The sequence below is a fragment of the Barbus barbus genome (genome assembly GCF_936440315.1).
Source record: "Barbus barbus genome assembly, chromosome: 27".
NCBI lineage: Eukaryota > Metazoa > Chordata > Actinopteri > Cypriniformes > Cyprinidae > Barbus > Barbus barbus.
In genome coordinates this window covers 18,047,252-18,332,402 of record NC_136755.1, presented here as the reverse complement: position 1 = coordinate 18,332,402, position 285,151 = coordinate 18,047,252, and the positions used below count along the sequence as shown (strand labels likewise).

Sequence of the window (285,151 nt, the reverse complement as noted above, 5' to 3'; positions counted from 1 at the left end):
TGGATGTGCCAAGTTCATTTAATTACCAAGCTCTTTTCATTACTAAATTAATTAGTGTTGTTGAATGAATCTGTTGAGTGACTGATTTCAAATGACTCACTCATAAAGACACTCAAATTGCCGCTTCACAGGGAGTTTGATTGACAGGCGATTTGACCAATCAAATTGCCGAATCTGCCATTTTTGCCCGACAAACAAATCATAAAAGAGAGTAGATTTGAACTTGAAAAATGGTGTGTATCGATGTCTTTCTGCGGTTGAAACGAGATACCTTCTGATGTTCATTCATGTTTATTTCATGCTATAACTAGTAAAGAAGATGCTTGGTTCACATGCTGCTTGAACTGCTACAGCGATCTGTCACGACACATTGAAAGAGCCACAACTGTATTTATTGTTTGAATTTATTTAAAAGTGGCACAATTTGAAGGCTGAGACTTTGTTTCATACCAGAAGTAACCTGCTCTGTCTTGTCTATTGGCATGTTGTCAGTTTCCTCTTTGCTCCACGATGTATTTTTCTGGGTGGGGGGTGCGTTTTTGCTAAGGGTCAATTGTCGCCACCTACAGGCATAAAGGCACAGTCATATTCACTGAGAAATCCAGTAGTTTCAGTAGGAATTCACATGATTCGGAATTTCACAAGACCGAGGGTAAAAGATTTCCCCACACAGATTTTGCAACAGCTTCGAGTTTCACTGCACTGACCAACAGAAAGCTGCTTTGAAAGAGACTTCTGTGTAAGTTGTGTACATTGCTATACATCTATTAACAATAGACAATGTGCCTTTTTGCCCACAAAATTATGCATAAAACATGGCTGAATCTTAACAATGTAAACTTGCAGGAAGAGTCACCAAATATCCAGTAATGCTCAGATTTCTTGGACCAAATATTCATGTTTTTTTTTCTGCTCAGCCAATGAAATCTGAGGACCACTTGCATGTTTTCAGTTTTATCATTTAAAACCTTCTAAAACAAACATATTTTTGTGAAAAGTTACATAAGTGCTTCAAAATAAACCCGCTTGGTTTGGATATTTCATCCATTGCTATGACATTCATTCACTTCAGTCGTACACACTTCACATTCCCAGTCCGGCACATTATTCATTTTCAGCCGCTTTGGAAGACTCTCTCAAGACCACGGGTCAACTGTACTCTATCAGTATGCTATGTCAGTCTGCCCCGTGTTTGATGGAAGAGAGCAGCGTTTCATCGACAGTGAGGACAAGTGAATGATTCAGGCCTCACCTTGCCTGCATCTAGCACATGGAGACTTTTCTTTTTCTTTCTAGCTTTCTTGCTTTCATCTCTTCTGCTGCTTTCTCTCACATGTATACACATATATAACGTCTCTCTTCCTTCAATTACTTTCTATTTTCTTTTTTCAATCGCATGCACATTACCATGGAAACTGCAAAACTCTGAGCTCAGAGGGTCTGGGGGTTGTTTAGTGTGAGTGATGTGAAAGCAGCCCCCTCACATCTAAATATCCCAAAACCTGCAAACTATTGATTGCTAGGCGAGAGAGAGGCCCCGTGATCTAATGGGCAAAGGAAACCATGGTTACGCATGTTTAAACAAAATCTTTGTACTCAAGGTTAGAGATACGGCCACAGGGGAGAGATACAGCCTGAATATCTGCACAATATGAGAGTTTTTCTTAGGTCAGGACATCACAGCAGAGGAAATTGTAAATTCACACTGACGCCAGGAGGTCCTCTTTGTATTATGTATTCAGTTAGAGAGTTGGGAGTGTAATTTGCAGCTCTAGTCCATGCAGTATGGATCAATTTAAGACCATGAACGCCTCTTTTAGATACACATGTATTAGAGTTGCAGCAAAGTGGCTTGCATGTAAATTTTGCTCCTCCGATTCACTTTTGAACTCTTTTGAACTTTTCATAGCAGTGAAAAAGATCTAAAAACATCCTTTGGGGTCAAAGACCACTATTGAAAATTATTTTATTTTGCAATATTTCTCTAATTTAATACAACCTTTTTATTACAAATTATACAGTTTTATCTGCATAACAAGTGAAAAGTGGAACTGTAATATGGTAAAAAAATAAATAAATAAATCCTAAAATCTTAAAAGCATTGTTCACCCCAAAATTACATTTTTATCATCTTTTACTCACCCTCAAGTTATTCCAAACATGTATTAATTATTAAATAGTTGCTATTAGCAACTGACTTCTGTAGTATTTAAAAAAAAGAAAAAGAAAAAAAACTCTATAGCTACCATTAACTGTTTTGTTACAAGCATTTTTCAAAATGTCTTTTTTTGCAGTGTTGGAGAGTTACATGTAAAGGAATTATGCAATTTAATTACAAAATAAATGTAACCGTAATCTGTTACAGTTACTGATAAAAAGAAATTGTAATTAAATTATGAAAATGTTAACGATTCCAAAGGGGAATATCTGAATATTCACACCCACACATTGCCTGCTTGAAAATATGAGACATCAATATTTTAGGAGCTAAGGACATAGAATGGGACACATGCTTATTCAATAACTGTTTTATTTCCTATTTGGTTTTATTGATATGCTTTATTTTTAAAGATTAACTGTTGAGTGTCACTGTTAGGTTACCCCTCTCTGCTTTAAATGTTTCAAAATGATTAACAGTTGAAAACATTCTCTAGAAATGTAGAAAAGTATCCAAAAATAAAGTAATTGAAATAGTTACACTACTTGTTACATTTTAAACAGAGTAACTTGTAATCTGTAACCTATTGCATTTCCAAAGTAACGTTCCCAATAGTGTTCTTTTGTGTTCAACAGAGGTAAGAAATTCATACAGGTTTGAAACAACTTGAGGTTGAGTAAATGAAGACAACACTTTCATTTTTGAGTGAACTTTCTCTTTAAAGTAAAATAAATTTTAAATGTAATCAAATAGATCTTTAACTTTGTGACCCTACTGTAACTGTATTTGAACTTGATTGTTTTATAGTGAATAAACAAGTCAAAGCCTGGGCAGCGGCACAGCAGTGGCCATAGCAACTTAAAAAATGGCTTTCAGATCTGAGCGTATTGAAGATGTCTTCCCTCCTATAGACTAAAGCTTGAGGCTTTAAGGACACGTCTGAGTAACCAGCCACCTACATGTGCATTCTTTTCATTATGTTTTCCTCTGTTGCCCGCCCTTCCCCCTCTACGGCTTTGAAGGCTTCTTGTTGCAATGCCGCTCGACAGTGCTTCCTCATGAATCTGGACTAATTGGATCGTACTCCCATGAAAGGCTGGGTGAGGAGATGTGATGGAGGAGGGTGGGAGGGACAGACGGATGCCAGAGTGGGCGACCGGAGCAGGAGGCAGTGGGTGTTCGGCATTACGCGACTCCTCTCAAAGTCTGTGAAGATCACTGAACGCAGACATGAACTGTTCGCAGAATATTCATTTTATCTGCCTTATCTGCCTCCAGTTTCACTGTAAGCCCCTATCATCAGTGACAAAAACAATAAATTTGTCCTGAGAAACTGCTTAAAATATATTAAGAATATTAATATTTATTTATGCATGTATCTAAAATTCACATTAAAAAGTACTGTAAAATTTTAACTTATTATTATTTCATGATAGGTCATTCGTTATTGTAAGGATATATTTAATATATATTTAATTAGGCCTATTTTGTGTGCTAAGCAAAAACATCTAATATTTCTTACTATGATTTTATTTATTGTTTGTATGCATGTTTAAGCATAGTTTTATTTATGCTATTGTGTAAAATCAATTGCCTTTTTCCCAACCAAATGCTGTAATATAATTGTTTTTATTAAATTCAATGGAAATTGTTGAGTGAAAATATTTCAATTGCAAATTTGAGTTGTAAGTAGATAATAAGTTAACTTAAATGGTTAATATTTTCCAAATATAAAAAATATAAAAAGATCACAGATTCAATAACTAATGAATACTAAAATAAACAGATAAATTAAACGTTACAGACTAAAATAATTAACTTATTTGAATTAAACTTATTGACATTCACAAGTTGTACACATCTAATTGATCATGATGCAGGAGGGAACCCTTAAGAGCTTGCTTGGTAATGCACATCCATCCTGGCCACTCTGAATTCAGCTTGTGTTTTTCTGCTGTATCTGGTCTTTATCTCTGAAAGCCATATGCATTCAGTGTACATACACATTTGTTCCATAGTGGGAGGGCTTGCCAAATGGGCCCAGCTCTTGCCAGTTCCTTGTGGAAGGTATTTTATCTGCAAAATGATCAATGGCTGCCTCTCTGTGCCTTTTTAGGGCTGATGTGGGGTGGTGTGCGTCCAGTGGGTGTCAGGGTGGAAGGTCTGGTTTCTTTGGAATCAGAGAAGCACCGCTTCTTTTGAAATACCCATACAGATGGGGTGTTTCTGGAATCTGTCAACATTATTCCCACTTTATGTTTTCCATGATGCCAGCAAAGCCTGTATACAACAGGCTCCTTTAGAGGACTGTAAAATGTGTCACTTCATGGCTGTAACTTGTGAAGAAAATGCCGCTGAAATGATGAGGTGTCACCTAGCACGAGGTCCCATAAAGTAAACGATTGCAATTACTCCTTCGTATTTGATGTTGACATATTGAAAATGATTTTAAAGCACATTAAGTACTAAATCTTGAAATCGCTTTGAACATGAATTAGGCTGACAACAGTTTATGTATATTTAATTTATGTATTAATTTAAAGTAGTCACTGAATCTGTAAACCTTTGCCAATTTACAATTGTTAATAAGTTGTTAATAAGTAAATAAATGTTTGTTATATGCTTTAAAAGATAGTAATCTGGTAAATTTGGATTGGGTTTCCACAACCCACAATGACAATAAACCAGTTGCTCTTTTTTGAGTGTATAATTATAGCCTGTTATCACTGGGCTACAATTATAATATATAAATATATATTCATCAAATCATCAAATATCTTTTTGATTTAGAGTAGTGACTCTAGAGAATTTCAACTGAGTATCATTTTGAAATATAGTATTTATAAACTATTTTATAATTATTAATATTTATTTTATTTATTTTAAAATGTATTCATTATTAAATTTAATACATTTTAAATACAGACCATATCTTTCTGATTTACAAAAGCACTGCAACCTTTGAGAATTCCTACTAATGAATATATTTTTAATCAAGTGCTCATTACGCAGTGGAAAAAGTATTGTATGCCCTTTGATAAATAAAGAGATCAGACTAAACAAATACACTACTCAATTTCCTTTAACACACACTTTAATGCCCCCATGCAAACCTTAAGGGTTTTTTCACATTTAAAAACATTACATTGAATTTTCCCCCTTATACTAGCAATAAAGATCTCTTTACTTATTATGCTACTACTATTTTAAAATCTAATTAAAATATGTTAACATTTTATAATTTATTTATATATAAAATAAGTAGTACTAGTTCAACAATACAATTTGAGCTCCTTTTGGAGAATGATCCACGTTTATGTGAACATTCAAACACTACATGTTGCTCTCTCCATGGTAATGCTAAATCATGCTTCAATTATTGCAAACAAGTGCTTAATGTTCAAATCGTACAGTGATATAGCTAGTGTGGATATCTGACTTTTAACTCCTTCATTCTTATCAACTCAAGGCCAGCACAAAGGAAACTGCATTCCACTCCCCAGAATTTTAACGACAGAATAGAAGGGATGAATTCTCATACAATTTCCACCTTTAATATTGGGCCAACTTAAGCTGTCCTTCACTCTGTGCTTTGTCATGTTAAGCGTGTTTAAGAGAGAGAGTTTGTGGGCATGTGTATGCATGTTAAACAATTCAAGTAACCTTCATACAGTATGTCTGAATGAAAGTTTTAAAATCCATCAGTGGCAGGTCATGTTGGTCTTCAGATAATAATTCATAGCATTCTTTGTTCTTTTATCTGCTTTCAAACTCTCTGACATAAATTTTGGCATAAATTACCATCCCAGCAAACCTTTGAATAGATTATGTAGGAAATTTGCAATTTCAAAAAAACTTTCATTTGTTGGCACAAGGGCTGTCAATCAATTAAAATATTTATCTGGACTTATCACATTTAGTTAATTTTAAAGGAAAGACAAATAAATAGTAGGTATTAGTGTAATATGTTCAAGCAATTTGTGTGGATGACATTGTGTAAAAAAAACTCAAATAAATAAATAAATATATATATATATATATATATAAATCAGGCACAAGCTGGTTTAGTAATATGTGGCTTGCCTGCAGTGTAGAGGCAAAACAGTGGACATCGGGAACAATCCAGAAGTCACAAAGGCAGCTGTTTATGGAGAGACTTGCGTCTTCTTATTGGTTCTTGGCCAGGAATGAAAAAAGTTATTTTAACTTCTCATTATGATGCGATAATTAGACACCAATTCGGGACCAAGAGATGGAAAAATGTTCCCAGCCCTCCTCCTCCTCCACAATGGGCAGTATAATTTTTTTCCAAAATAGACTTTTTCCTCTGTTCATGTTTACTTTATGCATACATGAATGGAAGGCTTTAATATCAAGTCTTTGTTTTAAATCATGCCAGTTTGGCATGCCTGTAGAGAGTCGCTCATGCAGCCACTTAACTGAGGCTCTGTAGCCATAATGATTTGTGTCTGAATGGCAAATCCATAATGTGGGACAGCACGAGATGATTGGTCCTCTGTGCTGGCATCTGCACTCTACGGTCTTATCTGATGTGGATTTCTATGGAGCTTTTCAGAATTTACTCTGCTGATTTCCTCTTGGATGGCTGTTGGCATATGAAGCGTGTTTTTAAGTGCAGAATGGTTTTGTGTGCTCAGATGATCCTTTATGTTTATACTGCCATATATTTTAATTGTCCTAACCATAACAGAGATATCTGTAAGACATGGAATCTGGAATGGCACAGAAATATATATGGGAAAGGATCAGTTATATAGTAAGGTTGGCTGTAAGTGAAAGCTTGAACTGTTTTGGGGCAAAATGTCACATTACAGCATTAGTTGGCCAATCATTTGTTATTTTTGGTTTTACTATTTTCTTAATTATTTTGTGCTGCTATTTAACTAAAAAGGTGCCATTGTGGCATGTTGTCCCATGGTGTGTGTGTTTATTTCCTGGGAAAAATATGAACATTTTCAAAAGCTTAAAGTAAGATACAGAAATTGACTTTACAAAAATAAACCCACCTTGAGTAAAAAGTGCGAGAGCTATTCTGGTCTCCCAGTATTTATTCAAATATGTATAGATTCTCATATACTGTAGCTAAGGAAACACTTCAAAATCTATTTATTAGAAACCAGTGCTTGGTGCAGTTAGTATGAGTGAGTTTTGTGTGTTATGAGGGTGCTTTAGATTAGGCGTCGGCACTAGAACATAACATTTGTGATCTTCAGTCTAGAGACTGCTGATGTCAGCTCTTCTCGCAGCCTTATTCATAGAAAATTGGCCTATTTCTCTCAGCCTCTTATTCAGCCTGTATAATTTATCGGCTTCTTAACCAGCAAGCAAAATGTAAACATACACTTGAGTTCACAGCCCCAAAACTCTATTTACTTCATGAAGGCAACCACCAGAAGCATAATAAGTAAAGAGATCTTTATTGCTACAGTATAAGGGGGGAAATTCTGGCAATGTAAGGTTTTTAAATGTGAAAAAAGAAACATAAGGTTTAGCATGGGGGCATTAAAGTGTGTGTTAAAGGAAATTGCGTGGTTTATTTGAATAGTGTATTTGTTTAGTCTGATCTCTTTAATTATCAAAGGGCATACAAGACGAGTTTTCCACTGCGTAATGAGCACTTGATTAAAAAATATTTTCAATGCACATTACTGATATGAAATAATTTGGATTTACCTGAATATCTGTATACTGGTAAGAAAATTTGACAGAACAAATTCTTCTTTAGAACAGATTTGGGGAAATTTAGCACTACGTCACTTGCTCACCAATGGATCCTCTGCAGTGAATGGGTGCCGTCAGAATGAGAGCTCAAACAGCTGACAAAAACATCACAGTAATCCACAAGTGATCCACACAACACCAGTTCATCAGTTAACATCTTTTAAAGTGAAAAACTGTGCGTTTGTAATGAAAAAATCCATTATTTTAACTTTATATCATCGCTTCTGGCCAGTCCATAATCCATAATAATAGTTCCTCAAGTAAGAAAGGTCCATGCTCTGTTGTCCTCTCACATCTCAGTCCTCAGACATCTTTTTCATTGGAGAAAGCAATTTTACAGATAGATAACTTGTATTTTTTGCCGAATTTGTCTTAGTGCTTTGTTACAAACACATAGCTTGTGGATTACTTACATTACTTGCACATTTTTATATCAGCTGTTTAGATTCATTCTGACGGCACCCATTCACTGCAGAGGGTGACAAGTGGTGTGCAAGTGATGTAAAACTGATCTATGATGTTAAAAAACTAACTCCTTTACATCTTGAATGGCCTGATGGTAAGTACATTTTCAGCAAATTTTTCTTTTTGAGTGAATTATTTATTTTTTAACAAATGACACACACAGTTTTGTCTTTTATTGAACACACCATTAGTAAGCATTAGGTAAATACATACGGGTGCATATTTTTGCAACCCAGGCTGATGAAAAATATGTGCCTATGGCAAAATTTTTGCAAAAATGATATTCGCTGTTTAAAGATGATGTTCTAATATTTACATTTTATATGTAGGTAATTTTACTAGAATTCAGATTATGAACAGATTCTCGAAACTAATTAACCTTGCAAAACAAGAACACCGAACTTTCTTTGTTTCCTTGTTTCATTCGACTCCTCTCCTTCCTTTTTCCTCTGTTTCACTGAGGTCAATCGGGGCTTTGAGAGGGTTCCCATTCTTGCCTGAGTGGAGAATGAATAAAAAATTATTACTGTCGTAGAATACAGATGAACCAGCATCTCACATAAGCTTCTCACCTTGAGACAAGCATCATGCACAACTTACTAACAATCCACTATTTGATCAAATGAAGGAATGCATGCTGGCCAGAGCTATTTACTCATCACAGGTTTATTGCGCACTGATGAATCCAATGTGACTTGTGTTGATGAAAGTGAATTCAATCTCTGCCGGCGTGAGTGTAGTTGATTGCACCGATAACGTTTATAAAACCCGAGCTCCTTGCAAATTGCTTTTTGGATTGTGACTGTTGTATTCGGTGACGCAAACTGCATCTTTATAGCATTTAGTTCAATTAACTGGGTTTCTACAAGTGTCACTTAATGTCAGCATCAAAAGACTGCCTGTACAAATTAGGGTAGATTTTTATAAATCCTGATGTTTGTACTGGAAATTGTGCACACAGTTTTAAAGGCCCATGTGTTAAATTACTCTACATCCACTGTCGACCATGGCAGCATCAGATTTTTAAGCTAGCTAACAAAATGAAGCATGCTTAGTCACACAGGAGCTTGTGAACATCCATGAGGAGAAGATAAACGTTCATGACAATCCTAGCCATTAGCCTATAGTCATAAAATCTAGTATAATACCTGCAATATAATGAAGCGACATCAGTGGTCCAATCTGCATCCTACATCTCAACATTTTCAGTTCTGCGAGGATTTAGGCCACGCTAGCCAAACTAGCACTGAAACAAAAGAGGCATGTGCCTCAGGTAATTTCCTCGCAGTTTCTTTCAGGCGCTTCACAACTGCAAACCCTCAGGCTTTGGTGCTGCAAGCCAAGGAACATGTTTCTAATTATCAACAAAAACAAAACCGAGAAACCATATGTCAAAACAAGCAGGCTTTTTGTTCATCTAAACAGTTCTGACAGTACAACCACGACAAATGGAGGAGAAAAGAGGAGGGAACTGTTAATCGAGATAAATGCACTGCATAGAGCTAAAGGAGGTCCAGCATGGCTTTTTAAGAGAATTGAATTACTCTGAGATGTATGGCTTTTATGGCAGATCCGAAATAACCCATTTTATTTATACACAAAGAGCCTAGTTTTTATTTGATTGCTGAAATAAGTTTTTGATGAGCCTTAAATATTAAAATAATGCTGTAAAATGCTTCCATAAATATCAAAAAAAAAAAAAAGATAAACTTCTCTGAGGACTTGTTTGAAGAGCCATCTGCTGAAAATGAGTGCCATTTATTTTTACTTTTGAAATAAATTAAATTCAAGTTGCCCCAAATCTCCAAGCAAAATATGGTATTTTAGTGCATTTTATGTTCTGTAATCATATTCTGATAATTCATTAAAATATTTACAATGTATTTAAACTAAAATAATTTATCCCATAGGAAAGGGCTTTTCAAAATCTATTCCAACTGTTTGCAAAGCTTATTATTATTATGTGTGTTGCAGATTTTCGATTAGCACAGACCGTCAGACCATATATGGGAAGCCGGAAACTGAGTGTGCGATACATGAACATGCAGTGTTTTGATGAGTTTGATCAAAAATGTCCTAAAATGAATATGAGCCCAAGAAAGCGACGGACGCAAGAGGACACGAGCAAAGCCTTTCATAGCTGGAAAGAACAGACACTTGCAAACACCCCGAAGTTGCGTTGTTTTGCTTGACAGGTAAATATACTGCTTGGACGCTGTTGTTACGTCGAAGAGTTGTAGTTGTAGAAAGAGAGGGCGTGTATAAAGTCTGGCCGAAGTTCTAGAAAGTAACGTCACTTACAATACCTGCCAGTCCGTTGAATGAAAACAGCACTTACCTGTGTTCATAGAGCTTTCCTAGGCCACCAGGCCTAAGACATAAGCATTTATAGACCTTCAACGTCTACAATGCTTTTAGTCCTTCCATCTGCCCACACATTTTAATCATGAACAACTGGGACAAGAGCTGGGCTTTCACTTCCCCCCTTCCTGTCAGTGCTAAATAACAAGTTGGCCTCAATAAATGGGAACCCCTCAACTTGTATTTATTCTCTTGCCTTTGCATTGAAATTTAAACTGTTCTTACACAAAACCCCATTTCCAAAAAACAGTGAAAGAAAAAAAGGCAAAAATGCATTGCATTGGAAAATAATTGACTGCTTGACAAATAAATAGGAGTGAACAAGGTTGCAGAGCCCATAAAATAAATTGACGGGAGTAAATAGCGTGTTGCTTTTCTGTGGCCCTGGTGCTTGTGATGAAGTATACAGATTTGCAATTTCCACAGGCAAAGACAAGCCCAATAAAACTCATAATAACATGCAGGGTTAACAGAGGTGTTGTTTTCACCTAGACAGTCATGGCTATAAATATGCATTTAAACTAGCTGAAGATGGTTAGGCGTGTGGTATATTTATTACCCGATGCCCTAGCGGGTTGCGACGGTCCTTTTGTTTTTTTCGCTTTATGGCTTTCTGTTAAGTTTATATTTTCTTTAGCTCTATGGCTAATCAATAGTCACATATTGAAAGCATAGATCTTAGGAATAACTTGCTGAATCTTGCTAGTCTCTCCCGAAATGTGAATGTGTAACAAATTTCATTACCAGTTTCAATAATGAAAACAGCAGGGTATTCAGGGATGTGAGTAGTTCATCAGGATGTGTATGTAAGAGAGAGAGAGAAAGAAGAGAGGTTTAAGCTTTTTCTTTCTTTTACAGTGATCCTGACACGAACCAAGATGTCTCCTCCGCTGATGATAAACAATGGTGAGTATAAGTGTATTTTGAATGAAAGGGGCAGTCAGGCAGCAGCACTGGGATGGCTCTGGGGCTGGGAGACATATTTATTTACTTAAGCAATGTGTGTATATTTGGCTCCGTCGGATTGTTCTCTCTGAGGTAGCGGGCCGGTGGTGACCCTGCAGCTCCCTGCTGCTCCCTGTGTGAGAGGGTTAGCCTGCTGCTGCTACAGGGCCCTGCTGATAAGACAGGGCTGCCCTGACACTGCTCAATGAAGAGCGACCCACAGAATGACAACAAACATTGCCTAACACCTCCATGCTACGACCAATTTATAACACAGAAGCAGGCTCTAAAAACCTGAATACAATGGATATTGAACTCAGACGCACCTGAGGGAAACACACAAACAAAAAGATAGCTGTTTGTAGGATTGTAGTAGGCTCTCTTGAGTTTGTAGTATTTTTTTTTAGAGAAAACCTTTATATTGCATAAAAGCCAAACATTTTTTATAGTACAGTACAGTGGCAGTACAGTAATGGTATTAGTTGGTTATACTAACTGAATGATTAGGATATTCATGTACCCTTAAAAGTTAGCTCTGTGGTGGTACTGTGGTACAGTCATGATCTCAGATGGCAATACAATAGATATGATACTTGGAAACTATAATTCACACCATGACAACTAACTCAAGAATACCGTGGTACTGCTGTGGTACACATCCAAAAAGCCTTTGTAGTATCATAAGTACTGTAGTAGCATGATATGATAGTATAAGACGCTTTGGTACATTTCTGCATTTCTGTCATACTTCTATAGGATCTTAAAAATATTATGATATTGCCCTTCAAAAATGTATTACACTTAAGTCATATTTATAAATTAATGTAATTAGATACAGATTTATATTTAAGAATATAAGAAATATAGTGTACTTTTTTTGAGTAAAAATAAATAAATAAATAGTTTTTTTATGTTTGAAAGAAGTGACTTGTGCTCACAAGACTGCTTTTTATTTGATCAAATATAAAGTTAAAAAAGTAACATTGTGAAATATTATTGCAATTTAAAAAAAATCAGTTTTTCTTCAATTTATTCTTGTGATGGCAAATATGAATTTTCAGCAGCCATTACTTCAGTTTTCAGAGTAACATAATCCTTCAAAAATCATTATAATAAGCTCATTTGGTGTTCAAGAAACATTTTAACATGATTAATGCTGAAAACTGTTGCTTATTTTTTTGTTAAGAAACATTTCAATATGATTAATGAAGTTAAAGTTTTAGAAAGTTAAAAAACTGAATTTTATTTCAAATATAATTTTTTTGTAACATTGTAAATGTCTTTGTAAATATCACTTTTGATCAATTTAATGCATCCAAAAAATATTTAGACACCTGTGCGAACTTGATGGCAAATGACTTTATAAACCCACTTAAAATCATGATTTATCACTTGATTTAAAGTTCAGAAAAGCATAATTTTTTACAGATAATTTAATATTTTGTTATCGGATGCAATGAAATTCATAAAGTGTACTTTTTACAGCCACTGAATCTGTAAAAAAAAACATTTAAGGGAAAAAATATATAGGAAATGCATTATAAAAAAATTCTTACTTGCACAAGTTAAAAAAGGCACACAGCTGCAAAGGCACTGAAAGCTCTTCAGCATCTGTTTGCAAATGCAGTTACACATCGCCTCTCAACCCTCCTGTCACGCTTTTGTCTTGTGCCTGTTAATATGATGAAAACTGCTGTGATGATTTTATTAATAAATCCAAACTGGAACGCTGCAAACCTGTTGCCCATATGTTACATATATGTGGATTCCATCATCAAATCAAAACCAGCAGCTGCTGTGACTGTTAAAAAAGCGAACTGAATAGTAGTACAGTTGTCTACGCTGGATAGAATAATATGTTTATTATACTGGCAATGGAGTGCCATTGCCAGGAAATACATAATATATACAGCGATGTATAGGAATATATTACTCATCCCTTGTGTGGTGTGGGCCTCCTCGCAGGCAATGGATCCAGCACATGGTTTTGGACACACTCTTGCGTCCCTTCATCACAGATTGAGCGATGAACCCCTGACTGTAAGTCCATTACAGACCTGACTCTCCGGCTATAGTCCTGCCTTTAAAGATACTGCATTTAGTCCGTTCAGAAAGGTTTTTCTTTCCTTCCTAAACATAGAACTGAATGTCGCTCATTTATTTCAGCTGCTCTCCTATGAGGAAACATTGGAACATGCCAATGAGCAATGTGATTAGGCTCAGTCGAACCTGAGAGATTGTTATTTTTGCATCCGAGCCAGGGTATAAAAGCACACCTTGTACATTATATGATACGCTCAAGCTCAGAGTCTCTGACAAGGGGAAAAAATGTAGTGCTGTGTTAGTTACGGTTTGTTATAGCCACTGTTCCATTTTAACGATTTGGGCTTTCCTCCACCGCCAGTGCCTAGAACTCCACACAATATATCTAAATTCATATTAGGTCCATTTTGTTTTCAAATATTGTCTTTATTGTGGGCTGTAAGTTTTGTAGTGTAGCACTCACATTTAAGGTGTTTGTTGATTTATTCAGCTATCTTTTAGTTTGATAATTAATCACTCTTTCTAAGGTGTGCCGCAAACGTTTTAAGTGGTGATATATTCTCGTATGTCTTAAAAAATCCACCGTTCATGCAAAGTACTGGTTCAAAAATGTAATGTACCATCATTACTCATCTTAGGTCTCAGTGAATTGCTTTTTTGATGATAAAAAAATAAAGCTAGAAAATATGCAAGCTAGATGAATCAAAAACACATGAATCAACAATTTATTACAATCACATTTCGAGGTCTGATTGCAATCAGATGATGTCGTATACGTTTCAGTTGATTGCTTTATATGTATCATTCCAGTTCCACCTCATCTCAGTTTCATGTTTAGAGCCTGCAGAGCCTATCATGATGTTTAGCATATATAATTATAGTAATCGTTTTGTATTATCATAACTCTACTGACAAATCATTACTTGAGAGAGAAGTCAGTGGATGTTCTGCATTCAAACTCGCATGAATCATGAATAAATAACCTATTAAATTAATCTTCAAGTCTGGAAAGTACATAAACAGAGGCACCAAATTGCCAGCTGTCACCTTCCTCCTTTATGTAACATATTGTACAAATACAGACTTTTCTTCTGTACTTCATGAAGGACTGCCATTGATCCACAAATAACACTAGCGTAACATCAACTGTTTGGCACTGGCACTTTTAGTTAGATTTTCCATGCTTTAAAGTTCCTCAAAGACTTGGTTGCTTACATTATGGGGACCAAATGTCCCCACAAGGAGAGCAAAAACTGAAAACGCATGAGCAAAACAGCTTAAATATCTTCATACTATATATGTGTTATTATAACTATAAAGATGAAAGAAAATTGAAAATTAGTTTAGGTTACGAATAGGGCATAGCAAATAACATGAATATGATTATATTGTAATTTTATATTCTAAATAATCTGTATCAATAATATAATATCTTATCTAATAACATAATAAATATAAGGAGTATAAAATACTATAGAACTCAATGGAAGGTCCCTGTCATGATAGGAAAACAAGTGTTGTTTTGTGTTGTGTGTGTGTGTGTTAAGCAGGTTGCCTTAGTGGAAGGTGACATGTGGAGCCTGGTTTTGTGGAACCTGATGAGGCAGAAAATAGGTTCTGATTTTTTACAGTAGCATCACATGTATTCATAATTCAACAAAACAGTAGGAAAACATTACTTTGACAGTATGAAAAATGTAATGAAGAATTAGCATAATTTCCCTGCAGCTATACGCTTCCCTCAAGAGACCCCTGAAGCTACTATGTGATATATTTTGAAATGATTTCAATGTATGTGATTATTTATTTTGACTAGATCAGACGATGATAACGGCGTTTATTCTTTTATATTCCTTTAGCTGTCATTATGAAAGATCTGCCATTCACTTCAGGCAACTGCTTTTGTTATTACTCTAGTCTGGTTCATTCGGGAAAATAATGCTTATGATGCACCACTACAATCACTGTCAATTCTAACTCAATTCCATTTAATCTGGGGTGAATATGCCGTTCTGTGAAGTCCTGAAGTGATAAAGGAAAATACATAGATGTTGATGTTTCATAAGAACAGCAGAGCAATAATTTGTCCACATGGGGGTGCTATAAATACTCCATAGTATTTTTGACAGTCTCTGTAGTGTAAAAGAATTGCAGTCAGACGGACAACGTCTCCCTTAACTACAGTTCTGGGGTCAGTATAACTGAACAGATGGGTCATGCCTTACTGACTCTTGAGCTGGTAATCTGAGCAGACAGAAGCACAGCAGGCCCAGACCAACTAGTAGACTATTTGTTCAGAATTTGGAAGTGTTGCTAACCCCATTGGAGGCTATTTGATGTGGAGAAAAAATGATTATTGGCTGGTTGGGTATTGTTTCTTTTGGCTGTCAGCTGTTCTATAATATTTGGTTAAATCTGAATTGGTCATAACTTAACGTTAACTGCCTATTGAAGACCACAAATGGGAGATAAATGTTAGAGAGAGACTTTTTATAAAAATCTCTGCGTCCAAGGAGGGTTTAATTCACTGAAATATAGAATTAATCAGATTTTGTTGCAAATGAAACTAAATTAGCCAGTGGCATTGTCATTTTGTGGATAATTAAACAGAATGGAACAATGTTTGACCAAAATTCCTCAGGGTTTTTATTGCACACAGTATCTAACTGTCTCTGTTTTGCAAACTCCTCTTTTTGGAAGAACCAAAATAGAATTTTCCTTCAGTTCTCCATCCCAAGTTTCCTGAGGCAAAGTCTCTCTCTCTTTCTAGATGTCAAGCAGAGAGATTGATGAGCACGTTTTTTTCTGTGTTTGCGGTAAGATGTGTCACTAAATAACTTACCGTCAAAGATATAGACAAGACTATTTAATTCAGAGGTTTACTTGCCGTTTCATCTCCGAGTGTGTGTGTACATGAGAGAAATGGTTTCAACAAGGAAAATACCTTTCAATCGGCAACTAGAACCCATCATCTCTGGATTTATCCACACAATGCTTTTTGAAATGTAGTTTTTTTTATTTTTTTCATGTCTGCAATGTTCAGGGCTTTCACTGTACGTCATTGACACATCCAGATGAAGAGATAACACCCAACATCCACATGAGAGAGGGAAGCCCTGAGGGAATTTTCCCATCTTCACTGTCATGTGGGATCACATGAGAAGACAAGCTATTACAGTGGCTCAGCTCACCCATCACATAACGACTCTCATGCATTTCAATATTTCAAGAGATCTGGCCCATTAAAGTGGTCATTTTCACAGGAAGAGGGGTGATGTCATTGCTTTACCGTGCTTAGAGATTTAGTGCAGTGGTTGAATCGCAGCCCAAAAATGAGTCTGTTTTGATGGGCAATTTGGAAGTGTTGCTAACCCCATTGGAGGCTATTTGATGTGGAGAAAAAATGATTATTGGCTGGGAAAGGAAAAACAATTTTGATTTTAATTCTTTTGTCGTTTACATATTTAAAAAAATTTAATTATAAATATTTTTTAGATTTTATTTTTGTTTTTAGATTTAATTTTATAATATTTTAGTACAATTTTATTTTTTGATTTAGTTATTTTTAAATAAAACTGCATAAAACTTTTGAAGATTGCTTAGATCTTCTTGAGATGTCTATATCCATTAATTTTGTCTTTGTGTGATCGAGCCGTGTTTGCAGAGAAGAGGCACGTATCGTGAGGATATCTGCAAACAAATATAATTGCTTCATCATTTGCCATGTGGAATTGCCATTTTTGGTCTTCCTCTGCTTATTATTTATTGTTTGAAATAATCAAATTGAAGAAACATGTGTGGAGTTTAGTGGATCGCTTAAAAAAAATTAAATTATGGAGTAATGTGCTTGCAAAATTGAATCATGCTGTCGCAGAAACAAGGATTTAGGATGTTTAGAAAGGCACGATTATTGTTTGCTCTGATGGATTTGCGAAAATAGTAGACTGCTGTTTTAAAAAGTGAACTAGACAAAGCAAAGCATTTTGCCTCACAGGAATGTTGCATAACAGAATAAACAGCATACAGTATAGGCCCATATCTATACAGGAAATTAGGTTTGTGTAATCAAATTTTTCACTTCAACTTTTTACAGTCAAAGACAACTGTATAAAAATAATAATAATCATTAGTTTCTTGCATAATTGTGCTTTCATGTTAATATGGTTTGATTTACATTTATTTTGTATATGGCTAGTGTAATATTGAAAAATAATAATGTTTTCAACATGAACTTTTACTAATAAGTATACAATAAATTGAGCTATATGTGCCCAACTTAATCTGAAGAAATCTGATGAAAAAATGTTCCTTCCATCTTCAATCGATCATGTTCTCAAACAGTATTTCATACTCCCAAACCTTTTTGTTAAAATACAGTAGTACAAGGCTGTACCATTGTTGAAATGTTTCTTATGCTCTCAGATTAAATTCTACCTTTACATACATCACATTAGTGTCCTTGACAGGAGAATAGCATTTGTTCTGCCTTAGCTGACAGTCCTTGAGGGATTATTTCTATGCGTGCCTTTTCATTTGATCACTATTAGCTCTTAGGGTGCATTCAATAGCTGGAAGCAGTTTAGAGTGCTGCCCATGGGCACTGTGATGCACGGCCAATCTTTTGGAATTGTTTTTGTAAGTCTAAGACATTACAAAAAGCACACTCAACCATAACAGTCCCTACGGGTGCATATAGGAATGCAGAGAAGATGATTCGAACGGCAGTGTATAAGTTGCTAAGTTTGTTAGCTCAGATGCAGATGTGCCATGAATTAGAAGAAACAAGAAGTCATTACATCATAAATGATGCGATCTTCTGGTTGTGTTCATGATATGTGATTTTTTTGTTTCTCTCAAAAATAAGGCAAAATTAATAATTAAAAAATAGTCTCTGATTAAAAAGTAAAAGGTAATTCATTTTAATTGCTACTTTACTGTATATCTCAACTGAGAAGTCATATTTTACAATTCTAAATTATTTATCATAATTGTGACTTTATATCTCACAATGGTTGAGATTGTATTTGTTTAGCATATTAAACTTTTTAATATATTTTTTTAACTCTGGGATACAATAAAACAGGTTCCATACTTATATTGATTTCATTCCATTAGACACAAAGTATTGCCAAATTCTAAATGTCATTTATTTGGGAGAAATACACTACTTTTCAAAAAAGTTTTTTTTAAAGACGTCTCTTATGCTCAACAAGGCTGCATATATTTGATCAAAAATACAGTAAAACAGCTATACTGTGAAATATTATTACAATTTAAAATAATTGATTTCTGTTTCACTATGTCTGTGTCCAGACTATTTTGAGACCACTGTACTGTATATGCGTCTAGTGTAATATAGTACTGTCGTTGAAGTCTCTCAAGCTCCCTGACTGTGTGTTTCTGGCAGACAGTGCCCAGTGGTTTGTCTATCTCTGTCTCTGATGTTATAATATGTGCGTGTATGTTTACGGCGCAAGTAACCGTGGCTGTTGAAAACTACAGGCCGTTTGTTGTAAAGTCAGCTGGGGTGAGCGAGATGAAAGTCCGATCCCTTGCGTTTTTAGCCCTCGTATTGGTAAAGTGGGCACATAAACAAATTAGGGGCTGAGCGACGGCTTTCCACTCCATCTGATTCCTCTGATGCCTGTAGGCCCAGCCCAGTTGGCCAGGATTAAAAGGCTGCCTGAAGTAGCCTGAGTGCGATTTTTGGCTCTCTGCTGCTTCAAAATGAGAATGAAGAAAGATGAATTTAACATACTGGGTATAACATATCCTTTTCCCTTCTCTATGTCTTTCACTCTCCCTTTTGCAATCACACGTGACCTGGCAGACAAAAGACAGTATGGAAACACATCAACATTAAAAAACGAAGCTGGTTGGATGAAGGAGAGGGAAAGAGGGTGTTAGGGTGGAGGAAGAGAAAAAAGGCTGCGTCTCCATCGGGCGCAGTCTTGGCAGATCGAGCTCAGCGTGACTGATGAGATACGTGCTATCCCTGACACCCCCACTGTCCGGCACTGGGAGGGAGAGCGGGTGGGAGGAGACGTTTATGGGAAAGGCAGATCATCCAGTTCTGGTGTGCTCGTGCCAGATGCAGGGTAAATCTCTCTCTGGAGACTCACAGCAGCCAGACTCCACCAGCTGTGCCCACGTTGTCACCGTCTGTGATGTAACGCATTCTTCTTTCTCTCCTGCACAGACCGACACCTAATTTGGACACAGGCTCCTCATCTGAGGAGATTCTGTTATATGATTTAAACCATCTCTTCTGTTAGTGTTCACATGGCCATGTGATTCATTTCATGTAGACGTGTATCATATTGCCATGAAATACTTTTAGGATCTTTCAATACTTTATTTAAAACAAGTTTTTGCAGTTTTTTTTAATTGAATAGTTTTTAAAGTCCCAACTTAATTTAGCAAGTGCTCGGAACATTTATTTATAATTTAAAAAATTAATTTGACACACTGCAGAACTGCTTAAATGAACTAATGAATAAAAATGGTACTAAACTTTCTAACACTAACACTTGCTAAACAAATATCGCTTCTCTCTCTCCCTCTCTCTCTCTCTCTCTCTGTGTGTGTGTGTATATATATATATATATACACACACACACACACACACACACACACACACATTTGTTTTTGTGAAAAGTGGGGACATCCCATAGCCGTAATGGTTTTTATACTTTACAAACCATATGTGCTATTGCCCTACCCCAACCCTACACCTAAACTTACCCCTTACAGGATAATTTTTACTTTCTGAAAAAAAAAAAACTTACTCTGTATGATTTATAAGCGTTTTGAAAAGTGGGGACATGGGGCAATGTCCTCATAAGTCACCTTCACCTTGTAATACCTATGTCATACCCATGTCATTATACAAATTTATGTCCTCATTTGTCACAAAAACGGGCGTGCGCACACACACACACACACACACACATACACACACACATATAACTGGAAGCCAGGGCTGGATAATTTCATGTTCATAATCACGCTGGTGTGCTCAAAATTGTGAATATGAATGGGAAATATTTTACTCATAAGGGGTGGTGATGGCGCAGTGGATAAGACACATGCCTTTGATGTGAGAGACCCGGGTTCGAATCCACTGTGAGACACCAATGTGTCCCTGAGCAAGACACTTAACCCCTAGTTGCTCCAGAGGCGTGTGACCTCTGACATATATAGCAGTTGTAAGTCCCAAAGCGTCAGCTAAATTAATAAATGTAAATGTAAGAATTTCTAGGGGTACCATTAATTTTGTCCAACATGTATTTGAGAAAAAAAAACATTTATTTCATAATGATATTTCCCCCATTTTAAGTTCTTATTCTCCAATGAAAGATTCGATTTTTGTGAATTTTTTAAATAATAGATCAAAAGGATTAACAATGCAGATTTATTTCCACAGCCTTCTTTGATCATATTTACCAAGGGTACCAACAATTCTGACCACATGTGTGTGTATATATATAATATATATATAAATCAAGTCTTTTTAACATAAAATGTGATATCAAAAATGTATTTTATGTCTCGTGTTACGACAACTATCCAAATACTCGTGTGAATAACCTTTTTTTTTATGCGTGTACATGAATCCGTATTTCTCTAATAAGTATATACTTTCTGATACAGAAGGACACTGTTTTTGTAATTATGTCATTTTTTGTAAATATGTAATATAGTGGACATGATATAACACCTCTCGTTCTCGCTTTTGGTTTGCATATTCATTCGGTTAATGTTACACATGTCTAGTATATTATCCTCTTTCTGTTTATTCTTTGTGATTAATGTAGTTGAACACTTAAATTAATCTTGTTTTTACTCCTATTTTATTTTCTCTGTGCTCTCTCTAGCTTACAATTAGTTATATACAGTCGCTTTTGTAGCATCAGCCAGCTAAGAAGACAATTTCAATGAACACAGAATCTATGAAGAACTACATTTCACTGCTGGTTATACCCTGTATAATTGTGTATGTGACAAATAAAAATCTTGAATCTTGAAAAAAACTTTTCTCCAAAGAAGCTTATAGTACAGTACCCTGTGAAGCCCAAAATGGTTCTCGAAAGGAACCTTAGAAGAACTTTCATTTTTAGGAATGATGGTTGAGGTTAGGTTCAAATGTGCCATAAAGAATTAATTAAATAGTGCTCCTAATCCGATGCTCTTGATCACTTGCACACTTCATTGCAAAACTTAACAATTTTATATTTGTTCTTAAAAAATTCTGTGCTCTAATTTTACAAGAAACTATGTACTAGGAAAGATGTCTGCTTATTTTTACATATGCATTCCCTCATTTGCTTCTCTCCGGGCCGACCCTCATTTCCTATGTGCATGTTTTACATGGCAAGATGTGTTATTTAATGTCAGTGATGTTTGATCCTAAAGAGAACATAAACGCATTGAGAACTTGGCTTATCGTTGGATGTCATCATTAACTAGTGGCTTAATCTGACTCTCCACAGCTTTCAAGCAGCCAGGCGTAAAAGGAAAGGCAGCAGAGAATGGTTTCCAGATAAAAAAAAACTCCCAGGAAAGAGAATCCTCCGAATGTGGGACCAGATGGCTCCTCTGTTCGTGTTCTTGTACATAGTCAATGTACGCTAGTCAAAGCGTTTCAAGTGGTGGAGATTTGCATGTTGGTTTTGTGATACTAATGAATATGTTTTTGATTTGCATTGGAGAAAACAAAAAACAAACTGTCCTGTAGTGACTCTTGGTCTCTTTCTCTCTCTGTAGCTTAATTACTTCCAGGAGACAGATCCTTCTTCAACCTTTAATCATTTTAATCAGCTTCTCTCCCTGTTGTCTTCTTGAAAGCCATCATTTGTTTTGTGGCTAACAAGTTATTAACAATTAAAGGTGCAATAAGAGATCTCGGAAAATGCTAACTTTAGCCTGATAGCACTGAAAGCGAACACCCCTCCCCCCCTGCAATCGCCGTCCAAAGGCACGCCCCCTGAACGCACATACACTCAAAGAGCAGAATACCAGAGACAACATTAAATTACTACAATAGGCTACATCAACGGTTTCCAATTACAGTCGTCGCGCCCTCCCCGCTCTGCACATCTCATATGTATATCTTATCACGTCTGGCGTTTGTTCTATTCGACTGTAATAAGTGCCCTGCGAAGTGGACATAACCAGATATTCGGCCATGATTCCAGTTCAAAGCGAGTGTATATGTTCCATACAAATGGCATTAAAGTGTGTGAGACGTGAATTTAAATTGTATTTACTTACAGAGGTATATTATGTCTCACTTTAAACTTCTCTAGTAAGTTTCGTCTGTGGGGGAAGACGCTGCGTAGCGCAAATCCGTGAATGAATGTTCCGAGGTGAAATAAACTTCAATGGATTTCCCCTGCTCAGGGAGTAGGGAGCAATGAACACTGTGTAGGGAGCATGTCAAACGAAACACAGTTCATGCAGGTAACTCTCTTCTAACGAGTTAGTTATCTGATTCAGGTGTGTTAACTAAGAGAGACATGCAAAATATGCAGAGCGGGGGGCGCGAGGACTGGAATTGGGAACCGCTGAGCTACATCATGTGTCATTCACCGGTGAGAAAACTTTATAGCACATTTAGTAAAAGTACTACAATACCAGGAAGGAAGATTGGGTTGTTATATACATTTTCAGGTTTCTCCAGAAATATTTGACTGGGTTTAATCCCAGGCTGTGGCTGGACCACTCAAGGACATCCACAGAGTTGTCTATAAGCCACTCTTACTGTGCGCTTTGGGTCATTGCCCTGTTGGAAGGTGAACCTTCTGCCCAGTCTGAGGTTCTGAATGCTCTGGACTGGGTTTTCATTAAGGCTATCTCAATATTTTGGTGCATTGAGCTTTTCTTGTACTCTGACGAGTTCCTCAGTCCATGCCGCTGAAAAATAGCCCCACAGCATGAGGCTGCTACCAGCACACTTTACTTTTGGGATGGTACTCTGCAGGTGATGAGCAGAGCCTGGTTTCCTTCAAACATGATGCTTGGTATTGAGGTTCTTCAGACCAAAGAATCCTGTTTCTCGCAGTCTGAGGGTCATTTAGGTGCTTTTTTTTTCAAATTCCAAGTGTTTTTTGTGTGTGTCTTCACTGAAGATAGGATTGAGTCTGGCCACACTGACATAAATCACAGATCGGTGGAGTAATGCAATGTTGTTTGTCCTTCTGTAGGTTTCTCCCATCTGCATATTTGATCATGGAGCTTAACTAGAGTGACCATCAGCTTCTTGGTCACCAATCTAGACAAGGCCCATCTCCATCAGTTGCTCAGTTTGACCAGGAGGCAAGCTCTAGGAAGAGTTCTAGTTGTTCCAAACGTCTTCCATTATGGATAATGAAGGCTACATGATTCTGTGAACCTTCAATTAAGCAGAATTTTTTTCTGAACTCTTCCCCAGATATGTGGCTTGAAACAAACAGTTCTCTTGACCTCAGGGCTTTGTTTTTGCTCTGATATGCATTTTCAGCTGTTAGACCTTTTATTAAGATGTGTGTGCCTTTTCAAATCATACCCATTCAATTAAATTTGCCACAGATTAACTTCTCTTGAAGTGTAGTAACATCTACAAGCAATATGCATGCTCCTGAGCTAAATTTAAACTGTCCCAGATAAGGGTTTGAATATTTATGCAGTGGAATCATTAAAGTTTTTTATTTTTAATAAATTTGCAAAGATGTTAAAAACCTGTTTTTTGCTTTTTCATTATGGTGTATGGAGTGGAAAAAAGTAATTTAAAGCAATTTAACATAAGGCAGCAACATAACAAAACGTGAAAAAAAATGAAGGGGTGTGAATACTTTCGCAAGGCATAGTATATATAATATTTTAATTTCCAACATGTTGTTAGTGATCTAAAAAAGTGGATCCAGGTGCATATGGACCTCAATCTCAAATGTAATTATTTAAAAAATAAAAAGTAAAGCAATTATTTAGTTTCTTTTTGAGTAGAGTTTTAAAGCCTCTCTTTCTCTCTGTCAGTTTGTACTTCTCTGTGTGGAGTTGGCCGGTGGTTTGATAGGTCCTGCTTGGTGGGATAATTGCCTGTTAAAGTGTTTGGGAGGCAGGTGCAGGATGGCTGTGTTACCAGAGCACTTGCCCCTGAACTCAGCTCAGGGCCCCTGGCAGACATTCTGAATCAACGCTGTGTTCTTTTACACAGTAGGCTCCTGTAAAAAACAGCCATCTGCACAAATATGCAGAGTTTTTATAGGTGTACAATGAGAATTAGCTTCAGGAAGGGCAAGCTCAATGCTTGAAAGATTGGTGACGTCAAGTACACAGCCTCATTCATTCCAGCCAAGTGTTTTGTTGTAGAATGAATATGTTTTTGATTTGCATTGGAGAAAATGAAAAAAAAAAAAAAAACTGTCCTGTAGTGACTATTGGTCTCTTTCTCTCTCTGTAGCTTAATTACTTCCAGGAGACAGATCCTCCTTTAACCTTTAATCATTTTAATCAGCTTCTCTCCCTGTTGTCTTCTTGAAAGCCATCATTTGTTTTGTGGCTAACAAGTTATTAACAATTAAAGGTGCAATAAGAGATCTCGAAAAATGCTAACTTTAGCCCGATAGCACTGAAAGCAAACATCCCACCCCTCCCTGCAATCGCCGTCCAAAGCCACGCCCCCTGAACGCACATACACTCAAAGAGCAGAATACCAGAGACAACATTAAATTACTACAATAGGCTACATCAACAGTTTTGTTGTAGAAAGTTAGGCCTCCTTCAAATTAATTGACTCATGCACAACTGTTGTAGATTATATCTCGTTTTAATCCAACATGCTTGTTGTCAAATCCAATTTATTTATGTAGACCAGTAAATTTATTATTTAATCAATGGGGAAGAACAACTCAAAGTGTTAATGTTCATACAGTATGTAGCATTGGAAACTGATTCATTCTTGTGGATTGGTTCATTTGGCTTGTTTGTGTGTATCAACTGATAAAAAAAAAGCTGTTACATTCCTACATTAGCATTTAATTCTTCTTTCTATTGAGAAATATTTAGTAAAATGCAGCTTCTCATTATTGTGCTCCTAGTTATATAAATTGAAATAAAAAAGTGTTTCTATTTATTAATTATTAGTAGTTTCTTGATGTCACCATGTTTGTTCATCATTCAAAAACATTGTTTTTGACAAGAAAATATGGAAGTGGTTACATTTTATATTCATAATTAATAAAGACACTTTTCCCTGTTGTCACTTTTAAGCATTTGCTTAAACCGATTTGCAACCAATTTGCTATTCTTTTTCAATAAAGGAGCTTGACTGTATAAACTCAACTTAAAATTAGATTTGATTTACTTTTTAGTTCATGTTCCTCTTTAGAACTCAATTCAGGTGTGTAATGCACTTTTTTGTCCTTCCGTTTTTTTTCTCGGAAATTCACTTTCAATTCTGAGAATTTTATAAGCTACCGTTTCAAAACAGGACTTGACATTGACATTTTCTTCATTGTCAAGCTTGAGCATGTCATTTTATTATTATTGTTACAAGTCATGCTGTAGTATAGCATGTAAATTCAGTCCTTTCTCAGCTCCAATCAATCTGTCAGGTCAAGATGTGCTGCATTTCATAAGTATCAGCTTTGGTAATAACATTGGATCAGCTGTCCTTGATGGATGATCCAGAACCCAATGTCTCTAAATCATTGCTTTCAATGTACAGAGGTCTCTCTGGTTGTGACCAGACTATGATTATATGATCGAATATCATATGCTGAAATAAAAATACTTGTATGATGTTTGTTTCTCTGTGTTTTATGACAGGATGAAAAACAAACTGAGAGGCAGGCAAGTATTTTAATGTCACTAATGATTTTCTAGTGCACTTAGAGAAAAGCACATTAGGGCAGTTGAGGAAGTGTCTCCGTTTTCTATAATGAAACCACAAATTGAAGTCACAATTTCAGAATACTTTCCTTGTGGTCCAGACCTGGTTTCCCAAGCCTTTACAGTATCATCATAATCAAACCCATATGATTGCTAGAACCTGTTTTTTTATATAACATGATGTTTTGAATCATTAAAGGATTTATTTTATTGTATTAGTTTTACAAACCAGATTCCGTCAAAGATATTTGGAAGATCTTCTGAACTCAAATTCAAAGATATTTACATCACTGTTATATTTTGTGCGCTGTATGAAAGAGCAGAGCAATATGTTTGCAGTCAACATCTGACTGTTGAATGTTATTGCCATGTTTAGTAAAAGCAGGGCCAAGCATGCGGTAAATTTAGCTTTGTTTAATGTTCAGTGCCTTTGATGTGTTTCACGCAGAGCTGCATTGCCTCCGAACATGAACTAAATCGCGTGAGGATCCTGACTGATCTCCATTGTTTCCCGTTGTTTTGCATTATTAATTGCCGTTTTGTAGCAGTGTTGTTCTGGAGCTGTAGTTTTAATTATCTGCTTTACATATAAATGACCTTGCAATAAAGTGACTAATTGAGTTTTTTGACATTTGAGAAACCATATGTCTTTTTATGTGGCTTAGGGAGCTTCAGAAACATGCTGGAAAATGACTAGGTTTTGCAATACTATAAACCAACCACTTAAAGAGAAGTTTGTTATGTGAGGAATGTAAACTATTTTAACATAATGTTTATAAATGCGTAATGTTATAAAATGGAAGTTGTAGAGTTTATATGAGATTTGCTATTACTGGGATCGCCTTGGGGTGAAATATTGCTTTAAGGGTGTAATCTATCACCATCAGGCTTTGGCAGCAAAAGCTAGTGTGATGAGAGTATTTCGATTATCGACAATAATGCCTTTTTTAGCAGTAATCGTATCAGAGTTATCATGGCCTCATTTATAGTTTGATAGTTCGCCCAAAAATGAACATTCTGTCCTCATTTCATTACAGATGTGGCTTCATTTCTTTTGTGGAACATAAAAGAAGCCTTTTTGATGCTTGTCTCTCTTTTACACAAATTTAATCTACATGGAGTTTGACATTTTCAGGCTTCATAAAGTATCCAAAAGCACCATAAAAGTAGATTATAGGATATCCGAAACAATACAGTTGATTTGTGTCAGGAGCCATAGAGTGAGAGTGAACTCTAAGTTGTTTACGATAATGTTTACTCACTCAAAGTACTCATTGAATCATTCCAACTGGATCAGTCTGACTAGAGCCCTGCATTTCAGCCAACTTGGGAGCCAACTTTATCACGCCAGGCTTCAGGCCAATTTTCACGTCATAGATCAGATGCGGGCCGGGCCTCGGGCCTGTTTTAGGCTTCTCCTTATTTTTATATTTTAGACATCCATCAATTAGTGATGAAAAAAAGTTGGCGCGCTGGTGGAAACAACACAAGTCTGTGCTACCACGACTGTCAAGAGCGGCTCGACGGTGTTCAGTGCTGGCGAGTGCCGTCAGCACAGATGAAGAGTTCTGCGTTCAAACGCACACAATAGGCTAAAGCTTGCCTCAAAGCCCCAGCAAAAGTATTTACCATGAATGTGTCAGGGGGAAATAGTAAGGAGATATTTGTATTATTTACTAATAAACTAGTGTTTTCTGAGTCCGTTTCGCAAGGATGAAGTTGTCGATCCTGACTTGCCATCTCCTCATTAGACGTGCCTTTAGAGAGAAATGCATCTTTATGGATTATGATTATGATTATAATGAAAGAGTTTTTGTTTTCGATTTGTTTTATTTCATTAAGTATTAATTTAAAGCTTTCTATAGATATATTTATCATGTCTGTGAGGCATGTATTCGCTGAGTTTTGGTTCATTTTTGTGAAGCGCTCCTGTTCAAGACAAGACGGCCAAAAGTGCATCATGTAGGTTTTCTTTATTTTATAAAAACACAACGTTTTGTTGATGTTGTGAGTGCACACAAATAAAAGTAGACCCTTTACAGTTCCGAATGATGTATTACTCTTACCTTTATGAGCAAAAATGATGAGGTATCGACTGAAAAAATGCAAGTGATTGCGCTAGTGTCTCCATGTCCTGCAAAGCGTGCTTTAGCTTCCACTCGCCACACAAACTATTGGATACAGCGCACATTTACCTAGGTCTAATGTTTAAACATTGTTGTATGCTTAAACTGTTTTATATCTCAAAATTTTATTTTAGGCAAGTCGTGATGATTTGAGAAGGCTAAATTGATCAAACATAGACTATGATCAGCTTACTGTATGCTGCTGGCCTTATGCAGCTTACTGTATGCAGCACTCTCTCAGGACCTGAAGTGGGACACTCATATAGACTCCATTGTCAAAAAGGCCCAGCAGAGGTTGTACTTCCTTCGCCAGCTGAGGAAGTTCAACCTGCCACAGGACTTGTTGAAACAGGTTCTACTCTGCCATCATTGAATCCATCCTCTGCACTTCAATAACTGTCTGGTTCAGCTCAGCTACCAAATCTGACCTCAGAAGACTACAGAGGGTAGTCCGGACTGCTGAGCGAATCATTGATACAACCCTCCCTACTCTCTAAGAACTGTACTTATCCAGAGTGAGCAAAAGGGCGGGCAAAATAACTCTGGACCCATCACATCCAGCACAATCCCTCTTTGAACTGTTACCGTCTGGTCGACGCTACAGAGCTCTGAGCACCAGAACGACCAGACACAGAAACAGTTTCTTCCCTCAGGCAATCCATCTCATGAACACTTGAACACTTAAAAATAAACATGAAACACACAACACTATCATAGTGTTTTTAACACACATACTTATTACATTTCAAATTTGCACCTAACATAACTGTACATACTAAATTGTCTATTTTGTATTTTTGTATATTATTTTTATTATCTGTGTCTTGTCTTGTCACTGTCATTCTGTTGCACTGTGGAGCTTCTGTAACCAAAACAAATTCCTCGTATGTGCAAACATACCTGGCAATAAAGCTGATTCTGATTCTGGCTGCTTGGTTGTTAGCCTATTTTAAAAAACAAAAACTTATAACGAACAAAAAATGCTCCAAACGTTTTTCTAAATTAACTTAATAAAAAAACTAAACTAAATGTTTTATTTTTCCCTTAACTAATCCTTTAAAATGGACACAATGAGGTATTTACAATAAAAATGTGTTATCTACGTCCAGCAGTGTACAGAAAAAATATTCTGGATGGCTCTGCTGGATCCAAACTGCGGATGAGCTGGGAAGTCTCCTGAGATACTGATGGAATATAGTCATGCCAGCCTTTCAGCTGAGAAGCACATTTCATATTCACGGGTGCCTAGCCTCACTATACCTTACAGTCTCAAAATCCTCATATAATGACATAGACTTTCCTCTGCACTCCTTCCTCTGTTATGTTCACAGTGGGTGCAACATAACTTCACACACACATGGCCTGGCACCTGGAGACTGAATTATCACAACACATGTCAACCACCTCTGCATCTTACTCTGCTTTTGCGAGAATGCACACTGGCTTTTTATTTATTATTATAATTTGTATTATTTATTCATGCCTCTATTTATTTATTTATTTATAAATGGCAGGCTGAGTTTACACTAGACTAGTGCTGTTTTCTGTTTTACTCCTGTCCCAGAAGCCATGTTAATGCCATGCTGGTTGTGGATCTGTATTTCACATTAACAATACCAGCACCCAGCTGCTTTATGGAACCTGTAAATGTGGCTGAATCTTCAGTGCCTGCTCCAGTTCAGCACGTATTCAAGTGCAAGGTATATGTACAGTATTATAAATCTGGTACCATCACAGTAATTCTAGTATTGGTAACTAACTTAAAGTAGCGATGCTGCTGTATCTTTCTTAACTGCATGTGTGACATTTCAGTCTGCTGGTTGCATAACAGTATAGCTTTTCCAGTTATTTTTTTACAAGCTTTCCTAGGAGTGGTGGTTTAATGTGACAATACACTGTTTTTTATGTCACATTGCATTGCACCCGCAGCTTTATAGCCAAGCAAGCTGAGGCAATTATCAAAAACACTTTCTTAAACTGTCCTCTCTTGTATGTAGCATTGGGAATTCTGTTTCCTTTTAGTGAACTAAACAGTTTATCTGAATCAAATGATTCAAAAATTATTCACTGATTCATTTGATTCATCCCTGCACCTGTCACATCTTTTTTTTGCAGCAGCAAAATTTAACAGCAGTTTTTAAAAATCTGTTTCATTAATTTAGTTTCATAAATCTTTTTTGTTTTGCATAGATTCCTCATTAGTGGCTATATCTATGGGCCGCTGAAATGTTGACCATTCTATGAATTCTAGTTGACCTGTCTGGATCAGATGAACGGGGTTTTTGCACCTATAGATATCTCCTGTATCAATGGTGTCTTTGTAGGATGGGATTTTGGAAGAAAAGAGTGGAATTTCTTATTGTATTAGTTGTGTTTGACAACTAAGAGTATCTGTTTAATGATGTCACAAATTAATTATATAATTTAAAATTTTCTATTTATTATTTTTGTAAACTATACTGTTCAAAAGTAGGGAGTTTGTATGGTTTTTTAATGTTTTTGAACAGTGACAAGAAGCATGCTCACCAATTTGTATTTATTTAATAAAAATAAAACATAAAAATAAAGTAAATACAACAGTTTTCTATTGTAATGTAGTTTGACATGTATTTTATTCCTGTGATGCAAAGCTGATTTTTCAGCAATCAAAACTGATCCTTCAGGAATCATTGTAATATGATTATATGGCTCTTAAGAACCATGTCTCATTATTATCAGCATTGAAAACAGTTAATATTTTGCTGTTTTATATTTCTGCAAAAATAGTGATACATTTTTCATATTTTCCCAGGATTCTTTGATGAATAAAAACTAATAAGAATAACAATGAATAAGAATTAATTTATTTTACATGAAAGTTTTTGTAACATCATAAATATCTTTAATGTCACTTCTGATAAATTTAATGCATCTTTACATCTTACTGACCCTAAACATTTGAGTGGTACTGTATTAGTAGATATTTCCCCATAAATAGCCTCAAAATAGCTTCAATAGCTACCTAATATTTCAAGAGAGTAGCCTGACTTCTGTGGAATTATGAGTAGCTTGTCACTTGTGTTGCAAATTAGCTTAAGGGGGAATATTATTAATTAATCATAACTCTTTATAATTAATTATAATATTTGGATAAGTTAATAGAATTAGCTTGATAAAGCCGAATTTACAGTACAATCAATTGACCAGGTCGTCTAGTGAACGCTCAGTATTGGTTATTTATGAATTCAAAGAAATCTTAATTTCCAGGGTAAGATAAATACCCTTTTTTAAGGTACAATACTACTAAGAGCATGTAACAAGATCGAAATCGTTAAATTGACTTTGTTGCAAGCAGAGAATCAGAAACAAATACTCATATGTATTGTGCACAAAGTTTTATTAACTAAATCACAAACACATAACTAGACTAAACAAACACATACATATATACACACACACACACATCACACATACATGGGACATGGGAAGGGTAAGTGAGACTGGATGAATGAAACTGGACAGAAAGGGGAAATGAGGCTGAGTTGGCCATCTGAAAGAACCATCAGTCTCTAATTCAAAGCACAGTATACGATTGCTTACAACAAACCTCTGTGTGGTGAAAGGAACGATACTTGCATTTGGATACTTGCAACGAGACCGAGAGTCCCGTGAAGCTTCTGAAGAAGGTCTGGATGGTTCCATTCGATGGCTGAAGTTGCAATCTCTTGAAACTCCGAGGTTGTTCTTGACTGTTAGGGTTGAGAGAGTCCTCTCTCCTAAGTAAGCACATGACTGGGTGTAAAATGGGGCCTGTTGGCCCTGTGCGCCGCAGTGGAACTGCAGGCCGCGATCCATAGATGAAGATGCAGAGACTGCCGGGAGCGGGGAGAGAGAAATGTCTGAGCGAGTGCATTTCCATGATGGTGAATTCCAGGGTTGAGTGAAGATGAACTCCAGTGGACTCTTTGTAGTCAAGAGCCATCTGAAGCCATCAAGAGCGGAGACCGCACATGGCTCTATGTTGGGGCCTGCCGTGCGCGCCCGCACCGGCTCAGGCACTCCATGAGGGCAGCAATCGGAAGATTTAGCAGAAGAGAAAGGCGGACCTGTGCGTGAGCCCCTTAAAGTCAGGGAAGAGTCACACCTTTCAGGATGGACTTGACCAATGAGAAAGGCTGAATTTCCAAGCAGGAGGATGGAAATATTGGGGGGTTTTATGACCCTTTGTCTAAGAGCATGGTTCGAAAGGCTCTGGCAGTCTATACTTTGATTAAATTACACACACACACCTGGCATTCTATGAGAAAGTGGTGTACACCAAAGTGTGCGTCATCAAATGAGCATTAATTTTTTAGGAGCCACGATATAGGTGGGGTTACATTAACTAATACTTCACTCATAAAGCATGTATAAAACAAAATACAGTGCAAGACTACAGTACTATATACACGATAGTTAAAATCATGCACACAATGTCCTGGGATGCATGTTTATCTGTAGAAAGGTTTGTCTATGAGTGACAAGGAGTAAAGTTTTGTTTGTATGAGCATTGTGTGGGTTTCAGAAGGGTCCGTTCTTACGGCATGTCACATCTCACATACTTTTGAGCAATACAACAGTCTTATCAGATGGTTGCTCTGGTAACTGAGCCCTTAAAGGTGCTCTTTCGGGAGGAAGGGTCCATAGACCCTCACAGATTGTTTGTTGAATGAAAGGGTTTGCTGGATTATTCATTAAATATAATTAATAAATGTGTGTCTGATTGGTCCAAATGCTACACTTGGCACACTACAATTTCAAAGTAGCATTCCCAACATTGCCAAAGGCCTTTTGTGGGTCCCTGCATAGACCTGCCAGTATTGTCTGAAATGGACAAAAGGGATAGAAAAAGAAAGGCAAAGACAAAAGGAGAAAATGTTACATTTCCTTTTTGCAGGGCTATGCCTTCATTTGTCCAAACATCTCAACATAGTGTCCTCTTTTCAGCTCACTGGAGCCGAGTGATGTGAATTTAATTTATCATACGAGTGGGCACTCCGCTTCCATCCATCTGCCTCGTGCTCAGAAAAAAGGGAGCCCAACATAAAGAAAATCATGAGAAAAAAAAGAAAACAGAACAAAATTAAAGACCTCTTCTTCCAGAATACTCATTTGTGCCGGCTCATCTGCATCATCTCTGATTTCCTGTAAGCTACTCACTGGGTTAACAAAGGAGTGGGAGGCGGGAGGGACGTTTAATGGACTGCGCTGTTCAGATCAGATCCATCAGACAGCAGAGGTGAAGAGAGGGGAACAGCATGCTGGTAAAATGTGTCTCAAAGCTGTTTTTAGAGGGACTTTCTCCACAAGAGCATCTGGCATTTGCATGTACAAGAGCAGCGGCCCATGACCTGACCTGCTCTGATGCACTGCAATAATGAAGCACATCGTTGAGTTGTATTATCATCAAAGAACGCCTTGTGTTGATTGCGATTAGGATGACAATGAGCGTCATCTGTATTGCCATGCTCTGTAATCACTCACAGCAGTCGCCAGAGCTCTCTGCTATGATGTGCCCTCTCTGTTTATAGTAATGAGTTCATCTTTACACGAACAGACGTGGCTAATTATTAATGCTGCAAGTGAAGATTAACATAATTTTGGATTCATATGAAACACTGATCTCTTTCCAAATTAGAGTTAAGGTTAATTAGAGTTCAAAGTATTGAAAAATCTAATTCTCTTCTGAATTTTAATAACAAGGACATAGATGTAAATTTGAGAGGAGAGGAGGGTTTGTTTGCTGGCTAGTGAAGTGTCACAAAATATTAGACTATATACTCATTACATTTTACTTACCTGTTAGTGATGTCATAATTATTTAATGTAGGCTATATTTAAATAAATCTTTTATGAAACTGACAGACAGTGTTGCGGGCGAATGAGATGAGAGACGTACGGATCCATCCATCTGCAAAGCTTTATTCAAAGACTTGGTCATAAAAAATGCATGCGTGGAATACTACAACAACAGGTATAGCACAGGCAAGATGAAAGAGTAATCCAAAGACAGGCATGGGTCAGTCGATGGCGAACGTAATCCAGAGGGTGAGGCAAACGGGGAATCCACAAACCGGAAATAGTCCAGGCGAGGTGCAAACAAAGTCTGAAACAGAAAGGCAAAGGGATAATCCAAGACAGACTAAAGTCCAAAGCAGACAGGATGAGGTAAACAGGCTAAGATCAAGACACGGATAAATCAGGCATAGAACAGGACTAGACTAGATTTAGAAAACTCGGGATGGCTCCGTAATGTAGCTATCGGCTAACAAGCGATAAACCCTAAACAATGCTCGGCAATCTGAGAAGGGTCTGAGTGGTTATTATATAGTGTGTGTGATCGGCTTCAGGTGAGTCCAGTCAGTGCAATGGAACATGGAGGATGTAGTCCGGAGTGACACAAGACTGTGTAGTGTGGGAAGCAATATAATGGAAGGGCGACCTCTGGTGGCAATCTGATGGAAGGCCACAGACAGGATTCATGACAGACACTGTAAATGATTATATTTCAACAACAACTGGAAATTGTAGCCTATAATTTATAAGTTAATTTGAAAACTGCATCGAGTGCAATTTACATGTTTGCATACAATTTTTTTAATTTGAGTGTTGATTATTATAGTTAAAAATAAATAGTAAAAGGAAAATTTTAATTCTAACTGAATTTTTAAAGAAAGAGCCATTTGTTCAGTAAAACTGTTTAGTTAAAAAAAAATAGTTTAGTAGCAAATTTTTCCTCCTGCTATACCGAAACCATACCGAACCATGATGTCAAAACCGAGGTACATACTGAACCGTCATGTTTGTGTACCATTACACCCCTAATATGCATGATTTCGTGACATACTTACATCTGTCATGTTGTCATTGTCATGTGACCTACTAGCATCAGTTCCATCACTTTACTGCCATTAGGTGTGTTCAACTTGAAGAGGCGCTGTGCAGACCGATTTGTGTATGACATTTACAATACAATTAGAGTGCAGACAGCCTTGTATGCTTTCCAATCACTTTTGCGGTACTTTGATTTCATACACCGATCGGTCTGCACAGCACTGTTTCAAGTCGAACACACCTAATCACAACTCCTCTCCTATGGCCTCATGGGATAGTAAAGTCAATCAGATGCTACTTCTGGTGAGATTCCGAAGTGCGCAAGTCATCCAGGTACTTTTTGTCCTACTTATTTTATTACTACTCTGAATCCAGACATACTACTCTTTTCACATTCTGTTTCACATTCTATAGCCACTGAATGACTATTTGAATCTTTCAGTCAAACAACTCTTTAAAAAAACTGATTCATTCAGGAATGGAACGAGGTATTGGCTTTGAATGAGTCTTTGAATTATTTGTGTTATGAAAATATCACTCTCTTGCTCATATGTTATTACTTATTTGTTTCACAACATATTCAAACTCACACTTCACACTAAACTTTACTTGAATCAGATGATGTAATGTTGTGATTAATCTCAGAGCTGAGTGGTTTGATTCAAAGCTTAAATCTCTTTAGTGAATTTCATATCACTCATAGCCATGGTTTTGCTTTTTGGTTTGGAATTTTGTGATCCACCTGGCAGTTTAGACAAATCCCCGGTCCCCAGTTTGGGAAAAGCTATTTGGGAATCAATGGAACATCTTACATAAACTTAATGCCATGCTCTCTTTTTTTGTGCTTTTGACTGCCTCTCTTGTTACTTTGGTGGGTACTTGGAAATCATGCATAGATATCACAATGTCCAAACCATGAAACACAGACATAACTGTGATAAATGGCCTCCTAAACCAGTTCTGACGCAGTCAAGAAAGTCCCAAACCGTCTGTGCCATACAGGCTGAAGTGAGAGCCAGCTTATTGTATTAGTATTGTATTTTTTCTCTGAATTCCATTATGGGTGTATGTTTTTTTCTTCCCACACCATGTAATGTTTTCCTGTGAAATGTGTTTCATAAATGATTTGCCCAGACTTCATGTGTCATTTGAGATGCTCTGACAAAACTTCTCTTCCTTTGAGTGGAAGAGAAAAAAAACCCCGTTATCTTCAAACGGCAAACTTTCTTCCTTGGGGACTCGCAGACTTCATCAGTGGCGCCTTATTGTTCAGTTTCCATTCTCTTGGTTTTGAAGCTACAATAAAGCCCTATGTCTGATATTGTGTGATGTGGTTTCGTCCGAGAGAAAAACAATCCTTTATTTTTAAAGAAAATCCCATAGTCCCAAATGAATTGATAATTACAAACAGGATCGTTGAGATCTATGGCTAATGCGGAGACTGAAAATATGGTCTCTCTGTTGGACGACATGTTTTATGAGGTTGGAGAGTGAAAATAATTAGAAATTCTTATGATGGTTCTGAAAAGACAGGGTGATAAAAGACATACGACCCACAGCTTGCAAGCTGACTGCTGGGCATGTCTTTTCGCTTTGCGTTCATTTTGCTTTGAGGCATGAGTTTCAGTGGGAAGAGCGTAGAGGAGAGCTAGCGTGCGAGAGGAGCGTGGTGGGTCAGGGTTTATGAGTAAGCACATTCAGTAATAGGGATTAGACTGTCAGTTTAGCTGGTGATGATTCCCTGTGTTCAAATGTGGGTCAGGAAGACTTAAGAACCACCTTTAAATATGCTTCTTATTTCTCTGTGTGTGTAGAGAGAAATGCGAGATTCCATGCATTTACACCGAATATGCGAGCACTTTTGACCCTGTGCTTTTTTGAAAATAAATTATTTAAAAAACGCCCAATTTTCACTAGATATTCATACTTTAATTTGTCCTAAACAGTGTTTATGCATGTATTACTCGAGAATTGTCTTTCCCCCCTTAAACTTTATGAACATTACCATCACATCTCAACAACATTCTTACATTTTTATCATTCTTGGAATAACATGACCTACTCATTTGTCTTTCACAAGGCTAATATCATTGTTAGAATTTTTCGTCAACACAATTAAGTAATATTTTCACACTTTTTTGCATAATTTGACAATGATTGATTGATGTGACGCTGTAAAATATTCTGTGATATTTATCCTGATTTTCTTTTTCCTTTACACATCATGCCTCATATTTCATCTCAGACAGGCTCTTCACTGACACTGTTGTCTCCAATTTGACACAATTTTTTTTCGAAGTTGTAAATAAATCAGATTCTTTGAGTGCATGTTTACAAGAAAATACTATTTTTTTCTTTCTACTTCAAAATGTCACGTTGAATTAAATGTTACTTCCTGTTTCCTTATAATTATTTGTAAAATTTGCAGGTAATTTATGAAAGAAAGTGGTTTCAAAGTAGTGTACCGTAGCTAATGCAACAGTTGAAAATCAGACATAACTTATGTTAAAAATTGCTAAATCATGCTCATGCAATAATTATTTGCAAAAATGTAATTTATATTTTTATGAAATAAAAAGAGATATTACATTTGTTAAGTTTTAATGTGGTTTTAATGTGATTATTCACATTACAGCCAGAAATTAGTTTTAATTTTACCTTTGAATTAAAATCCACTTCTCGTACATACCCATGTGAACAGTGTGTGTGTGTGCGTGCATGTGTGTAGTAATATGAAATGCAAGAAATCCTCTGAGCAAGCACCTACCCAGTGAATGTAATGCATTTATGTATATATCGTCAGACCAGCTCCATACAGAAGTCAGTTACTGTTTAATAGGATGGCCTGTCATCATGAATGAATCCGGTTCACATGAGGTCTATGAAAACAATGCTTTTTCAAAATGTCAATAGACCAAAACTAATGAAATTTTAATGAGACTTCTAAAATGATATTTTAGCTATGCGGCACAGGTTCTGCTACAACAGCAATAAACAAGGAATGTGTTTTCCTCCGGGGATAGATTCTGAGTTAGGAACCAGATATTGCTAAGAATTGCTTGGTTAGGGACCATTTGTAAAAGTATATAAATTGAAAGTAGGGTTTTTTAAACTCCCAAATTGATAGTCGACCTCAATGAGAGGCAAAAACCTCTATACTGAACATTTCCACCACCATGTTCACCGCCATTCATGATCAGAACAGGTTAATCATTCATGCTCTTTGAAAATAACTCAATATAGTATCCAAATTTTTTTTCCCCCATGAGAAAGTTAGAAATGTAATGACTGTAATTATATGAGCCAATTTTATGTATATATGCAATTTTTACCAAATAGTGGTGCTATTGCATAAGAGGAAAAATTAGCGTTTATAGAAGTGACTTGAGTTTATTGCTAGTTCGTCATGTTGACATTCTGGACATTTTCATGAATACATGGTTATTTCTGGTGCATGTCTCTGCAGCACAGGCATGTCTGAGGTCAAAAATTGTTTGCAGTCTTTAAAAGCATAACAGACGCGTCTCCTTAGGGCCGTGCAACTGTGACTTGTTCATTGTTGACACGGCTTTGAGCATGAGCACTCGGAAACGCTAGGACCTCACACATTCACTGCTGACATTTAAAGGACAGCGTAAAGCTGCGAACAGAGCATCCGTGTGTGTGACACATTGCCGAAACGACATCTCAAGACTTTTTGCAGAGGAAAAAGGGAAGGAGGTGTGTTACATGTGAGTGAATTCACAGAAAGCAAGCTAACCTTTGGCTGCAGGTGTCTGTATGGAGGCAGACGTGTGGGCCCACCCCTTCATGAAACCATTTGTTCACAATCTAGTAGAGTGTAAAGGCTGACTTGTCATCTCTGGAGCGTAAAACAGAGGTTTGTCAAATGTCAGAGGATGGATTCTTGGGAAGCCAATAAGGCTTTGATTCTAATGTTGTACTGTGACCGCCATGTTGAAACACAGTAGTGTAGCCACAAATAGTGAAGCTGTTAGTTATTTCACTCTATATTTCTCAGTAGAAATGTGCTATTTTGGATGTGGTTTATTGATTGTGTAGCATGATAAATGTTGGCACTCACTATTAAGCTACATTTTGCATGACAGTATCTCAGCAATCAAACCTTTTAGCATCAAACCCAGAGATATCTGATATCTGATTCATGAATAATTCACTCGCGTGAGTCAGTTCTTTTCAATGTCGTAGGGCTAAGCAAATATATACTATACTACTTTTCCAAAGTTTTTTTTAAGGCTCTTATGCTCACCAAGCCTGTATTTATATGATCAAAAATGCAGCAAAAGCTGTAATATTGTGAAAAATGATTACAATTTAAAATGATTGCATTCTATTTTAAATAGCAATATTTGAACGTTTTATTTGTTATTTATTATTTTATTTGTTACATGTGTTGGCAAAGTTTATTATTGTCATCATCAGTCTTCAGTGCCACATGATCCTTCAGAAATCATTCTAATATGCAGGTTTGTTGAAAATTGTTGTGATACTTAATATTTCTGAATTGGAAATCTTTTGTAACGTTATAAAGGTCTTTACTGTCACTTTTGAACAATTTAATGCGTCCTTCCTGAATGGAAGTTTTATGAAAGTATAATAAAATAATGAAGCATACTGAAAGAAATTTCTTGCCCAAAACTCTTACTTTTTGAACGGTAGTGTATATAGAGAGCAAATGGCAATATCATTTTTCTGTTTCATTTCTTTTGGAAATGCTTCTAATAAACATGCATAAGATAAAATTACAGCTGACTAATATTTGCATTTCATTTTATTAAGTAGAAATCATAGTAATAGTGTAATTTTTAAATGATTAAATATAAGTTATAATAATTTACCGTGCCACATTGGTTGATTTAAGTTCAAGTTCAAGTTCAAGTCAGCTTTATTGTCAATTCTTCCACATGTACAGTACATACATACAGAGAATTGAAATTGCATTACTCTCAGACCCTTGGTGCATACAGTTAACATTAAACACGTTCAGATACAGATAAATACAGTTTAAACATATGTACATACAACTATACAATTATACAAATGAGGATATTGTAGAAAAAAAATAAGAATTAGATCGATAAAGTGGCATAAGGCGCATGGCAGATAGAGTGCAAAACCAGTTAAATAAACAACACTGTGTAGATATATTTGTAGTGCAAAAGAGCTTATCAGTCTGAGGACATTGTAGAAAATAAAAACAAGAGAGATAGATAAAGTGCATAAGGCACATGGCAGAATAGATGGAGTGCAAACCAGTTGAATGTACAAAAACAAAAACAAAACTGTGCAGATGTTTTGTTTTGTTATGAGTGTAGTGCAAGAAGAGCTTATCAGTCTGTTAAAGTGACAAGTCGAAGTGACTGTTCGGATAGTTTTTGTCAGACTATCCGAAGAGGTAATTTGCAGTCAATGTTGGATGGGTAGTGATCAGCCAATGCTGCACAAGTGACAGGTGCCGGTCACAGTTTGTTGGTCGGTGGGGGGGGTGTCACAGAGTCAGAGTTCCTAGTGTGTTGCTGTGTTAAATGGGGGTGAAAGAGGGGAGGGGGGGCAAGGACGGGAGGGAGTTCAGCTTCCTGACAGCCTGATGTATGAAGCTGTCCTTCAGTCTGCCGGTCCTCGCCTGGAGACTCCGCAGTCTCCTCCCTGATGGCAGCAGACTGAAGAAGCTGTGTGTCGGGTGGGTGGGATCGCCTGCAATGCGGAGGGCTTTGCGGGTGAGACGGGTGCTGTAGATGTCCTGGAGGGAGGGGAGAGAGACACCAATGATCTTCTCAGCTGCTCTCACTATGCACTGAAGTGACTTGCGGCAGGATGCGTTGCAAGCGCCATACCACACAGTGATGCAGCTAGTCAGGATGCTCTCGATGGTGCCTCTGTAGAAGGTGCACATGATGGGGGCCGGGGCTCTGGCTCTTCTGAGTTTGCGGAGGAAGTAGAGACGCTGCTGTGCTTTCTTGGCCAGTGCTACAGTGTTGTTAGTCCAGGAGAGGTCCTCAGTGATGTGCACACCCAGGAACTTGGTGCTGCTCACTCTCTCCACAGTCGCACCGTTGATGGTCAGAGGGGCATGCTGAGTGTGTACTCTCCTGAAGTCAACAACAATCTCCTTCGTCTTCTTCACGTTCAGAGAGAGATTGTTGTCACTGCACCACCCGGCCAGGCGGCTCACCTCGCTCCTGTAGTTTGTCTCCTCTCTGTTGCTGATGAGACCCACCACAGTCGTGTCATCCGCAAACTTAATGAAAATGTTGGAGTTGTGTGATGGTGTGCAGTCGTGGGTCAGCAGAGTGAAGAGGAGGGGGCTCAGCACACATCCTTGGGGGGCCCCAGTGTTCAGTGTGATGGTGCTGGATGTGTTACTGCCGACCCGTACTGCTTGAGGTCTCCCGGTCAGGAAGTCCAACAGCCAGTTGCACAGTGAGGTATTGAGCCCCAGCTGGGCCAGTTTGTGAGTGAGCTGTTGAGGGATGATTGTGTTGAATGCTGAACTGAAGTCTATGAACAGCATCCTGACATATGAGTCTTTTTTCTCCAGATGTGTGAGGGCTGGGTGGAGGGCAGTGGTGATGGCATCATCGGTCGAGCGGTTGGACCTATATGCAAACTGGAAGGGGTCCAGGGAGGGGGGGAGGACAGACTTGATGTGGTGCATGACTAGCCGTTCAAAGCACTTCATGAGGATGGGAGTGAGTGCTATTGGACGGTAGTCATTGAAGCAGGATGGAGATGACTTCTTAGGGACTGGAATGATGGTGGTAGCTTTGAAGCATGTGGGGACAACAGCCTGATTTAGTGAGATGTTTACTACAGAACCTAACTTTTTATGACAGGTATGATTTATTTTCACCAACTACAGGTTCTTTTCTGTAATCTCCACCAACAGTTATTGACTGTCATAAAATTAGAAATTCATTTCTATGGTTGCAATTACGTTTGCAACCTGAAATTAGGTTTGATAAGTAATGAATACTGCAGTATGAGCACGCACTGGTGCATTAGGTTCCACTGCTAACCCCAGAGCTCAGAGAGAAACAAAGAAAATCATTTTATTAATATTTGATTTACAGACAAAACGTTTGTGTTGTTTGTTTTTAAACCAGTTTCTGTCTGAGCTGTGAGGTTAGCAGTGGAACCTAATGTGCCATTGCATGTTCATACACCTGGAGTGAGGGCGGACATGTGCAGCTGATGAATGCTGTGGCCCATCCCAGGTGACTGTACTAACCGGGTCCGAGCTGACAAGAGTCCCTGGAGAGTTCATCCAGACCCCTGGCATGACTACACACACGTTTGCTTATACACACTCTTGTTCAACCAACATTCTGTGTAAAGTGTTAGGGGCCCATGTCATAATATATATATGTCACTGCCTAAGTGACGGCACCATGGACTCATGGACTCCAGCTATGGTGGACATAGAGTACATGATGGGTCCATTTGTCATCTTTCTGTCAGGGTTCCTAAGGTGTTACGGGGGTGGTGATGGATTGGGCTGAGGGAAGAGGTGGGGGGTATTGATTTTCACGTCTAACTTTGCCATAGAAACCACAGGGAGGCGTAGTTACTGTACCTGTTGTTGTCAACACTTATTTGACAACTTTGTGCAACTATGCAGTCCAGCATTTGCAGGATAATGCTCTTGAAAACAAGAAGATTATCACTACTGTTAATCTTTTCAACTAAATTAATGCTGAAAAAGTTTAAGGCTGTTAAGTCTGTTTGTTGAGGCTGTTTTCTTGTCAATAAGAACAAAGCTGAGACAGTTTTTGGTTAAAAACATACTATAGATGAAAATATGGTGTATATATATATATATATATATATATATATGTAGATAGATATTATTGATATGTTTAAATTAATATTTTTTAAAAACTGTTTGAGTATTTGACTCAAATCACCTTTTGTGATTTGGTCACAGATGTTTTAATTATGTTTTGAATTTTTTTTATTTATTTACAAAAACTGGGAGTATTGATATATCAAGTTTAATTAACTGATGGGAGGGGAAAATTCTGTGGGTGATTTACTAACAATGCGCATATTAAAGAACTCCCACACTTTTCACTTTTCACATTTCCATAATGACCAGTGCAATCTGCAGCGCAAATTACCACCTGCTTTAAGACATGCTTGTTTTGGGAGTTAAATAATGGTGCAAATACCTGTAATTTGTTGAATACAAATCATTTCATTTTAATACGGTCCTCCCATAAATTTTGCGTCTGAATGGGAAAATCCTACAAACGCATATTGAATAAGCACAAGCGCAAAAATAACTGTGTCCATGCCTTTTCAGTGCTTTAGTAAATCCTGACAGTACTATTTTAACACCAAAAGACGGTTTGTGCTGGCGCAAGCTTTTAATAAATCTGGCCCTAGTAATATTAATAATAATTTATTAAATTAAATACTTTTAAATCGTCATATTTAAAGTGTTATATTTGTTGACTAAAATGGATTCAAATTTGTGAATATGACATAATGACATATAGACTAAATGTAATTGTTTTTGATTTAAAAAAAAAAAACTGTAAAAATGAACAGTGTCAACCCTATCAGGCTGAATGATATATATATATATATGTATATATATATATATATACACACTGACTGGCCACTTTATTAGGTACACCTTGCTAGTACCGGGTTGGACCCCCTTTTGCCTTCAGAAGTGCCTTAATTCTTCGTGGCATAGATTCAACAAGGTGTTGGAAACATTCCTCAGAGATTTTGGTCCATATTGACATGATAGCATCACACAGTTGCTGCAGATTTATCGGCTGCACATCCATGATGCGAATCTCCCGTTCCACCACATCCCAAAGGTGCTCTATTGGATTGAGATCTGGTGACTGTGGAGGCCATTTGAGTAAAGTGAACTCATTGTCATGTTCAAGAAACCAGTCTGAGATGATTTGAGCTTTGTCACATGGTGCATTATCCTGCTAGAAGTAGCCATCAGAAGATGGGTACACAGTAGTCATAAAGGGATGGACATGGTCAGCAACAATACTCAGGAAGACTGTGGCGTTTAAACGATGCTCAGTTGGTACTAAGGGGCCCAAAGTGTGCCAAGAAAATATCCCCCACACCATTACACCACCACCAGCAGCCTGAACCGTTGAGTCAAGGCAGGATTGATCCATGCTTACACGCTCTTTATGCCAAATTCAATCTTATCTACCATCTGAATGTCGCAGCAGAAATCGAGACTCATCAGACCAGGCAAGCAACATTTTTCCAATCTTCTATTGTCCAATTTTGGTGTAGCCTCCGTTTCCTGTTCTTAGCTGACAGGAGCGGCACCCGGTGTGGTCTTCTGCTGCTGTAGCCCATCTGCTTCAGGGTTCGAAGTGTTGTGCGTTCAGAGATGGTATTCTGCATACCTTGGTTGTAACGAGTGGTTATTTGAGTTACTGTTGCCTTTCTATCATCTCTAACCAGTCTGCCCATTCTCCTCTGACCTCTGACATCAACAAGGCATTTTCGTCCACACAACTGCCGCTCACTGGATATTTTCTCTTTTCCGGACCATTCTCTGTAAACCCTAGAGATGGTTGTGAGTGAAAATCCCAGTAGATCAGCAGTTTTTGAAATACTCAGACCAGCCCGTCTGGCACCAACAACCATTCCACGTTCAAAGTCACTTAAATCCCCCTTTCTTCCCCATTCTGATGCTCGGTTTGAACTTCAGCATGTCGTCTTCACCACATCTAGATGCCTAAATGCATTGAGTTGCTGCCATGTGATTGGCTGATTAGCAATTTGTGTTACCAAGTAATTGAACAGGTGTACAGGTGTGCCGGTGAGTGTACATATACATATATATATATATATATATATATATATATATATATATATATATTTACATTTTCCTGATTTTCTGTAGCAGAATATAAAAAATGTTAGAATTACAACAAATATCTGCTTAAATACTTTTCCCATAAACACAAGAATACTTTTTAATATATATGAAATTCCAGACATGAAAATGAATGACAAAATAGCATGTAATTTGATTTAAGAAGTTTCTATTCACGTTGATGTTTAAATGACATCATCAGTCTAATCAGATCATCACCTATGCGTGACAGACTGACAACCCAATGTAACGCAAAATGATGAATCACTTTTTCCCCCCTCTGCTTTGTCTTTGTGGTATTTACTGATCCGTGGACCAACAGAAGCGAAGCAGAATAAGATTGAAATCATCGCCCCACACATGCTGTGCATGCTGGGAGGGGGCCAGGGGGCTGCTGGCTGTGGGGTGATAAAAACTTAATTGCCGAGTGCTGCTTTACAGTCATGTTTCTGCGGTGAGGCTGTGAATAAATTCCCCATGACAAAGTCTGTGCTCTGTGAGTAAACACAACACTGGCAGGTCCTTGTTTGCATATTGTTAATTTGTCCACGTCGCACCGCGGCTCCATGGTGCTCTTGGAACCGATGTCAACCGTCACGCTGACACCCGTGCCCTTCCGCCCGGCACCCACTGACATGTTAGCATTTGTCTGAGAAATGCCAGGCCACGGATGTGACATGGGGCGGCCTACCACATGGTCTTGGACCAGGGTGATGGATCTGCATGGGGTGGAGTGGCAGTACAATTTTAACCCCCTCTGAAACACTTCACATGCAAGCATACCCCCTCTTTGGGCCTGATGAGGCAATATTGCTAAATTAAATATGGGTGCTGCACTCAATTTGTTGTTGATGCAGCTTGGACTGAGGGTTAAAATGACAATCGACCTGAGGCAAGCTATCAGTCAACTCACAGGGGTTTCACAGAATATGCTCCAGTAACATTAACTGGCTTGTTATACAAGAGTAAGCTGTCTGTAAAAAGTTACAGCTAGGAAACTAAATGCATGTATGCAAAAGTAGAGACTGGGGACAGTTACAGCATTGGATGAATTAACACCATTAATTTAACCTATTTTGAATGAGCTCATTATCACATATGAACATCTTCCAAAAGTGATGGGAGTTGTACCATAAGCCTATGTTTAGGATTTAAAAAACAACAGAGCTGTAATGTTTATTTATTTATCTGATTTATAATTTCAGTTGTGATCATGTTAATGAAGGTCTGTACATTTAGTTTTTTCTATTAATGTTACAACTCAATACGTGTTTAAATTAATAGATTATTTTGGAAAGTTTTGAGATACTCTCCCTTTAAAATTATTATTATTTTTTTTTTTTTACTTTTATTTAGTAAAGATACATAAAATTGATCAAAAGTGACAGTAATGAAATTTATTATAAATATTTTATTTAAAATAAATCCTGTCCTTTTTAACTTTCTATTCATCAAATAGAAAAAAATATTAAGCAGCTAGTTTTAAAATATAACATTTTAACATTTCATATTTAATTTTTTTTTAAATATTTTAAAACAAAACAGTTATTTTAAATTGTAATAATATTTCACAGTATTACTGTTTTTACTGAATTTTAATGTGAACATAAGTGAACATATGGCCTGTATGAACATAAGTAATAATAAAAATATTAAAAAACCTTACCCACTTTAAAGTTTTGACAGTACTGTACTGTAGATTTTAACTTTAACTTGCAGTAGACATATGCATCCCTAGTGAAAAATAAATATACTTTTTCATGCAAAGTATACTATTCACATATTTATGTGCTTAATAAAAATACCCTGCAATTGTAATTTTGATATACTAAACTGGTATACTTGAAGTCTGCTTAATTGGAACAACTAATTTTGTACTTAATGCACTTTAATTGTAAGTATACTTCAGGTACACTTTAAATACCTTGCATTTAAAGAACAATATTATTTAAAGATCATAAAATCCACATCAAAAGTGACAAAACACATTTTAGGCTTAATATTAAGAAATGTGCATTTTGCACAAGTAGTACTCTAAATAATAATTAATAATTAAGTTTAATTATATTTTTTATGTCAGTAAGTCTTGAGCGATATGTCAGTAAATACTGTATGTTAACTTAATATGAAATAAATGTATTTTAAATATATTACTTAAAATCTATATATTTTTATTACTAGTAGTATATATACTGTTTGAAACAACATTGACAAAGTTGTACAAAGTTAGACAAAGCTTAGCAAATTAAAATTTCTTACAAAATATTTTTGTTGTCCCCTGTTATGTTCACAGTGTTTTTAAAACTCATTTTAGTGAATATGTTTATTGCACAAAAATCACATTTTTTTTTACCCTGCAGGTTTACGGCTGTATATAAAAATCTTAATTATTTTGTAGCCCAAAACCAGTTTCCTTCACAAGGCTTTTGCAATACACTGTAGTATGAGTTTGTGTTTCTTCTGTTGTTTGTTTTGAGCCGGTGTGTGAATGTGCTGACTAGCTGCTGTCATGGTCCTGCTCACTATAAGGAACGTTACAACCACAAATCCAAACACAGAGACTCTCAGCTCTTATTGATCTGTCAAAAAGTTGAAAAGCTACAATCACAAAAGCACCCGCACAATATGATAAAAACTGGAGAAAGTCATTTGCTTGTACAGCTTTCGAATAACTTTTTGACGATTGGACGTCAGTTTGGTTTCATAGATTTAATAGCAGGTTTCAGGGGAGAAGAGCATTTGTTGAGGCAAACAGTGAAAAAAACAATCACTGAAACGTATTTTCAGTTATTACTGGCATAAATCGCAAGGAAGGCCATGTTTGAGTCAGAGTTAAAGGTTATAACTGGAGATAGAGTGGATGATGGGATTGCAGGGGACATATCTATGAACAAAAGGTGGAATTTGTGTGGAGAACAGAAGGAGGTGTTGAAGAATTAGATGTAAAACACATTTTATCTTGATCTCCATCACAAAAAGTGTGTGCGGTTTAGGTTTCACTTATATTGTGACAAGTTTAATAAAATGTATTTCTGCACACAGATTTGCCTGAAATAATACTCAACATACAGTAAATTTGTTTGCACACATGGTTTAGCTCATAAATGTGCTAATTTTATTATTCATAAGAGTTTTCTGCCAGATTAGTCCCTCTCACTGATGATGTCTCTTGGCCGGGTTGTTGTTTTGTCTCTGAATTAGCAGTCTCAAATGTATTCCTTGTGATACACAGATTCATATTCCAGAAGACTATTTATAATAAGCCTGAAGTGTATCTCCAGAAAAAAACATTATTATGGGAAAATGGTCACTATGAAATGCCTCAGAAACGTCTGTCCCTGCCATTCCACACTGCATTGTTGTCCATGATTTATTCAACGTCTGTAGACGTGATGAATTTTCCAACATTCTCGTTATTTGGCCAAAATATGTAACTTGAGTCCCTCTTCATCACGTCAATGTAATGTTGCTAAAGCATTTTTGGAGTATAAAATACATTCTGTTAGTACACTCTAAATGCTAATTAAACTAACCCTAAAAAGTGCATTACTTTTACTTTTTTAAAAAGCACTCATTTGTGGAATCGTTCTACCGCAGCAGCGCCTATAGCGTTATGCGTTTTCTTTTGTGTTAACTCCATTTTTCTTCTTGCGTCCCAAACGGACTTGTTCTGATTAATTAGCGGCTGAAGAATATCGATGGCAGGCACATTTGCTCGGCTCGCAAGAGGGTGTGAAGATGCTCGCTGTGGTGTCTAAGTGCATCCAGATATCTGTTAATTGGATCTCTGGATATTCTAGATGTGCTTTTGCCTCTTGTTTTACCGCGTATCTTTGATGCTGGCATATCACAACAATTACTTCAAGAGCCTGATAAGAGATAGCATCAACGTCATGAGTGGCGCACAGCAAACACAGCGTGATGCTGATGACTGTAGTGAGTGTTTATCACTTTCTGGTTGGTTGGCTGCTCATGGATTAATTATCCTTTTAGTTTTGTACCTCAAACTCACATTAGCTTAATTGAATCTTGCAAATATCACACACACAATTGGGATATCTTCTGCGCAAATAGCTGTAGTTTTCTTCGTAATAGAGCATCTCCAAATGGTATCATTTATTTCTCTTTGGTTAATTAGGCATTGCATTGGACTCAAGCGCAGGGTCATTGTTTATTTAAAGATTTTTCTCCTGAACTGTATGTTATGCTACTTAACTTGCTCTGCAAATATAGACCTCACGTAAAGATGGGTTGTAAAATATTTATCGATGCTAGTGATTTGAATTCTCTCCTGGATGCATAAGATAGTATGTTTATATTCGTTGTAGTAAATAAAAACCCTGCCTTTACAAGCATATGTTTGCATGTTGATTGCCATGAGGGTAAAATGGTTAGGGGATAATTAATATTTGATTATTATCAACAGACATCTGTTCCGTAGCAGTGAAAATTGATAGAACAGTTGGTATAAGTCAGCACATAAGCTTGTGTATTCTACAGTTATTTTGAACAAATTAAAAAGGTTTAGTACTTGGCCAATACTCTTTCTAGCACAACATGCCAAACAAAAACATCTCAAAATTTCAAGAGTTCTAAGAGCTGAATTCTCTCGTCTTGTTGCATATACTGGTACAGAATTATGTGGACATTTGGCATGGCATGATGTTTTCATTGTTTCTTTCGAAAATGAATAATAAGATACTGAAAAATAAGTATCAAGATATAAAATTCCAGAAATGTATTTTTCCAATACTTTTATTTTTAAATATGTAAATATCCATAATAATTAAAATTTTTCTGATCATCTTTACCGACTTTCTCAGTAAATGGAAATAAAGCTTTCCATAGTAAGTCTCCAATGCTGAACAACACAATTAAATTAATAGTAAATTATGACATAATTACCAATTTTTGAGTGAACTATCACTTTAAGGCTCATAGCCTTGGCAATAAAAATGTTTGCTGTTACATATTTTTTGCACTTTGCTTGTAGAAAATACACAAATCCTCTTTAAAATCTGTAATCTCATCTGTTTGAATTACATTTCAGCAGTAAATATAATGCCATTCTATTATGTTTGAATAAACAGCTGTCCTATTAAATAAATCTGTGAAGCTTAACGAGGAATGTTTTGATCTCGTTTGTCCTTTATAATGGCTTGAATAAGGTCATTTTGGGGGGCGATATATGTTGACGTGTATATGCTACAAGTGATCAAATTGTCACTTTCTTTGTTGCCATATTTGTTAGAGATTTTATTTCACCACAGACGGTGGACTTCATTTTGTCTGTCTGGAGACTTCAGATGTGACTGAAAAGAACCTGGCTCTTATTTTTTTCAAATGAAAATATTGGTCCATTAATAATGTGACATTCTGTTGCAATGGAGTTAAAGTTAGGCAGTTACCAGCCACCGGTGCTTCAAGGCCTCTTAATATGCAATGCGCACCGTCTAAATGCACACCTGCTAGACCCATTAAGTCTGCAGGATGAAACTTTTCCAAGTCCCAACAATTTGACGATTTAATAGTGATCTATAAAAATGTGTGAGAGGGGCTCACGGGGAGAAAATGAACAGCAGGGCTCTCCAGAAACATATCGGTTCAGACTTATAATGTGCATGGTGCTCTGGCTCGAGTCTATGGGAATAGTTTTGTATGCAGACTGGGTGTCTAGATCTGTATATATATATATATATATATATATATATATCTGCCAATCTGCCCCCTTCCCCCATTCTGTCGACTTTGTTCCACTTGTCTGTGTTACTCTTTTGCTTGCTCTCCTTTGCAGACAGCTGAAGAAATCGGCTGAAACCTGGGGTGGAGGAATAAAAGGTATCATATGATGTAAACTGATTGACAGAGGCGGGACAGTTTAATGAAAAGGAGAAAAGAATCCGGCCCAATTTTTGCAGGTGAAAGGGATGCTGGGTAATCTGAGATGAGTGATGAATCATCATCTTTGTGAATAGAACTTCAGCCTTCTAAGTGTGTGCTGGGGAAAAACGTCAAACAAAGTTGTGATAAATTGACAGCACATGTCCAAACGTTCCCACCATCTTTGCTAGCTGACAAATCCTTCTCGTGGGAAGATAGTCAGGGGTAATTACATCAGATGAAGACATTTAATCCGTGTGGGGTGTTTAAGGTTTAGTGTAACTGAATTGAAGCAGAAATTTTTTAAATGTGCAATTTTCTTCACCAATTTTGCTTTATTTACTACTTAACCACATGAAAACATACTTAGGCTTAATTGTTGCTTCTCATAGTTGCTGCTAAAACCATTAGTATTTCACCAACGAACCATAGAATAGGAACTCAAATGCACAAATTTCACATTGTTTCCTTTCAAAGCCCAAAGATGTGTTTTGTTACTCATAATGGAAAATATAATTTTTTATGCATATTCTTTAGGACTTCATCAGATGATGGTTTTGCAGCTATTTAGTATTGTGCATTTGTGCATTTATCAGATGCTTTTATAACAGCTTGCATGGTACATTCATTTTTTTCAGTATGTGGGTTCTTTGGCAATGGCTAACATATTTGCAATGCTTGTTTTGTACTGTTTATTATTTTAGGACCAAAGATGTTGACTTTTACATTTATAATTGTTTTTGAAAAAAAAAAAAATTAATAGTAGAAGAAAAACCCCCAGCATTTGCTGTGTTACAATTTATAAATAAACTAAAACAATTGTTTCACTCGAAAATTATTCACCCCAATTTTATTTTTTTAAGACTTTATTTTTAGGCATTTCTATTAACAGAAAAAAACGAATAATAATAATAATTGCAACAAAAAGAAACATAAACATTCCGGAAAACTCCCCCATTTCCCTCTTTGTGCGGTTTTAACAAATAGCAAACAGTTCAAGGACAACAGACACTATCTTCAAAACAACATACAAATGTGCAGAAGCAACGTAGATATGTAGGGTAGAAGGTACATACATAGGTATAACAATTAGAAAATTAAATATTGAATATGCAGAAGTGAACAAATCAATAAGTAAATGAAAAATTAACCCCCCTTATACCTGCCTCAGGCTTTTCAGTTTACCATAGTTGTAACTAATGTGAAAGGCTATAAATCAAGTCAACAGATCATCAGAAAAATAAATAAATGAATAAAGATAATGAAAAATAGAAAGAAAAACATAGTAAATGTTTTAGTAAAACAATAAAACATAGTAAAACAAGTGGTTGAATGGCATAGAGTCTGTAGGTCCATATTTTTTTCCGGTGTTTAGGTAGCCCCTCCCTCAGTAAATTGTAAGTCATCAAAATATGTTAAGAAGGGTGACCATGTTTCAAAATATTTGCGTTTTGAGCCTCAGTGAATTAGATTTTTTTCAAGCTGGATAAAATACATCACTTCTTTACCCATCTATTATGTGTTGGGGGCTCAGCTTTTTTCCAATGGAAGATAATTAAATGTCTTGCCAACAGTGTAGTAAAGGCGATTTACCTTTCCGTAAGCACAGTATCTTCAGGACTAGTAAACCGAAAACGGCTAAGAGGGGTTTAGGGTCAATAGAAACACCATATATATCACTAAAAGATTTAAAGATATCTCTCCAAAATCCCTCCAGTTTTGGGCATGACCAGAACATATGTTGTGGCTGGTGAGTGTAGGCATCTGATGCGTGCAGGACTCATAGTAGGATAGATTCTAGCCAATTTTGGGTTTCACTTTATTTTGATGGTCCCTTTAACACATTCTGTTGACTATAAGTAACAGTGCACCTACATTTTTACTAACTCTCATTAGAGTGTTAGTAGTGTATTAGTAGACTGGTAGGCTTAGGGTTAGAATAAGTTGACGTACTTGCAAAGTTACTTACAGTCAGTAGAGTGTCTGTTGGGAGACCATGACTATAAAGAGTTAGCAGATATGAAGCAAACATTCTACTAATACTCTAATGAGAGTTTGTTGACATGTAATTGCAACATTACTTAGTATCAACAGAATGTTCAAAAGGGACCATCAAAATAAAGTGTTACCCCATTTTGAATTGGTAAAATGTAGTCTGAAATATTTTAAATTGAATGTTGAATTGAATTTCCAAAAATTAAAATTAAGTCATTTACTCATCCTCATGTCGTTCCAAACCTGTATGACTTTCTAACTTCTGTGGAACATAAAATTAAATATTTTGCAGAAGATTGTTGGTAACCAAACCATTGAGATAAAAAACACTGAAGAATTTCTCTCTTTTTTTATCTAGCTTTCATTGAATGGCTTCTTTCTTGAGAGCAAACTGTCACATTGATTTGCCTGCTGTCTGAGGGGAAGGATGAGACTATGTTGGTTGTTTCTTAAAGAATCAATTTCCCTCCAAACCGTTGCTCCATAACTCAGTAGATAATAGTTACATTACCAGCCTTTTCCCCCACTTGCAATGCAGCAGCGCAGCTCGTTAGGCCTTCACCAGATTAATTAGCTGGATATCTACAACACTGAATAATACTTTGCAAGTTACAGACATCCTAACGTTCATAGTTAATTGAGAAGTGTATTGATCGCTCAGAGGTGGGAGCCAGCAGTCGACAGTCTCACAGGTCAATTGATGTGAGACTTACAATGAGAGCTGAGTGAGATGCAGCTAATCTCTCTTTGTCTTTTTTTTCTTCACACACTCGCTCTCTTGAACTGTGAGAGATTGTCTTGACTGTAAAAAGATCTATCGGTTACACTTTATTTTAAGGTATCTTTGTTAGAGTGTAATTATACATTTAAATATTAATTAACTACTTGTACTATATGCTATCTATCTATCTGTCTGTCTGTCTGTCTCTCTGTCTCGTCTCATCAAGGCTACATTTATTTAATCAAAAATCTGTAATATTGTGTAAAAACAGTAATATTATTGCAATTTACTAAAGTTACTAAAGTTAATATACTACTGTTTTCTATTGCAATAAATTTAAAGTGTAATTTATACCTGTGATACAAAGCTGAATTTTCAGCAAGTATTTTTCAGTGTAACATGATGTAACCTCCAAAAATCATTCTAATATGCCGATTTGGTGCTCAAGAAACATGTTGCTGTCTTCTTCTTTTTCTTATATATTAAATTGATTTGAAATAGAAATCTTAAGTCTTTACTGTCACTTTCGATCTATTTAATGCATCCTCTCTGAATTAAGTATTCATTTCTTTCTTTAAAAATAACTTACTGCCCCCAAACTTTTGAACAGTAATGAATATAACACACACACACACACACACACACACACACACACACACACACACACGCACACACACACACACACACACACACACACACACATCCCCTGCATCAATCTGACTATAAGTTGGAGGACTTGAGGTCCATAAGGTGCACTGATAGAATTTAGCATAAACCTGCAATGCTATTTTTTTAGTCCTATCTACCGTGTCTCTGGTGTTTCTTTGGCCCAGTCTCACCTCTGGCCCGACCGCCCTCACCCTTCACAATCCATCCTGACCCATTCAGACTCTCTGTACACCCACTTTACACGAGTCAAGGCAGCCAACTTCAGGCTAATGACTCTGAGAGGTAAGTTTGCATTCAGTCCCCTAAATTGTGCCATGACACGGCAGACTGCATTTATGACTGTTTTATTCCGCCTGGGATCGCGCTCGTTTTTATGATATACTGTAGTTTGTATTACTATTATTGAATGAGGCCACAGTTTAGTGCTCGTTGCCTGGGCTGTCAAAAGCCATTAGTGCAGTGACTCAACCTAGTGCTGTCACGCTTCCACATGAATGCAATAAGGATGATGCCTGCAATGCTAGCTATCCTTATGGGGGATTCACATCTTATTTGTGTTATATCTGGATCTGGGAAAGCTAGAATAGAGGATAAAAAGTAAAATTAATAAGTGGAAGACAATATAAATATTGCATAAAATAAACATTTTAAAAGTTTTGGTATTAATGAAATACGGTGTTATAAAATGCATTTTTATTCCTGTTTTCCTTGCTGCTGTGGTGCCGCAGACTAAGAACTTCAGGGCTCAGCTATGGACAGGATAATTACTATTACATTTATATTATACATTATTCATTATTCGGATATATAAATGTACAGTATATATATATGCACAGTATACACACACACACACACACACACTAATATATATATATATATATATATTAGTGTTGTCAAACGATTAATCGCATCCAAAATAAGTTTTATTTACTTAATATATCTGTGTGTACTGTGTATATTTATTATGTATATATAAATACACGCACATGCAGTATATATTTTGAAAATATTTACATGTATTTACATTAACATTTATATAATTTATATTATATATTTAATACATAAACCTAACATATTTTTATTAAATATATACATGCATGGGTGTGTATTTATATATACATAATAAATATACACAGTACACACATATATACTATGTAAACAAAAACTTTTATTTTGGATGTGATTAATCAGAATCAGATTTATTCGCCAAGTGTGCACAAACACACGAGGAATTTGTTGTGGTTTTTAAGAAGCTCTGGTACATGCGTGCATACATACATACATACATATCTGACATGAGAACAGAAACATTTAAATAAGACTTAACAATAATATATGCCGTCCTTGTGGCTTCCTCTATGTTGTTACAGATTTTTGCATTTCTTGTCTGCAGCACTTTATCAGTGTACTTCGGGTCACAGTAGCATTCCCGTCCACAGGTCAAGAGGTACAAATGGCTTGAATTGCTCCCCTTACATGGCATATATAAGTATAAAAGTAATTTAGGACTGACAATCACTTTTCCGGCTGAGATCATTGCTATGTTTAAAGATGTCGGGTGTGTCTCATCTGCATGCTGCTAGCAAACTACACCAGCAGCTCTGCCTGGCCTGCATTACGACATGCAGATATTTTTGAAGCCGATCAGGAAATTCCTGTGAAATATTAGGCGGAATTAAACCAGACACCTTTTGGTTGCACCAGTCACAGTTAAATATTGATCACACACATTCTCTTTGTCAAATAACAAGTGAACCAGGTTGATGATAAACACTTAACAAATTTGGACATTATATTGCATATAAACATATATATGAAATCCATGTCAGTTTAACAGGGTCTGTCAGTACCTGCTCATTTCTTTTTCCAAGGCTCTGCTATGTTGAACTAAAATAAGGCAACCACAGGAATTTGCTGTGATGTTTCTAAACCGCCTTTCTGCAAATGTCATTTTAATTATGTAATGTCAAATCCGATGTCGGTACACACTACTTTTCTCTTTAAGTCGTTTAGAAAAATGCTTCTGGTTTACAGGGAAAAGAAAGATGTATTGTTGCTCAACATTATGAAGGAATGTTTAAACAGGATGTAGGTTTTTATAAGGCTGGCATCGGCACTCATCTGCCGTGAATCATTCCCGAAGCGCACACGCAAGTGACGGCGGCGAAATACACAACAGGTTTATTAGTTTTGTGACGCATTAAGTCAAAGGAAACATAAATGCGGCTGCTGTTTGCGTGTACCCTGGAGCATAATGGCACAAGGGGCACAAAGTGACAGCGGCAATAAGTGAAAATAATCGCGAGTGACACTTAACTGGACTCTTGGCACGAGCCGCGACTATTCACCAGTCATGCCTGTCTCGCTCGCCACTGCCTCCTGTTTCATCACGGGGACTTCTGACCGCAGAAAGTTGGGAACATTTTTCGACCCGTGATGGCAGAGGCACAAAGGCTTGATTGTGCGGGTCATTAAGTTAACTAGTCTATTTTGCCTCAAATGGTCTCTGCTATGAGTTAAGGTGAGGTAATGTTTATATAGCATTATACCGCACCACTTTCTGAAATTGAAGTGCGCACAATAGGTATATTCACACACCGTTTTTCTGCACAAGAGTGGAGATGGAGGGAAAGAAGGAATAAATTCTATATTCCTCCACTCTAATAGGTGTAATTACATTGGTGATATGGTAATATAGAGGCGCTCCCCCCGTGCGAGGGGAACAAAGAGCCGCTTGTACGGCGCTGGCGAAAATCAGATGTTAATGATATTTCAGGACCTTGTTGAGTCTGGACAGCAGGGCTGGAGCACCTAGAGGGGAAATGACTTCCATGCCTAACCTATTTCAGCCAGTCTGAGTGATATTGAGGGGGAGGGAAAAGGAGGAGGGTCTGTTGGGTTGGCAGCCGATTTATCCATTTTACAATCTGGCCAATGTGTGAAGTTAGACTTTCAAGATGGCTATTCATGGGGCTTTTTCCAGACGTTGCAAAATTCCCAAGATTTGGGTTCACTGATTAACGTTTTTCCCTTCATACGTCTCATTCCACGTAATAAGGAGAGCGGGAAAGGGTACTCGGCGTGCACATGCAACCGAAGTCAAACAGTTTGCACTGAGCCCTCCCTTTTTCTTTTTTTTTTTAGATAATTTGCACTTGGCTCAATGTTGTTATGAGCACAGAAAATGCCAGATGGATTTTCCACAGCGCTCTCCTTGATGGGGCGTGTGCTGGACATGTCTTGCCAGACAAATCCAGTATGAGTTTCTGTACCACAAAGGGCACTACTGTTTCATATAGGAACGGGCGAATGCCCAATAAACAGGGCCGGGGAGACTCGACAGAGCCGCAGTAGCGTTTTAAGTCCACCGTGGGCTTTTTACAGAAATCTACCGTGACAAATATTCAGCCGTAAGGGGTCTGAAGATAAAATGAATCGAAGGCAAATCACCAGTGCGGGTCTATTCTCAGAAAACATCTGAGGTTTTAATCTGGCTCAAGACTGCACTATTTTTCTCTAAATTTCTTACATGTGTAAAATAATTTAAGATAATCTACTGGAATGAAAAACAAACATATCCCACAATAAACATGGCAACGAGAACTCCTTTTAAAAATCTTGCCCCATCCACTTCAGAAATCCATTTGACTAGTTTTAAGAGTCGATGTGGGTGGCATGGGATTCCAGGATCGGCTTAATCTCCATTTTTTTTTCTTTTCACTCATGCAGTTTTTGAAATGGCAAAGTTTATTGCCTATGTGTGTGTGCTTGTCTCTTGCAGGAGACATTTGCAGGAGCTCTGCCACATTATGATATAGAAACGTATTACCTGGGTGACTGCAGTTTCCCATAATTCACAACTCATTAGAAGATGTGTCCCTTAAGCAGCTATTACAAATTTAGAAATCTCATAATGCTGTAGTTACTGTACCATTATTAATATCAACCAGCAAAGACATTAAATTGATATACAGTGCTAGGATAATTATAAAATAAAGCTGTTTTTACAGCAAGACAGTTTAACACATTACGTTTATTTGTTATGCCTTACAGCACATCACAGCACAGGAAAAGTATCATCTTGATGTGAGGTTAGTGTAACATTGACAAAACTTTTGTTTTTAGAGGATGGATAGATGCATGTGATTTAGAGCATGTGTATTATTTTATTTAGCTTTATACATCATTTTCAGGAACACCTAAAAAGCATAAAAAACAATTATTTTTCAAACATATTGCAGGACTGTAAAATAGGAAAATTAACTTGAAATTTAGTCATGATAGTGAGTCACTGATGCTTGTTTTGGGTTGTGATTTGAGTATCAAGTTGGGAGACCGTGGCTAGTTGACACTTTTTTTTTTTTTTTACTGAAGTGAATGTTTTTCATGTTTGATTTTAAAGATTCTGTGCAGACTACTTACTTTGAAGTTTTGCATGAAACAAAATGAAATGAAACACAACAAACAATACAAACACAAAAACAAAACAAACAATAACAAATCAACTAAACATTTACACTGTTATTTCTCTGGGAAAAAATATACATATTTATAAAACACCTTTTGTATAATAATACTTTTTTGTTTGTTTTTTATGTTTGTTTGTTTTTAAGATTCTGTACAGGCTACTTTGAAGTTTTGTATGAAACAAAATGAAATGAAACACAACAAACAAAACAAACTGAAAACAAAAAAAATCAGCTAAACATTTACACTGTTATTTCTCTGGAAAAAAATATGCATATTAATAAAACACCTGTTGTATAATAGTACTTTTTTTTCTTTGTTTATAAAATGTTTTTTAAAAATTATTTTCTGCATAATGCATGGTGTTTCAGGCATCGTGAACATTTTAAAGGTGCAGTACAATTGCACATACACAGTACAAAACCTGTTTTACACCCCAGATGATCTTGTGTGAGGCTGTAAATCTGACCATTGTTCCATAATAGGTGTTGTACGAGTGCAGTAACATGTTTTCTACGGCAAATTCCACATGTTTCTCTGGCTTTATCATACTGCAGCCATGCAAACAATTCTAAATCTGAATCCCTTTACTCCTAATGTAAACACTGCCTCACAGAAAATCACTTCTAATCTGCCTCTCTCTGTTTACTAATTGTGCCCAGTCTTAATCTACGTGCCTGCTCGGCTCTGCTTCCCTCTGCTTTTAGTTTGGACACAGAGCTTTCATGTGGCATATTGTCTGACGCTCTTTGGAAACTGAAATGCATTACACCATATGCTGTGCTGCAACTCATTAAGAGCAGTGTCTGCTTCAAAGGCCTGCGACAGATTGATCCTCTGTACTAAACCCAGCCTGAAATGCATTGGAGGCAGGGCTTTGAAATAAATAAATTGGCTTTGAAATTGTTAACTCTATGTGATAATTCATGTGCCGTTACTGCTAAGAATACAGAATGACTTTAGTTCTTGTAAAAGTGGGGGTTTATGTTCCTATATTGTTTTTAATTGACATAATCGAGACATCAGGTTTTAATGTGTATGGAAATCTAGTATTAAGATTGTTGTCAGTAATATTCCCCAAGCTTTTTGAACAGGGGCAGGGGGCAACTGTGAATAATTTATGTCCATCTAAGCGTAACAGTCTGTGGGAGATTTCACGCATGAGCATACATTTTTAGCCCGAGTTTGTGCCATTTAGCGGACAGGAAGGGAAAAATCATAATATTACATCAACCCCTCCCCAGCATGACCGTGACAGAACACAGCTCCCTTTGTAGATGTGTTGTTTAGTGTATGCATGTAAGTGCATATGTGTAAATGGGTCTGAACACTGCAAGCCGACATATACATACAGATATCTCATACGGAGATTTACATTTTATCTGTGCGCATGCAGCAGCAGGTCACGTCCAGCACATCTGGTGTTCTGTAACGCCTTTGTGTTTGATGAGCTTGTAAAAGCAGAAAGTAACAGAGACAGCAAGAACCATGTGACTTAACCGTAAAAGTGTCACAGTCTATTGCACTAGAAAACGAATAATCAGTCCCACACAAACTTCTTAAAATATCGGAAAACACTTTGATAAGCTACCATCTGTTTCTATGTAATTACAGTGATGTCTCAATTCTTTAATTCTACCTGTTCTTGTATTCCTTTGAGATAAGATCTGGGATTAATAAATGCTATGGTCTGATGGTTTTACATTTAACATGATTATTTTAGTTTAAATAAATACAAATGTTAATAAATAAAATGTATTAAAAGAATGTAATTTAATTCAAATAAAAGATGAATATTTATTTTAGGGAAAAATGTTTTTCAAAAAATAAAAAAGTGCATGTGTTGCACATTTTGTATTCTTTATCATGCAATGTTTACCAAATTGAATGCATGTTACATCTTTAGTTCCGTAAATATTGAATTTCAAAGTAATCTTTTTTTGTGTGTTAATGTACATTTTATTAATTTCAAATGTTTGCTTATTCCAATGTATTTATTTTATTGCGTTCCGGAATGTTCTAAATCAATTCTTTGTTTATCATAAACAGATGCCACAGTTTCTTTTATTGTTATATTTTGTTTACAGGACGAATATTACTTCAAAATGATAGACATGACAGTCTTGGAAACAAAAGCAATATGGATGGAAACTAAAACATACACTCCCCCCCCCCCCCCCATCATCTGGTAACTAGTCTCTCCATTTTCCTCATTAAATACAGTTTATACTGCTTGTCTGCTGTATGATACTGTATAACTCTTTAAAATATTTTTGACACTCAATAAATCCAGTGAAACTGTATCTAAATGTAGGTCAACTTTTAGACGTGGTAAACAGAAAACCAGAAATCACACTATTACACTAAGTTAGAACTGTTGAGCTCACACGGAGTCTCCCTGTAAAAATTATTTGCTTTTTGCAAGATTTGAGGATGAAAAAAAAAATCTGTCTTCATTCAGTCCCACTCAATTTATTCCAGAAATGAAACACTTTTATGTCTTTACACGCAAATGTGGGCCGTCGTGGGGCCTCTACCGAGAGATTTCAGTGAGCATCAGCGAGCATGTGTGTCCTATTTGGGTCTTACAGTAACGTGCCATCTGTATTTGTGCTTGTAATAGTGTGATTAATACCGGGGAGGTACATCACACACTCTGGCTCTAGGTTTTAGGCCGGACTATCAGCGTGCAGCTCTGACTTTCTTGTGCAGATCAGCAAATTGAACCCAAATGCTGTAATGATGTGCTTTTGAAATAATTCCTTATCTTTCATAAGCAGTTACTGTCTGAAAACAATAAGTATATTCCTGCAGGCTGCTGAATATGATTGTGAATATTCAACAGAAGCAGATCTGTGCCGTATCTGTCAGCATTCAGAGATAATAGATATGACCAGTAGGATAAGTGTTGGTGAAAAGGGCAACCTGGGGGTCTGCAATTATTTATTTGCTTGTTCATAGGCCATGTGGAGCCGGAAATCTCTTCATTGACTCTTTCAGCTGATAATGGACATTGCCAAGGAGGGGTCACTAGCTTATGCAATGCGCAGTGAAAGGATCATTGACTTGCTGTATGCGGGCCAGTGTTTATTGATGTCTGTTTTTAATGTCAAGGAATCTTATAAATTTGGATGTTTTTTTGGCCACCCTTCAACATTTTACTTTAGCACTTATAAAGCTTTAAATTGGCCAAAAAATGTAAAAATATTTTTCTGTGGTTTAAAATCTAATTTTGGAAGCGTGATTTAGTCTGAGCAATCAGATCTCGATTTCAAGTAGTTTTCTTATTGTTTGCGGTGCAGCATGTCACAAGTCACACAACAAGTTAACAGGAATACATAATTATTAAGGAAAAAATGCTTTTCGAAAAAGTACATGTGCATTAATATTTGTGCAGTTTGTGTCACAAGTCATACAGAAACGTGCAGGAATGTTTACAGTAATTTTTGCATTTTCACACAAATGCTTCATTTGAACCTCTGAGTGACCATGTTGTTAAAAGTTTTGGTCCTATAATACATTTAATGATTGCAATGAAAATTAAGTACATTTAAATTACAAAATGTATTAAAATACACTTAAATTAAATAAATATTAATAAAATATATATTAAGGAAAATTATAAAAAAAAAGTACATATGCATTAATATTTCAAGTAGTTTTGTTATTTAAAATGTGCAGTAATCTGCAGTCATTTTCGCATACGCATGAGTAACCACTTCACTTACCTCCTTATAGGCTCTACGTTAAGGGAATTCAGTTGCTTATATTCATTTGGAACAACTATATGAGTTCTGCATTGCCCTTTCTGGGGCGCAAAAGTGCCATTTGGAATTGGTCTGTTCTGTCCATCCATAACCAACAGATAACATCTTTGTCTAATTACTGCAGCCAGTCCAATAACAAAGACAAAAAAGAACCTGCAAAGTCATTTAGCTCTGTGAGCATTGCTAGAAAGTAATTAAAGGCTTTGCCGATAGAGCTGTATCTTTTGAGATGTGAGCTCTGTTGAGCTGGAAAGCTTGAGATTAAGATGTTTTGCATCAGCTTTCTGTAACACTGGAGAATATGAGAGAATAAAAAAATGTGTGTAATAGAGACACAATGGCATGACAGAAGTGATACAGTAGGCTTTTCTTTATCAAAAGAATTGGCTGAAATTATGTTTCTCAATGTGACGGGAGGAACAAGAATGGCTATGAATAAAGATGAGGATTCTTGCCCAGTAAGGCTGTATTAGTAGAAATCAAACGCTAATGTGTGTGAATGCTATAACGTCCCAAAATACACAATGGTGTTGCCTTGGAAGGCTTCTTCCTTCTCCGGAGCTGTCTGGAAGTTCTGCAGATATATTCAGTAGAGTTTCAGTTCAGCTTGTGCACTCGGCTTTACCACACTATTGTAATTTAAATAGAAAATACCCAGCATTCTACAACTATTTATGTCTTTCCATTTTAATAATGTTTTTTAAATTGAGTTTTTTGTTTTTTTCCCCCTGAGGTTCCACTGAGGGTTTTGCCTGAACTGTTGAACCATGGTAAGAATTTGTGGTTAGAAATTCAGATATTGTTTTGATATTGTGTAAATCTATGAAGCAATGACTTAAACAAGCAAATAATGAAGCATTTCGGAATACTCCACAATCATTTAAAGAACAATAATTTTATTTCTATATTTATGCATTTGACAGATCCAGAGTCTCAGATTGCATAAATGATTATATAATTTTTATCAGTTCATGCATTCATCAAACTTATGACCTTGGCTTTGCTAGTGCCGCTGTTTTAGCTACATGAGTGCAATTACAGTATATAATTAGGCTATACTTATGTGACATATTGATATTATTTTTTGCATACACTACTGTTCAAAAGCATAAAGTTGGTAAGTTTTTTATGTTTTTGAAAGTGAATTATACTGACCACTGGTTGCATTTATTTGATCAAAAATACAGTAAGAACAGTAATATTCTGAAATAATAATTCAAAATAACTGCTTTAATATATTTAAAGTCAAATTTATTCTTGTGATAGCAAAGCTGAATTTTTAAAAGTGAAGTGACATACTCGGAATTCGTGCTCTGCATTTAACCCATCCAACGTGCACACACACAGCAGTGAACACACACACACCGTGAACACACACCCGGAGCAGTGGGCAGCCATTAATGCTGCGGCGCCCGGGGAGCAGTTGGGGGTTCGGTGCCTTGCTCAAGGGCACCTCAGTCGTGGTATTGAGGGTGGAGAGAGCGCTGGACATTCACTCCCCCCACCTACAATCCCTGCCAGCCCGAGACTCGAACCCGCAACCTTTGGATTACGAGTCCGACTCTCTAACCATTAGGCCATGACTTCCTGATTTGCTGATTTGGTGCTCAAGAAACATTTATTGTTATCATTAATGCTACAATTTTTTAGGTTTGTTTGATGAATAGAAAGTTTACACAAACATCATTTATTTGAAATATAAATGATTTGTAATAATTTAAAAGTCCTTCGTAAATAAAAGTGTTAATTTCTTTTAAAATAAAGTCTTACTGACCCCATACAGTAGTGTATGTGCTATGTACATTAATAGAAATCATATTTTTAACAAAATTTGTAGCTGCAGCAGCTTTGGACCTATGACCTAAAGCTCAAATCTATTTGGTTGGTGTTTTCATGGATGAAAAAAAATGTGCTGCATATTCAGGTTTAGTGTGAATGGACCATAAGGCTGTAAACATCCACAGAACTTTGAGTGGGTTGTGTATGTGAAGCAGTTCAAGCTGAACTGATAGCAGAAGTTGAATAGTTGGTGTTAGGGAACAAAACCTTAATCAGAATGTTTGAGGAATATCAACGCAAGGCTGCATGTGGGCCATAAGACAACTTTAGAAGTTGTGTTTTCCAATAGAATTGCAGTAAAATGGAGGTAGAACGAATAAGGAAATCTGAATGCAGTAGACGTTCTCCATCTGCCACTGCTCCACTGTGAGACTCCTCCGCTTTGTTCGGCCCAGTTTGAGGGGGGTTGCTTCTGGGGAGCATGTTTGCCAGCCCTATCGCGTTTCCCAGAAACCTCAAAGAACATCTAAAACATGTTTTCTCTATCTTTCTCTATCCTACAGACTGCAGTGAGGGCAACACTGTCTCTTCTGCAGAGGATTATATCCCCCGAGCATTCATGACCTTCATAGTCTCACTGGAGAAGGGCGTGTTCTGAGAGAATTGGATTCTCTTTGTTGTGTCTGTTTCTTCATTCTCTTTTTAGACTTACTTCTTAGTTAAGCAAGCAAACTGAGGTACAGTTAGCCAGAACACTTTTATTAGCATTGGCCTGCTGTGCACTGTTGAGTGATGTTTAACTTCTGTCATCCTCATGGCCTCTCCAAGCCATCGTGACAACAAACATATCTGAACTGTTTTGGTACCAATTAGCACACATGTAAACCAGTATAAACACAAATTGATTGAGGTTTTCTTAATCAAAACTAGACTACAAAAACATGACATCCCTTTATGAAGGACCTCCATAGATGTTGTTGATGCAACTCATGTAAAGATTCAACTTTGTTTATAGTTTAAGCTTCTGCAAATATCGCAAATCAACTTGATATTATCAGCATATTTACATTTTCATGCAAAGAAAGCACAAGAATGGATGAAAAGCATTCGCATTTTGTTGTCTTTGTTTTGTATAGCAAAAAGATGTCATAAAATGAAACGTAACTGACATATATGAAATTAATTATATAATAATATTATGTATATATGTATATATTTAAATATTAGCAATATAAACACACACACACACTCTCTCATATATGTGTGTGTTTATATTGCTAATTTATTATGTTTATGTAAATATATTATGTGTGTACATACATATGTAAAAAATTAGCGTGATACATGTGTATGTATACGTATATAGTACACACACACACACACACACATATATATTGACATAACAAACATGGATATATGTATATACATGTTTATGCCGCTGATTTGTTATGTTTGTTATGCAAATTTATATTTTGTGTGTACATACTTAAAAATGATTGTGATACATGTGTATATATATATATATACTGTATATACGTATATAGTACACACACACACACACACAGGCTATGTATATATTCACTGTTAGCCAGGATTTACATGTAAATATGCTTCTTAGTCTCTTATGTTTCAGTGCTCAGACAGATGCAAGACAGATTTAAATGTGGGCTTGGCAAAATGAGAGCGACATTTTGCAAATTTGCCAAATTATAAAGTCCAAAGATTAGATAATTATGTGAGTTTTTCAAATCTACTCTGCTGTGGTTTGCAAAAATGTATGACCTTAAATACAGAAGAGCAGCCTAAGCCTTCTTTATAAGCCGTCACTGATTACAGTTTTCTGCACCTAGTCTTCCACCCCAAAAGCAAGCATGGTTTGATAAAGAAGACGTGTATACTTCAGTATGATTAATCGATCCACTTCTTAGTGTTTCTACTCCCCCTCAGACCGCCAGAGTAACTCCTCTCACAGCCAGGCCACTCTGAATTATTAACCCACAAAACAGCCTTTTAACTTACAAATCAAGTCTTGGTCATGAAAAACAGAATAAGGCTTTATGCTGACTTGAATACTTTATATTGCAGTATTTGAGGAAGGCATAATGTCATGCCTTTAAGATTGATCGCAAATCAATAATCAGTTCAGGAGATTCATGTGCTTTAGGGTTTCCTTCAAACAGCAGTGCAAGAAAATGACTCTTATGAACTGGTTCTTTTTAATGAGTCAGTCAAAAAGATTCACAGAACCAGCCTTGCTCTTGGGTGTCATGTTTAAAGCATAATCAACATAATATTTTACTTTATTTTAATTTTATTTTCTAGAAATTTTGGTTGTTTGAAGCCCTGTGTTTGTAGCCTGATCTTATTAAAATAAGGCTTTGGTGGTTAGCAACTTACACGGTCACTTTAAAGACGCCACACAGTGCCTCTTTCATCAGTGGTTCGGTGGAAATATTCTGTCTCCAGCGCTTCACGTAAACCCTTTCACAGTCCGTTACATTGTAGAAGATGGAAGTCTGATAAATAACCTCATTACAGGAGTTCAAAGAAAGTCGTCATGGATTGTCTGGAACTTTCCATAGACCGTGTGCTGGTTAGCCAGCTGCAGGCCTGTGCCTACAGTATCTCATCAATTCTAAGCTGATTGGGGTCACGTACCGTAAGGAAAAGATATGCTTCGGGGCTCCAAACACTGTAATAATGAGACCTTCTTTTCTTACATTACCGAGGACAGACGTTGGTGAAATGTGATCACATATGTTAATGAAAACCATAATCACTTGCCAGTGTCCCAAACTGTAGGCCTGTTGTCAATGTGTGTTTATTCACCATAATTTCATTAACTTTTGGTCTTTTTGAAATTTTGCGTTGAGACCCGATGGGCTCAATATATCACATGGAAGTGAGAATGGCATTAAAGGGATAGGTCACTCAAAAATTAAATACTCTAATATTGTTCTAAACTTTTTTTCAGATGTTTTTTTTAAACCGCACGTTCCGATTTTTACGTAGAATGTCATGCTAATTTGGAACAACATGAGGATGAGTACATTTTCATGTTTGGATTAACTATCCCTTAAAATTGGTGCATAAAATATATGTATTTTAATGCATAAACATCTGTGGGTTGAGCCTTTTTCCGAATTTTTCATTAAAGAATATTAATTAGATTAATATAATTTAGCAAGTCTCAACTATAAGGATTTCATACCAGATTTTTACTTGCCCCAACATTTTCAAAATAATAATTATTATATATATATACACAGTGCCCTCCAAAAGTATTGGAACAGTAAGGCCAATTCCTTTATTTTTGCTGTAGACTGAAAAATTTGGGTTTGACATCAAAAGATGAATATGAGATGAGAGATTAACATTTCAGCTTTTATTTACAGGTATTTTCATCTGGATCTGATACACAACTTTTAGAAGATAGCACTTTTTGTTTGAACCCACCCATTTGTCATGTTACCAAAAGTATTGGAACAGATAAAATTAACAGATTAAAGTGAAAAAGACTTCATATTTAGTTGCAAATCCTTTGCTTTCAATAACTGCATCAAGCCTGTGACCCATTGACATCACCAAACTTTTGCATTCTTCTTTTGTGATGCTTTTCCAGGCTTTCACCACAGCCTCTTTCAGTTTTGGGGGGTTACTCCCTTCAGTCTCTTCTTTAGCAGGTAAAATGCATACTCTACAGGGTTGAGTGTGGAGATTGACTTGACCAGTCTAAAACCTTCCACTTCTTGCCCCTGATGAACTCCTTTGTTGTTTTGGCACTATGTTTTGGGTCATTATCTTGCTGCATGATGAAGGATCTCCCAATCAGTTTGGTTGCATCTTTCTGTAAATTGTCAGACAAAATATTTTTCTGAGTTAATTTTGCTGCTGCCATCATGTGTTACATCATTAATGAAGATTAATGAGCCTGTCCCAGAAGAAGCGATGAAAGCCCAAGCCATTACATTACTTGTGTAATGTGTACTATAATGTACACCTGTGTACACTGTGCTTTGAGCTTGTATGTTTGGGATCATGAACAGATCCTTTCTTTCTCCAAACTTTAGCCTTTCCATCACTTTGGTCCATAATATCAGTCCATAAAACCTTGTCCCAGAATTTTTGAGGCTCGTCTCCTATTCGTTTTGCTAATGATAGCCTCTGTACTTTTGTTCATGAAGTCTTTTGCGAACAGTAGCTTGTGATACCTTCACTCCTGCCATCTGGAGGTTGTTGCTGATGTCACTAACAGTTGTTTTAGGGTCTTTCTTTACAGCTGTCACAATGTTTCTGTCATCAACTGCAGATGTTTTCCTTGATCTACCCGTTTGAGGTGTGTTAGTACACCAGTGGTTTCTTCTTCCTCAGGAGATTCCAAATGGTTGTACTTGCTATTGCCAGTGTTTGTGCAATGGTTTGATTGATTTTTCATCTTCTCTCAGCTTCACAATTGCTCGTTTTTCACACATAGACACCTCTCTGGTTTTCATGTTGGTTACATGTCTAACTAACTAGAAATGCAGTCTGCACGGATCTGAAACTGAGCGCAGACATTCAGTGCTATTTATTGTTTGAATAATCAATTAATAGGACACACCAGGGCAACAAAACACACCTGTCAGTCACATGTTCCAATACTTTTGGTAAAATGAAAAATGGGTGGGTTCAAACAAAAAGTGCTATCTTCTAAGTTGTGTATCAGATCCAGATGAAAATACCTGTAAATAAAAGCTGAAATGTTAATCTCTCATCTCATATTCATCTTTTGATGTCAAACCCAAATGTTTTCAGTCTACAGCAAAAATAAAGGAATTGGCCTTACTGTTCCAATACTTTTGGAGGGCACTGTATATATAAATAATAAACATTTGCTTGAATTATATATATATGAATTATATATATATATATATATATATATATATATATGTATATATATCCAAGCTAATTATATATATATATATATATATATATATATAATTTCAAGCTAATTTGTATAATTTTTGAATGTATTTTTATTTCTAGAAATATTTGTATTATTTAATAGGCATTTATTATATTATATATTATTATGTTTTGAGCTTATTATATTATTTGATAATTAATACTAATAGTAAAAACAACAATAATAATAATGATAATAATAACTATAATGTAAAGTTTAACAACTATAAATGCTGGCATCATTGCCATTAGGAGTAGTTACTTATTATTATAAAAATAATATATATATTATTAAATGTTAAGTTTTGCAACTAAATACTGGCTTCATTCAAAATTCACATGCATGTGAAAAAATGTCTTTGACTCTCAGTGATCCGTTGGGTCATGAAACCTCGTTTGCCCTTGGATGTTAATAGCTGTAGACATGAATGATTCTGTCAAAGTGAACTGAAATGCAACCTATAATCTATAATCCTGCAATTTAGCTGATAAAATAGATAAGAGTGTGGGTGGTAGGGGAGGTGACAGCGTGGAAAACTTCATGCCTGAGTGATCAAGGATGATTGGAGGCTGAAGGATTGACAGGAACATTTTCTCATCAGTTCTTTTGGATGGAACAGACACCAGTGACAGAAGAAAGACACAAGCCTTTTACGGAATATCAATTCTCCTGATTTCTCTGAGCTTCCATGGCTGAGACATGACGGGGGACGGGTTTTAAGATGCAACGGGTCATCTGCAGTTTTCATACTGAAATGTGAATGGCAGATAAAACTCCTGGAGAACATGTTCTGGAAGTGTGTGCTTGGTCTCCTCTACAAACCTGAGAGGATGATTTTCATCTCATTTCTATGCACGTATCAAATACTCTAAGACTGAACTGGCTCACTGAGTTGTCTTCCTCTCTTGGTGACTCTAAAATTGGCTGAATTTAATACATGACTTGTTTAAAATACAATAAATAGACCCTCCTCTTCAGAGAAGGAGGGCAGATGTTCTCAACACAAATTTGTTGCTATGAAAAGCAAATGCAAACTTTGTACTTTTCGTTAGAGAGGAAAGAGTTTTAAATTAGCAGGATCAGTTTCATTTTGGCCTTCACAGTTTGAAAAAAAAATAAATCAGAGCGCTTGCGAAATCTCATGCTGTGTAGAGAGACAAACCTTGGTGTCTCTGAATATATAGTGAGATGTAGCTACAGAGTTCAGAGGAAGCCTGAGAGCTGAAACCACTTCAGAGACTTTTCTACTTCAGGTCTGCAAGTGCAACTATGAACCCATGACAATTTGAGTGTGATAAACAAATGATATTCCATATCAAGTGTTCCCACTTCTCACCCACTTTTCCACTCCAGCCCTGTCTATGATGTATGATGTCACAGACTGAATCCCAAATAAAACACCATTGATATTCTTCTCTTCTCTTCTCTTCTCTTCTCTTCTCTTCTCTTCTCTTCTCTTCTCTTCTCTTCTCTTCTTCTTTGATAAACTTATAGAGAAAACTGATGTTTTGTGTATTGGTCGACCTATGGAGCTTATAATATGACAAAACTAGGGCTCTGAACTGGTTCAAGGAACGAAAACCGGAAACGAACAACATTTTGACTGGAACAGAACCGAGATTAACTAATTTTATAGTTCCGAACAGAATCTAAAATTTGAAATGGCCATTAACGGGTTAATAACGTTATTTTATCGTTCCATTTAATATTTGAAATTTGCTGTCAACTAATCAGGAATACAAGTAGTACAGACTATGCAAATGTGATGCTGACACATCCAGCGAGTGAAATGCCCTCCCGCGCTCAACTGTGAACTCTAGTTGCAATGGCAATGAATTCTTCTACCATCTGTTTTAATGGGAGGTAGCAAAATCTGACAGGGTAGCACAAATCATCAGAACACCTGCATTAGAGTTTATCCGACGACATTGTAAGATGGATTCAACAGATCTTACGCACCTGCGGCGCTTCTGTGAACGGAGAAAACACAATAAAACTATATTACATAAAAATGAATATTTATGCCTATACACTAAATATATTTCACATAAATCATTGACAGATTAACAAAACAAAAGAAAAAAAATATATGCTGAGTTAGGCCTACGTTTCATTGTGACGCATTCCAACGTTCTCAGAAAGGAAAACGAGACGGCAGAAAGTAGTTTTCTTTACAGTTTCGTTTTACAGTTTTATTTGTTTTACAATAACTTGACAGTTTTGAATGATCTGCATCTGCATCTTGCATCTGTATAACCAACCAGCGTTGGTATGGCCATATCGCGCTGGCGCCTCATGCACACAAAGACACATATTTTTGCATTGAAGCCAGTTCATTATCAAAATAAAATACAGTTAAAGGAACGTGTAAAAAGTTACAGTGCTCCATTGTCCAATCTGTTGCGTTCAGCATGACCACCGCCTCACTGTGCTGTTAATGCCGATGTGAAGGATGATGTTTTACGTCGATGAAAGTAAAAGCCAATAAATAATATTTTAGTATACGTCGAGAATATGGAAACATTTGGGCTGTATCCGAAATCGCCCCCTATACCCTCAAATAGTGCACTATTTGAGGGGACGGCCATTTTAAGTGGTGTTCGAAACCTTAGTGGATGTTCTCAAGTGCACTCATTCAATCCCACAATGCACCGCAAAAACGAGTGTACAGCCGATGTACACTCAACGGCTAGAGAATCCCCAGAATGCACTGCGAGAGTCGCGCGCCGAGTCAATTCCCACGTCTCACCAGAAGATGGCGCCCGCAGCTGAATCATCCATTCATTGATTTTAGAAGCGCTCGTCCACGGCGTAATACAGTGGAATACAACAAAGGTACAAAATTAATTGTAAATTGACTATTAGGGTTTATACATAATTTCCGTGACAGAGTTCAAGATAAATCCTTCAATCTTACTATTGGAGCTGCCCGTTTCAAATGATTATTTAACAGGAAGCAAACTATGCAAAAGCGGCAGTTCTTCCGGTGCATTCAGTGTCCGAATTCACTCACTCGTTTTCATTCACTCCTTCAAGTGAACTATATGAGTGGACTAATGTAGGGAATAGTGAATGAGGGTATAGGGGGCGATTTCGGATACAGCCTTGGATTCGTGCCGAGTGAGAGAGGTAGGCATCAGTTTCATCTTTAATTTGTTTTTGGAATGACGTTTTATAGCTTATAGCCTATATCATTAAATTTAGAGGATTTGTTGTGGAGAGAAACTAATAAGGGTGTTTATAATGTTTGTAAACATTTTTGATTTACCGGTGTTTTAGCCTACATCATTTCTGAATAATAGCCTAATAAAATGCGACACAGCGTAGCCTTTGTTTTTTTCCCCTCAAAACACAATAGCGTTTTTTTAAACAGTTTGCAGCAAACATTTTTAATATCTTTAAAAATATATTTTAATGTCTTTAAAGATATTAATAGATTTTTTTTCTTTTGTTTAGTAGCCTAAAAATCTAGAAAAGATTGGCTGTGACTAAGCGCAGCGGGTTAAGATACAATCTCATTCTGTATTTTTTTTTCTCTTTCTTTTTCTTTTTGTGCAAAGAAAACACTGTACTTTATTATTATTGTAGGCAAAGACAATTTTAAAAATAACGGTATTAAACGCTATTTTTTCTACTCGAACCGGTTTCGGAGCGGTAATAATACAGAGGAGCGCAGGAACGGAAACCTTAAAATATGGATTCTGCTTGGAGTGAACCGATTGACTTTTTTTTCGTTAGCCCTGGACAAAACTATTTTAATTTGAATTGTGTAAATTTGAATTATTGACAAGTGTCTTTTAACAAAACTGAATATTATGTGGCATTTAAAATAGTTCTGAATTAGATTTTTTTTTTAAACTGGAATAATGAACATTTGAAAATTAACACAATTCAATTTTTTTATGGCAGTTTTTTTTTCATATAATCACGCTCCCATGAGTTAATATGTCATGGCCACGACAAAACTAGCCTAAGTGAACCGAACATATCCCCTCCCGGTTGCAGTAAATGCTTCGTTCGACTTTTCGGAGATCATCCACTCTTCCCTCTGACCTACTTTCTGTACAATCTGAATTTCTGCGCTTTGAATTTTAAATATGATGTTATGAATTTCTTCTTCATCTTGAAAACTTGAAGCTGTATTTTTAAAAACTGGATATTTGCAGTCAAAGAATTCAGAACAAAAAATCTGCTGTATGAAACTGCCATAAAATATTCAATTGTGTTAAATTTCAAATGTTCAATATTCAAGTTAAAAAAAATCTAATTCAGAACTATGCTAAATGACACATAATATTCAGTTTTGTTAAATTACACTTGTCAATAATTCAAATTTACACAATTCAAATAGTTTTGTCATATTATAAGCTCCATAGCTCGACCGATATATCGCCAAGATATTTGGCATTTTTCAAAAAGAGGCATCAAGAGCACACAGCTCTCACATTATCACTGTCTCATTCTTGTTAGCTGTCGTCGTCAACCGTTCTATCTAATACAGACAGAAGTCGGTCTAATAATCAGATGGTTAAACAAAGGAATTAAAATGTATACAAAAAGTATTATAATGATTGTTTTTATATTATTAGTAATAGAAAGGCAAACATTATAATACTTTGTCGTTTGCCATCAGCATTCAGCAAATACGCATTTATATAATTTAAACAAATCTTTGAATGACTAATGAACATTTAATTTCACAAGTCTTGCAAACTTAGTCAAATCCAGCTGTGAGATCTTATAAAGTGTGCATTTGTATCTTGTATGATCGCATGTACTCTGTGTGACTTTCGGCCCATGTGAATTGAATGTGGACAGGAGGAGAGGTCAGCTTCACTGGAGACACGCGATCGACAAACTTTAAACTCGTGATTTCAAATTATGCTGCGCTTTATGCTTTTTCCCACTGCCATATTCATGTCATTTTTACTGTGTGCTGTTTGTAAAATGAGTGTTACCTTGGCTTTATTTGAAAAAATACAATTCCCAATGCACATAAACCTCCCAGAATACTGATGGTCCTGTTGGTTACAGTGTTTACTTCCTTTTTATTTGTATTTTTATTAAATATTTAAATGTTTATGTTTATTTTACACATTTATTTTTAATCCATTTTCAAATGATTTCAAATTTCTTAAACATTAATTAAACAAAATAAAATTATATCGACTTTATATCGGCCACCAGCCACCCTGCTTTCCAAGATATCGGCATCGGCTGTTAAAAAAAAAAAAAAAAAAAAAAAAAAAAAAAAAACTATATCGGTCAATATCGGTTCTTATTATCATTTATCCTTTTATCCTTTTTGCAACATTATAAATGTCTTTACTGTCACTTTAGTTTAATTTACTTGATCTTTGCTGAAAAAAAGTTGATTTCTCAAAATCTTACTGCTCCCAACCTTTTGTGTTATTTGATGTGTATTTAGCATTTTGTAAAAATTTTGTTGGAATTTTGAGAGAATGATAATAATAATGGTACATCTTGTTTCATTTTCTCTCATCTTGAGTTTTCTTTTTCTATTTGTTACAATCTCGGCTAATCCCCTCTTCAAGTCTCATTCTTGTCTTCTCTTATCTCATTTTATTCATCTAAACTTGCCAACTCATCTTGTCTTCTTCTGAATCATACTGTCATCTTGTCTTGTTTACTCTTATCTCTTATATTATCATATCATCTTAGCTCATTTTATCCAGTCTCCTTTCATCTCCTGCCATCTTGTCACAGTTTTCTCCCCATCATCTCATCCCATCTCACTGGGTCTCATCTTTTTTTTATTTTTTTTTATTATTATCTGGTCTCATCATGTTTCTTCTCTTCTGATCTCATTGCATTTCCTCTCTGGTCATTTTTATTCTCGGTGGATGTGGCATCACAGAAACCCTGCGTCCATAAACGTCCTGTGGTGCAGATAGGCCCTGCGTTCCTCCACCACTGATTAAAGATCTCTCACTCCACACTTATTCATTTTTCTGATTTATGTCTTGTCATCCAGCTGCTGGCTTCATATTTGTCTCGCTGTGCTTTGTTTGGGCCGCCTGTTAAGCTTGTCCTCTTACTTATGGTAATGGGTATGGGAATTAGGCCAAAATTCATAGCACCGGTACTCTGAATACAGACAGAATTACTGACATGACACCGACAATCCTTTTTTTAACAGCTGTTGAAAGCAGCGAGTTCCCCCGCCTCATTGCTTTGGCTTGACACCTTTGCTTATGTTTCTGACTACTGATACTTGTTACTGTATGTCCTAAGAGTTAGACTCGAACAGATGTCTTTGTCAGATGTCTCCTTGTCCTCATTTACACAAAAGAGCGGAGATGCCTCAGAGTTTCATTGCTTTAGAGTCCCGGAGGATCACTTTAATCGAAAGAGTGGCTGAAAATGTTCTTTTTGTATGATGGCCAAGATCATCAATCATTTTCCTTGTGATTTTGAATGCACGTGAATCCAATTTAGTGGAAATTCTCTCTACAAAAGCCTTACTAATGCAGTGCATAATCTGCTGGTTGCACAATATACTGTGAACCAATAAGCAAACAATGTTTTGCCAATTTGATTGATATATGGAAATATGAGGAAAGTTTGTGCATGAAAATTCCAGCTGACATTGACAAAGATACTTTTTTCCATCCTTTCTTCCATTATCACAAAAATCCTCTGCACTCATGAAGTGGGCAACAAATGAAAAATAGCTACACCACAATAGCTGGAAATACATTTCTCCATCCTGGTGTCTGGCAGACTGCAGATGTTGGTTTACAGTTAATGTTCTGTTACAGTATATATTTTTTAAACAGAATAGAAGATCAATCTTGATCGCCTAGGAAAATGCGAAGCTTATGTGTTGTTTTATTAGTTTTCACCAATGCAAAACTTTTTTTTTCTTCTCAGATCTACTTTGTAAGGTGAGAAAGTTTAAAGCAAACACAATGTAAGTGATCTTATAAACAATACCTGCACAGATCCCATAGGACTGTCACCACACAGCAACAAGCTACTATATGCTGCATCTGATTTAATCTTAAGTAAGCACGCCTTACATGTGTCCTATATTAAGATGCGACCCATGTAGCATTCTTTTGGACTTGTAGTGCTACTGATTAATTTCTACTACAAAGACTGTATTTCTTTATTTGTTTCTGAGAATGTGAAGATCTACTGTTCCCATAAATCTGTCTGTGTTTTCACACATGTAAAATCACCCCTGTTGGCCTTTGGGGTCACGTTAACAGGGAGGGTAGTTGAACTCATGTCCACACTACCTCGAGTGAAACATTACCAAAAGCCTGGGGTCATCGGTGGACGTGAATACGTGCAATTTCAAGTTCCTGAAAATGAGTTCAAAATGTGCTGCTTGGATCCAGTCGGATTGGTGTAAATGCAAATTGGATGAAATGCCATTCTCAGTAGAGAAAAAGAAATCAAGCTGCATTTTTATGATTCTGTACTGCTGCACTGGGTGTTGAAGTAAGCAGTTTTATTTACAGTTACCATGCACCATTTTTCCTGTCTGATGCATTTGTGTTTGCATGCTTTTTATTGTCATGCTAAAAGATTAGATGTATTAAATCAAGGGTTTACAAACTGAAGTCCAGGGAGCCCCAGGTGGGCTGCAAGGGGTCTTACAGGGTCCGCAACAAATTTGACACTAAAAAGATTTGAAATTTATATTTAGAACTATGAAAGTTAAAATGTACATAAGAATGGAGGCAATAAATTATTGGAATATGTTTAGTGTAATGATTTATTAAATTCAGATTGCAATTTTGATAATAGTATCATTTAATGTTGCGTGTATAGTGTGATATATGTAAATACACTAGATGTATTATCATATTCCCAGTATCCATAACCATTAACAAAAAACAGAAAAAAAAAATAATTTTAATAAAATTAACATTTTGTCATAATATCATGTTTAATATTTTTCTCTCAGTATAAATGGGCTTTTATCTGCCCTGAAGTTGTGTTATTTTAGTATCACAGAGATACTATTATAGTTTTTTATAAATATTTCGAATGAGTTTTTATTTTCAAATTTTCTGTTTTCCTTTACAGTTTAATTTGAGTCATTTTGTTGTTTTTTCAATATTTTTTTAAGTATACAATGGTTTTTTTATTTATTTCAGTTTTAGCTCTTTATTACATCAATTTAAACTAAATGAAAACAAGGAATGCAGCCTTTGCAACTAGTTGAATAAAACAAGTTATTTATATATATATATATATATATATATATATATATATATATATATGTGTATATGTGTGAAGAGTTCATATGCAAAAGCCTCTAAATGCCACTAAAAATGAGCACTTTTATCAGGCTCCTATGTTTATGTTCAGTTATTTTGCTTTGGTAGCAATTACAGGAACCCATTCATTGCCATTAAAGTAAGATTACTGAACCTACACATTGGAGCCTGATAAAAGTGCTCATTTTTAGAAGGAAATTTCAGATGGCACTTAGAGACTTTTGCTTCTAAACTCTTCATATACAGATCCATCAGAAAGGGGTCCATCAGAAAGAGATCATCATATTTTGGGGTCTAAAAAATGAAATTAAATGAAAGAAACAAACAGAATGTTTTATTGGTAAAAGATTGTTTTCTTTAATCACAGTCATTACTCAACCCTGGTTGAATGGTTATTTTTTTTTTCTTCTTCAGTTGAGACAGAGTTTCTTGGTTCTGTTATACCCCTGTATGCCCATTTCATAACCTCAGTGCCCACTGTGATTTCTGTTTCTGAAATGTTAATGGACAGGTCTGGCATGAGGTATCTGAGAGGAGCCCACACGAAGAACCAATCAGGCAGCAGTCATGGTCCTGATTGGACCCACAGCAGTGGTCGGGAGCAGAAGAAGTGGGTCGCATCTTGATATGAGAGCGTGGGGCAATTTCTAATCTGGTGAAGGGGAGTTGAAAGGAAAGTGGAACCCTGGGTAATTCAGCACAGCAGCAACAGGCTTTTCCATTTGGACCCCAGGCTGTAGCAGGCAAATCCTCACATTTCGCAGGTCTCCGTGGGATTAGCCATTACAATGGTGAAAAGCAGAGGTCTGCAACAGCAAAGGAGATCAAAGCCATTTCTTTGCAACCAGGACCATGCTAAATGCACAATTTGAGGAGAGAGCAAGAGAGGCAGATAGACAGACAGACAGACAGACAGACAGACAGAGAGAAACCTATATACTCCGATACATAGAAAGTGAGAAACTGAGAAAGACACTTTTAAGGGAACTCTAGGTTGTATCTTCACCCCTCCCCTCTCGAGACATTCAGCACTTCTATATTTCATTAAATGTGTCGGGGATGAAAGAGCGAGCAAGTCTCCAGCAGGGATTTCTCTTGTTCAATATGTGCACATCCTGGATTAGGATTGCACAGAGCATATTTACTTAATCATCATGCAGTGTGCACTGAAACTGTTGCGTGGTGAAATGGTGGTGGTGAAGTGTCAAAAGAATATTCCAGTTTTACAACAGGTTGATTCACACGGCCATGGAAATTAAAACTTGTGTTTTTATTATTTATTTATTTATTTTTAAAGATCATTTTATCAATTCAAACCTGTATGACTTTCTTTCTTCTTTGGAAAATAACAGAAGATATTATGGAGAAATCCTAATTGTTTTTTGGTCGATAGAATGGAAGTCAATGGTTGCCAGATCTGTTTGATTACTAACATTCTTTAAAATATCTCCTTTTATGTCCCACAGAAGAAAGAAAGTCAGTCAGGTTTGGAACAATTGACACAATTTAGATTTTTGGGTGAAAAATCATCTCATTTCATTTTAACCCTCTGGGGTCTGAGGTGATTTTGGAGCCCATGAGATGTTTTGACATGCGCTGATATTTGTGCTTATTTGAGCTACTTATACTATTGGCCAGCGTGTAATTCAGCACAAACTGTGCTACAAAAATATGTGAGCAAGATGGATGTACATGTGTGCATTTTTTCACCATATAAAGTCTGAAAAGGTCAGATGTAAATATGCGTTTTTATACATTCTCGGCTATAATATTTTATTGGCCAGAAATGGCCCTTTGAGTGTAATCTAAAAATAGAATTAAAAAATGTAATGCATTAATGTATTTTGAAATTCAGTAATCATTGACATTCTGTCTATTACCACAGGAATAATTTACTCAACAGTAATAGACTTGCAATGAAAGTTAAAAAAATATTATTACACAGAAGTTCAAAAGTAATTGCACCTTAAGTGACATTTTTTTTGAAAAATATATGTAAGTGCTTTAACGTAAAGAAAAGATTGTAATTTCTACTTTTAAATCCTCTAGTGCACCTGGCATGTGGGCCTCCATTATAAGTCTATTACTGCATTTTTTTCCCCTCAAATCGAGGGACAAGATTTGCTGTCGTAAATGATGGTACCAATAAATGACCTGAAACTCCTTTAAATGAACTGAAATTCTTGGATGGCATAATAAGCCCTTTTCACTATAATGACTTTGAACAAAGCACTTTATCCTAAGATTCATTAGCATGTACTGTATGTCTTTACAGTTTTGATTTTACGAGAGCTCAAGTATGCAATCTGATTCATTATCGTCAATTGGAAAAATAATTCTTGCTTTCAAATGGCTTTCTAAAGACTCACAGTCTTCCATTGGCAGAGGTGTAAAAAGTAAAATTTTACTGAATTAAAAGTACAAGTATCTGGCAAAAACATACTTGAGTAAAAGTAAAAAAGTACAACTTTAAATTGTACTCAAGTATTAAAAAAGTAGAAGTACTTTTTTTTCTGACAGACATACAGATGTTTGGTTAAAGGGAGAAACCGAACCAAAATGCAATGGCACAGGTCAAACACACATATCTAGTGCAGCAATAACAATTCAAATGCAGCACAGCGGAACACACACAAAAAATAGCAGGGAAAGGGATTAAAAGGAAACTCCATCCTTTCCACCCTCATGCCATCCGATATATATGTATATGTGTGTGTGTGTGTATATATATATATATATATATATATATATATATATATATATATACTGTATACATATATACACACACACACACATATATATATATATATATATATATATATACAGACATACACACACACAGGTTTTTCAATTCAAATTTATTTGTATAGCACTTTTCACGATACAAATCGTTGCAAAGCAGCTTTACAGAAAATGTAAGTTTCTACATTATATTTAGGAGTAGGTTATTAGTGATACAGTAAAAATCAAGCACTTAGTTAATATATATATATATATATATATATATTTATATATAGACTTTCATTCATCAGATGAACACAAACTAAGATCTAAATCATCTAAACTAAATCATCTTTCTCCGCATAACAAGTATAGGACGTCCAAAAACGACACTTCAAAAACTACACAAAGTGAATATGACAGTAACTCATACAACCACTGTTAATGAATCAATCTCTTCTTAAGTGAAATGATAGGCATATGTAAGAAGTATTCAAATACTAATATTTTAAACTTGACCGTTGTGTTCACTTTGTGTGGTTTCTGAAGTGGTCCTGTCACCTTGCATGGACTAAAAATCTTTGCTTGTGTTCATCTGAAGAAAGGAAATCATAAACAACTGAGACAACATGAGAATCTTTTTTGGGTGAACTATCACTTTTAATAACAATGTGATGCAGAGGTTAGAAACATATTCCAGACAGAATGCAAGAATGGGTTGAATTAATGAGGAGAGTCTTAGAATTAAAACATACAACATTAACGTTTTGAGAGGCCACTTTTTTTGTGCTGTCTACGTCACTGTCTAATAGGATAATTAATCTTTTAATTGTTTATTTGGGGCAATTTTGGGCTTTTTCTCAGCAAATATTGCTACATAATTATTTGCGACTAATTATATGAATTAATGAGCAAATCATGTAATTATTAAGATTAAAAAATATTCATTGAGAGTCCAAATTCCTACTCAATGTGTCATATAATGACATATTATTAATACAACGTATCCACTACCTGGTAAGAGCATCACTAAACATGAATTACATTAAACATGCAATGTTCATTTAAAAACTGTTTTTGGAGATTTGTAGCATTTAATTTAAAAAAAATTCCCACAAAAATATTAATTATATTTAAATTGTATCACTGATTTTATTTGCACTTGATCTTGTGCATTCAGCCAATATATTATACAGCTAATGGCTCTATCAAAACCTTTTTGGGGGAAAAACGCAACTTTGCTACCTCAACATGCTTCCTCAGATTTGAAGCTGAAATATACATGTGTGTGCTTGATGCGTGAAAATAACGATAACAGGTTCTCACATCAGGCACGCACGTTTGAACTTGAGTTTACCATATTTAATGTGCATAAGATAAAATAAAAATGTAATGTACTTTTGAAGTTGAAATGAAATTGTAAAAAGTACTGTTTTTTTCTTCAGAAATGTAATCAAGTAAAAGTACAAGTAGTCAGTTTAAATTGTACTTGAATAAAGTAAAAATCCCCCAAAATAATAATTGAGTACAGTAATCAAGTAAAATTACTCAAGTATTTTACACCTCTGTCCATTGGTTAAACCTGTGTTGGGATGCTCCTTACAGTCTGATTTCCCTGTGACGGCTCAAGTCTGGGAAGTGAGAGTGTTGGTGCCCAAACCTCTCTAATTTAATTGACTGGGACCTCAGAAACTGGCCAAAGGTTGGGAAGCTCATTATCTGAAAAAGATCAAGCTTTTAACGTTGATGCAGGGAAAGCAAGAATATAATTTAATGAGTAAATGGAATACAGTCATGACAGGGAAGCTTTGTTCCTTGTTTGCGAGGACTGCATCAAGGGAGGAACATAATTTGTTACAACTTGCTCACATGAGGCAGGACGGGGGAGGGAGAGAGGGCGTGTTGGCTTCCAATTAGCAGCTGAAGGGAGAGACACTGTAACTTAGCAGTCATAATGGATTGTGTACTACTGCATACTGCTTCAGAATATAATTTGTTCAGAACATAATCTCAAAAAAGAGAGTTGTAGTAATATATATATATATATATATATATATATATATAAAAAAGCATGTCTTATGTCTCTGACTATTTACAGTCATGGCCAAAAATATCGGCACCCTTGGTTTCACAGAAGGCTGTGAAAATTAATCTGCATTGTTAATCCTTTTGATCTTTTATTTAAAAAATTCACAAAAATCTAACCTTTCATTGGATAATAAGAATTTAAAATGGGGGAAAATATCATTTTGAAATATGTTTTTCTCTAATACACATTGGCCACAATTAACGGCACCCTTTTATTCAATACTTTTTGAAACCTCCATTTGCCAGTTTAACAGCTCTAAATTTTCTCCTATAATGCCTGATGAGGTTAGAGAACACCTGACAAGAGATCAGAGACCATTCCTTCATCCCGAATCACTCCAGATCCTTCAAATTCACAGCTCCATGTTGGTGCTTCTTGTCTTCAGTTCACCTCACTCATTTTCTACAGGGTTCAGTTCAGAGGACTGGAATGGCCATAGCAGAAGCTTGGTTTTGTGCTCAGTGACCCATTTTTGTGTTGTTTTTGAGGTTTGTCTTTGGATTATTGTACGGATGGAAGATCCAAACATGGCCCATTATAAGATTTCTAACAGAGTCAGTCACTTATTGATTTTTTATCTGTTGGTATTTGATAGAATCCATGATGCCATGTGTCTAAACAAGATGTCCAGGACCTCCAGCAGAAATATAGGCCCACAACATCAAAAATACAGCAGTATATTTCAATGTACACATGGGGTACTTTTTATCCCTGTGTTCACCAAACCCAGTTTGTGTTTGCTGCTAAAAAGTTCATTTTTTAGTTTCATCTGACCATAGAAGCCAGTGCCATTTGAAGTTCCAGTCGTGTCTGATAACTGAATATGCTGGAGTTTGTTTCTGGATGAGCTAGGAGAATTTTTCTTGAAACCCTCCCGAACAACATGTGGTGATGTAGGTGCTGTTTTATAATATACATTTTTTAAGGTTTTCTGACCCCGAGACTCAACTATTTTCTGCAATTCTCCAGCTGTGGTCCTTGGAGAGTCTTTGGCCAATCAAACTCTCCTTCTCACCGTGCATTAGGACGATATAGACACACGTCCTCTTCCAGGCAGTTTCGGAACATTTTCTGTTGATTGGAAATTCTAAATTATTGCCCTGATGGTGGAAATGGGAATTTTCACTGCTCTAGCTCTTTTCTTAAAGCCACTTCACTAATTTGTGAAGCTCAATTATCTTTTGCTGCACATCAGAAATATATTATTTGTTTTTTCTCATTGTGATGGATGATTAAGGGAATTTGGGCTTTGTTTTCCCTCCTATTTATATTTCTGTGAAACAGGAAGCCATGGCTGGATAATTGCATGTTCATAATCACCCTGGAGCGCTCAAAATTGTGAATAAGAATGTGAATATACTTCAGAGATATTTTACTCTGAAGAATTTCTCTTTTGTGATTTTCTTTTAATAAAAGATCAAAAGGATTAACAATTCAGATTAATTTACACAGCCTTCTTTGATCATATTTACCAAGGGTGCCGATATTTTTGGCCATGACTGTATATATATCTTCTTATAATAACATATTTATTTAATATAATATTTAGTAATAGTATTTCACTATTTTCACTATTAACATCCCATTAACTACTTTTGCCTCAGTAAACTTCTAATTTGCTGCTTAATAATAGTTAATAAGGTAGTTGTTAAATTTAGGTATTGGGTAGGATTAGGGATGCAGAATATGGTCATTCAGAATATATGCTTTATAAGTACTAATAAACAGCCAATATGTTAATATACTAATATGCAATTGGTTAATAGTGAGAATCGGTCCTGAAGTGTTACCAATACTTTGTGCTCATTACAAATTTCTTTTATTGTATTATCAGTATGACTCATTAAAATCTTGGCTGTGTGAATAATGGAATTTTATCAAAATGTTTCCTTAGTCAGGAGACTGCATACTTGATATAGAGAAAATGATAGGATTACCCATGCTGCACAGCAGGCTTTTAAGATGGGCTGAAAGGTAATCACTATGACTGTGATTTGCCAGGAGGATGTCATCACACTAAAATTCCAGGCATTATTGTAATTGCATGAGAAAAACTTTTATATTTTGTAAAAATTCTCGTTTTGCTTTTTCATTTTTAGTTGAACTGTTTTTATTTTTATTTACCTTTTTTAAACAGTCTAAATAGAATTAAAATGCACAAAATAGATGGTCAGTAGTTTTACTGTCCATTGAAACCGAAGTAATCTTCACATCACCTTTGTGTGAGGGCAAAGCAAAAATACTGTTGAAAAAGCAAAAAATGAAAGTCTTTGGTAAATATAATAGCGTTAATGCAAATATTTCCCCACTCAACATGAAAAAACAGTAAACAGTTCCCTCCCAATGGGCGCTGAGTTGACTCTCTAATTGACATCCCGTGCCACTAACTAGAGGTGATAATTGCCTTGACAGAGAAAAAATGAAGCAGGTGATTTGGAGCAATTACTGTGCTTTTTGTGTCTAGAACATTCAGATGCACCCGTTATGCACTAATGGAAAGTCTAATTAGACAGCGTAACATTAGTTACTGATATCTAATTATTTGATTTAATTAGGCACAGCCACAGGAAAGATGTACAGCATGATGCACTGACAAATTATTTGACATTTTGAATTGACTTTTGTCCTCAGGTGTCTCCTAAGGTGATTTAATTGATTTCTCTTCATGAACTCTTCACTGTGTGTCTGTAAAACATGTTTACTTCCTTTTCAGAGGAAATAATTGCACATATTTTCAGGGGATAAAACATTTCTGACTGAGATAATTAATCTTGTCCTAATCTGGTTGAGATAATTAATCTCCTGATGATGTTTGATTTATGTGCCGCATAAATTGCTGTGCTACACAGATTTACGTCTCACAGTTTCTGTGATTTATTTGAAGCTCTCACGACCGTACAAATATTTTCATTCGCAAAACACTGCAGAATAAAAGGAACTGCAAATACATGAAATGAAATCCCACTCAAGTACACATTCATTCAAATGCAGTATATTGTATCTGAAAAACTACATTACCCAGAATACTTGCCAAGATATTAAATATTAAATATGTGTCTGTCTCAGGCCTTTAATCCTCTGATGCATGATGTCCACTACAGTAGAGATCTTTAAAAACCATTATTCTCTCTTCATGGTGGAACATTACATTGAAACCACTATGGGTGACCTTAAACCTGTACTAATAATTGTATACAACTGTCCTCTTTATATGCCATTGTATTAAAGAAAAAACACAATAACATATAAAAAACATATTTAAAAACAGTATGTTATGAACAGCAGTTATGCAAATTATGCTCAATTTGCTTTTCTGTTTCTACTTTGAGATGCCCATTCCAAGATAAGTGACGTAAAGTAACTGCATGATTTTTATAATCATAGAATTGTACATTTATGCCATACAGACAAGTTTGACACAATCACTTTTAATTGTAATGTAGAAACATTCATTTTCTGTGAAGCTACTTTTGAATCGATATGCATTGTGAAAAGTGCTATACAAATAAATGTGAATTGAATTGGGGTAAAAAAAAAAAAAAAAAAACACTTAAAAACGAATAAACAGAATTTTATTAAAAAATATAGCAAATTTATAAAAATAAAAACAAATTCAAAATATTAATGAAAACTGCAATAGAATCTCAATGATACTAAAAGAACACTGCAGCAAAAGTCTATGAATTTATGCTTGTTTTTTGTTTCATTTAAAAAAAGAGCAATAAATAACAATATGTTGAAGTATTATTAGTATTGATATATTTTATATAAAGAAAATTTAAAGTTTAATGAAAAAAAAATCTGAGTTAAAAATAGCCACAAGTTAAATGTATTATTTTTTATACAAAATCCTTATTGTTGAGCACTGTTTTGAAGCAAAAAGAAGCATTATGCTTTTTGTGATTTAATAATTCATGCATTCAAGGGTTAAACTCCAGTCATGCTGCTTAACCTGCAAAAAAATAAAAACCGTGTGACAGAAATGCTGCCCCGTTGACAGATGCCGACCGGAGAAAATGACTTCTCCTGTATATATATATATATATTAGCCCAGCGAAACTTAAGGTTGATTGAACCGTGACCTCGTCATCCGTCAGATGAAGAGAGTTCACTTTGCCCCCATGCAAGAGACCATATAAAGACGTCACATTTCTCTGTTCAAGAATGGAAATGTACTGTATGACTTAAACGTGGCAGCAGTAGAGTAAGAATGAATGTGTGTTTGGAGGAAAGCAGGAATATGCAGGCCTGATCTGCACTGGATCTGTTTTTGAATGAACATTTTGTGTAGATTTATAATATATTTCTATAAAAAAGTCTTTAAAAGATCTTTAAACAATGTTGGCATGGTGCTATTGGCTGAGGTAGATTGTTGCTGGTTCGAACTGGTAGCCTACAAACCTCTCCATTGAGCAAGGCACTTAACCCCAGATTGCTCCATGGAGACTGTCTCTGTAATAAGTCTACTGTAAATCGCTTTGGATGAAAGCATCTGCTAAATGACTACTTAACATCCTCAATATACTAAATTGAATAGCTGCAGCAGTATGGAAAATTTCTGGAAAAAAATCCACATTTAGAGGGTCACATGCTGTGTTCAATTTTGGCTGTGTAGAACACTAAATACCTCACAGCAAATGAATGAGTATCAGAATATCTATTTGGCATAGAGTGTTGCAATTTATTAATTTTATTTAGTTTTTCTGCTTTGTTCTCATGCTTGAGTGAGGTCTTGGCATTAATGGTTTAAAACTGAAACACGGCTTAAAGAAAACATTGGTCATTGAGAACTCTCATCAGATTTCCAGAACAGTCAGGTACATGGAAGGAGGAATAAATGTCAAAATTTCCACAAAAAATATGTATATCTAAAATAAAATTCCCACGAAAAAAATACAATACAAGTTTATGCTTTTTCAAATTTTATTTCAGTTATTGCGTATTATGTAAAATAGATATCTGTAACAAAAATAAGTAAAACCCTGCTACTTAGAGCATTTTTGTAGGTCTACTTGTGCGTGCATGTGAGTAAGCGCGTTCTCATGGATAGTATATGATAGAGAGCAAATTCCCAGCTATTCTCCTGAATTCCCATTCTCCTCACACTTACTGTGAGTGACACGAGCAGCAGTATTCAGTCGCATCGGAGAGGAGACGTGGGGCTTTGAGTAATGAGCGCTGTGTCAACCTCAGCCGCCCTCTACCTGTGAACACGCTGAGCTTCCATCAATAGTGAACGACTGCGGTGTGATTACGGTTTAATGTAGACCCGCAGAGAAGCCTCGTAGGCAGACTGCGGAACGGGAGAGAATGACAAAAGAGAGGACACGTGATATGGAATGTGAATGAAAGACGAGAGAAGAAATCCGTTCAGTCAGCAATTTCAGCTGTGTGAGTATCTCAGGCCATTTTTCACACTGACTGACTGACAGGATTATGGTGTCGTGTAACGGCGTAGAGCGAAAACATGACTGATATCCCATCAGTGACTGTCCAGTTCAATCAGTAAAGTTCAACTGATGTCCATCAAATATCCCTCAGTGTTTAGCTTTCTGATTTTTGGTGTGAAGTAGACTTTGAATGCAGCTCACAAACTAAATATATATAGAGTATAATCATGGTTGAGAAATAAAAAGTAATTATATTTTCTATCCTCTTACCCTAACCCTACCCCACACACAAAATGTTTTTGGATTTTTAGATAAAAAAAAAACAAACAAACAAAAACTTCATTTCAAACTTCATTCATGTTTTCTTCATCCTCAAAAACAATAGTAGCAAGTCCATGAAAATGCAGTTGATATACAATTCCTAAGGGAAAATGACATCTTTTTTATTGCATTACACACACATTGTGAAACATTCACAGAAACGACAAAAACGGTTATCAGGATTTGTCTTCCTGTGCAAACAGCTTAAGCTCTTTGAGTTTATTGAACACCGTGCTGCCTCCTACCAAGAGTTCAATGAAGTGCAATTAGTTGTCAGTGGGTTTCGTGTTTATTCACCAATCAGGAACATTCAGAAAAAGCAAACACTGACTGTATTGGCCTCTTTTAATACATGCTCGTACATAACTGGCAAATAAAACTTTTTCAAGGAAAGTGTAAGGGTTCTGATGACCATATTTCTTATGCGTCCTCAGCTGTCAAAATGGCGGCTCATATTGACGTCCCACAGTTTCAGCGGCTGCAATTTGCATAATATGAGGCTTAAAAATTCTGACACAATTACACTCTCCTCTCCAAATGAGTCTGTGGGACGGGCCTGAGGGCGCTCGGTGTGTCTCGCCTCAGAGAGCGAGGCTATTTTGTTTGGCACGGGCAACCCGAGCCGGAGAGAAAGCGAGCCCTTGTGTGAGCCCAAAACCGCTGGGTTTTACTCCTCCAGTCATTAGCAGAGAAAACTGGGCATTTCCTAATGACTTCACACTTTCCAACGCGTGGGTTAATCCATCTCTACTCAGGGTAGCTGTGTTGGAAAGCGTATAGCCACGAAAGAAGGAATAAATCTCTTTCTGTGCTATTCAGGAGGCAAAATTACCTCATGAGCTTCAGTGAGTGTTCACCTACCTCATTTGTGGTTAGAGCCCACATTAGCGAGATTACAAAATGGAGAACTGTTTATCGTTGCAGATGATGCAATATATGTTCACAATCATTTTGGTTATATGCATACAATTATTGCAGGTTTGACTGGGCAGGATGGATTCCTTTGACTCGTGAGGTTAAATGAGTCTCTTAGAGGTTTGTCGAGTGTGTCTGTTCTGACGGATGACCTCTGCAGCGCTCTTTGTTTAGCTTTGAATGAAGCAGTGCTTTCCTCCATTAGGTGGTGAATAGGTAAATGGGCTTGATTCATATTTGAAAGCTGTGATCAAATAACCGCCAGCACTCTCTTCCCCACTGTACTCTCTCTGCATCCAAGTGGATCGCCACTGCCTTGCAATTACATTCAAGCGGGACCTATTAGCCCTTATGAGAAGAGAATGCTTGAAAATTGGATTATTTTGCAGAGGGAAATGTCAGTTTTAAGTTACACTGCCTGAATGCTAACCGTTTGGTTTGGTTTTGAACTCGCAGAAATCTCTGAAGTTGCTCTTTGGATTTGAGATGCATTATCTACAGCCTGCTGTATTGTTCAAGACATTAAAAATAAATGAAAACTAAATGTAAATAAATAAATGTAAATAAATCAAATAAATAAATAAATGGATTTATTTACAACATTACGTTTTTTGTATTAATGCTAATAAAAAAATATATAATAGTTTTAAGTTACATTGAATAATTTTCCTATTTCAAGTTTAATTTTCAAATATTCAAAGACATCTGAAGCAGATCTTGCATATGAGATACATTGTCTAAGCTCTGCTGTACTGATTGAGATAAAAAACAAATGAGCCAGTTATGTAAATAAATTAAAATAAAATAAAATATTTAAAACATAAATAAAATTATTTATTTATTTATTTATTTATCAATGAATCAAGAAATAGTTTTAATAATTTTGTTATATTGGCTGTATTACAACAGTTTTTTTTTTCAAGCTCTTAAAAGCACCTGAGATGGATTATCTACAGCCTGGTATGTTGATTAAGAATTAAAATTAATATTAAGAATAAAATGAACCAGATATGTAAATAAAATAATCTAAATGTAGATTTATTTAAAACAAAGTTTTAAAAATTTGTTTTTTTTAAAGAAAATGTTCATTTTTAAATAAATGAATTTATGAATTTTTTGTTTTGAATTTGATATGCATTATCTTCAGCCCACTGTATTGTTCAAGACATAAAAATGAATAAGTTATGTAAATAATAAATATGTAAATAAAATAAAATTGGATTAAATACATTTATTTACAACAAGTGTATTTAAATAAATAAATAATGTCATAGTTTTACATTGATTTGGCTGGATATCAACAGCTTTACTTTACGCCTCTGAAGCTGTGCTTGGATTTGAGATACATTTTCCACAGGCCGCTGTATCAGGATATCTGATCAAGATATGGAAACATTTATCAGTTTTGATGCTGTGCTCAAAGCAAATGCCACAGAGTCTGTCTAAAATTGTTGTTTTGTAAATTATTATTATTGATGTCTGGATTCCTTGTCTTCGGCTCTTTACATTTAAACTGTAGTGGGAAACTGGATTGCCTGCAAAAGATTTCTTTTTTTCTTCGTCAAAGCTAGAATGTAAATAAAGACAGAAGCAAATGTCAGAGCCCAACATTGGCATTCTGAGATGTGGTTTTCCTCTTGGATACATAATAAGTTAAAGATGAAGTTTGGCCTCAAGCTCCCTTTAGATCTGAGCACAATCAGTTTTGCTCTGGGCCTGTAATTCGAGGCCCGCTATGTCTTTTTTCTCTCTTCCTTCTCCCTCCCACTCTCTCCCTCGCTTTTTCTCTGTTTTATGTCATTTTATGGGAAAGCCACATTGGCATTGTTGTCGTGACTGCTTGCAATGGTGGGTCGCAACGAATGGGCAGAGATGGATGAAGTTAATGACAGTTTGTGAACCTTCCTGGAATTTCCTCTGAAGAGGCCCCAGCCTCACTCCCTCAGAAAGCCATGTGCTCCTGTGAGTTACAAATGTCCTGTTAAACCATTCATCAGTGTCAGCTCTCAAACATACATATACATTTGAAGATGAAAAGGAACCATTTAGCTCAAAGGATGAAATTATGTTTATCTGTAAATATAACAAACCCACTTTACAATTCAAAGCAGCTTGAAGAATGTTTGATAGATGAATCACCTTTGATATTTTAAATCGAGGTATAAAACTATCTGCATATCTTTCAGTACGGAGCTGGAAAAGTGCATAATGTGTGTTATATACATCCTTATGTCATTATTATATATTTCAATCAGCTCGGTAAATATGTCTTCCGTACTGTTAAAATGTTTTTGAAAAATGTAATAGTAAATCTTTCAGATAATATTTTGTTTATCTATGACCTGAAGAGCAGCTTCTGGCCTACTTTGAAACTTTGTAGTGCAGCACTTTTAATGCCATTGACTACTGTTGCACTTTTCCCCACAAGTTTCTTTTATTAACCTTGTCAAGGAATTTCCAAGCAAGTCCAAGATGGTTAGTGCTCTTTTGCTGCTGGCTTAGCTGGTCAACCATCATACTTTGATCATGTTGACCAAGTGTGGGTTACTACATATTTTAGTGTCCGTCCATTATAGCATTATTGTATTCTGTTTTCTAAACTGTTTGGAAAGACTGCTGTGATTGTTTATTCAGTTTGGTAATACAACAGTGATTCAGCAGCCAAAAGATCTGGACTGTTTCATTGCTTTCCTTTGATTATAAATGCAATTTATTTCTAACGCTCGATAGAACTCATAAATAGTTAGTAAATTTCACAAACCATTACTAAGAAATGGCAAGTAACACATTTAATTAAACTTGAAATTCTGAAGTAGAAATAGTTTTTTATTGTAAAACATACTCCAATAAAAGTTTGAAGATGCAAAATAATTTTTTTTGTATGTACCGAAACCTCATGCAATGTTGTTATTTTCAACAGGGAAGTGAGTAGATACATAGCAACACATTTCTTTAAAAAAAAAAAAAAGGTACAATCTGACCACTCGTGTCTGTTTGGTTGGGAAATGGCCTTTCGCTAGCACTGAGATTATATGTTGGTTTTAAGTGCCCAAGCAGGGCCTCTTAAAAGCAACAGTATTTTAATGGATAAAACCCACTTATGGTGTTGTGGATAAAGGGTCATTGGTAAAAACATTTTGGCTTCCCAAAAAAAAAAAATCTAAGACATTTGAAAACCAAAATAGATAGATGAGAGAGCAGGTGTTGAAAAAATGAGCTGTGCATGTTTACTTACGTGAGAGGAAATGAATCCCAAAGCTTTTGCCGTCAAAATCTACAAATGGTATATAAATTACTCCTCCTCCCTCAACGGCTTGAGGCAACATCTCAGATTGATGTCTGGAACATAAAATAGCCTGATATTGTAGCACATCAAAATTTATAAATGAAAACATCACAATTCCTTGAGTCTCTCTTGTCTGAGATACTTTATTCACTGTTATGTTTTCAATAGGGTATGTTGATGTATGTATTCATAAAGGAAATGCACTTGGGGAAAAATCCCCTTTCATTTCTAATAATCTTTTGGGCATATTCATAGATACAAGGCCGTCTTAATCCATGTTTTGACCCTGTAAGTATGAGTCAGATCGCTTACTCATGACTGAGTAACGTTTGCTATGTTGATTCATTGCCCATTCAAACAAGATTCTGGGATGTGGAATGAATCTTAAGCTGATGGTTGATCGATATCTTGTTTGCTATTGATTGATTCATTTATTTAAGTCTACAGTCATTCACGTTCACAGACTGTTTAGTTCAGGCTATTGATCCCCTGGTCGTTGAACTGATAAAAGATGACACGAACCTGATGTGGGTAAAAATGACTAAAAGCACGGAATGTTTCTCACGATGGAAATTATGCTATGACAACTTGTCTGGGTTGTATAATAGAGACGTACACGATGTACAGGTAGTACATTACTGATTACATCATGTCGCAGATTGGTGGTATTTTAGGACAATGGTTTGGACAAGGTAGTGCTTGGTGGTCTGCAAAGATCATTTGGGCTGTCCAAGTTAACGCAAGCACATAAAATGAAAAAAAAGTGTATATATATATATATATATATATATATATGTATGTATATATATATATATATATATATATATATATACACGTACATATACACTCACCTAAAGGATTATTAGGAACAGCATACTAATACTGTGTTTGACCCCCTTTCGCCTTCAGAACTGCCTTAATTCTACGTGGCATTGATTCAACAAGGTGCTGAAAGCATTCTTTAGAAATGTTGGCCCATATTGATAGGATAGCATCTTGCAGTTGATGGAGATTTGTGGGATGCACATCCAGGGCACGAAGCTCCCGTTCCACCACATCCCAAAGATGCTCTATTGGGTTGAGATCTGGTAACTGTGGGGGCCATTTTAGTACAGTGAACTCATTGTCATTGACACTCAGTGTCCTGCACAGTGGTAACAAGGCATGATGGATCCATGTTCTCATTCTGTTTACGCCAAATTCTGACTCTACCATCTGAATGTCTCAACAGAAATCGAGACTCATCAGACCAGGCAACATTTTTCCAGTCTTCAACCGTCCAATTTTGGTGAGCTCGTGCAAATTGTAGCCTCTTTTTCCTATTTGTAGTGGATATGAGTGGTACCCGGTGGGGTCTTCTGCTGTTGTAGCCCATCCGCCTCAAGGTTGTGCGTGTTGTGGCTTCACAAATGCTTTGCTGCATACCTCGGTTGTAACGAGTGGTTATTTCAGTCAAAGTATTTCACTCAAATACACGTTGGACACAATTATTGGCACCCCTAGAAATTCTTATGAGTAAAATATCTGAAGTATATTCCCATTCATATTCATAATTTTGAGCACTCCAGGGTGATTATGAACATGCAATTATCCAGCCATGGCTTCCTGTTTCACAGAAATATAAATAGGAGGGAAAATAAAGCCCAAATTCCCTTAATCATCCATCACAATGAGAAAAAACAAATAATATATTTCTGATGTGCAGCAAAAGATAATTGAGCTTCACAAATTGGTGAAGTGGCTTTAAGAAAAGAGCTAGAGCAGTGAAAATTCCACTTTCCACCATCAGGGCAATAATTAAGAATTTCCAATCAACGTAAAATGTTACGAAACTGCCTGGAAGAGGACGTGTGTCTATACCGTCCTAATGCACAGTGAGTTTGAGTGGCTAAAGACTCTCCAAGGACCACAGCTGGAGAATTGCAGAAAATAGAGTCTCAGGGTCAGAAAACCTTAAAAAAAATTTAAGCCTGCCTACCCGGACTTACTGCTCATCTCATTCCCCTCTGCTGCTTTTCAATAAACCTGTTGTTTGTATTGCACTTACCTCTGTGTCCTGTGTCTATATGCTGACACACCTACATCACCACATGTTGTTCGGGAGGGTTTCAAGAAAAATTCTCCTAGCTCATCCAAAAACAAACTCCAGCATATTCAGTTATCAGACACGACTGGAACTTCAAATGGGACTGGCTTCTATGGTCAGATGAAACAAAAAAATGAGCTTTTTAGCAGCAAACACTCAAGATGGATTTGGTGAACACAGGGATAAAAGGTACCCCATGTGTACAATGAAATATACTGCTGAATTTTTGATGTTGTGGGCCTATATTTTTGCTGGAGGTCCTGGACATCTTGTTTAGACACATGGCATCATGGATTCTATCAAATACCAACAGATAAAAAATCAACAAGTGACTGACTCTGTTAGAAATCTTATAATGGGCCATGTTTGGATCTTCCAACCGATAATCCAAACACAAACCTCAAAAACAACACAAAAATGGGTCACTGAGCACAAAACCAAGCTTCTGCTATGGCCATTTCAGTCCTCTGACCTGAACCCTGTAGAAAATGAGTGAGGTGAACTGAAGAGAAGAAGCACCGTCATGGAGCTGGGAATCTAAAGGGTCTGGAGTGATTCTGGATGAAGGAATGGTCTCTGATCTCTTGTCAAGTGTTCTCTAACCTCATCAGGCATTATAGGAGAAAATTTAGAGCTGTTAAACTGGCAAATGGAGGTTTCAAAAAGTATTGAATAAAAGGGTGCCGTTAATTGTGGCCAGTGTGTATTAGAGAAAAACATTTATTTCATAATGATATTTTCCCCCATTTTAAATTCTTATTATCCAATGAAATGTTAGATTTTTGTGAATTTTTTAAATAAAAGATCAAAAGGATTAACAATGCAGATTCATTTTCACAGCCTTCTTTGATCATATTTACCAAGGGTACTGATATTTTTGGCCATGACTGTATATATATATATATATATATAATGTATGTGTTTGTATTATGTACATATGTATATGTATATTCATTAAATCTGATCAAATTAACACTTCATTACTTTTTCTAAATACTGATCATTTGTGATTTTATTCTAGTGACAGCACTTGCTTTTAATAGTTAGATATGCATGTAGTTTAATAATAATACTTATAATAAGCTATTTTAACAGTTTAGTAGAATGACAACGTAAATGTTATTTGGCTATGGTTTTTATGAAAACACATTATAATTTGCATTGCTCTCTGGATAAAAGCATCTGCTAAATGGCTAAAATGTAAATGTAAAATGTAAATTCAAAAAGTATGAGATTTTTAAAAAATGTTTTTGAAGGAATTCTCTTATGCTCACCAAGGTTGCATTCATTTGATCATATTTACAGTAAAAACTGTAACATTATAAAGTATTATTACAATTTAAAATAACTGATAAATATTACAGTTGTTATAATTAAAAAAAAGTTATAGTTTTTAGCAACCATTACTCCAGTCTTCATTGTCACTTGATCCTTCACAAATCATTAATATGCTGACATCAAACATTTCTTATAATTTTGAAATGTTTAAAACATTTCTGCTGCATAATATTTTTTTTGGAAACCACAGTGCAGGTTTTTCAGGATTTTTAAGATTTATTTGAAATAGGAATCTTTTGTAACCTTATAAATTTCCTTATGTCATTATCAATCAATTCAATGCATACTTGCTAAATAAAAGTATGATTTTTTAAATTTATTTTTTATTATTTTTTTAATTTTTTTTTACTTTTGAATGATAGTGTATATACATGCCTTTATTTTTTAGGGAGGTCTCTTGCAGCACAAAGTTTGAAAACAAGAAAAAGTTTGCCCTGATTTTGGTGAATGCTCGATGCATTACTTTTGGTGAAAAGTAATGCATTGAATATTTTCCTGCTGAAAGTTATTGCACTGATCCAATGCAGCTGTATACTTTACTTTAAACCGGTTCTCTAACTGCAGTGTAAATGCAGGTGAATCCCTCTGCTGGAGCGTCGGGTGTGTGTGAGACAGGAGGAAGGCTCAAGACACATTGCTGTGTGTTTGATAAATGTTAAAGGAGTTGAAAATTTGCCGCTTCATCTGCTCTGGATTATTTTGCAATCAACAAGCATATTTTCCTCAGTGAAACGCTGTCATCGACTTCTTCTGCAACCCATCCCTCCATGAAAGTATCCCTGGGGCAGCCTACTGCTCCACTGGTATGTACGGTTCATTACTCTTTGCTGGTGACCAGACCTGAGTGCTCATTCTTCACATGCTGAATGTAGATCAGAGCTATTCATAATCCATCTCATTGGAGGCAGATTTGCCAAACAAGCCCAGAGAAGTCATGCTAATCAAGGACATGGGAAGATAAAAAAAAGACCCACAAAGACGTTTTGCAATCCACTAAACTTCCAGACTTTTAAACCTACTTAGCCAGCAAGTGTTCCTTTGTCAACCAGCTAATTGACAGCCTTCATCTGCTAATAGACCGATCAGCTAAGCCAGCCTGGTTAAAATCATGATGAAATGGAAGTAGTGTAGCAACAGATTCAAAGTTTTAAGTGGACTAAATGAACACCAGAGAGAAGTCTTTTGTTTCACTAGAAGAGGTGTTTCATCAGAAAGTTATGACATTGATTAAACATTACAAGGTCAATCAAGTAAAAAAATTAAATTAAATTAAATTAAATTAAATTAAATTAAATTAAATTAAATTAAATTAAATTAAATTAAATTAAATTAAATTAAATTAAATTAAATTAACAAATTAGAGAAGAGTTTGATATTCCCTCCGAAGACTTTTTCAAATATCTTCAAATTCGGCATTTTATAGAGTCTCTTTTAAAGCAAAATAGATTCCGATTTAAATTATCGGAACTGGAAGAAACCATACTATCAGTTAAATCGTTCAAAGGACTTATTTCAAAATTTTATGCCTTACTAACTTATTCTGATTCTTCAGTGTATGATTCTTTGAAACCATTATGGGAACGGGACCTAGGAGTTTTGTTTAATTCTGAAGATTGGACCAAGATCTGCGATGGGATCTTTCCAAAATGTACCTCAATTTCCATACATGAACAAAACTTTAAATTTTTCCACAGAATTTATTTTACACCTGTTCGACTGCATAAAATGTTCCCAGGTTGTTCCGACCTCTGTTTTAAATGCAAAACTTGTAAGGGCACATTCTTTCATGTATTTTGGTCCTGTGTTCACATCCAACCATTTTGGAGAGGGGTCCACTCTGCAATCCAGGAGATATTAGGGAAACGTTTTATTTTATCCCCCTCACTTTTTTTGTTGAATGACATTCCTAAAGACTTTTTTGACTCGGACCTCAAATCTCTGTTTACTACCCTTATATTTCTGGCTAAGAAATGTATATTACTAAAATGGTCCACATCTCAGATTCCAACTATTTCCATGTGGATTTCTCAGCTGTCAGCCTTTCTTCCTTTGGAGAAATTAACTTATGACCTCAACCACAAACAGGACAAATTCAGGAGACTTTGGGAACCTCTCCAATCCTTCCTACACAAAATTTGAATTTTTTATTTTTTAGAGAGTTTTGGCTTCTTTTGTTTTGATTTATTATGTTTTTTGTTAACAGATACACTTGTACATTTTATTTAACTTGCAGCGCTTGGGGTTTGTTTGTTTGTCTGTTTGTTTGATTGTCTTTGTCTCGGTTGTTTGTATTATTTGAAAATCCTTAATTAAAAAATAAATAAATAAAAAATTTAATTTAATTTAATTTAATTTAATTTAATTTAATTTAATTTAATTTAATTTAATTTAATTTAATTTAATTTAATTTAAACGTCCTTATTTACAATAGGGAGAAATTAGAAAATGTATGCTTTTAGAAAATAGATTTTCATTTCATGTCGACTTGAAGCTGGTCTTTTACTTTTACTTTTACTTTTTAAAGGTCACAACTGACTTTTTACCATTACTTTATTGTTTTTTTTAAATACTTTAAATACTGTCTTTTACATATGTATTTTATTTTAGCTACTTTTGTTCTAGACTAAGACTGCCAATCTTCACAGAAGTCCGTCATAAAAATTAATTGTTTTAAGCTATGATTAAATTACCTTTGATAATTTAAAAACAGAAAAATATATATTTTTTTAAGTAAATTTTAATATGTATTGTGTGAAAATTATGTATATCAATTTTATATATCTACAATAATATACATATATATTATTTTGTTAAGAATAATACACACACACACATATACATTCTTTTGTTTTTAATTATATGTCATTTATGGTCAAAATGTAAAATTTTGTCAAATTATGTAAAAACTGAGCAATATTATTTAATTGTGTGTATTTAGGTTTGAAATTCACCATATAAAAAGACTAAGCCATTTGATTCTAAAAATGTTAAAAGTGTTTTACCACTGTCATTTTCATTACAAAATGTAGAAAACTACTGTATAGTGAGTTCATGAAAAGTGCATTTCAAGGTTTATTTTCTTAATGCTGAAGAAATATGGTTAAAAATTTAATTGCTGGCTAATTTCTATCACACTTCAACATGTTTTTGACAATGTTGCTATAAAACAGACTGTTGTGACAGGTTTGTGAAGGTCATACAGGCTTCTAAGTGTTGCCAGTTAACCTTGATTCTTGTATGTATTTTTGAGTCATGTAAGTGTTCCAATATTCTGAACAATTTAATGAGTTATTATATTGTGGCTTCAGTTCCTGTGCTTTGTGTTCTTGCACACGAACCCCAGACAGCTCTTTCTTTGCGAGATTTAGTGTAGTACGGCAAGTTGGAGTGACTCTGACAACAACAGAAAATTAATAAAAAAAATTCATTTTGAGATCTTTTATAACTTTATCATCCTCCATCCCCGAACAAACTGCCGGACTGTAATTATTACAACAGCGACACTGTGTCGAGTACACCATTCGGTCACCAAATGGCTACCACTGGCTCTGCTGTGACCGAGCAAACGTTGTAGTGGTCAGCTCTGTCGCCTTAGGCTGGAAAGTTGTGGGTTCCCGATGTGTGCCAAGTTTGAGTCAGCCCGCTCCTAAATCTAAAAAAAGAGGGCTTCACGGTCAGACAGACTGACCACAGAGACATCAGTCGGCCCAGGGTTCCCCTGCCTTCTCATGAAGCCTGTGGCCTGCCAGCCCATAACAATGCAGGTTCAAATGGGCCAGCGAGAAGCACACTGTAAAAGACATTAGCTGAGAATAGCTACGACTATGACCAGCCGGTCCACGTGGGGCGTACGAAGACGGCTCGGCATTTATGGGAACAAATATCGGCCTTTTTTTCTCGTTGTTGTTTCCCGCTGCCTTTTCATGTGCGGACATCCCCACCTCGCTCTGTTCTTTTACATTTTAATGCCCGACTTTGAACGGCCCTTGTTTGATGAGGTTTTGCGATCTCCTCCCTGTGTTCTCTTTAATTGGCTGCGTTCAGTTTTCCAGTAGGGTCTCAAAAGATTGAACTGTATTTGCAAGCAGGGCAGATGTGACTAGCGGCTAGGCTCTGCGTGCCTGAGAGTATTGCCTTACTGTGACCACAGCTCTTAAAAACAGAAAATCTATCTCCAGAGTTTTGAAGGGAGGGGAAGAGCCATAGCAGAGATAAGTCAGCAGGGTTTGTCAGATGCGGCGCTTCCTCAGAGCGATTGGCCTGTCTGCCAGCGGACAATTCTGGCAGCCACCCGTATGTGTTGCCTCAGAAAACGCCCATAGATCAGAAGAGATGCATCTCAGAACGCGCTAAAAGTCTCAGAGCTCAGCGAGATATTCATCAAGATAACTTTCATTAAGAAACGTGTCGTTTTTTTATGCTTTGCTCCGTTTCTGTCACCGTCCTTATCGCCGCTTCTGCTGAATGTGGGAGAAGTATCACCGCATGAAATGCTGAATTTATGTCTCATTCTGGATGTGTGGTTGAGTGTTTTTCGAAACAATCAGGTTCTCCCGCCTCAAATCAATTATGATTTGACCAAGTAACTAGCGGGACTAGCAAGGACAATCCTCTGCTTCATGGGCATAATTCACTTTGGCAGGTCTGCATATTTGGCTTGGCCGCAAGCCTGCCTGCTACAGCTGTGCAGGAGATATTTCCGCAAGCTTCTCCCCCCCTCCTTCTCTGGGAGATTACATTGTCTTTTTGATGTCTGCCAGCCAGCAGATCTATAACACATGGGCCAATGACATGATGCTCATCTGGTCATTTATTTAAAAATACATAAAAAATGCAACCGCTTGAATACACTTATTCCATGATGAGCATGTTTTTTTTATATTTTTGAATTCATTTTAAAATTAATTTTTGATTTGTTTTTTGAGGCATAGTCATAAAAAGAAGATAAAGGGCTCATTAAAAGAATTAAATCCTTTAAAAGAAAACCATATTATATAGTTTGGCATAATCCTTTATTATTATTTCTTAGAAAAAAAGAGGAAATAATAGGAAAAAATAATACTTGAATAACATATTTCCTTACAGCTTGTATGCATGGGTTTTCGGGGAAATATTTGGTAATATAACCTTATTAAAATATATAAAATAATACAATTTCATAAAAATAAATCATATTTTAATTTTAGCACAAAATTAGTTCTAGGTATGGAAAATATCACTTAAAAGTTTTCCAAAATCATATGAAACCAACAACAAGCAAACTTCTGAAAACTTGCACATTTTAAACACATTTTCCTTTTCTTTTCATTCTTCTTGTAGACACTCTTTTGTGTCACTGACCAATATGTTCCTGCTGTATCCTATACCACGGTCCACAATGTCCAGAGAACAGATCGCTCTCATTAATGTGCAGCGCTGCATTATATAACATTGATGATGGCAATTCTCCCCTTCGAACATGGCCTGTAACTGATACTAGATAGCATACATTTTGTGCTCAGCCACTGGCACTCACAGCAAAGATGATATTTCTTTCAATCGCCTTGCCTAGAAAATGAGCCCATGTTTTGTTTCTTTCCTATTACCTTCTGAGACGCAGTGCTAACGGTGAAAGCGAAAAAGAGGGCTGAAGCGATAGCAAAACCGCCCACTAGACCAATACAGAAGCGGGCGAAGGCAGAGTGAGACATCAAATAATTCTCCACCTCCTGACAGGACATGAAGTACTGGAGCTAATTGCAGGGATCAAAGAACAAAGGAATTCACTCAGACATGATTTAATGGAGGCAGGCCAAGAAAACCTGTTTCAATTACAGCAATGAGGAATATCAAGCAACCAGCCGAAGAGTCGGAAACTGCCTCTGGGGAAATCTCTGGCCATTGAGAGGAGAGTGAGCACTGAGAGCACTGACTGGGTAGGCTAGTGCACAAATCAATCACCTGGGCGGTGGGCTTCAGCCAATAACAGGTGACATAAAAAATAGATTGGGGTTAGGAGTAACAAGTAAATCACTTCAGAACATCAGCAGCTGATACTTTCTATCAAATTAAATGAGAAGGAGAAGTAATTTGGGCGATGACGCACAAAAAAATGGAGGATAGAGGATGTATCTGCAGACAAATCTGTGTGAAATATGTGTGCAATAGCCTTTGTCTGCTCAGGCTGAGAGGTAAAATCCTTCCTTCCTCCAGAATGAAAAGCAAGGGGAAATATCTGCAGGTGACAGGAAGCAGCAGATGTGGTAAATGTTATTGTTGCAGAAAAGTTTCTGACAAGTCTCTCAAAGCTGTGGAACAGGGCTGATTATTTTTTCTGTTTCAAACCTGATGTTTGTCCACAATGTTACTGGCTAGTGAGGAAATCATATCTGTGTGTTTGAGGACAGAGAAGTCCCTTTATGACAAATATACATATTGGTTGTCATCAACATGCTCCCAAGTGACTTCCACAGAAATTGGGTGCAGCAAGCAGGAAATTTGCCCTGTTTACATCATGGTTGAATGTGGAACAGGGTGGAGGGTTTTTGCTGCTTTGGAGTGTGTGCCTTCATAATTATTGTGGGAAGTGTATGACATAAAATACATTTCACATACAGAGTGACAATAAAACACTTGAATTCTGATTGGCTTGAATGAAATGCATCTCCAGGAATCTGATTTTAATTGGATTTCAAACTGTCCATGAATGTGGTAGATATTGAATTGTGAAAATCAATGTTCATGGGTGATTTTTGATGTTTAGATGAGAAAAATAATAAGATTGCAATTGGATTCAAAAAAAGATTTGGGATGCCATGTAAATAAAGCAACAGATTTATTCCACAAACTCACTGTTAGAGTTGACTGTGTACATTGTGGATTACAAATATTCTGACAATATTTTATTTATATGGCAATATTATATCGTGTATCTTGTCAGTGTGTGCACTTGCTTGGCCATTTGTAGTTGATAAACAGGAAAGTGGGTTCAAGCGCCAGCAGAAGGCAGTGTAATGAAGTGGTCTTTAAGAGAAGCAGTCTATCAGCGGAAGTTTAAAATCAGCTCGTAAGTGTATTTACTTGTCTCAGTGTTTAGCGCATTTGCCGTTGCTAGGAAACGCTTATTTTGTTTACTAGGATGAGAGTTGCTGAAATCGCGTTTGGTCTCGTACTGTATCGTGTATCTTGTCAGTGTGTGCACTTGCTTGGCCATTTGTAGTTGATAAACAGGAAAGTGGGTCCAGCTGAATTGAAATGATCATTTGTTGGATTGGTATAATAAAGGTTATTATACCGCGGCAGCGGTCGCGGCAGTCGTCGTGTGAAGCCCTCTTAGTGTGAAGACCGAAGAGTGTAAAGACCATCGACTCTACCGTGCGACTCCACCGGGCAGGGACACCGGCAAGGGATAGTAGTAGCTTTTTATTTAATTTTTTCATTGATATGTTTATTATTGAAATGTTGTTGTTATATGCATGTGTTAATTTTATTTAATTTCTTTATTTTCTTAAATATGTGGGTAGATAGTATTTATAGAGTTGTAACTTTTTAGTTTTAGTTACTTTTTCTTATTTGTAAGTCGCTTTGGACAAAAGCGTCTGCTAAATGACAAAAGTAAAGTAAAAGTAAGTAAGTAATAAATATTTTTAAGATGAGGGTTTAGAAATGTTTAGATTAAACTATTTTTCTAATGACAGTTCCCTAAATTAATAAAAAAAATAGAGTTTAATATGTAAATACATAAATCACATGTAATATATAAATATTATATATTACATATAAATACTATGATATAATATAAATACATTTTAAATAATGACTGTTATCAAACTGGTTTCCCAGATGCTCACTGTTTGCTAATGGTTGGACAAGAACTAGTCCTGCCCTAAACTCAAACTCATCCTATTTATTGAGCAGAGCAATGCTAAAGCACACAGAAACAGCATTTTTACCATTTCTGGAGAAATCAACCTTTAAATGACTTAGCCTACTTATTGATGTCTCTGCATATTAAGTTGAAATAAGTATTTTAACAGAAGAAAATCACACTTTAGCTTTAAAATTGACTGTGTCATCTCAAATGGATCTTGGCTCTCCCTTTCCATCTTTATTTAACATAAAAGTCCCCTCTCTTTTCACTGATAGAGAGCAATTGGAGAGAGAATGGCTTGTAATGCTGAGAATTATCAGAGGGCATATCAGTTGTCCCAGATCACCTCTCTAACTCGGTTACTGTTGGAAAGGGTCTTGCATCGCTGGCCTGGCAGCTACTTAAGACGCCCCTCCAATTCCCTTCTCAGCTTCATCGTGTGCAGCAGACGGCTAAGAGCATATTTTTTTACATTAGCACAAACATGTGCCTCCGCCACCGATCAGGATTCTCACGCTGCCTCGCTCTGCAAGTCGGTCACTATAAAGGGGTCAAGGTTTAGCTACTTAGCATGGACCTGTTAGCCCCTGCTGATAGATGCCGTAACTACACCATCTGGTCTCCTACAAAAACATATATATGTATATTTTTCCATTGACAGACCTTCAAAAGTAGTAGGAAACATGTATATCATAAATACTATAATCATAAACACAACTCTGGTCCTCGAATTTGATTGGTCGAGCAGGGACCTTTTACTGTTTGTATCGCTCTTTTCCAGTAATGCAGATAGAGAGGAATAAGAATATACAATATAATAAAAAATGTAATGGTGCAAGAAAGACTAAATTCAGAATACTAATAATGTCTTTAAGAGCATTCACAAAATGCGTTTTGCATTTAAAAATGTGTGATGCGGTTTTATAACGTTATGTCATGTCATGTTTGTCTACACAGAAAAACAAAGCAGTTCGATGGAATGCAAAATGTTAAGAAAGGATATGTATAAAGCACACTTTTCCGAATTTAGAAATTCACATGTTATTTTGTGGATTGTGACCGGGGTTGCCAGGTTTTCACAACAAATCACGCCCAATTGCTACTCAAAACTATCCCTAAACTAGCGCAATCACATTTTGAGGGGGGTCCCCCGGTAACAATCAGGTAAAATTAGCACTCCAGGAGCTAAATATCAAGTTTTTGGGGTTGCTTCAACCCGTGGACATGAAAAACAATCCACAGCAACAGTGTTAAAGTAGCCCAATTCTGTGGGAAAACCGCTGACTTGGCAACACTGATTGTGACTCTTTCTGCAGGTCACATAGTGGCGAAAAGACCGTTTTTAATGAGTGAGCCATTATAGGAATTAGTCAACTGATTCATTCAAACACTGATTCAGTCAGGAGCGAAACACCAGTAGTATGTGTTGTTCGAAAAGGAACTGCTTTGGCTTCGTTTGGAACTTTGTCGAAGGAAATTGGAGCAAGATGTTTTAAATATAAGTTACTGAATATTAACTTAATAAACATAAATAATGACTTAAGTCTCATTTTTGGGTAAACTATCTCTTTTAATATGAGACCACCACCACCACAATAATAACAGGAAGTGTGACTCAGACTCAGTTGCACTGTCATCTCTCATCCTTTACTGCAAATCAGTAAAGTCGAGTCATTATAGTCACTGGCCTTTTTCTGGTCTTTCTGCTGTAAAAACGATATATGCATAGTGCAGGTATTTGAAATGCCTTGATACACGTGTTGTTATTGCAGTCATATACTAAATGCAGCAAATCACTTCTTTATTGTTATTGGTGCAATGCCAGAAACTAATCGACCAGTGCTGTCCTTGACCGAATCCCTTTCTTTTTGGTGACTCACTCTCTTTGTTCATTGGTTTTAATTTTATTCCATACAGTGTTCTGTGGGACATGTATATATATGAAAGCAAATCAGTAATAGTTAAAGAGAGAACAAGATTAATTCACTTGAACAAATTCCTGGCTAATGTGTTTTATTTGATCTGTTGCCGTTGCATGAACATGTAATTTATCGTTGCCTTTTTACATATGAATGATTAAAGGGAAGGTGCGGCATGGATGATAAATGTGTCTGGCTGGATGTTCATATCAGCAGTCCTGTATCATTAGCATGGTGGGAAATGATGAGTCACCTGCAGCTTAACCAGTTCCTGCTTTCCACTGGCATGCAGGAGAAAAAACTGCTGCAAATGTGGACACATGCATACCTTTTCCTCTCGTTTTCCTTCTTTCTTTCTCCGACAAACAGATCTGCCACTAAAGCAGCAGGTCTACTTCCTACAGGCTACAAATGAGGAAGTTATTGCTGAACATGGATGAGGGGGGTGTTTAGGAAACCAATAAGGTAAAAGCTGAGCAGGGCACAGAAATAATGACCTGTGACACTAAAAACAGAGAGGTTTGTTTGAAAGAGTTCTCCTGGAGCCATTTTATTTTTCTTTGAACAGCCCAATTCAGTCTTATTAAACCAGCACAGCCAGTCTGAGGTACAGTCTGGTTTGATGACCAGTCAAAGGGATAAGTTAACTCAAAAATGAAGATTTTGTCATTATTTACCCACTCACATTTCGAAACCTTTATTACTTTCTATCTTCTGTGAAACACACAATAAGATATTTTCAAGAACATTGGGATCGAAACAGTTTCAAAGATGATGGACATGACGCTTTTCCACAGTTCTTTAACATCATACTTTTTCAAATATTTTCATTTTGAATTTTTTTTTTATGTGAATTTATAACGTTTTATATTACCTTAAATTTCAGAAAACTAGTTAACGCTGCTATGTTAGTGCTTAACTCTAAACGTCTGAGGGAGTGACAACAAATTTAACATCTTTCTCTTTTTTATCTTTTTTGAATATCATAGAAACACTATCGTGGATTTTTATTTAATTTATTTTATTTTATTTTATTTTATTTATTTATTTTTGCTATTGGAGCAAATGAGAATGCACAAATATGTTTTGTGCACCATTTTTTAAATTTTCCCAACTATGATGACTTTTGCTTCTTTTTTAAATAAAATAATGTCTTGAATGTTTTAAACAATGTCTTCTTAAGACTAATATGATGTAAATAAAGATTAAATGTTTATTTTTGGTGAACTATAGCTTTAAGAAACCAGCAAGACCAGCTCAAAAACAGTTAAGCATTTCTTACACTGTAGAACTTAACAATGAAATTCAATAAATGAAATACGTTTATTTAACTTAAAAATTTTATTAAACTCAATAAATATTTGTGATATGAACTAAAAAAAAGATTATATTAGGCATAACTTAATATGAATAAGTTGAAATAATTTTATTTGAACTCTAATGATGTAAGGTGCAGAAATAATTTATGTCTATGGCTATAGCCACAAAATATGTAAAAGAAATTTGAGCTTACTTCATGTTTTCTCATTTATTTTAAATAATGTTTTCTGAGAAACAACATTTGTTGGGCTGTAGGTTATATATTAAATCTTTCATAACTTAATTAACTAAGATAATTACATATATGTAATTTCTCATGAGAAATGTAGGCTACTTCAGGAGAGAAATGTACATATAGGCATTTGGCAGCCGCTATAGGCTATCCGAAAAAATGCAGACAGCCATTGAGAAACATGATAATTTAAATGTATTATTATTATTGTAATGCCATAGTAATACATAATGCAATTTTTAAATTCTAATATATATATATATATATATATATAAACTTTAATTACACATCACAAAATTTAAACTGTTACTCGCGTGCAAAGCCCGCGCAACAACCTGGCAGAAGTAATATAAACTGAGGTTCGTGTTCAGTGCGCGCATAACGGACGTCCCTTGAATGGATCGCCACACGTCAGCTGCGGGTTTTCCTGAGGTTAGTAGGCTACTTTTTTATTTTATACAAATTTTCAACAAATTCATTTTATGAGTTATTTTTTGATCGTAAAGCATTATCAATATCAATTAAATAAAAATATATGAAGAAAGTAAATAATAAAATCAAATTATTGGCTATGACAAACAGGACTGTTCGTTTTCCTCAAAAACTGCTGCTTTATGAAACCCATTAAATTGTCATACAGTTGACTGACTGCCTTTTCCAGTAGATGTACCGAATGTAATATTTACACGAAAAATGGTTTTCCGTCTTTTTTAATAGAAGGAAGGTCTCATCAAAGTCAGTGCAATTAAATTTTCATAGTAGGCTACCGGTAATTGATTTGTACATGCTGTTGTATGCTAAATATTCTCTATCTTTTTTTCAGTGTTGATTGTCATCTGATTGTGTAAGTGATAAATTTAGCAGTCAGCCTAGATGTTTATCATATGGTGATAGTCAACACTGTTGTGCAAGTTACTTCCAAAGTGTAATACATTACAGATTACTTGTTACTGTTATTTAAAAGTAATTCCTTGCATTACAATTCTGAGACAGTAATATTGTAAGGTGTTACATGACTTCTGTATTACTTTTGAGTTACTTTCACCAAAATAACTACAGAAGTAGAACTTAACATTCTAAAATGACAAAATGTGCTAGAGTGTTTATATTTCGTTCCGGCTTTTTATTAAGTTCATTTAGAAAAAAAAGTTTGGAGCATTTTTTGTTAATTAAATAAGTTTTTTCTTTCTTAAAGTAATGACCAAGTGGCCAGCTACAGACCTGTAGGCTGATCATAGCTTATGTTTGATCAATTTAGCCTTCACAAATCATCATGTCTTGCCTAAAATAAAATCTATAGATATACTAAAACAGTTCAAGCATATAACAATGTTTAAATGTGCCCTGCGTCCAGTAGTTTGTGCGGAGAGTGGAAGCTAAAGCGCAGGACATGGAGGCACCAGCGCAATCAATTGCATTTTTTTTTTCAATGGAAATTTTTATTTATTTATTTTTGCTCATAAAGGTAAGAGTAATGCATTATTCGGAACTGTAAAGGGTCTACTTTTATTTGCGTGCACTCACAATATCAACAAAATGTTGTGCTTTTATCTTGAACAGGAGCACTCCACAAAAATGAACCGAAAGTCAGCGAATACATGCCTCACAGACATGATAAATCTATAGAAAGCTTTAAATTACTACTTAACAAAATAAAAACAAAAACTATTTAATATAATCATTATCCGTGAAGATGCACTTCTCGGCACGTCTAACGAGGAGATGGAGAATCCTTACTAGTTCCCCCGGACACATTCATGGTAATTACTTTTGCTGGGGCTTTTGCTTTATTGCGTGTATTTGAATGCAGAACTCTTCAGCTGCGGCTCTTGAAAGTTGCGGCAGCACGGACTCATGTTATTTCCACCAGCGCGGCAATTTTTTGTCATCAATAATTGATGGATGTCTAAAATATAAAGATAAGGAGAAGCCTAAAACAGGCCCGAAGACCTAGTAATGCCTTACACTACTGCGTTACAGCAAAAAGTAATCCGTTACTGTAATGCATTACTTTTGTAACGTGTTACTCCCAACACTGATAGTCAATAATCACTGATGAAAATTATGTTTATTCTTTCTCTCTCTTTTGCTTTTGTGTTAGCAGGCACTACCTACGAACCCAAAGGCTATTTTAAGGGACACACCACTGAGCATCTTTGGCTTTGTAAGTATATGTTTTGACTTACTATCAGATACAGTATTTGCCATTAGATTAACTGCATGTTATGCAACAAATAGAGTCATCCGAAATGTATTGTAAAGACGTTAAAGAGATAGTTCTCGTAAAAAAAATTAAAAATAAAAAGATCAAACATCCCACAGCTGTGATTTTCCATGTTCATAACATACAGACTAGTAATGTAAAAGATGTAATGTTGCTGGGTGATTTTGCATTGGAATCTTCTGAAAACTTTAAATCAGTTTTTCTCTAAATTTACTTTGCTGACTCCATCGAATTCAAACAGGTTTAGCTCAGTCATTTTTCATCCAATTCCAACAAATCATACATTTTGAAGGTCTTTTAATGTAAAAATAAAAATCTAATTTTTGAAAATTTTCTTATTGTGACTCATTTTTCCAGCACAGGTCACAAATGTCAATATGAAAAGTTAAGACCTGTGTTTGTTTTAAGATTCTTGGTAAGGACCAACCCGGAAGAGGGCACCAAATGCATGGCACAAGTCGCAAGACAGGAGGTGTTGTCAAGAGAAAGGTGACCGGGTAACAACATTTCTTCAGAGGCTCACTGAATTTGAGTGGAAAACAGCAAAACTCTCCTCTTCATACTACAACCTTTAAAAGTCTAAATGCAGTTTATTCCATGAGTCAAAAAGTTTACAAAAACAATAACTTGAAAATACACGACTTAAACTTAACTAGATAAAGCATGGCATGGACATGAAACTCATAACCATGGACAGCAACAACACATTACAAAGCTATACAAAGATTTATAAATACAAACTACTAATGAGCAAATGTGCACATCCTCATGCCCAAACGTATCATTAACTGGCAGTATGCCTTCACTGGCATTTATATTATCATAATATATTTTCCATAGTGTCTTCATTTACTCCACTACCAGGGTTGATTGCTCAGCAGCCTCATCACATTTTGATGTAAATCACTAATTTCTGTTATTGGATGACCTAGGCCCTTATACTCAATAAAAACGCAACAGGAGAAACATATAATCAACAGCTACTATTGCGGAGAAAAAGAGAAAAAGAGGAGAGTCGCCAGCAGCTGAATTTGTCTCGACAAAATTGGACCAACAAGATCTAAAAGCTGCTGAATTTGCTGCCGTGCCGGTGAATTTTTTATTTATTTTTTCCTAAAGTTTTAGTACACATATACACTATATGGCTCCATGGACGGCATAGTCTTTGATTTTGCACAACTATTATATTCGTATTGAATGAGATGTAAAGAACTGTGAACTGTCAAAAGTGATAAGGTACAGCTAAGAGCGGTCCAGACCAACCTTACGAAAGTATGACTTATAGAAGGTAAACTTAATTAAGAATGTTTTGGGAAACACGTATTAACGATAAGGTACAGGTTAAGGTACAACTTAAGAACGATGTAGCATTAAGAAGGTTTCGGGAAACGTAGCCCTGTTCTCACCATCATCCAGTCCGTCTGGAATGACATGAAGAAACAGAAAAAAAAATGAGACAGACTAAATCCAAAAGAACTGTGGCAACATCTCCAAGAAACTTGAAGAATCCTATCCTAATATTTCCTACTGACACACCACAGCAAAAGATAGAAATAACTGACTTAAAACCATGTGTTTTTTGTTGGTGAAAATTCTGATGGCCTAAGACTTTTGCACAGTGGTACATATAAGTGTGTGTGTTTGAATGTATGTATATGTACATATGTGTGTGATTAACACTTTATTTTGATGGTTATTTATAGTCAGTAGAATGTCACTGGGACCATATAATAAAGTGTTAGCAGATATTAAGCAGTTACTATCTAATACTGCTAATACTCAAATGACTGCTGATTGACGTTGCAAAGTAACTTACAGTCAACAGAATGTCTAACCATCAAAAATACAGTTACAATGTTACTAAAAGCAAAAAAACACTTTTACTTAATGTACCTTTAACGTGATTGTACACTCAGGCAATTAATGGCATTTTCTGACAAAGATGTGCAAAAAAATCTATACTATTTAAACAGAAACAATACTAGCAATAACTGGTGTTGCACAAGTTGTTACCATCTGTCCATGAATATTTTGATGAGATCAACTCATGACATAAAGTATAACGTAACGATATAAACAAATTTTTCCCACATTTTCCCTCTGTTTTGTTTCAGATCAGCCATCAGTGGTTTACCAGTATGGTGGCCAGCCAACTGGGATGCTTTGTTGATGTTTTTCGTTTACATATTGTGATGATTTGTTGTTATGAATTCAGTTATATAGCCATCAGTGGCTTACCAGCATGGAGGCCAGCCAAATGGGATGCTTTACATGTTTGTTTGTTGTTGTTGTTGTTGTTGTTTTTTATCTGTCGTTAACATTGTTATGATTTAAATGATAAATTCAGTTCTATATATGATTTCTTATGAATTTAGTCCTATATATCAATACATTTATATATTTGTTATGTTGCATCACAATGATTAAATAAATAAGTAAATACAATAAATGTAATTGACAGTGAATAAAGGATATACTGCTGTACATTGACTCAAGTCACTTCTTTGGAATTTATTAAATTTAATAGCATTCATGTAAAATATTCAAAATAAAGATATTGTATAATAAATAGTGTAAAATAAATTATAGTAAAATTGCTGTAGTAATATACTGTAAAACTAAGTTGCGGTAAGTTTGCCAGTAAGTTACCGCAAAAATACAATAAAAAGTCTAACAGTGTATCTAAAGCAACTTACGCTACATTTATAATATTTTATCAGTTCTTGCTTTTCCTGGGAATCAAACCCATGACTTTTGTGTTGTCAGTGCTATGCTGTACTGTTTGAGCTACAGGAAGAAATATCACCTGTAGTTTCAAAAATATATATTTGACAGCATTTTATGTTCAATAGTTGTTCAGAATCGTGAAGCAATCCCACTCTCTTTATTTTCAATCTACTTTTCCTTATCCTGTTATCTCCTGATGTATTTTCAAGATATATAGAGGCAATATATATGATTGAGTCAGATTTTGAATAATCACAATTGCATGAAATTGTGTGACAAGCTTTGTACTTTCAAGTGAGTGCACACGCTGTGTTCCTGAGAAAAGAGTAGGAGATACAGTCTGTCACAGATTCCAGTAGATAAGAAGCTCTGTCAGCATCTATCGCCGGGTGGCTATATAGATTGCTCAATAACATTAGAGAAGCGCTGTACCTGCTAGCTAATCAAAAAGAAGATGGTGATTAAACCCTTCATCTGCACGGATTGGTGATAACCCAAGAGGTATTCCATAGCGCTCAATCAGTTGCAGATCTAAACCTCTCGGAATATTTATTCTACTTTCTTTTGAAGTCTTGCTCATCTTCTCCCAAGATGGAATGAACATTCATTGCACAGACACTTTTCATCACTTAAAGTGCTGCAAAATCCATTAGTATCCTCTATTATTGCCTCCGTGTGTGTGTGTAATGAAGGTAACATCTACTGGATGTGTATGAACTTCTGTGAGTGGGTGAGTGGAAGAGACAGAGAAAGAAAGAGAAAAAGGACACTTCAAGGCACAATAAGTTGGTTGGAGTCACGTAGGTTTACATTAAGAAGTCTTTGAGAGAGAAACTACTGGAGTGAGGCCACATAGACCTGTTAGTAATATGGAAGGCACTTAATTGAAGACCATAAGCATAGGAGAGAAAGGCCTTCTAAGGCCATAATTCCACCTCATGTTGTGAGGAACAGAAGAAAGCAGGAGAAGCATAAAAGGAGTTAAAAAAATTATTTTCCATACAAAATGTGATTTTAATAAACCATAACGTTGTGTGTTAAACAAAATCTCTCTTTGGTGATTCGTTCATGAATCAAACTGATCCGGTTTTAACATACTGACTCATCGATCCAGTACATGCTTGGAATATGTTGCATGAGTCGTTTTGACCACTTTTATGATACTTTTTTTTGTTGCCCTTTCATTGTAATTGAACCGGAAAGATCAGCCGGCACAGTCAGAATTTCTTTTTTGTGTTCTGTGGAATAAAGTCATAGGTTTGGAACAGCATGATATAGAATGATGTCACTATTTTTCATTTTTAGATGAACAATTCCTTTAGTGATAAAACTAATGCCAAAGCCAGTATGAAAATATCATTTTTCAGGTCAAGCAATAAGCAGAGGCTCTTCATGATCTAGAATTCATTATTTTATTAGAATATTAATAATGTTTGACCAAATTTGTGCATGCCAACTATTATTCAAACAGAAACATCCATGCAAAAAATTCTTATTATTGCTTAATACTAAAACAGCAAGTAGCAAAACTAATTCTAGAAATATTTTGAAAATCAAACACACACAAATACACAGTATGTTACCCAACTGAAATGAATGAGCTCTATATGTGCCGAAATATCATCTTTTCAGTAAAAATGTCATAATTGTTTACAAAACAATTCACACATTGTCCTTTCTATTAGCAATTCTGTCTCAGGCTTCATTTTATTTGTGCAAATGTTCTCACCTCTGAACTATCTACATTTTTAGCTAATCATCTAATTAGTGATGACACACGGTGAATACTGATATATAGAAACCGTCTCTTGTCTTGTCTTTTTTTCTTGTTATACACTTGTTGTTCTGTGTCTGGTTTATCTCCATTACTTACTCCTCTCTCCTAGGCTCATTTTAATCACAACAGCCTTTCCAATATTTTAACAACAAAAAAATATTCTAGAGACTCAATTTTCAATGCAAACGCCAGGTCTTATTCATTTGATGCTGTGAAAGTGTTTTGCTTCCATCTTCTATTTTTGTTTTTTGGAGGAGAGGAAAAAATTATTCATGCGGAAATGTATTTGAAAAATGTTTTACTCAAGTATAAAATTGTTTTTATTCCGGCCCTCCATGTATCACTTATTTTGCTCCTTGGAGTGCAAAAGTAATGTAGAAGAATCACCTTGAGCCGTTCTTCCAGTTCAAATTTCCCTTTTATTCAGAAGTTACACTCTGCAAATTCCATTTACGCTGTATGGTTGAACCGAATGGTAAAATTGAAAACTGCCCATTTATGAATCACATTTGTGCCACATATGCAATTCTGCTGCTCACAGGAGATGTCTTTAGGGATTGTGATGGTACAAGACATTGCAAAATAATATTTTTCTCATAATCAAAAATTCTGTTTTTGTTCTTCAGATGTTTTCGTTCAAATCATTAGTCTCTACATGCGAGGAATCAATTTTTTATTAAAAAAAGCTGTTTGACTTTGAAGTTGTCATGTTAAAAATGTTATATATATAAAAAAGGCAAAAATATGCACTAATATGTTATTATTTATAGTTAACTCTAACAATAAGAAAAAAGTAAAGAATGGATACTTGAGTGAGCAACTTTTTTTTTTCCTTTTTCTTTCTTTAACAGGAGTCTATTTTAATAAAATGCTACATTATACTATAACATTCTAAAATAATTAGGATAGACCATTAAAATGCACATAAAAAACGCTACAGAAGTGGATATTCAAGCCTCTGCGTCAATAATATATGGTGCTTTGGGGAAAAAAAAGTCGGACCACTAACCAAACCTAAACACTAAAAATAAGTTATTCCTAACTTTTCTCAGATTAGTGATTTAAATGTAATATGCAAGTCGGTACATTGCTTACAGATGTGCCTGCTGTTAAACACATGTCATCACTGTGAATACGGATGAATACAGATATTGTAGCAGTGTGTTTTATTGTAACACTCGTACTGCAGGAGGCGTTCAATAGCTCAATGAAGGGCTGTTTCCTATGCATGAGGTGTTCTAAATATGACACATGATGAGTCTGGCTGTTAGCGTGGACAGAGGAAAGGCTATACTGAAACAGGATCAAGCTCAGATAGGGGACAGCATTGGCGCCAACTTCCGCAGTATGTAATATGTCTAGCAGAATGTAACCACCAGGACTAAAAATATTTCAGTGACGTCCACCTCATGGCATGATATCTCTATGTGAAATAAACAACGTTGACTTCACTTCTCAGGTTTCATCTCTAAAAACGTTTCATCAGTATACCTCACGATGGTGGCGAGATGGCAGAGAACGCATGTGAAAACCCCCAAATAAGTTTTTTTTTACAGTCTGAATAGAGTATGCCGCTTTGGTACTTCTCAAATAAGTTCATGGAAACATGCAATATAATTTATGAGAATTTTTTTTTTTGCATGCTTTTATATACAGTATATTATATATTTTGAATCAGTGGGTGGAACATGTCTGAGTGAATTTTTGTAATTGGCCCATCATTACTAGCTTCATCGGAAAAAAAGAAAAACATAATATGTGTATTCTTGGAAAACAGTTCTTATGCTCCTTTCATGCAATGCTATTTTCAAATCATGTTAATCCCCAGGAAACCAATATTGTAAATGTTGGCAATCAAATCCAGTTTATTTTTGTTGACAATTTATTTATGTTATTTTTATAACAAAAATTCTGAGAAAGGAAAAGAAAACAAAAAGGGACAACATGAACATAATACATTTTTAACAACTTTTTCCATTTGTTTAAATGTGGAAAGTATATAGGTTATGTGGTAACATTTTTGTATCTGAAAAATATTTTCTTAAATTGATAAATTATGCTGAATTTTCCAAAATAAATAATTACTCTCTACAGCTGAGAAAGCTTTCCCAAATGTTCATGAATTACTTAGCAATTGAAAGATTATTGTTGTACACATTTACCTTGAAACTATATGTATTAATCTTCTGCTGTTAATATTTTAAACAGCTAGCACAATATTAGGGATAAATTGGTGTAAATGAATTTTGTTTGTTTAATTTTTATAGATAGAAAATAAAATGCATTACAGACATTAATGCTCTAGGCAGTCATTTGGAGACACTACTGCCAAGTTTATTTTGTATTTTCTTTAGTGTGTGTGTGTTTGACAACAAGTGGTTGGTTCATCTTGAAGTTGTTATTGTGGACAGGTCTAGTAATTACGGACCTTTGGACTTATGGTTTATGGTTTGTCATGGATGAGAACAGAACATTTAAAACTTCAGGGTTGGATGTTGCAAGTTCAAGTAAAACACCTGGACCCCAAATTCATGATAACATTGTAAATATGATGCACTCTGTATTATTATAAGACTATACATACACCTATATAGTACATAACATTAATTTGCTTACAAAATAAAGTCATTATATTACTAGATTTTTTTTTATAATGACACAGTATGACACATTCTACAAGGGCAGACTTTAAATCAAGATTTTTAGGTTAAAATTTATATGAATGTATAATGAAAAGTTTATGTCAGGTGTTTAATATCAGGTTTAATTATCCAGTGGTATACAGTATATAAGATCATAAGTGCTGCATACATGATAATTATAAAAGAATAATCATGAAATGCTGTTTACAGTAATTTAAGATGAAGCACAGCACAGGACATGTCAACTTACCAAAAGTGTTTCATGTCAGCTACACTCATACTAGTTGTCAAAACCATCTACTGTGTTCTGCTGGTTATTCCACACAGAAATGATCACCGGTCAGTAAATGTGTTTCATTTCACTTATTTGATTTCAGTTCTACATTGCTGAGCACTGAGAAAGTTTGGAATAAACAAATATGTCCTTAAAATCAAAGAGTGAAATGTATTAATATATTTATTAATATGTTCTTACCCCACAATATCTGTAAAAAAAAACATTCTGATTTTTGTGTATTATATGTATATATCTGCCCAGGGTTTGCCCAGGGTTTGCGTCAACCCCTATTGTGATACCCTCAGAAAGATCGACAGCTAACAGCCAAAAACTATCAAACAAAAAATACTTATAATAGCCCATTTGAGACAGCCTGTCAACTCACTCAAAATTTGGTTGTGACTCCTGATTTAAGCCCAACAGAATGCGGTTATCACTTTCTTTTCATAACCAAAACTGTGCCCTGAAGAGCAGTTTTATTCTACCTTTAAATATTGATAAGCTTATTAATTTTAATATCTTAACTATGCATAGATAGATAGATAGATAGATAGATAGATAGATAGATAGATAGATAGATAGATAGATAGATAGATAGATAGATAGATAGATAGATAGATAGATAGATATCACAAAACAGAAGACATTTGCGTCACATGAGACAAAATATATACTATTATAAAATTATAAGGTTCCCCTTAAAAATGATTAAATAATCTTTACTTTGCTTTTTGCATCGTTGTTGTTTTTTTCCCCTGCTCGGAACAGAAGTGCAAACCATCGGTTGAGAACCGATTCTAGTTTAGATGACTTATCTGAGTAGGTTTCTTCAGCAGTCTATGGCGAAGTTGCAGTGGTGCTGGAGCTGTTTTAGTGGTCACTGTCCCTTTAAGAGAGCGCGCTCTAGGGTGGCGCTTTCCTCCGCAAGGGCTTCTTGATATTAATAGTGTTGGTGTCTTGAAACTGACGTAATGCTTGGAGTCTGAGGTCCTGACAAGCGATAACATTTCTGATAAAGAACTGAGATCACTGCAAAAACCAACCTCCTTTTTCCATCCCAGACTCAGGCGTTTTTACTATTAAACACAGTCTCCCAAGATTTCACGTGGTTACAGGAGCAATTCGCAATCTTACATCCCCATAAAAAAGAAATCATTCCCCGAGATCAACAAACAAACAACACAAAGACGCTTCATGGCTCACGCCAAAGCTCCACCATCTTTCAGACTGCAAAGACTATTGCAATTTAATCAACAGGTAAGGAGAAAGCGAATCAATGAGCATTAAGAACGATGTGAATTTTAGCTGTAGTTCCTGATGGCTTTTAGGGGGAGAATGTTATGTAATGTTGAGAAGGGCGAAGGGATTTGGTGATGAATCAGTTGAGTGCTACTTTGCAATGAAAATAAGAGCACGGCTCTTCGGATTTCGGCGTGCCATTTGGGGTTTTGAGGCTAAATTGCAAATTGAAATTGGCGACTTGTTAGCTCCCAGTAGTTGAGAGAAAACACGAAGAGGTTTTTGGATTAACTTACTTTTTCCTTCCCATTTCTGTTCAGCTATTTCGTTCTGTGTTGCAATGCGTTTTGCGCAAGATAATATCCCGAATGTAGTAATATCGTTTTTTTCTCTTGTACATTTAAGCCGCGAGGCGTCTTTTATTTGCATTGTTTATGTGTAAACCGGTTGCACTGTGCGCAAAAGTACGTTAGCTAAACGGTGCATAGCTCAAGTTGTAGAAAGTTTCATTAGTGTGTAGGCTACTGTTTTTGCGTAAATGATGCTTCAAGCTGAATGGCGCTTTCCACAAACTTCGAAAACTTTCCGTGACTGATGTACGATAAGAAAACGCGTAGGCATGGCAACGCGCTGAACGTTACACTTCATTTTCCACATACAAAGAGGCGCAGGTTGTTTACATGACAGTCTACGGATCTCAACGGGGCTTTTATCGCTATTTTGCGGTTTTATTCGAAGGCAGATAGCGAACCTATGTCTTTCTGTTTCATTGCATTCTTCGAGGCGATGGAGACGTGCAGAAAGTTTCTGAGGAAAAGTTTATGAATCGCGGTAACGAGCTCCTGACTATACGAATACTATTTTCTCATTTGGATGTGTGTTTTTGTGAATATATAACTAATGGGAACACTTCTTATTTGTTTTAGCAACTGCGTGGACAACTTTCGCACTTAGGTGTGTTTAGGGGGGCTGTAACGTTAGTTCACAAAGTTTCTTGTGGCGTGACCAAAGTGGCGTGATGGAGCTTATCACTTTCCAAAACAACTTTTCGACAAAAGTTCAAGGAATTTAAATAACTCCGTGTTAATCTTCTAAAATGAAGGCATGTGTATAGAATTGTTACTTTTTTTTCTTGGCGTGTACAGTAGTCGTTTTCCCCTTATCTTTTCTTGTTGATGTTATTCATCATTGAAACTTTTGTACAGAGGACAGGAACACACTTCCAGTGTTCTAGTTATTTCAAACTAGTTTTTTACAAGTTATGTGTATACATGTGTTCATATCCTATACATTTTTGTAACATTGTTTGGATTTTGAGTTGTTGCAAGGTTCCTCAGTTCTGCAACTGTGGTAATGTTTCCAGTTAATTTGGTTTTACCATCACTTTCACAGTAGAATATCATTAGTATGTTCAAGTGGGTGGAAACAAGGAATTAGCTTCAAAGTGATAAAATCACTCACACTTCACTTAAATGTGCTGTACTGAAGCGTAACCTGTATCTGATTGTTATGATACAAAATCCCATGTTGGTTCCAGTAGATGAGTTGCGCTGTTTCCTGTAAACTGTGAAAGTTGCCACACTCGGGCAGTCTGGAAATGATATGCTCTCTTTTTCTTTCTGAAATAGTTTGTCGGTAAAAGTTTCTTAATGACAAAGCCTGTGAAGGCAAATGCGGCTCATCATTTAGAGAAACAGAGAAACTCACAACTGTAAACATAGTTTCAGATACAGTCAACAGGCAACCTCTGCTCTGTCATCATCAGGCTTTTGCAGTTACAATTGCTTTATCTTAACTGTTTTTGCAGTTACGTGACTATTTTTGTTCTGTGAGTATTTAAAGCACATTTGCCCACTTTATTGTCATGCATGAAATAGCTCATTGTCATTTTACATGCATAGCAACCTAGAGATCCGAAGAAAAATCTCCATCTGCTTGGAATATTATTTAATTCCTTGTGCATCGTAAACACTCACACAAATATGTGAATTCGTCCTTGCTATCCGTTCAGCGGTTTACTAGATTCAGTTCTCAGTCTACACAGAAGAATAAGATCCCCATGAGTTGTCTGATAAGACACGTTTGAAGTGATTGAAAAGCTTGAGGTGTATTTGAAATGTAAATGACTCCACATCTGTGAGCTCTTTGGAGAGAGGCAATAGATCAGCGCTGTATAGTCAGGAACTTTACGGCTGACAAATGAATTTGGGCCTTGGTGGAGGGAGAAAGCAGCAGTGGGGGTCTTCCATTTGTTCTTCATGGCTTCTGAGTTTGCACAACTTCTTTTTGGGCTAACTTCTTGCCGCACTGTGATTTGCCACTTGTGTCCCTGCGGCAGATTCATGTGGCGTCGGTGCCGTTGAATAAGAAGCCTGTAGAGAAAATAAATTGTAGGGGATTTTTTTTTAATGACAGTGAAAGAGAATGGATCGCGCTACCATATTAAATCCAGGTGTTTGCTTGCAAAGAACATATTGTAACTAGTTGATGACTTTAAAATATTGTAATTTTTTTTTTTTTTACTTTTCTTGTTTGTTAGAAAATCTACTCAGACCAGATGATTATTTTTGTGTATATTTGTATTCATTTGTTTTTCAAAAATGAACACAATTAATCTTTTAAAAACTTAATCTTAAAGATGTTCATATTGCAAAGGACAGAGTACTTAAATAACAGTTTTTTTGTTGTTGTTTTTTTATAGACTGAATACGTTTTTTTATGTTGTTGAAACTTCTTAAAGTTCTCTCTCTTCTTTTTCTTTTAAAAAAAATATGTTTTACGTAACGGTATAGTATTTTTTCCACTCCCTATACGAGCGACAGGCAAGTCTGCAAAGTACCATCACTGCTTGTGTTTTGAAATGACGCATCAATGACTTAGAAAATAGAAATAGAAATAGAAATTCCTTTTTGTTTTGTTTTTCATGGTTAGAAATCTCCAAACATGGGAGACAGGAAAATTGAGAATTTTCTTTTTTTCGTATCTGCCTGATGACATGCCAAGGTTTACACAGAGACAGCTCCTAATAATCGGTAGCTTTAAAAGCTTTAATAACATATGTTTGATTTAGCCTGCGTATGAATAGCTAGTCTTTTTTCCTCCGGATTTTCAAGAATAAAAGAGCCGCAGTTCACAGAGGTCATCCCTTGTCCCGTCATATGCTTTTCATCCTGTTTTTAGCAGTGTTTTGAAGTCACTAAATGACTCTGGATGTGTGCTATAGACTTGTTATGGTGAGTTATAGCAGATATATTATAAAGACTTGCCATCGTCATGGATTTTCTCACTAAACTTTCATGCAATATGAATGGATTTGAAGATAAATAAAAAGTCATTTGGGGTGGTATATGAGTGTAACATTAAGAAAGTTTTTGTCATTCAGATTACCTGCTTTAAATGTGTTTCTTTTGTTACATGAAATCTTGTTCTCTTCCCTTTTTTTCTCACACCCTGTGTGGGAATGAAACACAAGGACTTTTTGACCTGTGGTGTCATAGCAACGTCCTTTATCTTGTTAGAAAAGTATAGTTTTAGCTTCTCCATGTATTTTTTATATTATATTTTGATGGCTAATTTTTACATGTCACAAATGCAGCTCAAGTGTGTTTAACAACTCCTCCAGATAAGAGACGGTTTGGGTCTCTGACTCTGTCAGAGCTGTTTGACATCACTTGTTAGGCTAATTATGTGGCGTGTAATATTTTAGTGGTTAGCGTACATCTGGTAAAGTTTGCTGACTGAAAACTCTCGTATTCCCAGTAGAGTGGTAGGTTGCACTGCAAACGAAGAAATAGAAATCGAAGTTCCCCTAAATCTTCAATCTTACTCATTGACAAAAAATTACTTTTTTTACTGAGTATATAAAAATAACTGACATTTGTATTGAATATGCAAGTTAAAGTGATGTGTGACGATAAACCTTTTAATGGTCGGATGTGTTGACATTTTGGCTACATGTGGTTTTTCAAAGCTAGTGGTTACCGTTCGGTTAGCTTTTCATGAGCTGACTTTCCTGAACTTTTAGACTAAAATTAGACCATCAGTAAGTACTTGTTTGATTAAAAACACTCGTCTTGTTAGCCTAGCTTTATACCGCCGCACTCCTCCGTGTTCGGCTTCATATCAGAAACTTTCTGAAAGTTTTCAGTTTAGATCTTCCAGCAGTGCCCACTTCCTTTCCTCCCCATTCCGACGTTTAGTGCGTCCGCCGGCCCCTGTGGAACGTTGATGAGTCAGTTTAGCCTTCTTTTTCTTTCTCTCTTTTCCTTTCTATCGCGGTGTGTGTTCTTTTACCTCGCAAACAGGTTTTTGCTTAGATTTTTTCGTCTTTTTTTCCTCTCCATCTCACGGTGGCTGCACGTTCTCCATCTGTGTGGTCTGGAGGCTGGTGCGGTTGACTATTGCTAACCTGACACAGGTTGGACAGAATGAGTCGAAAGAAAAGGTTTGTGGGGGGAGGGGTTACGGTGGTGGAGGGGGGAGTTTTCCTTGAGAATGTTTGTTTTCCTGTTTCCAATTTGGTCAGCCAAAGGGCCCGTACTGTCAGAGCTCCCATTCATGAAACCTGCTGTCAGACTGCCTGAGTACATGACACAGGATTTCTCTCTGCTCTCTTTGCGTGCATTGCGGTGTCCACGTTGAGCTTTTTCCAAGATTCCAAGTCTTTTGGTAGATGATGCTTCTTTTTTTTAATGTCCGTTGTTTTTTTTTTTATTCCTTAAAGTTACTTTGTGCAATTTTATTCTGTGAGTGTTAATGTGTGGTGATTTTGACTTTCCCTCTTAATAATGACTCAAAAAGTGCTGTTTACACCGAGCACTTCCTTCTTGCTAAACATGTGCATTTTTCTTTCGTTACAGTGATCGAGAAGAACGGCATGGTGTGGTCACCCCTCGCACCCAGGATCATCTGCACCTGTGAGGTCTTCTGAGAAAAGGAAGTACGGGACTGCGCATTTCACAAGCAACGCACGTAGAGCGAGTAAACTTTGTGAACACACTGGGGAAAAAAATGGAATGATTCCCAGGCCAGAATGGATGTGGAATAAAGGATACCGCGGAGGGCTCCTCAGGGAAGGGTCTTTGGATACTCTGCCAGCTTTGATATCTGCCTCCCTGTTGGATTTGAGTGTGATAATGCTATAACCCAATGCTTAACAGAGGTATGTATACGTGCGATTGTGTGTTACAACAACGCAGGGATTTCTGGCAGTGTGTGGCATTGTGGTTTTCAATGCAATTCATGTTGCACGTCTTCTAAACTAATAAGTAGGATTAACAGAGAAGAACGAGATTCTTGTCGTTGGGTTTTTGATGGTGTTGTGTTAGGGTGATGTAGCTTTAAAACTTTATTTATGGTAACTTTTTACCCAGGCTTCCTGTAGTTCAGGGAAGTAATCTAGACCACTAGATAGCTCAAGCTGTTAAAGTACTTTGATCTTCTGTAAGGCCATCATCCCCTGCTTTGGCGTTTATTACGTGGAACAGTAGAATTTACTGACTTTCTTTTCCCTGACTTTTTTTGACTATCTGTGGGTTTTCTCCAGGGTAATAAGAGGCCGGCCACACAAGCAGTATTTTTTAGTCTGGGGGGGCTTTCTTTGAGCTGTACATTTGTGGACCAGGTGATACTGTGGTCTGGTATTGTTCTCTGCCACTGTGTTTGTGAAAAGCTGGACTTGACAGACTTCCTCTCAGGAGATATTTCTGCATCGCTCATAAAAAATATGCATAGTAGCACATAGATAAAATGAAGTCTGTTTTTGTAGTTTAGTCTTATAAATGGTGGTCGATTATGTCACCTAAAAGCTCTGGTCAAACACCGCTAGTTTTTTTTTTTTTTGAGATGTTTGACATGTTTTTGCTTTAGTTGGTTTTTGTGTTTTAAAGTTTTTACAATGCTCAGTTATTTAGATCCATCATAAATCGTTATAACTGCATTAAGTGTTATTGGGAAATACCGTTAACACTCCTTTTCGGCTGAGATTTTAATTTTAAAAGCGGTTTGCCTGCTTGCTCTGTACCGCACATGATTTTAAGTCTCAAGCTAATGAAGGGTAGAAATGCAATAATCTGAACTTCTGAGAGCGGCCACATTCTTTGCGGTCTGGGTTGCGAGCAGTAGTAGTTCTTAAATGAGGTAATCTGAGAGTGTGTTGTAGTGGACTGTTTTCTCCTGTGCCGAAATGTATAATAAACGACCTGTAACGGCCAGTGATTAGGGGATCCTGCCTTTGTGAACGTTGCCACAGTGGAGGTTTCTCTTGTGTGCCCTGCTGTTTCAGCAGATTTTTGTAATGTTAAACATATGCCATCTTCTCCAGTCTGGATTTCAGGGGAAACCTGCTTATGTGTGAACGCACACCACACTGGGATGGTTAAAATGTGCTTGTGCTTGATTTTTTTTTGGGGTTGGTGTTGTATGCGTAGACGTGGGGTTGATTCTGAATGGCGAGATTAACCCCATGGATCCTTCACCCAGAACTCCGACACAGGCTTGTAGGTCAAGGGTCAACTGAGATTCCAGAGTGCCAATACGGGGGTCCAGGGGCCCCTGATGGGGCTTACTGGGTTGTAATGCATTTGTTCATCTTTTACATTTTTTTTTCTAATACAGATTGGATTTTGATATCTTTAGTAAATATTTTTTAATATTCTATTTTAATTTATTAATTTAAAGACTTAGATTTTGCCATTTCATTGCATTTTTAAATAAATATTTTCCTTCTGTTTTCACTTTTATTAATTTGAATCTTGAAAAATCTATTAGGATGCTGTTATATTAATATTTACTTAGATTTTGTGTTAATTTAGTCTTCTCCTTTCAAACGTGACTTGATGCGCTTCCATTACATGGTTGCAGTTTTATAAAACTCTGTATGTAGAAATGCCCACCTAATTTAATTTATATTTGCTTTAAAAATGTGTGTGTTTGCTTTAGAACCATGCGTGCGACCCAGACTAAACCCATAAATGCTAATTCATGGCTGTTATTTAGTCCAGCCGATAATTCTTCACTATGATTTACTGATATTACACATTAAGCAGCATGTGGTGTGTTTGCACTCAAGTAGCTTATATTTTCAAAATGAGGACATTTTGATCTCAGCACACTTTCAATTGCATCTAACCTACAGTATAGGCTTTACTTATGCTTATATCCTTATAGGTTCAGCTATTATGCACTGGAACATCTCTTTGACTCGCATGCCCGTTTTTGGGTATAAACCTGGATTTATGCCGTGAGTTAAAGCTTATGCTTATTGCTTGTACCTTGCTTTGTATAATTTGGTTGAGTTATGGTGGGGAAATTTTGAGTGGTCTGCATAGTTCTCCAGTAGGTGCCTGCGTGATGTATGGCATGCCAGTGTGCCGAGGGAGGCAGACAGCCAAATGTTTTCATAATGTTCATTTAAAAGTCTGATCATTCGCCTCCACCATTTCTCGGTTTTGCAGCGCATATAGAAATGTTTGACGCAGCAAGACCTTAATCAGCAGCTGTATAGTACTCAACAACCAGTTGGTTACTGTTGACGGATATAATGGCGCTAAGAAAAAGGCTTTTCATTTGCAGGTAAAAGTGCATTTAGGAACTTGCTGTAATACATTTTTAAAGTCGTTGATTTTTTTTTTTTTTTTTTTTTCCAGACGTGGAATTAGCATGCGAACTGGTTGCCTCTGCAATGGAAATTCCACATCTCTATGCGTTTCAGGCCTGCTAGATAAACAGCAGAGCCTTTACGGACTGAGAGGTGTCGGTCGTGAGGGCGCCTAATGAGACTCGCTAGTTTGACTCCAATTTCTGCCTGTAAAAATACGGTAAGCCGGGTTATTACAGACTTTTGAGATAGTTGCAAAACGGCGGTAATGAGAGAGGACCGAGGAGCGAACCTGCTGGCGAACAGTGAAGAATGGGCCGTATCCTCCTGCCAATTAACCCGATATTCTCCACTCGTTTGGCACCTCCTTGCAGTAACCCCGAACCGGCACCGAACTAATCTAATTAGATCGAGAACACAAAAATGATCCCGGACTACTGGCAGAACGCACAATAAGGGAGCAATTTATTCTCACATGGTGTTAAAAAAGGAGGGAACGGTTGAGTGCAGGCCTGTTGTTTTTAGCGGATTGTTTCCATGAGGCCTGCTCCATATGGTGTCGGAGAGGGGGAAAAAGCCCCGGAGAAGGGGGTAAAGAACAAGGGGGCAGAGAGCTTCAGCGAAGCTGCAAAAACAAAACTTCTCCAGTCAACCCTCTCTAAATTAAAGCGTAATGCCGAGCACACCGCACACTCAGGAGTTGTTTGTTTAAAAAGCCAAACTGCATTAATCAACGTCTTCATCTTCATCGCTAACAGCATGATTTATCTGCTGTTTTTCCCTCCACGCCATTCTTCTTTTTTTTCTTTCTTTCTTTTTTAAAGTAATTGCCAATCCAATGAGCAGCTTTGACAGAGTGCTCCTGACCACATTGTTCACACATTGAGTGATGCCTGCACAGCATCAGTGCACGGCAATATTATGCTTTTGGTTCAAAGCCCAGGTTCAGTTGAGTAGTGTAATACAGATCGTATTACTTGTTTCGGATACAATAATGCAGCTACTTTAACCTGCAATAACTCGCTGCAACATTTGCGATCTTCTCCCCTCAGACCCTCTCAGATACACCTTGTTGGCCAGCTTTAACGTAGTTGAATAGCGCCTGGAGGCCATTGACAGGAGCCTCATGTATCCTGGCCGTGTCTTTGGCAAACACAAACAGTAGCCTTCTAAAGAGCTCTCCATTTGTTTAGAGGAAGTCCCAGAGGCTTGTTACGCTCCCCAACCCCCTTCTCTTGTGGCTATCAGATGTTTATCCTCTACAAGGAGGGCAATTTACAAATGTAAGTGTTGTCACAACACAGGAGGAGACAAAAGGCATCACGTCAGGCAAGGATGCACCTCAGTGTAAGAGTGCCATTATTTTGCAGATTAGAAGGATTCAGGTGAATGTGGGAGCTTCTCTTAGTTTCACGTTGTGGGGAGGACTGAGGCCGTCTAGAGTGGCACAGCTACTGTTTGCTGTGATTTGGCTCTCTCCGTTCGGACTGAAGTTCAGGTCTCTCACATGTCCAGACTCTGTACTTGATGATCTAAGATAGCTTTAGATGTTGCATAATCAAACTTCAAATTATGCCGGTGAGATTTTCTAGTAGAGTTGATAAAATTATAAAAGATGGTATTTATGGTGTTTTCTGACTTTTTTGTTCTAGTAGTGTTTGATAACTTTGTAATGTTTCTTAAGCAGATTGAATTTTTGATTTCAAGCTTTAAGCAATACATTTTCCACCACACATGAACAATGTCAAGTGTGTTCTGATTGGCTGTTATAGTGCTGCATCACAGTATTTTTTTACTATAAACTGAAAGGGAAAATTAAAATGCTGTCGTCATTTACTCCCCCTCATGTCATTCCAAAATTGTATGGCTGACTTTTTTTCTGTGGAACACAAAATAAGATATTTTGATAAATGCACGTGTTTTGTTGCCAGTTTTCTTCAAAATGTCTTCCTCTGTGTTGAGAAGAAAAAGTTATACAATTTTACAACAGCAAGGGGGTCAGTAAATTATTAGAATTTTTGGGTGTATTATACCTGTAGTGTCGCCCATATTTTACATGGCTTTCAGAGTCATTGGATTGCTGTCCTTTTCACACAGCTGCCCGTTCGTTGCTTATGTCAGTTTCAGTCTAAACACATTTAACACTACAGGACTTAAACTGCAGACAGGTCTAGGTATTTAACCTGCTAACTATCACTCAGGTGTCAGTGACGGATCAACGCTTCTTTCAAATTGCGTCTTTGATAATGCAAACATGGAGATCGTCACTCACATGAATGAGCAATGATTTTGCCTCAGATTTGTTGCCAAACTCCATTAACTAAAAGTAAGAGGAAAATCAGGACTAAAAGCATAAGGTGTAAGGCTGTTAATGCCGACATGACAAAAATTATGAAAAGTAAGGGTAGTTTTTACATGTACTAGAGAAGTTTTGTTAAAAAGAAATTAATATTACTTTTGGGCAAAATGTGTATAAAATCATGCATGAAGACTTTCATTATAAAAGCTTTATTTTACATGTAGCAGTTCACCTCATGAGCCCTGTCATGTTGTGATCATATTACCAGATGAATACTACTCATTTGGTAACCAACCCATTATTGCATGCTTTTGCTTGTGTACAGACCTTAAAAAGCAATCTATGGTTAATGGGCACAAAAAAGTAATCACAAGATTTTTTGCATATCTTTCAGGCTGAGCAAACCAGACACTAACTGTCTGTGGTCAGACTTCGCCCTCAGATAGGCATCAGGCTGGAAGACAGGAGTGGGTCCACTCTGTTAAATACAAAACTAGTGAGTCCTACAAGCTCCCTCTCCCCGTCTCCTAGACTGAACTCTGCTGGCTGCACTTTGTCTTTGTCAGAAGAAGATATAGAATTAGTAGCTTACCAGGCATCCCTCCCCTCCCCATCACTACCCGCACCATCTCATAACTCTTCTGGCAAGCCTAAGGAGCTGGTTCCTCATCTGTGGAGGCCGCCACTCTCAACACCTATTATGGTCAATGGGCCTGGGTCCCTGTCAGGGCCTGCTGCCTTTTTGATTCACCACTCGCCTCGGATTCCTCCCCAGGTCGCCTTCTTTTTTCACCATGTCTTCGACTTCCAGATAGGAGATAAAATATCCATAAACAGCACTTGAAAGAGAATGTAAATGTTTATAGGCTTCCTGCAAGACTTATCTGATATTGTTCTTATTTATACGTCGGGCCGGTTGACTTGGAGGCGGTCAGGACAGCCGAACTGGAGCCAAGTAGCTTTAAGTGCTCCTTCGGCTCGGCTTTGCCAATTGCGGCATGGGGGGGAAGATTTAAGCGGACAGTTGGGCAGTGGAGGACCGGGCCAGTGACACCAGGCTGGAAAGAATGTGGTAACAATACAACTATGATTCGCTTCAGCACGTCTTGAGTCCTGATACCTAAACTTTCATCCAATGTAGGGCATTATTTGGGCAGTCGTTTCTTGTTATTCAACTGTGTCTATGAATCAGCTGGCTCGTTCTCACCTATTTGGCAGTTTCCAATCTTGAGGTAGCTGGCAGTATCTTTATTTCAGGCCCACTTTTTGCTCACATTTCTTCTTATTTACCAACTGTAAAACAAAATTTCAGATCTATTTCAAATGATCTTCTCTTTACCTCATTCAGAAACTCTGACTACTCTAAATTTGCACTCTATGACCAAATGTGACACCCTATGTTACCACTTTTCTGGCACTAAACGGCACTCAGATTTCCCATGCAGTATAGCTATGCCATAAATCTGCATGCTACGACCTGCATGCTATAGCTAACTGGGGCATTGACTCTATAGGAAGCTGTTGAGCAGAGAGCCAGACGCTTGTGTAGGCGTCGGGATTGGATTTGTCAATTGTGCTGATATGTTGAGGGTGATCCGAGCCCCAAGCGCTCCACTCAAGGTAGAGAATTATTGTACAGAGGCTAAAACGTAAAAGCTCTCTAGCAAACAGTCATACTCTTGCGTGCACTCACATGCACTTGCATGTACAGGCTTTACAGTCATTATATTGAGAGGAAATGTGTAATATTTGCTCTTATACAGGTACATAATTGCAGTGAGACCAATTATGGCACTCTAGCGCAGTGGAAACCACACATATGAGCATACAGGCATTATTACCTGACCTTTTCTCTGACAAAGACATTGCTACAGAGGAAGAAAGCAACATTTCACCTTCTCAAACAAGGCCCACAGCTTTGCAAGAGCCCATAGGGTTGAAATGATATAAAAATCTCAGTATTATTGAAATTGTCATGATTCTTTAGCAATTTTGGTACTACAGCAATATATGCAATGGAACACACTTATTTAAAAGCTAAACGCTAATGTAAATGTGAAGAAATTAAATATAGCCTCCTATAGCACATAGCCTCCAAGTATTGACTTCAAACATCAAAATATATATTACATTTTTTAAAAAATATATATTTAATAAATAAATAAATAATGACTTGTGGACTTTTTATAAGGCTAAATTTTAATTTAATGTTAATTTTGTGAGCATATCGCAATGTCATTCAAAATGACTAGAGGAATTTTTGAGAATGTAAAATGTCACATGATTTTGAAACACATCTTGGAATTTATTTGGTATATGTGTTTCTAACATGGTTATTGCATGTGGTTTTATTGAATAAAAATGTATCCACCTTCAGTGAGCATGTAAGCTTTTTATGCGCATTTTGTAAACCATTCAAATCTTTGCTTTTCCATTTTAATGCAGTTTCCCAAAATTTGCATAAAACTATGTGGGCAGAAACTCGGCTACTTTGTGTTCTGTACCAAACTGAGTACTGTAATTACTAGAAAGGCTGAAATATCCCCCCCCACTGCCCCAATTTTATTTTAGATTGTCTATTTTTCAGTAACATTTTACTAGCTACTGACTGTTTTAGTCAGTACTTCAGCACTTTTGACATCCTTATCTCACATTATTGTTCCTGTCTCTCACATCACAGGTGATCAAGTGCTCAAATCCTCTAGGAGTGTTCCTGTCTCAAGCAGGCCACGTTCACAGAGCCTAATGATATGTGGCCTACTTATTTTGGTAAAAAGGCAGTGTGACAGACAGTTTGTGTTATAGATAGCGGTGACTTCAGACCTCTGCATGTCTAAGGTATCATCTCTGTCCTCAGTTTACTTCAGCCGTCTTGTTTGGGGTGCCCTTTCTGCTAATAGTACGAATAGCTCAAGACCAAGTCGAGAGCAAATGAGGTGGCATATTTTTCTGCCTACAGGTCATCTTGCTCTGGCTTTTGTTTTCTTTTTATGAGAAGTTATGGTACTTTTTCAGTCATAACGAGAAAATATTAGTGCATTGCTGCTCAGAAATTTGTTCTGCTTCACTAAGCGTAGAATGAGGCAGAGTTCCCATGATGAGAGAGACAGGCAGGTACGTCTTTGCATAAGGATCGCAGATGGTATCAGAGGGTGTGGTTGTTTCTATCAAACAGCTCTGATGACTAATCAGTCCCAAGGCTATATGGCATTTGAAAGGAGAATTATTGTACTATGCAAATAGAGGAATCTTGTACAACCAGTGTGGTTAAACTGCTTCCCTTTACATAGAAAATACCATACAGCGCAAATGACTTGATGGTCTTGTAGGTTGTTGGTGCTTTTTTAGTCTTTTTTTTAAGTCTTTTTTTTTAACAGTGGTGAAAAAGCTGAAATGTTTATTTAGGCAGTTCGTAGTGTCCCACATAACCTAGTTTGTGTGCAAGGGTGGAGTTACAAACAAGTAGCAACTAACAAAGAATATTGTCTGTGTGAAGTTTTATTTGAACACTTTGTGATCTATACGTGTCCAAAGGCCCTGCCTGTACCTTGGCGCTAAGCTTCAGCCGCTTCTGTAATGTTCAACAAGACAAATCTCAAGGTTAAAGCCCTTATTGGTATGTTAAGCGAGCCTTTCCACACATGATTATGTGCAAATATTTTGTCACAGATGCCAGGTGACATACCTGACTTTCTCAAAGGGTGCTTAGCTGTGGCTAATCACATCTGATCACGTTTGGAATCTCTCTAGAGAGGCAGCAGAGATTTTAATACAACAGGCCTCGCTGTCACCAGGATCTGCCTCTGGTTGTGGTTTTCTGGGCAATGTGATAAAGATAATGGGTTGTTTTTTTTTTTTTTTCCTACAGTGGCTAGAAAAGATTTCCTCAGCAAGTGACATTTTGTAAACGATGTGGCAGACGCCAACCTTTGGCCTTTCACATTAAGCCAAACCAGTGTCAAATTCTTAAAGGGATGTTCCAGGTTCAGTATAAGTTGTTTTGTGCGTTTATGTTGTAATGTTTGTTACCACAGAAAAGTAAATGAATAAATAAATATATAAAATATACAATATCTATTTGAAATAGAACTAATAAATCCATACTTCAAAAAATAATTAATTGTGGTTACACAAATGCAGTTAAAAAATCTAGGTTTATCTAAAACGTCTTTGCATGTATCTTATGAAAGTTTACAGATTTTACATGATTGTGATTCATGATAAAAGTACAAATAATGATTTACTTTTCACAGAGAAGGTTGATGAAGCATTTCTATCATAGTAATTTCATGCATTAAGTTGTGGCTGTTCTTTTGCGTATTTTTAAACAGAGACAAATCAGAATTATTTTCTGTAGACCGAGCTTAACTTGACTTGAACCCGGAACATTCCTTAAACTTTGACTCAAACGAAGACCCTAAGCTTTGAAGTTGATTTTCAGACTTGCACGCAAGATATTGCTTTAATATTTCCGTGTGATTCAACACGTATACTCTGAGTCTTGTTTTTTATTTAGTCAAAGAGTTCCTCAGCTTTTTCTGTTTGTTTTATGGAAAGTCAGGTAGTCGGTTTAAAATGGCTAGAGTCCTATAATGAGATTGTGAGAGTCGCTTTAGAGAAGCCTGAGGTATGTCGCAACGTTTTGTGCTTTTAACTCAGAGGGGAAATGCATCTCAGGCTGTGGTTTACTGTTGGTTTCACACTGTAGCTGCAACGGCTTGCTTTGAATGGTAAAAAATATCATTGTAGCACAGGAGGAGAATCAACTTTATTTAAAACTTTCTACCTGTTAAATTTTCTTTTTGTTAAACTCGATGTTCAATCATCTCAACTTGTCTGAAATCTCTGGATATCTTATCTCAAGGTGCGTCTCAGAGTGACTCCACGTTGGTGGGCTGCAATCAGCCGTTTCCTCCTGGGTAGGACATCGGGGAGATGTCAGCTCGTAAAAACCTCATAACCATTTCAGTCATCAAGGTGCAGAGAAGGAAATTAAAGCTATTGTTCTGTCTGCAGGGCCGTTTTAACTGTCTGCTAGTCCTTCATGGGAAAGTTAAAAAACATCACAGAGCAGGAGCTGTTTCTGCTACTCCATAAACGGAGGAGTGTGAAAAGGGGAGAGCGGCCCAGAGCAGGGGGAGAACAGAGGAACCCGAGCAGAAGTGATTTCTCATCAGTGCCTCGGGTAGCATATTGTGCAATGAACAATCACGTCTGACTTTTCCTGTTGCTTAATAAATATATATTTTTAGATGGGTACTACAGCACTGCTTCATGCGTCACGCATATGGTGTGACTTGCTTTCTGAACTGCAGAAATTTGAATTTCACTTGAGATTTAGAAAGACCGCTTGCATGGTTTGGCAGTTCATTAGTGGTGCTGTTTTTATGATGACTTTTATTTATTTTTGATTGTTGAATTGACTTGCCACTTTTTATGAAGATTGTTCAGCAATCCAAAAAGTTTCTCAAATTGCGTTCCAAAATCAAAATACAAAAAAGAGATTATATTTTGCAGAAAGCATATATTACTAAATATATCATATATTATAAATATAAAAAGAATATATTATAAAAGAATATATTATATGAATTAATTTATATTTAAAATTGTCTTTTTTGTAACAGCATGAGAATTTGAGGATAAATGTACTTTATTTTAGTCTTGAAAAAACAGCAAAAAATATTTCTCGTTTTCAAAACATATTTTTACTCTCCATAATCTTTAATCAAAATGCCTTCGCTTGCTCTTCATCTGAAACATTTCCTTTTCTGCTGATGTCTCGTGAGTCAGGTTAAGCAATAGCACAAAAGTTATTTAGGCAATGTTTTAGCATATCCTCATTTAATCTGGGTAATTTCTGGTATAGACTGCCCACTGTTCTCCATCCACGCAGTTCCTAATGCGTAAGTCCTGCCCTACTTTTTTTTTTTTTTCATTAAATGTCCTGTTTCGCTCGGACATGTCACATTCTGGAAGTCAAGCATGTTGCGACCGGCAGTTCACGTAAACTTAAAAAAAAGCATCCATTTCTCAGGTCCTTTAAGTTCCATGAGGTCTTTCTTCCCATCCGTCTCTCCTTCCTTTCTCTCTCTCTCTTTTCACACGCACGCGTACACGCACACTCTCACACACGGTGGCGTTGGCGGAAGCCTGTTATCTGCAGTTCTCTCTAGAGCGCGTGATCCCTGCCCCTCTCTGGCAGCTCGGGGCCTGTGATCACAGGAAGCTTAAGGGAAGCAGTTGTTCTCTGTTGTCTCCGGTTCTAGCATGCGCTGATTGAGTGCACTGAGGCCAGGTCATTCAGACAGGAGCCTCCGCTCTTCCCCCTCCCCGCTGCCTGACTGGAAGGCCGATTGGGGAGAGATTTGGGCAAGACTTGGTAGAAAGTTATTTTTTCTGTTCTGGTATAATGACATTCTGGCCAGAAGGTTCTGGGTCTTGCAAATTAAGCAGGTAGTTGTGAACAAGGCGTCTGTGTGCTGGAAGGTCATGTGCTAATTTGAAAATGGAGTCTGATCAAAGATTTTTCTTGGAAGTTCAAAGGTTTCTGGTTAGAGGTTGACCAATATTTGCTGAGAAGCAATTTTGTAATTAAGTTTAGCTGTGTTTTGCTGAAAATTTTCATTTATATTAAAGATTTATTTATTAGTGCTGAACTTCCTTACAAAATTAACAATGACTTACCCTTGAAAATATTGTAATTGTTAAAATAAATTAAATGTGGTTCATCACTACTGACTTTTTTCATATGAATTGAATTATGTCAAAAGGAATAGAAATAAACTCAACTCAAATCTTTTTGGCATCATTTTGGCATGGCATTTTGAATATTGTTTGTCCATCATACACATGAATTGTTATAGTGTTCTGATGTGATTTACTGTGCTGTTGTGTATCTTCTGCACATACACTACCGTTTAAATTGTGGGGGCGGTAAGATTTTTAGATTTTTCTTAAAGGAAGTCTCTTATGCTCTCAAAGGCTGCATTTATTTAATCAAAAATGCAGTAATAACAGTAATATTTTGGAATATTATTACAATTTAAAATAACTGTTTTCTGTTTTACTATTCTACTGTCAAAATATAATTTATTACTGTAAAGACGCAGCTGGATTTTGAGTAGCCATTGCTCCAGTGTCACATGATCCTTTAGAAATCATTGTAATATGCTGATTTAGTGCTCAAGAAACATTTCTTTGTATTATTAATGTAAATTTTTTTAAGGATGTTTTGAGGAATAGGATGTTCAGAGGAACAGAATATATTAGAAATAGGAATCTTTTGTATTTTTACAATAATAAAATAATAAAGGTCTTTACTGTCTCCTTTTGATGATTTTTATAAAAAACTATTTTAGCCAAAACTACCAAATGGTAATAAGTAATATCATAATATGATAAACAAATATTTAGCATTTGAAAACAAAACCATCTACTAGTAAATCACTAGTGCTTTTACATGAAACCTTGTAGCAGTTTCCTCTATATTCAAATGATGTGAAACTTGTGATGAAATAATATGATGAAATTTTAGAATATCTGTCAAGCATGTTTTGGTCGAGTGCAACAGGTTCACATGCTCTGCAGTTTAGTTCAGTTGATTAAGAGAAGAAGTGGAGAGGGTGGGGGTGGGGGGGGGCAAGTTGGGGAGGTGGGTTAAAACCTTGCCAACATTGCCAAAGGCAACAGTTTTTGGTGTTGTTTCTTTGATGTGAATGAGTTCTCATGAATAAACATGAAGGGGGGTTGTGTTGATTGTATTGTGTACCGTTGACATGCCACGTAAAAAAGGGGGAAAAAAGTCACAGAGAGGCAGTTAGTCACGGGCCCTTCTTATTGAGCACGTCACCCTTTCACAAGCTGCCTCATGGAAGGAAAACGGGGTGAAGAGAATTATGGGAAAAGCTCTTTATTTTTGACATGCCAACCCCTCCTCTCTCCTTACTCCACAAACACACTTTCTCACTTTCTGACGTTTCTCTGTCAGTTTTGTACTTTCTCCCTCTCACATACTGAAACGACACATTGCTTAAGATGAGGGGACTTCCTGTCTGAGAGTTGTATATGAGTTGTATGTTTCCAGGCTGGATGACTCCACCACAAACACGTAGGAATGAAATCATCCCCTGCAGGTCTGTCAACTTTAAATCATCTGTTTAACGCACAACACTAATTTTGTATGAAGATAAAGATGTAATGAGGTACAGCAAACTATTAATGAAAGCTGATGAGTTATAATTTTCTACCTGAAATGCACTTTTATGATTTTATGTAGAGCTTTTCAAATCTGTTTTTGTAACTCCAGAATCAAAACCTGGCTATCTCCACAGGTTTTAATGAGGAAAACCATAGTCTTCTCTTCAAGTGCTCTTTGCTATTATTTTTCCCAGTTTTTTTCCCTTTTGCATGTTGAAATTTCAAAGTCAGTGGAATATTGGGCGTAGCACAGATCGGCGTTCCCGTACATCTGTATGGAGACAGATTTTGTCAGTCCACGTCTCCTTCAAAGTTTTTAGTGTTGCAGTGGCAGTATTCGTTTTTTTATCATCTTCCTCTCGCACTTTGAGGATGGTAGGAGATTAGTATGCCGTTCCATACATGCACACACACATACACACACCCTCTGAAGAAAGCCCCGTGTTCTGGCAGGCCTGTTGATTTATTTCAGTCTCTAAAGATGTCTCCTCACTTCTTGTTTACATTAAAGGTTGAATCTCTTGTGTAAGGCTGCCTACGTTCCGCACTTTCTCGTTTGATATTCAGCTCTTCCTTGTAGAATCTGTTTCCTGATTTTTTTTTTTTTTGTTGGTGACTAGATGCTGCTTAAGAGGAACTGCAAGGATGAGATCATTGAAAAGAGATTATGGTTGCTATGGTAATAAATTTTCTTCATTTGTGTATGACACAGAAATGTGATGTTTTCACCACTGGACAGCAGCATTAGCAATATTGGAATTAAAGTTAACTGGGAGCGCAGCATATGGTGCCAAACCGGAAATGTGTTATTATACAGACGTTTCTTATAGAAAATACATAATTGGTTTATTGTGTTAAAGACCCTGTGAACTTTCAAAACCCTATGGGTTTAAGTCCATCTGTGTTAGCTCTGATGGCAAATAGTGTGTTCCTAAAAGCTGGCAAAATAGTCTTTTGCCACAATATACATTTTAAAATTTACACCCCCCCCCCCTCCCCCAAGAAAACTGACCAACAAATATTGCTGTCTCAACCTGAACTACAAAGATTTTTGTCCAATCAAATACCCCCCACTCCCTAATACACCTGCAGCTGACTAGCTGCAAGTCATGGTTCATGTCTGTGACATAACTAAAGCCTGCTGGCTATTTGATTATTTAAAAAAAAGAGACATTTCCCTTTGATATGTCCCACCCAAAATTCTTGTTTTATGTCAGTGATAGCTAAAACTAAAAACTAATTTTTATTCCTGTCTTTAGGGTGTTTTGTTTTAATTTCTGTTTTGCTTTGTTTTCATTTGTGTTTTGTTGCTTGTTTTGTTTTTTCTTTGCTTTGATGGGCTTTCTTTCTGTCTTTCTTTCTTTCTTTCTTTCTTTCTTTCTTTCACAAATATTATTATTATTATTTTTTAGAACATAATGCATATAATGCGTTTTGGTATTCAGTAAGAGCCCCGAGGCCTGTTGTAGTGATGCTGTGAAGACAGAGCGGCCCTGCTGTCTCTAGCTGCCTGTTGCATCCTCAAAGTCACTTATTCGCGGCTACTCTTTCTCTCAGTTTCTATGGAAATGTCTGCTTACTTGATTGACTGTTCCAGATTGCACAGGAGATTTCAGTGTTTTGCAAATGGACCAACAATAGCGGATGCAAATAAAGTAAATTGAATTTAATTAAAAAGGTTGATAGAATTTCTTCCAAATCTTACTATGCTTTTATCAGCTGCTGTCGGGTTTCCCTTAATCAGTATAATTGTAAATTTTAATTTCTTTACTCTTACTTTTAAGGAAAAAAAAAAAAAAACACAATTTTCTGATGTATGGTATAGAGAAACGTCCTGCATCTGAAGAAGAAAAATTGAGCCCTTAAATGAAATTGACTCAGTGTCACAGCTTGGTAGTTATCTTGCTTTAGAGGCAATTATTTCTTTGCCATGTTTTAGCTCAGGGTCAAATTAATGTGACACAGCCATACGGTTCATATGTGAAAGTTTGTGTATCACCCGATTTGGAGGGTGGATTATGGGTGATGTGGGGTGGGGGGGTCACTGACTCAGAGCCCAGTTCCTCCTCTTGACATTTTGCCTTAATGATAATTAATTGCACTGCTTCTATCTAGCATCTCACATATGTGTTTTCCATAGACCCTCCGCATGCTTGAAACTCTGCTCCACAGACAGTAATGTGATTTATTCCTAATGTTACAAACGAGATTAAACTCCTCTGCAAGATGGATCGGGGTCCTTCGAGTCCTTTCTCACCACAAAAGTCTGCGGTGGTGACATCATAAAGAATGGGAGGAATAATAAAGGAGACGGTACAAGGTGGGATTGTGGGATGGCTGGGGGAACACTTTTATGACGACTCGCTCTTAGACGTGACCGCACCCACATGGTATGCCTGACGGAGCTGAGTCGTGGCTAATTGCCATGTGTGCTGTTGAATATACCATTGTTAGAATGGAAAGCAGGGCCTGTTTAATTTTAAAGTGACGTACTTCTAGTTTTTTTTTATCCATGCCATTCTCCTTTTGTAGCCCCAAAAACTTGATTATTGGTAAATCCCAGAACATGCGAGTAAAATCAGATGGAAACACCGTTCTTTATTTGAGCTTGTTGAAGTTTAGCTCTGCCGTTGTTATGATTGTACCAATTACTCATTTAGAAATTAATTCCTCCACACTGTCTTCCAGCCATGACAGAAAGCAATTAGAGCGTATAGTTTCTCTCTCTTTTTTTTTTCCTGTCTATTGCTTCAATTTATGATGCCGGTAAATAAAAGATGCAAAATGAGTCTCATCATTTTAGATCTTGGGGAACTCAATATTCCGCCTGACTGATCAGCGACGTGTGTGCCCGCGCAACTGCTGTAGTATTTATATGAGGGAGCGTCAGCATGCGTGTGTGTGTATAGGGTTTGTTATTTAAGACTTCACTCAGATCCACCCCAGACGGATTGAAAGCACAGGCCTGAATTATGAGGGGCGGTTTGGGTAATGTATTTTTAATAAACTGACTTTCTGGGTGGAGAGCTTGGAGTGACCCAGGCTGCAGCGCTCCATGGGGTCCTCCAGCTGTGTGTGTGAATCTCCGCTCCCATGTGATCCTCCTGGGACCACGATGTAGAGAGGATTAGATCTGAACTCACAGTGAAAAATTAAGGGACACATATCTCATGGCTTGAGTAATTGACGGTTTGTTCAATTTAGTCAGGAATGGCTTGCTCGGAAATGAAAATTCGGTCATTATTTACATATGTTATTCCAAAACAGTATGAGTTTGTTTCTTTCTCAAAACACAGAGAAATTTTAAAGATTGTGCGGTTCGCTATTTTTCATGCATCTGAATAGGCAACGAATCTTTATAAATTCAAAAAGAATGCAAAATCCATAAATGTATCGTACTCCATATGATAGTTAGAAAAACAAACTGAAATTTAAAGTCGTTCATTTTTACCTTTGTGTACAAAGTTTCAAGATTAGAAAGCAGAAAAGTTTCAGCTAGAGCTCGTTGCATAATGCACAAGTTGCTTTCTTCTGTCAAACTCAAGTGAATGAAATAATATACATTGTTATATGTGTTTCTTAAAGAGTGTATCATTAGACTAATTTCCAATCTGAGGCTTGGGGCAGATTTTATCTCGATTTTCTTTTTAGTAGTGTTGAAATTAAATTAAGTTGGAATCAATACAGTTAGATTTGCAAAGTTCAATACATGTATCAGTTCAAACTGTGAATTCAATTCTGTGAATCAATTTAATGATGTCTGTCAACATGCAGTATAAATATTGTCCAAAACCTGAAAATAATAATGTATATATTGACCGGTCCTATTTAACAGTACAGAACATTTCTTATAGTTAAAGAAAGGATTTTATCATCTTCCTGGTGTGTGCTTGTGTTTGTATGTGTGTGGGTGTGTTTTTTAAGCAGACTCATTTAGCAGTAATCTCTTGCTATGCAACACCTCGACACACTGGAGACGCACTTAACCAAAGCAACTGTAATGAGCACACACGGTAAAGAAATGCGCAAAACACAGACATATGTAGAAATAACTTTTATATGTACTCCCGCCACCGCCAGGGTCTAACTTCAACCACCTGGACATTGTCTGGACTCCACAAATCTACTGCCTAGTGGGAACGACTTGGTGCCATAAGTTAAACCTACCACTAAAAATCTCATCAGCACTGACCAGACTGGGCCAGATTGCTGAGGAAATCCCCTGTATTTGTTGTTGTGTTTGAAACAAGATCTTCTAAATGAGTTTGACAATGAAGATGACATATTTGGAGTCACATTGCCTCTTCACAAATGAGGCTCTGTGTGTATGTGGCCGGCCCTTTTGATACTAGAGATGGGCCAACAGGAAGCCAGCCAGTGCTGACTTTTTCACAGGGAGCTTCCTGTGCGATGTTAGTGGAGTTTGTGTGGATGCAAACTCATGGCAAGTGGCCGTCACAGCATTAGTTTGCCACTCAGTTCGCTTTTCATCTGTAGTTCATTTTGGTTCATTGTGATGTCGTGAAACATCCATCAGATACGAATTATTTTGAGTTGAATTGTTAAGTGCCTGTAGTGCCTTTAAGTGCTTGCAGATGCTGGAAGTTTAATAAATGGGTAAAGTAAGTGACGTGATATTTTGTGTACAGATATGTACATCTGTATAATGTATACAGATATATTAATTTACAATAATATATTAATTTAATTAAATATATTATTTGTACACTGTAAAAAAACATAAAGTTGAGCCAACTTAAAATTTTAAGGTTTAAAATTTTAAACCAGCTTCAGCAGATTTTTGAGTTCTCTTTTTTTAACAGTATATATTATTCATATGTATATATATATGTTCGTTTATTTTATGCATGAAAATGTTTTTAATTTCTGAATTAATTTGATTGTTGATTTAATATTTCTCAGGGAAAAATATTTTAACTGGTTATTAATATTTTTTATTTTTTAATATATATTTTTAAAGTCTTTAAAATTTATGCAGTGTATTTTGATCTTGATGTCATAATAGGCCTAATTACCCAAAACTGAGTCAAAATATGGGTCTGTTTCGCCTTGGTCTGTGCATGATTAACTGTTTAAAAAAAACAAAAAGCTTTTTGCACACACATCACATGCAAATGACTAATTTTGTTCTTCAGCATGCAAAATTTGCATCAGATGGCATGCTAATTGAACTATCCTGATGTGTCACACTTGTCATTAGAGAGTTTTTCTTCACAGGAATGTTGCGTCGCAGCATTGTCAGTTTTGATCGTGTATACAATGTGTTGTTTTTTTTGTGTGTGTGATTTAAATCACACCGAGCTTTTCCAGCACCGTGTCACAATGGCAGTGATGAAATGCCTGTCGACAGGTAGATTTCTCTGATAAAAAAACAAATGTCAAAACATAATATAGTAGCTTTAAATCATGTGGCTGATAAAAGCAATTGACAGCATTTTGTTTATTCGTGTCTCTAAGACCCCCTGGAATTCTTCACTTAGTTAACACTCCCGGCCGTACACAGTGCCAGAATCGTCGGTTTGTAAGCTAGTTGTAGTAATGCCTGCTTATCAAAGCCCCATGATTGAGCTTTGACTTCTGTCATTAGATTGCATTAGCTGAAGTGTCATAGAGCGCTCGAGGGACAGCCCTGCTCCATCTTCTGCTCTGTATGCAGACATGCTGTCGATCCATTCACCCCCTCCTTACTTTTTTTAATTAAGAAAATTGATTGTCCTGTCCTTTTCAAAAAGCATATTATACTTTATTAAGTAAGTTCTTGAGTAGGCACAATAACAGAAGAGGAGCAGTTTAATATAGGAAAGGAAAAGGAGGTGGGGGTGGATAGTGAACTAGTGATTTGAATTGACTGGTACAGGAACGCAGCAAATGCCTGGGAGCTATAAAAGCAGATTATTCAGTTTCTGATGGCGGCCTGGAATGGTAATGTCTTAACGCTTCCCTTGCAAGTTTTAATGTAATTGTGCACCATATCAGGTATTAAAAACTTTTCTCGTCCTCCCACTCCATTCCTTTTTTTTTCTTTCTATGTTGGTTAAGATGTTCCTTAGTATTCGATCCTGATAGCTGGGCTGTACCTTTATTCTCAGATATTGAGACACAGTAAAAGGAAACTGTGAATTGGAAAGTGTGTCTATACAGTAAATCAATAGCTTTCTAAATAAGTTCTGTAGCCTAATGTGCTTTACAATTAATTTTAAATCAAGTTTATTTGATCCGCAGTTTATTAAACGGTAGCAGTGATCAAATCTTTTAGATATAAACTGACTTTAATTGTGAACTGAATTGACTGAATCGTTGAAAAGACCCGACTCAAAAGAAGAATTGCTCACAAATCTGTTATTTCAATGGCTTGTGGGCATGTTTACTCACCAGCTTTACACAAGAGTAATATCCAGCAGATGAAACCTTTTAAAGCACAGCTTAAATAAAAACATGTATATTCATGACGGATGTGAATTGCATATTTTATAATATAATATATTTTAATTCTGGTTCTGATTTTTCTCATTTAAGGATTATTTTAGTACTTTTTGAGGAAGAATATTTGGGTGTAAAGAGAGGTAATTTATATTACTTCCCTCATCAGTCAAATAATGAGATCATTTAAGATTTCAACATAACATAAGTATATCTAATATGAATTTTTAATGACATTTCATGGACTTATTATAGGTGGCAAAAAATAAATCCAACAATTGCCTTAAATATATTAAACAAAATACAAATACAAAATGTTAAAATGAATTTTGGTTAAATACAAAATATTTGTATATTTAAAATCATAAATTTATGTATTTATTTATTCAATTAATTCAGTATGTGGTGCTCTCTGTTCTCATGACTCATGCTAAAGCACTTTAGTATCATTATTATTATTATCATCCTCATCATCATCATCATTTTCATCATCTATATATCTATGACTTTTGGTAGCTTGGAAAACACAATCTAAGTTTTCCATGATATTGGGACCTGTTTGCAATGCATAAAAACACATGTACAAGATCACCGAATGAATAATATTACTGTGTGGAGTGGTAATTAGCATTTAGTTTATTTGTCATTCTCATCAACACGTTTCAGATCAGTTACCGTACTGTGGTCTGCATGTGGTGTTGTGTTATATCGTTGATTGTGTTTTTTGATATGTTAAAATAATGATGTGCAGTTTTGGATGTATTATGACAGATTAAGAATGTAGGCTTTCAAGAACCGGCATCAGCCATTAGTAACATATTTTCTACCGTCAGTCACACTCGCTACAGACACCACTGATACTTGAATAAATTTCTTCAAACGCAATCTCTTTTAGGGGGTAGTAATATGACACAGACAGGTGTGTTTCTCATCAAAATCAATTTTAAATGGATAGCACGCCCGCCGCAGTGTGTTTAGATGCTGTGAAGCCTCAGAAATCGCAGAGTGTGGATGGTGAGAGCGTTAGAGATGCTGTGAGTGATATGACAGGGTGTGGTTATATTTGTGATTAGATTTTCAAGGCTTTTATTAACTTAGCTCTGGTTAAGGTGTGGCCCCTCTGCAAAGCATGAATTGCTTTATTTAATATCCATTTGCATCACAGTCTAAATGAGGAAATTGCTCTTGACGGTCTGTCGAAATAAGACAGGCCCCTGTTTTGTTAAATCATGAGAAACTGTAATTGCCCTAAATTGAAACTGGCCAACACGCACACCATCTTGCAAATACAAAATGATGTTTAACTTAGCACTGTGCTAAACCGTTCATAGAAATTCACTTTTGATAGCAGGAGTTTGTGCCAAAGGAAAGTCTAGTTAATAGTGCGATTTGCCTGCGATGAACAAACACGCATGACCTCATTGAGTTCTGATGGAAATTCTTCGCTATGAGTCACTTTATAAATTCCACATTTTTTTCTCTCTCTCTCCCTATCATCTTTGATTTTGCTAACTGATTAAAATGTGTGTCCCTAAGCCACATCAGTGACATAAGTGCACAGATTTTATTCATTAAAACATCATCAACAAAGGCCGGTGCCGACATAGTCACCGATATTAGAACCTCATTGTTGTTTATGGATTGAGCTGGAACAGCAGAACCGTTTCTAGGGCATTCCGTCTCTGATTTTCAAAAATCAAAGAACAACTGAGAAGCTTTTATGGAGAGCAAAATAGGCGCCATTGGCTCCGAAATTGTTTTTAGCATGTGAGCAGTCGGAACCACACATTGAGCGAGTTACTTCTAACACTGCTCTTCTCTTTTTCTGGGTTCCAGAGATGGTGCGGAAAAAGAATCCCCCTTTGAGAAGCTTCGGCGGTGAAGAAGAGGAGGGCGAGGCGGTGGCAGCCGAGGCCACGGGCCCAGAGAGTGGGAGCGCGGGGAGCCAGGCCTCAGAGCCCGACCGGGCTGTGGGCGAAGAACAGGAGGAACCATCCTCCCCTGGCCCTATCAAACCAGACAGGCCTGACTTGCATTACTCCAGCCACAACCTGGCAACATCTTACTCCAGCCGTGAGGGCACCGATACCGAACCGCTGGACTCTACCGCCTCCCCAACGAACTCTGATCCAGGTGAGAGAGGAGACTGTGAGGACGACCGGAATGGTCTAAAACCCAGCACCCGGTCAGGCGGCGTCATCGTACAGGGCTGCACCAGTAATGGAGAGGAGAGGGACGCAACACACAGCCCGCTAACATTGCTGAGCTCTGACAGCCCTCGTGGTGTGGCTGTCGAAGGTTCTAAAGTTCCTCCTGTTACACTTCATCCACAGAGGCCCATTGGGGGAGCGGAGGACGCACCTAGCCCTCTGGGAGCTGAGACGGGAGCACCTCCACCCACCTCACCCAAACTACAAGACTTTAAGTGCAACATTTGTGGGTACGGTTATTACGGCAACGACCCCACAGACCTGATCAAACATTTTCGTAAGTACCATTTGGGCCTACACAACCGGACACGGCAGGACGCGGAGCTGGACAATAAGATTCTGGCACTACATAACATGGTGCAGTTCACAGCCCAAACACAGGCCAAAGACTCAGCGCGCCTCCTCGGCCAATCAGCCAAGAGCGGCTCTGCGGCGGAAACAGGGTCACCCAGATCCTCTGTACTTAACGGCACCTACGACGTACAGGTAATCACAAAGCAGATAAAAGGAGAAAAATGTTGTTTCTAGATACAGTATACATATCCATTCAATCCTATAATAAATAATAAAAATACAGTAACAATTCAATATGGGGACCAATTCTCACTATTATCGAGCTGCTTATTAGCATGCCTATTATTAATATATTGGCTGTTTATTAGTACACATATTCTGCATGACCATATTCTACATCCCTAATCCCATTACCCAACACCTAAACTTAACTATTAATATACAGCAATGTAAGAGTTTATTGAGGCAAAAGTCATAGTTAATGGGTTGTTAATAGTGAGAATTGGACCTTAAAATAAAGTGTGACCAAAAATACTAATAATTAGTAAAAAAAATACATTAAGAACAAAATAGTTACAAACATTATAATTTTTCTTTTCTTTTTCTTTTCTGAAAATATAAACTGAGCTACTGTTCAAAAGTTTGGGATTATATATTTGTTCTGTTTGGTAAGGTGAGTAAAAACATTTATAAAGTTTAAAAATGTTAATGTTTTAAATTTCAAATAAATGCTGTTCTTTTCAGCTTTCTGTTCTTAAAACAATCTTGAAAGCAAGCACAGTTTACACAGAAATATTAAGCAGCACAAATAAAAGAAATGCTTCTTGAGCATTAAATCAACATTAGAATGATTTCTGAAGGATCATGTAACACCGAAGAGTGGAGTAATGGATGCTAAAAATACAGCATTGTCATCACAGGAATAAATTACATTTTAAAACAAAAAATGTATTTATAAATGTTTAAATGTATTAAAATTATCCATATTTTAAAATATTAATGCTTTTTTTTATAAAGTAAATGTAGCCTTGGTGAGCATAAGAGACTTTTTCAATAACATTAAAAAGTCTTACCAGCCCCAAACTTTTAAATGGTAGTTTACATGTTCTGTGTGTATTTATGCATATTAGAGTTTTGCTTCCTTCCTCTCATCACCTGTATTGAAATCAAATGAATCTCCTGTCTGCTTTGCCTGTGAAATGCTATTTAATGATACATGGACTTGCGTCCTATGTAGAGTGTTCCAAATCAGTGACTTATGAGGGCCCGTTGCAGTTAAGATGCTGCCTATGTAGGAATCAAGATGGCCTTATAGTTTTGGAGCGGTGCTGTACTCAGACCCATGGGTCATTAAGGCTTAAAAATGATGCATGCACATGCAGCTGTGAAACTTAAAATTTATGTCACAGAAGTAAAACCACTAGACGGAGGGTAAGTGTACATGATGCATGCAAAGTCATGCACACGAAAAAACTCACACACAGATGAACATTGGCTGCATTAAGTTCAAAATTTTGACTAGCCCTCATAGAGTCTGTATTTGTTCATGCATGTGTTATAAAGTAACGTCATGAATAAGCAATCAAGCTGATTCATTCAAATTGAAATACAAGCATCATTTGTCAAATCACCTTGGTGATTTCTGATTTATAAAAACAAACAAACAAAAAATGTGAAGGAGATTAGTCTGGATCATTCTGGCAAACTGTATTTGGCTTTGTTCGGTGACTTTTGGCTGATTTATCATAGCACTAGCCTCAGTGTATCATGTTTAAATGGACCATTATGAACAGTTGCCTGCTTTGCACATGTGCATGTACTCAATCAAGAAAGCACACAGCGCAGCTTAGAGTACCTGATGTTTTTTTCTTCTAATAACACTGGCCACAATCTTTTTCAATTCAACATCAGCCTGTCTACAAATTGTCGTAATACCGTATAAATTCTTAGGGAAAAAGTTTGAATAATGAGTCTATTCAGAATTCGTTCCTAGTGGAATTTTCCATGCAGTAATATCGACGACTGCAATTTCTCATTTTCCCAATGAAAAAAGGGGGGAAAAAGAGCGTAGGGAAGCTGGTGAGGGGAGCCAGTGAAAACACAGGAGTCGATTTATTTTAAACGATGGGTAATGAACAGATGTCATAGTCATTTATCTGCCTAACTTTCAGCACGGTTTCACTCTTCACTTCAACAATGTCATGTTTACCATTTAAGAGACATATTTAAGTTCAGTTTCTGCAAAATGAGCCAAGTTTGGAAGCGTTTAGCTTTAGTCAGTTTACCAACCAGATGTAATGATTTTAATTATTGCTAAATCACTGATGTACCTGTGCTCACTTGTTTCTTTGTTTAGTAATAAGAATATTCAAAATATAATATTTTTTAAATGATTTTGATAATATAACATACATTTTATTTATTATACATTTAGTATTTATATAGTATTATAGTTATTATACATTTAATATTATGGAATAATTATTTATTAATATTTATATTAGTAATTTTATTTCAGTACAAGTGTCAAGAGGAATGATACATAGTGAGTTTTTAGCTATTTTGACACTTTTTTTGTAATATTTAAATTTTTTACATTACATTTTATTATGATTAATATTATTATATAATTGACTTGATTTACTATAACTTAATGTTTAATGATTACCAATAAATAACTATACTTAATTTGATGCACATCGCATTTATTTTGCCAAGTCACCTCAAGCCTCTTTCACACAGCCATTATGGAAAATACACGGAAAATGTGTATTTGTCCCGGGATCGTCTGATTTTCACACTGCCAATGATTTTCCGGAATCTGTGTTTGCATTCACGCACATCCCGTAAAGATCCCGTAAAGACACGTGACATTTCATGTGACGTGTATAATGCGCCACGTACCTTTTCACTAAACTGGTGAACGATTTCAGCTTCAGTGCGGATAGTGAAGAACTCCCTGATCTCTGCTTCATTCCAGTTTATACATTTTTCGTCGTGAACATTGATCTGCCTTCAAAACACCCAGAAAAAGAGTCACATGATAACGCGCGTCATCGGCCTTTACGGCATTGGTCCTGGCTTTTGTTCACACAGAGCTCGTTCCGGGACTGAACCCGGCAACGTTACTAGGTCCCCAACCCGGAATTAATCTCGGGGCGTGTTTGCGTTCACACAGAAGGCACTCCGACAATTTTCTGGGACCAATGTGCAGTGTAAAAGGGGTTTTAGATTTGATGCTCAGTTGTTATGAATGTTTGTTTTTATCTTGCTTGCTTTCTTTTAACCATAACATAAAAAAATAAATAAAAAAAAGGTTTATGTAGTCTGTGTCACAAGTGCTCTTTTAAATGCAATTCCTCAGACAGGTGATACAGAGCGACCAGCTGGGACTTCAGTTTAGTCCACTTTGTATCTGTAATATGCTTGTGTAAGAATTATAATCAAGCACATATTACACTAAGCAGTGGGTGTTTATTTAATCATTGCTTCAACATACAGCTCAGGGGCTGCTCAGGGGATAGGGCCTGTCTGTGCTGTGACATTCCTTGAGTGTTTTGTCTGGAGCATGACGTTGAATTCCCCACAGTGCATATGAAGCTCAAGACCTCCCACTCACACTCTCTTTTGGCTCTGTAACTTCCAGCTAAATATTCCATATGCTTTCTATAAGCCAGACATCTATTGCATTGTAAACCAATCTGCATGTCAGTATTTTAATATACATGCCATTAAGAAATACTATGTTAGTTATGTTTGTTAGTCATTTTTTCTTTTCTTTCTTTTTAAATCCAGAATTTAATTTCAAAGTATAAGAACTAAAGTTACACCTGGATAATAACAATCAGAAAAGATCCATTTTGTCTCTGCATGCATGGTTGCTTTACTCTTTGACTCTTCTACAGGTTTCACATGTTCCCCATCTGCTCACAGAAGGATTTTCGAATTCTCAGTGCTGAGAAGTAATAAGAACATAAAATGTGATTTGCCTTTGTGTGGTGATAACTGCTGCCTCGTCTTCGAGATTGGGAGGGTTATTGAAAGTCTGTTGTCTGTGTTATTATATCAGACTTCCATTAATCTGTAATTCTCTGTAACTCACGGATGATTGTTCTTTCCCTTTATCTCATTTTCTTTCTTTGTCATCCATTCTTCCCCCCTCTTGACTTCCCTACTTTCGCAGGTAACGTTAGCCGGCACCTTCATCGGAATCGGGAGGAAGACGCAGGACTGTCAGGGCAACACCAAGTACTTCCGCTGCAAGTTCTGCAACTTCACCTACATGGGAAGCTCTTCTGTAGATCTAGAACAGCATTTCCTGGCCACCCACCCCAACAAGATGAAGAGTCCACCTCCATTCAACACCACCCTCGAGGAGAAGTCCTCAACTGAACGGAAGGGAAACTGCGTATCGCGCATTGGGGCAGATGAGCAAGGGAAGTGGGCCGATCGGGTGGCGGTGCGGGCCGAAGATGACTCTGTGGCTGGGTACTCCGTACCAATCAGGGCATCAGACTCCCCAAGCCGCACTGGAGGTGACACCCCTGCCTCATATTACTGGTGCAAGTATTGCAGTTTTAGTTGTGAAGCTACCAGTGCTTCTAGGCTTCTGGAGCACTATGAGAAGAGACACAGCCAGGCGGCCATCAGGGAGGGAAGTCCAGTGGAAAGGGACAGAAAGGCATGTGATGGAGGCTCCAACTTACAGAAAAAGGAGAAGACTGGAGCAGCGGGCGACCAAGAAACAGTAGTAACCAGTTACAATTGCCAGTTCTGCGACTTCCGTTACTCTATGACTCACGGGCCGGAAGTCATCGTCGTGGCTCCGCTTTTGCATCACTACCAACGGGCTCACAGCATTCACAAGTGCACAATCAAACATTGCCCCTTCTGTCCCCGTGGGCTCTGCACTCCTGAGAAGCACCTGGGGGATATTTCCTATCCCTTTGCTTGCTGTAAGAGCTCCTGCTCGCACTGTGCTCTTCTTCTGCTGGAGCTAACAGCCGGAGGGACCACTACCCCATCCCCGCCAGCTCCCCGAGCGTCCGTCACCCATCAGTGTGACCAGTGCCCGTTCACCTCGACTGATATTGACTTGCTTCTCTTGCACTATGACAGCACCCACACCTCGCACACCGTACTGGAAGTCAAACCAGAGGAGGAGGGATCAGGGGATGCAGGGCCAGGGCGGGATCATCCTGGAGAGTACACCTGCACTAAGTGCCATTTCTTCACTGAAGTGGAGGAGGAAATCTTTCGTCACTACAGGTAAAATCGCATATCAAATCACCTATTGTTTTGAGCATCTTTACTGGATTTATTGCTAACATTTTTAAAACTATATGTAATATGTGACTCATCCTGCATCGTTTGTGCTACAAACATGAATGATACCTCAAATTATGTGGCTTGTTGAGGAGAGGTAGACTTCAATTTATGGAGGGACCTGAACCATATCTAGAGGTCTTAAGGGTGGGGTGTGTATTTATTTAAACAAAATGAAGTTATTATTTTGAATTGGATTAACTCGTACTTTAACTTAAACAATATTGAACCTTTTGAGAAATTGTTTTTAGCTTTCAATTATTTAATATTTTGATATTTTAGTTACATTTAATATACTGTAGCAAATGACCATTGAACTGTTAAAAAGTTTTTCTTTAGCACCTTTGCTTTCACGCTTATACAATCCAATTAATTTTTGTGTAAATTTAAATAAATATTATAAAGGTCCAGTATTTGTTTACTTACTTATTTCAGCTAATTTATCATTTTTTTATTTAATTTGATTTAAAATAAAAATTAATAGAAACTACATAGAAACATAAACTACTAACAATAACAAAAAAATTAATAAAAACTTTCAAATGAAAAACATAAAAATAAAACCTGATTCAAAATATTAATTAAAAGTATAATATTATCTCAATGACACTAAAATGACATTGATGTTATATATATTTATATTTTAATATTTTATTATTGTAGCAAAAGGCATAGCATTGGACAGTGAAAGCAGCTGTTGATTATAGCTAGCAAGCTTGTGTTACACATTTGTTTCTGTGTTGGCGGTTTTGCTTTCATACTGATAGGTAACAGGTTTTCCTTTTTTTTCTCCTTTTTTTGCACTTTACTTGAAGTCGAGCAACACAGCTGAATAAACTGAAAATGCTAAACGTCAGGGAGTAAAGTTTCCTACAGCAGTCCCTCATTGGTTTTGATTTAGCTTGTCTTGAGGCCAGGTGCGCATGTAAATGTGTGCACTTTAGTGTTTGTTTGCATCTGTGTGTGTGCTCGTGCAGATGTCCGTTAAGTGTGTACATGTAGGAAGCTATTATACCTTTCCATATTCTTTCTTTCACCAGCTGTGTACAATGTACGGCGTGGATGAGTATGGCTCTGCTTTACCTTCACATAAGATCTCAATTACTCTCCATTTTCTGCCAGAGTTTACAGGCATGTCTACATGTGCTGGTTTGAATTTATTGATAAAAATGAGTTTACTGCACCACTGAAATCCATATGTCCGCTTGAGTTTGGCACAGTAGAAAGAGAACAGAAAGGCACTTTGCTAAATCTAATATAAGTGTTGTGTAAATACACCAAACCACCTCAATGCCACATATGTTTGATATTATAGTATATTGTGCCATATTATGTGCAAGAACCTCTTCTGAGCAATTTTACTACTGATGTTTACATGGCAAAATGAACCCAATAACAAAACTTTAATACAAATTGGCAGCATCTTGCATGTACAATAGATTTTGCATTTATGTGTATTTAAATTTTATAAAAGCATTTTATACTTAATAAAATTCACTGACACATTCTACCAATTCCATTTAAAGTGGTCATATGACGTTGCTAAAAAGAACATTTATTTAGTGTATTTGGTGAAATGCAATGTGTTAATGTGGTTTAAAACACATTATTTTCCATATACTATACATTATTGTCACCCCTCTATGCCCCGCCTTTCTGAAACGCGTAGATTTTACAAAGCTCATCGTTCTGAGAATCGAGGCGTGCTCCGATTGGCCAGCTATCCAGTGCGTTGTGATTGGCCGAATACCTCAAGCGTGAGACGGAAATGTTACGCCCCTTACCGTATTGTGATGTTGGCGAGACGACACAAAAACAATAAAACCCATTATAAACGATTATAAATGTTGCATCAAGTGGGGACATAATTACTGATTATAATGACTTATACTGTCTTTTTACGCGTCGTGTTGCATCGCGCCACGTAAACATTACCATGTCTGCATTTGTAATCGGAGAAACGACAAACAACAAGCACTACTCCAGGGCTTGACATTAAGCATTCTCATGTGGTTGTCCTTCGGACAAGTACATTTGTCATTTACCTGTCCGAGTATAAAAGTTACTTGCCCGGAGAGAATTATTATTTTTTATTGTTTTTTAGTTATAAATATAATTATTTATTGTAGTTATACAAAACACATTTAGTTTATTTAGTTAGATTTTCTTTTAAAATAAAATAATGAAATAAATAGTGTGATAATAATGTTATATTTTAAAATAAAAAGGGAGTATTAATTACAAATACAATTATTTTATATTAAACTTAAAAATAAAATGCTAATATTTACTTTTGTATATATGATTTTTCAAACTTAATTTTTTTTTTTTAAATTGGGGTTTAAATATTTAATCAGTCAATTAGTTTAATAAGACATTTGGGCTGTTACCATACAAATTAAATCAGTATCAACAAAATTAATCTTTGCAATGCAGAGGAAACACAGAAACTGCATCTGAAGTGGAATAGATATATTTAACCACTGTTAATGCAGCTCTGAGGGACATTAAATGCTTTAATCTGCCGTTACAAATGAATAAATAATGTTTTGATTTATAAAACGTTGAATACTGATTTTTGAAATTATTTAAAAAAATAAAAAAATACTGTAAATGTGAAATTAAAACCACCAGTAGATGGAATCAAGTCACTGTTAATAAGTGATTCATTGTGATTGAACCGAATCATTTAAATGATTGATTCATTCAGGAACGAAACACCGTCATGTTGCTCAGAGACGCAAAACAGTGCTGTGGCTGTGTTTGGAATTATTTTTGTTGGTGAAACAGAGCAAAAACAAGAAATATGGTGTCTAAAATGTAAGTCTCTTAATATTAACTTCTTGTTTATTGAACTGTTATAAAATCACATTTGTAATCATGATGGTTTTTGGAGCAAAAAAAAAAAACTGCGCTCGATCTTCGTGTGATAGTTTAACTATTCAAAATTATATAAATATATAAATTTTCTGCCACCATATCTTGAATTTTCTGATCATTCTTCATGCATTTTAATACTGAATCATGCAGTGAAAGAACGCACTCGCACGAGCTAGTCTAACATAGACTTCTTTACGTAAAGTATGCGTGCACTCTGTAGGTGTGTTTTGTTTGATTCTTGCAATATACTCGTTAAAACAACAATTACGAAATTATCGCAAACAATATATATCGCACACCCCTATAACAAAGGCTATATCATAAATAAAGGCAGTTATTATTGTTTTTGATATTGACTTTTTCAAGTTAATTGTCCGATTGGGCAAGTAAATTTCTCTTTCACTTGCCCGTCCAAAACATTCACTTGACAAGCGTTAATGTCGAGCCCTGTACTCTACACCACTCAAAACTCACGTTTTAATAGTCAGTAGCAGAAACGTACTTACAGGCTGTGAGTCAGAAGCGTCAGACTGTCCTTGCAAAGTTGGAATTGCCCCGCTTTATAGAAACAGCCTTTGTGCAAGCCAGCATTGTAGGTTAACATTACTCTTCCAGGATCAGAAAATAGTCCTCCGTAAAATGCGCTGCACAGTGCACACACTCTAATATTTGGGTTGAACTGTTCTGGAACAGTATTGTAAATACTTAACCACTGATTTCTAGTTGTGTCCTCTTTTGGAAGCCCAAACAAAGTACTTTCGCTTTCACAATGAAACACAGCATCTCCAGGACATGGCGCCGGCGGCAGCAACAAGACTACAGCAAGAATAAAAGTTCAACCCCCTTTCTTTGCGTATACGTTTGGGCGGGGTTATGAAAATTTTCACACACCATGACGTAGACATGTGGGGGCGTGTTTGCATGAGCTGTTTTAGGGGGGCGTGGCAGAGTCTTAACTTTTATAAAGAATATCTCTTTGGTTTTGAGACTTTTGTCTTTGCAACTTCAGGGATCTTATCTATGCACAAACAGCTTGTAACACTCCAAAGAGAAAGGAAAACTTGAAATCGCATCATATGACCTCTTTAATGATTACGGTTCCTAAATTATGATGAAACCCCTCAAATTTCATATCATTGAGATTACAGATGTAATATTATGAGAGTAAATTCATAGAGAATGTAACATCAATGTGATGGAGAACAGTAAACTGAATCACATCTGTCTGAATTTTTCTTTCCAATAAATTTAATTTCTTACATGTTCTCATAAAATTATGACTGTATTCTCAATTTTGTTTAATTTTAATGTGACATTAAAATGCTGCCATGCTAGATTTAATCAAAGACTATAGAATACCCAAGATATGTCACTCGTATAGTTTTGGCTCTATCGAACGCTCTGAGCCAAAGAGCTAACCGGTAAAGCTAGCGCGTCACTGCAGCTACCGTTAGAAGACACGGTTGCTATAGAAACAGTCAGCGTACTTAGATGTGCGCTTAGGACTGCGCATGCTTTTTATATAACGCTATTTGAGCTAAAGAAACAACAATAATGATACAGTTGTTGTCAGATTTCTTTTAGTGATTTCGAATATGAAATTTAATCATAAGCTTGGTGAACAGTTTTGGAGAATTTGATGTTTCCCCATTCAAAGAGATGAGAGCTGCACTTGCATGCCCGAGAAGCGTTTCAAAGATGGCCACCGAGTGACATGACTTGTCTTGATACTTTGATTTAATTTAATGATTCTATTTTATTAACAATGATCGGAAATTCTTATTGCATTCATTACTCTGAGCAACCTGTTGCAAATGATCAGATCATTTTAGATTTCAGTAAAAACATTAGAAATCAATAGTAAAAAATAAGTCTTTTTTTTCTAACCAACCTTGTGATTTAGTTGGTTAGTGAGTAATTTGTTGTGCGTCATATCTTAGAAAAAAAAAACCTTTTATTGCAAAAGTGAAAGTGTACACACACACACACACACACACACACACACACACACAAGTATACATCGTTTTTTTCATACAAGTATTGTATATTTTATTATTTTTTCCATCCACATCTGTTAAAGAATTCAGGTATTCTAGAAGTCAATGGAGCCGAATGTAATGGAAAATCAATTTGTTTAAATATTTTATAATTATTTTTAAAGAAACCTGTTTTAAATAAGAATCAATTTCCAACCCATTCATAATTCAGTCTACATGCATAAAATAACACGCATACATAGTCATAGTTAAGATGTCACACATAACTGCATGACAGACACAGTTTTTCTGCTATTTAAACTTTTTCAGTAATTGCACAGGTTCACGTGTTGTTAAATGATCAAGCATCTAATCTGACTTGTCAAAGATCTTGGCGAAGGAATCATTTGTCAAGTTGGCGCTCTTGTCAGGAAACACTGAATTTTCAGGCCTCATACACCCACCTGTCCCCTAGGGAACATGTGGTGAAGGTTTTTGTGCGTTTGAGCCTTGAGTGATGTCCATCATGATCCAGCTGCCCGGGGCTGGTTGTTTCAGGTGGACGTGAAGCAGAGTGTTTTCAGCCTGTGCATGCACCCTTTCTGAATAAGGCGCTGTTTGTATTCAGAGCCCACAGCCTGGAACCTGGCGAGGAGAGAGCCGAAATCAGACCTGTATGGCCTCCCTGGAGAGCTCCTGCTTCGCAGCTCAGACCGTACAGAGTGTGTGTGTGATCGAGAATGTGCATGTCATATTTTTAAAACTACTTTTCCCTCTTATTTTTTTTCTCACCAGGCTTACGGGCAGCATGAGAATATTGTGTACACTTGAAGTACACTGGATCTAAATGTGTGGGCTACTGCATGCATGTTTTCAGCATTGTGTCTTCTATGTTATTGTATGAACATCTGTGTCATGGTGTCCAGTTTCATTGTGTGGAATTGTTCGGTGACCTCTGTGTGTGCGTGCGAACGATTGTGTGGTCTGAGGAATCACTGATACATAATATTTCCAGTATGCGTATGCGTCTCTCCTGAATACCTCGCTATAGTGTACATTTATGAGCAGAATCCTGCCCTCTAGTCTCCAAACAGCAACCCACCCACCACGAACGTGAACCTGATATTGATGCCATAGTCTCCCACACCTCGTGCCCACCCGATCCAGTGCACACTCCATATATCATGCTGCCCTACAGTTCGGGAAAGGAAGACCTTTTACGTGCAGAAGCTGAAATGGCAAGAATTTTGTATTGGATTTTGGACATGCTGGTTTCAGAGTTTGTCAACTCATTGTGGGAGTCACTTAGAAAGGTGAACTGTGTAATGTCTGCACATCTTTAGATGCATTGCTTTGATAAATAGTTCCACCACAAACTTACATTTTTATTGATTGACTCTGCAAGTGGTGACAAAGTTACACACTTCACCTTTACAAAATTAGCCATCAGATGTAGTGATATGCTGAAGTGAATTTTTGCCAAAAACTTTAAATTTGGGTAATTAAACTTGGTTTGCTGTTTAGGTTAGCATGTCATAGTACAGTCTAAAATCAATAATTCAGCCAAGCAAATTTTACATATTGCCACTCTATTGCCACATCATTTTTGGTCACATCGAAGTGCGTTCATACTGCTGACATGTTCACATGTTGTAGCTTTTTTACAAGGCATAGATGTTGAAACAGTCAAATTGTGCCATCTGTGAAACTCTAATTAGACTGAAACCAAAAAGTATATATTTTTTCCTGCTATTTCAGCATAATATCCATTTTGAGTGTGGAAGGAGACTGATAAATTTGAAATCCTACAGAAATGCAGTCATAATCCACATTGAAATCAATAGATTAGCTGCGCAAATTTGAGTGTGCAAGCGCATTTGTTTATTTCTAAGGAGCAACAGTTCTCTGAATGAGTCTTCATGTTTATCTCTTTTTTTTTTTTTTTTTTTTTTTTTTGTAATGAGGGCTCCTTGTTTCCTTTTTGAGACCGAATAAGCCGATGAGCTCGCACTTTAACCCCCCTGCTGTGATTTTGCTCCAACCAGTTTTTCTTTCACTCGGTCAGGTAAGCGCCAGGCCGCGCTGTACCTATTTTTTTTTTCATTTCCTGTGTAATGTCATGGGGACGGTGTCACTAACGCCTCTGCTCTGCTCTGCTCCGTGTCCTGTAAAATGGTAGTATTGAGTGGGTGCATAGCTAAAGGGCGTCATTTTCACAAGTGCAAATTACTGACACTCAGTACCGTTATTGACATCGATATAGGTTCTCATCCATTTTTTCATGTTTTCAAGTATTTCCCCATTAAATCAATGATGTTGTTTTGATGCTTTGCAAAATTAAACTGGAAAAAACAGTTAATCTATAACCTGTGTTTGCAATTAAATTGAAAGCATTGAGGAAATTATAGTGTACTTATATAGTGTATACATACAATTTTGAATGATTACATGATTTTTGCTGGCCGTGCAGGTGAATGCTGACCCCTTATCCTGTGATTACTGCTCTGCTTCAGTCCGAGAGGGGTGAAAGACAAATTCCTTGCTACTGTTTCTTTTGACCCAGTCAAATAAAGTAGCCTGCTTTTTAGAGTTTGGAATAAGGGAAAAAGTCAGCAAGAAAAGGCCATGTCTAGGTTGATTTAAATCCTTTGAAGTCTTCTCACCATCGCCATGAAGTTGTCACCATCTCTGAAATGCCAGTCTGATGTTGATGAGTTGGGTTACAGGCTCTGTCACTTTCCTTTATGCTTGTAAAGGATTTGTTTTTTTGTTTTAACAACAAATGATTCCTCAGATGGTTGCCTTTTTGAACGATCCATTGTATTAATAATGTTGCTCATTAGTTATGGTAGCAAGCTGTCAGAACTATTAACACACCTCCCTGTGTGACATAATCGTGCAAAGACGAATGACGCAAGACTGACATTTCCCACAAAATGTGCTTAAATTTTAAATATATTTTTTAAGCTTGCCGTTGTAAATCTGGGTAAAGCGAGATCATTTGAACTTTTTTTTTTTCATTTTTAATATAATGTTATATATGTTTAATATATATATATTCCACTGTTCATCTTTAATTTTTTTTTTATGGTCTTTGGTTCTGTTGACAACTTTTGAACGTCAGCTTGAATGTATTCATCTACTCTGATAGTATGTCCTGCACCACTGCTGTTTTTCAGAAGTTCTACATGTACCTCATTATCAGGCAGATGCAGCTGGGATTAACACTTTATTTTGTTAATGGCCTTAATGTGTTTTTCTTAACATCACAGGAAATGTGACAACCTGCCAGCGTTTTAATTAAAACTCATTTTGAGGAAACTGTCATAATTACTGTAGTAATGCGCTGTACTTGTGATTGACATTAACAGATGTTTACAGAAATCAGGTATACTTACTTAATTATTTACTTAGTGTTTAAATGAACTTCAATGAGAGTATTATGCTACATTCATTGTGGTTATACAAGGCGAATTGTTTTTGTGACATTTACTTTTTTTGTATCTTAAAATTAAAGTAGAAATATTTTCAATATTAGTAAAAAAATACATTTTAATATGCAATGTATTATGTTATTACATTTACATTTAGTCATTTGGCAGACGCTTTTATCCAAAGCGACTTAAAATTGGGGAATACAAAAAGCGATTCATCTTGAAGAGGCAATCAGACAGAGACATTATTAATATGGCAAAAGTTTAATTTTTTAGCATCTAATTTTTAAAAGTCTTTGTCACATTCACAACTATTTCTACTATGCTGATTTTGGAAGAAACATTTCTTATCAAGTTAATAATTTTGTAAACTGCTTAATATTTTTGTGGTAACCATGATAAAAAAATTTTCGGGATACTTTGATGAATAGAAGGTTAATAAGATTAGCATTTATTTGTCTCAAATGTTACTGGCACACATACTGTATATATGATGTTGCGATCTAATGAAGTTGTACCATTAAAGCATTTACTAGATAGATAGATAGATAGGTAGATAGGTAGATAATTTGCATAATAATGGCAAAAAACAATGGTTTTTTTTTCTTTCTGAAAATATAACATTTTCAGCAAATAATGGTACTGTCAATGTAAGATATAAACTTGTGCTATTAAGTTCATGAAGGCATTGCATGTTAGAAGAATAAAGTTTCACATCAGCTTCACCATTTGAAAACTTCATTGTTAACAGAAGTCATGCCAGAAAACAATCAGTTCTAGGTTACGGGGTTTGACAAACGTATTTATGCTCCATGTCAGTGACCAAAGAATACGATTTGTTTTGGAAGCAGCCCATGCTTTGTTGGAAAACAGTTGAGTCTTGGTTGGTGGTGGTGGTGGGGGGAGAGCTAGTTTTGTCTGGGACTGATTAATGATAACTGAATGTATCTGTGTGTCTGTTGCTTACGGTAACTGGTCCTCATAAAACAACTTCACAGAAGTTTATATGGTCTTCAGATGTTCATTTATTTCTAGATGTGTAGATGTTTTTCTTTAAATTAATTTGACCTAAATATAGCAAATGAAATGTGCAGTTATGTTATTTTTTGGACTTGACAAAGTCATATTTGTGTTTGAGTATCTAAGTTTTTTTTTTTTCTGAGATTTTGTTGTCTGTAATCAGGGGTACATGCAACGGATCGTACGCTTTCTCACACCTCACCGGTCGCTGGAATGCACCAATGTTTGATCTGCCCCTGCCTTCGTGTACCTAAGAAGAACAAATTACAGAACTGCATGCTGGGAAAGTCAGCCAGCAGCAATGATGAAAAGCACTTTTCCACTCTGTCCCTCGTTTGGTGCCTAGAGGGGCAAAGATGGCATCTAGCTGTTTTGCTCTCTTTCTTCTCATCCTGCTTTTTATCCATCCTGGTTCGATACTGTGTCAGATCGTGAGAGGCTGTTTACTGGATAACAGATCTTAGATTTTATTTGTTTTTTTCACAATAAGGAAAATCTTACACTGAGATTCAGCTTGAAGGATAGGGCTCTAGTGGGCATTTATAACACCAGACACAGCTTTCGTTTCCCAAAGAAGACACTTTGTGTCGAACCGGGATGGATGAAAAGAGAGAGAGAGCAAAACAGCCAGATGCCACATTTATTGCATTTAGCCAGTTTTGTAGAATTCTAGATTTGTGAAAATTTGCATTGTCAGTTTTATATATCCTATTTCATGTGTAACTTGTTATTTTGCTTACTATTTTGAGAGAAACGTGTTTAAAGTTTAAAAGAACAGCATTTATTTGAAATAGAAATGTTTGTGACATTATAAATGTCTTTACCCTCACTGTCTTTGCTGTTTTTGATGAATCAAAGGTATACACCTGCTGAAAAATTTATTTCTTTTAACAAAGAAAAAAAAAAATTTCCACAAACTTTTGAACTGTTGGTAATATTTCATCCTAGGTGCACAGAATAGTCTTGAGTTTCAACACGGTGTCTAAAGTCATTTGTATTTTATTTTATTGGGCTAGTCGTATTTTTATATTTAAGGAATATTACAGGAGCATAATGTGCTTTTATATAGCAGTTCTATAAACAAGAAGTTAATTAACTCAAGTAACTCAAATGGCAGATGAAATTTGGCCAGATTTCCCCCAAAAAAATATTTCTAAAAGAAGCCAAAGCATCAAGCAGTGCATAACCACTACTTTTTTTTTTGTTCCATTTCCAGTTTCCAGTGTAATATCATAGCTCTTTTGGAATCAATAGATAACAGCACTCTTGAAATGCTGCTTAGATTTGAGCAACCGTTGTAAAACTAGACAACATCATTTGAATTCCTGATACTTTATGAGCATGTTAACATGTGTTTGTTTATTATCATAATTTTTATTAACTTACAGATCTTGATTCTTGGCAAAAAGTATGAATCACTTAATTTGCCCTTGAACATTCAACACTAAGGACTTTTTTGCTTTCGAAACCTCTCAATATGTGTAAATACCCCATTGCGGTACAGTTAGCACTTACAGCCAAACCCATCAATGAATGGTCATTGTCCAAGCACGTCTACGGATGCATGTAAAATAAACACAGTTTTTTGGGTGGGGTACACTCACCCATACTTCTTTGACAGTGGTCGATTTCAAACAGGAAGTATAAGCTTATAGAAAATCATTGGTGTTTCTGGAGAGAATGTCACATTCATTTATCTAAAGGTTAGCAGACTGTTCATTTAGTTTTCCTTTGCGGAGAGTTTGGAGCAGCTCTTTGTTTCCTTTATTTGGAACAGGACAAAGAGCCATTATGCAGATGAAAATAGCTGACTAAACTGTAATTACACAACATTACAGAGATTCAGACCAAGCTCACGGGGGCAGAGACGTCAGATAAGGAGAAAGTATACATACTCAGGATGTGGATTAGTCTTTTGTCTCTCAGATGGCTCTCTAGGGGCCAAATAGCATGGTAGTATACGAAAAGACTGTTTGATCCATGAAGAATGATAAAAATCATGATTTGCTGAGACTGTCTTTTATCCTCTTTGCAGGAGAGTTCACGGCTGCTGTCGTTGTCGGCATTGTAGTTTCACTGCCACGGACACCACGGCACTGCTGGACCACTTCAACTCTGCCCACTGCCAGGACTCTGCGGATCCAGCCTCTGCTCCTGCCAATGGCTGCTCTGCCCCTTCAACCCTCCGCATCAAAGAGGAGAGCAAAGGTGATCTGAAACTCTATAGCCTGGTGCCTCCAGAGGCCAGCAGAGCCGAGCCGCTTCCCGGCTCAGAGGGCGTGAAGAGTGAGGCCCAGGATGAGAAGGAAAAAGGCTGGGTTGAAGTGCTGGGCCCTGTGACTGGCAGTGGAGTCCGAGGTGGGGAGCAACACGTGCAGAGCCTGGTGTGGGTGCCCAAAGAACGTGCAGGGGAGATCCTTAGAGGAAGCCCAGCCCCGTTTCCCCAGGCCACACTGGGTCTGCTGAACGCTGTGGCAGCTGGGGTAAAAGACCAGCAGCAGCAGAAGGGGGCGACCATGCTTAGAGACTCATCAGGACTGATCTTCAGCCTCAGCGCAGATGCTAAAGGCTACCTGCCAGGGACGCCGACGAGCGGTGTGGAGAAAGCCGGGCAGCAGTACCCAACTTCTACCGAGGGCAAGGGTGCCAAGGAAGAGTCGCAGTCTCTCTTACGGGTAAGTGATGGTCTATGTCTGTCCACTCTGTCTGGACATGTTTTTTTTTATTTTTTTTTTATCTTCTTAGAAATGTATGCATTTCCTTTCCAGTTATTAAGCCACATGACCGAGCTGAACAATAAGGATTTTTTTTTCTGCTGGCAGTCAAATTTTTTACTTTTTATATTTTCACTGGCCTCACTACACAAACTAGCAAACAAATGACATGCATTAATATATTGCTAAAAATGTGTTATAAAATATTTTTTAAATAATTATAATTGAATATACAATTTTTATATAAATATAATAATATATAATTATAATTATATTATAATATAATTATTATAATTATATAATTAATAATAATAATAATTAAAACTAATTGATGGTGATTGTTATTATTTATTTATTTATTATAATTGTATAATTAATAATAATAATAATAATAATAAAACATAATTGATGATGGTGATTATTATTTATTTATTTTAATAATAATAAAAATAATAATAATTATTATTATTAAACACACACCTAGTTGTTTTTGTCTTTGTTTTATTGTTTTTATACTTTTTAATTGTTTTGTTATATTAATTTTGTATTATAATAAAATAGTGTAAAATATAAATATAATTTTAAAATATAAACATTTTATATTTTAGCAATTTTATGTACACTTCTTTTTTTAAATTGCAGATTAAGAAATTGTACAGAACATTAACTTAATGAATATACGTACATGATCAACGAATGTGAGATGTTTTGACTTATTATTATTATTATTATTTAGTCATTTAGCAGACGCTTTTATCCAAAGCGACTTACAAATGAGGACAACAGAAGCAATCAATTGTAGTATTAAAACAACTAAAAACAGATCCAAAACTAAAAACTAAAACTTTATAAATACTACCTATACACATTGTAAAAATAAAGAAATTACATAATGACAAATGCATACAACCAAATTAAAAAACTTAACATTTAAATGAAAAAAATAAAATAAAAATTAAGCTAAACACAATTCAAAATATTAAAGAACAAAAGGTATAAGAGTATAATAATGATTCTAACATAACACTAAGCCAAACACCAAAAAAACAAGAAATATATGTATATGTACAACCACACACACATACATAAATATATATATATATATATATATATATTTATCTTTAATAAATTTAATATCTCTAAATATATCTTTAATTTTTATAGCATTGAAAAATCTAATTCATTTACATGGAATTTTCTAAGTTCAGTGACATCTTTGTAATATCTCACATCTGTTGTGTACTTTTTAAATCTATTTTTGAAACTTTTTATCTTTATTACTATTCTTTTTAAATGTATACTTCAACCTTAAAGTTTAAAATCCCCTGTTGATTTGCATTTGAAATTTCAGTATTCAGTGACATAAGCATATTATTTATTTACTTCTATTGCAAGTAATCTATTTGCATGCAGAATTTTGATTGCCCTTGTTACACATTTAACCATTTCTGACAAATGCGAAGCATTATGACACTGTCAGAGCGGCTCTGTGACATTTAATTTACAAAGGATTCAACATTTTTACATATTCTTTCTTCAACCTTGCAAGCATCAATATTTCCTTCAGAAAATGCAAATGTGGTTAAAAATTCCTGTCAATTTCCATCTGCATCAGTGTCAGAATATGAAAAAGCATTATGAAATGTGTGTTGGTTACAGTAAACGTAACACAATGACCTGTACGTAATGGCTGTCTTATATCTGTAACAATGTATTTGTGTTTGTGCCACCTGGCTTCCCTGTCAGGCACGTCAATCGGATAACATGGTGAATCTGACACAGTGGCTTCGGCTGCACAGAAGCATGTGTTATGAGTGTATTAAAATCAGGACGTATAATGTCTTTAGTGTCACCCTGATATGAGTAGCGATCCGGATTTCTTCATGCAGTTGTTAAAGATGAGCAGGCAAAAAATGACAGGCGGAGACTGCTTAAAGATGCACATCCAGTGAAAACAAGAGTTCTACAAAGGCTTTTTTATGTAATGTATTCACTGTCTGACATTTGGAGCAGAATTGGGCTGCGGTTAAATGTTTTTCTCCAAACCAAGGTCGTGCGATGGTGTGGATTCAATAGCTTGGCAATGTGTTCTGTATATTTATGTGTACGTTAAAGCTCCACGTTCCTCTTTGATCTCCAAGTTGGCTGACAGCGATAAGGAGTGGCTCTCCCGCAGTTTTCTGACACAAGTTCCGCTCGCTAGCCTCCTTGTCTGCCTATGTTTTAAGTCAAGCTCTGAGTAACAAGAGGCCCTTGCTGGGAATCGTTCCTTCCTGTGCATCTCCCGTCCAAAAGGCATCACTGATGTAACGTGTTGGCCCAAAAAAGAAAAGGAAGGGGAACGGGAATGGGGTTTGCGAGCCGTACGTCCTCCCTGGATGGTTCTGGAAAACGGTTGGCAGGAGAAGAGGCCCGGGCGTGGTACGTTCAGTGGTTAAGTCATTAGGCTAGGCGTGTCAGTGAGTGTGTGAAAGCTTCGGGGTGGAGGTGGAGGCCTCGCTCTAGCCCTCAGGAAATGTTGAATCAGAACATTTTTTGGGACTGCTAGGGCTTAATGGGACTCAGAAGGGATCTGAAGTCCGTCACAATATTTTTTGAGTTACCATGACTTGGCATGTGAGTCATCTATCGTATTATGAAACCCTGCTCAGCCAGGGAGGGGTTCCTTACCAAAAAACCTGAAGAACCCAGTCTGGAGCCAAGGCTCACACAGACCTGTTTCAGCACTCGGACTCGGAGAGGAGATTGATAACTCAGACAGAGATGTTGTGATGAAGGGGTTAGGCTTGTGAGCTGCCTTTTTAGAAACCAGCGAACTGCTTATTTCTTTCATGCTCTTCTTGGTTTTTGTTGCATTTTTGATAATGAATATCTATGTAGTGACATGAACATTGATCATCTGTCTTCGGGGGGGGGGGGGTGATGATTTTATTTTGATGTCTGGACTCAAGCACATAAGAATGAAACATTTGTGATTCATCATTATCATTATTTTGTTGTTGTCTTCCTACCTCCACAAATTAGATAATGTTCAAATTATGTACCACTGTATAGTCACTTTTTGTTTCTAGCCTTTGGTAGATACAGTGGGAGTTAAAATTCAGATTTTTTTACTTTACTTACTTTACTTTTGTCATTTAGCAGACGCTTTTGTCCAAAGCGACTTACAAATAAGAAAAAGTAACTAAAACTAAAAAGTTACAACTCTATAAATACTATCTACCCACATATTTAAGAAAATAAAGAAATTAAATAAAATTAACACATGCATATAACAACAACATTTCAATAATAAACATATCAATGAAAAAATTAAATAAAAAGCTACTACTATCCCTTGCCGGTGTCCCTGCCCGGTGGAGTCACACACTAAAGCCACAGTTTTGAGGTTATTTTATGCAACGCATGTACTTGTATTGATCTATCTTTTAAAATGCCCATCAACATGAGCCTTTAAATCAGAATTAATTTTATTTATTTTACATGAAATTTGACTGTCTAAATTTAATAGTTGTTGATTTCATCTACACTGGGCTAACCTTAAGAATATTTGACATTAATGTTTAAACATAATTTTCCCTCAACATACATAATTGAGCAATAATGGTAAGGAATCTGGATGCCAGCTTTTCTTCTGGAGCAGAATTTTGTATAATTGTTGTCCAATATGAGACATAGAAACCATTGTATTTATTGCATATCAAAGCACTGTTCAATTCTGTATATACAGGTTTACATCTCTATATTAATACTATATCTAATCTTTATGCATCTGTACTATAATATTAAGAGAGGTCATTGTATTTTAAGCAGTCTCTAGTAGTCTCCTTTTCTCTGACGTCTAAGTTTATGATAAAACAGCATGCCTCCCTATTTCTAAAATGCCTGTTTGCCCTTGAATCTGAATTCCAGCTTCCTCTAGTCTTGCCACATACCCATAGGGAGGCGTTCTCCCCCTGTGGCAGCGTTCGGCCTGCTGGCCCGTTACCGGCGTCGCCTCATGTCAGAGCTCATTACTCCTGGTCCAACGTTCTCCTGCATGCTACCCAGAATCTGCCTGCTGGCACCTTTTCTAGCCTGTCCAGCGATCAGCAATTAACCCCCCAGTGCATTGTGGCTGCACCCTGCCACACAATCATTGTTTAGGTTTGTGTTCAAAAGCAACACTTTTTTTTTTTTTTTTTTACAGCTGACCTCCTGCCAGTTGCAGGTCACGTTAATTGCCCCAGATTGATATTCCCGCTGTGCTTGGTGCTGGCATTGGTCAACCCCTGGAGCAAACGGATATGTTTTTTCATCTGTGAAGACTAATCATGCGGTTATCCTTTTATGTTGCCTCTCAGTGCACTTCAGTATCTCTAAAGATAGTCCTATTGTTATTACCTAATTAAGCCTCCAGCCACAACCCTGTGGGATTATACTGAACTTTGCTCCCTGTGGGCTCTACTTAGACTTTACAAACTTCATCCTCTATCTTTGTAGCACTGAATAGCATTGGATGCTTGTGTTGCATGAATATCTTTATAATAGAATAGTGTTTGATGTGACTTGGTCTAGCCATTGGTCTAGCCTTTATTACCTTTTGTTTTATTTGATTATTTTGAGATTAAAAAAAAAACCCCCAGTAGTCAACAAATGTGAATATGACTGATTTTAATCGACTGAATGTTCAGTAGATGTTTTACAACTGTCTTTTTTTCTACTGTTTATTTTATTTTAGTTTAGTAGCAGACTTCTAAAATAAATATATTATATATTTTTAAATTAGTGAAAATAGATACAAATAATGTTATAATAGATTTTTGACACGCATTTATATAATCTAAGATATATTATATACTATTAAAATGTACATATGAATAATTCTGTGTGTCTTTTTAAATGTGATATCCAGAGACTCTAGTACTAGGTCAATGACGATCTGCTTGGATCATATATACGAGAGAAAGCTTATAGGCATATGAAACCAAACTTTTGGCTTTCAGCTCTGTTTTTTTTTTCTTTTTCTTTTTTTCTTCACCCATTTCCTTTTGTTTCTCTTCATGTGTGGTCACCTTCCCTGGAACTCTTTCCATCCCAGATTCCTATTTAGATGCGAGTCTGACTGCGTTTGATCCCAATCTGACACCAAGACTGGCTGTAGATTCCAGCGTCCAGTGCGGCCTGGCCCACATCAAAGAGACAGAAGCCCCTTTTTGTTCCTTAATGAATACAATCTGCCATTTAATTTGTGCGGAGTGTCGGATTAACTGGGCCTTTGAGGAAGGTGACATTCACTGTTTTCTCCCTTCCTTTCCCCTTTTTTTAGCATGCTTTTCCCTACCTAGTCCCCCCCCCCCCCTTGGGTCTGTAGTTCAGCTAAGTTCAGGCAGGCATGTAGTTCGCATTTAACATGCCGTACAGATAGACAGCAGGAGAGGGAACGCTGTGGAGAGAGGGAAGAAAGGAGGAGTGTGGGTAGCTGCTGATCAGCTTTGCAGCCTAATGAAGAGACGGCTTACCTATTAGTCTGCTGAATCCAAGTGTCAGGTGCCAGGCTTCGGGATTTAGGAGATGACACTGGTTCAGAAATGCACCCGAAGACTTTCATCCGGTTGCGATTTAAGAGCAAGGGATAAGGGGGAGGAGCCAGAGGCCTCTAAACAAACACACAAACACAAAACAGCTGCGCTTGGCAGCAAACAAATGTGTGATTACCTTGCGGAATGCAGCAGGCACATCAGGCAGGTGACGCCGGAGGTGCACAGTGACATGAAATCCAACAGCTGCTGTATTACCAAAGGGCCAGACATCCTCTTCTCTAAGCAGGCTTTACCAAACCTGTTCTGTAAAGTTGTTGGCGTGTTTGAGGAGCTGTTGTGTTGTTGAATGAATGTGGGAGATTAAGAATTAATGGCTGTTTTGGTGTATCCATGACATGGAGTGGCAGAAATTGGAGGGGTTGGTGGCACAGGTGAGGAGGGTGAGATGCTTTGTACCATTCTGCAGACAGATGGTTTCTCTCCAGGGAGCCTCTCTCCCTCACCTTTCTCTGGCGTTTCTGCACTGTAAGATTTCTCTCTGGGTATTGTGCTGACACAGCAGCCCCTTCGCGCAGATACTGGAGCGTAATGTGAAGAAGCGTCGCCCAATCTGCCCATCTCAGCCCCTAGCCAGATGTGCCGTTTCCAGCCCCCCAAGTTTTTCAACCCTCCAGGTGAGAGCAGCCGAGCAACTGGTGTCATTTTCTCCTGCTGATCCCCAAAATACCAATTCATTTCTCTTGTCAGGTTTCCCTGCACCTGCACAAAACCAAAGGAACTAGCAATTAATTTCCCCTAGCACATCGTGTCCACATGTCTCTGAATGCACGATTACCCTCTGAGTATCAAAGAGGGATTGTATATTAGGAGCAGTAAGCTTTGATTGCAACAAGCATGTTCTTCATTAAGGATCTATTAGATTCTGTTTTGCATATTTATGTTGCATATGATATATTTTGCATATCTAGATCAAAGGCTTGTTTGGATACTGTACACAGGGCAACATTCTTGTTTCTTTAAGATGGTTCTAATACGAGAACGCAAGGGGAAGCGTTTTCCTTCAACGTTCCTTCAAAATTTTCATAAATTATGCAGTAAAACTAGACAAAGCATAATCATATTTACATTGAGCAGGACTTTTAATATTTTATAATTATATTTTTAGATTTACTAGCAGGAATAAGTATGTAACCTGGGGGAAGTGTAATATTGTTTTTTTTTTTTTTTTATTAAAATGTATTTAAAATAATTAAAAGTAATTATTTTAGCTATCAGAAATAATGTGTTTACTGCAAAAAACTTTATTACCTACATTAGAATTATTTTAATTGTTTGTAACAGTTAGTTTCTAGTACTGGGGCTGGGGTCGACAATATAATTGGCCCGGTGGCCCGGACGTACTTTTAAAACCGTCAGGGCCACCAGATCGCTCCAACCACTAGCCCGGTGGGGCCAGTAAAAATAATGCCTCGATTAAAAAAAAAGTCTAATTTCACATTAATTACCTGTGGTTCTGTGTTTTGATTTCTGTTAAATCGTCTCGGTAACCACCGCTAGCAGGTTACGTGATCCCGACAGCCTTACAGATGCAGCGGGTTTATGCTCGCTCCCGCGGTTACGCGCGCAAAGTGCACACTGCTGCTCAGCACCTACCTATAGCTACTATTAAGCTAGGCTACATGTTTCTGAAACCCCCATCACCCGGCCAAACGCCGGGTAAAAAAGAGAAGGCAAGGAAGAGAAAATCACCAGAGGAATTGAGGGAAAGCGAAAGGGAATACGAAAAGAAAAGGCAGAGAAAGTTTCAGCCCCAGTGGCGAGACCGCTGGAATTGGCTGGGCTTAGGGGTGGACGATAAAAATGTCTCCACGATCTGCTTTTGAAGAAATATGTAGTATCGTGCTACAGCACACATTATGTCAAATACAGTTCTGGCGCCGCGGTCTCTATTTACTGTACAACACGACATACAGCAGTAGAGTTACTCTGACAGGACACTGCACTTATTCGCGATCGCAAAAGTACATTATTTGCACACAAGCCTTGCTGGTTAAATGTTTAATTCGCGCGCTGGTCTGACGTGCGCTCATACACCTGAAGCACGCGCGCTAAAAAGCCTGTCTAACAGCGCCTGATTACTCAACTAACTTATCTTTTGCGCTAATACTGTCAAAACACACAAGGTTTACATATAGACTCAGTTGGTTATCTCTAAAATGAAAGTAAATAGTTAAGAGAGAAACAGATGCGTGCCTGTATATTAGATGCGTGCAGCTCTTAAAGGGACAGGACACTAAACGTGCTGTCGACTGTCATTAAAGGGATAGTTCACCCTAAAATTTAATTTCTGTCATTATTTACTCACATGTTGTCCCAAACCTCTATTAATTTCTTGTGCTGAACCCAAAAGAAGATATTTTGAAGAATGAGGGTAACCAAACAGTTGCTGGTCTACATTGACTTTGATAGCAGGAAAGAAAAATCCTATGGAAGTCACTGTGGATCAGCAACTGTTTGGTTTTCCACCTTCTTCAAAATAGCATTTATGTTCAGCAGAAGAAAGAAACTCATTCAGGTTTAAAACAACTTTTGAGTAAATGGTATAAAAATAAAACATTATGACAGAATTGACAGACAGATGACAGAATATTTATTTTTGGGGGAACTATTCATTTAACGTTAACAAAACAACAAAACGCAAAGAGAAAAATCACTCACTATTCTTGACTGAAAAACTTTAATACAGTTGCTTTAGGAATCAGTCTATCTAGTGTTTTATTTTTATATTTGTTCATTCAATTTCATCGAATGCTCTGCTAAATACACCTATTGTACCTGAAAATAAAGCACTGTTTGTTTTATTTGTATATTATGTGTATTTGTAATGTGTATCTTTGTTCTTATTTTTTAATAAGAAAGATAGAATGAACAAAGATTTTTATCTTCGCCCACTTTGGCCTAAATATCTGCCATGTCTTTTTGTTGTTTTTTGTTACCTTGAAAGGCTTTGTCTTTCTAGTTTGGCTGTAATGCTCAGACAACTTGTAAAACCAACATGACAAAGAATCGTGATAAAATCGTGAATCGTGATATTTCTAAAAAAAATTGTGATATGATATTTTTCCCATATCGCCCACCCCGAGCTGGGCTACGATCAAGAAAAAAAAGAGTTTTACTGTGAGCTCTGCAGATCAATGCCCACATATGCAGACAAGTAAGTTAGAGAAAAGTTAACGTGTATGAAACCTATGGTATGAACATAATATAATGAATTGCTGTGTGACTACAGAGAATGAATCCTATGCAATAGGTTTATTTGCACTTGTTTCATGTTTTTGCACAGTTTTGCTGCACTTTGCACTAAACCTACCTTAAAAAAAATAAATGTTATCCATGTTGTTCAAGCAAACTGTTCTTTTTCGTGATTATTGGGATCAATACCCGACGCGTTGACCTGGGCCAGTGAACTTCAAAAGACACTGGCCCGGAGGGCCAGTGGCAAATTTCCCTTATTGTCTACCCCTGTGGGGATTTACAATGTTTATATTAATCCACTTGTCTGTGTAGTGGGTCTTTGTGCCAGTAGGTGGCGACAAGAGGCTGTCTATAAGTGAGTCATTGAATCAATCAGTCTATTAAGTGATTCAGTCTGTTCAACCATTCAAAGCTATTGTTCAAAACATTGATTCAATCATTGGTGGTTCCAAAACAATTGGAAACATTGTGTAAAATGTACTCACTGTAGTTAATACCATTGTGGTTAAATCTTTTTTTGTTTGTTTAATCAAACATTTTTCTCAGACATTAAGAGAACTGTACTGCACATATTTTAAATGTGTTATTGAGGAAGTTTAGTTCTTTACAATTGACTCTTCTGCAGCAAGCCATCTAGTGAAGAGAAATCTCTCTGTATTGTGTTTCCCATTTGTGTATTTATTATGTGACAAATAGACCTTAAGTTATTTAACCATAGCACTCAATTTACTGTGAAAGGGTCACAAGCCTGGAAGTGCGGGCAAATGCAAGCGCAGCGTAAATGAGTCATTGCAAGGAGAAAGTGTTGTGATAAACAGTGCGTCTACTTTGGGCAGGCCTGAAATGAAATTCATTAGGTCTGCCATCGTTTACATTTCCGCCTGCTGCCTCAAATTATATTTAGTGACAGCTGCTTTGATAAGTCGCACTGTATGTTTCTGGGACTCCAATGTATTGAATTTCCTTTGGGATTTCTTTCTTAATGTGTTTCATTTTCTTCTCTATAGCCTTTTCTTTTTCTCTTACTCCATCCCCATTGTAATGGTGTGGAGCCAGTCCCGAGGAGGAATATTACATAGATGTAGTTCCACCCCACCGGTGCAGATGAATGGGATGGGTGGGGCTGCTTCCTGTCGAGGAGAAAAAATAGGCGAATGATGAGTTATCTCTTCTGCTTATCATCATTATCATAAGTCCGTAATTACCGATGACATTTTACAAATAACTAGGCCCTCTAATCTTTCTCATCGGCCAGGAGGAGTCATTGAAGCCCTACCTGCCCTCCCCACATGACCTGTCATGATCCTTCGACTGTGTGAGTTTCAGCACAGGAAGCCAGAACATCTTTTTCCTTTCCTTTCCTTTCCTTTCCTTTCCTTTCCTTTCCTTTCCTTTCCTTTCCTTTCCTTTCCTTTTCTAATTTGTTCACTGTCTGTAATTTTAGAGTGCTCACCACAGGATACAGGGAGAATCTCTATACCAACCTGGCATATAGGACACTTTCCATGAAAAAGGTACAAAATAAGGGCATTTTCTTTTTTTCTTTTTCAACAAATGGTCAGTGAAATTAGGTACTTAACCTTCAGAAAGTGCTGAAACTAAATATTATACGAGCTGCTTTTTTCTATTCATTTATTTCAGCTTTGTAGTTTTTACAACCTTTTTACCAAAATGTTGGTCTAAATACAGAATTTAACATTAAATAAATTAAATAAGCATAAAAAAGAAATATATTTTTATTTTTAAAGGGAACACTTCTCAATTTATAATAGTAGTTACTGCACTAGGTATCATGAACTGACAGTATTTGAAGCAAGTACTGATCTAGATTTCTATTCATTTCTATATATACTAATGCTTTTTGCTTTAGGTTGTATAAACATGAAGGTATTTTGAACAAACATGAATTATATAATTTAACTTACAGTAGTAACTGGTGCAAAAATAGTTCATTCTGTTTTCTGAATGCACTAACATATTTTAACCTATTGAATCCTATTGCAGTGTTACCCCCCCCCCCCCCCAAAAAAAAATTAAAAAGGGTTTGCAAATATAGCTTAAGGTTATTTGTCACTCAGTAGGGAGTATAGCCAATTTGGGACAAAACATTTTTGTAGTAATTTATAAACCTAAATTTGCACAAATTGGACAAAATCGAATATTTTGTATTTGGTAATTAAAATTAGTTTATAATCAAAAGTGACAATAAATATCAGTTTAACAGATAATTTGGATCTATAGCAGTTAAATAGAAGTTTAACAGATAATGTCAAAAATGCAACTTAAAATATTTATTTCTTTGGATACCGTTGAGAAAGTAAAAATCAACATTTTAGATATGTGACGTGTTTAAAACTAGTTATTTGTGTTAGGTTTCTTTATTTATATATATTTCTTTATTTATATATTTGGGGAAAGTCGTGGCCTAATGGTTAGAGAGCTGGACTTGTAATCCAAAGGTTGCGGGTTCGAGTCCCCGGCCGGCAGGAATTGTAGGTGGGGGGAGTGAATGTCCAGCGCTCTCTCCACCCTCAATACCACGACTGACATAAATGGCTGCCCACTGCTCCGGGTGTGTGTTCACGGTGTGTGTTCACTGCTGTGTGTGTGCATGTTGGATGGGTTAAATGCAGAGCACGAATTCCGAGTATGGGTCACTTCGGAGTAAATGTCACTTCACTTCATATATATATATATATATATATATATATATATATATATCTGGGTTTCCGTTGTCCGGTAATTGCCGGACATTGGCCGGAAAAAAAATGAAATGTCCGACAAAATTAAATCTCTCCGGTCAAATTGTCCGATTAAAATGGCCTAATAATCCCGCCCCACTAACACAATTTGAATTTGAGAATAAGCCTAAAATGTATAAAGCAAAAATACACCGACCTTTGGCTATGCTATAAAGGAACAGGCTCTACCGTTTGAAAGTTATTAAACAACATGGCATGCTGCTTTTAAAATAAAGCGCACGCCTAAGGGGCCGCTCACATATCGCGTCTTTTGCGCGCTCAAGTTCGTTATTTCAAATGGAGATGCGCGGTATGCGCGCTCATAATGGAAGCGACGCGCTCGTTTTTTCCAGGCGCGTCCGCGCCGCATCGAGATAAAACCATCTCAACTTTTCAGAATGCCGCAAGTGCAGCGCAGGTCATGTGACAAGAACCAACCAATCAACTTCCTCACCTTTTCCGTTACTTTGAAACCTCAGCAGCGTTTTTGAAGTATGGGGTGCACCCAAACACTGCGGCGTTTTTTACTTTTCTTAGTAAATAAATCTTTTAACAGAGTTACAGCAAGTGTTTTTCGGTGTTGGAAATCCATTGCTGAAATTTCCTTGTTGTAACGGAGAGCGCAGCTGATGGTTGCTTAGCCACAACAGACGCCCCCAGAGCGCAACCGCCCGAGCGCTTTGGAAAAAAAGAGAAAGCGGCGCGCCTAGCGTTTTCCACGTTTTGAAAGTATAGGCTAATAAACGTTGCATTCTATACGGCCTGATTTAAGTAATTTTTTAAGTTACATAGCCTGCCTCCAGTTTTCCTCAACTTGACTAATTAAGAGGCGATATTTGACCGGCACATCACCAAAATGTCCGGAAAACGAAACCTCTGCCGGTCACTTTGACCGGCATCATTTTTTTCTAGCGGAAACTCTGATATATATATATATATATATATATATATATATATATATATATATATATATATACAAACTTCTTGTAGTTCTCACAAAAAAACTAAAATTGTGCTCCTAATGCTTCAAAATGGTTAGACATCAAAGTGTACCTTATTCTTGGAAGTCTTCAGATTGCTGGTTTTTATGCCACAAGATTGTGGGTTACCAACTAGAGAGCTTGAGAAGCAATTTACCTCAAAAGATTAGAAGCACAACACAGCGTTTACTGTATCTTAGTGTTTCTATATCTTGCCAATCAAATACATTTTGTAGATTATTTTCTTGATGGTATAATCGGCAACACATAATGAACACATGAGCTGTTTTCCTTCCATTTAATTTAACCGGGCTATGCTTTCTATGCCCAGTTGTTCATAGCAGAATGGAAGCTTGGCAGGATTATGGGTTGATTGCCCTTTCAGGAAGTCAGCCTCACTGGCAGAAAGATGACCAAGGTTATTTTCCTTTGGTGATAATAAGTAATGGCTTATATAGATCAGTGAGCTCTAATCACAAATTCCTCCCTGCATGTCATTACTCTAACATTCTTTTAGCTGTATCAGCGGCACCGGCACTTAGGCGATAATTTCCTCATCGGTCAGTGCTGAGTGGATCAGAGTTCTGGGCGAGATGCAAAGGAATGACAATCTGCTGGCCAGAAAAGGGAAAGCAGAGAACAGGCTGTACCTAGAGACTTCAGTGGAATAAACTAAAGGAAAAAGACTCTTTTTTTTTTTTTTTTTTTTTTTTTTTACAAAAAAATTGAAAATGGAGCATTTTGTCCTTTTTACTCAAAGAAGCTAATTAGCCCGTTAAACTTTTATTGCTGTATTGTTTCTTAGCTTTTTTTATTTGAAATAAGATCCCTCATTATCTTCTCTCGATATTTCTGTGCTTTTTAACTCAATGCGCTTGCAATGTTTTGCACTTTTTGTCTTTGCAACATATCCGATTGGCCTTTTCTGGCCGTGCCGCCCTTGTAGAGGAAGGTGAGTAGTGCAGTGAAGTTTGATTCAAGGATAATACACCCTTGCTTACCTGCACTGTGGAAATGTCACATGGCCTGCAACCCTGCACACATCAGTCTTTGACAGCACCTCTGCTGCTTGTGCTCTGTTTGGTGTTTGTCGACATTGAATGTTTCAGTTTATGGGTTGAATGGTCTGCTTACACAGAAAATATCGAGCCTTTTGTTCTCTAATTGCTGTTCTCAGCAAGTTTTTGTTTATGTCAGTGTTTGTTTGTCATCGAACAAGTGTGTGTTTGTTTTCACGTCCATTTGTGTTCGAGAGCCGTGCTAATGCTGCTCAGACAGGAAGTGGAAAACCTTCCTCCGCATCTCGCAGACGAATTCTGTAACAGAGTGCCACATTTTATGAGCAAGGACGGGAGGGAAGAAAAAAAAAGAGGGGAGGGAATTTGACTACCTGCTGCAGTCTACTGTCTGTGGGCAAGCGGAGAGCCGTGCATGACCTCACCGTCTGAGGGGGCGGAATACACTGAGCCGTTTCAACAGTCTTCCAGGACGCCCCTGTTTATTTTTGTCTATGGAATGATGGGAAATTTGACTGCTGCAGAAACAAACTGACACCCTTGTGCAGCCAGCCGGCCACGCCAGACCAGGCCAGTGTGCGTGTGTGCATTCGTCCTGTTTTTGGGGTTTAGCTGCACTGAGCAGGAGGTAGAATGGAAAGGATGGCGAGGCTGTGAGCAAAGTTTGCTGTTCCGTGGCCCATAATGGTCAGATTGTGTTTAAAGTTGAAGCAAGACATAATCGGCGGTAATTCACTCATGTGTCTGTCTGCAATGATTACATCCTTCTCCACCATCCTAAATCAAGTCCTTTCAGTTACGGCCAGCTGCTCATAACATGTTTGCTCAGCGTTGGTTCCATGCGCTATGTGAATTTCCATGCCATTTTAAAAAAAAAAATTTCAATGACCGATTAATTTATCGACTGAGTCTGAATGGCACTTATGTCAAGCACACTGCACCTTCTGTTATGTTTAGTCGCATGCCTCGTTTAGTTTATATTCACACGGAACCTGTAACACGTATGGAGTCTAAGCCGCAAAGAAAAGGCTTTTTGTTCTGAATTGATATCAAAACCTGATGTTATGCGAAACTATCTTTCTTATGAAAGCCTGGATTCAAACGTGGTTCTCTTTATGTTTCTATATGTGGTAGCAGGTTGGACTGTGTTCGCTGTTTTGTGTGCCCACCCTTCAGACGTTCCAGCAACAGCTGCAGCGAATCACCTTGTTAAATAGTGCCGGAAACCTGCCTCCTTACCACCCACGTCTGCTTTCATTCACCAAAACCTTTATAATGATATAAATGTCAGTGATAATAAAACTTTGCCAGCCATACCCCCCAGCCCCACCTTTCCACAACGTTATTTACATTTGATCCCAAGCAAAATATAAAACAAGAGGGTGTAACACCATCTGGGTTTGGAGACGCTATGCAAAACATGAGCGCGCCTATAATGTCTAGCATAATTTGTTCACTGACAGGATGGCGGTTAGAGTTATTTTTATTCTTTAATTGTGTAATGTGTTGTTTTTTAATGTGAATCACTCATTAAATTCTGCAGCCCCATGATGGATATGTTTCCGATCTTTTTCTTTTTTTTTTGGTATTATGCCCATCTTATAAATGTAGATGTTGTTCAAATGTGCAGAAAGCTGAGGTGGGATGAGGGTGATGAAATACTCAAATGTAAATATCTCAGTGTTCAAACATCTGGTTTTGGGGTGGGGTGTTAGGTGATCTATGTCTCATCTGTCCTGATTCCACTAATTTCTCATGGTGGAAACCCCACATACACCCTCTTTCCATCATGTTTCATCCTCTTCCACCCTAAATAACGCAGCAGTATCTGGTGTTTTTAACAAAACTGCAACTTTCTCTCATTGAATTTCAGGTAAACACAGATAAGACACCTGTAAGTTTTAGAATTTATTCTAATTTTTTATTTTATTTGTAGTTTTTGTTTAATTAATTGCACTAAATTAACAGCACAACTCTGTGTATGGCTTTTGTAAAATTTTGTCATTCAGATATGTTGCTTAGGTAAATCAACAGTGTTATTTTAGTATTATGTGTATACTATTATAGTATGTTTTAATATTTTGAATTAGTTTTTTTGTTTTCATTTTCGTTTTATTTTAGTAATTTAATGGGCTTTTGTCATTTTTTCTATTTAGCTATAATTGATTATTTCAGGTTTAGTAATTTTAGTTCTTCAACTTAGTTGAGTTAGCTTAAGTTTTTAACCAATCTGAATTTTAATTAAGCTTTATTTCAGTGAACATATATATTTTTTTGTTTTTTTTTGTTGTTAAAAATAACGGCAATGCAAACCACATGGCTTTCTGCTTTAGCATGGCCTGAAGTGATTATACAAATAATTCCTCTTTCATCCTGTGTCATGAACATTGTCATTTATACCTTAAACTCACTCAAAATAAGAGCAGATCTAAATTTGTATTGGCGATATGTCACTACAGATCATTTCTGTATTTAATGAGGAAGCAATTGTATATGCGGCGTCATTAGAAAAAACCTGGTCCGCTCATTGAACGGTGCCAGAAACAGCCAGGTGGCCCTAATAATACAGGCGGGGCCTGAAACCCGAATCCGAGCGGAGCTATTTATGACCTACAGAAGAAGATGAGAGAGTTGGGGAAAACGGTACTGCATAATTTGAATGTTTATATGAATTATGCTTTTGATTTGCTGACCAAAGCTTGCTTGTTTGAACACAGACGTCTAACTCCAGAGCCATGCCGACATCTGTTTTAACTATGCACGACAAAAGTCATTGACCTGACAGTGGATTTACCAGACCTTTTTTTTTCTCCTATTTCTCCGTCAATCTCTCCCTCCTCCTTTTTCATGTCCTTTGCTCCTGTCTAGGGTGTGAGACGACATAGCGTTGAGGCGAACCGCCATTGCGTGTAGATGAGTCGTTGTGCTCTGTACCCGGCTGCAAATGAACATCTGGCCGGCATATTGGATCCATGTGTGAAAATGAGATCTGTCCGAATAATGACCAGACTCAATCAAGATTCAAGGGGGGGAGATGAATGCATGCTGATCCTGATTTGCTCGACAGTTCAAATTGGCAGCACCTTACATAATTAAGGAGCAATTGGCCAAGATTAGGCGGGCTTCGGACCCTGACCGATCATTAATTTAGAAACCCCGTCTTAGGATCTGGCCCCCTGCTTTTTACTACCCCGCCAACCTCCTCTGGAGTTTGCCAAAGCACTATCAGCTGGTAGCTATTTGTCAGGAACCCCCCTCATAACGACCTTAATTGTTTTAGACAAACAAGCAAGCTTGTGGCCTAGGCTTTTTATACAGGAAGACATGGCTTCTTTGATCCAAACTATATTCCTTAGTGAAGCCTCTGAGCTATTTACCAAAGATATTTATCCACCGATAGATAGACAGATAGACAGACTTTCAGGCTCAGAATTGCCACTTTATAACTGTGCCACTTGAGAGATAAAAGAAACCTCAACACATATACAGATTTGTTTTTTCAAAAATGCTAGTTTTACAAAAAATGCAATTGAATTAAATACATATTTTTATTATAAGGATGTAATAATTTCTGAATAAAAATTTACTACTTGATTTTTTTGGGGGGCCGTAAAAACAAAATTGTAAAATAAATCACTTTTGTGTTTGGCAGAAGAAACTAACTAATACAGGTTTAGATTGACATGAGGCTGTGCAAATTACATTTATTTATTTTGTGAACTATCCCTTCAGTCAATCAAGACAAAAAGCTTTGTGCAATCATTTCAGCTTTGAGCTTTGCTAAAAAAGGACTGTAGAAATGTTTATGCACGGTTGTGTCGTTTGTCATATTACTCAGCGCAGGTGGCATTTGAGGCGAGTGTGGCATAATGTTAGCATGAGTGCTGACGGTGGCTGTTATGCTTCATTAAGTGCCATAAATGCTGCCTTTGTAAGGGGGGGAAACGGTTTGCTTGCAGACTATTTGGCAGTCGCATTGTAAGGTAATCTTAAGCGAATCCGCTGACAGCTTTTCCAGGTATCACGATATGACAGCACACCAAGATTGTTTAGAGAAAACACAAGCTGATTTGGCACGACGATTCTCAGCGTGATACGAATAAACAAAGCGCAAACATTCCCATTGTTTACAGGCATCGCTCGGCAACGGCTCCCGCACAGCACAGCCGTCCATCAAGGGCTTGGCTGTGCCGATGGTGTCAGTGATGGAACGGGCGCGAGAGAGGAGGAGACGTAATCAGGAGAATGTGCAGCAGCCCTAAAATGAAAGGGGCAAGTCCATATGTGTGATTCTCTACCCATAAACAGCTCGCAGCCAGTTGCAATTACAAAGTCAGACGTGACTGCAGCTATAATCACAGCAAGATGGACCTGCAGCCGCCCGGCTCTCATGACTTCTCGTTCTCACTCATACTTGTCCACACATCTGCGAGCTGAATCACAGATCGCGGTGGAGATCGGCGCTCGTGTTTTTTGGCTCACTCTCACGCTGCGCAGCGGCGGCTTCTGGGATCGTTCCCGGCATCTGCAGGAAAAACGTGGCAGGGGGGCATCAAACAAACAAGCCGGCGTGAAGCGTGTACGTCTACGTATGCCAGTGGCCTGACTTTATGCCCATTTGTTGCAGATCACTGCCTGCTCTCTGCTCCTTTCTCTTTCATTTTCCTCTGTAATCATTTAATCGCTCGCAGCCTTGGTGCCAAGGTGCCACACCTACGCTTTTCTACCAATTCTTTTTCAGGTAGCAGCATGCTCTGATTGTCTGTCTTTGCGCTTCTCAACAACAGGAAAATGGCCCGTTCTATTTTTCTCTCCCGCTATCTCGCTCGCTCGGCAGCTTTGTTTAGAAAGGGGCCATGGAGACAGGAGAAAGTGGGAAGAAAATGAGAAGAGGGGAAGCACTCTGTTTTTTTTAAAAGATGCTTTCACTGAGGAATGTGTGCATTAGCTGTAGATTGTTTCCTATTAGCAGCTTATCTCCAAGGCTTTTGGCCTGGCTGGAGCTTTTTTTCCAAAGAGAGAGAGAGAGAGAAAGTGTCAGCCTTGATGAGAAAGAGACCATGCAGGGCCTGGGGAATTAACCACTGCTGCCATAGAAACCCTGAAATCCATGACACTGGCAGGCCGGTCTGTGACGTGGCAACACCCTTGGCTGACCAAGCAGAACTTGTGCCCTCACCTTAGGAAGACTGAAAGCACGATAGAGAAAGGGAGAATGTCAGCGTGCTTTCGTTGCATGTATTGTTTGAGATCATTTAATAGTGTATTGTGCTTTCAAGGACACAACAAACTATCACAATATAGACGCAGCTGTCCTTGAAGGACATTGTTCTACTTCTTTGTGACACTTGATGCATCAAGACTTAATTAGCCTTCTATTTAAATTGATTTTAACAAAACAATGCAACAATGCAATCAGTAAATTATTTTTTTAACCCTATGTTTGCAGAAAGTAAAAATGATATTACTGTTTATTTACTCTGTCCAATACAAATCTTTTTTTTTGTTTGTTTTTGTTTTTTTTTGTATTTAAGAAAATATACCATGGCATTCTGTTGAAATCCTACCATGACACATAAGTATGATAATTATTCAGTACCATAGTGTGTGCAGTGGAAAAGTTTGAAACCACATTTAATTAAATTAAATAAAAAAAGCAAATGTTTATGGTTAAAGTAAAAAATACAAATATGTATAAGTTGCTTAATGTTTAATATTAATATATTATAATATAATTTATTATTGTTGTTGTTATTATTATTATGATTAGTAGTAGTAGTAGTAATAATAATTTATTACTATATAATAAAATGTGTAAATGATGATAATAACAATAACAATGCTTATTTTAATTTAGATTTTTATTTCTTCAGTTTTTTTCTTTGCTCATTTGTGTGCTGATAAAATACTTTGTAAATATTTAACATTTAATTATAAATGCATTTTAATTTCAGTTAGAAGCATTTTCTCTTGTATTCCCAATAGATTTCCTTTAGTTTTAGTTTTATGATGCCAGAATGTGCACAGTAAACCTTTTATGCTTTTATGTCTTTTAGACATGGCATCTGCCCCCAAATGTGGTGTGTGCTGCTTAACAGACTCTGCAGTGAACTAGTTTTGTCTCTGTGTTTCAGAATACAGGAAGCCAGCTTTAACAGTCCCACACTTTCAGCATGCAGATTGGTGGCGTCCAACAGAAGTTCTTAGAGAGCTTGTAAAACCCATTCCTGAGCAAATGTGCATACAATTCTCAGCATTCCTCTGCCACTGAATCGGACGGCTCTGGAAAGTACGAAAGTTCGAAAATGTGGTGTTCATATTCACTTTTATAGAGGCCTAATTAGGGATTTGTGTGTTTTCACAAACAGGTTGTTCATGGCTACAGATGTTAAGCTTCCTCTGTGTTTGCTGAGCTTGGCCCGTAGGCCTGGACTACCGCAGACTATTTGCTCAGGGATAACTTCCTGCTCGGCTAGCACATTGCTGTTTCAGCATGCTTGTCTCTTTCTTTTGTGTGCATAGAGTTAGAGATTATATTTTTATGATACATCATAGATAATTCATGAAATGCATGTGGGTTTGTGTTGGCGAGTTGCTTAATGTGTGTTACGGAGATGGGCCCGCAGTTAATGGGACCCTTGGCAAATCCGGCAGGAAAAAATAAATCCGGTTTTGCTCAGGCCCCTCCTGGTCATTGGCTTTTTATTTTTAACTTCATTGTTGTAGAAAGGAGGATCAGCACTGGCAGCCCTCCTGCCAGCTGCACTTTTATCTCCCTGGCCCTTTTCAGATGAAAAATACCTCCAGGAGCTTTGCAAAACAACTGCACTTTTAGCCACGCTAAAAAAGAAGTATGTTTTTGCTGTGCATTCAATAGACCGCCCTTCCTTTTTAATTCTCCAAAACATATAGAATATCGAAGTCCAGCAAGAGATTTCTCTCCACAAGAGGGAGAAAGATCGCCTGGAAAGCAGCAAATCCTGAAATTAAATTTGGCTTAATCCTCGTCTTTCCTCTTTCTCAATGCTAACTCCCTACAGATGTCCCTCTGCCGTCTCCCTTCCTGCATGGAAAAGTGACTGGAGGTCGCAGACACGTGCTACCCACTGATAAATCTCAAACAAAAGGTTCCATCGCAGCTGAACTCTGGTCAAAGTGACTGCGCCACTGTAGACTTTTTAAACCTTGTTGTGACTGCTATTGATTAGCAGCTGTGTCGCTGCCCTCTTCAGACAGCACCGCTGGGACTGGCCCTTCTATTTCTGGGTACTCAAGTAGACCAGATTTCTTCCCAGAACGGTTTGTGTTTGGAAAGCAAAGGTTATTTATTGTTTGCGAAACAGAAATGGGTAAAAAAGAAAGGTGTACATCATTAATGAATGGCTTTTCGACAGGAAAGGTACGATGCGATTTATTATTCATGCGTGCCTGGAAGATGTCAGGCATGTGTGTCTGCTAATACACTATTATATATAAAAGTGAATTTAGGCACTGCAGCAGAACACATTAATTATGAATTGGCTTTCTAAGGGTATAGCACTGAACTTTGTTTAGTATTTAGGGACTTTATTTATTTTATTTGACCTTTTTTTTTTCATTCTGGATTCAGCAGACCTGGGGCTAGGTTCATGAAACATTCTTAAGAATCAAATTATTTTTAACTAGTATTTTCTTCTTATCTTTAAATAAAGAATACATTTAAGAATATTTTATATTCCCAAAAACATTTCTTATGAATGTTCTTGTCTTATTTTATAAAGACAAAAATTAAGAATTTTAATTTCTGAAGAGAAAGTTCAATACATCATTTTAAAAAAAATTATTAAAGTTAACCTCCAACCTCCAACTTGAAAGTTAAGATGTTTAAGAAATGTGTTGGGTTGTTTCAAATAAGCATTACAATATATATAACTGTAGTTACAGATAATATTACTGCGACTAAGTACTGTATAAGCACAAGTAGTCAGCGATCAATGTAAACAGTGATCCAATGATCAGTTGCGAGATTATGCTTGACAGGACATCTTTAAAAAATAGAGGGAAAAAATCTAAGATTTTCATGAAACCGGTCCATTTTTCATCTATTTTTTTTATTTTATTTTATTTTTATTGGCTTTACACCGTTTGACTGGTAGATGTTGTGAAATACATCATTTTGTTCCAAAAATCCTCTTTTTTACATTTTGAATGCCAGTTTAAAAGTAGCTGAATATTCTAATAAAATGAATATGAATATGACTCCAGAGTAATTAGTCACAACGCCTCAGGTGATTGGCTTGTATCCAGAGAGCCCATTTTTAACTGTCATTAAGTTGAACGGAAATGCTAACAGATTGCTTTCTCCAGTTATTAGAGACACTTTGCATTTGAAACCCTCGCATTTCTCTTTTCCAAAAACTGTCAGCACTAATGGTTACATTTCCGTCCGTTATCCTTCTGACCTCTTCAAGTCATCAGACTGTCTCAGTTCTGTCGTTTCTCTTCAGTATCTGTGATGTGGCATGTGCCCACTCTTCCCCAGAGGCTCGGGGTCAGTGAATCATCCTCTAGCAGCTTTGTTATGCTCTCATTTGGGAGCCTGGGGAGCACAGGTCAGCATGGGGACAGAATGTGATGAGACTTCTTTAGCTTTGGAGGCAGGCCCATCCTGCTCCCCAAGGACAGATATAGGTATGTCCAGTGGGAGTTCAGCTATATGATGATTTGCAGAAGCCGCTGTGTACGGATGTACCGGTGGGCTTTGTTAGTATGTCTGTCCTTGCTTTTGATGAGTCAGAAACTGTGATCTGTTTCTGCACAACTAGCCACACAGCTAGAAAGATCGCTCTTCCCTCTCTATATTCTCACTCTCATTGTACCATTCTTTTTGGAAAACTGAGACTTTTTGTATCTAACCCCTAAAGGTTGTAAATCATTACCTTAAAGCGGTCATCGGATGCCCATTTTCCTCAAGTTGATATGATTCTTTAGGGTCTTAATGAAGTCTAAAACATACTTTGGTAAAAATTTCTCAATGGTAGTGTAAAAAACACTTTTTTTCCCCCTGTGAATATCAGCTCTGTTTTCAGCAAGCCGTTTTTTAGTCCATGTTGCTTTAAATGCTCGTGACTCTGCTCGTCCCACCCCTCTCTTCCGTGTAGTGACGAACAGACTGTAAACTTCAGCCACGAAACTGGCTAACTAGCACATTACAGTGGGGCAAATAAGTATTTGATACACTGCCGATTTTTCTAGTTTTCCCACTTACAAAGAATGGAGAGATCTGTAATTTTCATCGTAGGTACACCTCAATTGTGAGAGACAGAATATAAAAAAATCCATAAAATCACATTGTATGATTTTTAAATAATTAACTTCCATTTTATTGCATGAAATAAGTATTTGATCATCTACCAACCAGCAAGAATTCTGTCTCTCACAGACCTGTTTGTCTTTAAGAAGCCCTCCTATCCTCCACTCATTACCTGTATTAATTGCACCTGTTTGAACTCATTACCTGTATAAAAGACACCTGTTCACACACTCAATCAATCAGACTCCAACCTCTCCACTATGAGCAAGAGCAAAGAGCTGTCTAAGTATAATTGTAGACCTGCACAAGGCTGGGATGGGCTACAGGACAATAGGCAAACAGCTTGGTGAGAAGGCAACAACTGTTGGCGCAATTATTAGAAAATGGAAGAAATTCAAGATGACTGTCAATCTACCTCGGACTGGGGCTCCATGCAAGATCTCGCCTCGTGGAGTATCAATGATCCTGAGAAAGGTGAGGGATCAGCCTAGAACTACACGGGAGGACCTGGTCAATGACCTGAAGGGAGCTGGGACCACAGTCTCAACGGTTACCATTAGTAACACTACACCGTCATGGATTAAAATCCTGCAGCGCGCGCAAGGACCCCCTGCTCAAGCCAGCACATGTCCAGGCTCATCTGAAGTTTGCCAAAGACCATCTGGATGATCCAGAGGAGGCATGGGAGAAGGGAGAAGGTCATGTGGTCAGATAAGACCAAAATAGAACTTTTTGGTATAAACTCCACTCGCCGTGTTTAGAGGAAGAAGGAGGATGAGTACAATCCCAAGAACACCATCCCGACCATGAAGCATGGGGGTGGAAATTTCATGCTTTGGGGGTGCTTTTCTGCAAAGGGGACAGGACGACTGCACCATATTAAGGGGAGGATGGATGGGGCCATGTATCGCGAGATTTTGGGCAACAACCTCCTTCCCTCAGTAAGAGCATTGAAGATGGGTCTTCCAGCATGACAATAACCCCAAACACACAGCAAGGGCAACTATGGAGTGGCTCCGTAAGAAGTATTTCAAGGTCCTGGAGTGGCCTAGCCAGTCTCCAGACCTGAACCCAATAGAAAATCTATGGAGGGAGCTGAAACTCCGTGTTGCCCATCGACAGCCCCAAAAACCTGAAAGATCTGGACAAGACCTGTATGGAGGAGTGGGCCAAAATCTCTGCTGCAGTGTGTGCAAACCTGGTCAAGAACTACAGGAAACGTCTGACCTCTGTAATTGTAAAGAAAGGTTTCTGTACCAAATATTAAGTTCTATGTTTCTATTGTATCAAATACTTATTTCATGCAATAAAATGGAAATTAATTATAAACAAATCATACAATATGATTTTCTGGATTTTTAAAAGAAATTTGGTCTCTCACAGTTGAGGTGTACCTACGATGAAAATGACAGATCTCTCCATTCTTTGTAAGTGGGAAAACTTGAAAAATCGGCAGTGTATCAAATACTTATTTGCCCCACTGTAGGAAAGGCGATTTGCAAAGATTCATAAAAAATATATACATATATATATACCTTATACTCACTTCTTCTGTAGATGAAGCAGGATCATGAATGATTAGCACGAACATAGATGCATTTAGGCAGATCGGGATCGGCGCATTCCCTTCAAAAACGAAAGTAACGTTAATCTTCAGCGTCTTCAGCAGCTCAGATATCGGGAGTAAATGACAACTGCTATATTCATTATTACATCCAACAACAGAACGCCTCAGTCACTTAATCGGAGACATCTTGTCTTCCCCTACACCAGAGGCGGACAGCTCTCAGCTCACTCAGGGTGGGTCTAAGGTAAGACGGTCTTGTCAATCAACTATCGTGGGGGGGGGCCTGTAAAGAACAGCCTGATTTGAGAAAGGGGATATTAAAATAGGGATTTAATAATAAAAAAAAAACACTGGATGGATGTGTACACACACTTCCAACACACATTTATGTTCAAACAACTTGTAAAGTGAATTTGGAATCCGATGACCCCTTTAAAGTACTAATATGCAGCCTTTTTGTCAGGGGTCAGCAAGTAAGTTTGGCATCGGGCAAAAAAACACATTCACCACTAGATGGCGGGCTAGAACATAGTCAAAGGGTAATTTAAGTTATTAATTGATGAAAAATGCAACCAGAATTGCCTGTGACTGACTGTTACAGTGTATTTTGTAACTGGTAGTGAGCTGTTACTCTGTGTAAAATCCTGCGACAGTCATTAACAAAAAGCCACATTTGTGTGGCGGTGTCCGATCAGAGTATGTGAGCGGAGTGGAGCGTCAACAATTTCCCCTCTGCGCTCTGAGCATTTAATAATTACAACGCGCTCACTGATATCAGAAACACCGCTCCGCATCTAAAGTATTTCACTATGTTTGAAATATAACAGTTCTATGGAAGCCCGTTTCCACCATTGAATAAAAAAAGGTTTTTGCGAAAAGGTTATTATTTATCTCACAATTCTGACTTTTTTTTCCACAGAATTGTGAGATATAAACCCACAATTGCGAGTTGTAAAGTCAGAATTGCGAGTTAAAGTCCAGTTTTGAGGGGGGAAAAAGACTATGTTCTCAGAATTGCGAGTTTATATCTCAGAATTATAACTTTTTAATTCGCAAGTGCGAGTCACGCAATTCTGAGAAACAAAAGTCAGCTGTCAGCTGAAAATATTCAGAAGGAACAAATAAATTCCTTGAGAAATATAACTTCCTGCTCATGTCCACTGCAGTCATCATAGCCTTCACGTTCTATCTGATTTGAGTGATCCTTTTCTATCTAGCTAGCTAAGTATGTTTAACATGTGAATTCTTGCTAAATATGCAGTTATAATACAGGTCGTTGGCATGAATTGTACTCGTGATGGAGCGGTGATGGAGAGCGAGTGAAAACCATGACGCTCCGACTTTTAAAAAATCTGCTCCTCACTCCATTCAAAATCACACCGCTCCACTCACATACTCTGATTGTGAGTAACTGTTATTGTCATGACAGAACCAGGCGCTATCAAAATAATCTGGCTACGGGCGCAGGCCAGACATTATTGCTGGCGGGCCACTTTTGGCTGCCTGTTGTCGACCACTGCTTTATTTATTTATAAGGTATATGTATAAGCTACTAGGTACTGATTTGCAGATTTTTTTTCCCCATGGTGTATACATTTTCATGACTTAATGCAATATATGCAGTATTTCCAGAAACAACAATGTTGTGCTAATGGAATCATAGTCGTTTCTTCCATATACTCTCATTCAAGTGTTAAGATCCAAGGTTTTGTTTATCAAATGCACATCAATACAGTATGGAGCAGCATTTGCTGGCAGTGAAATGCAATTTTCTGCAAGTTCCCTAGAGGAACCACTGAATTAAAATGAAGATATATATGCAATTCAACACGAGCTGAAAGTTGAAGAAAGGATGAATAAAACAGCACACGTACATAGTAAGATTTTTTTTTCATTAAAAAAAGAGAGATTAATACTTTTGCTCAGTAAGGATGTGTTAAATTGATCACAAGTGACAGTAAATATATTTATAATGTTACAAAAGATTTCTATTTCAAATACATTGTTCTTTTGTACTTTTTTGTACTTTTGTACTCTTTTGTACTTTTGTTCTTTTTGTACTTTTTGAACTTTATTCATAAAAAATTGTGAAAGAAAAAATGCATTGCAGTTTAAAATAAATAAAACAAATCAGAGTAGCAAATCAGCATATAAAAGGTCATGTGACACTGAAAAATGGAGTAATGGCTGCTGAAAATTTAGCATTGCCATCACAGGAATAGAAACATTTGAAAATATATTCAAATAGAACTTGCAGTACTTCACAGTATTACTATTTTTACTGTATTTTTGATATAATATTGCAGCCTTGGTGAGCATAAGAGACTTCTTTCAGAAACATTCAAAATATCATATGCGACTCTGGACCACAAAACCAGTCATAAGAGTACATTTTTTGATATTGAGATTTGAATAAATAAGCTTTCCATTGATGTATGGTTTGTTATCATAAGACATTATTTGGCTGATATTACAACTATTTGAAAATCTGGAATCTGAGGGTGCAAAAAATCTAAATATTGAGAAAATCGCCTTTCAAGCTGTCCAAATGAAGTCTTTAGCAATGCATATTACTAACCAAAAATTAAGTTTTTATATATTTACGGTATCTTCATGGAACATGATCTAATATCCTAAGGATTTTTGGCATAAAAGGAAAAATCGGTATCATTATGAAATGAATGTTTTTCTCAAATACACATTGAACACAATTATTGGCACCCCTAGAAATTCTTATGAGTAAATTATCTCTGAAGTATATTCCCATTCATATTCACAATTTTGAGCACTCCAGGGTGATTATGAACATAAAATTATCCAGCCATGGCTTCCTGTTTCACATAAATATAAATAGGAGGGAAAACAAAGCCCACATTCCCTTAATCATCCATCAAAATGAGAAACACCAAAGAATATATTTCTGATGTGCAGCAAAAGATAATTGAGCTTCACAAATTAGTGAAGTGGCTTTAAGAAAAGAGCTAGAGCAGTGAAAATTCCCATTTTCACCATCAGGACAATCATTAAGAATTTCCAATCAACTTAAAATGTTATGAAACTGCCTGGAAGAGGTTGTGTGTCTATATCATCCTAATGTACAGTGAGGAGGAGAGTTTGAGTGGCTAAAGACTCTCTAAGGACCACAGCTGGAGAATTGCAGAAAATAGCTGAGTCTCAGGGTCAGAGAACCTTAAAAAAAATCGTCAAACAGCACCTACATCACCACATGTTGTTTGAGAGGATTTCAAGAAAAATTCTCCTAGCTCATCCAAAAACAAACTCCAGCATATTCAGTTATCAGACACGACTGGAACTTCAAATGGGACTGGCTTCTATGGTCAGATGAAACTAAAAAAATAGCTTTTTAGCAGCAAACACTCAAGATGGGTTTGGTGAACACAGGGATAAAAAGTACCCCATGTGTACAATGAAATATACTGCTGTATATGATGTTGTGGGCCTATATTTCTGCTGGAGGTCCTGGACATGTTGTTTAGACACATGGCATCATCGATTCTATCAAATACCAACAGATAAAAAATCAACAAGTGACTGACTCTGTTGGAAATCTTATAATGGGCCAAGTTTGGATCTTCCAACTGGACAATAATCCAAACACAAACCTCAAAAACAACACAAAAATGGATCACTGAGCACAAAACCAAGCTTCTGCTATGGCCATTCCAGTCCTCTGAACTGAACCCTGTAGAAAATGAGTGACGTGAACTGAAGAGAAGAGAAGAAGCACCAACATGGAGCTGGGAATCTAAAGCGTCTGGAGTGATTCTGGATGAAGGAATGGTCTCTGATCTCTTGTCAGGTGTTCTCTAACCTCATCAGGCTTTATAGGAGAAAATTTAGAGCTGGTAAACTGGCAAATGGAGGTTTCAAAAAGAATTGAATAAAAGGGTGCCGTTAATTGTGGCCAATGTGTATTAGAGAGAAACATATATTTCATAATGATATTTCCTCCCATTTTAAATTCTTATTATTCAATGAAAGGTTAGATTGTTGTGAGTTTTTTTAAATAAAAGATCAAAAGGATTAACAATGCAGATTAATTTTGGTCATGACTGTTTATATTATACATATACATATATATATATATATATTATATTATACATATATATATATATAGAGAGAGAGAGAGAGAGAGAGAGAGAGATGAATTTTATGAACTGTAGGTAAGTAATAGGCTTCTGTTCAATGATATGCATCAATTTCTATTCAAAACATTCAAATATAATTAATTTGAATCATTTCAGATCATGAAATTTTGTTGTTTTTAAATCATTAAATCAATTTGATTAAATTTGCAGCCATAATAAATTCAGTTTACAATAACTCATGTCTCTGACACCAGTTTCCTTTCCTCCCTGCCTGTTCTCCTCTATATCCTCCCTCTGTGTTGTTCCTATGTTTACCCCTGAGCTTTTAAAGAGCACAGAGATGTGTGGCGTTACGCTGTCGAACAACAGCACCAGTCGTCGATGAGCATTCGTTCCTAATGTAGTTTTTCCTATCGCTCGTTTAGCGAGGAATCATTATGATGAGGGACAGAGTGTTCTGCTTTGTGCAAAGCGGTAAGTTCTGCAGGAGGGAAATAATGGCGGTCCTCAAGGCAGCACCATGGCAACGGGTGGATTATCAGGCCAGTGGTGTGGGCTCAAAGTGGGCACAAAGAGCAGCCGAGCAGCAACAAGACTCTGACTGCTTTCATTACCTTCATCTGGCTGTGTACACACACACATATCTCTGTATTCCTCTTCACAAAGCCATACTGTTATCTGTGTCCAATTAACTGAGAAACATCTTACTTTGCTTGTCTGTTTATTTCTCCCTTTCTTCCTTTCTTCCTTGCCCTGACTGTCTATCTGTTTGTCTCTTTTTCCATTCTCTTTCCAGTCTCTCTTTTCTCTCTCTCCATTTTTTTCCCAACAACTCTGACCGCAACTGTCACACACAACATTAACTTACAGCCATATTTTATCATTACAGAAAAGCAGCCTTTAGTCATGAAGTCTGAACTTGATTGATACCAGACGAGGCAAGCTGTTGAAAACGCTGTTTACATTCCCCTAAGAAATCAGATGAGGCCATTCTCTCCCTGCGCTCTGATCTGGAGGTGTTTAAACTCACTCATAACACTGTCGGAATGAAAATGCCCACTGTAGTACATCACATCCTCCAGTCGTGCATCCAAATAAATCTATCACACATATAGCAATGACTTTGTCTCAACTGATAAAAAATTAATGTGATGATTAGTTTATAAATATTATGTATATACATGGTATATGACATCATATATTTAATATTTAATTAATGATTAAAGTTCTCTGTCGCTACGATGGATTTCCGTTAATTGCAGCGAGTCTACGACGGATTTCCATCAATTGCAGGGTTACCACCTGTCCTTAATGTCTTAAATTCACTTTTCATCATTTTAAGGCTGTAAATAGGCTTACATTTCTCAAATTGTGTAATAAATGTCTTCATTTTAGTTTGATTATGTCTTAAATTAAGGAAAGACGAGGTGTATTCAGCCTGCTGAGGTCAGGAGTGGAGCGAAAGCACGTTCCTCTCTCCACTCTAAGCGTTCTGTAATCACTCCACTCTGGGTCCACTCCGGATTTTCCATTCCGCTCACAGAAAAACTGCTCCGTGTTCACTACATTTCAAAAATTGGACAATTCAAAACAATTCTACTCCTTATCGCCCCAGATCGTGATAAGGAGAGTGACAGCTTTTAATAATTATTAAGGGAGTTTGCAAATGTGATATTGATTCAATACAACAGATCAATATACAAATACTGCATGATTTTACTCTATATGATCAACGAAAATAGTTCCTAATAAAGTAACAGCTGAGCCGCTGTGCTCTAAAAGCAAACACAGACGTGTTTCATTCATGAATGAAAGTGTGTTTTTGAACGAATCTAGTGAGTCGGCAATTCATGATTGCCCATGCATAAAGACAGTCACTTGCTTCATTTCTGAATGAATCAGCCGAACGAATCAATTGAATGAATGATTCAGTGATAAAATCAGTGACTTGCAGCCACCTGCTGATGTTTTCAGTTTCATTTTTAGTGTTTAATTTCAGTTATTTAAATCATTTAATATTTCTGTATTCAGAAATGTCATATTTAAAACATTAATCTCCACATGAATCTATGAATTTAATTGCACTCATGCCACCTATGAGCCTCATTATACGTCTGAAAATGTACCTACAAGCCACATTTGTGTTCTTCTGTGCCACCTCTGTAGTACAAATACATTTTTTATTTATACTAATTTCATATGATTGGTAACTTGTTTGTCTTATTCTACTTCTTATTATATTGTTTCAAATAGAAATTTTAAAAAGCTTATAAACATACATTTTTGAATTTGACACAGATGAAAATAATTCCATTGCAAATGTAAAAAGAAAATACCTCTGTAAATCACTTTAAAGTAAAATGTCAATTTTTGATTATTGATTAGAAGGTGCTCCTAAATTGTTTAAATTAGGAGGGCAAGTGCTCCTAATTACAAGAAGAAAAACACGGCTCTTAAACTGGATGTGTGACAGGTATGGCTGTGGAATGTTTTTTACAAAACAAATTGTATACAAAAATACAAAATATTTTTTTTTCTTTATCCATTGGTTACAGTAACTAAATATATTTTTGTTATATAAGTAACTATTTAATTGTATTTTTGATAAATTACACTAATAATAATTCTGGATATAATCATTTAGTTTAGTTTCAACATTTGAAGGGTCTGTAGCATGACTCTGTGCTCTTGTTAAGTGTTGGAAGATAAATAATGAAACCTTTTTACCGTTTGATCCCTTTAACGCAGTACTGAATGAGTTCTCTTTCCCATGAGCCCAGAAGCATTATGGGTATTTGAGTGAAATACTGCTTTTGTCAGGCCTCTCAAGCAGGATATATTACGTATTATTTTCTAATTTTAAAGTTCTTTGTGTCGGTGTCTTTAGAGTATGCATTTGACATGTCAATAGCTTTTTTTTCTCTCTTTATTTCTCTCCAGGCTTCCAGTTTTCAGGTGAAATATATGTTTTAATGATTTTAATGATGATTATTCTGTTCTTTGCCTCTGTTCATTTTTCATTATTATATTTGTAACTGACTATAAATATATGGTGGACATTAATGTGTTTCACTCAAGTGGGAGTTTTGATAATTTTTCATAAGTTCTATGCAACTGTATAGCAACACTGGCTACAATCCACAGCATCCTAGCATTGTGGCAGTAATGCTTTTCTTTTTTTTTTGGTTCATGCTTGGCCCTGGATTACAAGAATAATGCTACAGCAATGTACTTGAGGCAATTCTAAAATAATAACTAAAGAATAAAGCAAGTCCCAGATGATCATTCTTTCTTTTTTTGTATCTTTTTTCTATTTCTTTCGTTCTTTCTGTTTCACTCATGCCCTACCGCCCCTTTCCCAGTCTATCTACACACGTTCAGAGGGGAAAATGAACAAATGAATAATTGAAGAGAAGAGCTGAAATTATTCTCCTTGCCTAGAGCTTGTTTCTTTCTTTTTTCCACTGCCTTCTCTTTCCTGGAGTCTCAGGTTGCTTCAGTAATCTTGAAGTTTTATGAGTGTAGTCCACAGGTAATGTCACAACATATTTGCACAATCCATTCTTGATCTCAATGTTTATTAACTTCTTTTTTGAATGTTTTCTTATTAAAGAGTATACCTGTTGCATACAGGCCACTCTGGCAGTCATGTTTGCAGGACTTTAGCAGTTTCTTGTGTTTTAATCCTTTGTGTCAATGTGTAAAATATTTAAATGTCACTGATTCCAGTAACCTACATAGACTTCCGCGTTCAGAGGCTGTGGCTCATAACCCATTGTCTTGATTGCTTGCTTGGACGACATTTCTGAATGTCTTAGATGTGTTTGAATGTTCAAATTGGATGATGAAGAAACCACCTTATCCACCTTATTTTTAATGTAAGAGCAGGTGCGTCTGTTTTTAACTGAATGTAACAAGTCTTCCAGTGTCAAACCTCTTGCAGTTATTTTAGCTGTACAAAAACTGGTGTCTGTTGCTTGATGTTGCACACTGTTGTTTATTATCATATTATTTAATTAATTTAAATCTTAACATGGGATATACTGGTTTGTTGGGTAAATAGTTTTTACTGTTTTCTGCACTTTGTTACTCTAATTGTTTATGGCAGCTAATGAATTGGAAGCACATTTACAGAAAGTACTGTAACTTATTTCTGTGTTGGAAAATAAGGTTGAAATGATGGATGGAGGCAATTATAGCATTTTTTTTCTCTGTAACTTTTAGACAACTACTAAATCTACCAGTCAGATTGGTGTAAGAACATTGGGCCTCATTCATAAAATACGAGCAGAATTCATTTTTGTGTAAATCGTTCGTAAAGCCGTTCTGACGTAAACTTTTGAAGTCATGAAAATGTTCGTATTTTCAAAATGTTAGTTGGTACGAAAGAAATGTACACGTGCTCCCTACCACGTGTAAATGGTGCATAAAACTTTGTTTTTTTGGCAAACTGATGACACTGAATTTTGAAGCACTGCCATAATAATTGCAAGTTCATTTGCCCTTGTCCTCTTTTTGAATTTTAAAAAATATTTGCAGCTGAGTTGATGAGGGACAAATCGCGACCAACCATCCTACTTGTACAATGACTGCCTACGACAATGGAGAAGTCAATATTACTGGTTACTGCTTTTTTATATTTAGTAAAATTCTTAAAAATTTGATACTAGTAATACGTTGCCGACATGGATATTCCAAATCATAGCAACTAAAGTGTCTCAGCTGGAAAAACGCTGTGCCACCAAAATGTTTTCAAGCGCCACCAGCTGGTCATTTTAAGAAGAGCACCTGACATTTTTTCAGCTGGCTAAAAACTAGCCAGAATTTATTGTTAGGCATGTGGCCATATGCCCTCTTTTTTGCATTTATGCAATATACTGGAGCCAAACCTGAGAAAGTAGACCAGAATATTCCACTGCGTTCCTGGAGACGCAATTTGCGTAGCTGTAATTCATAAATGGGGATTATGCTAATTGAGAATGAGCGTGCACGAACGCCCTATTTACGAATGATTGGAATTCATTAACACACACGTTTAACTATCAAATCGGACGTTTACGATGTGTTTGTGAATCCGGAGGAGAGTTTTTGGGAAGGTCTGTTTTACGTGCAAATTACTCAGAATTTACTCATATTTACGCAAGTTTCATGAATGAGGGCCATTCTGTGCGTATTCATTTTTTATGTTTTTGAAATAAGTCTCTTATTTATTTGATCAAAAATAAAAACATATAATATTATGAAATATTATTACAGTATAAAATTTTTTTTGTTTTAATTTATTAATGTAATTTATTTTTTGTAAATGTAATTTATTCCTGTGATGACAAAGCTGATGGCCAAATTTTCAACAGCCTTTTCAGTCTTCAGTGTCATACTATCTTTCAGAAATCATTTGTTGTATAATTGTAATATTTTTTCAAAATATTTATTTTATTTGACTGTATTTTTAATCAAATAAATGAAGCCTTAGTGAATGCACTAGTTTCAAAAACGTATTTTTTTAATTATCTTAATTATTTCTAACTTTTGAGCAGTTGTGTGTCCACAGTTTTATATATATATATATATATATATATATATACATATACATACACTTACTGTAGGCACACTGCACACTATTCCATTATATGTGTTTACATATGCATATTTACACACACACACCCCGAAATAATGCAGTATGGTATAGAGTGCCTACATGGTCACAAAGTCTGATTCACTCACCCACCCACCCACACGCTCGCACACAAATGTAAAACCTGGCCTCCATCATGCTCAGAATGAATCAGCCAGTGTCTGTAGATTGATGGAGAGATAAGGGAGGCTTTTTTAAGAGGAGAGCTGGGAACATGTGTTTTAAATAAAAGCTTCAAGGCAAAGCCTCATAGCCAGTGTTACATTACAAGAAAGAGAAGATTAAAACACAGAGAAAAACATGCTTCAGCATTTTTATATCATCCCTTATCGGCTCTACAGCTGGAAGTCTGTTGCACTTAAACTCTTCAACGTGAAACCATCCCTCTTCCCTAATCAGCAGAGAAATGATACATGTGTGTATGAGCTCCGACTGGAAATTGGGAAGGCCCTTGCTCAATGGAAAGACTGTACGTTCGCTCTCCGGTGTTCCGCCTGGCTCATTTTTTTCTCTTTAAGCTCCTGTGTGTAGATGTGGTGCCTGCAGGGCAGCTGAGGGTAATGTACAGCCCACAGATGGATGGAAGTTAATAGGCTTACATACTACTACTTTTCTTCCTCCTTTTTCCTTGTCATTTTTCTTTTTTTGTCCCGTTTTCCCTTTTTTTTTTTTTGTTCTTTTCGAGTCTGTCAAAGTAAACTGTGGGAAGCATTTTGAAGACGGGAAAAAGGACCGTTGCATTCAGAAACTAAGGGTGGCAAACTGACTCACTCATTCATTCAATCTTTCTCTCACAATTCATTCCCTCAATTCGGCTCTCACACCCTGGATTTATTGTTAAGCAGATGTCCCTCAGCTGTCACCAGATGTCTTAAGCAGTTTTTGCAGTAGTCTGGTAACGCATACTAAAAAGTGTGCGAGGCAGCAGCTTCCTAGTGTTTGCGAGGAGCTTTGTGTGCACATGAAACAGCTGTGCGTTGTCGCCTAGATGCTTTTTCATGTTCTGTGTACTTTACTGGAGGTTCCTCCATGCCATCCATCTCAAAAACGGAATATCGGAATATTAAAAAAAAAAAAAATCATACAGGATTCATGGCAATTGTTTGGTTTTGAGTTCATATCCCGACCGCTAGGTAGCAGTCTTCATCTCTGAACTTAAACAGTGACAGGAAATACTAGCATTAGAGCACACCACTAATGTTAGCGTTAATATAGTTCGCTGCCAGTAATGGAGGATGAAAGAATTGTTCCAGCTCTCGTGTCGGTGTACAAAGCTGAAGTGTGGCATCATTTGGGCTTTTGTGGTAACGTCCGCTCCGGGACTGCGGCGCGGGTGCCACCTCGGTCCCGCCGCTTGCCGCATCCCATGTGAAAAGCCATGGGCGGCAGGGTCGCTGTGCGGCTGCAGCTTTCTCTCATGTTGGGGGCGTTTTGTGCAGTTGGGCGGTGTTCGCGTCACGGTCTCGGCGATTCCACGCAGAACATAGATACAAACTGAAAAACCTGTGAAATCCAAGTTAAAAGGTTCTGAGAATGTTCAACATCTGTATTTGTTTTATTGTTTTACAATTGTTTTGTTTTCAAGAATCCAGCAAGCCCTTTATTTTTCATTAATACTAAGCAGATGTAATTTTTTGTTCAGATCAAAATGTTATGACATTGTATATTACAATTGTAAACTTAAACTGTGAACCTTTTAAAGCAGGGTCTAAAAATATATATGGTCTTTTTTATAAAATACATTTTATACATTTAACTAAATAATCCTACAAGCACTTAAATTTTTCCCCCTTGACTCGTAGTACTGCACAAAAAGTGGTTCAATAACGTTGAATGTTACAGGGACTAATAATTGCAAATGCAGATCCCAATGTGTTCCGGTTAAACAGTTTTTATTTATTTATTGCTAAGGTTTGCATATAGTGGTGTGCTCTTAATGACAGCTTTCCTAAAAACATATCCTATTCCTAAAATAAGAAATATCCCAATATATCGCCTTGCTTACAGTATCGCAATATATATCGCAACCCCTGTATCGTGATGCGTATCGTATCAGCAGATTCTTGCCAATACACAGCCCTAATGCAAAGGACTATAAAGTACTGTATGTGGTGTTGGGAGATTTTGTTAAAAGTAGCTACATTTATCGCTTTCTCTCTCTCTCCTCATTTCCCTCTTTTTTTTTTCTTTTTTTTTTTTGGACTGCTATTTAGAACTTCCTTAACCCCAATTTTTGATTTGGCTGCCGTTCCTCACAAACTGAGGGAGGCTGTCTGCTTTTTGTTTTCTACTAATGAAACACTTGTTCTTAAATTGAGCTGTAAAACCTGCCGCCCGAATGAAAGGCAGTGCGTGTGAAATCAGCCCTCTTTTGGCGTCGCCTCTTTGGAAATGGCAGATTATTCTTTAAAATAGGAGAAAATTCAAATAATAAGCCTTATTCCCAGTGATGAAAGAAAATATGGACAACAACACAGAAGCTGCTGTCCATCAGCATTCAGGTCCGCTCGTTTTCATTGATTCAACAATCCAAGTTTGCTTCTCAAAGGACTGTTTTTCATTTAATGTCAGTTTGTTGCAGCCGTTCACTCAGGTTTGTATTTACCAGGAGGGAGAAGAGACTTCTTTTGGGTTTAAGCCTGTAATCCTCCTCGGATGGCGGAAGTTAACCAGAGAGGACTTTGAAAGCTAGTGTATGTCCGCAATAGAGTTGCTGTATTGAGATCTAGTAAATGAAGGTCAGAAAGGTGATTGGCGTCAATCTTGACGAGCATCTCTTCCTACAAGCCCAAGGGTATCTTGGAAGTTTTGTGGTATAAATGAATCATTTAGATTTATTTCCTTTTGTTGGATCAGTGAAAGGTATAGCAGAGATCGTAGCAAAGGCCGGCGCAGCGAGAATTAACTCAAATCCCCAGCGAACGTAAGCTTAATCTGTATTTAATGATAAATAAAAGACGAAGGAAAAAACGATAAGGATATGCAGAGTCGGTCTGTTGTGATTAAATTGGAATTTGGAGCAAATCCACTGTTGCATGGGGAGTCAAAAAAGTGCTATTCCAAAAAACATTCAACAAAGCATACTTAAATGGGCTTATGGTGTCGTTTGTGATTAGGCATGCTATGCTAATAAAAACTCATTATCACATAACGGCAACAGCCAGGCTGTTTTCACTCACTTTTTAAGCAGACGAACAGAACTATACCCCAGTCGGAATAGACTTCCGCATTTCGCTGTCAAATTGTGAACAATTAACTTTCTTTCCAAAGACTTGCAGAAAGTTGGAAGCCTGTGTTGTTCACATGGGACATAAGCAAATCGTCAACCAGAGTTTACACCTGCAATAGCCTGGAGGTCTATTTTTTTTTTCTTTATTTCCCTGTTGTATTGTGGCTTTTGGCTTAGCTATTTCCTAATTATTTCAAGATTCGCACTAAATAGAAATGGAAGCAGTTGTATGTACGTTTGGATGTAGCAAGCGTAACAAGATAGACAGTTTGACAGAAAGTCAAACTGCAACCTATAAATATCGTTTAAGTTTATATTGACTTTAGTTTGCGGTCGAGAAACAGCGATATCATCACACACAGATGACTACCTGTGGGGTGGCCGGGCTAATTTCACAGGCTGTTGAGTAGCTCTCGAGCGTAGAGACGTATCGCCGCTTAGCATGTTCTGTTAGCACGACACCTCGTCTTCCTGTGAGGCAACGCGGTAACACCGCTCACCTCCCCTCTGGAGATCGCTGCGGATTCCTTCATGCTAAATCAATTACGGTAACTATTATTAATCTATCATGCTGTTTCTCCATGCTGCCCTCCCTACCCTCCCGAACACCAATGACTCCCATTTCCTCTTTTGAAAAATGGCCATTTTGTGTTGTTTTTCTTTGTGCTGTGTTAAAGAAAAAAAGACAACAAAACAAGGCTATTGGTAAAGTGATAACATCTGTTTGGAGGCGCTGGATGCCAGGAGTAAAAATGGTTTCCTCTTGTCTGGGCCAGTGAGAGCCTGATGCTATGCAGATGTGCAGCTGGGCCCCAACTGTAAAAGTTATAAGTATTGTCATAACATTGTTCGACTTCTCCAGTATTTCCTGTCTTCTGCTTAGCACTTTATTACAGATCCTGGACAGTGTCCAGCTCAGGAACGCTCGGAGAGGGTAAAAGAGAGGGAGAATGTGAGAGGTGATGGGGGGAGAGTGAGAGGCTCTCGGACATCTTTGCTTGGCTGATCAGCAGCATTCACTGACTTTTATTCTTCTTTTGATAGCCCTCAAGTTGTTGGTTCAATAGCATTGCAGGAGCTGAGAGGAAGTGGGGGGATGACGTGTGACAGGAGAGATAGAGATACTCATGTACAGGGAAGAGGACAATGAGAGGCAGACAGGTTCACAGAGTTGTCAGGGGAGGGAAAAGATAAAAAAGTTATTTCTCGGTACTTTGTTAAAAAACCTAGTGAGCTGCCTGCATAGTAGACAAACGGAGGGCATCTTGATTGTGCTGTCTCTTCAGGGAAATTGTATGGCTAAATTTGAATGCAGCACTACCGTTCAAACATTTGCGGTCTAAGATTTGTTTTATGTTAATTCAAGGTGTATTAATTTGATCAGAAACACAGTAAAAAAGTAATATTGTGAAATATTTATTGTTTTGCATTTTAATGTATTTTAAAATGTAATTTATTCCTGTGATGGCAAAGGTGAATTTTCATGTCTTATCATTCAGAAATCATTTTAATATGGTGATTCTAACTTCTTATTATCAGTATTTAAAAAGTAGTGCTGTTTAATATGAACTTTCTATTCATCAAATAATATAAGAATTATTTGATGAATAGAAACTTATTTGAAGTAATTACTATTTAATTTTAGTTACAGTTTTCCCATTTAAATTTATTTTATTTTTTTAAACAAATTCAGTTTTTGTTACCATTTATTCTTCTTCATTGTTAGTTTTTATTTTAGTGTTTTAGCATTTTTATTTTATTACATTTTGGAGCCATTACTTGTATTTTAGTTTCAGTTTTTCCATTCGTATTAGTTTTCATTTTTATTTCAGTTAATGGAAAGGTTTTCATTTAGTTTCCATTGATGGTGACAACAGAAACTGTGTTTTATGCTTATTTAAGTATTGTGCAGTCTATGATTTCCATTGAAATTAATGGTGAGTCTAATGTCCCTTGCAGAGGACCGTTTCTGTGGTGCGGCAGTAGAAAGCGAGGCAGCTCACTAGGTTTTGGAAAAGAGCTCTTGTATCCTCTTGTGAGAACAGAAAAGCAGAGAGTGGGCATGAGCACCAGCTGATTCAGTCAAGGCTTGTGTTCATTTCCTGTCGAAGATGCCGTCTCTAGACAAGAAGAGAAAAGGGCCTTTCTTTCTTACTGAGCCTGTCCTGAACTCTGTCTCCCTCGCTTTCCTCTCATATGGACACGGCTCACTATCTCCGGCTTTAAAACTCACATAAATGTGCTCACACAGTCAAAACCCAACCTTTTCTCTTTTGCTTCCCACTTTGGCCTGGAGCCATTGATAAAGAAAAGACTATTAACACACTTGTATTCTTTGTGAGTCTCCATCCACAGCACAGTTTTCTGCCCCCCTCTGACTATCGCCTGGAGGTCCGCGGAACTCGACTCTCCATTCTGGCAGATATTCCAACTGGCCTTTTTCCACAACATGTGCTTCAGCTTCTTTGAGTGATCAGCATGGTAATCTTTGATTTCCATGCAGATTCACGATCTTCCCAGACATTATACTTAACTAGCGTGCCACTCATGAACGTATCTGTCTAGCTGTCAGTCATCTTTCATGCCGGCAGACTGCATTCGCAACACTTTCAAACAGAGAATAGTTATAAACCGGAGCACATCGCTGGAACCAATCCCCATTCTGATGCTCTCCATGGGCCTCACTGCGCAAAGGCATCTCTTCAATATTCAGTGTTTGTGTTGTTTCATGGAATTAGCTGATAAGGTCGTTTAAAAAAAACATGCACCTTCCATCTAAGTTAACATTTACCAAAACACAGATGGAAGGGCTGTGTCATGGGAAATTGGCAAAGTGCGAGTTGATTTGAATTTGAATTGGAATGACATTATCTACCTGTCTGTTGTTCTATCTATCTATCTTTCTGTGTCCATGTTTGCTTATTTGTTTGTCGTTCTATTGTTCTGTCTCTCTTTCTCTGTTTGTTTGTTTGTTTGTGTATTTGTTTGTCTTTGTATTGTTCTGTCTGTTATTCTATCTATCTGTCTGTTGTTCTATTTTTCTGTTGTTCTATGTTGCTTATTTGTCTTTGTATTGTTCTATTTATCTGTCTTTCTGTCTGTCTGGCGTTCTATCTCTCTATCTGTCTGTCTGTGTTTATCTATTCATCCATCTATCTAGTGTTCTATCCTTCTTGATGTCCATTACATTTTTAAAGCTTCCCTTTTTTTTCTTTCAAATGAGGCTTTATCATTCGATGTTTGTTTGTTTTGACAAATTGTTTGCTTTTCTTGTTTAAAAATTATTTTGTGCAAGTTATTTTGTTTCTTTGAATTATATTTCATTTTGATTCTAGTTCCTCACATTCAAATTTGAATTACAATTCTGTATCCTGTTTGCTACCTCAGTTCAAATACAATTTAAATGGAATGGAAATTTAAAAGGCAACCCAATTCTATTCTGAATGACGCACTACTCTTGGTGTGAGTGTTTGCACACGTGTGCATGCATCTGTGAACCCCTTGTGAATGAATCACTGAATTACAGTTTCACCATTTCACAGAACTGGAAAATGGAAATGAGAATAAACAAGTAGAAGAAAGCTGTGTGTGGGGGATTCCCCTCCCTCAGAAATGCTGAGTCACTGTGGAAGAGGTGAAGCACTAAGCTTGTACCTCCTGTCCAGGCATTTACTTAGATGAGTTCAGTCAAAACTGTGTCGTATATTTACAAGTATTTTGTCATTTAGAAGGTCAATCAGCAGATGTACAGAAACTACTGCTGTGTTTTTGTCTCTATATGCGCATGTTTGGGGTGAGGCAAGAAGACGGGCAAATCATTGTTACCCTCGTCCCACCCCTGGCACATGATGGGAGTGGGTTGGCCACCCACCCAAAGGGCATGACCTAACACAGCTGGCGGTGATGACGAGTACAAACCCTAATGAACACTTTTCTTCCTCTTAGTGTGTACTTCAGTTGGACTTTTTTCTATTTTTGCTAATAAAGTAAGTCCAAGGAAGGGAATGGATGCACAACACAGGAAGGAATCAAACTTGTGGCTTCTGCATTAAAAGCCTCTGTTTTACATGTTTAGAACTGTAACTGCCAGCCCACAGCCCAACAAAGTTAAATAAAAGCCTTTCTCAGACGTGTCAGTTGCTATCCCACTGCGTCAGACGTCACTCATGGCCGCAGCATGCGCATATGCGCCTGTGCCTTCATAGCTCACAGCTCGCCCATCATTTGTCATCATCCCAGTGCATTTGTATGCTGTACGAGTGCTCCTGTTTTCCCAGCGCAGGGCGTGTAGGAATAGGACATTAATATCGGATGGGTTTACCATGTCTGATACTAGTAAGCCCCCTCTCGCAGTGACACAATGCTTTCTAAATAGCACTGCTGCAGCTGCAACCCTCAGCTCTCATTTCTGAGGGGTTTTTCTTCTCCCTCATCCTCTCCTGCTTGAGCACAGTCTTTATTCTCATGAAGTATATATCACGGGGGATATAAAACAATGGAATTGAAAACCGGAGACTCTGGTTCTCTCCCAGATCTCTCTCTCTCTCTTCTGTCTCACTCTCATTTTATATCACTTGGTTTAATTAGCAAGTATAAGTTTTGTTCTTGACTTAACAGAGTAGTTGACCAAAAACTAAAATTCTGCCACTCACCCCTATAGATGAGCTTTAATGGGTAAGCAGACAATGCTTTAGGATAAACAGATATAATTTATTTAGTATCTGATTTATTTTTAAATCATAATAATGTTATATAATATTTAAATTTGTATGTGTTGTTATATATTTTTAAATGTTAATACTTACCCATTTAGCTGAGCTACAGAGGCCTGAGTTGAAATGTACTATTTTTTGTATCTTATTACATATTGTGCAGTGCACACACACACATAAATGTTTCTATTATGTAATATTTCAAAAAATTAAATTAAACTTTTGGAAAACAAATTTTCATTAGCTAAAAAATAATTAATTAAAGTACAATTTCAGTTCACTTTACATTTGAGGTTGGCTTTATCCTTCCTTCCATTGCAACCCAAAAGCAGGTGTTCCACCAAGTGCTAGCTGATTTTTACAAAGAGAGTCATATGTTATATGGGTTTGGAACAATATGAGCGTGATTAACCAATGAGTATTTTCAGTTCTGGGTGAACTATTCCATTAAGATGAGGTGTCAGCACTCCTGAGGCACTTTTTAAGAACGCGTCTCTCTTACTCACAGTTTCGTAGTGCCTGCAAATGTCAAGGTGGCCACCTGCGAGAAGCAGAAAATCTATTTCTCTTCTCCACTCTTGCATGGGCAGTGGCCTCCAGAACACTTAAATTGATTTTCCAGTTTTCTGCCTATGCTCTGGCATCTTAGCCATGCTCTGGAGTGATCTGTTTTTGAAACCGTGCGTACCTTTTGTCAGATGTTGGCTGACATCAGCACAAAAGGTATCAGAATTTTGCCAATGTGGCCTTGGTTGTTGTCAGTGTTTTACTTGTTAGAAACATTATTTTAGAGAGGTTAAAAGAATCTGTAATATAAACCAGCGCTACTTAATACACAGCCTTCAAAGTATTTTTGAGTGTAGAAAAGGGTGGACTCTTCCCGCGTACATCCTACACACACACACACACACACACACACATCAACAAATAGACCAAACATAATTACTTATGTTACCCTGTCTGTCAAACTGTCTGGAGTAGACACACATGCATGTAATTGCTCACAGTGGGATATCCAGCAGGGCAATTGAAAACACACAAGTCACATCTGAGCCAAGCAAAATAACAGGAATCAAATTAATAAATGGTTAAAGCTTTGCATACCCCTTTATTTGTCTTTTAGCATCCCCGTGAAGTCCTCCTTCTATAGACCTTGTCAGATTTGACCAATGATGCACAGGTGTGTGTTTCCTTAAGCGTTTATAAATACCTGAAGCTTCATTCATTCTTGCTGATGTCATGTGGCAAATGTTCCTCTCGCTTTAAATACCCATTCAAATTCGTACAGCAGGTCAGCTCTGGTAATTAAGTATTGAATCCTGCTCAGAGAGGCCACACTGACCTTTCACTCAATTATCGATCGAGTTTGGCATTTTGACAGACTCTAGTTACAAAGGTGAATTAGGTCCCTCGAGTCCTGTGATGTCACAAGGTCTCTAACCAGTGGCATCAACAGCAGTGACATCTGAAATGAACTGGTCCCGTGTGTTTTGATTGGTCCGTCGCGTCCACCTTTTGCGTAATGTGCATCAGAGACATTCAGACCATGTGTCTGCTGGGTTTATTATGTCTGAAATAGTGCTCATGTCATAAAGGAAATAAAGTAGGTGTTAGGTTAATAAAGCTTGTAAAGTATTTAAGACTGTTAGCAGTTTTATTGATCTGACTGAAGAGAATTCTGTATTTCACATACATTAGCCACTTAAGTTGATGGATCCAACAAGGGGTTGCTTAGTAGAAGGACATTTTGGCAGACAAAGTTAAACTCTTGCCATTTATTCAAGGATAGGTTTGATGTTTTTCAGGCCATTCGAAAAAGCAACAAGACATTCAAGGTCTTGAATTGCACTGATTTTTTTTTTTTTTTTTTTTACCAAGGTTAAGGGGCCTTTTAGTCATGATGCGAAGCCAAGTAATTTAGTTCATTAGCTTAACTGTAGGTGGTTTACAGTTGCCAAGCAACTTGGAATTTATATATTTATTCATTTTATGTATTTTGATTGTCTTTTCTTTTGAGTGAGTAGCTTTAAATGAAAAAAAGTAGCTTTAAATGCTGCTCATCTAATCAGGAATTTAAACTGTTTTACAATTAAACCATTTAAAATAGTTTTAAATATGTCTAAGGTTATCAAACCACATATCACATGTAGCATTTTTTTTTATGTAAAAAAAACTTGGGAAAATATTGGCTGTTTATTAGTACTTATAAAGCACATATTAATGCAAGACTCTATTTTACATCCTTTACCACTACATAACTACTACAAAAACTACCTTAGTTGCTATCAATAAGCACCGAATTGGGAGTTTGAGGTAAAGCTCTTAGTTAATATTGTACATTTGTTTCCAAATCTAAAGTGTTACCAAAAAATGTTTTCCTACATAAAATTTGTAAAAGAATGGGTATGTCTTAGTTTTCCATAGTGCATGTTTAGATGACATTTACAGCATTCAGTGGTCTCTGGTATTTTCTTCCACTTTGGACTGCCAACTGAAATAGATCAGTAACCCGATCCCTCTACGCCCAAATCGAGGGTCATCTTATGCATCGGAATTCAATAATTAGAGCAGAAATCTAGTTCTGTAATCAGTAATTCTTTTGGTTCAAAGATCCACTGTCATAAGACTTCTGTGAAAAAGAACACTGTGACCCGGCACTCCACTTCCATCAATTCCCTTCACGGCTGTTTTGATCACTGCCCACGCTAGATAGGCTTCGATCCACTCAGCCACCGACGCGCACCGGGTCATGCTCAAGCCTGCACCTGTTTGTTGTAAGCCCACTAGCATAGCCCAACTCCATGCATGCAATGAGCACGCTCTCCCCACAGTGTGTGTTCAAGAGCAGAGAAAAAAGAACGAAATTGTAATTCATGTATTGATCACAGCTGCTGTGCTCATCTCTATAGGAGAGATACTCAGAGAATGGCCATCTCCCATAATACTCATCAGCGACATTCAGTAACCACAGAAAACAGCTTGTGGTCAAGATTTACCTCCTATAGAACATTCAGACCTTCCAGCTGTAGTTTATATAAGTATTTATAAAAATAAGAAATTAAAGTTTAACTTTATGCATTTATATAGTTTAACATGTTTATAAAAAATATAAGGATATAATATATAAATTATATCAAAATATTAATTGCAGTTATATATAAAGTGATAGTTCATTCAAAAATGAAAACTGGAATCAATTACTCACCTTAATGTCAGTTTTCCATTCTGTGGAACAGAAAAGCCAAGTCATCTTTGTTTTTGTAGTGATTTTATACAGTTGATTTTGTTTCAAATCAGCTTTACAGTATTAAACAGGAAGCCAACAGAATCAATTATGAAAACTTCAAAAATGTTTTTTTTTTTGTGTGATCTATATTCATCTATAAACACTGAGCCAGCACTGGTGGGTCACACAGCAGCTGCACAGCTAGACTAGCCCCTTATAATGAAACAATGGGTTCAATGGTTCAAGTTCAAGTTCAAGTTTATTTGTATAGCGCTTTTTACGATACAAATCGTTGCAAAGCAGCTCTACAGGAAATTAAGTTTCCACAATATATTTATATATTGCAGAACCTTAATATATTTAATTTATGGCAAAATTTGGTAATGTTAGGTATGTTATTAGGTATGTTGCCTGAGCATTGGCATCCTCTGAGGCATTATCATTTCACAGGTGTTCGGTCATCTCAGATCATTTAAGACATAATTAACATAGCTGCTGTTCCATCGAAGCAAAAATTATTTGTTCAACCCAAGCTAAAGAATAATAATAATGTACATTTGAACAGATATAACTGCAGTACAAGATTATAAGATGCATTATGAGAATGCTTGGCTAAAGAGATGTGTCTATAATCTAGATTTAAACAGAGAGAGTGTGTCTGAACCCCGAACGTTATCAGGAAGGCTATTCCAGAGTTTGGGAGCCAAATGTGAAAAAGCTCTACCTCCTTTAGTGGACTTTGCTATCCTAGGTATTACCAAAAGTCCAGAGTTTTGCGACCTTAGGGAGTGGGTTGGATTGTAGCGTGGTAGAAGATGAGTTAGGTACGCAGGCGCTAAACCATTTAGGGCCTTATAGGCAAGTAATGATATTTTGTAAATGATACGGAACTATAATAGGTAGCCAGTGCAGAGACTGTAAAATTGGGGTAATATGATCATATTTTCTTGACCTGGTAAGAACTCTAGCCGCTGCATTTTGGACTATCTGTAGCTTGTTTATTGAAGATGCATAACAACCACCTAGCAGTGGATTACAATAGTCCAGTCTAGAGGTCATGAATGCATGAACTAGCTTTTCTGCATTAGAAACAGGTAGCATGTTTCGAAGCTTGGCAATGTTTCTAAGATGGAAGAATGCTGTTTTTGTAACATGGGAAATATGATTTTCAAAGGACAAGTTGCTGTCTAATATAACACCCAGATTTTTGACTTTAGAGGACGTAACAGTACATCCGTCTAGTTGCAAATTGTAATCCAAGAGATTCTGTGTACTGTTTTTTGGTCCAATAAGTAATATCTCTGTCTTATCTTAATTTAATAGGAGGAAATTATTGGTCATCCAATCTTTAAAATTTTTTACACAATCTATTAGCTTAGTTGAGAAGTTTCATCTGGTCTTGTTGAGATATATAGTTGAGTATCATCAGCATAACAATGAAAACTAATCCCGTATTTTCTAATAATATTACCAAGGGGCAACATGTATATTGAAAATAGCAGAGGACCTAGGACAGATCCTTGTGGTACTCCATATTTTACTAGTGATAATTGAGATGACTCCCCATTTAAGTGAACAAAGTGGTAGCGATCGGACAGGTAGGATCTAAACCATCTTAAATCCTGCCCTTGAATACCAGTATAGTTTTGTAATCGATCTATGAGTGTGTCATGGTCTATAGTGTCGAACGCAGCACTAAGATCAAGTAATACTAGCAATGAGATGCAGCCTTGGTCTGAAGCAAGAAGCAAGTCATTTGTAATTTTAACAAGTGCAGTTTCTGTGCTATGGTGAGGCCTGAAACCTGACTGAAATTCTTCATAGAGGTCATTTTTTTGCAAGTAGGAACACAATTGAGCAGACACAACTTTTTCTAAAATTTTAGACATAAACGGAAGATTGGAAATGGGTCTGTAATTTGCCAGTTCATTAGAATCTAGTTGTGGTTTCTTAATAAGAGGCTTAATAACCGCCAGCTTGAATGGTTTTGGGACGTGACCTAAAGATAACGATGAGTTAATAATATTGAGAAGCGGTTCTTCTGCTACAGGTATCAACTCTTTCAGTAGTTTAGTGGGTACAGGATCTAATAAACATGTTGTTGGTTTAGATGCACTGATAAGTTTATTTAGCTCTTCCTGTCCTATAGTTGTAAAGCACTGCAGTTTTTCTTTGGGTGCGATGAATGAAGCTGAAATACTAGACACAGTAGAATCTACATTTGATATTGAATTTCTGATGTTATCTATTTTATCAGTAAAGAAATTCATAAAGTCATTACTATTAAACTGTGAGGGAATATTTAGATCGGGTGGCATGTGTTTATTTGTTAATCTAGCCACTGTGCTAAATAAGAACCTTGTATTGTTTTGGTTATTATCTATGAGTTTGCAGATATGCTCTGCCCTGGCAGTTTTTAGAGCTTGTCTATAGCTATACATACTGTTTTTCCACGCAATTCTAAAAACTTCCAAGTTAGTTTTTCTCCATTTGCGCTCAAGATTACGAGTTTCTTTCTTGAGAGAATGGGTATAACTGTTGTACCGTGGCGCACTACGTTTTTCTCTAACCTTTTTCAATTTGAGGGGGGCAACAGCTTCTAATGTATTAGAGAAGATAGTGCCCATGTTGCTAGTCATTTCGTCTAGTTCATGTGTATTTATGTGTACACAGAGCAGTTGAGATAAATCAGGCAGGTTATTTGTGAATCTGTATTTGGTGGCTGGAACAATAGTTCTGCCCGGCGATAATGCGGAGCCATATAATTAATATCAGTAATACGCAGCATGCACGATACAAGTAAATGATCAGTAACATCATCACTTTGAGGTACGATATCTATATCGGTAAGATCAATTCCATGTGATATAATTAAATCTAGCGTATGATTAAAACGATGAGTGGGCCCGGTGACGTTTTGCTTGACTCCAAAAGAGTTTATTAGGTCAGTAAACGCAAGTCCTAACGCATCATTTGTATTATCAACGTGAATGTTAAAATCTCCGACAATTAGCACTTTATCAACATTAAGTAATAGATCTGAGAGATTGAAAAGTAATAGATCTGAAATCTGCAAATTCTTCTAGGAAATCTGTATATGGCCGTGGCGGTCTATACACAGTAGCCAGAGCAAGAGATAGGAAAGATTTATTTTGCATATCTAACAGTGTAACATTAAGCAGAAGTATTTAGAATGAGTTAAACCTCCTGTATCCTGTTTTCTGAGTAACATTGAGAATATCACTATATATTGTTGCCACACCGCCGCCACGACCAGTCTGACGGGGCTCTTGTTTATAACAGTAGCTTGGTGGAGTAGACTCATTTCGACCAAAATATTCATTTGGTTTAAGCCAGGTTTCAGTCAGGCAGAGTACATCAAAATTATTATCTGTGATCATTTAATTTACAATAACTGCTTTGGGTGCGAGTGATCTAATGTTTAGGAGCCCAAGCTTTAAAAATTGTTTTTGTTCATTTATTTTGCGTTTTTCTGGTTTAATCACGATCAGATTTTTTCTAGATCCTGCATTAAATTTATATTTTGACCTCGCTATTCGGGGAACAGACACAGTCTGTATAGATTGGACAACGCAAGTACTTCTATCTTTTAAGTGGGTAGAACAAAAGTCATCATAGTAGTTATTTGAGAATTGGCTTACTAGTCAGATGGAGCGTAGCGTCCTGGAGATGTTGTCCGACAGGAGTTCCGCTCCAACTCTGCTGGGGTGCAGGCCATCAGCGCGGAAAAGCCTAGGACGCTCCCAGAAAATATTCCAATTATTTACAAAGATCAGTTTCTGTTCTTTACACCATGACAATAACCATTCATTTAAAGCAAAAAGTCTACTGAACCTTTCGTGTCCTCGTTGATACGTGGGAAGCGGTCCTGACACGATGATCGTCGTCGCGGGCGATGTGCTGCATACCGTCTCGATCAGGCTCCTGAAGTCCCTCTTCAGTGTCTCCGTCTGCCGCAGCTTGGTGTCGTTAACCCCCGCGTGCAGCACGACAGCACCAATGCTCTCGTCGCCCTTCAGGATCGTGGGTATCTGCGCAGAAACATCGAGAACACGAGCACCGGGGAAACAGTGAGTGTGCACTTTACCTTCAGCTAACGTAGCACGGACATGCCGGACGATGGAGTCTCCGACGATCACAGCATCGCATTCCATCTCGCGGAGGGGAGCGAAGCGGTTCCAGGTGGAGATCTCGAAGACCGGAGGCAGAGAGGTCGTCACCCGGGGCCTGGCTCGCATCTTCCGCTGCTGGTGCACCCAGGGTCCGTGGCGTCCCGGCGCTGGAGTGAAGGACATCTGGGAAGATCGCGTCCTGGGTGCACAGAGTCTGTGCAGAGAAACATACGGAGTAGAGGTGGTGGGAGTGTTAGCAGCGTGCTGTATACTTACCCCGGACTTGCGAGCGTCAGCCCGGGATGTTTCTCTCCGCTCTCTCAGCTGGGCCTGCTTCTCCACCAGGTCGTGGATCTGCTTCTCGATGGCCTCCAGCTCCAGCTGCACCGAATGCAGCTCGAATGTGTCCTCACCTGCACTCAAAGGTAGACACAAATCTGCCATTTAAGCAAGTAACAGTGAAACAATGGTAATGTGTGTGTATAGAGTATTAGCAATCTAAGCGAGATTAGCGGCAGCCACGCTACCGATGCTAATGGGCTATAAGCTAAAAGCAGACTCGAAATCAAAATAAAACTAGTGATAACAAGGCGCTCTGATTGGTTTTGTTTTAGAATGCTATAGGGGATATATTCACACGTTATAGAAACGAAAATGATAGTGTATAAAATTGTTTTTAAGATAGAAAATAGACGATAAAGAATCAACTTGATGGAGCTCAAACTCAAAACACAATTCTTAGTTTATATCTCACGGTTGTAAGATATAGATATGCTATTGTCTCACGGTAAAATCACTGTTCCCACAGGCCACATTAGAGTGTTAGTGTCACTGAAAGGCACTTAATGGTTCACGCTGACTTCCTCTGACTGCAGAAGTCACATTTTATAAATCTGTGTGAGTGAAGGAGAGTGAAATGAGTATTTTACTCAGTAAAACACTTTATGAGACCTGACAGCAGTTCACATGCTCGCTCTTTGTTTCTATATGCCACTTTCTATTAGTGAGATTTATCCAGTATTTGTAACTTTTGAGAGGTCAATATCTTGATTATTCTGTGCCAGGTTTATGACAAGGTGCAAACATAAAAGTATATTCAGTGTAATAGATATTGGATTTCATTTACTGAATAAATAAGGGTCAAGACTCTCATCTGTGCTAGACCGTCAAATATTTGTGTGCTTGACTTTCAACACTTTATTAAAAATCAAAGTGTCAAAAAATGCCTACACACTAAACCCCTTCATATCCTGCCTCTGGTGCCCTCAGATGGGATTTACAGTGGCTACATTAATTAAACGTCTGCAAACCAGCACATTTAAGCATTTGGAGAGGTAATTAACAATGTCTTGCGTGAATGCTAGCTAGCAGCAAAGGTCAAGACAGAAAGTGTGTTACAGGAACAAAAAAAAAAAGCTGAATGTGTTGTTTCATTGTTAAGAGGGTCAGTTGCACCAGACGAGAAAGAGGTTGGATGTAGGTATCTTTTAGATATTAGAGTTAGTGTGAAAATCGGAAGCAGGCTAGTCATTCAATTCGCCTGAGGGCAGATGGAGGCCCTGTAGTTCGACACTCTTCCAGATGGAATTGGTAATGGACCTTAGCGCTGCTCACTCCCATTAAAAACACTGTGCTATCTGGATCCTGAGGAACAGTCCAGCACATGGAGTATATAAGTATAATTGTTTTAAATCAGATTTAGCTGTTTCATCATATCTATATGTTTGAGCAGTGAGTTAATGGACAGTTTCTGCAGTTTAACTAGCATTGCATTTGCAACTTTTTGTATTCTTGGTGACTCTGTACAGAAAACTAAAGTATTTCCCGTTCGGAGGCCATAGATTTTGTTCCAGTGACTTTTCAGACATATGAATGATTAAATTTTACTAGTACAGTAAAAGCATAATGGTTGAAAGGAAGGGAACAAATTACACCGTTCATGTCTCCATGTGTCTTTTTGAATGCGGAGGCCCAGAATTGTGTCCTAAAATAGATTCTCCTCCTCCACTGCTGGCCTGTTTGGCAGACACTGGTCTGTGTGACCTGCCTGCTCTGATTAGCTCAGTGGTGGGGAAGGAGCCCAGTGTTGGGAAATGAGCAGAGCTCATCAGGCCAGCGGGGTCAAGGTGAACATGGCCAAGAGGCTGTGACCGACTTCAGAAAAACTTTACTTCCTTATCCTCTATTTCCATATCCTCTTCTTTTACTTCCATTTCCTCTTTTTCCCTTTTTTTACGACTGTCAAATTATTATAAATTTTAATAAAAAAAATTCTCAAATATATTTTGAGTTATGATTAAATGTTAATTTGTCAATGTGTGTGTTTATATTATAAATGGTAACACTTTAGTATAGGGACCAATTCTCACTATTAATTAGTTACGTACTAGTTAATTAATTAGTTACGTTATTATTGGTTATTAACATAAAATAAAGTGTGACCATGAATTGTAATCATTTATTTATACTGTATGTAAATAGTACTCACTTCACTATGTTCATTTTTATTATTGTATTATGTAATGTAATATGTATTACTAAATATATGTTTTATACACTACTGTTCTTTTTTTCAAATAAATCCTTTCAGCAAGGATGCATTAAATTGATTAAAAGTGACAAGTGGAGGCTTTTACATCATTAGAAAATAATTATTTCAAATAAATGCTGTCCTATTGAACTTTCTATTCATTAAACAAATCTTGAAAATTCGGCTTTGCCATCAAAGGAATTAATTATATTTTAAAATATATTTAAATAGAAAACAGTTACATTCAATTGTAAAAATGTTTCACAATGTTGCGGTTTTTACTGTATTTTTGATTCTCATATAGAGGGTGAACATGAAAGAAATCTTTCAAAAACTCTTACTGAGCCCTTACATAATTTTACTACATGACCATATTAAATTGACAGCCCTAGTAATTTTATCTTCTAATTTTATAGTTCGGATTTTTTTTTTACTATGAGTGAGTATTTTTCTCATTGCAAATTATCAGATTATAATGCTGTAATGTTCTACATTGGAATAATTATCGTGAGCTGTTTTGTCCTCCTCCTTTTTGTCCATGCAATCACACTTCCAGGAACTTCCCTCTCAATCAGAGCTTTATAATGACTTGATTGGGTTCATGAGGTTCTCACAGTGGAATCTCAGTCATTGCCTGCAGACTGATGGAGGTGTTGGCCCTCATCCTCTAATATGTCTTTGCCATATTCCAGCCATTTAGCCCAGGATTTAATACAACAAAGTGCCATTCATTACCGCAGTGCCTGAAAACTCCCGTAATTATCCAAATTTAGCACAATGAAATTTACTCAACTACAGTTGGGCAAAAAAGTATTTAGTGCAAGTTCTCCCACTTAAAAAGATGAGAGAGGCCTGTAATTTTCATCATAGGTACACTTCAACTATGAGAGACAGAATGGGGGGAAAGAATCCAGAAAATCACATTCTAGGATTTTTAATGAATTAATTGGTAAATTCCTCTGTAAAATAAATATTTGGTCACCTACAAGCAAGCAAGATTTCTGGCTCTCACAGACCTGTAACTTCTTCTTTAAGAGGCTCCTCTGTCCTCCACTTGTTACCTGTATTAATGGCACTTGTTTGAACTCTGTATAAAAGATCAGTATAAAAGACACCTGTCCACAACCTCAAACAGTCACACTCCAAACTCCACTATTGCCAAGACCAAAGAGCTGTCGAAGGACACCAGAAACAAAATTGTAGACCTGCACCAGGCTGGGAAGACTGAATCTGCAATAGGCAAGCAGGTTGGTGTGAAGAAATCAACTGTGCGAGCAATTATTAGAAAATGGAAGACATACACTGGGGCTCCACGCAAGATCTCACCCCGTGGGGTCAAAATGATCACAAGAACGGTGAGCAAAAATCCCAGAACCACATGGGGGGACCTAGTGAAAGTCCGTGTTGCTCAGCGACAGCCCCAAAACATCACTGCTCTAGAGGAGATCTGCATGGAGGAATGGGCCAAAATACCAGCAACAGTGTGTGAAAACCTTGTGAAGACTTACAGAAAACGTTTGACCTCTGTCATTGCCAACAAAGGGTATATAACAAAGTATTGAGATTAACTTTTGTTATTGACCAAATACTTATTTTCCACCATAATTTGCAAATAAATTCTTTAAAAATCAGATAATGTGATTTCCTGGATTCTTTCCCTTTCACAGTTGAAGTGTGCCTATGATGAAAATTACAGGCCTCTCTCATCTTTTTAAGTGGGAGAACTTGCACAATTGGTGGCTGACTAAATACTTTTTTTGCCCAACTGTAGCTCAAAAGTTTCCCACTCTTTAGCAGTTCATTTTGAAAGCTCACTTGTCCAGGGTTGCTAGGCAATTACAACCCATAAAACTGCTTAGACACTCTACTTGCAAAGCCAGTCCCACAAATCATACACTTTCCGAACATTCCCCAGCCTAGCTGCGCAATGAACACATAGGCGTTAGTTTTATCAAATCATGTAGTGGTTTTGCTAAGCTGTACTTTACCCATTCAAACAGACAAATAGAACAACTTCTCAGTGTAGTCAATGAACATTGTTCATTATGAAATAATGTCTGAAATGTTCCTCATGCCTTTTTGCTCCTTTTGGTTTTCTTGTACTTGAATTTAATGCACAGCCAAACACCGCTGTGCTCTAGTGTCAGTCAGGATCGTTTTGTCTGAGCTCAGTGTCGAGTTGTTGAGCTGATGGGCACTAAACTATAGAAGCTCCATGAAGGCTTCATTAGTGTTAGTTGCTGGCTGATGGTCCCTTCCTGTGTACTGAAGGGTGAATGATTTCTGGGCAACATGATGGAGGATCTCAGTCTGAGCCCCATAGAGTTTGTCACGATACTGCTAATTTTAGCTTAGTGGGGCATTGCCTTCCCCTTTTGGTTATTTTTTCATTTTCTTTACCCCCTTTTTTCTCTCCAGTTTTTCCTGTCATTTTTGAGTTCATCTTCTGTCTCAATGTTCTATGTCAATGCAAATGTTCTAATGTGGTGGTAGTTTTGACTGCTTTATCAATAGCTATATTTCCATCCACCTATTTTCACGTGCATTTTGGTATTTCACATAAAAAACTGTGATGGAAACACCAAAATGCGCATAAATTCTGAAAAATGCACATAAAAAGACATATGCACTCAACTAAGTCGGATAAATTTCTTATCCGGTAAGAAAACATGCACATAAACTACGAAGGAAACACTTATTTTCTCCTGAATGCGCATCAAAAAAGATGTGACTTGCAGTGGCACAGCATAAAATTGGACAAACCAACAGACCGATCTCATTGCACAGCATCTGAAATGCTAGTTTTGTCATTCTAAAATGCTTGAGCAAAGTCTTGTCCAAGTGCTTTGTTATAATTAACTCGAACGTAGGCTCCAAAAATAACCTGACCGTGTTTCGTCTGTGTGCTCTGAAGCTTCTAATTTATTGTATACAAAATATTTTATATGCAGTGCCTTCTCCTACTGCAGCAAATTTAATTTTCTTCGTGATATTTAGCGCAAGTTAATCAGGAAGTGACGATTTTGTTCTCTTCAACTCACTGGATGGAAACGGTGCTTTATTTGCAAATTATCGATATTCCAATTTTGTGCATAAGTTTAATTCGTAACTTTGGATGGAAAGAGCTAATGTTGGCTTTTTCTCATGATGACAAAGTTAGTTTAGCTGCTCCAAGAAAGAGAAGCTGTTCCTGATTTTGCAAGATGTTCCTCGTCAGATGTTACAAAACCTTACAGTTTAATTGGTATGAAACGAATATTAGTGCATTTTGTTTACTGTCACATGCAATAGCAACTTTGTGTTATTGCCTGTAAAAAAATTATATTTGTTAATGTCTTATTCAACATCATATCATTTCTGCATTATGGCATTTACTCAATTATTTCTGTTATCTCTTTAGAGTTATGAAAATATTTTTTTATAACTTATTCTTGTTTACCAAGTGATGAAATTCAGAAAAGCAAGAGAACAAATAAAAGTAGGGCTTTTGAAGTAATTAAAGTACAATCAGGGAAAGGTTCGTTATACACATTTCTTAAAAAGTTGCCAAGTTGATTTCTTCTAATGTGTCCCATTATACATTGTTGTGTAATATAATGATGAAAGACCATTTTAAAAATAACGTTAAGACCATCTGGTGAGTGACCAATTCATAAATGACATGTTGCCGTTAATTATAGTCTGATTAATTCAAATTGTCAGCTTAAGAGAAAAAAATCTGCAAAATCATTCCAAAAGTCACTTTTATATTTAAAATAATGTATGTCGCCTACCCTGAACCCCTGATCCAGGAGCAGCAAGCTGCCTCAACCGGATCTGACCATGTTTATCAAGTGAAATGGTGTCACTGTTATATCAGATCCCATGCAGTGACTGCCTACATCACAAAATCTCTCTCTCTCTCTGCTTTTAAGTGGGTACATTTGTCAGACTGTTCTCTGAGGTGAAGCAAATGAGTGTTATCCTTGTGAATTTGATATTTTCTCTGAGCGCAGTAAAATATTGGGTTCTGAGTTACAGGGCAATTATTGTGATGCTCCATGTCTGACAGTGAAACTGATATGAGCTGAAAAGCTCTGGTTATATTTTCTAGTATTTTCCAGTTGGCTTAATTGCACATAAATGGAAACCGAGAGTTTGTGTGCTTTTGCTAGGTGTGAATACCTCAGTATGTGTGCGTGTGGTTTACTTCTTTTCAGCTTAAGTCATTCTCAACAGTGGTGTTCTCGTAAATTGTTGTTTATTGCAAAGCCACAAACATACAGCAGCCTCACAGCTTACTTTAGAATCAGAATCAGAATGAGCTTTATTGGCCACGTATGTATACACATACGAGAAATTTGTTATAGTGACAGAAGTTCCACAGTGCAACAGAAAGACAGCCACAGAACAGGACACAGATAATAAAAGAATAATATACAAATAGGCAATGTACAAAACAGCAAAAACACAATATAATATAGACAATTATGTGTGTACAGGTCTGATATGTGCAAATTTGAAATGAAAAAATAAGTATGTGTGGTGAATAAATGTATAATAGAGTTGTGTGTTCTGCGTTTATTGTCAAGTGTTCATGAGATGGATTGCCTGAGGGAAGAAACTGTTTCTGTGTCTGGTCGTTCTGGTTCTCAGATCTCTGTAGCGTCGACCAGACGGTAACAGTCCAAACAGGGAGTGTTCTGGATGTGAGGGGTCCAGAGTGATTTTGCCAGCCCTTTTGCTCACTCTGGATAAGTACAGTTCTTGGAGAGTGGGGAGGTGTTGTACCAATGATTCGCTCAGCAGTCCGGACTACCCTCAGTAGTCTTCTGAGGTCAGATTTGGTAGCTGAGCTGAACCAGACAGTTATTGAAGTGCAGAGGATGGATTCAATGATGGCAGAGTGTTTCAGCAAGTCCTGTGGCAGGTTGAACTTCCTCAGCTGGCGAAGGAAGTACAACCTCTGCTGGGCCTTTTTCACAATGGACTCAATGTGATTGTCCCACTTCAGGTCCTGAGAAATATTGGTGCCCAGGAATCTGAATGACTCCACTGCAGTCACAGTGCTGTTCATGATGGTGCAGTGTTTCCCCTTGGTTTATGGCTTTTGGGGGGGCGGGTGTTCGGGTTTTTTTTTCTGGCATAAAATCATTCATTTAATTTATCTTTAATTAATGAAAATTAAACAAATCTTCTTTTTTTTGGGGGGGGGGGGGGGGGGCGGCAAATAAAGGGGATTTAATATTACAATTAAAACATTGAATACATATTTTATGATTATTCCTTAAAACTAAGGTTTTAATCATTTTAGTAGGCTATTACGTACATTCTACTTAACAATAGGAATATATTTCTGCCGCAATGTCTACAATTGAAACCCAAACTTTTATTTTGACGGGTTGCCGTGAATACCTTTAGATTTCTGTTTGTATATGATATGAGGATACTTTTACTCAAATGAAATTGTCAAATGCTCATGAAGTGACTCTAAGAGCAGTTCTGGAGATGTTGATCTGTATTTATGTCCTCATTTAGTGAGGCGGCAGACATTAATATCACCGCAAGCCTCACGCGCTTCTGTATGAGTAGCAAAGAAAACCGCGCATCTGCACCATACACTAACACATAGACAGGCAGAAGTCATATTTAAATAGTCGTTTTGCGGCTTAAACTTACAAATACTAGTGGGAGTGGACTCACTTGTGTGTGCGCGTACGTTTGTGTGTGCGTGTGCTTTGGGGCGGAACTCCGCTGTGCGCATACAGAGCGTGCGAATGTAATGTAACGTTAGAGACAGAAATAAAATGCCGTTGTGTAAATAACGTAAGGCTATTTAGTTTTTTAATAATAGAACAAGGTATAGCCTGTTCTATTGGAAAGGTAACTTTAAGTGACTTCTGTTGTGATCTGGCGCTATAGAGAAAATAAAATTAAATAAAATGAACTTGACCTTCAAGGGGGGCGAGGGTGCCGTTGGGAGGGCGCGCTGCCCTCCTAAGATAATGGCAGGGGAAACACTGTGGTGAGTGGGGGGAGAGCAGGGAGGTTTCTCCTGAAGTCCACGATCATCTCCACAGTTTTGAGCGTGTTAAGCTCCAGGTTGTTAAGACTGCACCAGACCTCCTGTTTGTAAGCAGCTCGTCACCATCCTGGATGAGGCCGATCAGTGTGGTGTCATCTGCAAACTGAAGGAGCGTTTGAAGCATGAGGGGACTTCGCACAGCTCCAGTGATCTGTTGAAGATCTGTGTGAGGATGGGGGCCAGCTGGTCAGCACAGATTTTTAGGCAGGCTGGTGACACACCGTCTGGGCCTGGTGCTTTCCTCCTTTTGTTCTTTCTGAAGACCTGGCACATGTCATCTTCGCTGATCTGAATTGTAGGTGTGGGGGAGAGGGGGGTTGCTGGAGGTGTGAATGGTTCTGTGGAGAGGTGTTCAGGGTGGGTGTGGGGTGATTTTTCAAACCTGCAGTAGAATTAATTCAGGTCGTCTACCAGTTGTTGATTCTCCAAAGTGCTGGTGGATGGTGTCTTGTAACTGGTGATATCTTTCATACCTTTCCACATTGAAGCAGAATTACTGGAAGAAAATGTATTCCTTAGCTTGCCAGAATAATTCCTCTTTGCCACTCTGATCTCCTTTTCCAGTGTGTATTTGGCCTGTTTATACAGGACTTTATCCCCCTTTCTGTAAGCATCTTCTTTGGCCTGACGGAGCTGTCAAAAAAAAACTGAGTTTTGCAGTGAACCATGGTTTGTCGTTGTTGTAAGTTAGATGAATCTTGGTAGGAATGCACATATCCTCACAGAAACTGATATAAGATGTTACCGTCTCTGTGAGCTCGTCCAGACCGTTTGCAGCAACTTCGAAAACAGTCCAATCAGTGAGAGAGAAACAGGCTTGTAAATCCCGCTCTGTTTCATTAGTCCATCTTTTAACAGTTCTTAATACAGGTTTTGCAGATTTAATTTTCTGCCTGTAGGTCAGTATGAGATGAACCAAACAGTGATCAGAGAGTCCTAAAGCTGCTCGTGGGACAGAGTAATATGCGTCCTTTATCGCTGTGTAACAGTGATCCAATATATTACTGTCTCTGGTGGGACATGTAATGTACTGTCTGTATTTTGGCAGTTCGTGGGAGAGATTTGCTTTATTAAAGTCCCCGAGAATGATTAAAACGAATGATTAGAGTCCGGGTGTTTTTGTTCTGTGTCTGTGATCTGATCAGCGAGTTTCTGTAAAGCTGAGCTCACGTGCACTTGCGGTGGAATGTAGACACTCACGAGAATGAACAAACCAATCAATAGAACTGCTTGCAGTTAATGAAGAACGTTTCTAGATCTGAACAGCACATCTTCTTTAACACAGTTACATCTGTACACCACCTCTCATTGATGTAAAAGCACGTCCCGCCGCCGCGCGATTTCCCCATTGATTCCACGTAGCGATCTGCTCTGATCAGCTGGAAGTTAGCCAGATGTAGTACGCTGTCCGGTATGTCAACATTCAGCCAGGTTTCCGTGAAACACAGAGCAGCAGAGTTAGAAAATTCCTTGTTTGTCCGGGAGAGCAGAAGGAGTTAGTCCGTTTTGTTGGGTAGAGAGCGGAGATTTGCCAGATGGATGCTAGGCAACGCCGTTCTAAATCCGCGCTGACGAAGCTTCACAAGTGCGCCGGCTAGCTTTCCCCGTCTGAAGCGTTTGACCAGAGCTACGGTTCCACCAACTACAATGACCAGCAAAATGTCAGAATAATCAAAATTCGGTAAAAGATTTTGTGGTGTGTTCTGCTGAATGTTCAGCAGGTCATCCCTGGTAAAACTGATTGTATTTGAGAAACAAAAAACAGGAAAAACAAACAAAAACAATACAAACACTGAATAGCAAAGCACTGTATCTGCCATCTGCGGCGCCATCTTAGATGTGTTAAGATGTTAAGCTTTAGCAAGCTTATGTGGAATTTACAGCAGAGAAACATTAGTTGAGTGGAAAAAGGCTGTCATTGTTAGTGTACGGAGCGGCTCACATTCAGGTGCAGTGTTGTGTAGTATAGACTGTCTCTCTCCCACACATAGACAGCTTCACATGTCTTTGTGGCCTGTGTTTCCCCTTCAGGGCAAGGTGAATTGAGGTTTCTATGTCCTTCTTTCTACACAATATTAAAGCACACACTATTAAAGCAAAGTGTGCCAGAGTTTTGCTAGTGGCAGTTCCCACAGTCTCTATTTTGCGTAGTTTGGGGAAGAATTAAAAGAAGAAGAAGAAGAAGAAGAAGAAAAAAAAAAAACATTTACCCCAGGCCTGCAGAAAATATTTGGAAAATGTTCCACAGTGAAGTCTTATTTTTACAAGATACCTCTCAATCCTTCTATTTATCTGTTTTTCTACAATATTCCTCATTTGGCTTGTGACCTGGCTAAAGGCCAAAACAAAAATAAATACAGGTCAATAACATGCGTGAGTGGTTATGATAAGAAAAATATTTTTTTTCTTAAATATTCTTTAAAACATGTGGCATGGTCTTAGACACATTTATGTTGTATTTCATAAGCTTATAAAATATTTGTAAAAATACAATTAATATAGTTTGTGTTTTGTAATGTTTTCTTATTCTTTTTTTTTTTTTTTTTTTTTTTTACAAATTATTATCTGATTTTTTTAAAGTGACTTATTGACCTTGAGACACAGTCATGCGGGTCTATTTCTATTATATAATGTCCTCTATGTTTCAGCACTTGGTTAAAGCATGTGACTGCTGACAAATGTTAAAAAGCAGTGAAGCAGTTTTGTTGTTGTATATAATATTTCTAATAATAATAATAATGGTTTGTCAAAATAATGTTCAAGAATTCAATTATTTTAAAGAGATTTTTTCTTATTTTTAAAATCAGCACAGTTGTTCCACTTTGACATTTTTGACTTTGTGCCCTCCAAAATGATCAGAATAAACATGTATAGCAATAAACATTTTTAATATATATATAAAAAAAGATTTGTACCAAAGAAACTGTCATGTCATCTATTTTATACTTGAGTATCATGTTTCCCAACTTTGAAAACCAGCATTTAATTAAAGAACACAAAGTAGGTCATTGAATTTTTATGATGAACATTGATACTGAAATACTGATTCAAGACCAGAATTTATTGTTTTTGTCTCAGTAGATGTTGATTTGTAGATCCAAGAAAATGCTTCTAGATCAGCAGGCACCCTTTCTGTGACTGCCAGTAACCCCACTGGCCTCTGTGACACATGAGCAGGTGTGCTGGTGAAGTCATGCCTGAACTCTTTGCTCTCTTTCCTGCCCATCATTGTCAGTCACTTTAACTATTGTTTTCGGGTCAGCTGGCCCCATGTTATGACATCCAGGACGAGTCGACACAAACAGCATTGAAGAGGACCTTATGGAGGTGACAGATGACACATTTAGAGGCCAGCTGCGACGTATCCGGATTTCCTCTCCTGTCACCGAGACAGGATGTGTCCTCGGAACTGTTTCTCAGAAGAGGATACCACATATCTAAGGAAGACCTCGATAAGGGATACGGGTGTAGTGATAGTGTCAAAAGGCCTAATGCCTTTGTAGCGGTAAGGGGAGACCAGAGCATTGTTCGGCCTCTGGAATAGATTATTCCAGAATACATAAAGCCGCCTTCTATTTGCACAAGAAGGAGGGAGACCTTTGATTTTTACAGTACAATAGACTACTCTCATGACTACATCCATAAACCCTATGAGTGCAAAGGGATATCTGCGCTTCACACTTTCAGATAGAGACCCTTCTGTCTTTGATCATGTCCTCCGATTCAATCTGATTTGGATAGAAAGCCAAGGCTCAGATAGTCTTGTGTATCAGCAGGGTACGCTGCGGTGTGATGCAGGGCAGAACAAAGGGGGTGGATGGGGATTTGGATAGAGATAACAGAAGGGTTGTCTTTGAACGGAAAGCTGAAGCCCATCTCCTCAGAGAGTTTTGGTGGCTTGAAATTGGGCTGAGGGAACTGGTCAGCTGTGGCAGTTTGACAGTTTCCTCCATTTCTGTCTTTCATTTCCTGTAGATGCATTCCCATTCCCACAATTCACAACTAATATATTTAACATATGGGATATTGGGTCTAGTTGGCAGTCTAGTTTTTTTATTCTAATACCTCCCATTGTCCGCAACGATATTTAAAGGCCGACATTCTCAGGCTCCGTTCCACTCCACTTTTAGACACGCACTTGCCTAAGCACTTCACCTCGGGAGAATCCCCGCTACCATTTTGAAGTGCTTTCCACTTTGTGAAGTGAATGAGGGACGTTTATACGGACAGACCCTCGACCCCTCGATTTTGACTGAGGGACCGAGTATGCTTCATATGCACACTTCAGGCCACTCCACAGACCACAATGCAACAAGATTGTGATGTCATCACAGATTGCGTTTAATTTATCCCCACCCCAAACAACTCTATAATATATGATTTTTTTTTTTTGACATTTATAACAGCCCAAGTATACCTATATACATATAGAATGCTGCTTCAAACTAATTTGTAAAGGAAAAAATGTAAACAATAAACCAACTCCATAGCAGATTCTAAGTGATCAAGGGCTTAGGACGTTCCAATTCAGCCCATTCCAAGGGTATCGCCAGAAGTGGGCACTCATGCAATGTAATCAATGATGTACATCTGAGTGAACGAGACGGAGGGAAGTTTGTGGGAGAAAGGCATAAAAAATGAACTGGAACACAGCCTCAGTTTCTGTACATTTCAGAATTCCAGAAGTTAAGTTAAGACTACACTTTATACCCAATGAAATAAAAAATAACATAACTTTCCCAGTAGTTCATGATTTACTGGAAAAGGATTAACCATTAGGATTAAAAAAAAAAAAAAATCAGTTCTTACAATTTCTACCTGATAAAATATGTTACAGCATAAAAATGGGTTTAAATGTGTATTCATTACAAAAATTATTTTATTAATTTACATGACTTTCCAGGTCTAGAAATCACAAATACATCCATGTCTTCCCAGACAGTTAAAACCCTGGTTCTTCAAAGAAAGAACCAGGAGGAAGTGAATCAAAATAAGAAATATCTTGATTTTTAGTTGTTTTCGTTTTGTTTTAAGTTAAATAAGTCATCTTGAGAGCCCCTTGGAGGTTTTCCCCCTATTGGGCCTCAGGCCACTGTTTGAGACGCACTGCTATGAGGTATCTCATCTCATACGGACTTTAAACTTTCAGAAATTAAAATTTTAAAGACTTTCAAAAAATAGAACCCTGAGAAATATTCCTTGTAGTAAAAGAAATGTGACAACTGTTCTCCGACATGTAAAATGCTTAAATAACCTTCTGATTGACTACAGATGATTTGAGACCATCCTTACTGCTTTTTAAAGACTTCATCCTGAGGTGAAGCGTTCCGAGAGGAACGTGAAGAAATGTAAAGTAAAGTCGTGACGTATTGTCAAGTATGGTGACCCATACTCGAAATTGGTGCTCTGCGTTTAACCCATCCAAGTGCACACACACAGCAGTGAGTAGTGAACAAATGCACACACACACACACACACACCGTGAACACACACCCGGAGCAGTGGGCAGCCATGCTGCGGCGCCCGGGGAGCAGTTGGGGGTTCGGTGCCTTGCTCAAGGGCACCTCAGTCGTGGTATTGAGGGTGGAGAGAGCGCTGTACATTCACTCCCCCCACCTACAATCCCTGCCGGCTGGGGACTCGAACCCGCAACCTTTCGATTACGAGATGTGAATGTGAATGGGAATATTACCCTGAACCGTGGCCTCCCAGGTTCCAGGAGAAATGAAGCTTTCACAGAATATATTAAACCTTATTTATCAAACCGAATTATATAATTACGACTCTGTTTCAGCAAGAGACTTCGGATTTGCGTAAACCCGGTATTACATCCACCTAAGATACGACTTGATGGTTCGATATATCTGCAATTGTATCCAGATGTTTGCCGATGGCGTTTCGATGGTCTCGAAGCCTTGAAAAGTTGATGCAGGATTTCTGAAATTGAAATTGTCAGTAGGGGTTCACCTAATTTCCCTGCAGCTGATTAAATAATTGTTTATTTAATGTAAGAGGCCCTGCGGATTGCCTAAGTGAATTACATGTAATTTAATTTCACTGACTCTGTGTGCAAATCGCCCCCTTTAAACCAAAGAATCCTTTCTTTTACATCCACACGCCATGCCAAATGCATTATTAGCCTTTATTTTCAAATATTACATCTGTGATTTGTGTCAGTCTCCAAGCATCCCCTGCTTCCCCTCATCATTTTAACTGTCTCTGCTTTTAGGCACAATTTTGCTGTCCACCTCACCAAAACGGACTATAGGATTGACGTTGCAGAGGCCTTGTAATCTCCCTGATGCTGAAAGCTATTATTTTCACCTCTAACACAGACATTTTTCATAGACGCCGCATTGTTTAGAACCGCAAGTCGACAGTGGCTGCAAAACCGGTTGCAAAACCTTGAGAGCAGCTGATTACCATAATAGGTTTAAGACAGAATGGTGTGATGTTTCTTCCCCACCTCTTTCACCTGAGACTAGAAGCTTTTAATGGAGAGCTTTATGGGATTGTGGGAACATGCTCGTTAAATAAATAGATGTAATTAGGTCCTGCCTCTAATTACTTCAGATTCCTCTCACCAGGACCGAATTAGTCCGACTCCCTAGAGCGCCTAGTGTTAGGCATGCGTAATCAATCACGTACAAACAGAATGCACAGGCTACACCCAAAGAAAGTACCAGAGTGCAGCAGGGTCATTCATCACAGCCCGCAATGCAAACAAGAACAGCCATCTTGTTGTTTACTGCGAGTACCTCTAACCTCGCACTACCTGTATGCGTACCATTGTACCCAAAAAATGCATAATCCAGCCTATTATTACACCTCATCCCGAGTGCAGATGAAAGGTAGTGCAAAGTTTGTTTTGATTATGATTAGTGGTGTTTTAACCAGTGACGGTGCTGCGTGATAATGCATGGCACCTTGTGAAGGCTGTGACGGATACCAGATAGCAGGAGCAGCGCTGAGAGCAGATACAGTGATAAACTGGAGCAGGCCAGGAAACAGACAGGGACTGGGCTCTCTGTGGCCCCTCTAGCCTGCGGAAAAAAAACAATGCATCACCTCACAGCACGGCCAGACATGGCAGGGGAGAAAAATCGCCCCACACTTTGGGAAAACAACGACAATCAGGGCTTTCTCTCATTCGCCTCCCCTCCTTTTCCTTTGGTGAGCAGCTGCAGCAAGCCAGTCAAATGTGTTGCTTTTTTTTCTTGCTTTTTTTCTCTCGCCAACTTGTCCTTTTTTTGAGATGTAATGGAAAAAAACAGTACTTGGCAAGGCAAGGTACGCATTCATTTTTACAGATGGCAGACTGGTCCAGTTGATAATTAAAAAGGAAGTCTGGGATTGTGCGCCATTCAACAGGAGAAGGCTATTTCTTGGTTTTCCTGTGTAATTGACCCATGACCCGCTTCCAAACACATTCATATCTCAACGTATTGACACTCCCACGCTTATTTGATCCCGCCCTCCTACTTCAAATGTAATGGGCTGTCACTGTAGCTTGCTTATTTTGTGTATTTTTTCCTTTAGGTATTTGTTGTCGACTTGTTTTGGAAATCGCTTTGACCAGATATCAGTCCAACAAGTTGTTCTTGCAATCCCGGCAATCTTGTTTGTGTATAATTGATTGTTTATTAGAAAGATCATGCATTTACTGTGATCCAGCACACCAAATGCCACCAAAGTCAAGCAGACATGGTCAGCCTCTCCATTTTATATTTTATTTTGCAATTTTGTTTTGCTGTAAAAAAAAAAAAAATCACTTGCATCTTTAACCTAATATATAAAACCTTGTCTTTACAATGAACATAAACCTAACGACACTGAACATTTGATTGCAATAGTTTATCATTTATCTTTTACTGTTGCTAGTCGAAAATGTTTATTTATTTATTTATTTTACTATACCTGCTAATGGTGGATGAATTGAGTGGGCTTTGTCAACCATACATTTTTATTCTCTGAATTATTATTATTATTATATGAATTTTTTACATTTTTATTTTGATGTTAATTATATAATTTTATTTCTTTAATAATTTTTATTTTTAATTTCATTACATATTATTTATATATGTAATGTTTTTACCTTATTTGAAAACACACACACACACTATGGATAGAATAAAAAACACCTTTGCCTTCTGATGTTTTTTTTAATTGCTCCATTTATTTTCCCTGTTGATCAAAATAGTCTTTAAGATTACATAATTTAAGAGTCTAATTAATCGTTATCACAGTCAGTGGACACCAGAGTCAGATGCAGATACGATCAACCTTTCATTCTGATTTAGTTTTGGCTCTAAGAGTCAAGCGCTTTTGATTTATATTGTTTTAAATACAAAGCTTTTGACCCACTGTATACATAACCATATAAGCTTTCTCGATGGCTAAACAGGAGGCCCAGCACAAATGAATGATTTGACCAACAACATAAATTATCAGTGGTGTTCACACTGTGTGTAGGTTGTATGTATATTAACTCTCTGCGGCTGTTGTACGATGAAGGTCTGCGGGCCAGGCGGAGGGAGCACATGTGAGTGATTTGGCTCTGGAGCCCAGAAGGCCAGGGAGAGAAATCCACAAAGCTGATGACGGACACTTTGTTTGGCTTGTAACGCTAGAACTGGATAGGAAAGAATAAATCAATCAATCATGTCTAAACTGTCAGGACTAGCATGTGGCCCTCTAAAAACCCCACTGAGATCAGAAAATATATACATTCTCGATTAAAGGTTGTAAGAAAGCACTGATTCTGACGTAAATGAGCCATCATTTAATATAATCTTCCAGCAAGGTATTGTGGGTTTGTGTTGTAGGACATGCCAGACATCTTGCTGTCTTAAAGGGACAGTTTACCTAAAAGTGACACATTCAAGTCAATTCCATTCCAAACTATCCCTTTAACTCGTAGGCCTACAGATTCGGAATTACACATTTAAATATTTAATTGAAGAACCCATAGAATATTTAAATGCATTACCATCTAAAGGCATCAACATAATATGGTAGTACTACAGTACTTTTTGTAAAGGATAAAACTATTCATTTTTAATGCTTAATGTAAGCATAGTAACATTATTGTTGCGGCAAGCTATTAGAAAGGTGTTTATGCACCTTCAATGAGTTTACCTACCTTTTTATGGACGCGATAAGGACGCGAGATTCCTCCCTCTCGGCCTGAAATGCTGCGCGCATCAGAATGATGCTCTGTGGTTGCAAAGGGCAGTTGTCAGAGTGACTTTGCATTTGCTGATAGCTCATGGAAAACATTGCTCCATCTCATTAAGTTATTGCCATCATTTTTATTCTTTATGGTTGTGTGGGCTACCGTCCCTCATTCTCTTTTCACATTAATTTTCTACGTATATATGATTAATAGGAGATGTCGAACCGTAGAGTGAGCAAGCATCAGCGAAGGTGAGATCATAATTAGTTTAGCTGATGCAGGGCCCTCCAATGGCGCATCTGGATGGAAAAAGTACCCTATAGGAAGCTGGCGGCGCCCCAAAACTTTTACTGATACGTTGTGAAACACCCGATGAATCAAGTGCCCTTTCCCTGCCAAAAAAGCTCTACCGACTCAAAGCCAAAATTATGTCTGCAGAAAGCTTTCCATTCTAAATGTATTAGAGCACAATTAGGAGCATTGTACTTTTCTGGCAGGAGAATTGTGCTCCCTGTTCAAGCCGTCTGAAGTTAGGTTAAATAAATTGTACACATTGTATAAGGCTAAATGAGTTTTACAGCGACCATAATCGAGATAATTCCTGTGATTTGCCCCGGTTGACTCTCAGGATTCACTTGTAGTTCTGTCCGTTCCCGGTGGATGATTCATGTGGCTATATCTCTCTCCTTTTTTTCCTACTTGAGTTTATTTTTTTCCCCTTCTCTCACAGTAGAGTGCAATATTTCAAGCTAATAGATATTCTGAGTTCCAGCCATGCATTTAAAGGTTCCTGTCATACATGTGTTCGAGATGAGATATTTATTGAAAGATCAAAATATTTATGTCAGTCCGGTGCGGGCGACCCAGTTTAAAGTGGGTGGTGTGTTGTCACTGACGCAGTGGTATCTTACAAGGCCTATAAATCACGGGAAGGTTAATTAGTGTTAGAATCAGCTTGGTTCTATTAATTGTGCCTCATCCTGGCTTTCTGATTGGACGCATTGTGTCCCTCACCATCAGAGCTGCCATATCCAGCTACACCCTGCTGAGTCTTGGGATTTTTCCCCCCGCTTTTTTCCTCCTCCTGCCTCTCTTTCTTGCTTTCTCTTTTACATTCACCTCCCATCTCCATGCTGAGCATGAATCTCCATCCCTCTTTTTCTCAACAGCCTGCTTTTTTTTTTACTCATTTTGGCTCTTTCTTTTTTATGATTTCAGAGACGGCGGGGCTCGGGGGTCTTCTGCGCCAACTGTCTGACCACCAAGACCTCGCTGTGGAGGAAGAATGCCAACGGCGGCTACGTGTGCAACGCGTGTGGCCTCTATCAGAAGCTGCACTCGGTAAGGGGGGAACTAAGAAAACATCAGTGCAAGGGATGGCGAGAACGCCTCGCCAGCCCACCCACAAATCGCAGAAACAGAGTTCAAAATGAACGGAGAGGTGACAGCGTAGCAGCTCCGGTTTGATCGCTTCATTTCCGCGCTGTCAGACGAGGACCCCGAGGGAAGAGCCCTTTTGGCCTTCCTCAGCCCTGCAGCCAGCTAATGGCCCTATGGAAGTAATTTTGCACCAGCTGGGAGCCCCACTTCCCACAGTCCTAACAAACACCTGACCTTAAAACTTGAGACACAATGCCTACTGGCACAACCTTAAAACCCAGTCAAGTGGAATCTTTCTTTAACATTTTTTCACCTTCATGTTGTTCCAAACCCGTATGAATTACTTCTTATTATTAACCTTTATTTAACCAGGCAAGTCACTTAAGAAAACATTCTTATTTACAACAACAGCCTGCCATGGAACACAAAAACAGACGTTTAGTAGTATGTTTAAGCTGCTTTTTTCCATACGATAAAGTCAGTGGCAACTACAGGTGTTTTAGTGCCCATCCACTTTCATAGTATGCAGAAAAGTAGATTGGGAATTGTTAAATATCTCTTATTGTGTTCCAAAGCCTACAAGTCTATGAAAGTCAAAGCATGGAAGGGAGAAAAATTATGACAGAAATTTTGTTTTTAGTTAAACTATTCCTTTTAAGTTTTTTAAAACCTCCTTAATGTTATAGAGTGTGACATTTTTGTTCTTAAAGTAAAATTCCCATTTATTTTCTCCATAGGGGTATTGATTTTTTAATGATAACTTGTAAACCTTTAAAGAGAACTTCTTTGAGCTCCAAGGTTTGTAATCAATGGCAAATGCTTTTGCTGAAGCCATCAGCCTGCTTTTTTTAATGATCATTCAATTTTACAGCAGATTTCTTTGTGAGTGAAAAACTGCATTACCCATGATTGTGCAAAGAAAGAAAAAGAAAATATAATTTTTTAATTTGTTTTTATTTCTTCACTGATTTTAGTTTCTTTAACAGTGCGTCATTAGATTGTAGTTTGTTCCCTCATTAAGTACACAGTCTGTAACCTTGTGTTTTTATCCAATTTTAACATTTTTTCCCATTCAAATCAAAGTTTGTAAGGTTGTCATTTCTTTAATAGCTCATTGGTTTGATTCATAGCTTATAAGTCTTTAACAGAGACATAAATGGCAAAAAATACATTTTATATATGATATTTATAAATGCATAAATTGTGACTATACAATGACTTTTACTTCTTCAGTCTGTGTGACATGTGCACAGAGAAATGAAACTACTCGTTTCTGGACTCGGTCACTAAATGACTTAATTTGATTTAAGTTGAAGAGCTCAGTTCTCTGCTCTCCCAATTTAATTTTGATTTGAATTAGCTTTTTTTTTTAATCTGCTGTCGTACCTAAAGCTTTGTCTGTAGCCTTGAAAGTGTTCTAGTGTTCTTCTATTTCCTTTGTTTACCTGTCATGTTTATCCCGACAATATTTCAGTCTCGACAACATGAGTAATTAAGCCGGAGAAACAGAAAAAGCATTGTGCTCGGGCCTGTTGCTGGACTTAATGTTGATTTTGCATTCTAATCTTTGGAGCTCCTTCAGAATTGGGTCAAGTCTGTGAGTGTTACGGTTTCTTCCTGTCTTGATATATGCAATGTTGGAAACGCTCTTTGCCTCGGTGGCCTCGGGCTATCGGGACTAGTGCCTGGGTGGCACAGGCTTGGAAACAGGGGGCTGACTGAATCAGTGTGGTCGGCTGGGGTAAGGCGTTTAGGCACCACAGCACCCAGACCACAAGAGGCTCTTTCAGAGGCCATGCCACCTGGTGGCTTGAGTCGTGCTAACTTGACCCGGCACAGACACTCACATCTGCCCGTCTGTCCGCACCGCTTCATCAGAGAGCTTGCAATCAATGGGTGCTTCACAGCCGAGCTTGTGAAATACTGTATGCTCTATTTACTGCCCCACATTAAACACTGTCTGGAGTAAATAAGTTTCCTCATGCTGGAAGTTTTTCTAACTTTGACATTTATGTTGGAGTTCCATCATGCATTGATGCAGCAGCTGTACTGAAGCTCGCATCAGTCTTTGCTTTGGCTTCCTGGGACAGAAAAAGTGGGGTGGCCATGACTTTAAGGGAAATGGGAACAATTCTTGACAGTTTTACTACTAAGATCACACTGATATTAAAAGCCGAGGGGTGATGAATTTGATGAGAGTGGAACACAGTGGATTCAGTTATTCTTCAGGCCTAATCAGACACACAGGCGATAGCTGGTTACAAGTGAAATATTATTACAATTTCAAATTGTGTCCTATTTTAAAATATATATATTTTTAAATGTTCCTGTGTTGGCAAACTTAATTTTCAGCTGCTATTTACTCCAGTCTTCATTGTCACATGATTCTTCAGAAATTATTATTTGCTCAAGAAGCATTTATTTTGATCATCAGTGTTGATATCAGTTGTGCTACTTAGTATTATTGTGGAAATCTTAATACATTTTTTCAGGATACTTTGAATAGACATTTCAAAAAGAAATGTTTTGTAAAAAGCATTTTTTAATCAATATAATGCATCCTTGCTGGATAAAAGTATTCATTTCTTAATAAAAAAAAAAAAAACAACTCAAAATTTAAAAATGTAGTGAATAATAAGTTCTACAATTTATTACACAATTGTGTTGTGTTGCATAACATGTTTACATATATTGCACAACCCGTATCTTGTATTTAGCTTGACTGAGGCATGTTGTGTGCCCCATGTCTGTGGGAAAAAAAAGTGTGCAGAAGTATTTCCAGTGCACAGGCTATATGGAAGTGACATGTAAACCACTGAAAGCTGTTCAAATGAGCTTTATTAGCACAGGAAAGAATGAATAATGCATTTAAAATGTTATTTTTGATAGCTGACAGAAAATAAGTCAAACTGATCGTCTTGACAATGGCAAATTTTAAAGTGGCAAAGTGGCACTATCATTATTGGTGAAAGAATTTTGTAGACATTTCAGAACCTTTAATGAACCTTAAACCTATTAATGAGAACTGCTACCTTTACTCTTCTTGAGCTTATCTTTTTATTTACATTGACTGCATACAGTGCTGGTGAAATGTGCATTTCCCTCATATTGTATACAAAACTAGCAATAGCATAGATCTGTATTTTATTAGTTCTAGCTCAGTGCTCACCTTTGATGATACTTACAGCTGTGTGGTGCGATGATCTAAAACCTGTACATTCCAGCGGTGGGCTGAATGACCAGTTGGGCATAGTCTCTGTGTTCTTTTACTGTAAAGTAGCTTCTGCAGTGGACCATCAGGTTGTGTACACGTCACACTCCACTAGAAGCTAATAAACAAGATGTGGAGACGTCTCTCCGAAGCCCTCGGGATCACTGCCGATTGGCTACAGGATTTGTTTGCCTGATGTTTCTGTTTTTGGTTTCTGCTATAAAATGCTGAGTCATCTACGGCAGTTTCATTTCTTGAGCAGAGTAAAGGCAGTGGGGAAGTTTAGTAGAAGATATCTCGTAGTCTTTCAGGTTCTTGGTTTGATAAATAATCGAGTGAATGTTTCACTGATGGGGCGCTAACGCAGTCCAGCGGAGACTGTGTCCTTCATGTCAGCCTGGCAGTCAGTTTCCAGTAGTATTTTTTATATTTTTGAATAAAATCTTTTATATGCTGTACAGAAATCATTTCATAATAGCACCTCATAAAACCACACTGTAGAGAGCCCTAAATGGAGGTCTGGGTTCCTCGTGCCAGAACACATTGCAATAATAAATGTCTCTCAGATTTTATCTTCTAATAATAGGACCTGACATGCGCCGTAGCCGTGCGTCAATGCCCGACATAAAACTTCCGGCTGCCTCCGTTTTTCAGATTCACCATCATGGAACTTTTTTATGTGGGACGCAGAAAGAATATGTCGTTTGTTTTCAAAAAAAAAAAGGTTCTCACAGCTTCTGAACTCTGACCACCCATTGGAACAAGAAAGCCCAAAAGGTAGAAAGAAATAGCTAGAAAAGCAACAAGGTTTTGTTCACGGACAGCACAGTTGAGACAGGTCTTCCAATCTCCTTTGAGCATTTAATACATTTCAGTGTTTAAAAAAAAGTCTTTAGCTAAGGTACACAAACTGTCAAAAATAGATAAGATGAAATAAATAGAGAGATACCCAAGGTTGCTGAATAGCTCTACAGTATATTATTACGAAAGAGGCTTCTTGTAGAACTAGTCTTCCATTTGTGCTGTATGCATTTATCATAAAAAATATATATAAAAAAAAATACAAAAAATGTCATGCACATTTATTTTATTCCCCCCCCCCTTTTTTGTCATATACATTCTAGTTTATATATATATATAAAAATGTAAAAAAAAATTTAAGAAACACAAAGATAAGTCTTCCAAAATTAACTGCATATTCGGGTTTTCTTCATACTATAAAATGCTTACATTTTAATATTAAATGTGCAGGGACCACCGAACTTAATCCCCCTCTAGTCAGTTGTTAATTTTTTAGTAGGAAGTAGATATAATCAAAGGCTTTAAGAATTTAATGTATCTTGTCTGGTTTGATATTTGAAACAGAAAAGTCAAGAACTCATTTTATTTTTATTATCATTTTATTTTATATATATATATATATATATATATATATATTTTTTTTTTTTTTAAATGATATTCCTTACGAAATTAGACTGAAGAGAAAAAAAAGAACAGAAAAGAATGTCCTCTTTCTGTAGTGTGCAGTGAGGGCCTGACGTGGTCCAGCAGTAGAGGGCACTCTTTCTTTTTGTCTGGCTTTCATCCCCGTCCTCTTTTCAGACCGACAGCCGGCCTGACATGTTCCAAAGAGTGAGCGCTCGCATGTATTTTAACACCATCTATCACAGGGCATTAACTTAAGCAACACAGTAAGATTTGTTTTAGATTGAGCTCCGGCCCCCAGTGGCCAAACATTATTGAAAATATGCATCTCATGTTTCTTCCCCTTGAACATATGGTGTGGAGCCAAAGGCTAGTTTGAGGTGGAGTTTTTTGCATGAATTATTTTTCCAGCTTTTATAGGAAAAATGGGTACCAGAGAAATATTTTCCTTCTATCATAATGAAACACTCTGGTTTCCCAAGCCTCCCCATCTTTGAGAGAGATCGCTTTCCTTAGTCTAGGAACATGACGGTGGATCTGGGTGCTACAAAGGCAAGTGGCTACCATACATGATTGATTTCCTCGATGTGCCTCTACCTCAAAGTCAACAAGCAGTCGGAAGGTGGTGGTAGAGGGGAGCGACATGGTTCTTCTGCCAATTATCTCTGGCTCTGGGTGAGTCGTGGGTGATCTCTGCATCAAGCGAGGACTTGGAAGAATGTGTCTGGCAGTGTAGCTAGATGAGTTGCGTCACCTTACTGAAGTTTTCCCCCCGAGCCACTGCCTACCCGGATGGAATCTGAGCTCAGAAAAATAGATTACAGACAAGTGCTCCATTCTTTCCCTCCTGTTGCAGGTCTGCCACCGAAGGAAATATGCATATCTCACATCTCTCCAACCACCGTAGTTTCCATTTTAGCGTAGACGTAAAGGATGAGAAATGAGAAGGAACATATGTTACTTCGGGCTTTTTCTTGTAAAGTAGCACAATTGATAACAGTTTCACCCATTGATTTCTCTCTTTCTGGTAGTCAAGCTGAAAGTCACTTCTATAATTCACTCATTTATATTTGTGAACTCACTGCTGTGCCTTCATTTTTGAGCTAGGCTTACGTAGTCCAGTGAAAATAAAGCAGTAATTAATAGCCATTTGATGGGAGATTATTATGCAAACCAGCCTAATTACAGGAGTGTGTCCTCTGAGTCCCAGAAGGGATGAATCACTCTACTGAAATCACAATATTAGATCAGAGACCTTTTTATGAGGCAGTAAATAGATCAGGACTAGTCTCACAGACACTTGGGAGAGCGTGTGAATATTTGTTTGTTTGGATCACACACATGGAGATTGTACCCAAATCTGGTATTAAAAACTTTACATTTTTAACAAAGAAAGTCTGGTTGCAGCTTTGTTTTTTGGATTTTTTAAAAACTTAGTTCAAAAATCTGTCTACATCCTTAGAAATGCATTGTTGTTTTCACATGGTTTTGATGGCTGTGGTTTAACTACTAAGTAAATAATAATAATAAAAAAAAACTTACTCCTTGAATACAGTATATACATCATATGAATTGTTCATAACAAAAATGTATTTATTAAGGTAAAACTTTTTTAAACAAATGCAATGAATTATTAATTCCTGTAAAATTTAAAAAAAATGTCAAACCACTAGGTTTTTATTCTTTTAACAAGTTTTTTGTCTTCATGATATCAGGACGTTTTAATTGAAATAAAGCTTAAATAAAATGAAGTAGAAATATTAGATGATGTCAAATGTAAATTAAAATGCATAAATGAAAATAACTAAAGTAAAATAAGTTGAAGTTGTACTAAAATTACTAAAACTTGGACGATTTGAGCATAAGCATCATGTCAGTGACCCCAATTTCAAATTGTAGTAATTTCCATGTCTCTCTTTCAGACCCCCAGACCGCTGAACATTATCAAGCAAAACAACGGCGAGCAGATCATTCGTCGACGGACACGCAAGCGCCTGAATCCTGACCCCGTACCATCTGAGCAGGTGGGGTCCAAGCAGCAGCGTGTCAACAGCGAGGAGCGTCTCAACGGCAGCCCCTTAGAGAGGAGGACTGAGGAAGCAGGATCTGATGGGTCTTTATCACGTGCCGAGGCCCAAGCACAGTTGGGTAAATACGAGGCTTACGGTCCCTCAGGACTCAAAAGTCACCCAAGCCCCCGCTCCACTCATGCGTTCCTCGTCAACCAGACGCTGGAGATCCATAAGCACATGCCACCCCTGCATATGCACAAGAACCCTGTGGACGGCGGGGCCGAGGGCAATGGGCTCAGCGCAGGACCCCAGGGAGGGGACGGTAAGGGTTGTTCTGAACGGGGCAGCCCTATCGAGAAGTACATGCGTCCGTCAAAGCAGGCCAGCTACTCCCCTCCTGGAAGCCCTATCGAGAAGTACCAGTACCCGTTCTTCAGCCTACCCTTCCTCCACAACGACCTGCAAAATGAAGCGGACTGGTTGCGCTTCTGGACTAAGTACAAGATGTCTGTGCCGGGCAATCCGGGCCACTACCTGAGCCCTGTGACTGGCCTTCCCAGTCCTTGCCAAAGCTTTGTGCCTTACCCTACCTTCGGCTTACCGCCTCATTTCCCCCCACCGAACCCATCTGGACCCGAAAGCGACACGCCTCTCGACCTGGCCATGAAACATTCCAAACCCAGTCCTACGCCCAACGGGACCCTCGTCGCCAAGGAGAAACGGGTGTCACCCACTTCTGAAAGGGAGCGGGAGACGGAACGCTCAGAAGAAACCGGAGAGGAGCGCTCTACTTTGCCAGTGGCCCAACCGGAGAAGGTTGATCAGGCCACGCAAGATGATATCTCGAGTAAATGCGCCCACTGTGGCATTGTCTTCCTGGACGAGGTCCTGTACGCCCTGCACATGAGTTGTCATGGTGACGACGGGCCCTTCCAGTGCAGTATCTGCCTGCATGCTTGTGCCGATAAGTACGATTTCACAACACACATCCAGCGAGGCCTCCACCGGGCAGCCCCCGAGGCGAACGCCAACCCCTCAAACCAATGAGCTTTACGAGCCTGCAGTCTGAGCACAACTAGAGCAGCAGGGAAAGCGAGCGCTTGTACGAATGAATGCATTGAACTTTTTTTGCTTGAATGTGCCAAGACGGATCATGGTGCCTAAGCAGCCAATGCAAGAAACTTCAGTCAGCATAGCATTTCTGTTGGAGCTCACACACACGTACACTTAACGAACAAAGACTGCTTTTTGAAGACATCGGTACATGTAGCTACTCAATCTAGATATATTTTCATTAGTCCAGATACGTAATTTTCGACAAGGCAGTTCAGCAAGCAAGGTACATCTACTCCAATTTAATGCTTCATTTCTTGTCGTCTTGTGTATTCACAGATTTATGGAAAGTTCTCTTACCTGGTTCTGATAAAAATGAGGATGTGTTTCTGCATGTGTGGCTCAGTGTAGGAAAATGTGGCAGTCGTCTGTCACTATGGCAACAGCATAAATGACTGCCGTCCTCAAACAAACATCCAGCATCCTCAGGGAATGTGTATGGCTGAATAGGCAACATTAGTTTATAGTCTGTCTCGAGTTAACATTATATATATATATATACTAAATGTCTTATGGTTTTCTGTTTGTTCTTGTCATCTTGTCTTTTTTTGTGTTGAAGTTATAGGGTTAGGTAACTCAAGTCACAGAATTCCATCAAAACTTTTAAGCTGCTGCCTTAGTTGCTGGGATGCAATTCTCTACTCTAGAAATTTGGGAAGGAATAACAAAAAAATATTTTTTTCTAGGTTGTTAATAGTAAAATCATATTATCAGTGCCTGATATATTGTACAAAGTATTTTATACATGAGATGTTGATATGCAACATTGAACTCGCATCTGAATAAGGGCCTTGAGTTGGGCTCTGACAAACGTTTACATTTGCAAATGTAGCAAACGTCGTAATGAAGCAACACCTGAACTTTTTTTTTTTTTTTTTTTTTCACGAAAACAGTAAGACAATTCAATTTCCTTTCCTCCAAAGGTGGAATATTAAACAAAAGTACTATGTTTTTTTTTGTTTTTTATTTTTATTTTATTTTGTTTGGTTTTGGCCACAAAAGGGCACTATTCATTCCAAGCGTTGTCATTTTCTGTTGCCTCTTCTTACCATGTACTTACTTGTGCTTTGTAGTTGATGAAGAAGCTTGTATTGGACTGAAGTCTTCCTGTATTTTTCTCCTGCTCTTCTGATACCGAACATTCAAAGGAAACTGATGAGTCTGTGCTTTATTTGGTCTTTTTATGGGAGCCAGTGCTCTGTAATGTAAAAATAATAACTTTGCCAGTCTAAATTCATTCTGTTCCACCTTTTAATTATAAAGAGCAGTTGAAAACACCTTTGACTTTTCTTTTTTAACAATTTTATTCAGTGTACTGTTGATGAAACTTAACTGCAGGTGTTTCTGGTGCCTTTCGATGGCAGTTGTCTCAAAGAGGCTTAACATTATTTATATTGTTGTTTCACCCAGCTGTACTTTGGTTTTTATGATCCTTTTGCAACTTTTATCATGTGGAGTGGACAACTGTCTACCTGAGCGACCGAAAAACATGTTTTTAACTAATAATGAGCTCAGAAATGATCCAAACATCAAGCGCTTGATATATTTTACACATGTTCACGTATCTTCACAGTTTTCCATTTTATTTGAATAAGAAAAGCAAAAACATTTGAACCTCCCAGATTCTGTTTTTGTTTGCTAGCAACTTTGAGATGTCTGTTTTGTTGTTGTTGTTGTGCTCCCATGTGTACTTCTCCACACTAGCTCCTTTTCATGGTCACAGGTTCAGTGAGTTGGGTCTAGCCTGACTTCATACAGACATTATTTATATGAACTGGGGAAAAGGGGGAGAGATTGAGACTCAAAATGTGTAATTTGTTCTCTCTCTCTGTTTCTCAGAAACTAGCCTTACAACGCTGCTTAACTGCAAATGCCTCTTAAAAATAACTGAAATCAGTATAGACCATTGCTTTTCAACAAACCATTTATACAGTTGGGTAAATAACATAAGATTCTTTATTTTTATTTTTTGTCTAAATTTTCATTTTAATTTGAAAATGTTAATGCTTGCACTTCAGTTACTCTATTGCAAAAGAAGAAAGATGAAATGTGTTATTAGCATGCTAAGTACAGGTACTGCGTTATAATAAATGAAAGAGATCTTGCCTATGTTTGAAGGTCTTAGCAATATTGAAACAAGGAGTATTTGATGGAGCCTGGAAGCTTGTTTGGCCAAGGTCAAGGCAAAGGGCATAAATATGTAAATGTTTTAACCATTATTCTTAGAATGTTATTGTTTTTACACTTGCTGCATTTAAAGTGCATAGATGATGATTTTAGGAATTTTTTTTTATCTTTTCAGCTGCCACCTTAACTTTTATTATTATTATTTTCTTTTTTGTGTGGTAGGTTTTTACATGCAAAAAGATTCAATAAAGATGGCAAAGATGTCTGTTACATCTAAACTTGAATAATAATGATGACGATGATAATAATAATGATAATAAAATAAAACATTTTAGCAATTTTTCTGTGTACCTTATTGTCAGAATGTTTTTGTTTTCTTGTAATTTAAGATTCATTGATTTTATTAACTGCGACTTGAACTGCACTGATGGAAGAAAATGTAAAAACAACATTGTGAAATATTATTACAATTTAAAATAACTGTTTTCTATTTTAATATATTTGTAAATGTAATTCAAAGCTGAATTTTCTGCAGACATTACTCCAGTGTCACATGATAATATATGTATCACAAGTGAGATATTTACACATTAACGTTTTCTATTTCAATTTAATTAACATTTTCATAATTGTTTCCCTGTTATTTCAATCCAGTGGCCAGCAGGCCAGCTCTATTGATTATTCGGTTCAATCTGGAGAGCTAGATCTACCCTTTTGACGGTTGATGAACTTGAGTCGCAGGATTGTAGTCCTTAACCAACAGTTGTCCTACAAGACTGTTGGTTAAGGACTCATTACATACAGTCAGGGCAGGGCAGCAGGATGTCAGTTTGAAGTACTGCAGAAAACAGATTTGTGTAGCTACATAACTTAATTTGCATTTATTTTAAAATGAAGACTCGTGTATCGAAATCTTTACAGATAAGGGTGATAATTTTATTTTTCTCTCTCAGTAAGTAGTGAAGAATTTCAGCCTCTTCTTCACTCAAAGAAATTATAAAACCTTTCCTCATGAGGTAGATAAAGCTTTTTGCCTTAAGTTACTAGTCGGAAAGGCCATCTGACATGAATAGTGACTTCTCTTTTGATTTTGCTTTTTTGGTGCAAGTTGATTCCATTTCAAAACACTCCTTTGAGATAAAAGTGAGGATGAATGCTATCCACAACGGCCTTAACCCTTTCTCCAAAAGTTCTCTTACAGTGACAGCTGCAAATGGAAGTCTTCATAGCTTCAAATTTTCCTTGTTTTTGTCCCACTAACTGTCCTTACTAGCCTTCAAAGTCAAAGGCCAAGCAAACCTTGAAGAAAGGTCCCTGACCTCCGTCTGCTTGGCCAGTGGATGTTGAAGAGAGCGGACAGAGTGAATCTTTGAAAGCAACCCTCACAGGACTCTTCTGGACATGTAGCTGGCCAGCTCTGCTCACTGTGGGATGCTGGCTGAGTAACTGTCACTCACATGGAGGTGCTTCATAGTCTGGAATTTTATGGCAGAAAGGCTTTGATGCCAGAGAGGTGGTCTGGCTTCTGGACGCTTGGAGTTACATACTTTATTCTATTAAACTACGCTGAAGAATCCTGCAAAGACATTTAGGAAGTGACTTAAGAATGTGCAGTTTGAGAAAATCGCAAATTTACTGGTTATATACAACTCAAGAGTTTATTTCAAAGGATTTCCACTATGTGTGTAAATTGATGGACATAAAATACCATACCTTAAACAGAAAACTAATATAGTTATTTTCCCTCTGCACGTCAGAAACAGTGGGCTTCCACACAGACATACAGTACAGCGGGTCTATCAATATCTCCTATACAGGGTTGCCAGGTTTTCACAACAAAAGCCATACAATTTCTGCTCAAAACTAGCCCAATTTTCATTTCGAAGTGGGTTTCCCCGCATTCCAGAAGCTAAATATCACATTATTGGGGTCGCTTCAACCCGCGAACATGAAAAACAACCTGCGGCAACAGTATTAAAGTAGCCCAATTCTGCGGGAAAACCGGACTTGGCAACACTGATCCTCCCATATGAGAAGAATTTCTTTAACAGCGAGAAAGGTGTGGCCTCAAGGTGAATGAAGCAATAAAACGCCAGCAGGGGTCACTCATAATTCATTTGCTTAAAGAGTTACATTTGCTGAAATACATAATACCTGGACCAGGTGTCCATTCTTCGTGCGTCGCTAACTCAGTTAGCTGGATTTGATTGTTGATGATTTCACTTGATCTTGGATCATTTGGTTCTTCAAAGCTCATCCTGGACCTGCTGTCATAGCAACAGGTCCATAAACTTAAACCTGCTCAGGAGCAGGGGCCTGTACCATGAAGCCAGATTAGCTGGCTAGCCAGGTAAATTTCAGTTTAGTTTGCACCAATCCTGGATTTTAGGTACCATGAAAGTGGCTTGGCTTTTAGCTGCGTTCATTGCCATAGTAAGCTACACTCTACGGCTAACCTGCTCCAGGGCAGGTTATGTTCTGAGTAAAGGTCACGGCACACTGAGCTCAAAATGTTCGCACGTTAAAAAATAAATACAACCTCACGTGTCAATCACGTTTGCACACTGCCTCCGAAACTTTCGTCCGTCAAAAAAAATTCGGATCAGGTTCGATTTTCTGCGTTTTCGCATCCGTTGCATGCATTTTGATAGGAAAGGATGGGGAATACGAAAAAACGGGAAAACGCATGCAAAAATTTCTGACTCGGTGTGCAATGACCTTTAGAGATCTCAGACTGAATTTGGACCAATCAGATGTGAGCAAAGTGACACATGTCTGACACCCAAAAAGAAGTCACTTCCCCAGTTTCTCTTCCTACAAATTAAAGGTCATTACAACTAAAAAAAAAAAAAATGTCTGGCCAAAACCAATTTTTATTTTATTTTATATGATTTATATAATGATATGATTTATATTATTATTATTAATCCATTACACACAAGCAATTTTAGTTTAACAGTTATTATAAATCATTTATTTTAAATGAATGTTAATATATATAGATTGTATATAATAAAATAAGTTGTAGAATCAATAGATAATGCTTTAAAAATGTCTACATGTGACCTTACATGTTCGAGTCTGTATCGCTGTATATTTCCAATTGAACAAGTTTCACTTGTGACTGCAAGATCAAGATCATTTATTTTATTTGCAAAGCAAGTAAGATCATTTATTTTATTTGTCCTCTTTCATGAACAAGCACTTTTTTCATTGTAAATGCATTTAAATTCATCATATTATTCAATCTCTTAACCTTTAGCAAAACCTTTAACCAAGGCTCGTGATTGGATGTTCGCCAGTGATGTCACACATTCATGTGCACGTGCTCCACAAACTCAGGATCAAAGCCTGAGTTGAGAAAGAAAGTTGATGATCAGCATCATGGTACCAACAAAGCCAGATTGGAGTGGTTTGGTTTTGTCAACTCGAAACTAATCCTGTAAGTCTGAATTTGTTCATCTACCATCATGGTACAGGCCCCTGCCCTTTTCAGGGAACACGAGAACGTGCAGTAATTTTAGACAAGTTAATCCAGATATTTTAATCTAATACGCAAATTCGTTTGAGGAACCAAATTAACCAGAGATCAGTTACCACGAATAGAAGATCTGGCATCTTTCAAATCATCTCAGATGTATTCAGCTAGGTACAAAGAACGGACCCCAGTTTTGAGCTAGATTTGTTTGCTGCTAAGGGTGTTCTGCAGTGAAACAAACAGCCACTGGGTGAAGCACATAGCTGTTATTTATAGTGAATAAAACAGCTGTTGACCAATTAGAATTAAGGACTAAAACTAACCGATTTATGATAAAAAAAAAAAAAAAAAATAATAATAATAATAATAGAATAATAATATAAATATATATATTAACAATGTATTATTCTTTAATGAAAAAATAAACATATTTATACAACTTTATTGATGGTGGAAGCAGTAGTCAAAGTTAGCTGACTGTAAATTCGGCTGCTTGAGGCCAGTAGACAGATGATCTGAAAGTGAGAATATCACAATCAGAATTTAATCTTGGCCGACAGCACAAAGATCAAACAGTATCATTCATCTCTGCTTGCTATTGTTGTCCAGGATGTGTGGTCAAGTACTCAGACTGTGCCTTGGGCATGTGTATCTTTGTGTAAATAACAGTTTTGGACAAATCGATTGATATATATATATATATATATATATATATATATATATATATGTATACATCACATTTTCACTTCTTCACCAACTAATAGAAAAAGCAAGACTTGATTTAAAGCCTTGATTTGAGTGTATGGCACCCAAGGCAAATTGTGCTTTTTTCCACTCCCTTGCTTAGTTTTCATCAGCGCCATGCCCTTGGTGAGCAGTTCGATTATCTATCAGCCAAAAGAGGTCGCTTTGCATGTAAACAATATTTCCTCAAAGATGGAGGAAGTCCTTGAATATCAAACATCTTTATCCTATATGCTTCTCCTCAGGTCATCTGGGGTGGAGATAGGGCTGGTTTAGACATATGTTCTTACTGATTTATATAAACTTTTTTTTTTTTCTAAAGTTTGCTTTAATGTCCACTACTTGCAGTTTCAATTTCAAAGTTAACTTCAGGCCAAAAATATTAATTAAACAGAACTTTCCCTGGGCAAAATGTTAAAGATTGGTCTGCAGCCATGTGGCACATTTTGACACTAAAACTGTAATAAGTTCTGGTTGTGGGCAATTATCCCACTCAAAGCTTATTCAAAACACCAATTAAGAAATAAATATTGTCATAAGTCAACAACATTGCAACTAATATTATTTTTCTCTTTATTTTTGCTTCTTATTTGTGTCCTCTTCCTAACTCAGTCAGTACCTATCAATTAGCAGGACGGTGAGGACATTGCTCCTTTCACTGATAAGAAGAAATAACTTTGAGATCCCTTAGTGTTTTGCCTCCCTCAAGTGCAAGTGAAGATATTCCTATCTTCTGCCTTTTTATAATTTAAATCACGATGGACAATTGTACACAATGGACTTTATCATAACAGGATGATTATGTACGCTGTGCACAGGCCTTTATCTTGGTGAAACACGGTTACTCAACTGCCCTTTGTCCGGCTGTGCAGGCATCCTAAAGTGCCATTGCTCATTGATACACAATGCACCTTGTTCAGTGCCCTTCAGGTTTTTTTTGTTTTTTTTCTCCAGCTGTACTTATTCCATCAACGTTCTTTGCAGCAGACTAGCTAATTTCACTCAGGCCGTATTCATCACTAGGCAGGTCTGGAGAGGTAGAACACTGTGGAATGAACAACAGTTAGTTTTGTGAATATATTGGAAGATTGTTATTACAAACTTGGCCAGAGCTGCAGCCTTGGCCTTAAACACCTCCATTACAATTTTATTTTTTCAATTCAGTTGATTTGTATTGCACTTTTAACAATGCATATTGGTCCAAAGCGGCTTTGCAACCCCAGTTAATAAGCTAAAGGTGACTGTAGCAAGGATAGACTTTCTAAAATGTAAACTTTAGAGAAGTAGATTAGGATGAATTTTTTAAACAAATTCGCACAAAGTATGCATATTCACAGACGCATGGGTTAATTTGACCGCATCCATCTGCACTGTTCAGGACTCAAGTTTATTTATTTTTATTAAAGAACATTTTCCCAGGCTGGTCCAGTTGTTGCAATTTACTTTACCTTCATGTATTTGACAGAAGCATTTAAGGTAATTCACAATGCATTCACATTTTACGTGTTCATCCAATCCTGGGAATTAAACCTATAACCTTTTGTTGCAAGCTGCATGCTTCTATTTGAGCTACAGGTATGCAATCTTGCACTACTGAAATATTTACAGGGCCTATACCACAAAAGATTGATCAACTTTCATTTTTAGCAATTATATATATATAATTGCTATATATAATATATATATATATATATATATATATAATACTTATATTTTTAATTAAATGTTACATTTTATTATTTTATTAACTATTATTACATTTACATATTTAATAAATGTAAATTACTGTATATTGTAATATCTTTTTAAATTGATCAAAAGTCAGCTCTAATACTTTCAAGACTCACACAAATTTTTATTTGCATTTTTGCAATTATTCATGTTAGCTAGATAACATTATGTTTGAGACAAGTCAGCAGAATTTGCATCGGTAATATAATACATCACAGTGTTAGCAAAGAATAGAAAATGAATGTAAAAGATTAATGAAAAATTTAAATTGCAACACAGTACACTAAATATTGTGATCATAATGGTTTCTAATAAAATAGGAACCCATGTGTATGACAGACACTATGGCTGGCATTGGATGACACTCCATGATGGCAGATGGGGCACAGGTGTGGGGTTGATGGTGGCCCAGGGGTGGATCCGGGCATGACAGGAGCTAGTGAACCTCGTGATGGGTGTCTTACGGTGTGAGTAGAGAACAGAAATGGAAAAACTGTCGTGTTTAGAGCAGCATACAGAAACAGAAGAATTAATCATATTCAGCAGTGGCAGGACCCAGAAATGACAGGACCCATCTCTTTTATGCATATACAAACAGAAGATTTGGAAGCAATTTTAAGCTGTTGAAGAGTCATCTGAGATACAGAGATAGTTGGTTGCACAATTCAGATATTCTTTGGAATGTTCTCTTTCAATTAAAAAATGTATAATGTCATTGCTGCTGTGCTATAATAGAATACCAGGTTTCATCAATGTCTGGTTAATCCATGCTTAACAAATGCATGTGCATTATCTGGTTGATTCCGCTGAAAAATGTTGCTATTTGCGCTGCTGGAGACACTGTCAACCTCAAAGCTGGTTTTTCATTATAACTGTGGCTGTCCATGATGCCTTATTTTCTAGGGTTGCAGAAAAAGTTTCACCTAAGTGCTAGGTCATTGCCTTCTCAAATGTTTGGAGTAACTATTGTACCATTATAAAATTGAAGGACGGGGTTGTACAGTTACTTGTTTACTTTATAATAAAATAAACATCAACATCAAGTAATCATGACAGAACTAAATCTAATTATTTGTGACAAACAAAACATTATAAATTATCAGTGACATTATAAATTATTCCAGTAGTGTTAAGATGCCAATACATTTTAAAGTATCATTTTCATTATGTGAATCCCGAGTTCTCCAACAGTATACTCCAAACAATTCATCAGAATCTCTAAATTAAAAATATACATTTTTATAAAGTCTATATCCACCTAACTTTTTACATTTTTTTGTGACCATGTGAGATTTCCGATTCATTAGCTGCTAAAAAGCCTAAAAGTGCAGTAGCCTAAATGCTAACATAAATTCAAGATTCAAGATTCAAGAGTTTTATTTGTCACATACACAATTATACAGAGTATAACCAGCAGTGAAATGTAGGTCAGGTCCGCTCCAAGGACAGTGCAATTATAAAGTATACAAATATTAAGAGAAGAAAAGTAGAAAAAAAAATAAATAAATAAAATAAAATAAAAGAATAAAATAAAAAGATAGATAAAAAATATAAATATAAATGTGCAGGTCAGTATGTTGTTGACTTAAATAGTACTAAGAGGAATGTGCAAAATAATGTGCAAAAAAGTTGTACAGGGTATATAATAGCAGCAATATGAGGTAGAGAAAAATTATGAATAGCTTATTGATATGGTGATATTTACATGGAGTCATGTGATGTTATGACACAGAGTTAGAGTTTAGGAGCCTGATGGCCTGGGGGAAGAAGCTCCTCCTAAGTCTCTCAGTTTTTGCCATCAGGCTACGGAAGCGCTTACCAGATGGAAGCAAAGTGAATAGCTGGTTACCAGGGTGATTTGAGTCCTTGATTATTTTGACAGCTCTATTTTTGCAGCGTTTGAGGTAGATGTCCTCCAGAGAGGGGAGAGCAGACCCTGAGATGCGCTCAGCTAAGCGCACAACTCTCTGTAGTGCTTTGCAGTCCTGATTGGAGCTGTTTCCATACCACACTGAGATGCACTGAGTCAATACACTTTCTATGGTCCCTGAATAGAAAGTTTTCAGGATTGCTGGTGAGACCCTGAATTTCCTCAGCTGTCGCAGATGGTACAGTCTTTGCCTGGCTTTCTTTACCTGTGTTTGGATGTGTGTAGTCCAAGTCAGGTTCTCGGAGATGTTTACACCGAGGTACTTGAAGCTACTCACCCTCTCCACAGGGGTCCCACTGATCATAAGAGGAGTGTAGGGCTGCTGCTGTCTCTTCCTGAAGTCCATGATCAGCTCTTTAGTTTTGCTCACATTCAGAGAGAGACAGTTGTCCTGGCACCATGATGTGAGTCTCTCTACCTCGTCCAAGTATGCGGTCTCATCGTTGTTGGAGATGAGGCCCAGAACCACAGTATCATCAGCGAATTTGACAATAGATGTGGAGCTGTGAGAGGACACGCAGTCATGCGTGTAGAGAGAGTAGAGCAGGGGACTCAGGACACAGCCCTGTGGGGCTCCTATGTTCAGAGTGATGGAGTTTGAGGTGAACTGGCCAACTTTCACCACTTGAGGTCTGCCGGTGAGGAAGTCTTGAATCCAGTCACAGAGTGAGGAGTTTAGGCCGAGGTCTGTGAGTTTAGATGCCAGCTTGATGGGGACTATAGTGTTGAAAGCTGAGCTATAGTCAATGAATAGCAGCCTTACATAATTTCCATTGTTGCTATCCAAGTGTGTGAGGGAAGAGTGGAGAACGTGAGAAATGGCATCGTCCGTGGATCTGTTTGGGCGATAGGCAAACTGAAGAGGGTCCAGAGTATCAGGGATGGAGGAGCAAATGTGGCTCTTTACAAGTCTCTCAAAAACCTTCATGACTATAGATGTGAGGGCAACTGGGCGATAGTCATTCAGGCAAGAGGGTTTATTGTTCTTTGGCACAGGGATAATGATGGATTTTTTGAATGAGGTGGGAACCACGGCGGTAGCAAGGGACTCATTAAAGATAGAAGTGAACAAACCAGCGAGCTGATCGGCGCAGGACCTCAGAACACGGCCGGTTATCCCATCAGGTCCGGCTGCTTTCCTGACGTTCACTCTCTTTAGCGCCCTCCGAACCTCATCCTCCGACACGGTGATTACAGGATCATCGCTGCTCTGCCTGTTGCTTCCAGACGCGCTGGTCGGCAGAAACGCGCCGCCGCCGTTGCCATCGAAGCGGCCGTAGAAGATGTTTAACTCGTCGGCCAGCAACGGATCTGCTCTCACCTCCGCGGAGGATTTGTTTCCGAAGTCACAGATGGTCCTCAGTCCCTGCCACATCCGTCGAGAGTCGTTGAGCTGGAAATGAGACTCAATTCTCTCTCTGTATCTGTGTTTGGCGGCTCTTACTGCGCGTCGGAGAGCATAGCACGATGCTTTGTACTCTCTCGTATTCCCAGACAGAAGAGCCTCATTGTAAGCGGCGGTGCGTGTGTTAACCGCGGCACGGATTGTTCTGTCCACCCACGGTTTCTGATTGAAGAATGTCCTTATCGTTATTGTTTCTGTAGCTTGCTCGGTTAGCGTGTTTACGAAGCTTAATGCTACATCCGTGAACTCGCTGACGTCAGAAGAACTCGCCCGGAACATGTCCCAGTCGACGTCATCAAGCGCCGCCTGCAGCATAGTCTCTGAGTGGGAGGACCAGCGCGTCACTACTCTCTGCACCGGAGGTTCCTGAACGAGCCTTTGTTTGTATCTCGGTGTTAGAAAGATGGCGGCATGGTCCGATTTGCCAAAAGCCGGTAGTGAGCGGGCTTTGTAGGCATCCTTGAACTGAGTGTAGCAATGATCCAGTGTGTTTGGTCCTCTAGTTGGACAGGATACATGTTGATAAAAGTTCGGCATGACCTGCTTGAGGTTGGCTTTGTTAAAGTCCCCCGCGATGGTGAAGGCAGCGTCAGGATGTTTGTTAATGTGGCCGCTGAGCACATCGTGAAGCTTAGACAAAGCCAAGCCAGTGTCCGCCTGTGGTGGAATGTACACAGCAGTAACAATGATCGATGAAAACTCCCGGGGCAGATAAAATGGGCGGCAGATAATGGAAAGATGTTCCAGATGAGGCGAGCAGGAACGCGACAGAATGGAGATATTCCTGGGGTCACACCATTTCTTGTTGATCATGAAACATACTCCTCCACCCCTGGATTTACCGGCCTCTGCTGTTCTGTCCGTCCGAAAGACAGAGAAGTTATCACTCGGCATTACAGCAGTGTCCGGGACCGAGGACGAAAGCCACGTTTCTGACAAACAAAGGATGTTACAGTCCCTAATGTCCCGTTGGAAACTAATCCTGGCTCTAAGATCGTCCATCTTATTCTCCAAGGATTGGACATTAGCGAGGAGAATGCTTGGGAGAGGAGGACTGTGAGCCCTTTTCCTGAGTCTGACTCGAATTCCAGCGCGCTTCCCGCGGTGTTTCTTGATCCGTCGCCTCGGGGGGGTGTTGTTTATCTCCGCGTTCCGAAGAATCTCCAGAGGCCACGCAGGATTCGTGGATAAAGTGTCCTGAAACAGGTTGGTGTAGCGGTTTCCAATGTCCAAAAGTGTTTCTATGTTGTAGGTGATCAGTGCCGACGTGAGATGTGTAAAAAGAGAAAGTAAAACTAAGTAAAAAGGAAGGTAGAAGCAAATTCTCAGTGGAGCGAACCTAACGGCGTCCGAACACAGCGGCGCCATCTTGTACATAATTTGTAAATATAAATTATGATCATTATTAAGTTTAATGTCAGTATTTTTTTCCCCTGCTTGTAACGATTTTGCAGAATCTTAAATCTTAAATTCATTATTATACACTAAAAGGACAGCTGAAACAAGTTATAGGCTATGCATGAAAATCATAATACAGCACAAAGAAAAATGTAGTGAGTAGTGTCTGAGATTCATATGTTAACTAATTTCTTAAAATGAGTGTGGAAATAATACTCCAGCGCTTGTTACATCACTGTGAATTAGATAAGCACAAAGGAAAAGAGTGAATCATGCCACTGATCAATTTTTTTTAATCTGCACTGTTTTGACTAAAATAATTATGCCCTGAGAAAAGCACACCACTTTAAAATAGCGCTTAAAGCAGTTTGCATGCCGCGATTGTGCCCGGCACCATTCGCCCTTTTTGATACAGGTTTATCAAAGTGTGCAATTAAGCTTTAGATAACTCTGTGACACTGGGTCACTGGATGTCTTTCTTCTTCATCCTTGCTTATGTTATGTAATTAGCACCTCATTAGCGTTTTTTTTTTGTATTCATGAGAAACCATTAGCGGTTGTCATGGGTTATGGAGGAAGGAGAATCTGAGGATGTGCACTGCTCTAATGTCACGAGTCACCAGCCGGCCACATCGTCCCCAGAGACCGAGACATCTGAACATGTTGGAGCAGCCACACCGCTGCCACATTAATGATTTATGAGTGACCTGGCTCGCCCTGAACTCCCAGACAATGAATGACAGGCGTCAGCAGGTTGCTCACTAGACAGAAGACTGAAAGGTAACCAGCTTCGAAATCATGTACACTTAGATTTGTTTTTCCTCTTCTCAAAAAGGAAGAGTAGGCTACTTTCTACCTGTTCTAATTTTCTAAACCAGTTCATTGGCAGAATGCATGGGCAAACCATTAAATGCCAGACCAGCAGGGGGCGAGATGTACTGTAGAAACATATTTAATAAGCCAGTATTTTATTTTTTTAAAATAAACTCGTTTGATTAAATATAAATAAATATGATTGGATAAGCCAGCAAGTTATAAAACCACAGCCGAAAGGATCTATTAAGAGGAAAATCAACTCGTTTTCTTTAATGGCTGTACATAATACCAGCTGTTGAGAAAACTTAACTTTAATGGGGTACTATTATGCTCTTTTACAAAGTCTTGATTTTGTTTTGGGGTGTACTAGAACATGCTCATATGCATTATTTTTCACATAATTTACATTATAATAACAATACCTTTCTCCCCAGCCTGGCACAAATGGCTTGATTAGTTTCGGGTTTGATGAAGGCCTGCCTTCCGAAAAACTAAATGAGTTGTGATTGGTTAGCTGTCCCAGTGTGTTGTGATTGGCAAACAGCTTACATAGACATATGTGTGTGTATATATATATATATATATATATATATATATATATATATATATATATATATATATATATATATGTCCCGATTGTGATTTGTATGCGGTTACAACTATTGTTAATATGGATAACTAAGACACTAAGCAAAAGGTGAAAGTTACAATGCTGATATATACTGGTAAATAAGACAATAATATAATCAAATGCCTACTTTTTGTAATTATTTATACCACAAACTTCTCTAATTTGACGTTGCAGTGTAGTCCGAATGAATGTATTTTGTCAAGTGGACTTCAACAGATGCCTCAAGATCAGTTAATAGGAGCAGTGAACACTGCTCAGGGATCGTGCAAGTTTTACAGAGGTTTATTTGCACATTTTGATTTTCAATACTTGGCACTCTTAAAAAAAACTTGTTAATGGGTTTAGTGTGCTTTTAGGGCACTGAACTTGGGCATTCATCAGATCTGGAAGTGCATTTCAAATACAAAGGAGATACACTCAATTAAGTGAAAAAACAAAGAGAGGATTGTTGGACACTTACACATGACTGTCACAGCTTTCCTTATGAAGTGAAGGGGGTGGAGCTCCAATGACAAAATAAAATTATAAAATTCATATATTACATGGTTGAGTACATAGTGCATGTTATAGTGTGTCATTTTGGATGCAACTTTAGCATGTGTTGCGCACTTGCTTTCTGTATATGCGCTCTCAAGTGGCCAATACAGCAAATGTGGGTATTGGGACAGGCCCAAACGATGGATGACAATACTCATAAATGAGTGTAATCTCCAAATGCTTAGTAATTAAATAGCAGGAGAACAATTTTAACTTCATGCAAATATGCTTATTGATATAATTTGCATTGCATTGCATTTCTGTAAGATTATATGATATTTAATATACAACCTAGTTTTGTTGCATCCTGACGTCATAGTCTGTCCTTGCATTAAATACTTTTTTTTGTGTGTTACCCTACAAAACATTTTTACAGTATATATCGCTTTGCTGCAGTAATTTGACTGCAGTAATTTTGTGGAAGGTCATGAGAAGAAAAAGCAATTGATACTTTTAGAAGGAGAAGCCTACTCATTCTTCAGAAGTATTTTCTTTCTTTTTATTTATTTATTTGTTTCTTTTTGAGTACTGTTATTTATAAAGCTCTCAGAGAGGTAATAAGCTCTTTGACCTCAGAGATGAAGGAGCCGGCCCGGATGAGATGATGACCCGTTTATCTGGGATTCCAGAGGCCATGAGCGCACCAGTGAAACACGACTGGTAAGCGCTAGTGACACTGCACAGTATATAGATTTGACATTTGTGAGCTGAGCTAATAAATAGTGCACTGACAACGTCAGGGTCTAGTTGTAAAAGGAGACAATGCCCCCGATACATTTATCTACAAGTGGTGACTCAAATTTCCAGTGCTATTTTTCATTCTTTCAAAGGATGTGATTTCACAATGAAACCAAACTTTGCAGCAAATGCCAATTTATCATGTAATTAAGCTATTAAATGACATATTTTTAGACATAGGTCTGCTCGCAAACAAGGAGTTAATGTCCTGTAGCAGATTTTGTCATGGCAGCCCTTGTTCCCTGTAAAGTGTAACTGGTCTGTCACACAAAATGTGATGACAATAGATTCAGGTGGGCTAAAAGAAGACAGTGGTCCACCTTGATTGCGAATACAGCTTGTTAAAATTCGCCCCATTCAGCTTATTATAAAGCTAATAAAATCATACTATTCTGTTAACATCTCTGCATATGCTGATTTTATTTTTTTTAAAGAAGTGTCTTATGCTCATCAAAGTTGCGTTTATTTGACCAAAAATACAGAAAAAAGTAATATTATGAATTAATATTTTAATATACTTTAAAACATAATTTATTCTTGTGATGCGAAGCTGAATTTTCAGCAACATTACATCTTCAGTGTCACATGATCCTTCAGAAATCATCCTAATATGCTGATTTACTATCAATGTTGGAAACAGTTTTTGCTGCTTGATATTTTTTGGAACCTGTGATACTTTTTTCAAAAATGTTTGATGAATAAAAAGTTAAAAAGAACAGCATTTATTCAAAATAGAAATATTTTCTAACATTAGAAACATTATATTTTCTAACAAGTCTTTACCATCACTTTTTGTTTATTAATTTAACACATCCTTGCTGGTGTAGAATATCAGAGACTGAATCAGACAAACTTAAGATGCTAATAAACACGCTGATGTGCGTCCATACAGATTATAATCATGCAGACACGGCCACATTCCCCACACAATACACACACACACATATAAAAAATGTAGAAGAAAAAAAAAAACAGTTTTTTATGGATAAAGCAGATCGCTAAATTACGCCCCGCTCAGATGACAGTTGCGTCACTGCCGGCAGGAGGGAGCGCCAAATTCAAATAATCTATATTCCGCTTTTCTGAGACTTTTTTTTCTGTAGACGGTCTCATTATGTTTGTAAACCGTATGTTGCAACACCGTGTTGTTTTTTTTACCACCAAGACGCTGTTTTTGAGCGTAATTTATTCCATAACGGACGCGAACAATAACTCTCTGAAGAAATGAAACGTAAACAAAGGAATATTCATCCTTATTACAACGTTATTGTTTCGCTGGACTAAAAGTGCTCCCTGGGATGTTGTTCTGTGGACCCTTACCTCTCTAACTAAACTGGGATTTCAGCAGTGGACGCGTTTGTGGCTCGTTATTACAATGATAAAGGTACGTACTGATTTTTTACTCTGCGTGTTTGGATGTGTACTGCTTACACAAATGTAGCAAATACATTCCTTATAAGCTTTCCATCGAAAAACAGCGATCTGTCGTCGATGCTTGAGGCTTAGACCCTCAGAATGATATATAGTTTGTCAAGATTAACTTTGTCCCGTTTCATTTATTCTATTAGAAAACAATGACACATGCAAACAAAGAGCGTTCAGTGCGAGGTTGCTCTGGTGAACGGTAACAGGTCAGGACACCGTCAAACTCTCTCTTGGTCCTCTCTCTTCTCCTTTTCTGATCTCTTTTGTCACCGCATTTTGACGCTGCTCTTTGAGCGTGCTCTGGCCCACGTGCCAGCGGCTACCACAATGAGAAGAAAACCAACCTAGTCTCTTTACATCCCTTTATTCGTTTACTTTAATTTATTTTATTTTCCGTTGTGAGTTTTGTGTACTCAGTTAAGTTTTGCCGCCACGGCTCGTCTCCGAGTTCAACTGAAGTCTGACCGCCTCAAAACTTCTACCAGTCACAACTCCATTGGCTTCCCAAGACCTCAATTCACAACTACTGAACTCTCAACCAATCAGACACTTCAGGGAACCCCTTTCCTGCAACTACGACGACGACAAAAGGGGTTCCCTTAGCAAAGCAAGCAAGTAACACCTCCAGGTTCTAACTGAATCGGTGCAGTTAATATAAATTTTAGCCTCATTGAGAATGAATGATGCATTTATATAGCGCTTTATTGTGTATTGCTGTACACCCAAAGCGCTTTACAATCATGTGGGGGGGGGTCTCTCCTCAACCACCACCAGTGTGCAGCATCCACTTGGATGATGCGACGGCAGCCACAGGACAACGGCGCCAGTGCACTCACCACACACCAGCTACAGGTGCAGAGGAGAGAGAGTGATAGTGCCAATCAAGTGTATAGGGATTATTAGGAGGCCATGATAGACAAGGGCCAGTAGAGGGAATTTGGCCAGGACACCGGGGTTACACCCCTACTCTTTACGAGAAGTGCCATGGGATTTTTAATGACCACAGAGAGTCAGGACCTCGGTTTAACGTCTCATCCGAAAGAGAAACTCAAAGCGAGGGTTAAATAAGTGATTGATGGTTGTTCAGGTCTATGCAATTGAACATATTGCTATAAACTTGGGATTTCACATTTCTATTCTCTTAAACTCATCCTTTCCTTACTTTCTCTCTTTCTGCAACGTGTGAATGCTTGTGTTCATGTGTTAGATTAGTTTATGTCTTAGGTTTATATAAATAAAATCTTATTTATATTGAAAAGAAAAGTATCTTGTGTTTTGTGCTCACAAGTTAATGTCTTAATCTGCCGATCTTGTTACTGTGCTATTAAATAGTGTTTTCACTATATTTTGGATTTTAATATCCAGTGCAGAGTTGATGTTATACAGCTCGTTCAGTGAATCGCCGTAACAGTCATTCTGTTCAAATCCCTATAATCCCTTTGAGCTAAATTAAACTATTTCTTTAAATTACATATTAATATTATGTTTATTTTTTGTTATTACGTTACACTGGAATAAAATATTAATTTATTTAAACAATTATAATAATAATAATAAAAAAAAAATACTGACCCCAAACATTTGAATTGTAGTGTATATAATATAATAATAATAATAATAATAATAAGGATTTGCAGCATTTCTCAATTTGCATGTGTTGTGAGCATTTGCAGCGTTTCTCAATTTGCATGTGTGTTGTGAGCATTTGCAGTGTTTCTCAATTTGCATGTGTTGTGAGCATTTGCAGCGTTTCTCAATTTGCATGTGTTGTGAGCATTTGCAAGCGCATGTGTTGTCAAAATGATGATGTTTTCTTGATTTGCTGGTGTTTTGTCTATTTGCATGTGTTTTCTGAAGTTGCAGCGCGTTGAGCTCTCTCGGCCACCATACATTTGGGATGTTTTGTGCCATGATTTTAGTGTTGCCACTCGATGCCCGTGTAAAATCTGTCTCCAAAAAGCAAATCCACCAGAGAACCACTGCATTACAACATAACTGAAAGCAGTTCCAGATTTCCGCACATTTTTCTTGTCCTGTTACATTTGCAATAGTTGCATTTACACTAGAGAAACAACAAGAAACATGAAGCAAGCAGAAGCAAAATTACTTTGTTGTAAGTTTTGAAATATTCATTCCACTAGGAAATGCCTTTATATTCTTGATGTACTACAAGATTATTCAACAAGGCAAAGGCATCAGCCGTGTTTGTAGTGTAACTCTTTAACTCCTTAAAGATGTAATGGAACATCTTTACTCCTGTTGCTAAAATGTGGCTGTATCTTTTTTGGTGTTAAGGGAGATAAATAGTTGTGCGTGATCTTCTGCCAAATCCATGATGCTTTGCAGTTTTGAGAGTGTTTCAGCTGCACATTTTTCATCAGGTGTGCGTAAAGAGGCAGTGGTGTAATTAGTGGCTCCCGTGCGCTGAATGCCAGCATTAATTACGCAGAGTATTAATGAGAAGTTATCATGAACAAAGTTTCAAAAATCCACACCTCATTTATCTCCGTGGCATCTCGACAGCCTGACTAATGCAGGATGTCACCAGGCTGGAGTTTAATTAAATGCTTAATGCAAGCTTCTGTTTGCTCTGTGAGTCCCTTCTCAGTCACCTCATGTGCTAGCCTGACTGCTAATGTCACTGCACAAATAGATCTCTTTGCTGATTTGAGTCCAGTGTTGTGAGTTTTTTTTTCCCTTCACCATGTACAATAGGCAGGTTAGTGGAGCCAAGGATGTTACATAAAAGCTACAATAAAAGATGAACCATCAGCAGTGTAGATCTGCCTGAAGCGATTATCCACTGTAGTATTAACTACCAACATACAAATGCTTTAAAAGAGGACATTTATTTTCATTCATTAGTGGTTGACTGATGCTGTTTTTTTCATGACTGATACTATGATTTCTTGAGTTTCCGATAACTAGATTTTTAATTATTATTTTGTTTCTTTGAGACTTTTGACTAAATAAATACTAAATAATCTCTAAGGTGTAACAACAAACGTGTATGTATTTAAATACATATATGTATTTCATATGCATGATATATTATTACTATTTTTATACATTATTTTATGTATAATAAAATAGAATAGAATAGAATTATCTTTGTTGTGGTCTATGTATAGGTTATTATAATTAACTAAAACTGGAACTATAAATAAGGCCATAAAAATGTTTTTGTTGCTTCAAAAAAAAAAAAAAAAAAAAAGTTAACCGAGACAAAGTAAACTTTTTATTAAATTTTTTTAGGTTGCTTTTTCTTAACGTGTATATATATATATATATATATATATATATATATATATATATGTATGTACAGTGCCATCCATAAGTATTGAAACAGTAAAGACAAAATTGCTCTGTTGGCTGTGGAGTCAAGACATTTGCAAATATGATTATAAGATGAATATGAGACAAAACTACAGAATGTCACATTTTATTATTAGCCGTTTCAACACATATATGTTTTACCAAATAAAAAGAACAACAATTTTAGAGTTCATCCCACGCATTGACGTGAGCATATGTATTGGGACAGTTGAACTTAAGGCAGATATAAAAGATTAAAAGCTATTATTTAGTTGCAGATCTCTTGCGCACAATCACAGCAGTGAGCCTGTGACCCATAGACATCACCAGACTCTTGGTCTCATCCTTTGAAATGCTTTTCCCAGCCTTTAATGCAGCCAATTCAAATTGTTGCTTGTTTTGGGGAGTTTCTGCCTTTACTCTCCTCTCCAGCTGGTGAAATTCATGTTCAGTCGGATTTAAATCTGGAGATTGACTTGGGCAATCTACGACTTTCCATTTCTTTGCCCTTATAAATTCCTTGACTGAACTGGCACGGTGTTTTGGGTCATTGTCCTGATGCAATATGAAGCACTTCCCAATGAATCTGGTGGCATTTTCTTTAATATTGGTTGTCAAGATGGTTTTGTACCCTTCCAAATTCATTCTGCTACTGTCATCATACATGGTCATCAATAAAGATGAGAGGGCCTGTTCCAGAGGCAGCCATGCATGCTCATGCCATGATACCAAGTCAAGTCACCTTTATTTATATAGCTCTTTTAACAATATCTGATCCGGACATGGACTGAGAAACAGAATAAGAAAAAAACAGACAAATATTTGCGTAGATGCCATTCTTCTTACGATGTAACGAGTAACTGTGTTATGGGGAGTGTTCCCGGTTCCGGTTGATATAATTAATGCAGCCTAACAATCCTTTGGATTTGAATAATAGAAGCGTATTAGTGTGTTATGTGTAAACCAGGTTAAAGAAATGTGTCTTTAATCTAGATTTAAACTGACAGAGTGTGTCTGCCTCCCGAACAGCATTAGGTAGATTGTTCCAGAGTTTGGGCACTAAATAGGAAAAGGATCTGCCGCCCGCAGTTGATTTTGATATTCTAGGTATTATCAAACAGCCAGAGTTTTGAGAACGCAGCGGACGTGGAGGACTATAATGTGATAAGAGCTCACTCAGGTACTGAGGAGCTAAGCCATTCAGGGCTTTATAAGTAGTTAACAAGATTTTAAAATCTATACCATGTTTGATAGGGAGCCAATGCAGTGTTCACAGAACCGGGCTAATATGATCATACTTCCTGGTTCTAGTAAGAACTCTAGCTGCTGCATTTTGGACCAGCTGTAGTTTGTTGATCAAGCGTGCAGAACAACCACCCAATAAAGCATTACAATAGTCTAACCTTGAGGTCATAAATGCATGAATTAGCATTTCTGCATTTGACTTTGAGAGCATAGGTCGCAATTTAGATATGTTTTTGAGATGGAAAAACGTAGTTTTACAGATGCTAGAAACATGGCTTTCAAATGAAAGATTGCTATCAAACAGCACACCTAGGTTCCTAACTGATGATGAAGAATCGACAGAGCAGCCATCAAGTGTTAGATAGCGTTCTAGGTTATTACATGTGGGGTTTTTAGGTCCGATAATTAACACTTCTGTTTTTTCAGAATTTAGCAGTAAAAAATTACTCGTCATCCAGTTTTTTATATCGACTATGCATTAGTTTCTCAATTTGGTGTGTTTCACTGGGCCGCGAAGAAATATAGAGTTGAGTATCATCAGCATAACAGTGAAAGCTAACACCATGTCTCCTGATAATATCTCCCAAGGGTAACATGTAAAGCGTGAACAGTAACGGCCCTAGTACTGAGCCTTGAGGTACTCCGTACTGCTCTTGTGATCTATATCATACCTCTTCATTCACTGCTATGAATTGATGGCGGTCAGATAAGTACGATTTGAACCATGCCAAGGCACTTCTACTAATGCCAACAAAGTGTTCTAGTCTATTCAAAAGAATTTGAAGGTTTTGGGGACATATCCTAATGACAATGACGAATTAATAATAGCCAAAAGAGGATCTATGACTTCTGGAAGCAGCTCTTTTAGTAGTTTAGATGGAATAGGGTCTAACATACATGTTGTTGGTTTAGATGATTTAACAAGTTCCTCTCCTATAGTAGAGAATGAGTGGAATTGTTCCTCAGGGGATCTATAGTGCACTATCTGATGCGATACTGTAGCTGACGGCTGCATGATTACAATTTTATCTCTGATAGTATCGATCTTGGAAGTAAAGTAGTTCATAAAGTCATTACTGCTGTGCTCTTGGGGAATGCCAACACCTGTTGATGCTTTATTTTTCGTCAATTTAGCCACTATATTGAATAAATACCGGGGGTTATGTTTGTTTTCTTCTAGAAGAGACAAAAAGTAATCAGATCTAGCAGTTTTTAATGCTTTTCTGTAAGATAGGGTACTCTCCCGCCAAGCTATACGAAATACCTCTAGTTTTGTTTTCCTCCAGCTGTGCTCCATTTTCCGGGCTGCTCTCTTTAGGGTGCGAGTGTGCTCATTATACCATGGAGTCAGACTGTTTTCTTTGATCTTCTTTAAGCATAAAGGAGCAACTGTATCTAAAGTGCTAGAAAAGAGAGAGTCCATAGTTTCTGTTACATCATCAAGTTGTTCTGAGCTATTGGATATGCTGAGGAATTTAGATAAATCAGGAAGATTACTTACAAAGCAGTCTTTTGTGGTAGAAGTGATGGTTCTACCATACTTGTAACAAGGAGTAGAATTTACAGTTTTAGCTATATGGAGTTTACACAAAACTAGATAATGATCTGAGATATCATCGCTTTGATGCAGAATTTCAACACCACTAACATCAATTCCATATGACCGTATTAAATCTAGAGTATGATTTCGACAATGAGTAGGTCCTGAAACGTGTTGTCTAACCCCAATAGATTTCAGAATGTCTTTGAATGCTGATCCTAATGCATCTTTTTCATTATCGACATGGATATTAAAATCGCCAACGATTAAGACTTTATCTGTAGCCAGAACTAACTCAGATAGAAAATCAGCAAATTCTTTCTGTATGGTGCCCTCGTGGCCTGTATACAGTAGCCAGTACAAACATCACAGGGGATTTATCACTAACACGTGTTTCTCTAGATAATGTTATACGCAGCACCATAACTTCAAACGAGTTATACTTAAAGCCTGCCCTCTGAGAAATACTGAGAATATTGCTATAAATTGTAGCAACACCTCCCCCTTTACCTTTTGGACGTGGCTCATTTTTATAGCAGTAATCTTGGGGGGTAGACTCATTTAAAGTAATGTATTCATCTGGTTTTAGCCAGGCTTCTGTCAAACAGAGCAAATCTAGGTTATGATCATTGATCAAATCATTTACAGTGCTTTTGTAGAAAGGGACCTGATATTCAGTAAGCTAAGTTTTATAAATTGTTTCTCTGTATTGCAAACATTTTTTATTTGTTGAACATCAATTAAATTGTTACTCTTAAATTGGTTTGGATGTTTTCTGTATTTTCTAGTTCGGGAAACAGACACAGTCTCTATAGTGTAATATCTAGGTGAAAGAGTCTCTATGTGCTGAGAATTAACTGATTCTGTGACGTGAGGTGGCTAGCAGACGGTTGGTTTAGCCAGTCTGTCTGCTTCCTGACCTGGGCCCCAGTTAGTCAAGTACGAACTATAAGACTATGTGCCATATTTCTAGAGAGAAGAGCGGCACCACCCCAGGAGGGATGAACACCATCTCTTTTCAACAAGTCAGGTCTGCCCCAAAAACTTGTCCAATTGTCTATAAAACCTATGTTATTCTGCAGGCACCACTTAGACATCCAGCCATTGAGTGACGACAGCCTGCTATGACTCTTATCACCACGGTAAGCAGGGAGCGGCCCAGAGCATATTACAGTGTCTGACATCGTACTTGCAAGTTCACACACCTCTTTAACATTATTTTTAGTGATCTCCGACTGGCGAAGTCAAACATCATTAGCTCCGACATGAATAACAATCTTACTGAATTTACGTTTAGCATTAGTCAGCACTTTTAAATTTGCCAAGATGTCAGGCGCTCTGGCTCCCGGTACTCTCCCGCCAAGCAATACGAAATACCTCTAGTTTTGTTTTCCTCCAGCTGCGCTCCATTTTTCCGGGCTGCTCTCTTTAGGGTGCGAATGTGCTCATTATACCACAGAGTCAGTCTGTTTTCTTTGATCTTCCTTAAGCGTAAAGGAGCACCTGTATCTAAAGTGCTAGAAAAGAGAGAGTCCATAGTTTCTGTTACATCATCAAGTTGTTCTGAGCTATTGGATATACACTGAGCAACTGTCCCAATACATATGCTCACATCAGATAGAGGGATGGAACTCTAAAAGTACTGAACTTCTTAGCTGGTAAAATATCTATGTGTTGAATCACCCAATAATAAAATGTGACATTCTGTAGTTGTGCCTCATATTCATCTTTTAATCATATTTGCAAATGTGTTAACTCCACAGCCAACAGAGCAATTTTGTCTTTACTGCTCCAATACTTTTGGAGGGCACTGTATGTATATATATATATATAAACAAAAACTATAAAAAATGACCAAAATACACAAAAAAGGCTAAATATTAAAATAAAAAAGACTAAATAAAATATATATATATTTTTAAAATAAATTCAGTGCATAATAAACATAATAAAATATAATATTAATAAAAACTTTAGTAGTATCTTGATGATTTTAAAATAAAAATGTCCAATATTAAGCTTAAAATACTGTGTGCTTCTCACTTGAGAATACGTTGCGTAAAGCGTAATTATGCAAACAGTATAAATATTTAATTCTGAACATTGTTGTTTTCTACTAAATAAATTGTAGCAGGATTTTGGGGGCTTTAATTCAGAGATAAACCAAATATGAATTTATCAGTACACTGAATATTAAAGAACTGATGAGTAGTTTAATATATATTTAAAAAAGAATAATAATGTAAAAATATTAGCTGACCGGATTTTCGGTCTATCTCTTCTAAGATTCATTCATACATGCACAGGTGCACACACACACACACACACACACACACACACATATGTTGTTATGAATTTGTTTGTTTAGGCTTAGTCATTTGACCCGCTGAGACTGTTTAATTTTGTCTTTCATCTAGAATCCTCTGTATCGAATTCAGACACTTTTTTAAACATTTATAAGAATGTGCTCATGAAAGTCAAGTAGGCCCAAAATTAGTGGGGAATTGTATTTTCACAACAAATAAACGGTTAGGGTGAGACTGTGTAATTTGACTTGCTAAAAGGAAGTTCCTGTCTCTACCAAAGCTAATTATTCTGCTTATCTGGGTCGTGGCTCTTTAAATACGTGTGTAGTGGAGTTTGACTTTGGTCCCTCTGGCATGAGTAAGTTTTCATTATGCTCAAAACATGAAAATGATGAGCCATAATAAATTTGCACTGAATTTACTTAATTTGTCTCTAGTCAGACACACACACTTTTGCAGCTTACTGTGATTTGCTTTTGTAGATTCTCATGAAATTCTGCTGACTTCCAGCATACTCACTCAGCTGTCTTCTTCTGCCACGGTTTCATTCTAAACAATGATAATGTGAGCAGACTCGAGTTGTTAAATTGGAAGAAAGTTTGTGCATGACTTTCCATGCTCACTTATATAGGACATGAGTCTAACATATTGAACAAAACAATACTTTCCGTTTCCATACAGACCTTTGTTTTGCTCATCAAAACTAAATTTTACACTATAACATTGTAGTGAACAATGGTCAAGATGGGAAGACTCATTTCCACACAACACGTGGAAAGTTATGTTCTGATGAGATTAGGCGTGTTGACAATAAAAGATGCATTTTGTTTTAACATTACACTACCTCTTGTGGAGAGGGGGGTTAAGATTAACATACAGCAACCCCCCAGGCAGGAACTGCCTTAGTCTCCCTCAAACTTATAATTCATGGAAGGATAAGGACATCAGCATTTCATGTATTAAAGACTGATCCAATCACCATGCGGTCTTTCACTGATCACAGTTCTTCATTCTTGAGACCTAAGTGTGAACAATCGCTCGCTACCTCAGACTGACCAAACCAGTTTTACCTTGTGGAGATGCTGGTTAACATTATCATGCTTTGTTCTCCCTTACCCTTACAAAGTGTGAATGATCATAAATCCCCTCACAGTTTTGCCATGTGGCCAAAGCCACAAAATGGAAAACACATCGTCACATGCATTCACACAGAAGGGACACAAAAGAACTTTAGATACTTAATGAGTGCTGTGTGTGATACAAACAGGTATGCAACATTACCTGTTAATGTATATATGGTATATATGAATGCAGGGATCAATGCTCAGCATTACCCATTGGTGTTTGGTCTTCATTTTTTCAGCACAATCTGTGGGTTAATCTGGAATTGGTTTGGAGAGTGAATAATGCATAGGAAACACTTTAAAGACATTGTTCCAAATGTGGACTTTAAGCTATGCAAACAGATCTCATGCCAGAGAGAGGGGCCACACCATGGCCACCTCTGACAGCATCAGCCAATCAGGATGCTGGATCTGAAAGGTGCCAACTTGCAAAACCCACCTTCTCAGGAAAGGAATAAAAGGTTCTCTCTAAGACAAAGAAGTGTACTAGTGGTGTGTTTAACCGTGTGCTAAGTTATGCTGTTGTGCTAAGATGTTGTTGCTAAGTTAGACTGCTAAGGACTGGGGTGGTCGACCTACACTAAGTTATGCTAAGCTAAGTTGTTCCAAGGAGAAACAAGAAAGTTCTGCAAGAAGCGAATCTGGGGAGTTCGGAAACTGCCACAGCAACACGACCACAAGCTTAGTGCCCCCATCTTCTGCAACGACTTCAGAATCTTCTGCTTGCGAGTTCCAAGCTGGATATTCTCCAACGACCACAGAATCGTCTCTTCAGCGATCCTCCGTTTGCGAGTTCCAAACTGTCAGGATCATCTCCAACAACTTCAGAACGTCAACATCAGTGATCCTCCCTCCTGCGTGTTCCAGGTAGTCTGGATCTTACAGACGTCAGAACCTCTACCTTCAAGGCCCCGGTTTTCGTGTTCCAGACCAAAGGATCTTCTCGGTGCTCAGGAGTTCATCGTTCACCAGTGTTTCGTGTTCAAGACTGTGAAACAGATCCAACTCCTCTCTTCCCACTGCAACATGGCCCAGGTCAACAAGTGAAAGACGTTCCCACCCAGACACGGAGCGTAAATATCACTCTTTTCAAACCTCTTTCCAGAGACCGTTGGCATTAGTGTATTTTCAGTTTATGATTATTAAATTTGCATTAGATTCTATATAACTGATGTCAGTTAATAACAGATAATCCCTCGATGTATTTGTTGAACCTAGAATAAGGTGAATCTAGAATACCTTATTACTTCCAGGAAACTTCCGTTTATCTTTCCATAAGATAATGTCCATAGTGACCTCCAACTCCAACTTGCAATTATAAATCTTTGCACTTTATCCATTCATTGTATCCATTTATAGTTGTTAGTTACTCTTGTCTATCCCTTTGTTAATAAAACTTTTTTTTATTACACTTGTGTCTTCCTTGTGTTGATAATACAGTAAAAAGGCTCTACAAGTTAACGATATCTCACAAATCCTTCAGATTGGTCAGACTACAACTTCCTACAATTTAATCGTCATTCTTATTTATTCAAGTCTTCCAAGATTGTTCTTTATTGTCAAGGTGAAATTCCTTGGCTGGTGACCCGTAAAATAGTATGGCCAAGACTTAATATTAATTTTAAAGTCCAAAGCCAAATACACTGGTGATGCTACTTAAATCTGAAATTACTGCATTTAGTGGTGCCCCGTATTAGGCTATCTAACATCTGATATTACTACAACATAGAGAAATAATTTTTTGGTTAAGAAGTGAGGATGTTTGTTCCAAATATCAGAAGTGTTAATGAGTCCTATATCATGTTCTAATTTTGTGTGGTGCATATGGATATTTGCTTTTTACTGTGCTCTGTTCCATTATTTGGTCAGCATTTGATGATTTATTGCTGCTGTGATCAATTCACACAAACTCCTTCAGATTAAGTTCTGTTTGCTGCCTGTCTGCTTTCCAGATTCACTCCAGTCTTGCTGACCTCTAAAACTTACACACGGAGTACAAAACTGTGGATAGAAATCTTCTGTTCCTAACATGCAATTTTTCAAGGCACCACTGTAAATCAATATCTGAATCAGTACAATATGGTTAAAAAGGCTCGTGCTAGATGAAAGTTGAGGTTAAGCTGCCATAGGAGGAAGATTGTAGATTTTTACTGTTTTAGTCATTTATCTCTCTCATTGTGTTTTCTCCTCATCTCTCACTAGTGTAATATCTGCTTGCATTCACCAGAGATTGAATGTGTAAAATTCTGTAATGCATCTCAAAAGATCAATAGTGTAAGATTAAATCAAACTGCAGGTTAAAGATGTAATTTATTTCACACTCAGAGCCTTCCTGCAGCAGTTTGTCTGCAGTTGTTGTCACTTATAGGCTATTATATTACCGGATGGTATTGTTGGTCAGCATTCAGAGCCTCCCTGATATCTGGATGGCCACCTGAATGATTTTGACTGGAGTCGAGTGATCAAAATGTGTGATCAGTAACAGTGAATCAGCTCATCTGTTTGTGTGACACAGAAGAGATCCTGCTGTAGAGTTCACAGCTACTTTGAATCACTTTCAATCATTGAGATGCAAATACATGATTTTCAGAGCAGCTTATTGTAGATTTTATTCAGGTCTGTTGGATTTATAAGTTTTTTTTTCTTTCAGTTAATTTTTTATTTTGTAAGGGTTTCTAAGAAGAACAGTGTAAGCAAAATTAAATGACTCATTTGACAGTGTCAGTATTATTATTATTGCTGACAATTTCTAGCTGTTTGCTCTACCTTGACTGCCAATGCAATAATAGCTATAGTGACCAATAAAATATCTAGGGATGCACAATGTTTACCAGTGTTGCATATTTGATTGCATGCTCACGTCCTTTAAATTTACATTTTATTGTCTATTGTCTTATTTAGAGCTGCTTAGCTGAATCCAATTTTGCAACATTGACACTTACTGAACTGATTTGAATTCAAATTGAACTGACTCGAGCTGACACAACTGTCTTCAGTTGAGCTACTTAATATCTCTGAATTGAACTCGTTTCATATTTGATTAATTTTACACAGTTATTGAACAGCAATGAGTCAACATGGAACAGACTCGAGACAAATAATAAAACACTGTTGTCTTTACAGGATAATTTGGGTTTACCTCGTATTTGAATTTTGCATGATTGATTCTGTTACTTGTGTAATACTGTGAAGCTTCTTTGAAACAATCTGCGCTATATAAATAAAGAAGAGGTGACTTGACTTAAAGTTGATCCGTACAACACTACACTCTAAAAAACACTGGGTTAAAAACAACCCAAATTGGGTTGTTTTTAACCCAACTGCTGGGTAAATATAGGACAGAACCCATATGGGGTTAAACTAACCCAAGAAGTTGGGTTATTAATTTTAACCCAGCAAATGGGTTGTTTTTCTACCCAAAACTTGGTTATTTTTTACTAAAATGATGGGTTAATTTGATTTCATAAATGGGTTATATTTTGAAAGGTAATTTATTTGTATTCCTTTTAAAATCATATTTTAAAATTAAATATACCACATGATAAACAAACAGGTCAACATTGTAAAAGCTTTATTTTTTCATTAATATTTTTCAGCACATTACACTTTGTAAATACACTTTACTCAACCAAAAATTCAAGAGATCATACAAAAGTAAAACAATAAAATTCCATTTATAAACAGCATTCAAAAACAATTTATTTCATTTTTATGGTTTGCCTCTGTAGTTGAAAAACTGTAAATGTTTTAACATTTTTAAAAATTCATGAACTACAAAAAACCTCAAGGTTTAGTAAAACAGTTTGCACATGAATCCATATGCACATGAAGTTAAAAACTCTGAAATACCTCAACAACTGTTTGTTACAAAGCAGTATTGTTTTTAGTCTACGAACCTGTTGTTTTTAGCCTACAGTATGAACACAAAAATAAAACGATGAAATACAGAATTTTTCCAGTAAAAAGTTTTCACAAAAATATTGATAATCATCAGTATGTGCACAAAGTACTACTCTTCCTCAAGCAAAAAAATAAATAAATAAATATATATATATATATATATATATATATATATATATATATGTGTATATATGTATATATATATATATATATATATATATATATATATATATATATATATATAAAAACTTAACTGCAAATAAAATGAAAAATAAATTGCTACCTCATATACTTGAACCACTACTTGTTCAAAGAACTTCTTATCATCTACTTGCAAGAATGTAGTGCCGAGTGTAAAAATTTCACTGTTGGGGATTCACTTCCCTCCAACTGAAAAATGTTTTGAATAAACTCCCAACAATAGAAACACTGTTTTGGATAGGTTACATCGAAAACATAAAATGATTTGAAGCATGCCTCTACTGCCCCAATGAGAGTGCTTTGCTCCAAAGCTTTTCCTGCAAGGATGACAAATGCCTGAGAGTCAATGAGTCCATTTTCAAGTGACAGGACATAAGGGTAAGGTCTTGATGCTTCAGCCTGCTGGAGGTACTCCACCATATTTGTTCCAACCTAAAGGACAGATAATGCAAATGAATTAAGGTGAAAAATAATGGGGGTATCGGGGTGTGGGTATGGGTGGTGGGTTGGGTAGTTAATCCAAAATGTTTATTCAATCAAGGGCCAGAGCTTTGGATGAGGCAAAATACCTGAAAGTTATTATGGCCCACTTTGACAGAGCCACTGACAGGCATACAAAGCAAGTCAAAAGAGTTTCGGTAACACTTTACAATAACGTTTTATTAGTTAAAATGAACTAAGCATGAACAATACTTCTACAGAATTTAATAATCTTAATTTCTACATTTACTGTTGAAATCACATTGTATTTGTTAACATTGGTTAATGCACTGTGAAAATATGAATGACTGTTGCTTTTTTTCAAACTAACAGTAACAAAAATTCAATAAATACTGTAACAAATGTATTGCTCATTGTTAGTTTATGTTAGTTAACACATTAATATTAACAAATGAGATATACAATATATATATATATATATATATATATATATATATATATATATATATATATATATATATATATATATATATATATACACAAATATTTACATGTTAAGAAATTTGCTGAAAAAAATGCATTTGAAAACGAGAGGATGCTTCTTTTTTCTGCATTATAAACAACAAAAAGTCCCTTTGTCTTGACATCTTAAAATCATCGGACTTTGAGATTGCAGGGATTTTTTTGCATGAACTACTCCTTTAAGAATCGAGTCTACCCATTACCTGGCACGACTGTCCTGCATGGTGCATCTTCTTTCTCTCCTTGTGGTCTTCTCAAGCGCCTCAGTCGCTTTCGTATGTTCCTCAGTCTCTCTTCAATGAACCCAGTGGCTGGTCTATTATTTCGGCATTGGGCATACCATGTGTCCTGGAAAGACATAAATACAGGGCCTGAATTTCAGTGCGGGATTGTGGGTATTGTGAATAATTCTATACATTCCTCTACACATTGTCACTTATATATTTAAAAAATTCAGCAATTTAAACAATTCTGTATGCCCTCTCTGAAAAGTACACAGTAACATGTACTATTTACATAGCAACAAATCTTACTACTTACATAACCATTGGCAGTTTTATCGTGCAGACAGGGGAATGCTTGCACCAAGGCTGATGCTAGGCCCTTTTTTGTCTCCGAGCTTGGACTATGAACAAGAAAAGACAAAAATAGTGAATAATCAGAACAAACGATTGTACAACCATGACGCGGGCCACAAAAAAAATGCAGATGGGCTAAGCTACCTCGGCTTTAGGTGATTATGATCCATCATATAAGTGATATTTTAGATACAGAACGGCACATTTTACCAGTCGGAAACGATTAAATAATACGAAGACAAATACAAACCTTAATTTCACCAGAAAAAACGCTGAAGACAGTGTTTGAAAAAGTGCCGTCTAGAAGTCCTCCTGCTGACGATCCAAAAAGCCCGCGACAGATGACCCAAAAATTGGGTTGTTTTGACTCAGCAGCACTGCAGTACGATGGAGGATGGGCAGGTTTGACTGTACGTGTACAAAAGGTGGTTTTCAGAAATGTATTACCAAAGATTTAGCTGTAATGGACAGAAATCTCATTTTAATAATCTGAAAAGGCAAGGAATGCAAGTTTACATTACATCTCGTTGCATAAATTTGAAAATTAATTTACTATCAGACCAGCGGGCATTATAAACCAGCAAAGCAAAACGAACGAAGCTGGCGGCGCATTTAATGCCATGTAAACTTGACTGTTATCGCACATTTGTCTTTTTATAGCCCTCAGTATTATGTTATGTGTATAAATAGGTTAAAAAATACATGTTATATGTATAAATATATTGATACGAACCTTATTTCTCCAAATATTACAGTGTGTGTGTGGCATCCACCTCCACCTCGAATTCAGTCAGCCCGCGCTGCGCTGAGCCTACCGAGTTGATTTGACCCAAGAAGCTGGGTTGATGCGTCTGGGTGGGGGAGGGGGTGTATTGATTCAACTCTCAGTAAAAATGACCCAGAAAATAACCCAGCGGTTGGGTTACAAAGAACTACCCCAAAACTACCCAGGACTGAGAAAATAACCCCCAAAAAATACCCAAATGGCTTAACCCAGCATTTGGGTAGAAAAAATAACCCAGGATTTTTTAGAGTGTAGTAATTTAATAATACTGTTCAATGTAATCTTTAGCAAATCTCAAAATTAATATCTAATTTTTCATGCTGTACATTACAAAAACACTGGTTTTAGTTTTAAGACATTTTATTTACAGATAATTATTCATAATTTTAAGATTGAGGCAGTCCTACGTAAAATGTATTGATGTTAATTGATATTGATTTATTCTAAAACCCTTATGTATGATTGCAGTATTGGATGCCAGCACGTTGATTTAAAAAAAAAAAAAGTATAATTATTTGAAGAGATTAATTTACCAGTCATAAAGTGCATGATTTATTATGTTGACCAAGGACATTCAAAAGTATAGGTTAAAGTCAGGGCTGAATCTAAAATATATATACATAACCCTGAGCCACATATCCTTGGTTTATTCTCCGCTGTGCTGCCTCTGTTGAAGCGTTAGCAGCAGCCCTGACAGCCCTCCACAGCCCAGTGAGAGCCGTGAGTCAACATGCCAACATACAGTCTCAGTTTGAGAGAAACAGACCAGTAACTTGAGCAATCAGTTTTTTCAGTAAATGTAAGAGGTGGGAGCAACAACTGTGACTTTCACACCATGAGCAATGAGTATGTAAAACATTGTGTCAAATAATATAATAGTGTTCAAAGTATAATATAATAGTATAATATAATAGTATTTGAATTGATGTAAATATTTTATTTAGTTTTTCTCTGCGTTTTTGCTTTGCTATTTTGTTTTATTTGTTTATTTTTGCTTTACTTTCAGTTTTTTCTGTGTTTTGTTTATTGTTTACTGTTCTTTTGTTTTACTTTTTTTGTTTTGTTTTCCATTGTTTTTGTTTCCTTTTTATTTGCTTTGCTTTGCTTTTTTGTTTTGTTTTGTTATTTTTGTTTTGCTTTATTTTGTTTGTGTGTTTTTTTTTTTTTTTTTTACTTGTGTTTTGTTTTGTTCAGGGATGACTTTCTTCCAGCAGTGAATTTCCTACTGTTTCTAAGTACTCTACCTAGAGTTGGTAGCTTTTACCTTCCCCTCTCACCCCCTCAGTGAGCAATCTAACACATGTTGTTACACATGTTCGATCTTTCCCTGCAAACACACACATCCTCTCATCATCTGTGCTTTGTGCTTGACATGTCTGAGGCACACACTCTGGAAGAATATGACTCCTCTGTATGAGATCAGAGAGCAAAGTTGGAACTGACGGAAGACCTGAATTAGAGCTTGGGATCTCTGTGGGAGCTCGGAGTCAGCAGCAAATGTGGTGGACAGTGAGATCACATGATCAGACCCTGGAGCTCTAATTAAACTGGCTTGAAGTTGCAGCAAATTAAAAGGGGAATAAATTAAAGTAATTTACTTGTCGACCCTCTGCCCACCTGCCACATGAAATGAAGGCTTTGTTACAAACTTTCACCTTTGTTTCCAGCTGTTAAGGTTTACTGTAGTCACCCGTAATCTGTTGATGGATCTGAGGGTGGGTACAAGTCAGAGGGTCAAGTTTGAGTCTCTCTGTTTGTGTTTTCTTAAGAAATAGCTGTGATTTGTGGTAGGTTTCATGCTCCCTGGTGTCTTTCTTGCAATTTATTGTTCACAAGAGGAGTTTACACTCCATTTATTTGTTGAGTGGACCTGTCTCTGGTCACACCACAAATGTATATCATACATTTAGTAAGAATTACAATTATACTTGTAAATGTTCGTAAACAACTTTTACAAAAATAAATTTGCCTGGTCACAACCATATTTTTCTGCTTTTATACAAGTGTCTGACCTTGTGGTGACACAAACTAGCCTAATGAGAATTTAGAAAATATAGACATTAAAGTAATGTTTTCTTTTAGTGTAAATATTGTATCTGCTAATAAATGTGTTCTTACTTCCTGGCATTTCTAATATGAATTTTCCATATACAAATATGCACATTTCTCTCTGTAGAGAAATCTTAAAAGAAAACTTGAACAAGTGTGCTTAAATATGCACTTACTGTAATGCTCATTTTGAAGGCTTTGACTGTTTTCAGGATTGTGAAACAGACGTCATCATATTTTCCATGTTTGTCTCTTATAAAACAGGATGAGCATGTTATACGTGCCACTTGAAAGATCAACTCTCACTTGCTGGCTGAACTATGAACTGATTATTTTATTTGTTGAGCAATCAGTGTTATTGCTGGAGCAAATAGCCTTATGGTGGTTTATGCCTAGTTCTTTTTCAAGGCTGTTTGCTTTGGCTTTAGAATGAACTTTATTTGTGCATCCTCGCAATGAAACCTTGTATTCAGCTCCACAAAAGGAAAAGCACACACATTTTCACATCTTTATGGTGAATTCAGCAGATGTGTATATTAGCATTATGTATTTCAATGGAGGCTCTCTTGCAGATGGTTAATTTTCTTTAACGCATGGCAAGACACACCAACTGCTTCTACTTATGGGGAATATAAAACAATGAAACTGTGGAAAACAGCATAGACACACTTTCTAAACTACAAATGTGGATGAATGTTGAATGGATAGTGCCTTTCTTGAGGTGATATTAAGAGCAGCTAGATGTGATGATTTATTGATGTGCCATTAGAATCTCTTGGGGTAAACTGGATTAATGCACATAAATTATGTCAGCATTTATTGAAGTGAGATTGCTGTATTTATGAACATCATTATCATAGATGTAATTCCTGTCTTTTGCAGAGTGTTTTATATGTGTTTATGGTGTCCCTAGATTGTGATTAATCTCATGGTGTCTTGTTGAGAGGAGTGTTTACTCTTTTAGGGCTCTACAGTACAGCTAAATTCAGCGGCAGGTTTGATCAATTACTGATTGCTTTAACTGAAGTCTTGATCAATTTGGTGACATCTAAGGCTCTGTGAGGCATACCAGTTAATGACTGTGACTTTATATCTCACAGAGTGACTTTACATCAAGGGCCCTGTGAAACTTGTTTAAAAAAAAAACCCAAATTCTGTTTTCCATTTCAATATTTTTGGCTGTTTTAATGGTTAAATTAAAATTTCAGTCATCAAAAATGAAGTTATTAACGTAATTTCAGGAGGAGTATGCCCATCTAATCTTCCAATCAATAGCCAAATATAAAAGACAGCTTCTTACCATTTTCGTCGTCAGTTCTTTCGGCATCCCTCTCCTCCTTTTATGCATATTTAATTATTTATTAAATAAAAACAATTCAATTTTTTTTTTTTTTTCAAATTCTGTTTGACTATTTTTCTGGATTTTGTGAGTTAATACTAATTTATAATAATAAAGTGCTGTACCACAGAGGTTTAAATGAAAAGACTGAAGAAAAAATCACTTGATTTGATATTTTTTGCTAAAATGTTAGGATTGAGTTGAATTGTTTAAATCTTTTGCAGTGTAATTATTACAGACATCAGTCCATACTGATTTTTGTATTCATCCACAATTTACCAAATTCTAAAAATTGCCTAATAGATCTATATATCTCACAATTGTCATTCACTCACTCACTCGCTTCGTTCGTTTGTTCACTCATTCATTCACTCACTCACTCCACTCATTGACTCACTCACTCGCTCGCTCGCTCGCTCGCTCACTCATTCATTAACTCAATCACTCACTCTCACTCACTCACTCACTCACTCCACTCATTTGCTCACTCGCTCGCTCGTTCGTTCGCTCACATTTTATCTCACAATCACCTGTTTTGAGTAAACTAACAGGTTATTTATTTATTTGCATTGATATAATTCACAGTTTGTTTGTCATTTTCCCTGTTAATGACTCTGATGACATCCTCTTCTCTTTTGCAGCCTATATTATGTGTGTGGGTGTGTATGTGTGTGCAGGTCTGAAGAAAGATGCTCTGCATACACTCTTAGCTCAGGTCAATGTCTGTAAATGTATGGAAATATGTGATCCCTGCTGAGTTTCTTAACGTGTTCATCTTTGACAGTGATGAACAGCCCCAATGCCCTCATAAACTATAGTTTAGCAGAGGACATAGTGGGAGGCATAACATGAAAACAAGTCATTCAATGCTACATTTAAGGACTTCTTCCTTTTCTATCGCTCCCTTTCTTGTCCTCTCATGTCCGCTCTTTCTCTCACTCCTTTGTCCAGTTTTGACAAAGACTACAAAAGATGACTCTTATGCTTTGAATCTCATCTTCAAATCAATATTATGGTCTCTTTAAAACATATAGAATATCAAGGTTAGTCATCAGATGTAGTCAAACATGCATGCTTTAATCCTGCATGCACTTGTCAATATGCTCGACAAGTCGGACTCCCATGTCAATATACATTGAGGGCCATGGCCCTTACTAATCCTTCAAATGACGTCAGGAGTGGTGCAGCCTTTACTCATGTCTGAGTCTTACATTTCTCCAAGAATAACCTTATTTATGCCCCTCAGCCAGAAGTGTCCTGAATTATGAATTGGATAGGAGGACAGCTTAAGCAAACCTTATGAATCTGACTCTACGCAGTCAAGTTCAGGTGAACTGCAGATGTTGTTTGAGAGCTTCACATAAGCTTGACTGTTTACTTCTGGTATTAAGATCCATCTCTGGGATCACAAGTGGTTTGTTAAGTGCGTCAAAAGCAAAAAAAAAAAAAAAATCTACACTGTTGCATTGAATTGTCAAATCGGCTATATATTACTGCAGTTTTTAAACTGGACTTGATTTAAAAATTGATTTACATATTATAATGTATTGTATTATATTATATTATGTTACCACTCAAAAGTTTGGAATTTTAAAGTTTTTTCAAAAAGATATCTCTTATGCTGACTGAGGCTAAATTTATTTGATAAAAATACAGTAAAAATAGCAATATTGTGAAATATTATTTCAATTGAAATTTTTCAGTTTTAATATATATACTTAATATAATATATTTTAAAATATAATGTATTCCTGTGATGGCAAAGCACATTTTTTTTCGACATTTCTATTACTTTTGTAGCATATTTTGTACCATATCTTTAAAGGTGCTATATATCTCAATGAGATGTATAAGAGAATCAGCCCTTAGTATCCTGAGCATAGAATAACCTCTCTCAGAGCCATAGCCCTGTGGGCGGCATCGACGTGATGGTACAGCTGCAACTCAGGCAGCATGGGTTTGAATCCCAGCTAAAGGTACTTTCCTGCTCCTGTTAATTTCTCACCTGTCCAATTGATTCCTGTCTCTACTCCTACTGTCCTGACCATTAAAGGTAAAAAACCCATTGCGATAAAAAAAAAAAAAATTATAATGGGGTCTTGCAAGAGATTACAGCAAGACAATAAAGAGATTTCCCATGTTTCTCACACGTTCCTCTCCCATTGTCATTTTGGATTCCTTTCAGAACTTTCTCATTTCTCAGTTGTGGACTTTTAGGAAGAAACATCTGAGATACTGTTGAGACTAAAATGAGAAATACTTGAGAATCACAACTAAGTCTCCTGAGGTTAGAAAGAGCAACCACTGAGCAATAAAATTTGTATAATGGAGTCTTGATAGAGATTGCAGCAAGACAATAAAGATATATTGTATGTTTCTTCCACCACATTCTCAGTTTTGGCTCTTTTTTTCTCAAATATTTCTCATGTCTCATTTGTATCTACTTCTATTTCTCCTAAGGAATTTTAGGATAAACATCTGAAATGCTGTTGATACTAAAATGCGAGATAAATGAGAATCTCATCTAAGTCTCTCGATCTTAGGAAAAGCAACCACTGAGCAATACATTTTTCCTATGGGTTTAGACCATTTCCAAAACCTACTGAGCTGCCTTGCTGCCTACAAATGCTGCTGACGGACTTCTTAAAAGGCATTCTAACTGATAAGTGACTGAACTCTCTAGACAGGCAACAACTGACATTGACACCTGCACCACAGGTTCACATCAAGGGTGAAAACTATAAAGTTTCAATAGTCATTCTAATTTCGTCAGAAATAGGGATGTCCACACCAATGTTGCCAAGTCCGCGGAATTGGGCTACTTTAACACTGTTACTGAGGGTTGTTTTTCATGTCCGAAAGTTGACAAGATGGCGCCGCGCATGGCAGCCATTGTGCTTGGCTCTCCAGTTGTTTTAGTGTTTTTGTTAGTTTTTCCTGTTTCTTGTTTATCTAACACAATCAGTTTCACCAAGGAAGAACTGCTGAACATTCGGCAGAACACTCTCCAAACCGGTTTTCGATTATTCGGATGTTTTGCTGAACATAGTAGTAGGCGGAGCTGCAGCGCTCTTTAGACGTTTCAGGACGCGCAGATGGGGGAAGCGAGCCGGCGTGCTCGTGAAGCTCAGACAGTGTGGATTTCAAATGCCATTGCCTAGCATCCATCTGGTTAGTCTCCGCTCTCTACCCAACAAAACGGACGAACTCCTTCTGCTTTCCCAGTTTAACAGGGACTTTTCAAACTCTGCTGCTCTGTGTTTCACGGAAACCATTCCAGACAGCGCCTTACATCTGCCTAATTTCACTCTGATCAGAGCAGATTGCGACGCGGAAATCAACAGGGAAATCGCACTGCGGCGGGACATGCTTTTACATCAATGAAAGGTGGTGTACAGATGTAACTGTGTTAAAGAAGATGTGCTGTTCAGATCTAGAAATGCTTTTCATCAACTGTAAACCTTTCTATTAGCCGCGGGAGTTCTGCTCGTTTATTCTCGGGAGTGTCTACATTCCACTGCAAGCGCACGTGAGCTCAGCTTTACAGAAACTCGCTGATCTGATCACAGACACAGAACAACAACACCCGGACTCTGTTTTAATCATTCTCGGGGACTTTAATAAAGCAAATCTCTCCCGCGAACTGCCAAAATACAGACAGCATGTTACATGTCCCACCAGAGACAGTAATATATTGGATCACTGTTACACAGTGATAAAGGATGCATATCACTCTGTTCCACGAGCAGCTTTAGGACTCTCTGATCACTGTTTGGTCCATCTTATTCCAACCTACAGGCAGAAACTTAAATCTGTTAAACCTGTATTAAGGACTGTAAAGAGATGGACTAATGAGACAGAGCGGGTTTTACAAGCCTGTCTCGACCTGACTGATTGGAGTGTTTTTGAAGCTGCTGATGATCTGGACGAGCTCACAGAGACTGTAACATCATATATCATTTTCTGTGAGGATATGTGCATTCCTACCAGGACTCATCTAACTTATAACAACGACAAACCGTGGTTCACTGCAAAACTCAAACAGCTCCGTCAGGCCAAATAAGATGCTTACAGGAATGGGGACAGAGTCTTGTATAAACAGGCCAAATACACACTGGAAAAGGAGATCAGAGTGGCAAAGAGGAATTATTCTGATAAGTTAAGGATCCAATTCTCTTCCAGTGACACTGCTTCAGTGTGGAAAGTTCTGAAAGACATCATCAATTACAAGACACCATCCCCCAGCACTGTAGAGAATCAACAACTGGTAGACAATCTTAATGAGTTCTATTGCAGGTTTGAAAAAACACCATTCACTATGACTAACCCCCCTCTCCCCCACACCTGAACTGCAAATAAGAGAAGATGACGTGCGCCAGGTCTTCAAAAAAAACAAGAGAAGGAAGGCACCAGGCCCAGACGGTGTGACACCAGCCTGTCTGAAATCATGTGCTGACCAGCTGGCCCACATCTTCACACAGATCTTCAACAGATCACTGGAGCTGTGTCAAGTCCCCTCATGCTTAAAACACTCCACCATAATCCCCATCCCAAAGAAACCCAAGATTACAGGATTTAACGACTGCAGACCTGTGGCTCTAACATCTGTGGTCATGAAGTCATTTGAAAAACTGGTTTTGGCTTATCTGAAGGACATCACTGGACCCTTACTGCACCCCCTGCAGTTTGCCTACAGAGCAAACAGGTCTGTGAATGATGCAGTCAACATGGGACTGCATTACACACTGCAACACCTGGACAGACCAGGGACTTATGTGAGGATCCTGTTTGTGGACTTCAGCTCGGCCTTTAACACCATCATTCCAGACCTCCTCCTGCCCAAACTAACTCAGCTTTCCGTGCCCACCTCCGTCTGTCAGTGGATCACCAGCTTCCTGACAGACAGGCAGCAGCTAGTGAGGCTGGGAAAATCATCCAGCACCCACACCATCAGCACTGGAGCTCCTCAGGGCTGCATTCTCTCCCGACTGCTCTTCTCCCTCTACACCAACGACTGCACATCTAAACATCCCTCTGTCAAGCTCCTGACGTTTGCAGATGACACCACACAGATTGGCCTAATTCAGGACGGTGACGAGTTTGCTTACAGACAGGAGCTGGCTGTCTGGTGCAGTCTTAACAACCTGGAGCTCAACACGCTCAAAACTGTGGAGATGATTGTGGACTTCAGGAGAAACTCCCCTGCTCTCCCCCACTCACCATCATGAACAGCACTGTGACTGCAGTGGAGTCATTCAGCTTCCTGGGCACCACAATTTCTCAGGACCTGAAGTGGGACATTCACACTGACTCTATTGTGAAAAAGGCCCAGCAGAGGTTGTACTTCCTTCGCCAGCTGAAGAAGTTCAAACTGCCACAGGACTTGCTGAAACAGGTTCTACTCTGTCATCATTGAATCCATCCTCTGCACTTCAATAACTGTCTGGTTCAGCTCAGCTACCAAATCTGACCTCAGAAGACTACAGAGGGTAGTCCGGACTGTTGAGCGAATCATTGGTACAACCCTTCCTACTCTCCAAGAACTGTACTTATCCAGAGTGAGCAAAAGGGCTGGTAAAATCACTCTAGATTCCTAACATCCAGCACACTCCCTCTTTGAACTGTTGCCGTCTGGTCGACGCTACAGAGCTCTGTGGACCAGAACGACCAGACACAGGAACAGTTTCTTCCCTCAGGCAATCCATCTCATGAACACTTGAACTCTTAACAATAAACATGACACAACACTATCATACTTTTTATTTTTATTTTACACACATACTTATTACATTTCAAATGTGCACCTAACATACCTGTACATACTGAAGTGTCTATTTTGTATATTGTGTTTGTGCTATTTGGCACATTGTCCATTTTTGTATATTTGTACATTATTTATTTTATTTTTATTTTTTATTATCTGTGTCCTGTCCTGTTGCTGTCATTCTGTCGCACTGTGGAGCTACTGTCACTAAAACAAATTCCTCGTATGTGCAAACATACCTGGCAATAAAGCTCATTCTGATTCTGATTCTGAAGCGATCCCCAAAAACATGATATTTAGCCCATGAAATGTGAATTTTACCAGGGGAACCCCTCCAAAACACTTGTATTTTACTCCCCGGAACGCAATTTGTACTGGTGGACCACCCTCAAAATATGATTGGGCTAGTTTTGAATAGCAATTGGACAGGTTTTGTTTTGAAATCCTGGCAACACTGGTCCACACTACAACTACAACAATGACAAAGAAGAACCATTTAGTTGGAATCACTTTCAGAATAATTTTTTTCTAGCTGATGAACGATAAAAACATTTACAGGGAATCAGAATCCACCTGAGTTTAAAGCTCTCAAGTATTTAAAGTGGCAGACAACATAAGTGTGCTCTTAAAGGGATAGTTTACCCAAAAATGAAAATTCTGTCATTAATTACTCACCCACATGTCGTTCCAAACACGTAATGCTGGGTACACGCTAAAATATTTTTAAAATCTTATAAGGTCTTCAAAATGTGAGACACCACAAACATTATTGCTCCTATATTGTGTGGTGTGCCGCGATGTGACAAAGACAGCATACCACACACCAACAGATTTTCAACCAGAGTCCCGACTGTGAACATGGTAAAGCTCGCAAAATCTCTGGAGACTTGAGAATAAACAAGATGTTTTTTTTATTATTGCAAATTTAGAACAAAGAACATACAAGGGCAATAACATATAAATTACATCAAATACAATAATAAACAAAAAACAATAAAAAAATGTATACATTTTTAAAAAAAGGAATAGAAAAGCAATAAGAAAATTACATTTCCTTAAACAAGTATAAATAATTACAAATTATTCAAAGAATAGTTTTAAGGCTTTAAAGTAATGGCAACGTCCCAGTCTTTGGTAATGGCAGGAAGAAATTGCGATGATAGTGTCCAAATCGTTTTGTGCTGCGCCATGTTTGTTATGCTTCCGTCTTCTGTCAGATCGCTTTCTGATATTGTTTCATTTCATGTGATAATGTCAACATGTGCGTTTGTCCTCGGGGTTCCCCCCACACATCAGGATTTCTGATCGTAAATGATTTCGCAATCGGGGCACCTCCGACGTTCTTCCGAGCAGTCACTCTTAACACACCTCACACCACAGGAAAATCTGATAAGATAGTCTTTAGATCCACCAAGATAATCGGGACATTAACCAGGATTGTCAGAAGGGGAGAAATCGGCCCAAAATCAGCCCGATTATCTTGTGGTGTGTACCCAGCATAAGACCTTCGTTCATCTTCGGAACACAAGTTAAGATATTTTTGATGAAATCCAAGAGGTTACTGACCCTCCATAGATGGTGAACTTATTGTTGGGTTAAATGAGTTATATTTATGACCAACATTTTTTTTTCACTTGCAGGGGTAGGCAAGTTCGGTCCTAGAAAGCCGCTGTCCTGCAGAGTTTAGCTCCAACCCTCATCAAACACACCTGAACAAGCTCATCAAGGTCTTAAGGATCACTATAAGGCCCTGTTTACACTAGTGCGTTTTCGTTTTAAAAGGAAAACAAGGTCTATACTGGCATTTTCACTGCATTTCAGAAACGATCTCTGTCCACACTACACAACTGAAAACGCATGTCACATGACCATTCATAATGAGCGTGATGTTATTGTTTTCTCGATCATCAACGATTAGCAGAGCGAATTTGGGCAGCCCCGTCATCGTTTTCAAAAGTCTCCATTTTGGTCCATTTACACTGAAATTCAACCCCGGAGTTTTCAAACTAAAACGGGGTCTGCAGCGTTGGAGTAGTGTAAACGAAAGGAGTAACCATAGCAAAAATTATGTGTTTTAAAACAAAAATGTACTAGTGTAAACGTAGCCTAAGGCTTTAAGCAGGTGTTTTTTTTTAGGGTTGGAACTGAACTCTGCAGGACAGTGGCTCTCTTGGACTGAACTTGCCTACCCCTGTCTTAGGGTATATGCACACTTGGCAGGTTTCGATTGATTGAAATGAACTCTGGTGCGATTGTTCTGTTAGTGTGGTTCATTTGAATAAGTGTCAATGCTGCCATCCAAACCTTGATACACAGCAAACAAGTGAAATGAGACCCCCTAAAAAAGTTGGGTGTCTGTCTGCCTCCAAATTAACTCAAGTGCAGTTTGACTGAAATATGAATGCAAAGCAAGCAAAGAAATCTGAACGAACTAAAACCAAGGTGTGATTCAGAAGATGTGACCCCTAAAAAGACAAAATGTTCAAACATAGTTTTTTTTTCTTGTCATAGGAGTTGTCATGTTACACATTACAGTTAGGTACAGGCATACAGCATATGTCCACCGAAGGAATTTCTGCTGCTGTTTTGACTCCTTTACACATTTTATAAGCTCTTTGTGAGTTATAAGCTAGTTAAAATGCCACCATATGTACAAACATACATTTAGCCCAGCGAAATTAAAACTATCCAAGCAGGTTTTGACTGTATCCTAATGCCTTTTGTTTTGTATCTTTAGGCTTGGTGTTAAAAATGACCTGAACATTACTGTTTAAAAAAAGTAAACACACCCTTCTGGACAAAAAAAAAAAAAAAGTAAAAACACCCTTACTCTATGTTCTAAGTTCTAAGCGGCCATGCATTATTATAATTTTTCTATAATTCACGACTAAATTTTCTCGTGATCTTGACATAACGAAAGTTGTTTTGTCGCTATCACGACTTAATTTTCTCGTGATCTCGACATAACGAAAGTTGTTTTGTCGTTATCACGACTTAATTTTCTCGTGATCTCGACATAACGAAAGTTGTTTTGTCGCTATCACGACTTAATTTTCTCGTGATCTTGACATAACGAAAGTTGTTTTGTCGCTATCACAACTTAATTTTCTCGTGATCTCGACATAACGAAAGTTGTTTTGTCGTTATCACGACTTAATTTTCTCGTGATCTCGACATAACGAAAGTTGTTTTGTCGTTATCACGACTTTATTTTCTCGTGATCTCGACATAACGAAAGTTGTTTTGTCGTTATCTCGACATAACGAAAGTTGTTGATCTCAACGTAAAAACTGTTTTCTCACGACATAATTGTAGCTATCATAAGAAAATCAGGGTCGCTATATTGTCCTCGACAATAAAGTTGCAGACCCGACAGCCTCCTTCTCAAGTGTCCAACACTTATGTGTAAGTCGTCAATCACTGACAGACACAGAGCTATTTCAGTTTGAGTGAGTCCCTGATCAAAGTAAAAGCGAATATCATCCATGATGCTGTGATGATGCTGCTTCTATAGCATTTTCTCATGCCGAATACACAGAGAAAATGAAGTCGTGATAACGACAGAACAACTTTCGTTATGTCGAGATCACGAGAAAACAAGACAGAAAAATTATAATAATGCATGGCCGCTTAGAACTTCCGTACTTACTCAGATTATTTTAATTTTATTTAATTTTTTCACTTCTGCTAGTTAGATCTTATAACACATAATTTAGACACATTTCAGGTAGTTTTTTCTGTTTTTCATGCTCCACCAATGACATTTGTTACAAACGATGCAATTCAAGCTTGAAGTAAGCCACTTCTTGCCTATTTATTTCTTCCCTTCATTTAGGGGATTTTTTTTCAAATATGTGATTAATTGCAATTAATTAATCTGCCTATCGTGCAATTCATTTGTATATATATAAAATCATTTATGTAAAAAAAATTCAGTTGACAGCCCTAGATAAATCTTGCAGGAGGGAATTAGGGATCCCAGCTTTTGTCAACTTTTCTCCTCCTTTCAGGAACTCCTTCCTTGTCTGTTAACCCCAGTCTGTCCCTCCTCCCAGTCAAAGTCTGAGCTCTATCACTGGGTGT

At 37.2% G+C, this 285,151-nt stretch overlaps 1 protein-coding gene across 1 annotated transcript; it reads left to right on the top strand.

Annotated features, from left to right (window-relative positions):
• Nucleotides 1–123,365: 123,365 nt before the first annotated feature.
• On the top strand, nt 123,366–241,469 carry LOC306847500 (zinc finger transcription factor Trps1-like). Its single transcript, XM_079381454.1, has 6 exons — nt 123,366–123,442; nt 144,654–145,513; nt 149,505–150,589; nt 161,992–162,631; nt 231,078–231,200; nt 237,798–241,469. The coding sequence occupies exons 1-6, from the start codon at nt 123,430–123,432 to the stop codon at nt 238,932–238,934; spliced, it is 3,858 nt and encodes a 1,285-aa protein (XP_079237580.1). The 5' UTR covers nt 123,366–123,429; the 3' UTR covers nt 238,935–241,469.
• The last annotated feature ends 43,682 nt before the right edge of the window (nt 241,470–285,151 follow it).

What these genes read in the sequence shown, in the direction of transcription:
- LOC306847500 (XM_079381454.1), top strand. An exon ending in AGTCGCAGTCTCTCTTACGG is followed by an intron (nt 162,632 to 231,077) that starts GTAAGTGATGGT and finishes TTATGATTTCAG; the next exon opens with AGACGGCGGGGCTCGGGGGT. An exon ending in TCTATCAGAAGCTGCACTCG is followed by an intron (nt 231,201 to 237,797) that starts GTAAGGGGGGAA and finishes TCTCTCTTTCAG; the next exon opens with ACCCCCAGACCGCTGAACAT.